At 50.4% G+C, this 284,257-nt stretch overlaps 7 protein-coding genes, 1 long non-coding RNA gene and 1 pseudogene across 24 annotated transcripts; 1 reads left to right on the forward strand and 8 right to left on the reverse strand.

The window, feature by feature from the left end:
- The first annotated feature begins 4,683 nt into the window (after positions 1-4,683).
- LOC311514108 (uncharacterized protein) lies at positions 4,684-31,962 on the forward strand. Its single transcript, XM_084616493.1, has 6 exons — positions 4,684-4,733; positions 12,467-12,549; positions 13,565-13,691; positions 19,225-19,338; positions 19,706-21,140; positions 29,861-31,962. The coding sequence occupies exons 2-6, from the start codon at positions 12,478-12,480 to the stop codon at positions 29,901-29,903; spliced, it is 1,791 nt and encodes a 596-aa protein (XP_084472619.1). The 5' UTR covers positions 4,684-4,733; positions 12,467-12,477; the 3' UTR covers positions 29,904-31,962.
- Positions 31,963-34,759: 2,797 nt separating this feature from the next.
- LOC311514144 (dynein light chain 1, cytoplasmic pseudogene) lies at positions 34,760-41,630 on the reverse strand (annotated as a pseudogene). The gene has a single exon. The product of its transcript is annotated as a dynein light chain 1, cytoplasmic pseudogene (transcript).
- Positions 41,631-44,291: 2,661 nt separating this feature from the next.
- LOC311514100 (uncharacterized protein) lies at positions 44,292-90,338 on the reverse strand. 4 transcript variants are annotated; one of them, XM_084616459.1, is made up of 4 exons: positions 90,210-90,338; positions 78,325-78,438; positions 76,859-77,914; positions 44,292-45,545 (listed from the first exon to the last, which is right to left on the reverse strand). In XM_084616459.1, exons 3-4 carry the CDS (start codon positions 77,904-77,906, stop codon positions 44,293-44,295), a joined length of 2,301 nt encoding a protein of 766 aa, XP_084472585.1. In that variant the 5' UTR covers positions 77,907-77,914; positions 78,325-78,438; positions 90,210-90,338; the 3' UTR covers position 44,292. The 4 variants fall into 4 exon arrangements, with proteins under 4 accessions (XP_084472585.1, XP_084472587.1, XP_084472586.1 ...); XM_084616461.1 differs by having other exon boundaries at positions 78,325-78,441; positions 90,210-90,322; XM_084616460.1 differs by lacking the exon at positions 90,210-90,338 and adding an exon at positions 89,159-89,661.
- A 10,072-nt stretch (positions 90,339-100,410) lies between these two features.
- LOC311514119 (uncharacterized protein) lies at positions 100,411-131,870 on the reverse strand. Its single transcript, XM_084616517.1, has 5 exons — positions 131,724-131,870; positions 116,374-116,500; positions 107,656-107,769; positions 101,787-107,205; positions 100,411-101,080 (listed from the first exon to the last, which is right to left on the reverse strand). The coding sequence occupies exons 2-4, from the start codon at positions 116,405-116,407 to the stop codon at positions 105,746-105,748; spliced, it is 1,608 nt and encodes a 535-aa protein (XP_084472643.1). The 5' UTR covers positions 116,408-116,500; positions 131,724-131,870; the 3' UTR covers positions 100,411-101,080; positions 101,787-105,745.
- Positions 131,871-143,299: 11,429 nt separating this feature from the next.
- LOC311514106 (uncharacterized protein) lies at positions 143,300-170,834 on the reverse strand. Of its 4 annotated transcripts, none has more exons than XM_084616489.1 (4): positions 170,494-170,834; positions 150,601-150,727; positions 145,590-145,703; positions 143,300-145,181 (listed from the first exon to the last, which is right to left on the reverse strand). In XM_084616489.1, exons 1-4 carry the CDS (start codon positions 170,578-170,580, stop codon positions 143,716-143,718), a joined length of 1,794 nt encoding a protein of 597 aa, XP_084472615.1. In that variant the 5' UTR covers positions 170,581-170,834; the 3' UTR covers positions 143,300-143,715. The 4 variants fall into 4 exon arrangements, with proteins under 4 accessions (XP_084472615.1, XP_084472614.1, XP_084472617.1 ...); XM_084616488.1 differs by having other exon boundaries at positions 143,300-145,220; XM_084616491.1 differs by lacking the exon at positions 150,601-150,727 and having other exon boundaries at positions 143,301-145,181; positions 170,494-170,596.
- Positions 159,279-162,855, reverse strand: LOC311514147. Its single transcript, XR_014709833.1, has 2 exons — positions 160,811-162,855; positions 159,279-159,839 (listed from the first exon to the last, which is right to left on the reverse strand). It is a non-coding gene; the product is annotated as an uncharacterized lncRNA (long non-coding RNA).
- Positions 170,835-184,198: 13,364 nt separating the features above from the next.
- Positions 184,199-210,082, reverse strand: LOC311513975 (uncharacterized protein; the record flags this gene model as incomplete). Its single annotated transcript, XM_084616191.1, has 5 exons — positions 184,199-187,419; positions 187,788-187,901; positions 191,846-191,972; positions 199,995-200,123; positions 210,008-210,082. 5 exons carry the CDS (start codon positions 210,080-210,082, stop codon positions 186,212-186,214), a joined length of 1,653 nt encoding a protein of 550 aa, XP_084472317.1. The 3' UTR covers positions 184,199-186,211.
- On the reverse strand, positions 207,816-230,093 carry LOC311514097 (uncharacterized protein). Of its 6 annotated transcripts, XR_014709821.1 has the most exons (5): positions 223,672-223,776; positions 220,788-220,914; positions 216,083-216,199; positions 210,897-215,714; positions 207,816-210,192 (listed from the first exon to the last, which is right to left on the reverse strand). XR_014709821.1 is itself a non-coding variant. In XM_084616449.1 (4 exons), exons 2-4 carry the CDS (start codon positions 220,819-220,821, stop codon positions 213,583-213,585), a joined length of 2,283 nt encoding a protein of 760 aa, XP_084472575.1. In that variant the 5' UTR covers positions 220,822-220,914; positions 229,964-230,093; the 3' UTR covers positions 207,816-213,582. The 6 variants fall into 6 exon arrangements, 5 of the variants coding, with proteins under 5 accessions (XP_084472575.1, XP_084472573.1, XP_084472574.1 ...); XM_084616449.1 differs by lacking the exon at positions 223,672-223,776 and adding an exon at positions 229,964-230,093 and having other exon boundaries at positions 207,816-215,714; XM_084616447.1 differs by having other exon boundaries at positions 207,816-215,714; positions 216,083-216,196.
- Positions 230,094-249,330: 19,237 nt separating this feature from the next.
- LOC311514098 (uncharacterized protein) lies at positions 249,331-275,204 on the reverse strand. 5 transcript variants are annotated; one of them, XM_084616452.1, is made up of 10 exons: positions 275,139-275,204; positions 273,396-273,482; positions 272,665-272,883; positions 272,006-272,028; positions 271,211-271,302; positions 270,877-270,909; positions 267,895-267,986; positions 267,045-267,171; positions 255,179-255,292; positions 249,331-254,822 (listed from the first exon to the last, which is right to left on the reverse strand). In XM_084616452.1, the coding sequence occupies exons 1-10, from the start codon at positions 275,166-275,168 to the stop codon at positions 253,303-253,305; spliced, it is 2,337 nt and encodes a 778-aa protein (XP_084472578.1). In that variant the 5' UTR covers positions 275,169-275,204; the 3' UTR covers positions 249,331-253,302. The 5 variants fall into 5 exon arrangements, with proteins under 5 accessions (XP_084472578.1, XP_084472579.1, XP_084472577.1 ...); XM_084616453.1 differs by having other exon boundaries at positions 249,331-254,819; positions 271,211-271,305; XM_084616451.1 differs by having other exon boundaries at positions 271,211-271,305.
- Positions 275,205-284,257: the final 9,053 nt, after the last annotated feature.

Consider the following 284,257-nt stretch of genomic DNA (forward strand, 5'->3'; position numbering starts at 1 on the left):
CACCAGCCAGGCCAGCCCCCCAGAGTGAGCAGCCCCGCTCTTCACCCCTGCCAGACCGGCCTGGGCGTCAAGCCCCCCCGGTCTGGCGCCCGCCCGTAATCTCTGTACCGGAGAGGGGGATGCAGCCAGAAAAAAATGAGCTGTAGCTCACGAAAGCTCATGCTCAAATAAATGGGTTAGTCTCTAAGGGGCCACAAGTCCTCCTGTTCTTTTTGCGAAGACAGACTAACACGGCGGTTACTCTGAAAAAATATGGAGACCATTTTCGGTGCCCCAAAAGAACCAGCTTAGATTACGCAGCCGGGCCCACGGGGTACACGTCTTAAGGCACAAGGAAAACAGCACATCAGACAGGGCTGACTCCAGAACTTCTAGGCGGAGGCTTTTGAGGTAGTACCAAAATATAGTAAATCCTGTGAGCCATGACCAAGCGTGGGGCAGGACCCAGCTGAGGGCAAGGCTGCCCTGATTCCACTTCCCATCATAGGCGACCATTTTCAGCGGGTCACTTTGGTCATTGTAGGGCCCCTGAACAAAGTTACCTGGATGGGGGAAAATATATTCTGGGGGTAGTGGATTCTCTCTCCTTTAGAGGCAAACATGACGACAAATGCCTCACGAGTAATACTCAGCTCAGTGGGGTTTGACTTGGGGCAAATTTTATCTCTGTGCTACATAAGAACGGCCCTAAGGGGTCAGATCAAAGGTCCATCTAGCCCAGTATCCTGTCTTCCAACTGTGGCCAATGCCAGGTGCCCCAAAGGGAATGAACAGAACAGGGAATCATCAAGTGATCCATCCCCCGTTGCTCATTTCCAACTTCTGGCAAACAGAGGCTAGAGACACCATCCCTCCCCGTCCTAGCTAATAGCCATTGATAGACCTATCCTCCATGAACTTATTTAGTTCTTTTTTGAACCCTTTTATGGTCTTGGCCTTCACAACATCCCCTGGCAAGGAGTTCCACAGGTTCACTGTGTGTTGTGTGAAGAAATACTTACTTTTGTTTGTTTTAAACTGGCTGCCTATTAATTTCATTTGGTGAGCCCTAGTTCTTGTGTTATGAGAAGGAGTAAACAACACTTCCTTATCTACATCAGTCATGATTTTATAGACCTCCCTCATATCTCCCATTAGCCATCTCTTTTCCAAGCTGAAAAGTCCCAGTCTTATTAATCTCTCCTCATAGGGAAGCCGTTCCAGACCCCTCATCATTTCTGTTGCCCTTTTCTCAGCCTTTTCCAATATATCTGTTTTGAGATGGGGCAACCACATCTGCCCACAGTGTTCAAGATGGGGGCATACCATGGATTTATATAGAGGCAATATGATATTTTCTGTCCTGTTACCTATCCCTTTCTTAATGATTCCCAGCATTCTGTTTGCTTTTTTGATGGCCGCTGCCTGTTGAGTGGATGTTTGCAGAGAACTATCCACAGTGACTCCAAGATCTCTCCCTAAATTAGCTAATTTAGGCCCCCTCATTTTATATGTATAGTTGGGATTATGACAGGTTTCAGAGGAGCAGCCGTGTTAGTCTGTCTTCGCAAAAAAGAAAAAGGAGGACTTGTGGCACCTTAGAGACTAACAAATTTATTTGAGCACAAGCTTTCGTGCTCAAATAAATTTGTTAGTCTCTAAGGTGCCACAAATCCTCCTTTTCTAGTTGGGATTATGTTTACCAAGGTTGGGATTATGTTTTGCGTGACTATGAGAGAAATAGGATGTTCCACACTTCTGGTCACCTCCCTCCCACCCCTGAGCAACTGTCTGGGTGAAGAATTTAAAATGATGTTGAAAACTTTTGTGGACCCACAGCTCAAGTTACCTGCTATTTCCCTATGAGGGGGTTTCCCCTGGGAACGCACAAGATGCTCTGCTTTTCAACTGCTCTATGGGAGAAGGATACTGGGCTTCTGGACCTAATGAGCATGGAATGGGAAGGCCTGGCCTCTCCTGAAGGGGAGACCATGGTAGAGGAAAAAACTCCTAGGTTTTGCCCAGGAGCCTCTAGTTACAGCACAGGAGTAACAGAAAGTCTGGTGTGACCATACCATGTGGAGTTGGGCATAGGGTATGGTGGACCAAGTTATGATGCTCATCCATGTGCAAAGAAATAAACTCCAGTTCTCTTCATGTGCCAGTATATTTATGCCTGCATATGTAATTTTCACTCCATGCATCTGAAGAAGTGGGCTTTCTACTCAGGAAAGCTTTACCCAGCAGCCCCCTCCCTTCCCCAAATAAATCGGTTAGTCTTCAAGGTGCCACCGGACTCCTCGGTGTTTTTAAAGTTCACTAAATATTTCAGGGGAAAGGGTCAGTGTGGCCCCCAGCAAGAGTTGGTGGCTGCACGCTGAGGCCTCCAGAAATTTGTTGTGAGAACCCCTGGTTCAGGGAGGGAATGGTGGTGCCGGGAAAAACCCAGGCAGGAGGAAGAGAGACTTAGGCATCTACCCAAGACAGCTGATGGCTAAGGAGCCTGGAACCTGGCATGTGTGTCCTCTTGTGTGTGTGTGTGGGGGGGGGCGGGGGGCATACAGATGTAATTGTAGTTAATGGTGACACCTGGCTTCTGTCTGCAGGCTGCTTACAACCGACTGCTAGAAGGGACATTTCCTCCAGACGGCTGCATTGATGAAGTGGACTCTAGCTCATGAAAGCTTACGCTCAAATAAACCGGTTAGTCTCTAAGGTGCCACAAGTCCTCCTGTCCTTTCTGCGGATACAGACCAACACGGCTGCTGCTCTGACACCTGTATTTGTGAGGTACCCTCCAGCTCAGGGGTGGCCAACCTAAGGCTGAGAATGAGCCAGATTTTACCAGTGTACATTGCCAAAGAGCCACAGTAATACGTCAGCAGCCCCTTTCCCCATCCTCCACCCCCTGCTCCCAGTGCCTCCCACCCACTGGCAGCCCCACCAATCAGTGCCTCCCCTTCCTCCCCACCCCTCTGCTGTTTTGTGGCATGCAGGAGGCTCAGGGCGGGGCACGGGAAGGGGTGGAGTGGGGGCATGGACTGTGGCAGAGTTGGGGTTGAGCAGGCCCGGCCCATTGGAAAGTCGGTGCCTAGACAAGGAGCCGCATATTAAACTTCTGAAGAGCCGCACGTGACTCCAGCTGCGCCATGTGCCTGGACAAGAAGCCATGGGTTTAAATTGCAGCAGGGGCGGTTTAGGTTGGACGTGAGGAAAAACTTCCTAACTATCAGGGCGGTTAAGCACGGGGATAAATTGCCTAGGGAGTCAATACGATGAAATTCAGCAAGGACAAATGCAAAGGAACAACCAATTGCACACACACAAAATAGGCAATGACGGCCTAGGAAGGAGCCCTGCGGGAAGGGAGCTGGGGGTCAGAGTGGATCACAAGCTAAATATGAGACAAGAGTGTAACACCGCTGCAAAAAAACAAACAAAAAAAAAGAACGCAAACATCCTTCTGGGATGTATTAGCAGGAGCGTTGAAAGCAAGACACGAGAATTACCGTAATTCCTCCGCTCTACTCCGTGCGGATTAGGCCTCAACTGGAGGATTGTGTCCAGTTGTGGGCGCCACATTTCAGGAAAGAGGTGGGACAACTTGGAGGAAGTCCAGAGAAGAGCAACAAAAAATGATGAAAGGTCTAGAAAACATGAGCTATCAGGGAAGATTGAAAAAAAAACAAACCTGGGTTTGTTTAGTCGAGAGAAGAGACGGCCGAGAGGGGACATGATCACAGTTTTCAAGGACATAAAAGGTTGTTACAAGGAGGAGGGAGAAGAATTATTCTTCTGAACCTCTGAGGACAGGACAAGAAGCAATGGGCTTAAATTGCAACAAGGGAGGTTTAGGCTGGACATTAGGAAAAACTTCCTCCCTGTCAGAGTGGATAAGCCCTGGAATGAATTGCCCAGGGAGGCTGTGGAAGCTGCATCGTTGGGGATTTTTCAGAGCAGATGGGACAAAACACCCGTCAGGGACGGTCTAGAGAAAACTTAGTCCTGCCATGAGTGCAGGGGATGGGAACAGGTGACCTCGCCGGGTCCCTTCCAGTCCTACCATGCTAGGGAATTACATGCACCCCTATTAGTCGGCCTCTTGCCCAGAATCCCTTTGGGGCTGCATTCCCCCCTCCCCGCTTTGAATTCTTTTGGGTACGGTGGCTGAGGGGGGGCAGCAGAGCGGGAGGCTTGACACCCCTCAAGCCCGTCTGGCGGGGACGACGAGCTGGGCTGCTAGCCCTGGGGCACCGCTGCGCTGCCGGGCTTGTGCGGGGGGGGGGCCTTCCTAGGGCGAGCAGATGTTCCGATTTTATAGGGACAGTCCCGATTTCGGGGGCTTTTTCTTGTATAGGCTCCTGTTACACACACAGACGGACCCACGCCCTCGTGTCCTGATTCTTCGCATTTGCTGTCTGGTGAGCCTAAGCCTCTCCCAGAGCCCGAGCAGAGTTTGTGGGGCGGGTTCAATAAGAGATGTGACCGGGTCCCCCAAGTCTCTCTTGGCAGGGGCAGCTCCCAGTGTGTGTGTGGGGGGGGGGGTGTGGGGGTGTGTGTGTGGGGGGGGACACACAATCCTACATGCGCAGAGGCGGATCCCAGAGAAACTACATTTCCCACCACACCTGGGGCTTTCCAGGAGCTCCCCCCCCGGGGTGCAGGCTCAGCCCAGCTGGGAGGGGCCGAGAGCCGGGGGGGGGGGTGGCCGGGAGAACAAAGGAGGAAGGACCGTGTGTGCGATCCGCGGCTCTGTGAGTCTGTGCCGGGGGGGGGACGGGACGGGACCGACCTTCCTTAACCCCCCCGGGCCCCCCCCCCGGGCCCCGCTCCCGCTGGAGCCGCCCTGGGGCCGCCCCGGGCTCCGCCCGCCCCGCTGCAGCCTCCAGGTACCGGAGCGAGCCCCGGGGGGGGGGGGGGCGGTGACTCTGCCCCGTGTCTGGTGGGGGGGGGGGTTTGGCCCCGGGGGGGGGGGGGGGCTCAGAGCTGCTGTCCCAGCAGGAGCCCAACGCCCCCCAGCCCGGCCAGGCTCTGCCCTGGGGGGGGGGTCCCCGAGGGAGGGGGACCAGCCCCCACTGGTGTCCCCCCCCCATTTTTACCTGGGGTGATTTGTCCTTGATTGGGTGGGAATCGTCCCCCCGAGTGATTTCCGAAACGGGACGAGGGTTAATGGGCAGAGCCCGGGGACACAGGGACCTGGGGGGGGGGGGGCACTCTCTGCAATGGGGCCTGGAAAGGCCCAGGAAGGGGGGGGTGGAGCAAGCGCCCCCCCTGGAGAGGGCCCAGCTGAGGTTTCCCAGTCCCAGCTACTCCCCCTTCCCCCCCCCACGCCTGCTAGTCCCATTCCCAGACCCCCCCTGCCAGCCCTGCCCCACAGCCACTGGGCTTCTGACTCCAGCCCCACTGTGAGAGCCACATCGCGGCCGGCCACGCGAAGGTCGGGCGAGAAGAATCTGTTATTGATTGAATATCACTGTTTAATCCCCTCACTTTTCCCCTCTCCTCTCTTGAGCTGAGGAATGGGGACATAAAATATCCCCTGGTATTGGCAAATATTTAGTTTGTGCCCCGTTTTTCTCCTCAGTTCTGAAATACGGATATCAAATATATGAAAAAAAAAAAATCTTTCTACTTTTCTCTCCAGGTGTCTGATTTAGTATCCCTGGAGATTTTCCCCATCTAATTATCTGAGAACATCAACCCTTCTCAGGAGTTTGCTATAAAACCCTTGAAAATTTTCCTCTTTTTGCTCTAGCTATCAAAAGCTTGACCTGAAATCCATTCAAAATTTTACCTCTTTCCCTTGTGCCCACTATTGCTAGAAAATCCCCTCAAACTTCCCCCCCACTTTCCTCTAGCTTGTGATAGGATGCTAAAATTCCCCATATTTGCAGCCTTTCCTTTTTCTTACTAAACACACATCTCAAAAATTGGATGTTACCATTTCCTGTATTATCCAGATCGGCTTTTTTTTAAAAAAATCCTCACGCGTTCAGAGGTGCTCTTCATGGGTTTCAATCACAACCTCGTCTACCTTTTTGGAGGGAACCTGTTGCCCGAGTCTCTCCATCTCAAAGGTTGCAGGGTGACCTCTGCTCCCAGCCCTCCCCAATCTGATGCCTGGAATTCCACCCCCTCCCCCAGATCAGGCCCTTTATCTCCCCTCATCCCTCCCTGTACAAACCCAGACAGAGACCTGGGCCCCTGATGTTTGCTGTCATAGCCCCCCCGTTGTGGAAGGCTCTGCATAGATCCTGACCAAGAGCTGGGTCCCCATTGTGAGAAATGTGGCCCAAACTGTGACTGAGGTCAGGGCTCCTATCCTACTAAATGTGGCTCTGACCTGGACCAAGCTGAGGGCCCCCAGTGTGCCAGGAGCTGCACAGACCTTGGCCAAGTTCGGGGCACTCCTTCTGTCTGGTGCCGCGGAGTCCAAGATCAGGGTCTCGTTGTCACATGCTGCAGAGACCCCAAAGGGCATGACAGACCCTCTTTCGATGTTCCCTCTCATTCCCCCCACCCCATGCATATGTGGAATGAATTTTGTTCTGTGCCTCAATATGGAGGTGATGTGTGGTGGGGTGGGGCCGAGGGGTTCAGAGTGTGGGAGGGGACGAAGGGCCAGAGTAGAGGGTTGGGATGTGGGCTCTGGCTGGGGGTGCAGACTCCCCCACTCCCTGCACCAGCATCCGGGTTGGGGGTAGGTGCCTCTCCCCACTGTGGGGGCTCTGGGGCTGGGGGAGAGCGTCTCTCCCCCCCCTCAGCAGCTATGGGACTGGGGAGAGACACCTGTCCCTGGCTGCAGCAGCTATGGGGCTGGGGAGAGGGGTGAACTTCCAGCAAGCATGATTCCAGTTTCCTTCCTTAGTGTCCCCCTTCCCAGCTCTGACACCAGAGCCTTACATCTGTGTCCCTGTTCCCCATTTCCCCCCCTTAGCCAAACACGATTCCAATTTCCCCACCCCCACTTCTCCCACCCACACCCCCACTTCCTGATTGACTGCAGACTATATAGTAAAACTTGAGTTCTGCTTAGCTATACCTTAATCAGTCACTTTACTGACATTTAACCAACCAATCCTAACAGATCATAACATGATTTAACCAATTATATCCCACCACCTTAGTTTACACTCAGCAAAATTAATTATACAGCAGACAGAAGCAATCACAGAACCAGACAGAGATTATACAGAAACAACAGCAAAGTGGGAACTATAATGACAAAACAATACAGAAGTGAGGATTTCACATCCCAGCTATGGATAAGTGAGTTCTTGCCAGACAGGATGCTCTCAAACTAAGTTTCCTTTTACATCTTCTAGGCACTTCCCTTTCTCTGGAGGCGATAGGATACAATCCTGTCCTGATAGTGCCTAACAGCCCAATAGCACCTTCTTTCGATGTGACTCGTTTGGAAAGTGAGGAGGTGACCGGTTGCTTCCCATCTTATGGCTGCCTCTGCTGCTTAGCCAAAGGCCTTAGTCCAAGAACAGGGCCTCCGACTGTCTCAGTAAGAGAAGGCCCTTACACCAGCAGACAGTGATGTATTCTTATCACTTGGCTAGTTAGAGGTATAAAAAGAATCAATCTAAATTCTTAGAGTATAGGCCTTTACAGACAGGCCTGAATATCTATATCCTAACATTAGGGCTCGTCAGATGTGTGCTCTCTAGGGAGCATGTCACTGGCCAGGGCTTGCAGTCTTTCAGAAGTGGGGTGCTGGATTGTATTTACTGATCTCAAAAGGAGAAGACTGCTGTCAGACAATATCCAAAGAAATCTTGCAAACAATTATGCAAATAGACTCTAATGTTATTAAAACATGGTGTTACTATTCAGTCGCTTAAAAGTATGTAATTACAATTATGAGATAAGCATGCGAGATATGAACTGGCGTCTAATTTCCATCTCTTAATGCCTGATATTTTTACACTCACACCCACCATCTGTTTTGGGGTTTTTTTTTGAAATTTGATGCACAGCACCAGTCAAGTTAATTAATGAATGCATGTCAATTACTGCCTGCTTTCTGTTGCAAAAGCATCTGATTGAGCAGCTAATTAAAACTGTACCACTGTACGTGGAAATGCCTCAGAGCTTCGCTCTAGTGTGCTTAAATGTGAAGGAAAAGTTTCTAAATTAGATACATGGCAGGATGGTAAACGGGGAAAATACACAGAAGTGCCTCTACCGAGTCCTGTTGACTTCTTGTCCCAACCCCCTGCATAAGTTCTGGCCTCTTGGTCAACTGAGCTCCCAGTCCCACATCAGCTGTGCCCTCTCCTAGCCTAACCCATTTCTACTGCAGTTCTTCATCCCCCTCATCCAGGCAGGGGGTTGGTGCTACAGCCCCTTAGACACCTGCATCAGTCACTGTCTCACATACTGGGGCTCTTTAGATTTCAAGGAATGATTTATCAGAGTTACTGACTCTGGGAGGTGGGAGAGAGGAGAGGGAGTTTGCTCCCCACACTCTGCAGGGCCATGTTACCTCATCCTCCACCCTCCCCCATGTGTCTCTGCTCATGTGTCAGAGTGTCACCTTCTGATCATAATGCCACTGGCCTCAGCAGAGCTCCCAGACAGGAGCTACCTCATGATGGGGTTACATCCCAGGGAGGGTGTAATTATCCTCTAAGCAAGTATTACAGTCTAGGAAGTGAAAAAATTAAAGTATTTCATTACTTAAAAGTAGGCTTGAAAGGGTTGGGTTTTTAATCAGTAAATGTCAAGTTCACTGCACATGCAAACAGATGAAAAAAATATGTATATAGGCAAAGTGACAAATGCTGCTGGAGTAAGTGGAATTTGATTGAAGGATATTTACACTGTATATTTTGCATGTGACATTGACAATTTGTTTGAACAGCTCTAAAGATCTAGCTTCTTTGAATCTCAGCATTTAATCAAATCAGTTATTGTCTGGCCACCCTGATAACTTCCCACAGTGCTGAACACTGAAATGGAAGAAAGGGTTTAAAATATATACAAAAACTGATATCAGTTAAAATTAATAAAAAATGGACAAAATGGATTCAGCAAAGCCAGCCAAACAGCAATTGCAGTATGCTAGGGGATGGAAATTCACAGCTAAGGAACCCAACCTTAATTCTGCCCTGTAGTGACACCAGGTAATCGCCATAGGGCTACGAATAAGGCATTTTACTGTATAAAGCCCCAGATTAGATTATACCAATTTGTAAAGACATACAAGATTTCTTCCTCAGGGTATCACCTTCACTGGGTTGTTTCTTTTATTGGTAATTCATGGATATTAAGGTCAGAAGGGACCATTATGATCATCTAGTCTGACCTCCTGCACAACGCAGGCCACAGAATCCCACCCACCCACTCCTGCGATAAACCTCACCTATGTCTGAGCTATTGAAGTCCTCAAATCAGGGTTTAAAGACTTCAAGGCGCAGAGAATCCTCCAGAATTCACAGAAGTCAATAGATAAATAATCTATCAGTTATGAAGTGGCCATTTCAGATTTCTGGGGAGTGTCTGTTATTTTGCACTAGGGGCCAGGTCCTTTGAGCGACGGAGCCTTGGTTTCATTTTAACTTGTGCATGCTCAGCAGCTTCTGGATTTTGGTTCAAAGTATTAACAGGTTTCCCTGGCCTGTTCTTACAGGTACTGCTATAGAAAGCAGGGAGGGGCAGGAACTCACTGCAGGATCAGGAGCTGAGTCCCTTTGATATTTATAGCTCATCAGAAGGAGGACGGGGATTGGTGGGTGTCTAGGGATTTAACACAAATATCATTGTTAATGAATTTTCATCTTCTAATGCCCATAACCCACTAATTATCCCTGGCTGCCCCCGGGAGTCTGGGGAGGGAGTACTAGTAAACTCCTTTGGCCACTGTGGAAACTAAGGGACAAGGATCCTTCACATCCCAGGGTGGGGAAGGACCCTCAGGGGCTGGCTGCAGTCTCCCTTTGCTGCTGTGAGAGGAATGGGGTGATACACCCATGGGCAGATGGGAAATTAATTTCTTCCAGGGGGTTGAAAATGTTTGGTTTAGAGTCCTGCGCTCGGTCTTCCTGTTGGTCTCCTTCTGCCACTTTCAGATCTCTTGGAGACAAGGTGGGTCAGGGAATTTCTTTTAGGACCAATTGGAAAAAAGTTACTTCTCTAATATCCTGGGACTAATCTGGTGCCAACAACTTTCAGTCTCACTCCTTTTCCCTTTGTACCCCCTCCCAGTCACCTCCCTCTCAGCTGGGACTGCCCCATATGATGGGGCAATTAGGGTTCACTGCTGGAGGTGGATTGCGTTTCCCCCAGTACTAACGGGAGCGGATGCCTGTGTGCATCAGAGAGGAGGAGCTCTGGACTCACACTCATAAGGGGACGATATGGGAGCGGATGTTTGTGCAACGTGTGAGCTCTTGGTAAAATGCAAGACTGAGCAGTCGCTGCTCCCCCATAGGATGATTTTATTCACTATTTCTCTTCTCTCCTCCACTGATTTTTGTCCCCTTCTCTCTAAAGCTCCAACCTTTGTTTAAAACCTCCTTAGATTTGGGGTGTTTCCCCACCCATTTTATCAGCAGGATTTGTCCTTGCCTGGGAGGGAAATTGTTGACCCGAGTCTCTTCCCATTTGGGAAGAGAGTTAGTGGGTGCAGTTTGAGACAGCCTGGAGGCAGGGCTGCCTCTGGGACTGGGAGCAGGGTGGCTGTTCTCTGCCAGCAACAGAGTGTGGCAGGAGCAGAGGAGGAGCATGTGTCCCCCATGGAGACTGCCCAGCCCCAGGTAGCCCAGTCCCAGCTGCTTCTACCCCCCAGCATGACTCAAATCTCTTGACCCCTCCAACTACCAACCTTCTCTTGCTGCTACTCCTTCGTGACTGGCAAAGGAGCGCTAAGCTCTATCCCCTTCTCTTGGCCTCTGAAAGTTGCCTTGCCCAGGGCTTTGCTGCCTGTGTGAATGGCAAGTAGGGTTGGGGAGCCATCACTTTCTGTGTATTTACTGAACATTCATCTAGTCACTGACACCTTCATTAATTCAGAGTTAAAGTTGCCCAGCAGTATGTTGGGCCCTGCCAAAATGCTGAGTTCAGCAAAACTGGGAAAAACAGAGCTAATGTACATGCCAATGCAACCTTAACTCTGTCCCCTGGAGCTGTCAGCCACTGGGCATCCTCTGTACTCACCATATTAGGTGTAGCTGCACCGATTGGGAGAGGTGTTAGTCAGAGCAACTTGTGGAGGGTGTGATTGTGATAGGAGGAGATCTGGGTCTGAATGTCCCATGTGTGCGGTGAAAGGAAAGAGGTGCATGTGTACCTTGAGCTTCCAGTCTGTATCATTTCTGCACCAAGCTGTGCACGTTGCCAGCGAGAAGCAAGGGACTCTCTCCTAAAGGGGACGCTCCACCACCTACAGACTTGTGACCTTGCTGGGATGGACTCGGCCCCCACAGTCTTGGCTTCTGCTATTACGGTCACATCGGCATCAGGATCTGTCAAGGTTCCTTCCCCACTCTGAACTCTAGGGTGCAGATGAAAGACCCCTAAGCTTATTCTTACCAGCTTAGGTTAAAAAACTTCCTCAAGCTACAAACTTTGCCTTGTCCTTGAACCCTATGCTGCCACCACCAAGCGTGTTAAACAGGGAAAGAGCCCACTTAGAGACGCCTTCCCCCCAAATATCCCCCTAACCCTACACCCCCTTTCCTGGGGAAGGCTTGATAATAATCCTTACCAATTGGTACAGGTGAACACAGATCCAAACCCTTGGATGTTAACAATGAAAGAATCAATCAGGTTCTTAAAAGAAGAATTTTAAGAAAAAGTAAAAGAATCACCTTTGTAAAATCAGGATGGTAAATACCTTACAGGGTAATCAGATTCAAAACAGAGAATCCCTCTAGGCAAAACCTTAAGTTACAAGAATATACATTCCATCCAACAGAGCTTATTTTACCAGCCATTAAACAAAAGAAAAATCTAATGCATTTTCTAGCTAGCTTACTTACTAACTTAACTTAACAGGAGTTGGAAGACTTGCATGTCTGATCTGTTCCCAGCAAAAGCATCACACAGACAGACAGACCCTTTTGTCCCTGCCCCCGCCCCATCCCCGCTCCAGATTTGAAAGCTTCTTGTCCCCTCATTGGCACCTGACCCAAAATCCCCAATGAGGTTACCTTAGCTTCTTAACCCTTTATAGGTGAAATGACATTGCCTCTGGCCAGGAGAGATTTTATAGCAGTGTGTACAGAAAGGTGGTTACCCTCCCCTTTATATTTATGGCAGGATCCCTGTTAATGGGAGGAGTTCACCATGTCTCAGAGTTTCACACTAGTGGGAGGGGGCTAGGCCTGTCTGGAATAAGGTCACTCTGCTTCACAGTGTGGTAGAACCTAAAATGTCCATTAGCAGGGAAAAAATCTGGGGGGCACGCAAAAAATCTGCTTATGGAATGGACAAAACCCCTGTCTGAATTCTCATGTTGCCCTTCTCGCCCTGGCAGGCTGCGGAATAATGTCCACGTTTCACTCCAGATCATCCCGTCCTCCCAGGGGGAAGGAAATGGCTGCAATGGAGCTGGCTCAGGTAAGGGATTATCAGGGAGCTGGTGGTGGGCTCTGCTTGGAGGGAGAGGAGCAGTAAATGCATAGGAGGGTGGGAGCTGCTAGAGGCAGTGGGAGGCAGGAACTATCTAGGGTGGAGAAAGGGAGGGGACAGGATGTGACAAACTTGCTGAGACTTGTGTAATCTGGGGCCTAGTTTCAATGAATAGGAGTGGAACCTGCCCTCTTTGTGGAACAGTAAATAACCCCTTGTCCAGGGCTGGGAAAACTTCCCAGACCCCCAGTGCTGGAGCCTGAACCGACGGACACTTCATTACTTACTGCCCAATCTTTGTGGCAGCTGCAAACTTTATCAGTGATGATTTTATCTTCTAGGTCATTGATAAGATGTTAACTAGCACAGGGCCAAGAACCAGTCCCTGTAGGAAACCACTAGACTACATCAACTTGATCAGGATTCCCCATTTAGAATCGCAGTTTGAGATCTATCAGTTAGCCAGCTTTTAATCTATTTAATGTATGCGGTGTTTATTTTGTACCATTCTAATTGTTTAATCAAAATATTGTACTGAACCAAGTCAGATGTCTTACAGAAGTCTCAGGATAGTACACCAATACTCTTAACTTTCTGTTACCTGGGGTTTTCAGAAACTCCTTAACCATGTCACTCCAGGCAGTCAGGAATAAATCAATGGGAACACAGCAATTCTCTCTGATCAAGGAGTAATGCAAGTAAGCCTGCTCCTGTCTAACACTGCATTTTATTAGATTTAAGCACACACAGACATAAGCAATAGGTTTAGAACATCCCAATTCTGGGATGGTATTGAGTAATCAACGATGGGTCAGTACTGGCCAAATGCCTCCCTGCTGGGGAGTAAAGATGACAGGAAAGACTTCTCTCCAAGGATAGCTCCAGATGACTGCTCCAAAGTACACTCTATTATCTAAGCTATTTACATGGCCCTGCTCTCCCATGAATAGTGGGGCTGTGACTGGGACAGCAGGTACTGAGTGAGGGACTCTTGTTCTTTCAGGGGCCGGTGACCTTCGAGGCGGTGGCTGTGTATTTCACCAAGGGGGAGTGGGCTCTGCTGGACCCTGCTCAGAGAGCCCTCTACAGGGACGTCATGCAGGAGAACTATGAGACGGTGGCCTTGCTGGGTAAGGAGTCCTGTCCCCTTGGTTATTGGAAGGTGTGTCATCTCTGACAAACCTGATTAGTAATTTTATACTGTTACTTATGCTACTCCTGGGGGAATTGTGCCCAAAATTAAAATTCTGCACCAAATACTAAAAATTCGGTGCACAATATTTTAAAATTTGTCAAAATTCTGCATATTTGTCAAAATAATGCAATATAATCCAGCTAGTTCCAATTATTTTGGAAATTTATTTAAACTGCAATACAATGGATGGAGAATGGGACTGGGGAGCACTGGAGGAAAAAAAAAATCACCAAACCCCCTCAGTCTAATAGTAGCTACTATTGACCCTTTAGTTCTAATTATTAGTCAACAAATATACGAAGCCCTACGCTCAGCGTTACATCCTAGAACATGAAGGACGATTTATACTGGCTACTGACCATCTCCAAAAGAGGAGAATAGAAAACAGTTCATGGAGCACATTTTCATAGGAATTTTTTTGGTCCAAAAAATTCAGACCAGTCCTAATCACTAACACACCAAGAGCATTTATAAGGCCATACTGTCCTTTAGAATAAGGTTCCTTTGCACCACTCTGGTAATGTAAAGGAGCCTTAAAATTTTTACACCGGTTTTATACTCCTGGGGGAATTCACTAAGAACAATGGGAAGAATTCACCGAGCAGACAGGCTGCTACATTCTCCTCTGCCTGAGGCAACAGAGCCTGCCCCCACACCTACCGCTTCAGAAATACTCCAAGCCCCCTACTCCATGCCACGCATGCTGCAATAGTGAATTTCTCACACACACCCCCACCCCTAGGCAGTGATTTACTTCTCAGCAAAGAAATCTGGGTGTGGGAGCAGGAATTCTGTGTACACTCACCGATGTAAATTCCCCCAGAAGTAAACAAGTTTTGACAAGTTTCCTTGCCCACCCTTTTTGGCCTTATCTCCCACCCACTAGTATAATTTTTTGGACATTTGCATTTTTTGGTTCTGTCAGTCACTTTAAAATATCCTTACTGGATGCATTAAAATTACATTAATAACTAAAATATACTGTCCGTACAATTCTGAATTAAGTTGAGTAAATAGGTGTATGACTCATGCATGGCTTGTGTGACAGTCAGATGAGCTCCTCTTTTGATAGGATAGCGTGAAGGGAGAAGGGAGAACAGAGCCATGGGAGGAGAGGAGAAGGGGGGGGAAGCAGGGATACCTGGGATACCAGGACATGGGGAGGGTGTGTGCAGGGTTAGAGCTCAGAAGCAGCGGGGAGGGATGAGGTAGTGAGAGACGAGGAGGGAACACAAGAAGTTCCCAAGGTGCTGGGATGTGGTACCAGTTGAGAGTAATGGGAAGAAGGAGACAGGAGTGTGGATGAAGGGCAGCTAGGAAGTGGGCTGGGTGGGTCAGTGGGAGGGAGGGTGGAGAGGTTTGGGGGATGTAGAGCTGTGGGGGATCCCAGACCTTTAACCCCAAATTCCTGCCCAACCCTTGTATAACTTGCCCTTGTAGGTGGCTACTCAAAGTTAATTCTGCAGTTGAAATTTTGGTGCAACTTACACAGAAAATTTAATATAAACAGCTATAATTGATGTAATAAGCAAGGATCAATACACATAACTATTAGAATAAGGTAAGTGTAGTAAAAAGGGTCCTGCATTGTTCATACTTGTCTTACATTGTGTATACTTACAATGTATGGACGCTATTGTAAACAAAGATCAAAGGGCAGGTGAGCCCAACAGAAGGGAGGTGCTGATTCAGTTTACACTGTCCCAGGGACCCAACAAACCTGCAAAAATGGTAACTGGGTGAGGTATTTTATCCCCTTCCTTATGATAATAGTATGGATATATACTATGTGTCCTCCTTTACCCAGATGACAAGAATGTCCGTAGCTGCCTCTGCCCACATGTGGCCTCTGGAAAGTCCATAATTAAGCATCAAGCATTAACACTCATGATTTACACCACTTATTTATTAATAATTCCAATATAGCAATGCAGTCCAACTGCCAAGATACCGCATAGCAACCTAATTGCTAAAGCCCACCCCAAACTTCCTTCTCTCAGAATCCTGTGGTGTACTGCACCTATTTTGTGGTAACTCATTAGTCTCTCAAAATGAGGGTGTAAAATCTGACCTGGGATTCTCTCCATAAGCCCATTCAGCTAAATCCCAGATTTTAGCATAACTCCTCCCACAAAGCCGCAGCCTAATAGAATAGGCCCTTAACTGTAGCAAACTGAATAACCCGTTTATGTTCACATCCTTGCCCTCCACCCATGTTGTAAGCTAATAAACCATTCTCTGATTAGGTCATTTTACCTCTAGCTAGCATAACATTGCCCACAAGACTGGGTCATAGATCATTAAATCAGGTCAGGGTCAATGGGAGTATGCTTGGGGAAGAGTCTTGTTCTCCTCATCTGCAGCAGCCACCACAAGCTGTCTGCCCTCCAGGCTCCTTGAATCTTTGAGCCTGTCTCGCTCAAGGTCACATGGCCCAGTTCCTGACATTCTCCTTTCCTGGAAGAATTACAGGCTGTTGCTTCTGAATTTTAGTGTTTCATTCCCCAGCCTTCTCCACGCACTGGTGGAGTTTAATTCTTCCTCCCCTTACACCTGAGTCACTAGATTTCCTAATTCCCCAAAATATGCTTTTGTGATGTCACAGTTCCAGGGTAATGTAATGGGGTCAGCACCCGCTTCTCACAAGCACCCCCTCTAGTTTGGTGTGTCCAGTCTTTAAACCAGTCTCAGACCTGCCATCAAGCCATACCCCTAGGACTTCTTCCCTGGGGGCAATGGTTTTGCTCTCTTTGTCTCTTTTGGCTTAAGTCTTCGGGTGGGCCTCCTGACAGTTCAGTTCCTTTCTGGGGCTTTATTGATGACCAGTTGTAGGCCCTTCCCCAGTGGCCTATTGGGAGGGTCCCAGCCTTCACCAACATCTTACCCTTAGCTCAGGATTCTTCTAAGCTCAGACCCAGTGGCCGGCCGGCCTCTCCTAGCTCTGGACCATCCCTCGGGCTGTAGCTCCATCAGACAGCCACACTCCTCCAGGGAACTGCAGTGTCTCTGGAGCTGGAGCTCCTTTATATGGGGCCCTCCTGGGCCCTGATTGGCTGCTTCCCCTGCAGCCACTCTAGCCTGCTTGGAGGACCATTCCATTGCTCCTGGGATGAGCGTGTCAGTCCACGCCATCACAGGTAGCTGAGCCTTTGACCTGCCCCCATGGTCGGCTCAAGCAATGCCCTCTCCGGTATCAGGCCTCCAGCCAGCCCCTCTCTAAGGGCAGGGACCCACATGCCTCTCCTTCTTGACCAGGGTTTGGGGATTGCAGCTTGTCCTCCACGGTGTTCGCTGGACTAACCTCCAGATCCTGTGCTTTGCTTTCTCTGCAAGGGCAGTGAGCAGCGTGTGTGTGTGTGTGTGTGTGAGAGAGATGGGAATTTGGTAATATTTCGGTGACTCCAGTACACACCTCAGTTCCCCTCTGTGATTGGTATTGCTATGAATATAAAGAGCAGGAGACATCCGATGTTTTTTCATGTAACTGTCATGGGGTGATATTAATGGGTCATTAGGGCTCTACCGAATTCACAGCCAATTTCTCGGTCGTAGGATTTTAAATTTCTCCGTTGCAGATACTTAAATCCGAAATTTCAAAATGTTCTAACCGCGGGGGGGGGGGGTCCCATCCTAAAAGGGGATTATGGAGGATGAGGTCGGGGGTGGGGTCACAAGGCTATTATATCTTGCCACCCTTTCTTCTGCCCTGAGGGTGGTGGCGGAGCTGCCTTCAGAGCTGGGTGGCCAGAGACCAGCGGCTGCTGGCTGGATGGCCAGCCACAAGCAGCGGAGCAGAAGTAAGAGGGGCGTGATATGGGGGGGGGGTCCTCACTTTTGCAGAGGTCAGGGCCAGCCTTAAGTGGGGGGCAACATGAACAATCACCCACGGTGCCGTGGTTGGGGGGTGGGAGTTTCCATGGTCACTTCCTGCCGTACACGGCCAGCCCAAGGCCTCTTTAAGCCCTGAGTGCTATGGGGCCTGGATCCTGGGAGGGGCAGGGCTGGAGGCACCCTGACCGCGAGTGCCTTCTACATATTGAGCTCCAACGGCTGGTCCTGGCTGGGCTGTTGAGGGATGGGTCTTCCTCTTCCCCTGCAGGGGCTGCTCCCGGGGCTGGGTCAGACCCACCTCCAAGACCCTCCCGCGGCTGCCGGAAGCTCTGCTGAAATAATGGCATTCCATTGCCACCTTCCCTTCTGTGCTGCTGCTGGCTGCCTCCGGCGCTGGGTGGCCAGCAGAAGTCCAGTCGGAAATACTGCACGACACCCCCTACAATAGGCTTGCAACCCCCCCACCCCCCCACGACACACACACACAATCCCCTTTTGGTTGGGACTCCCAGTTTGAGAAACACTGGTTTCCTCTCTGAACTCTGAATAGTATAGGGTAAAAATACACAAACCCACATCAACGGAATACCCGACAGAGACAAGGGAATAATTCTCACCTGGCCATGGGAGGATCTCTGCTTGGCTGAGTGAAGCATACATGGACTTGTTATATTTTTGGGAGCAGGAAGAACTGGGCTCGCAGACGCAGGGAGCTCTGCCGGAGCGAAGACTAATGGACAGGCACAGTGAAAGGAAACCAAACTGTTTTCTACAGCAGCATGGCTCAAGGGCATTGGCCAGCATGGACTGTATTGTATTCTTCGCTTCTCTGTCCTAATCTAAGGACTTTCCAATGCTGTGTTTTGGTTGACTAATAAACCCCGCTATGGTTTGAAAATCTGCCCAGTGTCACAGCAGAAACTTGCTGAGGTGCATTGCCAGCAAGTCTCAACAGCAGCCAGTCCCCAGCCTCTGCCCTGTGCCCTGGGGAGGAGTCATTTCTCTCCAGGTAGAAATACAGGGAGGGGACGTGACCCTGTGTGCCCTGCCCACACATCATCTGTGCACCCAGCCTCTGCCCTGCATGCTGGGGACGAGTCAGGTGTCTCCAGGTAGAAATCTGGGGAGGGGGCGTGACCTTGTGTGCCCACCCACCCTCTAACCAACGATTCTGGTTATGAAACATGATTCAAGAAAGGAAGAGTCATTTTGGGGGGGAAATGCAGTAATAGTGGCAACTTGCAGAAAGCACTGGGGTCCGTCTCAAGATCTGTGCTGCGCTCATCCGATCTGTCCCTCTGCCTTCACGGAGTTCACTCTGCTGGTGGGTTCTACCCCTTCCCCCATTCTGTGTCGGTCGTGTCTGTTTAGATTGTAAATTCTTCAGGGCATGGGCCATCTACTATTCTCTGTACTTTGCCTAGAACAATGGGGACCCACTGTTAGTTGGCCCTTAGGCACTAAGGTAATGAATATGATTTATAATAATAATATCTCTCCTGCCACTTTGAGCCAAGGAAGCTGGCCTTGGGATGTTACTGCTTAAAAATGAGCTGGGGTTAAAACCATGGAATGATCTTTGTGACAAGTATCCCACAAATTCCACTGACCTCCCTTGTTTTCTTTCCCTGGAGTAGGGTTTCCATTTTCCAAACCTGATGTGATCTCGCAGCTGGAACGAGGGGAAGAGCCGTGGGTCCCACTCCTTCAGGGCTCTGAGAAAGAAGTGCTCCCGAGAGCTGCCTGCGCAGGTGAGGAATTGGTGAAACCAACTCAAAAACTGTTTGGGAATGCAGGAAACATTTGGGATGCCCTACAGAGACCCTGTGAGCTCTCCAAGTTCAGGATTGTTCCCTGCAGATGTGGAATCATTGTGGCAGAGGTCAGTCATGGCTTCCCAGCTATTCTGACTGACAAGTGGCAGAAGGTCCCTCCCTGATCTCACTTTCCCCTGAGTGTTCTGGTGAGATGCAGACCCAGAACTGATCCCTTCCTCTCTCCTTCAGTGAAGGGTTTTGGGAAAATCAGCTCCTGATAGATTTGACCTCTCCAGCTTATATTTTTGTTTGTTTCACAATTGTTTCACATTCTCTGAGATTTCCTTTCTCTCCGGCACAGGGAGTGACCTATGGCTGGATTCTCTCTGTCTCCCATCAGGTGATGGGATGGTGAGTGAGAATGAGGAGGAGACACCCCAGCAGGAAGATGCTGAGGAAGTAGAACCACATGGGATGTTATCAGGAAGATCCAAAGGGAAGGTTTCCGGGAGTTGTGCATTTCCAGAAAAATCAAAAGCCTGTGAGACTCAGCAGAGGCCAGAGGAAAACTTGAGTAGCCACTCAGACCCTATTACAGGTGACAGATTCAACTTGGAAGAGACACGCTACACATGCCATGAGAGTGGGAAAAGCTTTAATGTCAGCTCGGACCTATTCACACATCAGAGAATGCACAGAGAAGAGAGACCTTACACATGCTCTGAGTGCGGGAAAAGCTTTAGTCAGAGCTCCGCCCTTATCACACATTGGAGAATCCACACAGGAGAGACGCCCTACACCTGCTCGGAGTGTGGGAAAAGCTTCAATCAGAGCTCACATCTTATCACACACAGGAGAATTCACACAGGAGAGACACCCTACAGATGCTTGGAGTGCGGGAAAAGCTTCAGTCAGAGCTCTGCCCTGATCACACATCAGAGAATCCACACGGGAGAGATGCCCTACACCTGCTCTGAGTGCGGGAAGAGCTTCAATCGTAGCTCAGCCCTTATTAGACATCGGAGAATCCATACGGGAGAGACGCCTTACTCCTGCTCTGAGTGTGGGAAGAGCTTTGGTCATAGGTCAGCCCTTATCACACATCAGAGAACCCACACGGGAGAGACGCCTTACACGTGCTCTGAGTGTGGGAAAAGCTTCAGTCAGAGTGCGAACCTTATTAGGCATCGACGAATCCACACGGGGGAGACTCCGTACACGTGCCCGGAGTGCGGGAAAAGCTTCAATCAGCGCTCAGCCCTGACCACACATCAGCGAACCCACACGGGGGAGACGCCCTACACGTGCCCTGAGTGCGGGAAACGCTTCAGTCACAGCTCAGCCCTCATCACACATCAGCGAATCCACACGGGCGAGACGCCCTACACGTGCCCTGAGTGCGGGAAAAGCTTCAATCGGAGCTCAAACCTTATCACACATCAGCGAATCCACACCGGCATGTCATCCTACAGGTGCTCGGAGTGCGGGAGAAGCTTCAGCCATAACTCAGCCCTTATTAGACACCGGAGAATCCACACGGGCGAGACGCCCTACACCTGCTCGGAGTGCGGGAAACGCTTCAATCAGAGCTCAAACCTGATCACACACTGGCGAATCCACACGGGGGAGACGCCTTATACGTGCTCGGAGTGCGGGAAAAGCTTCAGTCACAGCTCAGCCCTGACCACACATCAGCGAATCCACACGGGAGAGACGCCCTACACCTGCGCGGAGTGCGGGAAGAGCTTCAGTCAGGGCTCAGCACTTACTAGACATCAGAAAAGCCACATGACACGGTACTATAACAAATGCCTCGACTAGGGCTGGCCAAAGGTGGGGTTTTTTTAATATCCCATTTGCTAGTTCCCACTTAGTGATCTGTGCACCACCTTCACCGTGGTCTCGCAGCTCCCCCAGATGAGTGGCCAGCTTCTGCCTTGTGCAGCTCACCCTTCTTTGGGGTCAGTCCTGTGATCTTTCCTATCAACTGCTTTCCTTTTGAGTCGTAGGAGCGTGTGTCCCTCCAGCCAGGAATGTTCATCATCTCCAGGTGGGAGAGAGAGGTTTGATCCTAAGAAGCTACGCTGAGGCAAAATCTACCCGTGCCTTACATCCACTAGGGCTGTACATGGCGTTGGCTGCTCAAGTGAGTGATCTTGGTGTAAAAAGACCATTTTAGATGTAGAGCAGATGCAGCTCAGGTGCCGTGGTTGTCATTGGCTTTCCCCTTGACCTGACCTAAACTCCATCACTTTTCCTAGTCTAAACAAACCCTGAGCATCACGGTTATACAGTTCCCCCATTTCAAAGCAATTGTTAGTCATTTATTTCTCCCTTTGGGGGCAAATTGTCTCCTTCCCAGTTGCTCTGATGTTGCTTTGGGTTGCGTTGGAGAGCAGATATCTTTTCTACCATTTTCCTCGTTTGAAATATATTGAACTATAACAAAGAGCAGGAACGGAGCTAGGGGAAAATGTCATTTACCCTCTGAATCAGAGGGATTTCCTGCTTCCCCCTCACCATCACTGTGCTCCCTCAGCCCAGTAGCTTTAGCTTCTGTGTCAACCACAATAGAGTTTATCCTCCCCATACGCTATCTCCCCACCTCCCATGCCACATGATGCAGTGTTCCCTGCGCTCTGTGCTAGGAACCACACTTTGAGTCTCAATCAGTCTTCTTGGGGCTGGGGATTCAAGCGTCACAGAGCTGGAGGGGAAATCTGAGTGGATCCCAAACACAGGGTATTCATTCTATCCCTGTTTCTATCTATTTGCAAAGCTGCTTCTGAACTTTTCCCTGCTGATCTGGAAGTTTTGTTTACAGACGGGAAGTTTGGCTGTTTTTGACCTGTTAGGGTGATGGGAAATGTCTTGTAAATAACATGACTTAATAATAATAATAAGGTGATGTTGCATGAAGAAGATTTGAATAGATCAGAGGAAAATGCAGTGCAAGATTCTGTTCTTATTTTGAGTCATCAGATGTAACCTGCTCTGGAATGTGATTTTATATGAAACTGAAAGTGTCTTAATTACTCCTGGAGGAATTCTGCACCACTGTACACGTGCAGACAGAATTCCCACAGGCATATCTTACGCTCCTCAATGTTGCAGGTTTCTCTCTCTTTCCTGAATGCCATTTGGTTACATAATTGCATATTCATTCTATTTGGAAGCCTGTTACTCAGATTTGCTTGGGACTTTGAGACAAGAGACCATTTGCTAAAACAGTCATTTCTTCTTATGTTTTTTTCTTTCCCTCACCCCGCCAGGGTGCCCTGGGGGAAGCTCAAGTGCAGTTAGGTCGTCAGGAGTGAATGCTGCACTCTGTTGGACATGCTACCAAGGAGACAATAGCACTTCTAATTTCCATTCTGAAATGGTGAAGACCAGCAAATCACAAATTGTGGAAATAACTGCATGCAATCACACTGTTGTTCAGTTGGTTAAGTCAATGTTTTGTCTAAAGGGCTGGGAAGAGGATTCCCTAGTAAGTGACTTGTAACTAAGCAAAACACCCAGGCATTTGGCTCCCAAAGCAGTGGTGGCCCACACCCTGCAAGAGGCTGCTCCTGAAGATCTCTCCTTCTTAATCAGGTGAATTTTGCCTATTATTTTGGAAATGCAATCCGTGTCTAGGTAGAAAGAGATAAAATGGATGATATTTCAGTTGAGTTCACCATGGGATATAAGGCAAATGTATAGAAAATCAAATCCATGTTGAATGTGATAGAGCTGCAGAAAGGTACCTATTTTTAATAGATACCTGACATTTGGTGTCTTACAGGGATTCTGAGCCACACCTGTATCTGTTCCCTAACTTAAATGTGTGCCATCAGATTAAAGAAAGAAATGGGCATATATGGGGGAGTTATACCTCACTATTTCAACTTTACATGCAGTGTTGATCACAGTGAGCACAGTTTTGAAGTCAAAACAGGAGTATGTCAGGGGTGTGTCATGTCTGCAATCCTCTTCAACATTGCCATTGACTGGGTAATGTGATGTACAACAGAAGACATGCCAAAAGGCATTAACCTTCTCATCCCTTGAAGACCTGGACTTCGCAGATCATCTTGTTCGCCTATCACATACCCAACACTGTATACAGGAAAAAACAATTTGGCTCAATGCATTCAGCCAGAAAATTGGACTGAAAATCAACCACAATAAGATGGATATCATGACCTTTAATATTGCCTCACCATCACCGGTACAGATAGAGGATCATGTTCTCCCCAATGTAGAAACATTCACATACTTGGGCAGCACCATCAGTCAGGACCGTGGCGCAAGCCAGGACATCCGGAACAAAATCACGAAAGCCAGGAACACATTCAGGAGCTTAAATACAGTCTGGAAATTATCAAAATACAACACCAAAACCAAACTCCATATCTGTCAGAGCTGTGTACTTTCAACCTTACTTTATAGTGCAGAATGCAGGGGAATGAGAAAGTATGACATGTCCAAACTGTCTTCATTCCAAACAACCTGGCTCAGAAAAATCCTCCATATCTTTTGTCCTTGAACAATCTCAAACCAAGATCTATTGACACAGTGCAGCCAAGAGGATCTGAGCACCATCATTCCCAGGAGGCGTTGGAGATAGATTGGCCATGTGCTTTGGAAGGAAACTGATTCCATCACCAGAATAGCAATAAGATGGACACCTGATGCAAGCAAGAATGAGGCTGCCCAAAAACAACATAGCGAAGAGCTGTGGAAGTTGAGCTGAAAAACCTGGGGCACAGCTGGGGAACTATTGAAAGACTTGCCAGAAACAGAGAGGAGTGGAGGAGCTTCCTTTGGAGCCATTCCATGCCCATGGGTCCCAATCTGGCTGCCTTGTTGGACAAGAAGCACTTCCATGCTGGGCAAATGATGGTAGCTAATGAGGGAATGTATCAGATTCCAAGGTCAGACTTTGCACGATACATGAATGCTAAGTCCAGAATCTGTGGTTTGGTCTCTTAGTTTTCTATTAAGTCTAATGCAATTGTATCATTTCTCCTCCTGCTGCTACTTCGAAAGATTAGAAAGTGTGAAAATAGAGCACAGGTGGTTTTTCCTCATGATGCAGCCTTCCCACGTAGTGTGAGACCCCCTTCCACCCACACTTATGGGAGAAGACCCAGGGAGAAATGAACTCTCAGAAATGGAAGGCTCCTAGGTTATTGTAGAATGTGACTTCACACAGAGCTCACTGGGTGGAAATGGGAATCAAGAGAAAACTGTCCTATAGGTTTATATTTTGTAATCGTTGAATAAGTTGTTACCAGCAACAATGAAATTAAACATGAAGTTAATTAGTGTAAAGTAAGAGGCAGATTATATGATAACCTGAATTATATTGTAACCCTCAAAGTTTCCTTCTTGTTCTCTCCCTGTCCCCTCCTACTACATTGGAAATAGTGGCTAATCCTGAAATTAAAACCTCGCTCCAAAGGAATTAGAGTGGGGGAATATGTGAGAGAAATAGCATGTACAAGAATAGAGACCCAATATAGACTGTAATTATTTATTTTTCAAATGGAATTTATTTTGATAAGCTTTAAAATAAATCTGTTGAGAGGAAAATTACTTGAGACAAGATGTTGCATCCGAGAGTGCTGAAGGAATTGGCGGCTGTGATTGCAGAGCCACTGGCCATTATCTTTGAAAACTCGTGGCGAACCGGGGAAGTCCCGGATGACTGGAAAAAGGCTAATGTAGTGCCAATCTTTAAAAAAGGGAAGAAGGAAGATCCTGGGAACTACAGGCCAGTCAGCCTCACCTCAGTCCCTGGAAAAATCATGGAGCAGGTCCTCAAAGAATCAATCCTGAAGCACTTGCATGAGAGGAAAGTGATCAGGAACAGCCAGCATGGATTCACCAAGGGAAGGTCATGCCTGACTAATCTAATCGCCTTTTACGATGAGATTACTGGTTCTGTGGATGAAGGGAAAGCAGTGGATGTATTGTTTCTTGACTTTAGCAAAGCTTTTGACACGGTCTCCCACAGTATTCTTGTCAGCAAGTTAAGGAAGTATGGGCTGGATGAATGCACTATAAGGTGGGTAGAAAGCTGGCTAGATTGTCGGGCTCAACGGGTAGTGATCAATGGCTCCATGTCTAGTTGGCAGCCGGTATCAAGTGGAGTGCCCCAAGGGTCGGTCCTGGGGCCGGTTTTATTCAATATCTTCATAAATGATCTGGAGGATGGTGTGGATTGCACTCTCAGCAAATTTGCGGATGATACTAAACTGGGAGGAGTGGTAGATACGCTGGAGGGGAGGGATAGGATACAGAAGGACCTAGACCAATTGGAAGATTGGGCCAAAAGGAATCTGATGAGGTTCAATAAGGATAAGTGCAGGGTCCTGCACTTAGGACGGAAGAACCCAATGCACAGCTACAGACTAGGGACCGAATGGCTAGGCAGCAGTTCTGCGGAAAAGGACCTAGGGGTGACAGTGGACGAGAAGCTGGATATGAGTCAGCAGTGTGCCCTTGTTGCCAAGAAGGCCAATGGCATTTTGGGATGTATAAGTAGGGGCATAGCGAGCAGATCGAGGGACGTGATCGTTCCCCTCTATTCGACATTGGTGAGGCCTCATCTGGAGTACTGTGTCCAGTTTTGGGCCCCACACTTCAAGAAGGATGTGGATAAATTGGAGAGAGTCCAGCGAAGGGCAACAAAAATGATTAGGGGACTGGAACACATGAGTTATGAGGAGAGGCTGAGGGAGCTGGGATTGTTTAGCCTGCAGAAGAGAAGAATGAGGGGGGATTTGATAGCTGCTTTCAACTACCTGAAAGGGGGTTCCAAAGAGGATGGCTCTAGACTGTTCTCAATGGTAGCAGATGACAGAACGAGGAGTAATAGTCTCAAGTTGCAGTGGGGGAGGTTTAGATTGGATATTAGGAAAAACTTTTTCACTAAGAGGGTGGTGAAACACTGGAATGCGTTACCTAGGGAGGTGGTAGAATCTCCTTCCTTAGAGGTTTTTAAGGTCAGGCTTGACAAAGCCCTGGCTGGGATGATTTAACTGGGAATTGGTCCTGCTTTGAGCAGGGGGTTGGACTAGATGACCTTCTGGGGTCCCTTCCAACCCTGATATTCTATGATTCTATGATTCTATGTATAACTTTTTACTCCATTGATATAATAGCCACAGAGTTCCCCAGGTCTCCGGTTTGAAAACAAAGATGTCCCATTGGGCAGATGTCAGAATTTAAAATGGTGATGGATGCATGATGATAGCTTTTTGTGGTTGGTTGGTTTGGTTTGTTTTTTTAATTTTGTTTTTGTTCTGTTTTTGCAACCAGTTATTTTTATGGGTGCTGAGGAGGCCAGCTGTTAGAGCACAGCTGTTTATCCCTCAGGCCTGGCTCTGGAAACCTCCCCAGAACGGGTCTTGTGTTTCTTTCATGTTTGATATAGTTGGGTTCGCATGTGCACACTTCATGCGGTTCACAACAATGGATACTTGGAGAAACCTGCTGGGTGAAGCAGGCCTTTTCCAAACTGACATTGGCCCAAAGCCTGCCTCACCTCAGCTGGATTGGGACACGTCTGTATTGAAGGAGGGATTCACACCTGATTTGCCCAGAGACCTCGGGGGAAGTGTGCTAAGGTGGGATAAGCTGGAATCGACAATTCTAAAGTTTAAAGGTAAGGGTGGAAGTTCATCACCTTTCAGCTCATTCCCTCTGAAGCATCTGGCACTGGTCACTGTCAGGCAGCACACTGGGCTAGATGGACCATTGGTCTGACACAGCATAGCCAGTCTTACATTCTTATATTATGTAAGCCACCAAAGAGAGACTAGGATCCCAGGACTGATCCCTTCTGAGGAATGAAGCATGTCGACAGGCTTTCACTAATCTCCCTGTACCTGAAAAAGCCTGCTAGCCCAAAATGCTGGACTATCTATGTCATAATTGGTATGACTAGAGGTGGCTAGGGTAGCCCACACTGAAAATCCCACCATTAGGGCAGGATGCAAAAGGAGAGCAGATTCTCCCAGAACTGGCAGTTAAAACTGTACTTAGATTCACCAACCAGTTACAAACTGATCCCCCACACTGGCTATCAAGAAGCTTAAAGAAAAAAAAAAAGAAAACCACTCCCTTTATTGCACTCCAGTTTTCTGGCTCCCAATCAGCACCTAGGTCCAGTAGAGTGAGAAGTTATTTAAAAACTCTGCTCACTATACAAAATGTTCTTCTGATTCCCAAAGGGCCAATCACATTACCAGCTCAGTACCCAAAATACCGTGCTGCTAGCCAATCCTTTAGTATCTAAAATTAAAGGTTTATTAGAAAAGGAAAAGGAGTTTTGAATTGGTCAAAGCAGTCAAATTCATACATATCACTTCAGAATCCATATATCAAGTTCTTAGCAGCATTGGTGAGTTTGCTGGCTTGTAGAGTCCTTCTGGAACACATCCACAGCTTGGATGGGTTTTTCAGTCCTTTGTTCAGAGCTTCAGGCTGTAGATAAGTTGCTCCAGAGGTAAGAAGCAGGATTGAGACAAAATGGAGAAGACATAGCTGCCTTTTATACCCTTTGCCATGTGGCTTGTACATTGTGTGTCCCACACGTAAGCTCACAGTACATGGGCAAGGAAAAGCACTTGGAGTCCCTTGTCCACAGATATGGCCCTACATGTCCTGCTGCCTCATAGGTGTAACCCTGCCTTCTCTCAATGGGCTCTTTGTCTTTGATGGGCCATTCAGCAGGCTAGTTAGTGCTGATGCCCATCTGTCGGGGTTGTCACCCAGAAACAGCAGAAGTTTGATCTACAGATATGCCACACATATTTATAACTCACAATACAAAGATGATACATACATATGTGAGGGAAAATTAACAGGACATAAAACTCAGGTCAAGGCCCTGACTTTGGTCAAACTTGCCTGCAGGCCGTAAACTGAGATCCTGTTTGCTTATGTGGGTTAAGAGGTAGGAGAAGTCACAGTGGAAAGTCCCCAAAATGGAACAATAGTTTTCTGTGCAGAAAGGGCATGAAGGAGCAGGATGGAGAAGTCCCCAGACAGAACAGATTTGCAGTAGTCAAGCTTATGAAATATATAACCGCAACAGTTGTGTTAGAAAGGTCACAGACTGCAAAAGAACAGACAGTGAATAACAGGAAGGGCCTAGTGGGGGACGCTTGTTGTTGCTTTTGACCAGTGTTAATTTTGCAATGTATTCTAAATAAGGTAATTAATAGGGAAGTATGTGTAATTTGTCTGTGGTTTTGAGCTTTAAAAAGCTGTGTGTGCTTTGCATTGAGGGGCAGCTACTCAGAGCTGTTACCCCCCTGCACTTGTAATCAATAAAGGAGCCTCAGGCTTGTTCTGATCCAAACACAACACGTGGTTAATTTTCCACCACATATATAAACATTATTATCATATTTAGCCAATTATAAGTTTCCCACCAATACTTTACATGGTGTATCTTGTAAGATTCATTGCAAGTTTGGAATATTGGTATCAATGTGATACATATATAGTGGCACACCTGGTTCCTTAACTGCAGCTAAAGGTCCTGCTCCATGTGAACCCAAAGGCTGAGAGCTGCAGAGATCCAACCCCTTGTAATCTTAGAAACTTACTGTTCTTTTTTGTTCCTTTTTTATTAACTTGGAGACCTCCCAGCCTTTCTATTAGATTGGCTCAGTGGGTGAGGAACGGTAGGGTAGTGAGTGTGTGAACACTTCTGAAAGCCACACAGGGACGATGCAAGGAAGAATGGTTCCTCAAATCTTAATAGCCTTCAAACTCTGCCCTATGAACTCACTGAATACATGCTCCTCACCCATGGCAGCTTTCCAAGGAATTGGAAATTGTTCACTGAGAGCTGTTTGAACTTCTCTTCCTAAGTCTCAATAAGGTCCATGTCTGTGTTGGAGGGCGAGGGCGAGGAGACATATTAGCCACACAATGTTCCCTCTAATTTTTTCCATCCACGTGTGGAATGAATTTTTTTATGTGCAGCACCAATATTGAGGTAATATGAGGATGTGCCCTAACCCTAACCCCTAACCACAACCACCACCCACCGGACAAAAAAATCTATGACAGGTTTCAGAGTAGCAGCCGTGTTAGTCTGTATCCACAAAAGGAAAAGGAGGACTTGTGGCACCTTAGAGACTAACCAATTTATTTGAGCGTAAGCTTTCATGAGCTACAGCTCACTTCACTGGATGCATTCAGTGGAAAATACAGTGGGGAGATTTATATACACAGAGAACATGAAACAAGGGGTGTTACCGTACACACTGTAACGAGAGTGATCAGGTAAGGTGAGCGATTACCAGCAGAAGAGAGAAAAAAAGACGAGGAGTGGATGTGTCATTACACAAAGTAAAACTATTTCCCCGTGTTTATTTTTTCCCCTACCGTTCCTCACACGTTCTTGTCAACTGCTGGAAATGGCCCATCTTGATTATCACTACAAAAGGGGTTTTTTTTTCATCTCCTGCTGGTAATAGCTCACCTTAACTGATCACTCTCGTTATAGGTTCTTGGATTTGCCTGGCAGCCAGGAGGAGTGCATAGCCTAAAGAAAAGGCTCCCAAGAAATGTATTGAACTGCTTCGGGTGGAACTGGATTAGAAGTTGGAGTGCTGGATGCTACTAACATAGAGGTACTGGCAAACAAAGGAAGTTAAGTTCATGAAGTAAATCATAAGCCTTATGAGAATATATGTTTCTTCATTTTATAGCAATTGGGGGATGTGATTTTGAATGTTATGTACCCAAATTTAAATATAGTCAGTTAAAAGTGTCTTATTGTAACACCTGTGCCCCTTGGAATGGATTTAACTGCTTTACAAACGTTGCTTCTACATCCTGATTTAAAGAACCAGCTCGATACTGCAAAACAGGAAGGGCGCAGAGTCATGGTTACCATGCATCATAATGTCAATGAAATTAAACGGGCATTTGCAAGACTTGGCCAAGATTTGTCACACCACTGGTGGGAAGTGTTATTGAGATGGTCCCCCACTGGCACAGGCATCCTGAATTTGGCCCTGCACCCCATCATAGTAATCTTGGGCTGCCAAATAGTAATGGTTTTTGTTACCAGCCTGATGACATGCTGGACCTGGCATAAAATCCGGCAATTGCAAGTCCCCTGACAGATGAGTCAGTGGTTACTGCCATCAGCACTCGTACCCCTGGGAAAGGAACATATCCTACTTGTCGCCCCTCCTTGAAATGGGAAAGGAGGCTGAAGCAATCGCTTGTCAATTGCTATGCAGGTGTGCTAAGTATGGGATGCCGACAAAAAGATCATTTGCTCAGTCTAGGCTGAGAGCCTTGAGCTTTCGTTGGATCTCAGCTCAGGTGCATCCAGAAAAGGTGTGGCAGGAACCTCGTGTGACAGGTGACCTTTAAGGAGGGGAACTATATGGGGAGATTTTGGCAAACCAGTAAAGTGCCTGAAACCACTACTGCTTAATGCTAAAAGCAGCAAAGTCAGCAGGCCATAAATTGGCCATGCAGCAGCCTCAGCTTAACCAAGGCAGGAGGGGAGGGGGTTTTGGGTGCCAAAGAAAGGGCAGCTTGACCCCACAACCTTCCTGATAAGAATTGTGTTCAAGTTGCTGATACATGCATTTTAGGGGCCTCAAGGCTGAAAACTCTGGGGGGAAAAACACGCCTGGTTAACCAATAATCATAAGGAAACCTCTTGCTTGACCGCTGAAACTGCTTGCTTATAATTGTATTACTAATATATAAATAAGGGGGGGAAAAGTTTGAGGGCTGATCTCTATCTCCCTCTGGATGCATCTTGTGTTCCCCACCAGCAAACAGGCTGCTGCTGGGCCACTCGAGAGCCACACTCGGCTTCAGTAATTATTCAGGGTTGGGGTGTTTTATTAACCTGTTGCGGAAATGTAAGTACTTGAGACTAAGTAAAGTTTAGCGTTAAGTGAAAGCACTCTTGTGTTGTCCTGGTTGTGCTAGCCATCTATCGGTCGGATGGCCGTGTATCCCCTGATTTATTCCCTGATACCATCTCGGACAGAGTAAAAGTTACCAAGAGATTTGGGTTGAAAGAACCCTGGGTAACAGCTTGTGTAAGGGGATTGTTGGCCCCTTACTAAAATTTACTGGGGTTTTTTGGTTGGTTAATTCCCAGTACCAAAAGAAAGGGGAAGGGTCAATGGGAAATCAGGACCCTGAGACTGACAGTCCCCAGGGACAATGGGGAGAGGCCAAAGCTCCAAGTTAGCCTGACTGACAGGGGTCGCCAGGCCAGGCGGTCCCATCCTACTGTGAGCTGGAACTGCCTGGGCCAGAGTGGGGCTGAGCTAAGGAGAGAGCAGGAGCCCACGAAGGGCAGGGGAGCAGAGCTGTGCAGGTGTAGTGCAAGAAACTGCTACCTGTAGGAATTTGCTACCCAAAGCAGTTACTCATATGTAAGGGATTGTAAAAAAACGGCTATTGTAAAAAATTGCTGTCTGATGTAATTTGCTACAGGTAGCCGTTACTGATCCCTATGGTTGTTCTTATTTGATGACTTGTCCTAATTTCCTAAAACTTGGCAGTGGTGGGGGGTTGGAAGCATAAAGCCTTCTGCTTCAAACGACCCTGCCTGGTGTACATCTGTATCAACTGCCTCTTAATACAGGAGTGTAAAAAATAGAGTAAGGTTGTTTAAACATCATTTATTTTGCTTCTTCATTTACTGTGCTCACAATGGAGCATCCTGACATTGATACTTCTGCCCAAGTGACCTGTGGGTTGGATTCATTTTAGTGGGACATGGGAAGGATAATTTAAATTCTTAATATCCTGAGGGTTCGCCTTCAATATACTTGTATGCTGGTGTAATTTATCATCATTACAGTTCTATTTTATTTATTACAATAGCACAAGTCACCGTAGCGAGTCTATGCTGACATAACTTGAGTTAACATAGGCTTGTACTGTAGATATGGCCTTCGGTCTACGAAAGGTTTGGGAGAGGTAACAGGAAAAGGATGAGGGGAGACCAAGTTTCATTCAGGTGTTTAGCTCCAGCTTTTGTGGCACCCTAAAAACTCAGGATCAAAGAGACACATAAGAACAAAATATCCTGTATTAATTACAATTTCTTGACTTCAGGGTGTATAACTCAGGTGTTTAGAATTGTTATGGTTTGCAAGCCCTCTTGGGGTTGTAGATGTGTGTTATGTTTTGAAGGCCAAAACTATAAAGGGGTTCAACAAAGAATTAGATCAACTCCTCAGGATAGATGCATCAGCTATGAGCCGATAGAATCAGGGATGCACCCCCATGCTCCGGGTGTCCCTAAACCTCTCGACTGCCAGGACGGTTCACGCAGTGATTGCCTGTTGTGTTCATTCCCTCAGAAGCACCTGCTGCTGGCCCCGGCCCGAGGACACGGTACTGTACTAGACGGAGTATTCGTCTGACCCACTGCAGCCGTTCTAATGTTCAGCAAAAGTGAAAACAGATTTTTGCCTTGGAGACGGATGTGACGTGAGAGATATACTGCCTTTATGGGATACGTGTGAATCCAGTTCTACACACAAGCAATGGCCAGCGGAAAAACACTAAGGGCTGGATTAAGAGGCAGTTGCAAAAGGCAATCACCGTTGGTGGATTGAATTAAAAAAAGGTTTTGAGACCAGCCGAGAAACTCAGTCAGGCTGAAGTCAGATGATCCAGCAGAATAAACTTCTGCTCTAAAAAGAAGAAAAAGTTAGAATTAAAAATGCCAAATTAGAAATCTCAGTAAAAACCATCGCAAGCGCAATGCTAGAAACGCAGATGCCATTGCTGGAAATAGCAAGTCCTTTACTGCTGCCTATTTTCAAGGAGGACTTGTTGGTAAACTATAAATGAAATAGCAGAATGACATGCATCTGCGCAGTAACAAAGCTAAATGATGAAGTGATAAGAGTATTTCAGGGAATCCCGGGAGCAGAGAAGACAAATTTTGTGAACGGCTACGAGACTTTATGCAGTCGGACACGCTGACAAGGGGTTCTGTGTTTCTGTAAAGTATTTCACGGAATCAAGTCTCCTACGGCATCTCAGTAGGTAACATCGGACAGAGAGGCGCTGCAGTGACTGGGCATTGGGATGCCTGTGCCTTTAAGAACCCAGCCCTGGGAAGCCCACCCTGAGAGATGCTGCCTGTGGGAGGGGAAATAAAAAAGCCCCTCTGCCCCCTTCCCCCCCATTTTTGCAAACACTGGGGTCTCAGTCCACCAAGGTAACTGTTACCCCTCTGCCCCTCTCTGTGCTGGGGTTTTGCCCTCTGTCACCGTCTGGCAGCTCCTCCCCGCCCCATGCCGGATTTTGCCCCTCAGCCCCTATCCTAGCCCTGCCTCCAGTTGCTTGACCCACCTTACGAGTCAATTTTCACCCCCTCCTCAGATCCTGGCCACCCCCCTCCGCTGATTTCCCCCCTTGCCCCTTTTTAACCCCTGTATATAGTCCGCAGACTCTGATTCCAAGTCAGGGCAGGGTGAAGGGAAGTGACTTCAGCAGATGTTACTGTGCTCAGCGCACCCTCAGTACCAAATTCCTACAGGGGGCAGTTTCTCACACGACACCTGAGGCCACGTGCGGGCAGTGGCTCCATCACTGTCTGGGCCCCGCCCAGGCACGTTCCCCACCCGGGACCAGATCCAAAGGGGCTGCGAGACCTGCTGCTCCCGGAGCCTTTGTGCGGAGTCTCTGTCCTGCCCGCCCAGTGCTGGCCCTGGGGTCTCTCTGGCCCCTGGTGCCTGCAGCTCCCGGCCAGGGGCGGCAGAGCCTGGGACTGGGTCCAGCTGGAGAAAGTCCCCACCCCAGATGGGCACAGAAAGTGCTTCAGTGAAAGCCTGTCCCTGGACCAGCCCCACGGGGGCCGCAGGAGCAGCCTGGAGCTCAGCCCGGGCTCCCAGCTCACACTGGAGCCAGCGGCACCGGTAGTGTCTTGTACCGTACAGAGCCCCGCCTCCGGGATCTGCCCCACGACTCTTTTCCTGCCCTCGTTCCTACCAGCCCCCCACTCCCCGGGCCCCTTCCTGGCTCCTTCAAGCCCAACCCAGGCTGCAGCTGCTGCATGCATTGGGCCAGGGGCTTTCTGACGTGGGAAGTAGCCCCATCTCTGCTCCTCCTCCTGCCTCTGTGTGTCCCAGAGCCGCTGCAGGGACTGACCCACAACCAGGCTCTCGCTCCTATTAGCACTCACAGGGGCCAATCCAGCTACGGGAGTGTGAGCGCCCCTAGGAGCAGGGAAGTGACCAAGTCTCCCTGCCAGAGGGCAGGGGGAGGGAGACCCAAAGGGGATAAGGAGAAATAAGTGGGGAAAGAAGTGCCCAGCTCTTTTCTGCTGCATCACCCCTGAGTAGATTGCTCCTGAGCTCTGGAGTTACAGCCCCTGTTGCTTATTGAAAGAAATGACTCAATATCCCGCTTACATGCTTTATTAACATGAACAAATAAATCCAAGAGCACCCATCACTAAGGCTAAATGACTATGGACACCACTCAGCTAAGGGTTAAACAATACAGTGATAAAGTTCAGGTCAAATCAGTAAATCAGTGAGTTAACGAGGATATTGCATTGGAATCAAGCCATCAATTTAATCAAATCATCAGATTAATACAGCAGAAAATCAACCCTTATAAATCCTAAAAGAGCAACCCAAGAAGGCAGGTGCATACTTAGTAATGCCAAAACCCCAATCAGAGACTTTTACCCAGGCAATGCAACCCAGATTTAGCCAGCTGAATATTTCAATACCAAAACTAAATTATTGCTTATATTTAGCCTACAACCTCAAAGCTAATTACAGTTTTCTACTTAGATTTCACTATTGTGTAGCTAATTCTTCAACTCGCCCTCTCGCCTCAGAGAGCGCTGAAGGGTAACTGCTATTGTGTGTTCACACTGTCAGCTACCTGCACAATAGCGTGTTCACACTTGTGGCACTTGCAGAGGTGTTCAGAGCGGTGCACTCTGGGCAGCTATTGCACTGAGCATCGCTTCCTTTTCTGCCGCTAAGAGTTGTGGGAAGGCAGAGGGGGTAGCGGGGCATCCTGGGTCCTGTTCCAATGCCCCATGATGCATTGCTTCGCATCACAGTAATCCCTGTGCTTCCATCTGCATTTGGTACCATCTTTCAACGGTTTGTGTACTGCACACCCTGCCTCTTTCAGGCTGCAGGAATGGATCCCGCACTGTTGACCAAGATGATGCTCACTCTCACTAACACGTCACGAGTGGCAGTAGTGTTATTCCTTAAACTACAAAGGCAAGAGGAGTTCGACATTGATCTCTCCACTCAAATAGCTACACATGAGATTGCTTGCGGCATTCATGGAGGTACTGACCACAGTGGAACGCCGCTTTTCAGCTCGGCAAACAAGCACTTAGTGGTGGGATGATGAGCAGTGGGTGCAGAGCTTTTGGATGAGGAAAGCCACCTTCATGGGACTGTGTGATGAGCTCACCCCAGCTCTGGAGCACAAGTACAAGAGAACGAGAGCTGCCCTGTCATTGAAGAAGAGCATGGCAGTTGTACACTGGAAGCTGGCTACTCCAGACTGCGAGCAGTCGCTAACCAGTTTGGCGTGGGAAAGTCGACCACTGGACACGTGTTGATGGAAGTGTGCAGCGCCATTAATTGCATCATGCTCTGAAAGACACTGACCCTGGGCAACATGCATGACATTGTGGATGTCTTTGCACAAATGGGCTTCCCTAACTGCGGAGGGGCGATAGATGGCACGCATATTCCAATTCTGGCACCAGACCACCTAGCCACCGAGTACATTGTTAGGAAGGGGTATTTCTCTATGGTTCTCCAGGTGCTTGTGGATCACCGTGGGCATTTCACAGAATCATAGATTTTCAGGGTTGGAAGGGACCTTTGGAGGTCATCTAGTCCAACCCCCTGCTCAAAGCAGGACCAACCCCAACTAAATCATCCCAGCCAGGGCTTTGTCAAGCCGGGCCTTAAAAACTTCTAAAGAAGGAGATTCCACCACCTCCCTAGGTAACGCATTCCAGTGTTTCACCACCCTCCTACTGAAAAAGTTTTTCCTAATATTCAACCTAAACCTCCCCCACGGCAACTTGAGACCATTACTCCTTGTTCTGTCATCTGCTACCACTGAGAACAGTCTAGATCCATCCTCTTTGGAACCCCCTTTCAGGTAGTTGAAGGCAGCTATCAAATCCCCCCTCATTCTTCTCTTCCGCAGACTAAACAATCCCAGTTCCCTCAGCCTCTCCTCATAACTCATGTGTTCCAGTCCCCTAATCCTTTTTGTTGCCCTCCGCTGGACTCTTTCCAATTTTTCCACATCCTTCTTGTAGTGTGGGGCCCAAAACTGGATACAGTACTCCAGATGAGGCCTCACCAATGTTGAATAGAGGGGAATGATCACGTCCCTCGATCTGCTGGCAATGCCCCTACTTATACATCCCAAAATGCCATTGGCCTTCTTGGTAACAAGGGCACACTGTAGACTCATATCCAGCTTCTCGTCCACTGTAACCCCTAGGTCCTTTTCTGCCGCACTGCTGCCGAGCCATTCGGTCCCTAGTCTGTAGCGGTGGATTGGATTCTTCCATCCTAAGTGCAGGACTCTGCACTTGTCCTTGTTGAACCTCATCAGATTTCTTTTGGCCCAATCCTCTAATTTGTCTAGGGCCCTCTGTATCCTATCCCTACCCTCCAGCGTATCTACCTCTCCTCCCAGTTTAGTGTCATCTGCAAACTTGCTGAGGGTGCAGTCCACGCCATCCTCCAGATCATTAAGGATCCTCCAGACATTAAGTAAGGCTGGTCCAGAAAGGTGCATGCATCTTTTGGAACACTGGCCTGTTCAGGAAGCTGCAAGAAGGGACTTTCTTCCGGTATCAGAAGATCACTGTAGGGGAAGTCGAAATTGCCATTGTGATCCTGGGAAACCCCACCTACCCCTTAATGCTGTGGCTTATGAAGCCATACATGGGACACCTTGACAACAGCAAGGAATTGTTCAACAGGCTGAGCAAGTGCAGAATGACTGGTGAGTGTGCTTTCGGCTGTTTAAAGGCCCTCTGGTGCTGCCTATACGGGAGGCGGGACCTGGCTGATGACAATATTCCTATGCTTATAGCCACATGCTGTACGCACCATAATATTTGTGAAGGGAAGGGTGAAAGCTTCACTCAGAGCTGGACCGCTGAGGCTCAGTGCCTGGAGGCTGAATTTGAACAGCCAGAGACCAGGGCTATTAGAGGGGCACAACATGGGCCCAAAAGAATCAGGGATGGCTTGAGGCAGCAATTTGAAGCTGAAAGCCACTAACATTTGTTGCTATGCACGGGTGTGCAATGCTTGGAGGTGACTGTGATTGGTGCAGACGATGCACTATGAAGGCTTAAGAAAATTGCCTGTTGCTTTGCAGGGCTCTATTTCCTTTTAATTAATGGAATAAAGGTTGCTTTCAAAGCACAACTATTCTTTTATTAAAAAACAACAACCGGAGGAGAGAGACAAACAACCAACAACAAAAATCAGGACTGTGAGGAGTGGGGGAAGGGAGGGTCCCATGAGGAAGAGGGGTCCTGGGACCGTTAAAGATTTGTGTATGTCCAGGTATCATATGCAACCTTATCCTTTGAAGTACAGTGAAGTGGGCACTGTACTTCAGCAGGAATAAACTGAAGAGGGACGCGTGTTGAGTGCACTGGGTACTGGGCACCCGCAGGGCTGGACTGTCATGGGGAAGGAGTGGAATGCAGCGGGTACAGATTGTAGCCAGGAGGTTGATAAGAGTGTGTTGGCATTGTCGGGGCGGAGGGGTGGGTCGCGCATGGGAAAGAGTTTTGCCACAGTGGCTGCAGGGGAGAACAGGAGCAGAGCTGCTCAGTTTTCAGTGCTAGTAGCACTTGGAGAGTGTCCGCTTGATACTCCATAAAGATTAAGAGCTGCTCCATGGCTTCATTCTGGCGCACCCCGTTCTCCTTTCGGTCCCTTTTCTCGCTGTTCAGCCACTCCTTCAACTCTTGTTTTTCGGCTGCGGAGTGCATCATGACGTCATGCAGAAAGTTCTCTTTAGTTCTTCAGGGCTGCTTTCTAAATTGGTGTAGCTGTTCAGCTGGTGATAAGAAGGAGGCTGGGCTCCCAGCATCTTATCTGTGAAGCCAAAATGCAACATTTTACAGAAGCAGTATTGTTTGCAACACACAGATGACTGATTCAGTGATTTAAAAACACAGCCACTAGTCACATACTTATCACTAACTGGATGACCCCAAGCAAGCACACACGAGCCACAAGACCCCCAAAATGGCTCAGTCCACTCTCAACTGGCACACAAGTCACAGAAGTATTCACAGTAGGCTTCATAGTGGAGATGAGGTCACAACTGAGTATCGCGTCCAACTCTTTGTAATACCAGCAGCTCATGAGTGCATCACTGGAGTGGTGGTTTGCCTCCTGCTCTTGTGGTAGGCATTTCACAGCTCCCTCACTTTGGCCTGCAGTGTGCCCCGGTCATGGTCTCTTTCTCTGATGCATTGTGAAATCTGTCCATAGGTATCATAATTCCTATGGCTGGAGCGCAGCTGGGACTGGACAGCCTCCTCTCCCCGAATGCCGATGAGGTTCAGCAGCTCATCATTGCTCCAAGCTGGGGACAGCCTGGGGCGTGGAGCAGGCCTGGTCACCTGGAAAGATGCGCTGAGACCACTGCATGCGTCACCAAGCAAACGGAAGGGGACTTTCAAATTTCCCAAGGAATTTCAGGGGTGGGGTTCTCAGTTGGTCATTTGATGGCGGTGCAGTAGAGTTCAAACCAATGACCAGAGAGGCAAGAACAGGGATTGTGGGACCCCTCCCAGAGGCCAATAGCAGCGCTGTAGCCCCGGTGCAGAAAGCTCTACGCCTCTCGTCGGGGTGGCTTTTTTACAGTGCTGCAACTGCGCAGTTTCTGTGCACTAAGTGGCTTGGCGGTGTGTACACCTCAGAAGTTACAACACAGAAAGCTCCTTTCCTGTGCAGAAACTAGCCAGTGTATACAAGGCCATAGATAGCTTACATAAGAATGCAAGACTGGTCATACTGGGTCAGACCAATGGTCCATCTAGACAAGTGTGCAGCCTAAGAGTGAATAGTGCCAGATGCTTCAGTGGGAATGAAAAGAACAGGCTTGTTGACCTACAAGGTGAAGGTCTGTCACCCTTACCTTTAACATTATTGTGGTCAATTCCTACTTATCCTATCTTACCAGTCCTTCCCCCCAGGTTACTGGGCAAATCAGGTGTGAACCACTGCTTTGATACAGATGTGTTCCAATCCTGCTGAATTGAGGCAGACTTTGGGCCAATGTCAGTTTGTAAAAGGCCTGCTTCACCCAGCAGGTTTCTCAAAGTATCTGTTGCTCTGAACCGTATGTACTGTGGATGTGAACCCCAAAGATATCAACAATGAAAGAAACACAAGGCCAGTTCTGAGGAGGTTTCCAAAGCCAGGCCTGAGGGTTAAACAGCTGTGCTCAAAAGGAAAAGAGCCTCAACACCTATAAAAAGAACTGGTTGGAAAAACAAAACAAAACTTAAATGAAAAAAATGAAACCAAACCAAAAAGCAATCCAGAAAAGCTACCATCACATATCCATCACTGTCAAGGTTCCTTCCCCACTCTGAACTCTAGGGTACAGATGTGGGGACCTGCATGAAAGACCCCCTAAACTTATTCTTACCAGCTTAGGTTAAAAACTTCCCCAAGGTACAAACTTTGCCTTGTCCTTGAACCCTATGCTGCCACCACCAAGCGCGTTAAACAAAGAATAGGGAAAGAGCCCACTTGGAGACATCTTCCCCCAAAATATCCCCCCAAGCCCTGCACCCCCTTTCCTGGGGAAGGCTTGATAAAAGTCCTCACCAATTTGTACAGGTGAACACAGACCCAAATGCTTGGATCTTAAGAACAATGAAAAATCAATCAGGTTCTTAAAAGAAGAATTTTAATTAAAGAAAAGGTAAAAGAATCACCTCTGTAAAATCAGGATAGTAAATACCTTACAGGGTAATCCGATTCAAAACATAGTGTTACAGGGTCGGGCCAGATTCCTATAGGAGAGTAATTTTTTTTTTTTTTTTGCTATTTTTTATAGCCACAATGTAAACAAACTGGTACAGTCCATTACCAGCACAACAAAAGGCTTGAAGAGCAAGGTGTGTTCCCTGGGGAAGGCTTAAGATTTCAGTCTCTATTTAGAATTAGTGTGCAGTCCTGGAACCCGATGCAAGTTTGGATAGCACAGACTGTGCTCTAACCAGATTTGAAGGGGAGAATAGCAACTTGAAAATAGATGAAGTGCTTAGACTCGTGAGTCACATAGCTGCCAAAGTTCCTTCCCACAATGCAGTGCCAAGTGGGGTTGTAGTTCTTGTCAAACTCCTTCTTTATATGAGCTGCAATATCCTTCTCGATGTTCTATTTCTCCAGGGCCTAAGTGGCACACTCCACTGAATCTTGCTGCATCTCTTCAGACATATCCGCATTCTTGATCACAGCCTTTTGATCACACATGGTTACCGTGTGCTGGGCGGCTCCGAGCGCGGAGGGAAGGGATGGGGCGCGCGGGCAGGCAGCTTCTCAACCAGCGCTCGCTCGGCCAGCTCTAATAGAAGGCAGATGTATTAGCCCCAGGCTAAGTAGGTCCCTTTTCCCTGGGTAAGGTAACAGAGAAGGGTCCAGAACAATCAGGAACCTTCTGGAGATAATTAAGACAGGATGATTAGAACACCTGCCGCCAATCAAGAAGCTGCTAGAATCAATTAAGGCAAGCTATTCAGGGCACCTGGGTTTTAAAAAGGCGCTCACTTCAGTTTCTGGTGTGCGTGTGAGGAGCTGGGAGCAAGAGGCACTAGGAGCTGAGAGTGAGAACGTGGACTGTTGGAGGACTGAGGAGTACAAGCATTGTCAGACACCAGGAGGAAGGTCCTATGGTGAGGATAAAGAAGGTGTTGGGAGGAGGCCATGGGGAAGTAGCCCAGGGATTTGTAGCTGTCGCACAGCTGTTCCAGGAGGCACTCTAGACAGCTGCATTCCACAGGGCCCTGGGCTGGAACACGGAGTAGAGGGCAGGCCCGGGTTCCCCCCAAATCCTCCCAACTCCTGGTCAGACACAGGAGGAGTCGACCTGGACTGTGAATTCAGAAAAACGGCCAAGCTGAGGGCTGCCATGAAGCTCCAAGGCGAGCAAATCCGTCAATAAGCACAAGACCCACCAAGGTAGAGCTGGAACTTTGTCACAATAGAAAATCACTCTAGGTAAAACCTTAAGTTACAAAAAGATACAAAAACAGGAATAAGAAAAGGAGTACTTGTGGCACCTCAGAGACTAACCAATTTATTTGAGCATAAGCTTTCGTGAGCTACAGCTCACTTCATCGGATGCATACTGTGGTGTAGCTCACGAAAGCTTATGCTCAAATAAATTGGTTAGTCTTTAAGGTGCCACAAGTCCTCCTTTTCTTTTTGCGAATACAGTCTAACACAGCTGTTACTTTAAAAACAGGAATATACATTCCATCCACCACAGCTTATTTTACCAGCCATTAAAGAAAAGGAAATCTAACACATTTCTATCTAGATTATTTACTAATTTAAGGAGTTATGAGGCTGCATTCCTGATATGTTCCCAGCAAAAGCATCACACAGACAGACAAACCCTTTGTTCCCCCCCTCCAGATTTGAAAGTATCTTGTCTCCCCACTGGTCGTTGTGGTCAGGTGCCAGCGAGGTTATCTTAGCTTCTTAACCCTTTACAAGTGAAAGGGTTTTGCGTCTGGCCAGAAGGGATTTTATAGCACTGTATAGAGTCAGCAGTGTGCCCTTGTTTCCAAGAAGACTAATGGCATATTGGGCTGCATTAGTAGGAGCACTGCCAGCAGACCGAGGGAATTGATTGTTCCCATCTATTCGGCACTGGTGAAGCCACATCGAGAGTACTGCGTCCAGTTTTGGGTCCCCCACTACAGAAAGGATGTGGACAAATTGGAGAGAATCCAGCAGAGGGCAACAAAAATGATCAGGGGGCTGGGGCACCTGACTTACGAGGAGTGGCTGAGGGAACTGGGTTTATTTAGTCTGCAGAAGAGTGAGGGGGGATCTGATAGCAGCCTTCAACTACCTGAAAGGGTGTTCCAGAGAGGACGGTGCTTGGATGTTCTTGTTCTGTCATATGCCACCACTGAGGACCAATGGTCTCAAGTTGCAGTTGGGGAGGTTTAAGTTGGATATTAGCAAACACTATTTCACTAGGAGGGTGGTGAAGCACTGGAATGGGTTCCCTAGGGAGGTGGTGAAATCGCCATCCTGAGAGGTTTTTAAGGCCCAGCTTGACAAAGCCCTGGCTGGGATGATTTAGTTGGTGTTGGTCCTGCTTTAAGCAGGGGGTTAGACTAGATGACCTCTTGAGGTCTCTTCCAACCCTAATCTTCTAGGATTCTAAGAGTCTCTCTAAGCTTCATGAAACTTTGGATCCAAACGGTAAAAGACAGTTGTGCCCAGTTTAATCATGGCATCCTTTAGGAGTGTGATCAGTGCCACTTAACTAGGGAGCAGTGTTCTAAAAATAGTTTTCCTGGGCCACAGGTCACCATAGCGTCCATCTCTGGGGTGAAAATCAATCACTAGTATGTGCAATTTCTACCTGAGTTCTTGTCATATCTTTGACCTTCCTTGGAGTAATTTTACACTTCCCTGGAGTAGAATTCTTCACCTAGCATACAACATATCAGTAGCGATAGTGAGGTATAACTCCCCCAAATATGCCCTTTTATTTCTTTAATCTGGTGGCACAGATTTAAATTAGGGACTAAATTCAGGTGCTGCTTAGAATCCCTGTAAGACACCAAATGTCAGGTATCTATTAACAATAGGTGTCTTTCTGCAGCTCTATCACATTCAACATGGATTTCATTTTCTACACATTTGCAGGATCTCCCAGGGGTGAGCTGAACAGAAATGTCACTTCCATTTTTCCCATCTCTACCTAGATAGGGATTGCATTTCCCAAATAATAGGCAACATGCACCTGATTAGGAAGGAGATATCTTCAGGAGCGACCTCCTTCAGAGCCTGGACAGAACTGCTTTGGGAGCCAAATGCATGGGTATTTTGCCTAGTTACAAGTCATTTACTAAGGAATCCTCTTCCCAGCCCTTTAGACAAAATATTGACCTAACCAATTCAACAGCAGGAGGACTGGGATGGTGATGGGGAATAAGGGAATCCCTCCACCTTAACCTATGTTCTTCTGTTGTTACAGAGCACGAAATGACATTTTTCCTTTTCCCTGCCCTTTGTTATAGTCCAATATATTTTAAGTGAGGAAAATGGTAGTAAAGATATCTGCTGTCCAGCACAACCTGAAGTAATATCAGAGCAACTGGGAATGAAACAATTTGTTCCCCAAGGGGGAACTTGATGTCTAACAATTGCTTTGAAATGGGGGAACAATATAACCGTGATGCTCAGGGTTTGTTTAGACTAGGAAAAGTGATGGAGTTTAGGTCAGGTCAAGGGGAAAGTTAATGCCAAACACTGCACCTGGGCTGCCTCTGCTCTACCACTATAATTGTCTTTTCACACCAAGATCACTCACTTGAGCAGCCAATGCCATGTACAGCCCTAGTGGATGTAAGGCACGGGTACTTTGTTGCCTCAGTGTAGCTTGTGGGGATCAAACCTCTCTCTCCCACCTGGAGATGATGAACATTCCTGGCTGGAGGAACACACACACACACCTATGATTCAGAAGGAAAGGAGCTGACAGAAAAGATCACAGGACCGACCCCAAAGAAGGGTGAGCTGAAAAGGCAGAAGCAGGCCACTCATCTGGTGAAACTGAGAAACCATGGTGAAGATGGTGCAAAGATCACTATGTGGGAATTAGCAAATGTGATTAAAAAAAAAAAATCTTTAGCCAGCCCTAGTCAAGGCATTTATTACAATTCTCTCTCATATGGATTTTCTGATGTTTAATAAGGTTTGAGCTCCGACTGAAGCATTTCCCACACTCAGAGCATCCGTAAGGTTTCTGCCTTGTGTGGATTCTCCGATGTCTGATTACATGTGAGCTCGCATTGAAGCGTTTCCCACACTCAGAGCATCCATAAGGTTTCTCACCCGTGTGGATTCTCCAATGAGTGACAAGGGAAGAGCTTCTATTGAAGCTCTTCCCGCACTCAGAGCACATGAATGGTCTCTGTCCACTGTGGAGTTTCTGATGTGTGAGAAGGTCAGAGGTCCCATTGAAGCTTTTCCCACACTCAGAGCAGGTGTAGGGCATCTCTCCTGTGTGGATTCTCTGATGTGTGGTCAGGGCAGATCTCTGATTGAAGCGTTTCCCGCACTCAGAGCACACATAAGGTTTCTCACCCGTGTGGATTCTCTGATGTGTGCTAAGGGATGAGCTATCACTGAAGCGTTTCCCGCACTCAGAGCACGTGTAGGGTTTCTCTCCTGTGTGGATTCTACGATGTATGATAAGGTGTGAGCTCTGATTGAAGCTTTTCCCGCACTCAGAGCACACATAAGGTTTCTCACCCGTGTGGATTCTCTGATGTGTGATCAGGGATGAGCTATCATTGAAGCGTTTCCCGCACTCAGAGCACGTGTAGGGTCTCTCCCCTGTGTGGATTCGCTGATGTCGGATAAGGGTTGAGCTCCGATAGAAGCGTTTCCCGCACTCAGAGCAGGAGTAGGGCATATCTCCTGTGTGGATTCTCTGATGTGTGAGGAGGGAAGAGCTGTGACTGAAGCTTTTCCCACACTCAGAGCATGTGTAGGGCATCTCTCCTGTGTGGATTTGCTGATGGCTGATGAGGCTGGAGCTCCTATTGAAGCTTTTCCCGCACTCAGAGCACATGAATGGTCTCTCTCCACTGTGGAGTTTCTGATGTGTGAGAAGGTCAGAGGTCCCATTGAAGCTTTTCCCACACTCATGGCATGTGTAGCGTGTCTCTTCCAAGTTGATTCTCTCATGTGTAATAAGGTCTGTGTGGCTACTGAAGTTTTCCTCTGGCCTCTGCTGAGTCTCACAGGCTTTTGCTTTTTCTGGGAGTGCACAACTCCTGGAACCATTCCCTTTGGATCCTTCTGATAACGTTCCATGTGGTTCTACTTCCTCAGCATATTCCTGCTGGGGTGTCTCCTCCTCATTCTCACTCACCATCTTGTCACCTGATGGGGGACAGAGAGAATTGAGAGATAGGTCACTCCCTGCACTGGAATGAAAGGAAATCTCAGAGAGAGGAATGGAAAAAGGGATGAACAAGCCAAAATGCATGCGGAAGAGATCAAACCTATCAGGAGCTGATTTTCCCCAAACCCTTCCTCAGAGGAGAGAAAAGATGTGATCAGTTCTGGGTCCACATCTCCCCAGAATTCTAAGGGGAAAGCAAGACTGGGGAGGGACCTGCTGCCAGTTGTCAGTCAGGATAGGTGAGAAGCCATGAGTGACATCTGCCGGGAACAATCCTGAACTTGGAAAGCTCACAAGGTCTTTGTAGGGCACATGTTAACGGAGTTCCACCCCCACCTTGCTTAGAGCAGCCAGGAGGCATCAGAGAGTAGAAAGACAGACATTTGTGCCTCCCAACTGACAGACGGAGGCAGGGTCTTCACATCTATCACATACCTACTAGCCAGAGCTTGATATAGCCCCATCTCCTATCTCTGGGCCCTGCTGGTGGCTCCCTAGTAGGAATCCCAACACTCTCCAAATAAAATATATGGAAGAAAGGGGAAGTCAAGAGTAAAGAATATAAGTTAGAAGATCAGAACTGTAGAAAACTGGTAAGGAAAGCTATCCGAAATCAATGACCAAGCAATGAAAATAAGAAGGAAGTTTTACATGTACATTAAGTACAAAATTAATCCCAACAGTGGTAGTGGTAAATTACTAGAGGGAAATGGCAGAATTATCAAAAATAATGCAGAAGAGGTAAAAGTGTTCAATAAATATTTCTCTCCTGGATTTGGAGAAAAACAGATGATGTACTCATATCATAAGATCTTGATGATGACACTCTTTCCATTCCATCAATAACTCACAAGGCTGTTAAACAGCAGCTATTAAAGTTAGACAAGTTTAAATCACCGAGTCCAGATAACTTGTATCCAAGAGTCTGACATAGATACTGGGCAAGAGAATGTAGCAGCCGACACTGGATTTCATTAATAAAGAATTAAAGGAGAGTAATATAATTAGTACTCACGAACAAAGGTTTAGACACAATAGATCCTATCAAACTAACTTATTGGATGAGAACAAAAGTTTGGTTGCAACTAATAGTATTGCTGTAACGTACTCCCTTGTGTAAGGCATATGACTTGGTTCAGCACAATATTTTGACTAGAAAACTAGAAAGATACAAAATAAACACAGCATCCATTAAAAACTGTGATTGTAAATGGGGAACCATGGTTGAGTGGATTTCTTTCTAGGGGGTTCCCACAAGGATTGGTTCTTGGCTCTGTGCTATTTAACATTCTTATTCATGACCTGGAAGAAAAGATAAAATCATCACTGATAAAGTCTGCAGCTGCCACAAAGATTGGGGGTGGTGGTAACTAATGAAGTCTCAGTAGATTCAGGCTCCAGGACTGGAATCTGGAAGTTTTCCCAGCCCTGGCTGGGGGATTATTTCCTGTTCCATAAAGAAGGGATGTTCCATTCCCAACTCCTCTGCCTTGAATTAGGCCCTGCCTGACACTACACCCACATTCAGCACAGTGGTACGATTATAAAATGATTAGGACATCATGATGATGCATTTTGTGCAAGATGGGTCACATGCAGTGTCTTTGGAAAAGTTATAATTTGCTGAATGTGATTATCCTATTTGTGTGCATGGATCATGTTTGTATCTGACTTTACGGACCACATGACATTGAACTGCATTTTGGTCCCAGTAGTTTTCCCACACACTGGACTAGGAACAAAGTTTGGGAAAAAAGGGTTTCCATCTTATGGAAAAGCAACATAAGGTGGGGTGTGACATCATCTCTTGGCCTCTTCCCCACACAAGAGAACTCTGGGAAACACCTGAGGAACAAAGACTGAACTGGGAGAAGTGCTGGTCCCAAGGTCAAGGGATTTCTAGCTTGTGTATGGAAATTTGATGGACTGCTTGTATCATCAGTCAGGGTGAGAAACTGCTCATTCAAATTCTATCCATCATCTATCTTAGGCTATGTTTGAGTTTTTGGTTATTTTCTAAGTAATCTGCTTTGATTTGTTTACTATCACATATAATCACTTAAAACCTATCTATCTTTCTGTAGTTAATACACTTCTTTTATGCTTTATCTTAACCAGCGTATTTTGAGAGAAGTGTCTGGGGAAAATCTCAGCTTGGTTAGCACAAGCTTGTTGTGCATACCTTTCCCATAGCGAGGCCAAGGCGAACTATATTAATGAGCTTACATTATACAGATCCCTGTGCACGATAAGATGGTATAATTCTGGATTTATACTATAGCAGGTGTGCAAGGCTGGGGAGCTGGGAAGTTGGCTGATGTCTTCTATCTGTGAGAAGAGCCAGCCCAGCTTGAGTGTTAAAGGGCACAGTGGTTCCCAGAAGCCGCCAAGACTGCACCCCGGAGCCGACGACCCATCACACCCTAGATTACACAAGTCTCAGCAAGTTTGTCACATCCTGTGCCCTCCCTTTCTCCACCCTAGATATTTCCTGCCTCCCACCACCTCTAGCAGCTCCCACCCTCCTATGCATTTACTGCTCCTCTCCCTCCAAGCAGAACCCACCACCAGCTCCCTGATAATCCCTTATCTGAGCCAGCTCCATTGCAGCCATTTCCTTCCCCCTGGGAGGACGGGATGATCTGGAGTGAAACCTGGATGTTATTCTGTAGCCTGCCAGGGTGAGAAGGGCAATGTGACAGAATTAAACAGGGGTTTTGTCCATTCCACAAGACAATTCCCCCCAGGATTTGTCCCTGCTAATGGACATTCTAGGTTCTGCCACACTGAGAAGCACAGAGTGACCTTATTCCAGTACAAGACTAGCCCCCTCCCACAAGGGTTTAACCCTCTGAGACATGGTGAAATCCTCGCAGTAACAGAGTCTCTCTTACACTTATCAAGTTTGTGAGCATTACCAAGGTGGGAGGGGTTGCAAGTGTTTTGGAGGATTGGATTAAAATTCAAATTGATCTGGACAAACCGGAGATATGGTCTGAAGTCAATAGGATGAAATTCAATAAGGACAAATGCAAAGTATTCCACTTAGGAAGGAACAATCAGTTGCACACATTCAAAATGGGAAATGACTACCTAGGAAAGGGTACTGAGGAAAGGAATCTGAGGATCATAGTGGATCAAAAGCTAAATATGAGTTAACAGTGTAACACTGTTCCAAAAAAAAGCAAACAACATTCTGGAATGTATTAGCAGGAGTATTGTAAGCAAGACACGTGAAGTAATCCTTCCTCTCTACTCTGCACTGATTACGCCTCAACTGGAGTACTCTGTCCAGTTCTGGGGTGCCACATTTCAGGAAAGATGCAGAGAAATTGGAGAAAGCGCAGAGAAGAGCAAGAAAAATGATTAACGGTCTAGAAAACATGACCCATGGGGGCAGATTGAAAAAATTGGGGGTTTTTTAGTCTGTAGAAGACAAGACTGAGAAGGGGCATTATCACAGTTTTGAAGTACATAAAAGCTTGTTAGAAGGAGGAAGGAGAAAAATTGTTCTTAACTTCTGCAGATAGGACAAGAAGCAATCGGCTTAAATTGCAGAAAGGGCGGTTTAGGTTGGACATTAGGAAAAACTTCCTAACTGTCAGAGTGGTTAAGCACCGAAAAAAAACTCCTACAGAAGGAACTGATGTGTATGCTGCTTGGACTCTGAGGGGCAAAGTTTCTAGGCATAAGCAAGAGATCCCCAGCTCCTTAGCCTGGGTTAGTCCTAAAGAATATGTAGAGCTTGCTTATTAGAGAAGCTTCTATTACCTTTTGAAATTTAAGACTGTAACACGTCTGCATCTGCTTTAACCTGCTTTAACTTTGTAAACAACTCTCATTTCCTTTTAAATAAATCTTAATACAGGTTATTACAGGACTGGCTACAAGCGTTGTCTTTGTTGTGAGGTCTAAGATTCAGTTGACCTAAGGAAGTGACCGGCAGTAACCTGAACACTGCTGTGATTCATGGCGTAAGACAGTGGTTCTCAACCACGGGTCTGGGGCCCGCTGTGGGGCAGTGAGCAAGTTTCAGGGGGGCTGCCACGCAAGGCCAGCATTAGACTCGCTGATGCCCAGGGCAGAAAGCTAAAATCCCAGCGCATGGGGCTGAAGTCCAGGGCCCTGAGCCCCACCACCTGGGGCTGAAGCCAAAGCCTAAGCAATGTAGCTTTGTGGGGGCCCCTGTGGCATAGGGCCCCAGGCAGTTGTCCTGCTTGCTACCCCCTAACGCCAGCCCTTGCTTTTGTATGTGGAAAACCAGTTACTGTGGCCCACGTCGGCTGGGGAGTTTTTATACCATGTTGGGGGGGGCCTCAGAAAGAAGGAGGTTGAGAACCCCTGGCGTAAGGGTGTGATGATGCTGCCTGTGGGAGCCAGCTGAAGTCCCGCAATTAGGGTGAACAGCAAACAGAACGGGGCAGACAAACCTCAAAAGCTGGTGGATATTCCAATACTTAGATAGACCAAGCCAGCACATGACAGCTTCCATAGTACCTCCCTGGTTACTCAGAAGTTCAAACAACATAGTTCCCTTAAAGTATCCAGCCTCAGGCCTCCATCCAGACACACGTGTCAAACATATGATGATGATTACTGAAAATCTTATTTCATCATATCAAAGAAAAGGTTCTTCCAACCCCAAAGGATCAGCCCCATATCCAGGTGCAATGATAACTTAGATCTTACCCAAAATACATGCTTATAGTCAATTCTTGTTAACTAAACTAAAATTTATTAAAAAAGAAAAGAGAGAGTGTTTGTTAAAAGATCAATATACATACAGACTTGAGCTCAACTTCTTGAGGTCCAGATACATAGCAAAGATGAGCTTGTAGTTGCCAAATGTCCTTTTAGAAACAGTCCATCGGTTCTAGTCCGATGTCCATATTCAGGGTGACTCCAGTCAATGACTGGGGATCTCAATCCTTATGGCTTAAGGTTTCCCCCTCTTGAAACCCAAAGCAGATCTGAGATGAAGAAGGATCGTGTCCCAAGGTTTTTATACATTTCCTGCAGCCTTTTGGTTTGAGAAAACAGTAGAATTAATGTGCCCTCTTACAAACATCATGGCAAATAGCAAAGGGTCATTTATCCATTAAACAGTTCAGATACAAGTTACCACAACCTTCAAAGCGATATATAGACCATCACTCAAGTATTTTCCTAAATGTTAATACTCCCTTTTTGATCTTTGAATCAAAGCTATAGCAATAGACAAGACTTGTTTGCTGACATCACAAGACCTGAACAAACATCTACCCTTCTATCTCTAACAATGCAGGCTGCATTTCAAAGCTGTATTCATTTACAGACCTTCCTAACCAGTCTCTAAAGTTCGGCCACAGGTCATGTCAGCCTGTGAGCTAATTAACTCTTTCTGGCCCTGTCACCTTTCAATGAGATACTATATTACACTCATAACGTTAAAGGGACCATCTGTCACAAGGGTGAGCTCAGCTGCGTGGTGAGATCTACGGGATGACCCAAGGGGACTGTCTGTGATTCCACGTTAATGCTGTTACAGTGCCTGAAGCCTTTACACCGGATACTTGGCTGGTGAAATCTACATATCGACCTCACAATCAATTTGGGGTTTGTTCCCTGCTTCTTACCAGTCTGCCTGAGGCTGGTGCTCATGCTCTCGGGTCACTGAAGACAGCGTTACAGGGACTTATGGGCGCAACGCCACCAAGGGCAATTTGCAGCAATGCAGAGCAGGCTTTACAGTGACACCGGGTGGGACAAATGCAGTATGGACTCAGTCAAGCCCCAGTTCTCCTCCAGTGCACATCAGCATCCCGGCAACCTTCAAAGAGGGTCAGTGATGACGGCTCTCCAGAAGAGCATCACCCGCACCCAATGACCTGCCTTATCTCCTGAGACAGAGGTGAGTGACAGACGATGCACAACGGACCCTGGGGGAGGGGGAGAGAAAGGGATAACAAAACACATTCTGGGGGTCACCGCTCAGGAAGTGAAGGTGACAGGCACTGTGGTGGCAGTAAAGGGGGAGGGGAGGGAGTGGGAGCAGGAGGGAGCAGCACCCTCAAAGGCAATGCTGCCAGTGGGTCTCCCCACCACATCAGGGATGGGGCTGATAGGGGGCCATTCCCTGGGCCTGGCCACAGAAGGTTTATTAGATGACAGGAACACAGCTCCAAGCAGGGCTTGTAAGTACAACCAGGACCCCTCAGCCAGGTCCCGGGGGGGGGGGGGGAGGGGCGGCAAAGGAGCTTTGCCCCCAGACTTGGGGTTCCCTGCGTCTTACCAGCCAGCCCCAAAACTGAAATGGGAGCGGCTGTGGTGCTAAAGTGGGGCACAAATCTTCACTAGTACCCCGCCATCCCAATAAAGGCTTCGGCCTGCTTTTTGGTTTGGGGAGTGGGCCAGTCTCTGATTACCTCCACTTTGGCTGGTTCCGGCTTTAGGCAGCCGCTCCCCACCCAATGGCCCAGGTAAGATACTTCTGCCATCCCCACCTTGCACATCTCAGCTTTTACGGTTAGCCCTGCCTTCTGGAGTCAGTCCAGCACTTGTCTAACCTGGGACACATGGTCCTCTCAGGTCTGACTAAAGACACAGATATTGTCAATATACGCCCCGGCAAAACTCTCCATCCCCCTCAGTAGCTGATCCACCAGACGCTGGAAGGTGGCCGGCGCTCCCTTGAGGCCGAAAGGCAGGGTCAGGAACTCAGAGCCCCAGAGGGGTGATAAAGGCCGATTTCAGCCTGGCATCTGCCTCCAGCGGCACTTGCCAGTAGCACTTTGTAAGGTCTATGGTGGTAAGGTACCGAGCTCCTCCCAGTTTGTCTAGGAGCTTGTCAGACCCGGGCATGGGGTAGGCATCAGATATAGTGATGGCATTGAGCTTCCGATAGTCCACACAGAACCAGATCGACCCGTCCCTTTTGGGGACCAGCACCACCGGTGGGGCCCAAGGGCTGGATCACCCCCAAAGCCAGCATGTCCCTGACCTCTCTTTCCAAGCTCTGAGCAGTTTTCCCTGTGACGCGGAAGGGGGAGCATCTTATAGGGGAATGCAATCCTGTCCGCACCCGGTGGACAGTCAGATTAGTGTGTTCAGGCTGGTTGGAAAACAGCTGTCAGTACAGATGCAGGACCCCTCTGATCTCAGCTTGCTGGGCAGGGGTTAGCCGATCAGAGAGGGAAATTGTTTCCAGGGGGGAAAACCAGCTTTTGTTCCAGGGAATAGATCTACTAAAGGGTCATCTCCCTGCTCCTCCCAATGTCCACACATGGCCAACACCCCATTCCCCTTGTCATAATATGGCTTCATAATATTTACACGGTACACCCGGCGTTGATGCGCCCGGTTTGACAGCTCCACCACATAGTTTACCTCATTGAGCAGCTTGACAACCTTGAAGGGACCTTCTCAGGCAGCCTGTAGTTTGTTTTTCCTCACAGGGATGAGAACCATCACCTGATCCCCGGTGGCGTAGGTGCGGGCCCAGGCCGTGCGATCATACCAGGCCTTCTGCTTCTTCTGGGCTCTGGCCAGATTCTGGCCAGGCCCATGAACTCAGCAAGTCTCTCTCGGAAGGTCAGGACATACTCCACCACTGACTCTCCATTTGGAGTGGCCTTCCCCAATGGTACGCGGAGGCCCAGTTGTGCCGGACTCCACATTTCTCCCACAAGCACTGGAGCAGGGCCGACATGAAGTTGGAGCCTTGGTCTGTCAAGACTTCCTTGGGGAACCCCACTCGGCTGAAAATGGTCAGCAGCACATCTGCCACAGTCTCTGCTTCAATGGAAGCTAAGGGCACTGCCTCGGGGTAGCGGGTGGCGAAATCTACCACCATCAGAATGTATTTCTTCCCCGACCGGGTTGTCTTGCTGAGAGGTCCCACTATGTCCATGGCCACCTTCTGGAAAGGCTCCTCTATGATGGGCAAAGGTCTCCAAGCCGCTTTCCCCTTGTCCAGGGCCTTCCCCACCCTCTGGCAGGGGTCACAGATCGGCAACATTGCTGGACAGTAGTAAAGACCCCAGGCCAGTAAAAGTTCTGTAGCAACCTCTGCCGGGTGCGCCGGATTCCCTGGTGCCCTGCGAGAGGGATGTCATGGGCCAGGGACAGTAACTTGTGGCGCAACTTCTGAGGGACCACCAGCTGCCAGGATCAACCTGGTGCAGCTCACAGGCCATCTCAAAGGCATCCAGGAAGTAAGTCATCCATGTCCTCCCCCTCCTTATGCTGGGCCAGAAGGCACTTATCAAAGCTCCGTGGCACCCTGGGTCCCCCATCACTCACCGCAGATAGGGGCTCGCTGCTCCTCAACCTGGCCAACTCCAGCTCATGCTGTCGCCTCTTCTTCTCCTCCAGCTCATGCTGACGCTGCCTTTCCCGCTGCTCCTGCAGTTCCCGCTGCCTGAGCTCCAGCTCTCAGTTTTAGCTCCTTCTCCCATTGCAGCCGCCTCAGGTCCAGCGATGGAGAGCTCTGCCGGGAGGATCCCCTGCTGGCTGCAGAGGTCACAGTGCCCTCAGTATTCGCTGGGCTGCTCCTGGCCCTTCCCCTAGGCATAGGTAGGAGGGGTCTCAGGAAGCCCTCAGTAACCTCCTGTTCACTCTCCGCTGGGACAGACACGGGTGCCTGCGCTGCATCTGCCAAGCTGCTTCCCTCCGAGACAGGGATCAGTTCATTCGAGTGATCTCCTGCCTCCAGCTGGGCAATCAGCTGTTCTTTGGTGAGCCTCCCAATGCGCAGCCCCCTCTGCTTGCACAGCTCCACCAGGTCGCTCTTAAGGCGCTTGCTATACATCTCCTTGCTGGCCACTCACAGGCTTGTGTGCTCGCCATTCCCCACAGTTTCCAGGGAGAACCCCTAGGGTGCCAGCCCTTCTCGAGGTCACCACCTCTTTGCTGGGGTTGAGCTGCAAACTCCTCCGCCCTGGGGACTGCTTGCTGCAACCCCAGGGGGACCCTGTTACTGCAAAAGTCCTTCTAGCTGGTCACACACTCCCAAGGGTTAACCGCCCCGCCGAAACCACTCCTCTCTGAGCCTTCAGCACACCTGGTCCTTGTCCATCCCCCTTCATTTTACTGCTCCTCAGTCACTTACTTCAGGAAGCGCTGTCCATGGGGTGCAGTAGATCCCACCACTGCCAGCAGTTGTCATGGAGTGTGTGGGAGTCAGGGCCCTGCATCCTCACTTCCTGCGATTCACCGTGACTCTCAGCCGGCCAGTAACACAGAAGGTTTATTAGATGACAGGAACACAGTTCCAAGCAGGGCTTGTAAGTACAAGCAGGACGCCTCAGCCAGGTCCCTCAGGGTGGGGGGCAAGGAGCTTAGACCCCAGACTTGGAGTTCCCTGCATCTTACCAGCCAGCCCCAAAACTGAAAGCCCCCTCCCGCAGTCTCACTCCCCCTTCTCCCAGCTCCTCCTCCAGTCTTTGTCCAGTTTCCCAGGGAAAGGTGTCACCTGGGTCCAACCCCCTCCCAGCTCAAGTTACAGGCTCAGGTATCCTCACTCAAGTGCAGTCATCCCCTGCTCTCCCATCCCCCATGCACACAGTCCTAGCAGAACTAGACGACATTCCCCAGTCAATCCACCCTGCTCCCTGCTGCATCACACCTGGGAAGTTGGAAGTGAGGCAGCGTCCCAGACAGCACACCGGGAAGGGAAATGGAGAGGGGCCGACGGGCACTGCAGTGAACTCAGCACCCGTCCCGAAGGCCATTGGCAAAAAGTTGTCCTCTCCTGGCCTACGGGAGTCAGACAGTGAGACAGAGATCCCTTGGCAAAGGGTCACTTCGTCTTTGCCAGCAGCTCTCACCTGAGACATGACAAACCCATCACACCAAACACATCTCTTGGAGGATGATCATATGAGGTGTCTACAGAAAGTCTTAACTGGTCAAGACTCATAATAACTGAGAGATCAATGTATGAGTCATATGTACAGAACAAAGCATTTATACTGAAATCTATTTTATGGACTTGGAATGGAAAATCAATCACTGAGAGGTAACGGGTCCCGGAATTGGCCCATCCACCCAAGAGGGAGTCATCACTTCTCACTAGTCAGCTGGCAAGGTAACAGTGCTCAAGTAACCAGCCTTGCTCCATCCCAAACTGTCAATGGAAAACCATCGGGGCACCACCAAACAACTGAAACTGGGGTGGTGGGGGGGAAGAGCTGAAGGTAACACAAATTTAATCATCCCAAATCCAAAATAGGAATAGTTTAAAGGTAGATGTTACACGTGTATGGTGTGGAGGGGCAGGCCAGAGTGCATATGGGATGGGGCCTGTTTGGAGGAGGGCTAGGGCATGACTGGAGCAGGAGGCCCAGCTCAGTGTGCAGATCAGGCTACCTCAGGTCCAAGGTGACATGCACCAGATCATATGGAGCTGTTGCCTGTAATACGTGTGTGCAGCGCCTAGGACAGCTGACAGCTACTGGGTCCTACAGTGCTCAGAGAGGGCTGGAGGGGATGAACAAGAAGGGGAGGTGGAGCTGGAAATGGTGGCAGAAGGAGGAGGTGGAGAAGGAGAGAGACATTTGAAAGCATGACCATCATTCCCACTCCACCATAAGAAAAGGTACAGGAGAGGGAAGCAGCACTTCAGAATCACCCAGCAACTACGTGGAGAGAGCACTGGACAGGGACTATTCCTGGCTCTGCCACGGGCCTGCTGGGTGCCCTTGGGTAAGTCATTGCACTTCTCTGTGCCTCTGATTGCAAACTTGTGCGAGACCCGCAACTGCCTATAGGGCTGCTAACTCCTCCAGCCAACATGGCTCTGTGCAAAAAGCTAGGAAATTCACTTCCAAAAAATGATAATTCAGGATTTAAGGTTGCCCGGAGCCCCTCCAGAAGAAAGATCAGCAGAACTCAAACTTGTAATAATCAGGAAATGCAGAGATAAGGTACACACCAGCGTAATCCTAATTCTGACCCATGGGAGCAGTGACCCTTTCTTTACTCCTACAACACACCTATGTGCACACGGCCATTTGAGATCGTGCCTGTCACTAAAGTACGAGGGAAAACGACAACTAGGGCACACAATAAAGCTCTTTATCTTTGCTAAGACGGAATTTGGTTTTAGGTGAGCTGCACTATACAGGAGCTGCTGACACCTGTTCTACACTCAGACACTGAGCCTGCTCCCCAGAAACAGCCGCACACTTGGTCAGTTGAACACCTCTTCACCCCGTTTTACAACTCTCATCCTTACTCACACAAGTTCCAGTTGACATTCCACATTCACTTACCCATCGTTAAGCACACACACTGCTCTCAGATCCCACCTCACAGCTGACCATTCTCATGGCAAGCAGTCTCCTGTTTCCTCCTGACAACATGCCCAGCTCAGTGCAGAAATGATACAGACTGGAAGCTCAAGGTACACATGTACCTCATTCCTTTCATCGCACACATGGGGGGGACTCAGACCCAGATCTTCTCATATCACAATCACACGTCCACCAAGTTGCTCTAACTAACGCCTCTACCTTTCAGTGCAGCCACACCTAACAGAGTGCGTGCAGCTGGAGTGCAGGCAGAGAACGCCCCGTGGCTGTTGCCAGCTCCAGGGGGCAGAGTTAAGGTTCCATTGGCATGGACATTAGCTCTCTATTTCCTAGTTTTGAGAGGTTTGAATTTTACTGAACTTGACATTCTGCCAGGGCCCAACATATCGCTGGGCAACCTTAACTCTGCATTAACGAAGGGGTCAGTGACTAGATGAATGTTCAGTAAATACGCAGAAAGTGATAACTCCTCATCCCTGCCTGCCATTCACACAGGCAGCAAAGCCCTGGGCAAGGCAACTTTCAGAGGCCAAGAGAAGGGGCTAGAGCTTAGAGTTTCTCTGTCACTCAGGAAGGGGTAGCAGTGAGGGAAGACTGGCAGCAGATAGTTGGAGGGAGAAGGGGTTTGGGGGTATGCTGGGAGACAGAAGCAGCTAGGACTGGACAGAATTAAGGTCCCTACCGGGTACAGGCAATAGGGCTATGAATAAGGCATTGCACTGTATAAATTTCCAGATTAGATTATACCGATTTGTAAAGACACATGAGATCTTTCCCTCATGGCATCACCTTCACTGGGTTCTTCCTTTCATTGGTAATTCGCTCAAGTCAATAGTTAAATAAGATTCTATCAGTTATGAAGTGGCCATTTCAGATTTTTGGGGAGTGTCTATTAATTTGCAAGAAGGGCCACGTGCTGGGAGAGACGGGGCCTTGGTTTCATTTTAACTTGTGCATACTCAGCAGCTTCAGGAATTTTGTTCAAAGTATTTACATGTTTCCCTGGCCTGTTCTTAAAAGTACTGCTGTAGAAAGTGGGGAAGGGCAGAAACTCACTGCAGGATCAGTAGCTGAGTCCCTTAGATATTTATAGCTCATCAGAAGGACGGGGATTGGTGGGTGTCTGGGGATTTAATAATAAACACACAAATATCATTGTTCTTCATGAATTTTCATCTTCTAATTCCCATAACCCACTAATTATCCCTGGCTGCCCCCGGGAGTCTGGGGAGGGAGTACTAGTAAACTCCTGTGGCCACTGTGGAAACTAAGGCGCAAGGATCTTTCAGTGTCTGGCTCAAAGTCACCCACTTCACTGGATAAATCCCTAGTTGCTGGGCTCTGCAGAGGGGTGGGGAGGTGAATTCTGAAATACTGTGAGCCATGCTGGTCTCCCGTGTTTAAGAAGGAAGAATTCAAAGTGGAACAGGTGCAGAGAAGGGCTACTAGGATGATCCAAGGAATGGAATATCTGCCTTACGAGAGGAGACTCAAACAGCTCGGATTGCTTAGCCGAACCAAAAGAAGGCTGAGGGGAGATAGGATTGCTCTCTATACATACATCAGAAGGCTAAATACTAGGGAAGGAGAGAAGTTTTTTTAGGTTAAGCACCAATGTTGACCCTAGAACAAATGGATACTGGCCGTCAGTAAGTTTTGGCTTGAAATTAGGCGAAGGTTTCTAACCATCAGCATGAAGTTTTGGAACAGCCTCCCAAGGGGAGCAGTGGGGACAAAAAACCTAACTGGCTTCAAGACTGAGCTGGATACCTTTATGGAGGGGATGGTAGGATGGGACTGCCTACAATGGCAGGTAGCCAATCTGCAACTGCTAGCAGCAAATATCTCCAAAGGCCGGTGATGGGACATTAGATGGGCAGGGCTCCGAGTTACTACAGAGACTTCTTTCTCAGGTATCTGGCTGCTGGGTCTTTTCCATATGCTCAGGATCTAACTGATTCCCATATTTGGGGATGGGAAGGAATTTTGCCCAGACTCAGATTCGCAGAGACCTTGGGGGTGGGTTGCATTCTTCTGCAGCATGGGGCATGGCATGGGTCATTTGGGGGTTTAAACCTGTGTAAATGGTGGATTTTTTTGTAAGTTGAAGTCTGTAAATCATGATTTGAGGACTTCATTAACTCAGCCAGAGGTTAGGGGTCTACTACAGGGAGGTTCTGTGGCCTGCGATGTGCAGGAGCTCAGACTAGATGATCAGGATGGTCCCTTCTGGCCTTAAAGTCCATGAGTCTATAAACTGCCTTGCGTTGCACAGACACTGACGGCGATCAGGGCCCCATTGTGCTGCGCTTTGCAGACAGCTTGACTGAGATCAGCACCCCCATTGTGCTGGGCACTGCACAGACAGAAAGGGACAGTCCTTGTCCCAAAGAGATCACAATCCAAGTACACAATGGGTAGGAGGAAAACAGAGGGGGGCTGGGACTTCCCCAAGGTCACCAAGCAGGTCCGTGACAGAGCCAGAAATGCACCTTGCAAACTCCAGAGCCCCCTCACCTGCAGCTTGGAAAGGTCCCCAGACCCCACTGTATTAGGCTGCGGGAAGAGGTGGTTTGTCCATGGAGGCACAGGCTGTCCTGGCAGGGCAGCTCAGCTGCAGTCCCTGCACACAGCTGGGGGGGTGTCCCCCGGGTCAGGAGAAGTCAGTGTCCAGTCGTGTGGGGCTGTGCTCCTGGCTCGTACCTCCAGCACTCACTGCTGCCCCTCCGTTACCAGCTGCACCGTTCAGCCAGCCCCAGGCCTCAGTGAGGTCACTGTCCCCCTCCCCACCCCAAACCGTCCGACTGGGACATGGTGCACCCGTGCCAATCAGACTGCACTAGTGTAAATTGTGTCTGTACTAAGGGTTTGCACCAGTGCCTAAAACACCGGCGTGGCAGAGACCTTCAGTACCCCAAACAGCACTCGAACTGGGATCTCTTTCTAGCTCTGTCACGGACAGCCTGGGTGACCTTGGACACGTCAATGTTTCTCCTCCCAACTTTAGTCTATTTACCCAGTTGCCCACTCACTGGGGTCTCCTCTCTCTCCAGAGCTGCTCACCCCTAAAGTCTGTGTGGGTGTCCCCAGAGCGAAGGTAGTTCAGCTCTGGAAGAGTCTTACAAGGATGGCTGTGGAGTCTCTTTCCTGGAAGTTTTTAAGAACAGGTAGGACAAAACTCTGCAACAGAAAATCTACATATACTTGATCCTGCCTTGGCAGAGAGTGCTGCACTTGATGACATCTGGAGGTCCTCTCCAGTCCTACATTTCTATGATGCTATGCAATATATATGTATAAAAACAGAACATAGAGAATAAAACCCACCACAGCATAATGTCAGGTAATTCAGATGGAAAAGAAATAAACAAAAAAACACGACCCTTCCCAGCATGAAATGACAATACAAAGGAAAAGAAAGCAACACAGTGCAAACTAACACACCCTAGGACAAAAGTACACAATGGAAAAGAGCTGAATTCAAACCAACACAACACAGGCAACACACAAGCTGAGGCAAAACAATGCACCATAAAACTCTGCAACGCAACATGGTGCATCACAGGTCCAAATGGCACCATGCAGGACAGCCCAGCGTAGAACAGGACACAGGACATAAGAGAATTATTACAATGTAGGCCTGGAAGGGATCTTGAGGGGTCGCCTACTCAAGCCTCCTGTGGTGAGGCAGGACCAAGTATCCCTAGACGTTCCCAGACAGGTCTACCTCTAACCTGGTCTTCAAAACCTCCCATGAAGGAAATTCCACAACCTCCCTTGGAAGCCAATGCGATGCAAACACTCAGACCAGAACAAAGCTGTGCGTGCACGAGGACACACACACACACACCCTGGGCTTGTGTTTAAGGGGAGAGGCAAGAATTCAAAGAATCTGGATTCAGTTCCTAGTTTTGCCCCAAATTCTCCATGCAAACTTGAGCAAATTACTTCAGCTCTTTGGGCTTCAGTTTCCCCATCTGTAAAATGGAGAGCAGCCTCCCACCATTTCCTGATTTAGCCTTTGGGGTTTTTGTGGCAAGGATTCTCGGTCACTGTGGGCACGTCTACCCTGCAGGTGGGCACCGGCGGCTGGCCCGTGCCCACTAACAGGGGCTCACAGGGCTCAGGCTGCGGGGCTGTTGAATGGGGGTGTCAATGGTCCAGCTTGGGCTGCAGCCCAAGGTCTGGCCCCCTCCCACCTCACAGGGTCCTCCAGCCTGAGCCCAGACCCCTACCCTGGCATGGGCCCGCTGTGGGTTTTTAATGGCAGGGTGGAGATACCCTGGGTGTCTGTGCATCCCCTGTCCCAAGGGGGCCCCTGATCTTGGTCAGGGTCTGTGCAGAGCCCGGCACGACAGCGGCACGACCTCAGTTACCAGATCCCGGATTTTGTTTGGGGTCCCTGCAGCACCTGGCAAAAAGCGGGGCCAGGATCTCCGTGAGGGTCTGTGCAGAGCCCAGTACAGTGGTGGGGCATGATGTTGGCCGAGGTCAGTGCAGGGCCAGGCCCAGCGGGGACACAGATCGCAGTCGAAGTCTCTGAACTTCCCAGGACACTGGAGACCGCAGTCTGGGCCGAAGTCGTGTGTTGCTTCGCATGAGGGGGGCCCTGATTTCAGTCCAGGTCTCAGTTTTACCTGGCACAAGGGGGGGGCCTGATGTCAGCTGGGGTCTCTTCAGGGGCCTGCAGAACAGGGGCGCAGATCTCCGTTGGGGTCTCCACAGCGCCTGTCACAACAGCGGGGTCTGACCCGTGTGGGGGTCTCTGCAGGGCCTGGCAGAACAGGGGCCCCTGTAGCCCCCGGCCCGACAAGGTCCCTGCTCTCTGTCGGGGCGCGGGCAGTCCCTGGCGCAACGAGGGCCCCAAACTCGGTCAGGGTCTGTGCCCGGCACGCGTGGGGGGCTCCTGACCGCAGTCCGACACCTGGGGGGGGAAGCGGGAACATCGCCAAGGATTTGCTGTCGGTATTTCAGAGGGGAGGAGAACACGGGGCACAGGCGAAGGACACGTCCCTGCAGGGAAAATGGGGGGCAGGGGACCCCCCCAGACCGGAGACCTGAACTGGCCACGGGCGGAGGGGGGAGGAAACGGGGTACGGGGGGGGCAGAGCCCGTCTCAGGGAGGTGGGGGAAGGGGGGGGTCACCCGGGCTGCTGCTCGCTGCTGTGGGGACAGAAAGGGGGCAGGGCGGGAGCGGGGGGGTCCCCCGGGGAGGGGGCAGCGGTAAATCCGAGGGGATCTCAGCCCCCACCCCGCCTCTCCCCGCTCCCCGGGGGGCCCCGGCTCCTCCCCCCCCCCGGCCACGTCCGGGCTGCGCCGAGATTTTTCCCGCCCCCCCCGGGTCTCCCCTCCTCCGGCCCCCCCCCGGGGGCAGATCCCGGCGCTGCGGGAGGCCGGGTCCCCCCCCGGACCCGGGGCAGAGTCACCGCCCGGCCCCCCCGGGGCTCGCTCCGGTACCTGGAGGCTGCAGCGCCGCAGCGGGGCGGGCGGAGCCCGGGGCGGCCCCAGGGCGGCTCCGGCGGGAGCGGAGCCCGGGCCGGGCACGGGGGGGTTAACGAAGGTCTCGCGCCGCCCCCCCCCGCCGCGATCTGCGCATGCCCAGAGCTCCAACTGCCCCAACCGCCCCCCGGCCCCGCGCGAGCCCAGCCCGGCTCCGCCTCCCCCCTCCGACGTCACTTCCGCTCCCGGGGGAGTCAGGCACTACATCTCCCAGCCTGCCCCGGGCGCCGCTTCCGCCTCCTCCGGCCCAGGGCAGGGCGGGCCCCGGGGTCAGCCTGACCCGCCCCCGCCGGCGCCTTCCCGCGCCTCAGGCGGACTCTGGTGCCCGCGCGTCCCGCCCGCTGGGGCTTGAACCAACCGCCCCCCGGCCCCGCCCCCGGGTCCAACCGCCCCCCCGGCCCCGCCCCCGCGTCCAACCGTCCTCCTAGCCCCGCCCCCGGGTCCAACCGCCCCCCGGTCCAACTGTCCTCCTAGCCCCGCCCCCGGGTCCAACCGCCCCCCGGCCCCGCCCCCGCGTCCAACCGCCACCCGGTCCAACTGTCCTCCTAGCCCCGCCCCCGGGTCCAACCGTCCTCCTAGCCCCGCCCCCGCGTCCAACCGCCCCCCGGCCCCGCCCCCGGGTCCAACCGCCCCCCGGCCCCGCCCCCGGGTCCAACCGTCCTCCTAGCCCCGCCCCCGGGTCCAACCGCCCCCCCCGGCCCCGCCCCCGCGTCCAACCGTCCTCCTAGCCCCGCCCCCGGGTCCAACCGTCCCCCCGGCCCCGCCCCCGCGCCCAACCGTCCTCCTAGCCCCGCCCCCGGGTCCAACCGCCCCCCGGCCCCGCCCCCGCGTCCAACCGTCCCCCCGGCCCCGCCCCCGCGTCCAACCGTCCTCCTAGCCCCGCCCCCGGGTCCAACCGCCCCCCCGGCCCCGCCCCCGCGTCCAACCGTCCCCCCGGCCCCGCCCCCGCGCCCAACCGTCCTCCTAGCCCCGCCCCCGGGGTCCAACCGCCCCCCGGCCCCGCCCCCGCGTCCAACCATCCTCCTAGCCCCGCCCCCAGGTCCAACCGCCCCCCGGCCCCGCCCCCGCGTCCAACCGTCCTCCTAGCCCCGCCCCCAGGTCCAACCGCCCCCCCGGCCCCGCCCCCGGGTCCAACCGTCCCCCCGGCCCCGCCCCCGTGTCCAACCGCCCCCCCGGCCCCGCCCCCGGGTCCAACCGTCCCCCCGGCCCCGGCCCCGTGTCCAACCGCCCCCCCGGCCCCGGCCCCGCCCCCGGGTCCAACCGTCCTCCTAGCCCCGCCCCCGCCTCCAACCGTCCCCTCGGCCCCGGCCCCGCGTCCAACCGCCCGACGAGCCCCGCCCCCGCGTCCAACCGCCCCCCCCGGCCCCGCCCCCGCGTCCAACCGTCCTCCTAGCCCCGCCCCCGCGTCCAACCGCCCCCCCGGCCCCGCCCCCGGGTCCAACCGTCCTCGCGGCCCCGCCCCCGCGTCCAACCGCCCCCCGGCTCCGCCCCCGTGTCCAACCGTCCTCCTAGCCCCGCCCCCACTCCGCGCCCCCCCCCAGGGTCCGACCGGACCCCGCCCCCCCCCGCAATTAACACTGCAAAATTTTCGGTGTCTCACCTGCAAAGAGCGAGGAGGCCTTGTGGCACCTCAGAGACTAACAGATTTATTGGCGCCTAAAAGCTTTCGGGAGCTAAAACCCACTTCCTCAGATGCTTTGGGCGGGGGGGCGGGGCGCAGCCGGCCGAGCCCCGCCCCCCAGGAGGACACCATTCCCCTGAGCCTGGGAGTGTGATGGCAGGGCCCAGGACAGATGCTGTGTTGACTTTGTCCCTTGTGAAACAAGCAGCGAAGTTCCAGCAGGCGGGGGCTGCCGAGAGGCGACTGTGGGGATGGGGCGGAGGACGCTGCTCTTTGCTGGACACAGTGCCAGTGGGCCTTAAGGAGGAGACGCTTCGTTCATCTTCGCTACCTGCTGCTTGGCCCTCTCGCTCCAGTATTTGCTCTAGGCCTCCTGGAACATGTTTTTGCAGCAGATTTTGGCCTTCGGTGTGGAGCGTATGAGGCAAGAGCCCCCCCATCTTCCGGTGGAGAGAGCAGGTCTCTTCTGGCGGAGGGACAAGCCGATGCGTCAGTCAAAGGGCTCCTCAGACGCAAAAGCCTCGCCCAGGATGAGAACAGCTTCTAAGTGGGCTTTTTCCATCTCCTTGACTTCATAACCAGTAAGCAGTTTCATTTCTATCGACTGTAGCTCACGAAAGCTCGTGCTCAAATAAATTGGTTAGTCTCTAAGGTGCCACAAGTCCTCCTTTTCTTTTTGCGGATACAGACTAACACGGCTCCTACTCTGAAAAGTATCTTACACGTAAGTGTTCCTTTGAGGCACAAAACAAAACGTATTCATTTTCTTGACCTAGGAAACAAAATATTTTATCATTAGTATTGATGCATGGAAAGAAATAATGGTTACACTTTCTTTATGCTTGAAATTAAAAGATTATATCTCTTGGCTTGACACATAAAAAAAGTTTTTTTATCTAGTGTCTTTATGCGAAAATGTATATATATTCCCCTTTGTTGTGAGTTGTGACCCACAAAATTAAACATTATTTTGTTTTGACACAGGAAAGAAATTACTTCATTTATTTTCTTGATTTAGGAAACCATTAATCATTGTCACTGGAAGGAGACCCCGAGCCAGTAGTTGGCAGGCTATAGGATGGGGCAGATACTTGCTGCTGATCATGTCTCTTTTGTTTCTCTATTTTTCTCTTTTGTCTTTACCACTCCTCCAATGTTTATATACAGTGTCACAGTTTACTTCTCCACACTTGAAGTGTGACCTTTGATCCTTATTAGCATATCCAGGTGATTTTCTTTCAATCTGTTTTGTGATTTAATTTTGATACTATTCATAAGGCTAAAGCCACGCTCACAATCAGCACTGGAAGCCTGAAGCACATGTATCCACATATATTGTGAAACCACACTGTATCGTTCTGCATGTTGTTGACTGAAAGTCACCATTTCCTGGAAATTTGTCATCTTTGCTTCATGTTTCTCTGCAATTATGTATTTGTAATCATTATATTGGTTCACAATGAACTCCTTCTCCTCCATGGTGTTTTGGAGAGATTGACTAAGGTCCAAATTTTTTCTGTATTTGTCAGCTAGCTTACTAATGTTTTCTGTGCGAAATTCATAACTGATTTGTTGTGATGAAAGTGAGGCAAAGTCAAAAGCTGACCATTCATTTAGTTCTTTTTCTGGAAACCTTTTATGCAGATGATCACACAGTAGAGATATGAATCTTGGAATAGATGCACCGCTGAATTGTACATCTCGTGTGCTTCATGCAATTAGATTTTTCACACTGTTGCTCTAAAAGATGTTTTTCCGAGATACTGCCCTCCACAACTGATTAATAATTTCTTTCAGTATCTTTCCAGGTCTGGAAGTAAGAGTTGACTGGCTTTTAATTTACAAAGTCCTTTTCATTCCTGCTTTTAAAGATAGATAATAAGTTTGTTCTTCACCAATCTTCTGGGACCTGATCCCTCCTCCACGAGTATTTAGAGAAAATTGCTAATGGTTCTGAGATTGCTTCAGCTAGTTTCTTAAGTATCCTGAGATGAATTTTATCAGGCTCTACTAACTTAAATACACTCAACTTATCTAAATATTCTTTAAGCTGTTCTTTCCCTGTTTTGGCTTGTCTTCCTTCTCCTTCACTATTAATATTAACTGTGTTAAGTATCTGGTCACCATTTACCTTTTTATTAAAGAATGAAGCAAAAAACCGGAGCTTTTCTTGAACTCTACAGAGTTAGATATAACCCACCAGCGCAAGTCTGGGAGGATCTGTTCCAGAGGCTGTGTAGACATACCCATAATGTGCTACTTCCTAGGCTTTGCTTTCTGCATAGTGATCCCCCCACAGCTCCATTACTCTGAGATAGGCCCTGCTGGAGGCAGAACCCCTTTATGTCATGATGGCACTTCAGTGAGTCCAAATAATTTCAGGCTCCTTGTAGACACCATCTCTTCTGGGGTGCCGCAGCCAGGAGGTATTTGCAGCAATACAAGACAGCCTTTTCAGAACAAGACTGCATTGCTTAGGCAACTGGAAAACAGGATTTCCAGATCCCTTGTAAATCTGGAAAAACAAAACTGAACTCTACATTCATTTTGGCAGAGTCATCTCCCAGCTTTTCCAAAGCGTCGATTTCATCTCTCTCACTCTGTTTGTGTGTGTGTGTGTGTGTGTCTATGTTTTTCCTAGTCTCTTTCTGCTGTGGATAGCAGCAAACCTAAAACCCAGTCGGTTTGTACCCTGTGTCCCAAAGTGCCGTGCAATTATATTCTGCTTCCCTTGGATCCCAGTCATTACATGTTAATGTGCAGCCTTTGAGATTTCCATTGTGCTTCATGCATATATGGAGAGTTCTGGATAATGTATCCATCAAAATGGAGACAGGCCTATGTTACTTCAAGAGCAATTACATCCCTATCCCAGAAGAGGACTTAATGCCTTCACAGTCAGTGGTTAACGAAGCAAATTAAGAGGGAAGCTGACCACATGCATATTTTTCATTAAAATACCTACTAAATAAGTTCCCCATTCTTCAGAGGGAGACAAGGTCAAAGCAAAGGGCGAAGATACTGAATCGTCAAATCAAAGAAACTAATCAGTAAAAGGTTTCAGAGTAGCAGCCGTGTTAGTCTGTATCTGCAAAAAGAACAGGAGGACTTGTCCCTGGACCAGCCCCACTGGGGCTGCAGGAACAGCCTGGAGCTCAGCCTGGGCTCCCAGCTCACACTGGAGGCAGCAGCACCATAGAATCATAGAATATCAGGGTTGGAAGGGACCTCAGGAGGTCATCTAGTCCAACTCCCTGCTCAAAGCAGGACCAATCCCCAATTAAATCATCCCAGCCAGGGCTTTGTCAAGCCTGACCTTAAAAACTTCTAGGGAAGGAGATTCCACCACCTCCCTAGGTAACGCATTCCAGTGTTTCACCACCCTCCGAGTGAAAAAGTTTTTCCTGATATCCAACCTAAATCTCCCCCACTGCAACTTCAGACCATTACTCCTTGTTCTGTCATCAGCTACCACTGAGAACAGTCTAGAGCCATCCTCTTTAGAACCCCCTTTCAGGTCGTTGAAAGCAGCTATCAAATCCCCCCTCATTCTTCTCTTCCGTAGACTAAACATCCCCAGTTTCCTCAGCCTCTTCTCATAACTCATGTGTTCCAGTCCCCTCATCATTTTTGTTGCCCTCTACTTATACATCCCAAAATGCCATTGGCCTTCTTGGCAACAAGGGCACACTGTTGACTCATATCCAGCTTCTCGTTCACTGTAACCCCTAGGTCCTTTTCTGCCGCACTGCTGCCTAGCCATTCAGTCCCTAGTCTGTAGCGGTGCATGGGATTCTTCCGTCCTAAGCGCAGGACTCTGCTCTTGTCCTTGTTGAACCTCATCACATTTCTTTTGGCCCAATCCTCCAATTTATCTAGGTCCCTCTGTATCCTATCCCTACCCTCCAGCGTATCTATCTCTCCTCCCAGTTTAGTGTCATCTGCAAACTTGCTGAGGGTGCAATCCACACCATCCTCCAGATCATTTATGAAGATATTGAACAAAACCGGCCCCAGGACCGACCCTTGGGGCACTCCACTTGACACCGGTTGCCAGCTAGACATGGAGCCATTGATCGCTGCCCGTTGAGCCCGACAATCTAGCCAGCTTTGTCTCGTACCGTACAGAGCCCCACTTCTCAGATCTGCCCCACAGCTCTTTTTCTGCCTTCCTTCCTACCAGCCCCCCGCTCCCCGGGCCCCTTCCTGGCTCCTTCAAGCCCAACCTGGGCTGCAGCTGCCGCACTCACCAGGCCAGGGACTTTCTGAGGTGGGAACTAGCCCCATCTCTGCTCCTCCTCCTGCCTCTGTGTGTCCCAGAGCTGCTGCAGGGACTGTCCCACAACCAGGCTTTCACTCCTATTAGCACTCGCAGGGGCCGATCCAGCTACGGGAGAGTGAGCGCCCCTGGGAGCCGGGAAGTGACCAAGTCTCCATGCCAGAGGGCGGGGGGAGGGGGAAGAAAGGGAAAGAGGAGAGAGAGACCAAAAGGGGATAAGGAGAAATAAGTGGGGAAAGCAGTGCCCAGCTCTTTTCTGCTGCATCACCACTGAGTAGATTGTTCCTGAGCTTGTTCCTGAGCTCTGGCATTCCAGCCCCGGTTGCTTATTGAAAGAAATGACTCAATATCCCAGTTACATGCTTTATTAACATGAACAAATAAATCCAAGAGCTCCCATCACTAAGGCTAAATGACTATTCACCTCTCAGCTAAGGGTTAAAAAATGCAGTGATAAAGTTCAGGTCAGATCAGTAAATCAATGAGTTAACAAGGATATTACGTTGGAATCAAATTATCAATTTAATCAAACCATCAGATTAATACAGCAGAAAATCAATGCTTATAAATCCTAAAAGAGCAACCCAAGAAGGCAGGTGCATACTTAGTGATGCCAAAACCCCAATCAGAGACTTTTACCCAGGTAATGCAACCCAGATTTAGCTGAATATTTCAATACCAAAACCAAATTATTGCTTATATTTAGCCTACAACCTCAAAGCTAATTACAGTTTTCTACTTAGATTTCACTATTGTGTAGCTAATACTTCAACTCACCCTCTCGCCTCAGAGAGCGCTGAAGGGTAACTGCTATTGTGTGTTCACACTGTCAGCTACCTGTGCAATAGCGTGTTCACACTTGTGGCACTTGCAGAGGTGTTCAGAGCGGTGCACTCTGGGCAGCTATTGCACTGAGCATCGCTTCCTTTTCTGCCGCTAAGAGTTGTGGGAAGGCAGAGGGGGCAGCGGGGCATCCTGGGTCCTGTCCCAATGCCCCATGATGCATTGCTTTGCATCACAGTAATCCCTGTGCTTCCATCTGCATTTGGTACCATCTTTCAACGGTTTGTGTACTGCACACCCTGCCTCTTTCAGGCTGCAGGAATGGATCCCGCACTGTTGACCAAGATGATGCTCACTCTCACTAACACCTCACGAGTGGCAGTGGTGTTATTCCTTAAACTACAAAGGCAAGAGGAGTTCGACATTGATCTCTCCACTCAAATAGCTACACATGAGATTGCTTGCGGCATTCACAGAGGTGCTGACCACAGTGGAATGCCGCTTTTGGGCTCGGTAAACAAGCACTTAGTGGTGGGATGATGAGCAGTGGGTGCAGAGCTTTTGGATGAGGAAAGCCACCTTCATGGGACTGTGTGATGAGCTCATAGAATCATAGAATCATAGAATATCAGGGTTGGAAGGGACCCCAGAAGGTCATCTAGTCCAACCCCCTGCTCAAAGCAGGACCAATTCCCAGTTAAATCATCCCAGCCAGGGCTTTGTCAAGCCTGACCTTAAAAACCTCTAAGGAAGGAGATTCTACCACCTCCCTAGGTAACGCATTCCAGTGTTTCACCACCCTCTTAGTGAAAAAGTTTTTCCTAATATCCAATCTAAACCTCCCCCACTGCAACTTGAGACCATTACTCCTCGTTCTGTCATCTGCTACCATTGAGAACAGTCTAGAGCCATCCTCTTTGGAACCCCCTTTCAGGTAGTTGAAAGCAGCTATCAAATCCCCCCTCATTCTTCTCTTCTGCAGGCTAAACAATCCCAGCTCCCTCAGCCTCTCCTCATAGCTCACCCCAGCTCTGGAGCACAAGGACAAGAGAATGAGAGCTGCCTTGTCATTGGAGAAGAACATGGCAATTGCACTGTGGAAGCTGGCTACTCCAGACTGCGAGCAGTTGCTAATCAGTTTGGAGTGGGAAAGTCGACCATTGGACATGTGTTGATGGAAGTGTGCAGGGCCATTAATTGCATCATGCTCCGAAAGGCACTGACCCTGGGCAACGTGCGTGACATTGTAGATGGCTTTGCACAAATGGGCTTCCCTAACTGCAGAGAGGTGACATATTCCAATTCTGGCACCAGACCACCTAGCCACCGAGTACATTGTTAGGCAGGGGTATTTCTCTATGGTTCTCCAGGTGCTTGTGGATCACCATGGACCTTTCACAGAACTGAAGCCATTCTGTACAGTTTCAGGGTTTTTTTCTACTTAAGTAAATCCTTCTTAAGTAAGGCTGGTCCAGAATGGTGCATGCATCTTTTGGAACACTGGCCTGTTCAGGAAGCTGCAAGAAGGGACTTTCTTCCGGTATCAGAAGATCACTGTAGGGGAATTCGAAATGGCCATAGTGATCCTGGGAAACCCCACCTACCCCTTAATGCTGTGGCTTATGAAGCCATACACGGGGCACCTTGACAAATGGGGGGAGGGAGAGCTCAGTGGTTTGAGCACTGGCCTGCTAAACCCAGGGTTGTGAGTTCAATCCTTGAGGGGACCATTTAGGGATTTGGGGCAAAAATTGGGGCTTGGTCCTGCTTTGAGCAGAGGGTTGGACTAGATGACCTCCTGAGGTCCCTTCCAATCCTGATATTCTATGAACAGCAAGGAATTGTTCAACAGGCTGAACAAGTGCAGAATGACTGGTGAGTGTGCTTTCAGCTGTTTAAAGGCCCTCTAGCACTGCCTATACGGGAGGTGGGACCTGGCTGATGACAATATTCCTCTGCTTATAGCCACATGCTTTACGCTCCATACTATTTGTGAAGGGAAGGGTGAAAGCTTCACTCAGGGCTGGACTGCTGAGGCTCAGTGCCTGGAGGCTGAATTTGAACAGCCGGAGACCAGGGCTATTAGAGGGGCACAGTGTGGGCCCAAAAGGATCAGGGATGGCTTGAGGCAGCAAATTGAAGCTACTAACATTTGTTGCTATGCACAGGAGTGCAGTGCTTGTCATGCTAGGACGTGTCTGTGATTGGTACAGACGATGCACCATAAAGGCTTAAGAAAATTGCGCGTTGCTTTGCAGGGCTCTGTTTGCTTTTAATTAATGGAATAAAGGTTGCTTTCAAAGCAAAACTATTCTTTTATTAAAAAAACACCGGAGGAGAGACACAAATAAACAAACAACAACAAAAATAAGGACTGTGGGGAGTGGGGGAAGGGAGGGTCCCATGAGGAAGTGGGGTCCTGGGACGGTTAAAGATTTGTGTATGCCCAGGTATCATATGCAGCCTTATCCCTTGGAGTACAGTGAAGTGGGCACTGTACTTCAGCAGGAATAAACGGCAGAAGGACGGGTGTTGAGTGCACTGGGTACTGGGTGCCCGCAGGGCTGGACTGTGATGGGGAAGGAGTGGAAGGCAGCGGGTACAGACTGGAGCCAGGATTTTGATAAGAGTGTGTTGGCATTGTCGGGCGGGGGGAGGGGGCGCATGGGAAAGTGGCTGCAGGGGAGGGCGGGCGGGCGCAGAGCTGCTCGGTTTTCAGTGCTAGTAGCACTTGGAGAATGTCTGCTTGGCACTCCATAAAGATTAAGAGCTGCTCCATGGCTTCATTCTGGCGCACCCCGTTCTCCTTATGAGACCCCCAAAATGGTAACAGCAGGGGCAGGGGAAATCACTGTTCCAGGACCATACTGTACACTGGGCACGTGGCTCTTGGGAAGAGACAGCAATGGGCAGGGGGTCTCATAATCATTCCTGTGCCCACATTTTCCACAGGCCGTGTTCATTACAGAAGATATCTCATTGAAGAGGGCAAGCAGGAAATCAAGGGAGGGTCTTCTCCAAGACTGCGGCTTCCGCCCTGGCCTGTATGTGGCTTGCCTGTGTGCAGCAGTGGTTTCCCAGCAATGGTCTCCCCGTGACAGCAGAGTGGCGCAGGAAAATTACCCTTAATGGGGCAAGAAACAAAGCAGAAGTGAGGGAGTCAATCAACACCCTGTTCTGCTGCTCTGACTGGGCATGTGGTGGTACACACATCATACAGACACTGGCCTGCTATCTGCAACCCTCCTGCCCCCAACAACTCGCTTCAGCAATTCCCAAAATCAAAACCATTTACCAGGGGCCTCCTCTCCTGTTTGCACTTTGCCAAGCTCCGACAGCTGTGACTGGCTTGTCTCCTCTGGGGCAGAGAACTCCTGGCTGCATGCATCTCTGGCCTCTGAGTCCTCCTCTGCCTCTGGATCCTGCTCGGTCTCCATAGCCTCATCCAAGATTTCCTCCTTTTGGCTCAGTCCATTCTCAACTGGCACACAAGCCACAGAAGTATTCACAGTAGCCTTCACAGTGGAGATGAGGTCACAACTGAGTATCGCATCCAACTCTTTGTAATACCAGCAGCTCATGGGTGCATCACTGGAGTGGTGGTTTGCCTCCTGCTCCTTGTGGTAGGCATTTCACAGCTCCTTCACTTTGGCCTGCAGTGTGCCCCGGACATGGTCTCTTTCTCTGATGCATTGTGAAATCTGTCCATAGGTATCATAATTCCTATGGCTGGAGCGCAGCTGGGACTGGACAGCCTCCTCTCCCCAAATGCTGATGAGGTTCAGCAGCTCATCATTGCTCCAAGCCGGGGACAGCCTGGTGCGTAGAGCAGGCCTGGTCACCTGGAAAGATGCACTGAGGCCACTGCATGCGTCACCAAGCAAATGGAAGGGGACTTTCAAATTTCCCAAGGAATTTCAGGGGTGGGGTTCACAGTTGGTCACTGAGGGCAGTGCAGTAGAGTTCAAACCAATGACCAGAGAGGCGAGAACAGGGATTGTGGGACCTCTCCCAGAGGCCAATAGCAGCGCTGTAGCCCCGGCGCAGAAAGCTCTACGCCTCTCGTCGGGGTGGCTTTTTTACAGTGTTGCAACTGCGTAGTTTCTGTGCACTAAGTGGCTTGGCGGTGTGTACACCTCAGAAGTTACACCACAGAAAGCTGCTTTCCTGTGCAGAAACTTGCCAGTGTATACAAGGCCATAGATGGCTTACATAAGAATGTAAGACTGGTCATACTGGGTCAGACCAATGGTCCATCTAGACCAGTGTGCTGTCTGAAAATGACTAGTGCCAGGTGTGTCAGAGGGAACGAACAGAACAGGCTTGTTGACCTGCAAGGTGAAGGTCTGTCACCCTTACCTTTAACATTATTGTGGTCAATTCCTACTTATCCTATCTTACCAGCCCTTCCCCCGAGGTTATTGGGCAAATCAGGTGTGAACCACTGCTTTGATACAGACCTGTCTCAATCCAGCTGAATTGAGGCAGACTTTGGGCCAATGTCAGTTTGTAAAAGGCCTGCTTCACCCAGCAGGTTTCTCAAAGTATCTGTTGCTGTGAATCGCATGTACTGTGGAAGTGAACCCCAAAGATATCAACAATGAAAGAAACACAAGGCTAGTTCTGAGGAGGTTTCCAAAGCCAGGCCTGAGGGTTAAATAGCTGTACTCAAAAGGAACAGAGCCTCAACACCTATAAAAAGAATTGGTTGGTTCCACATCTTCGCTCAAGTAATTTTCCTCTTAACAGAATATTTATTTTAAAATTTATCAAAATTTTAATCAGGAAAAGTCAACATGGATTCACCAATGGCAAGTCATGCCTGACCAACCTATTGCCTTCTATGAGGCGATAACTGGCTCTGTAGATATGGGGAAAGAAGTGGATATGATATATCTTGACTTTACAAAGGTTTTGATACTGTCTCTCACAGTATTCTTGCCAGCAAGTTAAAAAAGTTTGGATTGGATGAATGGACTATAAAGTGGATAGTAAGCTGGCTATATTGTCGGGCTCAATGGGTAAGGATGAATGGCTCAAGTCTAGCTGGCAGACAGGAGTGCCCCAGGAGTCGGTCCTGAGGCTGGTTTTGTTCAACATCTTTATTAATGATCTGGATGATGGGATAGATTAGACCCTCAGCAAGTTCACAGATGACACTAAGCTGAGGGAAGAGGGAGATATGCTAGAGGGTAAGGACAGGGTCCAGAACGACCTAGACAAATTGGAAGACTGAGCCAAAAGAAATCTGATTAAATTCTATGAGGACAAGTGTGGGGAGGGGGAGGTATAGCACAGTGGTTTGAGCATTGGCCTGCTAAACCCAGGATTGAGAGTTCAATCCTTGAGGGGGCCGTTTAGCAATCTTGGGCAAAAATTGGGGATTGGTCCTGCTTTGAGGAGGGGGTTGGACTAGATGACCTCCTGAGGTCCCTTCCAACCCTGCTATTCTATGATTGTAAGTGCAGAGTCCTGCACTTCGGACGGAAGAATCCCATGAACAGCTACAGGCTGGGAACCGACTGGCTAAGTACCAGTTCTGCAGAACATGACCTTAGGGAATATAGTGGATCAAAAGCTGGATATGAGTCAGCAGTGTGCCCTTGTTTCTAAGAAGACTAATGGCATATTGGGCTGCATTAGTAGGAGCACTGCCAGCAGACCGAGGGAATTGATTGTTCCCATCTATTCGGCACTGGTGAAGCCACATTGAGAGTTCTGTGTCCAGTTTTGGGTCCCCCACTACAGAAAGGATGTGGACAAATTGGAGAGAGTCCAGCAGAGGGCAACTAAAATGATCAGGGGGCTGGGGCACCTAACTTATGAGGAGTGGCTGAGGGAACTGGGCTTATTTAGTCTGCAGAAGAATGAGGGGGGATTTCATAGCAACTACTTGAAGGGGTGTTCCAGAGAGGATGGTGCTTGGATGTTCTTGTTCTGTCATATGCTACCACTGAGGACCAATGGTCTTAAGTTGCAGAGGGGGAGGTCTGGGTTGGATATTAGCAAACACTATTTCACTAGGAGGGTGGTGAAGCACTGGAATGGGTTCCCTAGGGAGGTGGTGGAATCTCCATTCTGAGAGGTTTTTAAGGCCCAGCTTGACAAAGCCCTGGCTGGGATGATTTAGTTGGTGTTGGGCCTGCTTTAAGCAGGGGGTTGGACTAGATGACCTCTTGAGGTCTCTTCCAACCCTAATCTTCTATGATTCTAAGAGACTCTCTAAGCTTCATGAAAGTTTGGATCCAAATGGCAAAAAACAGTTGTGCCCAATGTAATCATGGCATCCTTTAGGAGTGTGATCAGTGCCACTTAACTAGGTAGCAGCATTCTAAAAATAGTTTTCCTGGGCCACAGGTCACCATAGCGTCCATCTCTGGGGTGAAAATCAATCACTAGTATGTGCAATTTCTACCTGAGTTCTTGTCATATCTTTGACCTTCCTTGGAGTAATTTTACACTTCTCTGGCGCAGAATTCTTCACCTAGCACATAACATATCAGTAGCGATAGTGAGGTATAACTCCCCCAAATATGCCCTTTTATTTCTTTAATCTGGTGGCACAGATTTAAATTAGGGACTAAATTCAGGTGCTGCTTAGAATCCCTGTAAGACACCAAATGTCAGGTATCTATTAACAATAGGTGTCTTTCTGCAGGTATATCACATTCAACATGGATTTCATTTTCTACATGTTTGCAGGATCTCCCAGGGGTGAGCTGAACAGAAATGTCACTTCCATTTTTCCCATCCCTACCTAGATAGGGATTCTATTTCCCAAATAATAGGCAACATGCACCTGATTAGGAAGCAGGTATCTTCAGGAGCGACCTCTTTCAGAGCCTGGACAGAACTGCTTTGGGAGCCAAATGCATGGGTATTTTGCTTAGTTACAAGTCATTTACTAGGGAATCCTCTTCCCAGCCCTTTAGACAAAATATTGACCTAACCAATTCAACAGCAGGAGGACTGGGATGGTGATGGGGAATAAGGGAATCCCTCCAACTTAACCCATGTTCTTCTGTTGTTACAGAGCATGAAATGACATTTTTCCTTATCCCTGCCCTTTGTTATAGTTCAATATATTTTAAGTAAGGAAAATGGTAGTAAAGATATCTGCTGTCCAGCACAACCTGAAGTAATATCAGAGCAACTGGGAATGAAACCATTTGTTCCCCAAGGCGGAACTTGATGTCTAACAATTGCTTTGAAATGGGGGAACAGTATAACCGTGATGCTCAGGGTTTGTTTAGACTAGGAAAAGTGATGGAGTTTAGGTCAGGTCAAGGGGAAAGCTAATGCCAAACACTGCACCTGGGCTGCATCTGCTCTACCACTATAATTGTCTTTTCACACCAAGATCACTCACTTGAGCAGCCAATGCCATGTACAGCCCTAGTGGATGTAAGGCACGGGTACTTTGTTGCCTCAGTGTAGCTTGTGGGGATCAAACCTCTCTCTCCCACCTGGAGATGATGAACATTCCTGGCTGGAGGAACACACACACCTATGATTCAAAAGGAAAGGAGTTGACAGAAAAGATCACAGGACTGACCCCAAAGAAGGGTGAGCTGCAAAGGCAGAAGCAGGCAACTGATCTGGTGGAGCTGAGAAACCACAGTGAAGATGGTGCAAAAAATCACTATGTGGGAACTAGCAAATGTGATTTAAAAAAAATAAAAATAAAAAAAATCTATGGCCAGCCCTAGTCAAGGCATTTATTACAGTTCTCTCTCATGTGGATTTTCTGATGTTTAATAAGGGTTGAGCTCTGATTGAAGTTTTTCCCGCACTCAGAGCATCCATAAGGTTTCTCACCCGTGTGGATTCTCTGATGTGTGGTAAGGGCTGAGCTATCACTGAAGCGTTTCCCGCACTCAGAGCACGTGTAGGGTTTCTCTCCTGTGTGGATTCTGCGATGTATGATAAGGTGTGAGTGCTGACTGAAGCTTTTCCCGCACTCAGAGCACGTGTAGGGCGTCTCTCCAGTATGGATTTGCTGATGTCTGATAAGGGTTGAGCTAAGATTGAAGCGTTTCCCGCACTCAGAGCACGCATAGGGTTTCTCACCCGTGTGGATTCTCTGATGTGTGGTAAGGGCTGAGCTATCATTGAAGCTTTTCCCACACTCAGAGCAGGTGTAGGGTGTCTCTCCTGTGTGGATTCGCTGATGTCGGATAAGGTTTGAGCTCTGATTGAAGCTTTTCCCGCACTCAGAGCACGTGAAGGGCATCTCTCCTGTGTGGATTCTCTGATGTGTGATCAGGGATGAGCTCTGATTGAAGCTTTTCCCGCACTCAGAGCATGTGTAGAGCGTCTCCCCTGTGTGGATTTGCCGATGTCTGATGAGGTTTGAGCTCCGATTGAAGCGTTTCCCACACTCAGAGCATCCATAAGGTTTCTCCCCTGTGTGGATTCTGCGATGTCTGATTACATGTGAGCTCCAATTGAAGCATTTCCCACACTCAGAGCATCCATAAGGTTTCTCACCCGTGTGGATTCTCCAATGAGTGATAAGGGAAGAGCTCCTATTGAAGCTTTTCCCGCACTCAGAGCACATGAATGGTCTCTCTCCACTGTGGAGTTTCTGATGTGTGAGAAGGTCAGAGGTCCCACTGAAGCTTTTCCCACACTCATGACATGTGTAGCGTGTCTCTTCCAAGTTGATTCTCTCATGTGTTATAAGGTCTGAGTGGCTACTCAAGTTTTCCTCTGGCCTCTGCTGAGTCTCACAGGCTTTTGCTTTTTCTGGGAGTGCACAACTCCTGGAAACATTCCCTTTGGATCTTCCTGATAACGTTCCATGTGGTTCTACTTCCTCAGCATATTTCTGCTGGGGTGTCTCCTCCTCATTCTCACTCACCATCTTGTCACCTGATGTGAGACAGAGAGAATCCAGACATAGCTCACTCCCTATGCTAGAGAGAAAGGAAATCTCAGAGAGAGGAATGGAAAAAGGGATGAACAAGCCAAAATGTGTGCGGGAGAGATCAAACCTATCAGGAGCTAATTTTCCCCAAATCCTTCCTCAGAGGAGAGAAAAGATGGGATCAGTTCTGGGTCCACCTCTCCCCAGAACACTCAGGGGAAAGCGAGATTGGGGAGGGACCTGCTGCCAGTCAGCAGTCAGGATAGGTGAGAAGCCATGAGTGACATCTGCCTAATGATTCCACATCTGCAGGGAACAATCCTGAACTTGGAAAGCTCACAAGGTCTTTGTAGGGCATCCCAAATATTTCCTGCATTCCCAAACAGTTTTTGAGTTGGTTTCACCAATTCCTCACCTGTGCAGGAAGCTCTCGGGAGCACTTCTTTCTCAGAGCCCTGGAGGTCTGGGACACACAGCTCTTCCCCTCCTTCCAGCTGCGAGATCACATCAGGTCTGGAAACTGGAAACCCTACTCCAGACAAAGAAAACAAGGGAAGTCAATGGAATTTGTGTGATACTTTTCACAAAGAATATACCATGGTTTTAACCGAAGCTAGTTTTTAAGCAGTAACATCCCAATTCCAGCTTTCTTGGCTCAAAGTGGCAGGAGAGTTATTATTATTATAAATCATATTCATTACCTTAGTGCCTAAGGAGCAACTAACAGTGGGTCCCCATTATACTAGGCAAAGTACAAACAGAGAATAGTAGATGGCCCATGCCCTGAAGAATTTACAATCTAAATAGACAAGACAGACACAGGAGGGGGAAGGGGTAGAACCCACTGTTAGAATATAGATATTCAGGCCTCTCTGTAAAGCCTACACTTTAAGAATGTAGGTGTATTTTTATCACTTAGCTACTTACAGGGGTATAAAAACAAAGAATCAAAATCACAGTCACCCTGTGTATGGGCCTTTTCCCACTAGGATAGTCTGAGGCCTTGTTCTTAGGCTAAGGCCTTTGGCTTAGCAGTAGGGGCAACCATAAGCGTGGAAGTGTATGGTCACATTGTCACATCCCAAACCAGTCACATTGAAATAAGGGGTATTCGGCTGTTAGGAAGCCGATCCTGTCCGGATAGTGCCCATCACCACCAGATAAAGAAATGGATCTTAAGACGGTTAAAGAAAACTTAGCTTGATAGCATCCTGTCTGGCAAGAAATCACTTAATTAGCAATGGCTGTGAAACCCTTATTTCTTTGTTTTATTTTTATGGCCCCCACTTTTCTGTTGTTAATCTGCCTGGTTCGCTAATTGTTTCTGTCTGCTGTATAATTAATTTTGCGAGGTGGAAGTTAATTAGGGTAGTGGGATATAATTGGTTAGAGAATTATGTTACAATATGTTAGGATTGGTTTAGCTAAATTTCAGTGAAATGACCAGCTAAGCTATAGTTGAGAATATTACTATAGAAATTGGGGTCAAACAGGAAGGGGAAGGGAATTTGGAACGATGTTTGCTAAGGGGTGGGAACAGGGAATGGGGAACAGGGACACAGGCAAGGCAAGGCTCTGTGGTCTCAGAGTTTTGAAGAGGGATGCAGGGTAAACACTCTGTGGCATCAAAGCTGGGCAGGGGAACACTGGGGAACAGACTCTATGGGTCTGACTGGTGTGAACTGCTTCAGAATATGATTGCTTGGAAACGAATCCCAATAAACATCACATTGTCTGCGCTTCAGACTTCTGGTCTTTTGCCACTTGCTGTCTGCCTTACAAGAACCAGGGAAGTGGGAGGGTGAATGGAAAGCCCTCTGACAAAACTGACATGACCTGAAAACGAAGAGGTAAGCCTTTAAGGAAGGTTTTAATACACTTTGGAACTGATCAGGGATTCCCAAGAGGACTGAGGAGGGGGCAATGGTAAATACACATTTAGATCCTTTTCTTGTTTTATATCTTTTCCCCATCAGGCACACGGGCACACTGTCATGGATCCATAGGATCTGTGCAATGCCCTGGCTTTTAAACAGTCCTTGGGAGGTGCTGTTGGATCATATTAAAGAAGTTCTGTATTAAAATCACAAATGAGTTTGATTCCCCATAGTTTCAATTCCAGGGTATTACTAATTAAGAGGTCTCTTGGTTTTTGGTACTTTCTCTCCCTCTATGTGTGAAACTTGCAAGCTGCTAACTGTGTTAGTACATTCTAAGACAGAGTCTGTTCTCAAAGCAATTCACAGAGAGAGAGACTCAAAGCAATACTCTAACAACAGAAACAGCACCCAGAGACTCCCCGCCCTTTTGTTGTATTAACCATTGTGATTAAAATAGAGATAGAGGATGGATGTGGATGGATGCTTGGTGTGGATAATAACTGAATGATCAGGGAGGTGCCAGCCTAAGAATCCAGTGTCCATCGGCTGAAGAAGGCGTCAAGTGGAAATAACCAGAGGACCCCCCGGAGGGCATACTGGAATCCACCCAACAGCCTCAAGAATGGGAGAACCAAAGAACAAGATAACATCTTGGAGCTGTCAGGAATGTGCTATCTGCTGATTGATTCAGCAACCGCATGATGAAGCAATTCCCCCAGACTGGCCTAGGAAGAAATTCCTATAAAAATAGACTCTAAAAAGTGAGAACTTTGGGGTCTGATTCTGCAAACCAACTTCCAGGAGCATCAGATGAGCATCTGACAAGGCCCTGCTGCCTCCTCATGTCCAGGCCACCTGGCCAGTGGCTTGGCATGAGCAACTCTAAGGCTGGTAACTATGATAACAACCTTGCAGAACCTGTGTCTGTGTGTATATATGTGTGTGTGTGTGTGTTTGTATGAATGAATGTGTGAATAAATATGAGATTGAATGGAATGTTATAACTAGAACTAACTGCTTACTATGATTCTTTCTGTATTCACAATAAATGTGGTATTTTGCCTTTTTCCCTTTAATAAGATCCTGCTGGTTTTTATTTTATTGGTACAACAGTGCCGATTCAGTGCACGAGACCCCCAGGAGGTCCCACTCTTCCACAAGGATGGGCCGTGGAGCTTCAACACCAGAGACTGAGCCTCCGGCTTCAACACTCCTATTCCAACCTATGAGCTCTGCCCAGCAGGTCCAGCTGAACGACACTCCTCTTCAGAGACTGTTCCTCAATCAATGCACAGAGCAAGTTTTTCCTGTGACACTGGGCAGACTTTTAAAACACAGCAGGGTTTATTAGTCAACTGAAACACAGCATTGGAAAGTCCTTAGATTAGGACAGAGAAGCAAAGAAGACAATAAGTGAGCTGTAGCTCACGAAAGCTCATGCTCAAATAAATTGGTTAGTCTCTAAGGTGCCACAAGTACTCCTTTTCTTTTTGCGAATACAGACTAACACGGCTGTTACTCTGAAAGAAGACAATATAATCCATACTGGCCAATGCCCTTGAGCCATGCTGCTGTAGAAAACAGTTTGGTTTCCTTTCACTGTGCCTGTCCATTAGTCTTCGCTCTGGCAGAGCTCCCTGCGTCTGCGAGCCCAGTTCTTCCTGCTCCCAAAAACATAACGCGTCCATGTATGCTTCACTCAGCCAAGCAGAGATCCTTCCATGGACAGGTGTCAATTATTCCCTTGTCTCTGTCGGGTATTCCATTGATGTAGGCTGGTCCCAGCTAGTCCTTAATGATCCATTCATATCACCCCATGACAGCTACATGACAAAACACCTCATGTCTCTTGCTCTTTATAATCAAAGCAATACCAATCACAGAGGGGAACTGAGGTGTGTATTGGCATCATACATAGATTCATAGATTCATAGATATTTAGGTCAGAAGGGACCATTATGATCATCTAGTCTGACCTCCTGCACAATGCAGGCCACAGAATTTCACCCACCACTCCTAAAAAAGACCTCACACCTATATCTGTGCTATTGAAGTCCTCAAATTGTAGTTTGAAGACCTCAAGGAGCAGAGAATCCTCCAGCAAGTGACCCGTGCCCCATGCTACAGAGGAAGGCGAAAAACCTCCAGGGCCTTCCAATCTGCCCTGGAGGAAAATTCCTTCCCGACCCCAAATATGGCGATCAGCTAAACCCTGAGCATATGGGCAAGATTCATCAGCCAGATACTACAGAAAATTCTTTCCCGGGTAACTTGGATCTTACCCCATCTAAAAACCCATCACAGGCCATTGGGCCTATTTACCATGAATATTTAATTACCAAAACCATGTTATCCCATCATACCATCTCCTCCATAAACTTATCGAGTTTAATCTTAAAGCAAGATAGATCTTTTGCCCCCACTACTTCCCTCGGAAGGCTATTCCAAAACTTCACTCCTCTGATGGTTAGAAACCTTCGTCTAATTTCTAATCTAAATTTCCTAGTGGCCAGTTTATATCCATTTGTTCTTGTGTCCACATTGGTATTGAGTTTAAATAATTCCTCTCCCTCTCTGGTATTTATCCCTCTGATATATTTATAGAGAGCAATCATATCTCCCCTCAACCTTCTTTTAGTTAGGCTAAACAAGCCAAGCTCCCTGAGTCTCCTTTCATAAGACAAGTTTTCCATTCCTCGGATCATCCTAGTAGCCCTTCTCTGTACCTGTTCCAGTTTGAATTCATCCTTCTTAAACATGGGAGACCAGAACTGCACACAGTATTCCAGGTGAGGTCTCACCAGTGCCTTATATAACGGTACTAAAACCTCCTTATCCCTACTGGAAATACCTCTCCTGATGCATCCCAAGACGACATTAGCTTTTTTCACAGCCATATCACATTGGCAGCTCATAGTCAACCTATGATCAACCAATACTCCAAGGTCCTTTTCCTCCTCCGTTACTTCTAGTTGATGCGTCCCTAGCTTATAACTAAAATTCTTGTTATTAATCCCTAAATGCATGACCTTACACTTCTCACTATTAAATTTCATCCTATTCCTATTACTCCAGTTTACAAGGTCATCCAGATCCTCCTGTAGGGTATCCCTGTCCTTCTCTAAATTAGCAATACCTCCCAGCTTTGTATCATCTGCAAACTTTATTAGCACACTCCCACTTTTTGTGCCCAGGTCAGTAATAAAAAGATTAAATAAGATTGGTCCCAAAACTGATCCTTGAGGAACTCCACTGGTAACCTCCCTCCAACTTGACAGTTCACCTTTCAGTAGGACCCGTTGTAGTCTCCCCTTTAACCAATTCCCTATCCACCTTTCAATTTTCCTATTGATGCCCATCTTATCCAATTTAACTAATAATTCCCCATGTGGCACAGTATCAAACGCCTTACTAAAATCTAAATAAATTAGATCCACTGTGTTTCCTTTATCTAAAAAATCTGTTACTCTCTCAAAGAAGGAAATCAGGTTGGTTTGGCACGATCTACCTTTTGTAAAACCATGTTGTATTTTGTCCCATTTACCATTGACTTCAATGTCCTTAACTACCTTCTCCTTCAAAATTTTTTCCAAGACCTTGCATACTACAGATGTCAAACTAACAGGCCTATAATTACTTGGATCACTTTTTTTCCCTTTCTTAAAAATAGGAACTATGTTAGCAATTCTCCAATCATATGGTACAACCCCTGAATTTACAGATTCATTAAAAATTCTTGCTAATGGGCTTGCAATTTCTTGTGCCAATTCTTTTAATATTCTTGGATGAAGATTATCTGGGCCCCCCGATTTAGCCCCATTAAGCTGTTTGAGTTTCGCTTCTACCTCAGATATGGTGAAGTCTACCTCCATATCCTCATTCCCATTTATCATGCTACCATTATCCCTAAGATCCTCTTTAGTCTTATTAAAGACTGAGGCAAAGTATTTGTTTAGATATTGGGCCATGCCTAGATTATCCTTGACCTCCACTCCATCCTCAGTTTTTAGCGGTCCCACATGTATCACCAAAATTCCCACCTCTATCACACACACACACAGCTCACAGCCCTTGGAAAGAAAGCAAAGCACAGAAACTGGAGGTTAGTCCAGTGAACACAGTGAAGGACAAGCTGCAATCCTCAAACTCTGGTCAAAAAGGAGAGGCATGTGGGTCCCGACCCATAGAGGGGCTGGCTAGAGGCCTGATACCTGAGGGGGCATTCCTTGAGCAGATCATGGAGGCAGGTCAAAGGCTTAGCTACCCCAGAACTGTGACATCGCAAAAGCACATTTTGGGGAATTAGGATATCTACTGACTCAGGTGTAATGGGAGGGAGAGTATTTGGAGTAGGCTGGGGAATAAAACACAAAATTTTGGGAGCAACAGCCTCTAATTCTTCCAGAAAAGGAGAATGTAAGAAACAAGAACTGGGCCGTGCAACCTGAGGAGGACCAGGCTCAAAGATCCAAGGAGCCTGGAGGGAAGACAGCTTGTGGCTGCTGTAGATGGGGAGAGGGGGGACAAGACTTTCTCCACACTCTCACTCCTATTGACCCCTATTCCACCCCTTCCCCAGAGCCCCCGCCCCTGATTTTCACCTTCTCCACCCCCACTCCACCCCTTCCCCTGAGGACTGCAGTAGGGGTTGGGTGCTCTGCACTCACCAAGTAGTGCTAAGTGGAGCAACCCAACCCTAGCCCGCTCCATGCCGCCGGTGAGTGCTCGGGGGTGGTTCCCCCTACCCTTTGGCTGGGAGCCAGGGGAGCAGAGCAGTGCGGTCTGGGGCAAACACCCATCAGGGATCGTCTAGATAATACTTAGTCCTGCCTTGAGTGCAGGGCACTGGACTAGATGACCTCTCAAGCTCCCTTCCAGTTCTATGATTCTAGGAACCAAAGGCCAGAGAACAGCAGACTCAAAGGAGTCACTTTGGGAGATTCTCCCTGTCATTGTCCCCAAGGCAGCTCTCTCGGGTTTACAAAGTTGTTTGATGCTCAAGCCTTTACACAGTCTCTCCTGGGAGTGCCCCCTTTCATGGGATGGGCCTAGTTTTAGTTTTTGGGAAGCGTGACCCCAGGGACTCTGAGACTCTGCCTCCTTGCCTCAGCACACCTTGTTTCTTTCTGTGGCTCCCCATTGAGTGCAAAGGAGTAGATCCTGACTGTGAGCATAAGAACAGCCCACTGAGTCAGACCAATGGTCCATCTAGCTCAGTGCCCAATGCCAGGTGCTTCAGAGGGAATGAACAGAACAGGGAATCATCAAGTGATCCATCCCCCATCAGCCATTCCCAGCTTCTGGCAAACAGAGGCTAGAGACACCAACCCTGCCCATCCTGCCTGGGACACCAGCAAATGAGGTGTTGGGGGCTTTTGAAAGATCTAAGTCTTAACTGAACATGGACAAACGCAGAGCTGGAATCAGTCTGACTCACCTGTGTTACTATTGTTAAAACAGGGATGAGAATTATAACAATGTGTTTAGTGTTTAGACTTTACTGAATGCTTCTGAGTTGCGCCTGGGTTAATATCTGACTAGCTGCACTGTGAGCCTCTGTGGCTCTGTAAATCACCAGACAGGAGAGAGACTTTACCTAGGTGAAGTGCTGATTGCCAACAGAATGCATTACACCCTGCCTGGCAGGAAAGGTCCATGAACACCAGACTATTATGGGAAAGGGATAACAAAACACATTCTGGGGGTCACCGCTCAGGACGTGAAGGTGACAGGCACTGTGGTGGCAGTAAAGGGGGAGGGGAGGGAGTGGGAGCAGGAGGGAGCAGCACCCTCAAAGGCAATGCTGCCAGTGGGTCTCCCCACCACATCAGGGATGGGGTTGATAGGGGGCCATTCCCTGGGCCTGGCTACAGAAAGTTTATTAGATGCTTGGAACTGTGTTTCTGTCAGGTCTTGTAAGTACAACCAGGACTCCTCAGCCAGGTCCCTTGGGGGGGGGGGGGGCGTGGCAAAGGAGTTTTGACCCCAGACTTGGGGTTCCCTGCATCTTACCAGCCAGCCCCAAAACTGAAACCCCCTTCCCCCAGCTCCTCCTCCAGCCTTTGTCCAGTTTCCCAGGGAAAGGTGTTACCTGGGTCCAACCCCCTCCCAGCTCAGGTTACAGGCTCAGATATCCTCACTCAAAGGGAGTCATCCCCTGCTCTCCCATCCCCCATGCACACAGTCCCAGCAGAACTAGACGACATTCCCCAGTCAATCCACCCAACTCCCTGCTGCATCCCATCTCTCCCCACTTTGAGACGGAACTGAGTGGGGTCACTCTGACCAGTGACCTGGGGAAGTTCAGGGTCCCCTCTCCGGGACAATGCATCCGCTATCATGTTAGCGCTTCCCTTCACATGGACCACGTCCATATCATCATCTTGCAGGAGCAGGCTCCACCTCAGGAGCTTGGCGTTGGCTCCTTTCACCTGGTGCAGCCAGGTCAGGGGAGGGTGGTCGGTGTACACGGTGAAGTGTTGCCCAAATAGATATGGCTCTAGTTTCTTGAGGGCCCACACCATGGCCAGGCACTCCTTCTCGATGGCCATGTAGTTTTGCTCCTGGCATAGCAACTTCTTGCTCAAGTACACGATGGGGAGTCTCTCCCTCCTTTCATCCTCCCGCATTAACACCGCACCCAGCCCCATGTCTGAGGTGTCGGGGAACACCACAAAGGGCTTGTCAAAGTCGGAGTTTGCCAGAACTGGGCCACTGACCAGAGCCTCCTTTAGTGCACAGAGAGCCCTCTGGCACTGCTCAGTCCAGACCACCTTGTCTGGCTTCCCCTTCCTGCATAGCCCAGTGATGGGGGTGGCTATGGTGCTAAAGTGGGGCACAAATCTTCACTAGTACCCCGCCATCCCAATAAAGGCTTCGGCCTGCTTTTTGGTTTGGGGAGTGGGCCAGTCTCTGATTACCTCCACTTTGGCTGGTTCCGGCTTTAGGCAGCCGCTCCCCACCCAATGGCCCAGGTAAGATACTTCTGCCATCCCCACCTTGCACATCTCAGCTTTTACGGTTAGCCCTGCCTTCTGGAGTCAGTCCAGTACTTGTCTAACCTGGGACACATGGTCCTCTCAGGTCTGACTAAAGACACAGATATTGTCAATATACGCCCCGGCAAAACTCTCCATCCCCCTCAGTAGCTGATCCACCAGACACTGGAAGGTGGCCAGCGCTCCCTTGAGGCCGAAAGGCAGGGTCAGGAACTCAGAGCCCCAGAGGGGTGATAAAGGCCGATTTCAGCCTGGCATCTGCCTCCAGCGGCACTTGCCAGTAGCCCTTTGTAAGGTCCATGGTGGTAAGGTACCGAGCTCCTCCCAGTTTGTTTAGGAGCTCGTCAGACCTGGGCATGGGGTAGGCAGCAGATATAGTGATGGCATTGAGCGTCCGATAGTCCACACAGAACCGGACCGACCCGTCCTTCTTGGGGACCAGCACCACCGGTGGGGCCCAAGGGCTGGCAGATGGCTGGATCACCCCCAAAGCCAGCATGTCTCCGACCTCTCTTTCCAAGCCCTGAGCAGTTTTCCCTGTGATGCGGAAGGCGGAGCATCTTACAGGGGTATGTCCAGGCTGGTTGGAAAACAGCTGTCGGTACAGATGCAGGACCCCTCTGATCTCAGCTTGCTGGGCAGGAGTTAGCTGATCCGAGAGGGGAATTGTTTCCAGGGGTGAACCAGCTCTGGTCGCAGGGAACAGATCTACTAAAGGGTCATCTCCCTGCTCCTCCCAATATCCGCTCACAGCCAGCACCACATCCTGTCATAATATGGCTTCATCATATTCACATGGAACACCCGGCGCTGATGTGCCCGGTTTGACAGCTCCACCACACAGTTTACCTCATTTAGCTGCTTGACAACCTTGAAGGGACCTTCCCAGGCAGCCTGTAGTTTGTTTTTCCTCACGGGGATGAGAATCATAGAATATCAGGGTTAGAAGGGACCTCAGGAGGTCATCTGGTCCAACCCCCTGCTCAAAGCAGGACCAATCCCCAATTAAATCATCCCAGCCAGGGTTTTGTCAAGCCTGACCTTAAAAACTTCTAAGGAAGGAGATTCCACCACCTCCCTAGGTAACGCATTCCAGTGCTTCACCACTCTCCTAGGGAAAAAGTTTTTCCTAATATCCAACCTAAACCTCCCCCACTGCAACTTGAGACCATTACTCCTTGTTCTGTTGTCTGCTACCACTGAGAACAGTCTAGAGCCATCCTCTTTGGAACCCCCTTTCAGGTAGTTGGGGCCTGGCATGGGTCATTTGGGGGTTTAAACCTGTGTAAACGGTGGATTTTTTTGTAAGTTGAAGTCTGTAAATCATGATTTGAGGACTTCATTAACTCAGCCAGAGGTTAGAGGTCTACTACAGGGAGGTTCTGTGGCCTGCGATGTGCAGGAGCTCAGACTAGATGATCAGGATGGTCCCTTCTGGCCTTAAAGTCCATGAGTCTATAAACTGCCTTGCGTTGCCCAGACACTGACGGCGATCAGGGCCCCATTGTGCTGCACATGGCAGAGAGCCTGACTGAGATCAGCACCCCCATTGTGCTGGGCACTGCACAGACAGAGAGGGACAGTCCTTCCCCCAAAGCAATCACAATCCAAGTAGACAATGGGTAGGAGGAAAACAGAGAGGGGCTGGGACTTCCCCAAGGTCACCAAGCGGGTCAGTGACAGAGCTAGAAATGCACCTTGCAAACTCCAGAGCCCCCTCACCTGCAGCTTGGAAAGGTCCCCAGACCCCACTGTATTAGGCTGCGGGAAGAGGTGGTTTGTCCATGGAGGCACAGGCTGTCCTGGCAGGGCAGCTCAGCTGCAGTCCTTGCACACAGCTGGGGGGGTGTCCCCTGGGTCAGGAGAAGTCAGTGTCCAGTCCTGTGGGGCTGTGCTCCTGGCTCGTACCTCCAGCACTCACTGCTGCCCCTCCGTTACCAGCTGCACCGTTCAGCCAGCCCCAGGCCTCAGTGAGGTCACTGTCCCCCTCCCCACCCCAAACCGTCCGACTGGGACATGGTGCACCCGTGCCAATCAGACTGCACTAGTGTAAATTGTGTCTGTACTAAGGGTTTGCACCAGTGCCTAAAACACCAGCGTGGCAGAGACCTTCAGTACCCCAAACAGCACTCGAACTGGGATCTCTTTCTAGCTCTGTCACGGACAGCCTGGGTAACCTGGTCTTCAAACCCTCCCATGAAGGAAATGTCACAGCCTCCCTTGGAAGCCAGTGCGAGGCAAACACAGACCACAACAACGCCGTGCACACACACGCTGGGCTTGGGGTCAAGGGGAGAGGCAAGAATTCAAACAATCTGGGTTCAGATCCCAGTTTCACCCCAAATGCTCTAAGAAAAATTGAGCAACTTACTTCAGCTCTTCGGGCTTCAGTTTCCCCATCTGTAAAATGGGGAGCAGCCGCCCACCATTTCCCGATTTAGCCTTTGGGGTTTTTGTGGCAAGGACCCTCGGTCGCTGTGGGCACGTCTACCCTGCAGGTGGGCACCGGCGGCCGGCCCGTGCCCGCGGACAGGGGCTCACAGGGCTCAGGCAGCGGGGCTGTTGAATGGGGGTGTCCATGGTCCGGCTTGGGCTGCAGCCCAAGGCCCGGCCCCCTCCCACCTCGCAGGGTCCTCCAGCCCGAGCCCAGACCCCTGCCCTGCCACGAACCAGCCCCTTCGCCCGAGCCCTGGGCGCCCGAGCCGGCGGCATGGGCCAGCGGCGGGCGTCGAATGGCAGGTGGGGGTACCCGGGGGGTCTGCGCAGCCCCTGTCCCAAGGGGGCCCCGACCTCGGTCAGGGTCTGTGCAGAGCCCGGCGCGACAGGGGCCCGACCTCAGCCGGGGGCTCCGCCGCTCCCGGACCCCGGATTTTGTGGGGGGCCCTGCAGCACCAGGGGGGGGCACCCGGGCTCCCCCTCGCTGCTGTGGGGAAAGAAAGGGGGCAGGGCGGGAGCGGGGGGTCCCAGGGGAGGGGGCAGCGGTAAATCCGAGCTGATCTCGGGCCCCCCCACCGCCTCTCCCCGGTCCCCGGGGGGCCCCGGCTCCTCCCCCCCCCCCGGCCACGTCCGGGCTGCGCCGAGATTTCCCCCGGTCTCCCCCCGCCCCCCTTCTCCTGCCCCCCCCGGTCTCCCCCCGCCCCCCTTCTCCTGCCCCCCCAGTCTCCCCTCGCCCCCCTTCTCCTGCCCCCCCCGGTCTCCCCCGCCCCCCCTTCTCCTGCCCCCCCCGGTCTCCCCCCGCCCCCCCGGTCTCCCCCCCTTCTCCTGACCCCCCCGGTCTCCCCCCGCCCCCCTTCTCCTGACCCCCCCGGTCACCCCCCGCCCGGCCCCCCCCGGGGGCAGATCCCGGCGCTGCGGGAGGCCGGGTCCCCCCCCGGACCCGGGGCAGAGTCACCGCCCGGCCCCCCCGGGGCTCGCTCCGGTACCTGGAGGCTGCAGCGCCGCAGCGGGGCGGGCGGAGCCCGGGGCGGCCCCAGGGCGGCTCCGGCGGGAGCGGGGCCCGGGCCGGGCCCGGGGGGGTTAACGAAGGTCTCGCGCCGCCCCCCCCCCGCGATCTGCGCATGCCCAGAGCTCCAACGGCCCCAACCGCTCCCTGGCTCCGCCTCCCCCCTGCGACGTCACTTCCGCTCCCGAGGGAGTCAGGCACTACATCTCCCAGCCTGCCCCGGGCGCCGCTTCCGCCTCCTCCGGCCCAGGGCAGGGCGGGCCCCGGGGTCAGCCTGACCCGCCCCCGCCGGCGCCTTCCCGCGCCTCAGGCGGACTCTGGTGCCCGCGCGTCCCGCCCGCTGGGGCTCGAACCAACCGCCCCCCGGCCCCGCCCCCGCGTCCAACCGTCCTCCTAGCCCCGCCCCCGGGTCCAACCGCCCCCCGGCCAACTGTCCTCCTAGCCCCGCCCCCGGGTCCAACCGTCCTCCTAGCCCCGCCCCCGCGTCCAACCGCCCCCCGGCCCCGCCCCCGGGTCCAACCGCCCCCCCGGCCCCGCCCCCGCGTCCAACCGTCCTCCTAGCCCCGCCCCCGCGTCCAACCGCCCCCCCGGCCCCGCCCCCGGGACCAACCGCCCCCCCGGCCCGGCCCCCGCGTCCGACCGTCCTCCTAGCCCCGCCCCCGCGTCCAACCGCCCCCCGGCCCCGCCCCCGCGTCCAACCGTCCTCCTAGCCCCGCCCCCGCGTCCAACCGCCCCCCGGCCCCGCCCCCGGGTCCAACCGCCCCCCGGCCCCGCCCCCGCGTCCAACCGTCCTCCTAGCCCCGCCCCCGCGTCCAACCGCCCCCCCGGCCCCGCCCCCGGGACCAACCGCCCCGCCGGCCCCGCCCCCGGGTCCAACCGTCCCCCCGGCCCCGCCCCCGCGTCCAACCGTCCTCCTAGCCCCGCCCCCGGGTCCAACCGTCCCCCCGGCCCCGCCCCCGGGTCCAACCGTCCTCCTAGCCCCGCCCCCGCGTCCAACCGCCCCCCGGCCCCGCCCCCGGGTCCAGCCACCCCTCCGGCCCCGCCCCCGCCTCCAACCGTCCTCCTAGCCCCGCCCCCGGGTCCAACCGTCCCCCCGGCCCCGCCCCCGCGTCCAACCGCCCCCCGGCCCCGCCCCCGGGTCCAACCGCCCCCCCGGCCCCTCCCCCGCCTCCAACCGTCCTCCTAGCCCCGCCCCCGCGTCCAACCGCCCCCCCCGGCCCCGCCCCCGCCTCCAACCGCCCCCCCCGGCCCCGCCCCCGCATCCAACCGCCCCTTGGCCCCGCCCCCGCGTCCAACCGTCCTCCTAGCCCCGCCCCCGCGTCCAACCGTCCCCCCGGCCCCGCCCCCGGGACCAACCGCCCCCCCGGCCCCTCCCCCGCCTCCAACCGTCCTCCTAGCCCCGCCCCCGCGTCCAACCGCCCCCCCCGACCCCGCCCCCGCCTCCAACCGGCCCGCTCGGCCCCGCCCCCGGGTCCAACCGCCCCCCCGGCCCCGCCCCCGCATCCAACCGCCCCTTGGCCCCGCCCCCGCGTCCAACCGTCCTCCTAGCCCCGCCCCCTCGTCCAACCGTCCTCCTAGCCCCGCCCCCGGGTCAACCGCCCCCCCAGCCCCGCCCCGCGTCCAAGCGTCCTCCTAGCCCCACCCCCGGGTCCAACCGCCCCCCGGCCCCGCCCCCGCGTCCAACCGCCCGACGGGCCCCGCCCCCACGTCCAACCGCCCCCCGGCCCCGCCCCCGCGTCCAACCGTCCTCGCGGCCCCGCCCCCGCGTCCAACCGTCCTCCTAGCCCCGCCCCCGGGTCCAACCGCCCCCCGGCCCCGCCCCCGCGTCCAACCGTCCTCCTAGCCCCGCCCCCGGGTCCAACCGCCCCCCGGCCCCGCCCCCGCGTCCAACCACCCCCCCGGCCCCGCCTGTGGCTTCACCCGCGCCGTGCGGGGTGCCCCACCGCCACCCTGCCGGGGGCCCGTGGGGAAGAGCCCTGTCCTTGCTCCCGGTGCTGCGGAAGACACCTGGCCGCTTTCGGGCCCAGCCCTTCCCCCGGGGGCTCCGGCCTCTCCGGGTCGACGGAACCGTTTCCCGGTGAACCAGCCTCACGCCGCGGCGGCCGCGGTGCTCTCGACGTCTCCTTAGGAGCCACACGCCGCATCCGGTGAAGTGAGCTGTGGCTCACGAAAGCTCATGCTCAAATAAATGGGTTCGTCTCTAAGGTGCCTCAAGTCCTCCTTTTCTCTTTACGCCGCACAAGTGTCACGCAAGTCTCTTATGCTCACCGCTCCCGCCGTACAGACACAGGTCAGCCGATGGCCCGCCAGGATCCGCGGCTCCAGGGGTCCCCAGCGCCCATGCGCGTCACGGGCGAGCCGTGGGTACCGTGCAGCTCGTTGTACTGCAGTCTCAGGTTGATTCCCAAAGAACATGGCTTTCCGTTTCAAACGGAGTTTATTCTGACAAGTTTTAAAGTCTATTTTTGTTAAGAGGACCACGCCGCAAGGAGAGAGTTGTGTAACCTTTTACCCAGGTAGAGTGTAGGGGTTACCGAGTTCCCCTAGTTCTTCTTAGCAAAGGAAAGACATGACTTCTGTGATGAGATGTCCATATATATTTATAAGAAAGATGATGGACGCGTGAGGCTGTTACTAGTTTTTTTGTTTTGTTCTTTTTTGTTAAAAACATCTGCAAGCAGTTATTTTTATGGGTAGTCAGACCGCTTTCCTTTTGAAAAGGCCAGATATTAAAGCACAGCCGTTGAACCGTTAGGCCAGGCTGTGGAGACGTCCTCAAAGCCGGCCTGCTTTACTTTCATTTTTATTTTTGGGTTCACACATCTACACTGAATGTGGATTTCAAGAACAGATAACTGAAAACTGCTGGATTAGGGAAGAATTTTCCAAAATGATGTTAATCCAAAGTTTGCCTCATTCCAACTGCATTGGCTCATGTTGTCGGTATCCCAGGCATACTTCACCCTGATTTGCCCAGAGATCTCAGGGGACGCCCCATAAATTGGAGTAAGCTGGAATTGTCAACCATAAAGACCATGATACAGGCTGAACTCTTTCACCTTTCCAGTCAACAAGTTCTCTAAGAAAGATTGATCCCCTCTGGGGAAGGAAGTCATGGCATCAATGACAGGCTCTGGCAGCCTTTTCCGTCTCCCTGTACTTGAGAAAACCCAGCAGTGGGGAGTGCTGGCCCAGCTGCTCAATCACTTGGTTTCTTGACTACAGCTGCTGCTCCTACTGTACGTGAGTACGAACACTCCGAGAGCTGGAGACCTCCAACCCCTCGTCATTTCAGCGTTCCTTGTCCCATTGTCTATCTTTCCTTTTATGGACTGGTAGATGTCCTGGCTTTCCTATCATAGTAGGGTGTGACTGGCTCAGTGTGTGCGCACCAGTGTTGTTCACCTGTGGAATGCACACAGGGAACGCACCAGAGAGACAACGTCTCCAAATCTAAATGCCCCTTAAACTCTGCTTGAATGTGTCCTCCCCATTCTGGGAAGTCTGAAGAAACTAAACTGTTAACTGTAAACTATTCAGTGATAAGCTGTTAAATTTCTGCTTATTAAAGCCCCAGTGAGGTCTCGATCTGGGTAGGAGGGGGAAGGAGAAGGGTTTAGTAATCATGAAATCTAAAGAGGAAGATTTAATTGGCTTTGGGGTTGTAGCTTAAACATGAACAATGTTTTGGTTTCAGTGTTGAAATATCCAACTGCCTTAGTGTGGATTGCACTGCCTGTGGGTGATGGGGTCCCCAGGGTGAAACCTGAACTGCGGGGACTTCTGAGCCCTCCAAACCTACCCACCTGGGCTGCCTCACACTGTGATGCTGATGTGAAGCTCCAAGCCTTTGACAGGCACTGGACGTACACAGCCATCCACAGACAGGGACACACCCAATTGTGTTACACAAATGATCTCCCAGCCACTCATGAACCATCAGTAGGTTCCAGCCAATTCCCCCCAGCTCCCCAGCCTTGCACCCCAGAACTGTCCCATTTTACACTGGTCAGAAGCCTGGCTACTGTAAGTTCATTACCTAGTTTGCCACTTTGTCAAAGGAAAGTGGACATGACCCAGCCTTTGTAACCTGAGCAGATTTCTCAAGCACTTTAGACCAGGGGTGGGCAAACTTTTTGGCCTGAGGGCCACATCGGGGTTGTAAAATGGTATGGAGGCCCCGGTAAGGAAGCCTGGCCCTCGCCACCCTCCAGAGTTCCTTCCCCACTCTGAACTCTGGGGTACAGATGTGGGGACCCGCATGAAAGACCCCCTAAGCTTATTCTTACCAGCTTAGGTTAAAACTTTCCCAAGGCACAGATTCCTTTCTTGCCTTGGGATCGCTGCCACCACCAAGTGGTTTAACAGACTTTCAGGGAAAGGACCACTTGTAGGAGTCCTATTCCCCAAAAATATTCCCCCAAGTCTACACCCCCTTTCCTGGGGAAGGCTTGAGCATATATCCTCACCAATTGGTTACAAAGGGACTACAGACCCAAACCCCTGGGTCTTAGAACAATGGAAAAATCAGTCAGGTTCTTAAAAAGAAGGATTTTATTTAAAAAGAAAAAGGTAAAAGAGCCACCTCTGTAAACTTAGGCTGGTAGTTAACCTTACAGAGTAGCAGAAAATTGGAAGAGCCCAGAGGAACCCCTCTAGCCTTAGTTTCAAAGTTACAACAAAACAGGGATAAACCTCCCTCTAGCAAAGCGAAAATTCACAAGTTGAGAAAACAATGGTAGACTAATACGCCTTCTCTGGCTGTTACTTACAAGTTTGAAATATGAGAGACTTGTTCAGAAAGATTTGGAGAATATGGATTGATGTCCGGTCCCAATTAGTCCCAAGAGCGAACAGCCACAGAAACAAAGAACCCAAAACAAAACCTCTCCCCCCCCACCACATTTGAAATTTCTTTTTGCCCCCATTGGTTCCTTTGGTCAGGTGCCAACCAGTTTACTTGAGCTTCTTAAACCATTACAGGTAAGGAGAAATTTAGGTTACTCCTATGCTTATGACACCCTCGACACACTTCCTGCGCCCTGACTGCCCCCCTCAGAGACCCCAACCCATCTAGCGCCCCCGGTCCTTGTCCCCTGACTGCCCCCTCCTGGGACCCCACCCGCATCCAACTCCTCCCCCCGTCCAACATTTCCTGTCCCCTAGCTGCCCTGACCCCTATCCACACCCCGACAGGCCCCCCGGGACTCCCACGCCTATCTAACCCCCATTCCCCATCCACTAGACTGCCCCCACAGAACCTCCACCAATTCAACCACCCCCTGCTCCCTTTACCCTGACCAACCCTCAGGACCTCCCTCCCCAAACTGCCCCGTGGGACCTCACCCCGTATCCAACCGCCCAATGCTCCCTGTCCCCTGACTGCCCCCCAATACCCTCTGCCCCTTATCCCAATCCCCCTGCTCCCCACCCCCTTACCATGCTGCTCAGAGTGGCAGGACAGGCTTATTAGAAAGTCTGGGTGGGCGCAAGCCATGCTGCTGGCAGGAGCGGCGGGCCAGAGGCTCCCCACACAGCGGTGGCGTCGCTGCGGGGGAGGGGGAGAAGCGTGGGAGGGGCCGGGCATGAGCTTCAGCAGCCGGGAGCTCAGGGGCTGGGCAGGACAGTCCTGTGGGCCAGATGTGGCTTGCGGGCCATAGTTTACCCACCTTTGCTTAAGACAAACTCACTGGTAAGGATAAAACATTAAAATAAGTTTAACTATAGAAAGATAGATTTTAAGTGATTATAAGTGGTAAGCATAAAGGTCAAAGTTAGTTATCCTAAGAAATAAAAATAGAAACACCCATTGTAAATCTAAACTTTTATTCTAAGCAAGAGTTGGCTCAGACAGCTTTTCTCACCCTGACAGCTGGTGCGAGCAGGTAACAGTTCCTCAATACACAGGCTGGCCCCTTTTCCAGCCTGGAACCAAACTCCCCAGTTCAGTCTTTGTCTTCCAGACGTCCCTCCAGATGTTGAGATGGGAGGGAGGCGAGAACCCAAGTGACGATGTCACTCCCTCTCTCTTTATACCTTCTTCCAGCTTGCTAGAAAGATCCTTCTTGTGACCTGTGTTAATCCACCCCCATGGCATACATGCCTTCTCCAAGTGTTCTCTGCGCTAGTGGATGGTGGGTTGATGAGCCATTGGTGCCCTCTGGCTGTAGATGGCGGCTACTTTGTCGTAACTGAAAGGCTTGTTGTGGGTGTTCCCAACAGCGTAACGTTCTCAGTAACGCATGTAGCAATGCTTCAAACAACCCAACAAGACATTAATGTTGAACAGATTAGGGCTTTCAGAATGATGCCTCCCAAGGCATACTTTGTACAAAGCATATCGCAATCGTATCACCACGGTAACTATGGGGGTGCCCTTGTGTTGCTTTTGGATCCAGAGTGCCACACCTCCCCCTTAGTTTACTACAGGAGTGTTAGTCACTGTCTGATGCGGAGGCAGTGTGCCCAAGGTCCTTCTTAGGTTTTGACCATAGAACTCCCAAGCGTTGCTAAACCTGGTAGTGTTTCCCACATGTGCTCTTGCAAAGTTCTGTGTATCTTTTAACACTTTCTGGATTAGTCTGATGATCTCAAAATTAGCCAGTATGCCATCTCTGGGTTGCTAAAAAGTCTCTCTTTGTATCTGTGCAGCATTGTTAATCCTTCTGCTTTTCCAACTGGTACTAGCTCAATACAGATATTCAGGTTTTCTAGAGTGTAGGTATCTTGGCACTTAGCCATCAATGCAATGAGGTTGTGTGCCTCAGTTTCCCCTTTCTCTCAGCAGACCAAGTTTATTATGGTTTCTGCAGAGGATAATCTCACAAAACCAAGACGATAAGTGTCCAGCGCCGGTGTTGAGGACAGCAGAATTAACACAGGCTAGTTGTTGTCTGCTTTCTCTCAGAACAGGGCATTTATTCCTCAGGTGCATTACAGTGATAGCATCTTTTCGGCTCTTCTGTTTTCACAGGAGGTTTGGGATGGGGATTAGAGGAATGGTTTGGGGGATGAGTGCCCAGCTTCCCAGCCACCCTCCTTTTTCCCAGGGGTAAAACGGGAACCCTGCTTCCCACCAGGTTTAAACTTCCCTTTCTGTGGTTTACACTCAATAGACAGAATCATAGAATATCAGGGTTGGAAGGGACCTCAGGAGGTCATCTAGTCCAACCCCTTGCTCAAAGCAGGACCAATCCCCAACTAAATCATCCCAGCCAGGGCTTTGTCAAGCCTGGGTCTGCTTGAAGGCATCACCTAGAGACACCACCTCATCCAAAAAGAAGAGGAGTACTTGTGGCACCTTAGAGACTAACCAATTTATTTGAGCATGAGCTTTCGTGAGCTACAGCTCACTTCATCAGATGCATACAGTGGAAGTGAGCTGTAGCTCACGAAAGCTTATGCTCAAATAAATTGGTTAGTCTCTAAGGTGCCACAAGTACTCCTTTTCTTTTTGCGAATACAGACTAAGATGCCTGCTACTCTGAAACATGCTGTCATAAATATAAAGGGAAGGGTAAACCCCTTTAAAATCCCTCCTGGCCAGAGGAAAAATCCTCTCACCTGTAAAGGGTTAAGAAGCTAAAGGTAACCTCGCTGGCACCTGACCAAAATGACCAATGAGGAGACACGATACTTTCAAAAGCTGGGAGGAGGGAGAGAAACAAAGGGTCTGTTTCTGTCTGTATGCTGCTTTTGCCAGGGATAAAACAGGAATGGACTCTTAGAACTTTTAGTAAGTAATCTAGCTAGGTATGAGTTAGATTATGATTTCTTTAAATGGCTGAGAAAAGAACTGTGCTGAATAGAATGACTATTCCTGTCTGTGTGTCTTTTTTGTAACTTAAGGTTTTGCCTAGAGGGATTCTCTGTGTTTTGAATCTAATTACCCTGTAAGGTATCTACCATCCTGATTTTACAGAGGTGATTCCTTTACTTCTATTTACTTCTACTTCTATTAAAAGTCTTCTTGTAAGAAAACTGAATGCTTTTTCATTGTTCTCAGATCGAAGGGTTTGGGTCTGTGGTCACCTATGCAAATTGGTGAGGATTTTTACCAAACCTTTCCCAGGAAGTGGGGTGCAAGGGTTGGGAGGATTTTGGGGGGAAAGACATGTCCAAACTACGTTTCCCAGTAAACCCAGTTAGAGTTTGGTGGTGGCGGTGGAGATCCAGGGACAAAGGATAAAATTAATTTGTACCTTGGGGAAGTTTTAACCTAATCTGGTGAAAGTAAGCTTAGGAGGTTTTCATGCAGGTCCCCACATCTGTACCCTAGAGTTCAGAGTGGGGGAGGAACCTTGACACATGCCATGTAACAAATCTCTGTGAAGGTTATGCTCTACTGAATCTATTCATCCTATTTGTATGCATGTATCATTTTTGTATTTGAAATGATGAATATTGGCTATGTACTTGCTTGATTTTTAAGTAGCCTTTGTAAAGGCTTCTTGAGAAAGGAGTGTGCAAATTAAGTGCCCAATGAAGAACCACTTAAGCAAACAATGAACTTGAAGACTGTCCGGTTTGGCCAATGTACATAGCAGAGGGGCATAGCTGGCACATGATGGTATATATCACATTGGTAGATACCAAACCGGACAGTCTCTATGCAAAAGAATAAATGGACACAAATCTGACATCAGGAATCAGAACGTTCAAAAACTTATAGAACACTTCAACCTCTCTGGCCACTCGGTAAAAGTTCTAAGGGTGGCAATTTTGCAACAGAAAAGCTTCAGAGAAACTGCTGAGCTTGAATTAATATGTAAATTAGATACTATTAACTTGGGTTTGAATAGAGACTGGGAGTGGCTGGGTCATTACACATATTGAATCTATTTCCCTATGTTAAGTATCCTCACTCCTGCTTGTCAACTGTCTAAATGGGCCATCTTGATTATCACTACAAAAGTTTTTTTTCTCCTGCTGATAATAGCTCATCTTAATTAATTAGCCTCTTACAATTTGTATGGCAACTTCCTCATTCTCTGTATGTGTGTGTATATATATATATATATATATATATATATAGCTTCTTACTATATGTTCCATTCTATGCATCCGATGAAGTGGGCTGTAGCCCACGAAAGCTTATACTCCAATAAATGTGTTAGTCTCGAAGGTGCCACAAGTCCTCCCGTTCTTTTTACGAGAAAGAGCTGCCCTGTCATTGGAGAAGCGCGTGGCAATTGCACTGTGGAAACTGGCTTCTCCAGACTGCTACCAATTGGTCGCTAGCCAGTTCGGAGTGGGAAAGTTGACCATTGGAAGCATGTTGACAAGTGTGCAGGGCCATTAATTGCATCCTGCTCTGAAAGACTGAGACTCTGGGCAACGTGTGTGACATTGTGGATGGCTTTGCACAAATGGGCTTCCTAAACTGTGGAGGGGGATAGATGGCACACACATTCCAATTCTGGCACCTGACTACCTAGCCACCAAGTACATTAATCACAAGGGATATTTTTCTATAGTTCTCCAGGCACTTGTGGATGACCGTGGGCGTTTCACGGACATTAACGCAGACTGATCTGGAAAGGGGCAAGACACACGTATCTTTCAGGACACTGGCCTATTCAGGAAGCTGAAAGCAGGGACTTTCTTCCCAGACCAGAAGATCACTGTAGGGGAAGTCAAAATGCCCATTGTGATCCTGGGAGACCCTGCTTACCCCTTAATGCCGTGGCTTATGAAGCCATATATGGGGCATCTTGACAGCAGCAAGGAGCTGTTCAGCAACAGGCTGAGCAAGTGCAGAATGACTGTTGAGTGTGCTTTTGGCTGTTTAAATCCCCACTGGCGCTGCCTATATGGCAGGCTGGCCTGACCAATGATAATATTCCTAAGCTTATAGCTGCGTGCTGTACGCCCCATAATATTTGTGAAGGGAAGGGTGAAAGCTTCACTCAGGGCTGGACCTCTGAGGCTCAGCCCCTGGAGGCTGAATTTGAATAGCCACGGACTAGGGCTATTAGAGGGGCACAACGTGGGGCCAGCAGGGATGCCTCGAGGCAGCAATTTGAAGCTGAAAACCACTAATATATGTTGCTATGCATGGGAGTTCAGTGCTTGTAATGCTAAGAGGTGACTGGTGCAGACGATGCACTATAAAGATTTAAGAAAATTGCGTGTTTCTTTTCAAGGCTCTGTTTGCTTTCCAGGAATGAAATAAAGATTGCTTTCAAACCAAAACTATTCTTTTATTAAAAAGCAACCACCGGAGGAGAGGGAAAAACACCACCACCACATCCGCACTGTGGGGGATGGGGGAAGGGAGGGTCCCATGAGGAGGTGGGGTCCAGGGACGGTTAAAGATTTGTGTATGCCCAGGTATCATATGCAACCTTATTCTTTGGAGTACAGTGCAGGGGGTACCGTACTTCATCAGGAATACAGAGGGACGGGTGTTGAGTGCAGTGGGTACTGGGCGTCCGCAGGGCTGGACTGTGATGGGGCAGGAGTGGAAGGCAGCGGGTACAGACTGGAGCCAGGAGGTTGCTAAGAGTGTGTTGGCGGTGTCTGAGGGATGCATGTCTGGGGATGCGGATGCAGGGGAGGGCAATCATGGAGCTGTTCGGTTTGCAGTGCTAGTAGCACCAGGAGTGAGTCTGCTTGGCGCTCCTTAACGTTTAAGAGCCCCTCCATGGCTTCGTTCTGGCGCACCGCATTCTCCTTTCAGTCCCTCTTCTCGCTGTCCGGTCACTCCTTTTAATTCTTGTTTTTCAGCCGCGGAGTGCATCATGACCTCATGCAGAAAGTTCTCTTTAGTTCTTCATGGCCGCTTTCTAATTCTCAGCAGCTGTTTTGCCAGCGATAACAAAGAGGGAGGCTGGGCTCCCAAGAGCGTATCTGTGAAGCCAAAATGCAGCATTTTACAGAAGCGGTATTGTTTGCAACACAGAGACCACTGAGGCAGTGATTTGAAACACAGCCACTATTCACATACCTGTCCCTAACTGGCTAACCCAGGCAAGAACACATGAGCCACAAGACCCCGAAAATGGTAACAGCAGGGGCAGGGGAAATCACTGTTCCAGGACCTTACTGTACACTGGGCACGTGGCTCTTGGGGAGAGACAGCACTGGGGGTGGGGGGGTGGGCCTTACAATCATTCCTGTGCCCGCATTTTCCACAGGCTGTGTTCATTATGGAAGATATCTCGCTGCTGAGGGTGAGCAGAGAATCAAGAGTCTTCTCCAAGACTGTGGCGTCCACCCTGTTCCTTATGTAGCTCACCTATGTGCAGCAATGGTCGCCCCCCCACCCCTCCCGCGATGGCAGAGTAGTGCAGGAAAGTTACCCTTAATGGGGCAAGAAACAAAGCAGCTCTGCCAAAGATCCTGCAGCAGCGGCCTGCCTTGTATCTCCATAACAGTTTCATGGAGATCTCTGGGGCAGATTCCCGTGAAGCGAGGGAATCAATTATCACCCTGTTCCGCCGCTCAGACTGGGCATATGCTGGTACACGCATCATACAGACACAAGCCTGCTTTCTGCAACCCTCCTGCTCCCAAGAACTCACTTCAAGTGATTCCCAAGATCAAAGCTACTTACCAGGGGCCTCCTCTCCTGTTTGCGCTTCACCAAGCTCTGACAGCTGTGGCTGGCTCTCCTTCTCCGGGGCAGAGAAGAGCTCCTGGCTGCATGCATATCTGACCTCTGACTCATCCTCTGCCTCTGGGGATCCCTCCGCTTCCACATCCTTATCCAGGATTTCCTCCTCCTGGCTTGGTCCACTCTCGACTGGCATGTGAGCCACTGAAGTATCCACAGTGGCCTTCACAGTGGAGGTGGGGTCACCACTGATTATCACATCCCGCTCTTTGTAGAACCAGGAGCTCGTGGGTGCAGCACCGGAGCGGCGGTTTGCCTCCCATGCCATGGAGTAGGCGTTCCACAGCTCCTTCACTTTGACCCTGCATTGCAGTGTGTCCCGGTCATAGCCCCTTTCTCTCATGCATCGTGAAATCTGTCCATTGGTATAATTCCTACAACTAGAGCATAGCTGGAAGGGGACAGCCTCCTCTCCCCAAATGCTGATGAGGCCCAGCAGCTCGGCATTGCTCCAAGCAAGGTCACCTGGAAAGATGTGCTGAGACCACTGCATGTGTCACCAAGCAAACAGGAAGGGGACTTTCAAAATTCCCAAGGAATTTAAGGTGTGGGGTTCACAGTTGGTAGCCTGCGGGCGGCGCAGTCGAGTTCAAACCGATGACCAGAGAGGCGAGAACAGGGATTGTGGGACACCTTCCGGAGGCCAATCGCAGCGCTGTGATCGACCCGGGTGTCTACACTTGCAGGCGGTGCTGTAGTCCTGGCACAGAACGCTCTACGCCTCTCAACGGGGTGGCTTTTTTTTTTTTTTTTAGAGAGCTGCAATTGCAGTTTCTGTGCACTAAGTGGCTTGGCCGTGTGTACACCTTGGGAGTTACACCGCAGAAAGCTACTTTACTGCGCAGAAACTTGCCAGTGTAGACAAGGCCCTACGTGGCTTACATAAGAACGCAAGACTGGCCATACTGGGTCAGACCAATGGTCCATCTAGCCCAGTGTGTTCCCTGAGAGTGACCAGTGCCAGATGCTTCAGTGGGAATGAAAAGAACAGGCTTGTTGATCTGCAAGGTGAAGTTCTTTCACCCTTACATTTAACTTTTTTGGTGTCGATTCCTACTTACCCTATCTTACCACACCTCCCCCAAGGTCTCTGGGCAAATCAGGTGTGCACCACTCCTTTGATACAGACCTGTTCCAATCCAGCTGAATTGAGGCAGACTTTGGGCCAATGTCGTTTTGGAAAAGGCCTGCTTCACCCAGCAGGTTTCTCAAAGTATCCGTTACTGTGAACCGCACCTAGTGTGGATGTGTGAACCCCAAAGATATCAAACAGAAAAGACACACAAGGCCAGCTTTGGGGAGGTTTCCAGAGCCAGGCCTGATGGTTAAATAGCTGTTCTCAAAAGGAAAAGGGTCTTCAGCACCTATAAAAGTAACTGGTTGCAAAATTAAAATTAAATTAAAAAACCAAACCAAAAAAATAACCCAGAAAATCTCCCATCACACGCCCATCACCAGTTTAGATCTTGACATCTCCTGCCTGATGTGACATCCTTGCTTTGCAAACAAGAGCCCTGGGGAACTCTGTGGCTGTTACCCTCTAACTGGGTAAAAGGCTACACATCTTGTCTCAAGTAATTTTCCTCTTCAAGGAAAATTTATTTTAAAATTTATTATAATAAATTCCATTTTAAATAGAAATAATTACAGTCTATACTGGGTCTCTATTCTCATGCATGCTATTTCTCTCACATATTCCCCCACTCTAATTCCTTTGGAGTGAGGTTTTAATTTCAGGATTAGCCACCATTTCCTATGTAGTAGGAGGGGGCAGGGAGAGGACTAGAAGAAAACCTGAATTCTGTTGTAACACTGCAAGTTATCACATGATCAGCCTCTTACATTACACTCATTAACTTCATGTTAAATTTCATTGTTGCTGGTAACAACTTATTCAAAGATTACAAAATATAAACCTATAGGGCAGTGTTCTCTTAATTCCCATTTCCACCCAGTGAGCTCTGTGTGAAGTCACATTCTACCATAAGCTAGGAGCCTTCCATTTCTGAGAGTTCATTTCTCCCTGGATCTTCTCCCATAAGTGTGGGTGGAAGGGGTCTCACACTACGTGGGAAGGCTGCATCATGAGGAAAAACCACCTGTGCTGTATTTTTACACTTTCTAATCTTTCAAAGTAGCAGCAGGAGAAGAAGTGATACAGATGCATTAGACTTAATAGCAAAACTAAGAGACCAAACTACAGACTCTGGACTTAGCATTCATATATCCTACAATTTGAATTTGGAATTTGATATATTCCCTCATTGGCTACCATCATTTGCCCAGCATAGAAGTGCTTCTTGTCCAACAAGGCAGCCAGATTGGGACCCATAGGCATGGAATGGCTCTGAAGGAATCAGCTCTTTCTTTCTCTGCTTCATGAAACTTTGGATCCAAATGGTAAAACAGAGTTGTGCCCAATGTAATCATGGCATTGTTTAGGAGTGTGATCAATGCCACTTAACAAGGGAGCAGGGACCTAAAAATAGTTTACCTGGGCCACAGGTCACCATAGCTTCCAACTCTGGGGTGAAAATCAACCACCAGTACCTGCAATTTCTACGTGAGTTCTTGTGAAATCCTTGACCTTACTTGGAGTAATTTTACTCTTCTCTGGCATAGAATTCATCACCAACCACACAACATATCAGTAGCAATAGTGAGGTATAACTCCCCCAAATATGCCCTTTTATTCCTTTAATCTGGTGGCACAGATTTAATTTAGGGACTAAATTCAGGTGCTGCTTAGAATCCCTGTAAGACACCAAATGTCAGGTATCTATTAACAATAGGTGTCTTTCTGCAGCTCTATCACATTCCACATGGATTTCATTTTCTACACGTTTGCAGCATCTCCCAGGGGTGAGCTGAACAGGAATGTCACTTCCATTTTTCCCATCCCTACCTAGATAGGTATTCTATTTCCCAAATAATAGGCAACATGCACCTGATTAGGAAGCAGGTATCTTCAGGAGTGACCTCTTTCAGAGCCTGGACAGAACTGCTTTGGGAGCCAAATGCATGGGTATTTTGCTTAGTTCCAAATCATTTGGTCCTGCTTTAAGCAGGGGGTTGGACTAGATGACCTCCTGAGGTCCCTTCCAACCCTGATATTCTATGATTTACTAGGGAATCCGCTTCCCAGCTCTTTAGAAAAAATACTGACATAACCAATTAAACAACAGGGGTGATTGGGATGGTGATGGGGAATAAGGGAATCCCTCTGATTTACCCTATCTTCTTCTGTTGTTACAGAGGGGAAATGACATTTTTCCCTATCCCTGATCTTTTTTATAGTTTAATATATTTTAAGGGAGGAAAATGGTAGTAAAAATATCTGCTCTCTAACAACCTGAAGCAACAACAGAGCAACTGGGAATGAAACCATTTGTTACTGAAGGGGGAACTTGATGAGTAACAATTGCTTTGAAATGGGGGAACAGTATAACCGTGATGCTCAGGGTTTGTTTAGACTAGGAAAAGTGATGGAGTTTAGGTCAGGTCAAGGGGAAAGCCAATGACAACCACTGCACCTGGGCTGCCTCTGCTCTACCACTATACTTGTCTTTTCACACCAAGATCACTCACGTGAGCAGCCAATGCCATGTACAGTCCTAGTGGATGTAAGGCACAGTGTACATTATCTCAGTGTACATTGTTGTGAATGAAACCTCTCTCTCCTTCCGGGAGCTGATGAACATTCCTGGTTGGAGGGATACACACTGCTACAACTCAAAAGGAAAGGAGTTGATAGAAAATATCACAGGACTGATCCCAAAGAAGGGTGAGCTGCAAAAGGCAGAAGCAGGCAACTAATCTGGGGGAGCTGAGAGACCATGGTGCACAGATCACTATGAGAAATAGAAAATGTGATTTAAAAAAATAATCTTTGCCCAGCCCTAATCAAGGCATTTGTCACAGTTCTGTCTCATGTGGATTTTCTGATGTCTAATAAGGTGTGAGCTGTTTTTGAAGCGTTTCCCGCACTCAGAGCACGTGTAAGGCTTCTCTCCTGTGTGGATTCTCTGATGTGAGATAAGGTTTGAGCTCTGATTGAAGCTTTTCCCGCACTCAGCGCATGTGTAGGGTCTCTCTCCTGTGTGGAGTCGCTGATGTGTGATCAGGGCAGAGCTGCGATTGAAGCTTTTCCCACACTCAGAGCAGGAGTAGGGCATCTCTCCTGTGTGGATTCTCTGATGTGTGATCAGGGCAGACCTCTGATTGAAGCTTTTCCCGCACTCCGAGCATGTGTAGGGCATCTCCCCTGTGTGGATTCTACGATGTGTGATAAGGGTCGAGCTCTGATTGAAACTTTTCCCACACTCAGAGCATGTGTAGGGAGTCTCTCCTGTGTGGATTCTACGATGTATGATAAGGGTCGAGCTCTGATTGAAGCTTTTCCCACACTCAGAGCACGTGTAAGGCTTCTCTCCTGTATGGATTCTCTGATGTGAGATAAGGTTTGAGCTCCGATTGAAGGTTTTCCCGCACTCAGCGCATGTGTAGGGTCTCTCTCCTGTGTGGATTCGCTGATGTGTGATCAGGGCAGAGCTGTAATTGAAGTCTTTCCCACACTCAGAGCACGTGTAGGGCATCTCTCCTCTGTGGATTCTCTGATGTGTGATCAGGGCAGACAACTGACTGAATCTTTTCCCGCACTCATAGCACATGTAGCGCGTCTCTCCTGTGTGGATTCTACGATGCGTGATCAGGGTCGAGCTCTGATTGAAACTTTTCCCGCACTCACAGCACGTGTAGGGCGTCTCCCCTGTGTGGATTCTCTGATGTGTGAGAAGGTGTGAATGCCGACTAAAGCTTTTCCCACACTCAGAACATATGTGGCGTCTCTCTCCTGTGTGGATTCGCTGATGTGAGACGAGGGTTGAACTGTCAACGAAGTGTTTCCCGCACTCAGAGCATCCATAAGGTTTCTCTCCTGTGTGGGTTCTCTGATGCGTGATAAAGTTTGAGCTCTGATTGAAGCTTTTCCCACACTCAGAGCACATGTAGGGTTTCTCTCCTGTGTGGTTTCTCCAGTGTGTGAGAAGGTCTGAGCTCCGATTAAAGCTTTTCCCACTCTCATGGCATGTGTACCGTGTCTCTTCCAAGTTGATTCTCTCAAATGTAATAAGGGCTGAGTGGCTACTGAAGTTTTCCTCTGGCCTCTGCTCAGTCTCACAGGCTCTCTCGATTTCTGGGAGTGCAGAACTCCTGGAACCATTCCCTTTGGATCTTCCTGATAACGTTCCATGTGGTTCTACTTCCTCAGCATCTTCCTGCTGGGGTGTCTCCTCCTCATTCTCACTCACCCTCCCATCACCTGATGGGAGACAGAGAGAATCCAGACATAGGTCACTCCCTGCGCCAGAAAGAAAGGAAATCTCAGACAGAGGAATGGAAAAAGAGATGAACAAACCAAAATATGTGTGGGAGAGATCAAACCTATCAGGAGCTGATTTTCCCCAAACCCTTCCTCACAGGAGAGAGGAAGGGATCAGTTTTGGTCTGCATCTCACCAGAACCCTCAGGGGAAAGTGAGATTGGAGAGGGACCTTCTGCCAGTTGTCAGTCAGAAGAGGTGGGAAGCCATGAGTGACATAGAATCATAGAATATCAGGGTTGGAAGGGACCTCAGGAGGTCATCCAACCCCCTGCACAAAGCAGGACCAATCCCCAATTAAATCTCCCAGAATGATTCCATTCTGCAGGGAACAATCCTGAACTTGGAGAGCTCAAGGTCTTTGTAGGGCATCCCAAAGGTTTCCTGCATTCCCAAACAGTTTTTGAGTTGGTTTAAGTAATTCCTCACCTGTGCAGGAAGCTCTTGGGAGCACTTCTGTCTCAGAGCCCTGGAGGTCCGGGACCCATGGCTCTTCCCCTCGTTCCAGCTGCGAGATCACATCAGGTTTGGAAATTGGAAACCCTACTCCAGGCAAAGAAAACAAGGGAGGTCAGTGGAATTTGTGGGATACATGTCACAAAGAGCAGTCCATGGTTGTAATCCCAGCTCATTTTTTAAGCACTAACATCCCAAGGCCATCTTCATTGGCTCAAAGTGGCAGAATAGTTATTATTATTATATAAATAATATTCATTACCTTAGTGCCTAAGGAGCAACTAACAGTGGGTCACTATTATACTAGGGAAAGTACAGAGAATAGCAGATGGCCCATGCCCTGAAGAATTTACAATCTAAATAGAAAGACAGGCACAGAATGGGGGAAGGCGTAGAACCCATTGTTAGAATATAGATATTCAAGCCTGCCTGTAAAGTCTACACGTTAAGAACTTAGGTGTATTTTTATCACTTAGCTACTTACAGGGGTATAAAAGCAAAGAATCAAACTCACAGTACGCCTGTGTATGGGCCTTCTCTCACTAGGATAGCCTAAGAACAAGGCCACAGACGAAGGCCCTTGGCTAAGCAGATGGGGCAGCCAAAAGCTGGGAAGCATACGGTCACATCCTCATATCCCAAACGAGTCAGGTTGAAATAAGGTGGTATTGGGCTGTTAGGAAGACGATCCTGTCCAGATGGTGCCCATCACCATCAGATAAAGAAACAGATCTTAAGATGGTTAAAGAAAACGTAGTTTGATAGCATCCTGTCTGGCAAGAAATCACTTATCAATGGTTGTGAAACCCTCATTTCCGTATTGTTTTATCTTTATGGCCACCATTTTTACCTTGTTAATCAGTCTAGTTCTCTAAGTGTTTCTGTCTGTTGTGTAATTAATTTTGCTAGGTGTAAGTAAGTTAATTAGGGTAGTGGGATATAATTGGTTAGAGAATTATGTTACAATATGTTGGAATTGGTTAGTTAAATTTCAGTACGGTTGGTTAAGGTATAGCTGAGCATATTATTATATAAAGGGGGTCAAACAGGAGGGGGAAGGGAAACTAATCATTTTGTTTAAGAGGGGTGAAATGGGAACAGGGACACAGGCGAGGCGCTGCGGCGTCAGAGCTGGGAAGGGAGACAGGGAAAATGCTCTGCGGAGTCAGAGCTGGGAAGGGAACATGGGGAAACAGGCTTTGTCGGCGTACAGAGATAAGCGCAACTGGTGTGAAGGACTTTGCAATATGCCTGCTTGGAAACTAACCCCAATAAGCATCGCATTATCTGCGCTTTGGACTTCTGGTCTTTTGCTGCTTGCTGTCTGCGTGACAAGAACCAGAGAAGTGGGAGGGTGAATGGAAAGCCTTGTAACAAAAATGACATAATCTGATAACCAAGAGGTAAGCCTTTAAGGAAGGTTTTAATACACTTTGGAACTGATCAGGGATTCCCATGAGGACTGATGAGGGGGCGATGGTAAATACACTTTTAGATCCTTTTATATCTTTTCCCCATCAGGCACACGGTCATGGATCCATAGGATCTCTGCAATGCCCTGGCTTTTAAACAGTCCTTGGGAGCTGCCCATTCAGGGCACGAGACCCCCAAGAGGTCCCACTCTTCCTACAAGGATGAGCCATGGAGCTTCAACATCTGAGACTGAGCCTCTGGCTTCAACACTCCTATTCCAACTGTGAGCTCTGCTCAGCAGGTCCAGCTGAACGACACTCCTCTTCAGAGATGTTCCTCAGTCAATGCACAGAGCAAGTTTTTCCTGTGACACTGGGCAGACTTTTAAAATACAGCAGGATTTATTAGTCAACTGAAACACAGCACTGGAAAGCCCTTAGATTAGGACAGAGAAGTGAAGAAGACAATACAGTCCATGCTGGCCAATGCCCTTGAGCCATGCTGCTGTAGAAAACAGTTTGGTTTCCTTTCACTGTGCCTGTCCATTTGTCTTTGCTCCGGTAGGGCTCTCTGTATCTGCAAGCCCAGTTCTTCCTGCTCCCAAAAATATAACAAATCCATGTATGCTTCACTCAGCGAAGCAGAGATCCTCCCATGGAGAGGTGAGAATTATTCCCTTGTCTCTGTCCGTTATTCCACTGATGTAGGTTGGTCCCAGCCAGTCCTTAATGACCCATTCATATCACCCCATGACAGCTACTTGACAAAAAACCTCATGTCTCCTGCTCTTTATAATCATAGCAATACCAATCACAGAGGGAAACTGAGGTGTGTATTGGCATCATACATGTATCACCAAAATTCCCACCTCTATGACACACACACACGCTGCTCAGAGCCCTGGGAGAGAAAGCAAAGTACAGGAACTGGAGGTTAGTCCAGTGAACACAGTGGAGGAGAAGCTGCAATCCTCAAACTCTAGTCAAAAAGGAGAGACATGTGGGTTCCGACCCATAGAGAGGGGCTGGCTAGAGGCCTGATACCCGAGAGGGCATTCCTTGAGCCGACCATGGAAGCAGGTCAAAGGCTTAACTACCCCAGAACTGTGACATCGCAGAAGCACATTTTGGGGAATTAGGAAATCTAGTGACTCAGGTGTAATGGGAGGGAGAATGAAACTCTCCCAGTGTGTGGAGAAGGCTGGGGAATGAAACACTAAAATTCAGGAGCAACAGCCTCTAATTCTTCCAGAAAAGGAGAATGTAAGAAACAAGAATTGGGCCAAGCAACCTCAGGAGGGACAGGCTCAAAGATCCAAGGAGCCTGGAGGGAAAACCGCTTGTGGCTGCTGCAGATGGGGAGAGGGGGGAAAAAGACTCTCTCCAAACTCTCACTCCTGTTGACCCCGACCTGATTTTATGCTCTATGACCTAGTCTCATGTCTTGTGGTCAATTTTATACTCGCTGGAGGTAAAATGTCATGATCAGAGTGTTGCTTATTAGCTTGGAACATGTGTGGAGGGGGAAGGAGGTGAACATAAATAAATGGGTTATTAAGGGCAGGGACTACACTACAGCCGGAATCAAAGCTCTGAGATCGATCCACCGGTGGTCAACGTAGCAGGTCTAGTAAAGCCCCGCCAAAATGACTGCAGATCGAGTTAGGTAACTAGACCCTGCGGTAACTCGACCTAAGGTACATCGACTCCAGCTACATTATTCATATAGCTGGAGTTGCGCAGCGTAGGTTGACTGACCAGGGTAGTGTAGACATAACCTAAGGTTGGTACAGGTAAGGGCCTTATATTAGGTTGAGGCTTTGTGGGAGTAGTTATGCTGAAGTCTGGGATTTACCTAAATAGGCCTAAGGAGAGGATCCCAGGTGAGATATTTTGCACCCTCATTTTGAGAGACTAATGAGTAACCACAAACAGGTGCAATACACCACAGGATTCTGAAAGAAGGAGGTTTGGGGCGGCTTTAGCAATTAGACAGGTTTCAGAGTAGCAGCCGTGTTAGTCTGTATTCGCAAAAACAAAAGGGGGACTTGTGGCACCTTAGAGACTAACAAACTTATTAGAGCATAAGCTTTCGTGAGTTACAGCTCACTTCCACTGAATGCATCCAATGAAGTGAGCTGTAGCTCACGAAAGCTTATGCTCAAATAAGTTTGTTAGTGTCTAAGGTGCCAGAGGTCCTCTTTTTTTTTTTTAGTAATTAGGTTGCTATGAAGTATCTCAGCAGTTGGACTGCATTCATATATTAGAATTATTAAGAAATAAGTGACGTAAATCATGAGTATTAATGCTTGATGCCTAATTATAGACTTCCCAAAGGCCACATAGAATCATAGAATATCAGGGTTGGAAGGGACCTCAGGAGGTCATCTAGTCCAACCCCCTGCTCAAAGCAGGACCAATCCCCAATTAAATCATCCCAGCCAGGGCTTTGTCAAGCCTGACCTTAAAAACTTCTAAGGAAGGTAGATTCTACCACCTCCCTAGATAACGCATTCCAGTGTTTCACCACCCTCTTAGTGAAAAAGTTTTTCCTAATATCCAACCTAAACCTCCCCCACTGCAACTTGAGACCATTACTCCTTGTCCTGTCCTCTTCTACCACTGAGAATAGTCTAGAACCATCCTCTCTGGAACCACCTCTCAGGTAGTTGAAAGCAGCTATCAAATCCCCCCTCATTCTTCTCTTCTGCAGGCTAAACAATCCCAGCTCCCTCAGCCTCTCCTCATAACTCATGTGTTCCAGTCCCCTAATCATTTTTGTTGCCCTTCGCTGGACTCTCTCCAATTTATCCACATCCTTCTTGTAGTGTGGGGCCCAAAACTGGACACAGTACTCCAGATGAGACCTCACCAATGTCAAATAGAGGGGGACGATCACGTCCCTCGATCTGCTCGCTATGCCCCTACTTATACATCCCAAAATGCCATTGGCAATCTTGGCAACAAGGGCACACTGCTGACTCATATCCAGCTTCTCGTCCACTGTCACCCCTAGGTCCTTTTCCTCAGAACTGCTGCCTAGCCATTCGGTCCCTAGTCTGTAGCGGTGCATTGGGTTCTTCCGTCCTAAGTGCAGGACCCTGCACTTATCCTTATTGAACCTCATCAGATTTCTTTTGGCCCAATCCTCCAATTTGTCTAGGTCCCTCTGTATCTTATCCCTGCCCTCCAGCGTATCTACCACTCCTCCCAGTTTAGTATCAACAAGAATACTGTGGGAGACCGTGTCAAAAGCTTTGCTAAAGTCAAGAAACAATACATCCACTGCTTTCCCTTCATCCACAGAACCAGTAATCTCATAATAGAAGGCGATTAGATTAGTCAGGCATGACCTTCCCTTGGTGAATCCATGCTGACTGTTCCTGATCACTTTCCTCTCATGTAAGTGCTTCAGGATTGATTCTTTGAGGACCTGCTCCATGATTTTTCCGGGGACTGAGGTGAGGCTGACTGGCCTGTAGTTCCCAGGATCCTCCTTCTTCCCTTTTTTAAAGATTGGCACTACATTAGCCTTTTTCCAGTCATCCGGGACTTCCCCCGTTCGCCACGAGTTTTCAAAGATAATGGCCAACGGCTCTGCAATCACAGCCGCCAATTCCTTCAGCACTCTCGGATGCAACTCGTCCGGCCCCATGGACTTGTGCACGTCCAGCTTTTCTAAATAGTCCCTTACCACCTCTTTCTCCACAGAGGGCTGGCCATCTATTCCCCATGTTGTGATGCCCAGCACAGCAGTCTGGGAGCTGACCTTGTTAGTGAAGACAGAGGCAAAAAAAGCATTGAGTACATTAGCTTTTTCCACATCCTCTGTCACTAGGTTGCCTCCCTCATTCATTAAGGGGCCCATACTTTTCTTGGCTTTCTTCTTGTTGCCAGCATACCTGAAGAAACCCTTCTTGTTACTCTTGACATCTCTCGCTAGCTGCAGCTCCAGGTGCGATTTGGCCCTCCTGATTTCATTCCTACATACCCGAGCAATATTTTTATACTCTTCCCTGGTCATATGTCCAACCTTCCACTTCTTGTAAGCTTCTTTTTTATGTTTAAGATCCGCTAGGATTTCACCGTTAAGCCAAGCTGGTCGCCTGCCATATTTACTATTCTTTCGACACATTGGGATGGTTTGTCCCTGTAACCTCAACAGGGATTCCTTGAAATACAGCCAGCTCTCCTGGACTCCTTTCCCCTTCATGTTAGTCCCCCAGGGGATCCTACCCATCCGTTCCCTGAGGGAGTTGAAGTCTGCTTTTCTGAAGTTCAGGGTCCGTATTCTGCTGCTCTCCTTTCTTCCCTGTGTCAGGATCCTGAACTTGACCATCTCATGGTCTCTGCCTCCCAGGTTCCCATCCACTTTTGCTTCCCCTACTAATTCTTCCCGGTTTGTGAGTAGCAGGTCAAAAAAAGCTCCCCCCCCAGTTGGCTCCTCTAGCACTTGCACCAGGAAATTGTCCCCTACGCTTTCCAAAAACGTCCTGGATTGTCTATGCACCGCTGTATTGCTCTCCCAGCAGATATCAGGAAAATTAAAGTCACTCATGAGAACCAGGGCGTGCGATCTAGTAGCTTCTGCGAGCTGCCGGAAGAAAGCCTCATCCACCTCATCCCCCTGGTCCGGTGGTCTATAGCAGACTCCCACCACTACATCACCCTTGTTGCTCACACTTCTAAACTTAATCCAGAGACACTCAGGTTTTTCTGCAGTTTCGTACCGGAGCTCTGAGCAGTCATACTGCTCCCTTACATACAGTGCAACTCCCCCAACTTTTCTGCCCTGCCTGTCCTTCCTGAACAGTTTATATCCATCCATGACAGTACTCCAGTCATGTGAGTTATCCCACCAAGTCTCTGTTATTCCAATCACATCATAATTCCTTGACATCACCAGGACCTCCAGTTCTCCCTACTTGTTTCCAAGGCTTTGTGCATTCGTATATAAGCACTTGAGATAACCTGCTGATCGCCCCTCATTCCCAGTATGAGGCAGGAGCCCTCCCCTCACAGACATTCCTGCCTGTGCTTCCTCCCGGTATCCCGCTTTCCCACTTACCTCAGGGCTTTGGTCTCCTTCCCCCGGTGAACCTAGTTTAAAGCGCTCCTCACTAGGTTAGCCAGCCTGCTCGCAAAGATGCTCTTCCCTCTCTTCGTAAGGTGGAGCCCGTCTCTGCCCAGCACTCCTCCTTCATGGAACACCATCCCATGGTCAAAGAATCCAAAGCCTTCTCTCCGACACCACCTGCGTAGCCATTCGTTGACTTCCACGATTTGACGGTCCCTATCCAGGCCTTTTCCTTCCACGGGGAGGATGGACGAGAACACCACTTGCGCCTCAAACTCCTTTATCCTTCTTCTCAGAGCCACGTAGTCCGCAGTGATCCGCTCAAGGTCATTCTTGGCAGTATCATTGGTGCCCACGTGGAGAAGCAGGAAGGGGTAGCGATCCGAGGGCTTGATGAGTCTCGGCAGTCTCTCCGTCACATAGCAAATCTTAGTCCCCGGCAAGCAGCAGACTTCTCGGTTTTCCCGGTCAGGGCGGCAGATAGATGACTCAGTCCCCCGGAGGAGAGAGTCCCCGACCACCACCACCCGCCTCCTTCTCTTGGGAGTGGTGGTCGTGGAACCCCCCATCTCAGGACAGTGCATTTCATGCCTTCCAACCAGCGGAGTCTCCTTCTACTTTCTCCCCCCAGACATATCATCTGGTCCACATATGGGTTGGGGCAGCTATTGACATTATTGTAATCAGAGTAAAGGAGCAGATATGGTATATAGCCGTACCATTTCCATAAGGAAGGGGATAAAATACCTCTCCTAGTTACCATTTTCTCATTTTGTCAGGTCCCTGAGACAGTGTAAACTAAAGCAGGGCCTAGCTTCTGATGGTCTCCCTTGCCCTCCATCTTTGTTTCCAATGGTGTCCATAACTGGTAAATATGCACCGTGCAAGACCCTCTTTACTATACTTATCTTAGTCTAATCGTTAGGTGTATTGATTTTTGCCTATGTTTTCAATTCTAACTGTCTGTATTAAATCAAGTTGCTGTGTGTTTCACCCTATTTTATCTCCTCCATTAAATTTGAGTCACCATGGACAAGGACACGTTGTACCCCAATACGTAACCTTATAGGTGAAAAGATGGTACAGGCTACACTACCATCCTGTGACATCACCAACAAAGTGCCCATTTGTGCCTGGGTAGCGGCCCTGCTATGGGAGGGAGGAATGCAGCAAGGACTCAGGATTGGTGGCCAAGGTTGCTGTGCAGAGAGATGGGGAGGGTATATGGGGAGGGAGGTCAAGAGTTAAAATAATGTATTTGGGGGAAAAAAATGTAGAATGAAGTGAAACTGAACAGAAATAAAACTGGAGTGTAGGCTCTAAAGCAACAAGGCTTGGGTAGGGATTCGGGGTTAAAGGTCTGGGATCCCCCACAGCTCTAGATCCCTAAAAATCTCCTCCCTCCCACTGACCCACCGAGCCCACTGCCTGAGTGCTATTCCTCCCCACTCCCCTTCCCTTCGTCCCATTACTCTCAGCCGGCACCACCTCCCGGCACCTTGGGAGCTACTTATGTTCCCTCCTCGTCTCTCACTACCTCCTTCCCTCCCTGCTGCTTCTTAGCTCTTACCCTGCACACACCCTCCCCACGTCCTGGCACCCCAGAATTATCTACTCCCCCCCTTCTCCTCCCCTCCCACAGCTCTGTTCTCCCTTCACCCGTGGGGTCCTGAATGGCAACGTTATACACTCTCATATCAAAAGAGGAGCTCGTCTGACTGTCACACAAGCCATGCATGAGTCATACCCCTATTTAACTAATTTAGAATTCTACAGGCAGCATATTTTCCTCTTAAAATGAGGAAAAGGCATGAAAGCTACAGTTATTAATGTAAAAAGAAAAGGAGTATTTGTGGCACCTTGGAGACTAACAAATTTATTTGAGCATAAGCTTTCGTGAGCTATAGCTCACGTCATCGGATGCAAGTACTCCTTTTCTTTTTGTGGATACAGACTAACATGGCTGCGACTCTGAGACCAATGTAGCCAATAAGGATATCTTAAATGCAATTTTAAAATGACTGACAGCACCAAAAAGGCACATGTCCAAAAATTATACTAGTGTGTGGGAGATCAGGCAAAAAAAGGTGGGCAAGGAAACTTGCCAAAACTTATATGATGAATAAAGGTATAGAGTTATTACTACTCAGGTTCTTTAGAGACCCCACAGCTTCTACTAACTGACGGGACAGGACTCCTTACCCAGCAAGACCACCGTCTCATAGTTCTCCTGCATGACGTCTCTGTAGAGGGCTCTCTGAGTGGGGTCCAACAGAGCCCATTCCCCCTTGGTGAAATACACAGCCACCTCCTCAAAAGTCACCAGCCCCTGAAAGAGAAAGAGTCCAACACTCAGTACCTGCTGCCCCAGTCAAAACCCCTCTATTCACTGAACAGCAGCACCAGGTAAATTGGAGGTCCGGGAGGCACATGTTAACAGAGTCCCACCACACCTTGCTTAGAGAGGCCAGGAGGCATCAGAGGGTAGAAAGACAGAACCTTTGTGTCCCCCAGCTGATAAATGTGAAGACCCTGCCTCCTTCTATCACATACCTACTAGCCAGAGCTTGATATGGGAGATGGGGCCGTCTCTGGACCCTGCTGGTGGCTCCTTGGTAGGAATCCCAACACACTCCAAATAAAATATACGGAAGAAAGGGGAAGTCAGTAGTAAAGAATAGAAGTTAGAAGGTCAGAATTGTAGAAAATTGGTAATGATAAATCAATGAAAATAAGAAGGAAGTTTTTTTAAAGTATATTAAGTACAAAATTAATCCTAACAATGGTAGTGGTAAATTACTAGAGGGAAATGGCAGAATATAAAAAATAATGCAGAAGAGGTAAAAGTGTTCAATAACAATTTCTTTCCTGGATTTGGAGAAAAACAGATGATGTACTCATATCATAAGATGTTGACGCCGACAGTCTTTCTATTCCAAGAAGAACTCACGAGGATGTTAAACAGCAGCTATTTAAGTTAGACATGTTTAAATCAGCGGGTCCAGATAACAAGAGTTTTGAAAGACCTGGCAGAGGAGTATGGTGGACTGTTAATGTGGTTTTAATTAGGACTAGCTGAGTCTCAAGCAAAGCAGTGTGAGAAGGGCCAGGCCAGCTTGAGGGTTAGAGGGCACAGCGGTTCCCAGAAGCCCCCCAGACTACACCCCGGGGTGACAACCCATCACATCCTAGAGTACACAGTTCTCAGCAGGTTTGTCACATTCTGTCCCCTCCCTTTCTCCACACTAGATAGTTCCTGCCTCCCACGACCTCTAGCAGCTCCCACCCTCCTATGCATTTACTGCTCCTCTCCCTCCAAGCAGAACCCACCACCAGCTCCCTGATAATCCCTTACCTGAGCCAGCTCCATTGCAGCCATTTCCTTCCCCCTGGGAGGACGGGATGATCTGGAGTGAAACCTGGATGTTATTCTGTAGCCTGCCAGGGTGAGAAGGGCAATGTGACAGAATTCAGACAGGGGTTTTGTCCATTCCAAAAGACAATTCCCCCCAGGATTTGTCCCTGCTAATGGACATTCTAGGTTCTGCCACGCTGTGAAGCACAGAGTGACCTTATTCCAGTAGAAGCCTAGCCACCTCCCACAAGGGTGTAACCCTCTGAGACATGGTGAAACCCTCCCAGTTACAGAGTCTCTGTTACACTTATCAAGTTTGTGAGCATTACCAAGGTGGGAGGGGTTGCAAGTGTTTTGGAGGATAGGAAAGAGATCTGGGGGTCATAGTGGATTACAAGCTAAATGAGAGTCAACAGCGTTAAACTAAAAAAGCAAGTATCATTCTGGGATGTATTAGCAGATGTATTGTAAGCAAGACACGAGAAGTAATTCTTCCGCTCTACTCTGCGCGGATTAGGCCTCAACTGGAGTAGTGTGTCCAGTTCTGGGCACCACATTTCAGGAAAGATGTGAAGAAATTGGAGAAAGTCTGGAGAAGAGCAACAAAAATGATTAAAGGTCTAGAAAGGGAAGATTGAAAAAAATTGGGTTTGTTTAGTATGGAAAAGAGAAGACTGAGAGGGGACATGATCACAGTTTTCAAGTACATATAAGGTTGTTACAAGGAGGAGGGGGAAAATTTGTTCTACTTAACCTCTGAGGATAGGACAAGAAGCAATGGGCTTAAATTGCAAGAAGGGAGGTTTAGGTTGGACATTAGGAAAAACTTCCTAACTGTCAGAGTGGTTTAGCACCGGAATAAATTGCCAAGGGAGGTTGTGGAATCTCCATCATTGGGAATTTTTAAGTGCAGGCTGGACAAACACCTCTCAGGGATGGTAAGATAATACTTAGTCCTGCCTTGAGTGAAGGGGACTGGACTTGAGTGACTTCTTGAGGTCCCTTCCAGTTCTATTATTCTGTAAACCAAAGGTCAGAGAAGAGCAGAATCAAAGGAGTCACTTTGGGAGATTGTCCCTGTCATTGTCCCCAAGGCAGCTGTCTCAGGGGGGCTGCCAAACAAGGCCAGCACTAGACTCACCGAGGCCCAGGGCAGAAAGCTGAAGTCCCAGTGCATGGGGCTGAAGTTCAGGGCCCTGAGCCCCACCTCCTAGGGCTGAAGCCAAAGCCTAAGCAATGTCACTTTGTGGGGGCCCCAGGCAGTTGCCCTGCTTGCTACCCTCTAACACCAGCCCTGGCTTTTATATGTAGAAAACCAGTTATTGTGGACCACGTGGGCCGTGGAGTTTTTATAGCATGTTGGGGGGGCCTCAGAAAGAAAAAATTTGAGAACCCTGTGGTAAGGGACCATCTGTCACAAAGGTGAGCTCACCTACATGGTGAGATCTACGGGATGACCCAAGGGGACTGTCTGTGATTCCATGTTAATGCTGTTACAGTGCCTGAAGCCTTTACACTGGATACTTGATGGGTGAAATCTACATATCGACCTCACAATCAATTTGGGGTTTGTTCTCTGCTTCTTACCGGTGTGAAAGTGGAAAAAGGGATAAAGGGAATTTGAACGCAGACATCTTAGTTTTCTTAGGAATAGAGCAAGAGTCAGGCTAACTCTAACTCTAAGAACACGACACTTTAAGGCAGGGCCTTGGCAAGTGGGAAGCGAGTGAGAAAACTGTGAGAGATGCTGTTTTGACCTTGTGTTGGATAAGAATGGAACTCAGACTGTAGCAGGAACTGCAGAGAAAAAGTAAGAAGAAAAGGAGGACTTGTGGCACCTTAGAGACTAACCAATTTATTTGAGCATGAGCTTTCGTGAGCTACAGCTCACTTCATCGGATGCATACCGTGGAAACTGCAGCAGACTTTATATATACACAGAGAATATGAAACAATACCTCCTCCCACCCCACTGTCCTGCTGGTAATAGCTTATCTAAAGTGATCATCAGGTGGGCCATTTCCAGCACAAATCCAGGTTTTCTCACCCTCCACCCCCCCACACAAATTCACTCTCCTCCTGGTGATAGCCCATCCAAAGTGACAACTCTTTACACAATGTGCATGACAATCAAGTTGGGCTATTTCCTGCACAAATCCAGGTTTTCTCACATCCCCCCCACCCCCATACACACACAAACTCACTCTCCTGCTGGTAATAGCTCATCCAAACTGACCACTCTCCAAGTTTAAATCCAAGTTAAACCAGAACATCTGGGGGGGGGGGGGTAGGAAAAAACAAGAGGACACAGGCTACCTTGCATAATGACTTAGCCACTCCCAGTCTCTATTTAAGCCTAAATTAATAGTATCCAATTTGCAAATGAATTCCAATTCAACAGTTTCTCGCTGGAGTCTGGATTTGAAGTTTTTTTGTTTTAAGATAGCGACCTTCATGTCTGTGATTGCGTGACCAGAGAGATTGAAGTGTTCTCCGACTGGTTTATGAATGTTATAATTCTTGACATCTGATTTGTGTCCATTTATTCTTTTACGTAGAGACTGTCCAGTTTGACCAATGTACATGGCAGAGGGGCATTGCTGGCACATGATGGCATATATCACATTGGTGGATGTGCAGGTGAACGAGCCTCTGATAGTGTGGCTGATGTTATTAGGCCCTGTGATGGTGTCCCCTGAATAGATATGTGGGCACAGTTGGCAACGGGCTTTGTTGCAAGGATAAGTTCCTGGGTTAGTGGTTCTGTTGTGTGGTATGTGGTTGTTGGTGAGTATTTGCTTCAGGTTGCGGGGCTGTCTGTAGGCAAGGACTGGCCTGTCTCCCAAGATTTGTGAGAGTGTTGGGTCATCCTTCAGGATAGGTTGTAGATCCTTAATAATGCGTTGGAGGGGTTTTAGTTGGGGGCTGAAGGTGATGGCTGGTGGCGTTCTGTTATTTTCTTTGTTAGGCCTGTCCTGTAGTAGGTAACTTCTGGGAACTCTTCTGGCTCTATCAATCTGTTTCTTTACTTCTGCAGGTGGGTATTGTAGTTGTAAGAAAGCTTGACAGAGATCTTGTAGGTGTTTGTCTCTGTCTGAGGGGTTGGAGCAAATGCGGTTGTATCGCAGAGCTTGGCTGTAGACGATGGATCGTGTGGTGTGGTCAGGGTGAAAGCTGGAGGCATGCAGGTAGGAATAGCGGTCAGTAGGTTTCCGGTATAGGGTGGTGTTTATGTGACCATTGTTTATTAGCACTGTAGTGTCCAGGAAGTGGATCTCTTGTGTGGACTGGACCAGGCTGAGGTTGGTGGTGGGATGGAAATTGTTGAAATCATGGTGGAATTCCTCAAGGGCTTCTTTTCCATGGGTCCAGATGATGAAGATGTCATCAATATAGCGCAAGTAGAGTAGGGGCTTTAGGGGACGAGAGCTGAGGAAGCGTTGTTCTAAATCAGCCATAAAAATGTTGGCATCCTGTGGGGCATCAGGAAGGAATATGTATAAACAAGACGCAGCAGTTGATCATTATTGCATGTAACAAAAGGTATAAGTGCTTGCCCTAATTGTTGATCATGCGGAGACCCGCAAAGGAAGGGGGAATCCCTGTCTGGACGCAGTCTCCCCCTTGCAATTGCTTGAGAATAAGTGGTCTCTGACTTGTTGCAAACAACCTAAGAGTGAAGACTGAGTTTTTCTTCCACACCACTCTGCCTGAGGCTGGTGCTCATGCTCTCGAGTCACTGAAGACAGCGTTACAGGGACTTATGGGCACAACGCCACCAAGGGCAAGTTGCAGCAACGCAGAGCAGGCTTTACAGTGACAGAGTGTGGGCCAAATGGTCCATGGACTCAGTCAAGCCCCAGTTCTCCTCCAGTGCACATCAGCATCCCGGCAACCTTCGAGGAGGCTCAAGGCTGCCACTCGTTCAGTGATGATGGATCTCCAGCAGAGCATCACCCACACCCCATGGCCCGCCTTGTCTCCCGAGACAGAGGTGAGTGAGGGAGGGTGCACAACGGGTCCTGGGGGGGTAGGGAAAGGGATAACAAAACACACCTTCTGGTGGTCACCCCTCAGGAAGTGAAGGTGAGAGGCATTGTGGTGGCTGTAAAGGGGGAGGGGAGGGGAGAGATTGGGAGCAGTACCCCATCAAAGGTAATGCTGCCAGTGAGTATCCCCACCATATCAGGCATGGGGCTGATAGGGGGCCATTCCCTGGGCCTGGGTAGGCCTATATAAACCCCACGCTGGCACAGAAGGGGCTAAACTGCTGCTTTAGTCTGGATTGGCCCAGATCCTCCCCTCCTGCAAACGATTCCAGAACTGGAGCAGGAGTGAACAGGAGAGACCTTCTCTACTCATAGGGGGAGAACCCTGGGAAGGGAACAGTCTGTGGAGCAATTCCACCCCCAAAGAGAGGGCTGGCAGCATTCGGGGCTCTGGCCTTCACTGAGGGAGGGTGGGGATCCCTGGAGCTCAAAAGGGGAGCAGGCTGAAACTTGCGCTGGAGACCCAGTAACCTCTGAAGGGGACTGAGACGCTCCCACAGCCCCCAGAATAAAAGGGGCCCATATCCTGATGGGATCTGTAAACAGCCCTTGTTATGCTGCATGTGCGTCTTACTCCCCTATACGAACACTGTGTGTACCTCAGTTTCCCACAATACTTCGGTGGTGGGAATTGGGTGGGTGATTTTTGCTGAGGCCCGTGGGGCAGGTGAAGCTTCCCAGCAGCCTACACTTATCTAACCGGAGACCCAGGAGAGGGGTGCAACCAGGTGACACCTTTTGCCTGGGAAGTGAGATAAAGAGACGGAGGAGGAGCAACAGGGGGGTGTCAGAGGTCGGGTCGCTGGAAGCGGGCAGTTTGCATGGGGGGACTCGAAGAGGGAGAGTCCAGGGCATCTGGCCCAGGACTCCCAAGGTGGACTTGGCTGAAAGTCACTGATTTCTGTGATAGCAAGCTCTGTTCTATGCTGTATTCCTGTCGCCTAAGAAACCTTCTGTTTTACTGGCTGGCTGAGAGTAATGTCTGATTGCGGAGTTGGGGTGCAGGGCCCTCTGGCTTCCCCAGGAGCCCCGTCCCAGCGGAGTCGCTGCAGGAAGCACACAGTGTGGAAGGGGATGCTGAATGCTCCGAGGTCAGATCCAGGAACGTTAAAGCTGTGTAAACTTCTGCCCTGGAGACAGTCTGCTCAGAGAGAGGAGGCTCCCCCAGAGTCCTGACTGGCTTCCTACAGAGTAGTTCCAGAGCATTGACCCAGTGACTCTGTGACAGAGGCATCTACAAAAAGCTCATAACTGGTCAAGACTCAGAATGACTGAGACATCAATATATGCGTCGTACGTAAGGAACAAAGCATTTATATTGAAAATCAACTTTATGGACTTGGAATGGAAAATCAATCACCGAGCAGTAATGGGCCCCAGGATTGGCCCATCCACCCAAGAGGGAGTCGTCACCCATGTTCCCTCTAATTATTTCCATCCATGTGCGGAATGAATTTTGTTATGTGCTCCACCACTATTGAGGTAACGTGTGGATGTGCGCTACCAGTACAAACAAAAACCCTAGATAGAATATATATATTGAAAACAGTTCATAGGTATGGAAGAAGAAGAAACATTAAAACAAGGGATAATTAATAAGGTGCACTGCTTAAGATGTGCATTTAATATGAAATCAAATAAAAAGAAAATGGACAGTGCCCTTGGAGTAGATGTATTTTATCATCCTTTCTAACAGTACAAGCTAGTAAACACACCAAAATGTGGCATAGTGAATAAAGCTATAGAAATAAAACAAAGTCATAGGCATTAAGTAAAAGCATTAAAAATATGCACCAGAGGCCCAATTTAATAACCTCCTCCTACCATAGATCACTAAATCTTCAGGGAAAGCTGCTCTCAAAAAATGAAGCATCTGCCAAAACACTAGCATGCTACGGACTTCTGCAGTTCACAAAACTATCCGTCTTGCATGCACACAGCTCAGCTTTAAGATGCTAAACAAATCTAGGAGTCAACTAGAAATAGTCATGCTCTCAGAGCAAATATTAATATAATACTTTCTGATACCGGAAAGGAAAGTAAAAGGCATTCACTCAGGCTTATACCATTTCTATGGGATGTCAATTCTTAATTTGATGAATACTTCACACACATAGAACAGGAAAAATAAGGAATAAAGCAACAGACAGCAAACAAACCACAGACAAACAAGTGAGAACACTGGAAATAGGAAGGGAAGTAAAACATCAACTGGTTGGTGATGGGTATTTTAAACGAGTGTTTAGAACCCACACTGTGCAACAGAGCCCTGTAGAAACAGGCAAAGTTCTCCTGTTGTCACATTGTGTGTGTGTCTCACCAACTCAAAAACTCAGAGTAGAGGCCCTGGAGCACACAGACACATGGCTTTGGAGTTTGCAGACAGAGCCCTGCTTCAAAGACTTTGCAAATAAGCCCTTCATCCTACAAAAAACCTAACACCACACCTAGTCCTTGCTACTTCTGAGTCAATGGGAGTACTCTGAAGAGCCCTAACTGTACCAGATAGCAAAGTTCTGGCCTTAATGGTTTCCAATACCTCTCCCCAAACAAATTCTAAAACTTAATGGAAATCACGTGTCTGGAATCCAACTCCAATTGAAAGGCCAAACAACTAAACAGCATCCATGGTAAAGTTCTTCCAGTTTTAACTATTTACCATCTATTGATTAGTAACACAGGAGATTTTTTAAAAAATCATTAAGATCACAGTTTTCAGATACCTACAATACTCCAAAGGAATTATGTTGTTAATAGAATCCTTGTCTCTCTACCTTAAGCCATTAACACCTATGGAAACTTTGTTTGAAATGTAACCAGGCCAATGTCATGAGCTAGGCCTAGCCACCTGGTTTTGCTCCAGTATTCATTCAGTAAAGCCCCAATCCTGCAAATGCCTATGAATGGATGCCCTCCAGAGGCATAACTGTTTGCAGGATCAGAATCTAAGAGAGAGTAAATATCATGAAAGCAGTTTCTTTAAGCCACACCAATCAAAATGAAATCACAGATCTATTTCTTTTAACCTTGGATTGCTGTAATTTACCCATAGGGTCACTAAAACAGAAAGGTCAAAGTATTTTTTCAGTTTGTTCACTGTGTGGACTTGACAGCAGTTTAGAGCCTGATCCTGCGCTTATTAAGACCTCACTGCAACCTAATCTGCTATCTGCATTCTTTAAAAATACTCACATAACCTCCTCAGAACTCTAGGAAGAGGACAGATGATTAACACCTATCTACAAAAGCAGCCTAAATGCTTTACAATTAAAAAAAACCCACCAACACAAGTCAGATTGTGCATTAAGATCTGCTAATGCAGAATCCCTCAGCCCTCTTTACCTCTCTGCTTTGGATCTGTCTCCCTCCAATCAAACTAAATCTTAGCCCAGTCTTTCTAATACCTCCGGCAGATGTCCACCAGATGTCTACTGAAACACAACATGGCCAAAAGCAAGCTCCTCATCTTTCCTTGCTGATACTAGGGGGAAAATATTTTGGTCTCGAACTGCAGAGGATTCACTGTTTTGTGTTTGCGCTATAATTCTAACAGTGGAAAATAGCGGGAGTGCCACATTATACTTTCCCCATCAGATTTTTCCTGGCATATTTCACTGGCTCTGTTACCAGCTGCCCATGGCAAACACTTGAAAGAAGGGGAGACGGAGCTGGAAATGGTGGCAGAAGAAGAAGGTGGAGAAGGAGAGAGACATTTGAAAGCATGACCATTATTCCCATTCCACCATAACAAATAAAAGTGCAGGAGAAGGGAGCTGCACTTCAGAATCACCCAGCAGCTACGTGGAGAGAGCACTGGATGGGGAATATTCCTGGCTCTGCCATGGGCCTGCTGGGTGATCTTGGGTAAGTCATTGAACTTCTCTGTGCCTCCGACTGCAAACTTGTGCGAGACCCACAACTCCCTATAGGGCTGCTAACTCCTCCTGCCAACATCGCTCTGTGCAAAAAGCTAGGAAATCCACTTACAAAAAACTTTATGAACGCAGGATTTAAGGTTCCCCGGAGCTGTCTTTGCCCCTCCAAAAGAGAGCTCTGACCCACATGACCAATGACCCTTTCTTTACTCCTACAACACACCTATGTGCACCCGGCCATTTGAAATAGTGCCTGTCACTAAAGTACGAGGGAAAACGACAACCAGGGCACACAATAAAGCACTTTATCTTTGCTAAGACGGAATTTGGTTTTAGGTGAGCTGCACCATACAGGAGCTACCGACACCTGTTCTACACTCAGACACTGAGCCTGCTCCCCAGAAACAGCCGCACACTTGGTCAATTGAACTCCTCTTCACCCCTTTGTACAACTCTCATCCTTACTCACAGAAGTTCCAGCTGACATTCTAATTCACTCACCCATCGTTAAGCACACACACTGCTCTCAGATCCCACCTCACAGCTGATCATTTCCATGGCAAACAGTCCCGTTTCCTGCAACATGCCCAGCTCAGTGCAGAAATGATACAGACTGGAAGCTCAAGGTACACATGTACCTCTTTCCTTTCACCGCACACACGGGGGGGACTCAGACCCAGATCTTCTCATATCACAATCACACCTCCACCAAGTTGCTCTAACTGGTGCCTCTACCATTCAGCGCAGCCACACCTAACAGAGTGCGTGCAGCTGGAGTGCAGGCAGAAAACGCCCCGTGGCTGTTGCCAGCTCCAGGGGGCAGAGTTAAGGTTCCATTGGCATGGACGTTAGCTCTCTATTTCCTAGGTTTTGACTTTTGCTGAACTTGACATTGTGGCAGGGCCCAACATACTGCGGGGCAACCTTACCTCTGCATTAATGAAGGGGTCAGTGACAGGATGAATGTTCAGTAACTACCCAGAAAGTGATGAGTCCCCATCCCTACCTGCCATTCACACAGGCAGCAAAGCTCTGGGCAAGGCAACTTTCACAGGCCAAGAGAAGGGGACAGAGCTTAGAGTTTCTCTGCCAGTCAGGAAGGGGTAGCAGCGCGGGAAGACTGGCAGCTGATAGTTGGAGGGGTGAAGAGGTTTGGGGTAGGGTGGGGGCAGAAGCAGCTGGGGCTGGGCAGTCTCCATGGGGGACACTTGCTCCTCCTGTGCCCCTTCCACACCCTCTTGCGAGTAGAGAATGACCACCCTCTCCCCACCCCCAGGGGCAGCCGTGTCTCAGGACTCTCCCAAGTTGCACCCACTAACTCTCTTCCCATTTGGGGTGTAGCTCAGGGCAACAATTTCCCACCAAGATGAACCCAGCCGGCCGCAGCCGTTCTGGTATCACAGGGGCCTCTGGTGGGTGAAGGGCAGAACCGCAGCACTTCTCGGGCAGAATGGATCTTCTGCACGCCAAAAAAAAAAAAAGAAAGAAATTCTGACTTTGCACCAAATTCCAGAAGCTGCTGAGCATGCACAAGTTAAAATGAAACCAAGGCTCCATCTCCCCAAGGACCTGGCCCCTCGTGCAAAATTATAGACACTCCCCAGAAATCTGAAATGGGCAGTTCATAACCAATAGAATGGTATTTATCTATTCACTTCTGGGAATTACCAATAAAAGAAACAACCCAGTGAAGCGGACACCCTTAGGGAAAGATCTCATGTGTCTTTACAAATTGGTATAATCTAATCTGGCACTTTATACAGTAAAATGCCTTATTCCTAGCCCCATGGAGATTACCTGGTGTCACTACAGGGCAGAATTAAGGTTGGGTTCCTGAGTAGCATATTGCGATTGCTGTTAAGTGGGTTTGGCAAAATTCATTCTGTTTATTTCTTTCTTTCAAATTCAACAGATGATAGCGATATTTATTTTTAAGCTTTTTTTAATGTTTACAATTTCAATGTTCAGAGCTGTGGGAAGTTATAGGGGTCATCAGCCAACAATTTTTATAACCGTTCAAACACAAATTGTCAATCTCACATGCAAAATATATAGTGTAAATATCCATAAATCAAACTCAACTTTCTCCAGAAGCATTTCTATATTTTACCTGTACAGTGAAATGAACATTTACTGCAATTTATTCATAAAAATACAATCCTTTCAAGAGTACTTTTAAGTAATAAAGTACTTTAATTCTTTCAATTCCTGTATTGTAATGGTTGCTTGGAGGATAATTACACCCTCCCTGTGATGTATTTTACTCTCAGTAGCGTAATCCCATCGTGATGTAGCTCCTGTCTGGGAGCTCTGCTGAGGCCAGTGGCATTATGATCAGAAGGGGACACTCTGACACATGAGCAGAGACACATGGGGGAGGGTGGAGGATGAGGTAACATGGAGACTACCAGGGTTGAACGTGGCCCTGCCAAATGCAGGGAGCAAACTCCCTCAGTCTCTCCTCTCTCCCACCTCCCAGAGTCAGTAACTCTGATAAATCGTTCCCTGAAATCTAAATAGCCCCAGTATGTGAGAGAGTGATTAACGCAGGTGTCTAAGGGGCTGCAGCACCAACCCCCTGCCTGGACGAGGGGGATGAAGAACTGCAGTAGAAACGGGTTAGGCTAGGAGAGGGCACAGCTGATATGGGACTGGGAGCTGAGTTGACCAAGAGGCCAGAACTCATTGGGGGTTGGGACAAGGAGTCAACAGGACTGGGTAGAGGCACTTCTGTGTATTTTCCCCGTTTACCACCCTGCCATGTATTTAATTTAGAAACTTTTCATTCAGATTTAAACACATTGGAGCTAAGATGTGTTGAGGCGTTTCCACTTACAGTGGTACAGTTTTAATTAGGAACTTAATCAGATGCGAATGCAACACAAAGCAGGCAATAATTAGTGTGCTTTCCTTCATTAACTTGACTGTGTGCGGTGCATAGCTTTAAAAAAAAAGATGGTGAGAGCAAACACCTGACAAGTCCTTTTGCCCTAAAAAGCACTTTTGGCTCTTTGACATTGCTTCATCCACCCCACCAGAAAATGCTACAGGTAACTAGGTAATTACAGCGTACCCTCACGAGGTGTACTTCTACCAGGTATGTGCCAAAATTCAAATGGTTCTGTTTGGTTTATCTTTCATTCAGGTTTGCAATTCTTCGATCCCATTTAAAAACTGGAACTGAAGTAACCAAATCAAGTTAAGAAGAGAACGGCGTCGGGCACAGGCAGGGTAAAACAATAAAGAGAAAGAACTGACTATGCAAAATGGAACATCCGAAACTATCAGAGCCCCAGAACCCCGTCCAACTGAATCTACCCCAGCCAGGCATATCAAGCTGGGCCCCTGAAAAATCGCCCATCCCGTCTGGCAGTGAACGCCGCGTGTTCCAGATGGAGCGATGGTGTGTGTGTCTGCTCCGCTGACATGCTGCTTTGGTACGGAAGCCACCACGGCCACAGGGAGCAGAGACATGGACTCCTACAAAACAAAATCCAACACCGCATCCCCTCCCACCTCCGCACGGTCTGCCATCCCTTCCCCCACCTCCACATGGCCACTCTCAGCCTATTGCTAACAGTTCCTTTCAGCCTTCAGCTCTATACATAAATAAAACATGGTGTTACAAAAGGTAGATCCTGCCAGAGCAACCTGATCTCTTTCTGTGAGAAGATAACTAATGTTTTCGACAAAGGAAATGCAGTAGCTCTCATCTATCTGGATGTCAGTAAGGCATTTGATAGAGTTCCACATGGGAAACTATTTGTTAAATTGGAGAAGATGGGGACTAATGTGAGCACTGAAAAGTCGATAAGGAATTGGTTACAGGGGAGACTACAAGGGGTCATACTGAATGGTGAGTTGTCAGGCTGGAGGGAGGTTACTAGTGGAGTTCCTCAGCGATCAGTCTTGGGACCAATCTTATTCCACATTTTTATTAGTGACCTTGGCACAGAAAGTGGGAGTGTGACACAAAGCTGGGAGGGATTGCCAATATGGAGGAGGACAGGAATATCATCCAAGAAGATCTGCATGACCTTGAAAGCTGGAGTAATAGAAATTGGATGAAAATTAATAGTGCAAAATTATGCATTTAGGAACTAACAACAAGAACTTTTGCAATAAGCTGGGGAGTAATCAGTTGGAAGTGACAGAGGAGGAGAAAGACCTCGGTGTATTGGTTGATCAGAGGCTAACTATGAGCTGCCTTATGAGTGGAGACTCAAAGAGCTTGTCTCGTTAAGCCTAACTAAAAGAAGGCTGAGGGGAGATAGGATTGCTCTCTATACATACATCACAAGGATAAATACCAAGGAAGGAGAGGAGTTATTTAGGTTAAGCACCAATGTTGACCCTAGAACAAATGGATACTGGCCGTCAATAAGTTTTTGCTTCAAATTAGGCGAAGGTTTCTAACCATCAGCGTGAAGTTCTGGAACAACCTCCCAAGGGGAGCAGTAGGGGCAAAATACCTAACTGGCTTCAAGACTGAACTTGATAAGTTTATGGATGGGGTGGTAGGATGGGACTGCCTACAATGGCATGTAGTCAGTCTGCAACTCCTAGCAGCAAAAAATTCGGGGAAGGGGTTGGAAGAGGCGGGGCAGGGGTGGGGCCACATGGAAGGGGTGGAATGGGGGCGGGGCCAGGAGCAGTGAGGGGGGGTGTCAGTGATGTAGCCCTCGGGCCAATGCACTAGTCCTCCTGTGGCCCTCGTGGTCATTTGAGTTTGAGACCCCTGCCCTAGACACTCCCAGACAGGTCTACCTCTAACCTGCTCTTCAAACCCTCCCATGAAGGAAATGTCACAGCCTCCCTTGGAAGCCAGTGCGAGGCAAACACAGACCACAACAACGCCGTGCACACACACGCTGGGCTTGGGGTCAAGGGGAGAGGCAAGAATTCAAACAATCTGGGTTCAGATCCCAGTTTCGCCCCAAATTCTCCATGCAAATTTGAGCAACTCACTTCAGCTCTCTGAGCTTCAGTTTCCCCATCTGTAAAATGGGGAGCAGCCGCCCACCATTTCCCGATTTAGCCTTTGGGGTTTTTGTGGCAAGGACCCTCGGTCGCTGTGGGCACGTCTACCCTGCAGGTGGGCACCGGCGGCCGGCCCGTGCCCGCGGACAGGGGCTCACAGGGCTCAGGCTGCGGGGCTGTTGAATGGGGGTGTCCATGGTCCGGCTTGGGCTGCAGCCCAAGGCCCGGCCCCCTCCCACCTCGCAGGGTCCTCCAGCCCGAGCCCAGACCCCTGCCCTGCCACGAACCAGCCCCTTCGCCCGAGCCCTGGGCGCCCGAGCCGGCGGCATGGGCCAGCGGCGGGCGTCGAATGGCAGGTGGGGGTACCCGGGGGGTCTGCGCAGCCCCTGTCCCAAGGGGGCCCCGACCTCGGTCAGGGCTCTGTAAATCCCGGCATTACAGGCTCCCTGATTTTCTTTGGGGTCCCTGCAGCGCCTGGCAAACCGCGGGGAGAGGATCTTTGTCAGGGCCAGTGCAGGGCCGGGCCCAGCGGGGACACAGATCGCAGCGGAGGTCTCTGGAGCGCCCGGGACCCCGGAGGCCGCACTGGTGGTGCGCTGCCTGGCACGAGGGGGGCCGTGATCTCGGTCCGGGACTCAGTTTTACCTGGCACGAGGGGGGGCCTGATGTCAGCTGGGGAGAAGCGGGGAAATTGGAGGGGATCATAGAGTGATATTTCCATCAACACCCCAGTGGGACGCAGGGAGCCCTGGGCGGGGAACGCCGCCGGGGGGGGCCTGGAGTCAGAAGGTCACTGGCTGGGGGGGGGGGGGGTCTGGGAATGTGACCAGCAGGGAAAATGGGGGGCAGGGGACCCCCCAGACCGGAGACCTGAACTAGGCACGGGCGGAGGGGGGAGGAAACGGGGTACGGGGGGGGCAGAGCCCGTCTCAGGGAGGTGGGGGAAGTGGGGGGGTCACCCGGGCTGCTGCTCGCTGCTGTGGGGACAGAAAGGGGGCAGGGCGGGAGGTCCCAGGGGAGGGGGCAGCGGTAAATCCGAGGGGATCTCAGCCTCCCCCGCCTCTCCCCGCTCCCCGGGGGGGCCCGGCTCCTTCCCCCCCCCCCCGGGCCACGTCCGGGCTGCGCCGAGATTTCCCCCCCCCGGGTCTCCCCCCTCCCCCCCTTTCCCTGCCCCCCCGGTCACCCCCCGCCCGGCCCCCCCCGGGGGCAGATCCCGGCGCTGCGGGAGGCCGGGTCCCCCCCCGGACCCGGGGCAGAGTCACCGCCCGGCCCCCCCGGGGCTCGCTCCGGTACCTGGAGGCTGCAGCGCCGCAGCGGGGCGGGCGGAGCCCGGGGCGGCCCCAGGGCGGCTCCGGCGGGAGCGGGGCCCGGGCCGGGCACGGGGGGGTTAACGAAGGTCTCGCGCCCCGCCGCGATCTGCGCATGCCCAGAGCTCCAACCGCTCCCCGGCCCCGCGCGAGCCCAGCCCGGCTCCACCTCCCCCCTCCGACGTCACTTCCGCTCCCGGGGGAGTCAGGCACTACATCTCCCAGACTGCCCCGGGCGCCGCTTCCGCCTCCTCCGGCCCAGGGCAGGGCGGGCCCCGGGGTCAGCCTGACCCGCCCCCGCCGGCGCCTTCCCGCGCCTCAGGCGGACTCTGGTGCCCGCGCGTCCCGCCCGCTGGGGCTCGAACCAACCGCCCCCCCGGCCCCGCCCCCGCGTCCAACCGTCCTCCTAGCCCCGCCCCCGCGTCCAACCGCCCCCCCGGCCCCGGCCCCGCGTCCAACCGTCCTCCCGGCCCCGCCCCCGGGTCCAACCGTCCTCCTAGCCCCGCACCCGGGTCCAACCGTCCCCCCGGCCCCGCCCCCGCGTCCAACCGTCCTCCTAGCCCCGCCCCCGCGTCCAACCGTCCCCCCGGCCCCGGCCCCGCGTCCAACCGTCCCCCCGGCCCCGCCCCCGCGACCAACCGTCCTCCCGGCCCGGCCCCGGGTCCAACCGCCCCCCCGGCCCCGCCCCCGCGTCCAACCGTCCTCCTAGCCCCGCCCCCGCCTCCAACCGCCCCCCCGGCCCCGCCCCCGCGTCCAACCGTCCTCCTAGCCCCGCCCCCGCCTCCAACCGCCCCCCCGGCCCCGCCCCCGCGTCCAACCGTCCTCCTAGCCCCGCCCCCGCCTCCAACCGCCCCCCCGGCCCCGCCCCCGCGTCCAACCGTCCTCCTAGCCCCGCCCACGCCTCCAAGCGCCCCCCCAGCCCCGCCCCCGTGTCCAACCGTCCTCCTAGCCCCGCCGCCGCGTCCAACCGCCCCCCCGGCCCCGCCCTCGCGTCCAACCGTCCTCCTAGCCCCGCCCCCGCGTCCAACCGCCCCCCCGGCCCCGCCCCCGCTTCCAACCGTCCTCCTAGCCCCGCCCCCGCGTCCAACCGCCCCCCCAGCCCCGCCCCCGCGTCCAACCGCCCCCCCAGCCCCGCCCCCGTGTCCAACCGTCCTCCTGGCCCCGCCCCCGCCTCCAACCGGCCCCGCCCCCGCGTCCAAATGCCCGACCGGCCCCGCCCCCGCGTCCAACCGTCCTCCTAGCCCCGCCCCTGCGTCCAACCGCCCCCCGGCCCCGCCCCCGCATCCAACCGTCCTCCTAGCCCCGCCCCCGTGTCCAACCGTCCTCCTAGCCCCGCCCCCGGGTCCAACCGCCCCCCGGCCCCGCCCCCGCGTCCAACCGTCCTCCTAGCCCCGCCCCCGTGTCCAACCGTCCTCCTAGCCCCGCCCCCGGTCCAACCGTCCCCCCGGGCCCCGCCCCCGCGTCCAACCGTCCCCCCGGGCCCCGCCCCCGTGTCCAACCGCCCCCCGGCCCCGCCCCCGCGTCCAACCGCCCCCCCAGCCCCGCCCCCGCATCCAACCGCCCCCTCCCGGCCCCCCCCCCTGTGTCCAACCGCCCCCGTGTGAGCGCCCCTCTCATCCCGGTGCCTCTGGTCTCCCCGGGGGCTCCACCGGCCGCTGGGACGGGGGGGTATTACCCCCCTACCCCACCGCAGTCCCGATTTTGGGGTCTTTCTCTTTTATAGGGTCCTAAAACCCCGACCCCCGCTCCCGATTTTGGGTCAGCACAGCTCACCCGGGTTCCACCAGTTCCCACGGTCGTGAGCTGAATCATAGAATCATAGAATATCAGGGTTGGAAGGGACCCCAGAAGGTCATCTAGCCCAACCCCCTGCTCAAAGCAGGACCAATTCCCAGTTAAATCATCCCAGCCAGGGCTTTGTCAAGCCTGACCTTAAAAACCTCTAAGGAAGGAGATTCCACCACCTCCCTAGGTAACGCATTCCAGTGTTTCACCACCCTCTTAGTGAAAAAGTTTTTCCTAATATCCAACCTAAATATCCCCCACTGCAACTTGAGACCATTACTCCTCGTTCTGTCATCTGCTACCATTGAGAACAGTCTAGAGCCATCCTCTTTGGAACCCCCTTTCAGGTAGTTGAAAGCAGCTATCAAATCCCCCCTCATTCTTCTCTTCTGCAGGCTAAACAATCCCAGCTCCCTCAGCCTCTCCTCATAACTCATGTGTTCCAGACCCCGAATCATTTTTGTTGCCCTTCGCTGGACTCTCTCCAATTTATCCACATCCTTCTTGAAGTGTGGGGCCCAAAACTGGACACAGTACTCCAGATGAGGCCTCACCAATGTCAAATAGAGGGGGACGATCACGTCCCTCGATCTGCTCGCTATGCCCCTATTTATACATCCCAAAATGCCATTGGCAATCTTGGCAACAAGGGCACACTGCTGACTCATATCCAGCTTCTCGTCCACTGTCACCCCTAGGTCCTTTTCCGCAGAACTGCTGCCTAGCCATTCGGTCCCTAGTCTGTAGCTGTGCATTGGGTTCTTCCGTCCTAAGTGCAGGACCCTGCACTTATCCTTATTGAACCTCATCAGATTTCTTTTGGCCCAATCCTCCAATTTGTCTAGGTCCTTCTGTATCCTATCCCTCCCCTCCAGCGTATCTACCACTCCTCCCAGTTTAGTATCATCCGCAAATTTGCTGAGAGTGCAATCCACACCATCCTCCAGATCATTTATGAAGATATTGAACAAAATCGGCCCCAGGACCGACCCTTGGGGCACTCCACTTGATACTGGCTGCCAACTAGACATGGAATCTTCGCGCTTCGATGAAAAGACCCTCCAGCAAAGGCACCCCGCCCCGCTCGGCAGACTGCAGCAGATAGGAAATCTGCTGATTCCCCGGCTGGATGGTTCGCCTTGGCACCACCTTTACTGACCTCGCCCTCGTGACATTTGCCAGCTGCAGGGTGCGGGGGTAAGGGCAGAATTAAGGTTGCATTGCAGGGGCGGCCTGTTGGTTTACTGCTCCGTTTCCTGGTTTTCAGAGGGTTTTACCTTCCCCATGATACACATGCTGGGAGGGCATGTGGCAGCAGTGGGGAGCTGTAACTCTGCTCTCATGTAGTTTGGGGGCATTTAACTTCCTTGATTTCTTTTTAATCGACTTTTTTTGCCACTTTTCAGAGTAGCAGCCGTGTTAGTCTGTATTCACAAAAAGAAAAGGAGGACTTGTGGCACCTTAGAGACTAACAAATTTATTTGAGCATAAGCTTTCGCAGGCTACAGCTCACCCTATATTTTCCACTGCATGCATCCAATGAAGTGAGCTGTAGCCTGCGAAAGCTCATGCTCAAATAAATCTGTTAGTCTCTAAGGTGCCACAAGTCCTCCTTTTCTTTTTGCGGATACAGACTAACACAGCTGCTACTCTGAAACCTATGTCTACATTAGAGCTTTTGCTAGCGAGCTATGTCAGGCAGGGAAGGGATTTTTTTTCACACCGATTATCGACAGAGCAATGCTCTCAAAACTCTGAATTAGTGACCCGTCCAATATCTCCATGTAAATTTTAGAGCACTTGAAAATCGTTTTCTGAAGACAAATGTTGGTATCAAGGCAAGATTTTGAAGAGAAACTCCTGCAGAATGTAAGAAAAATCCACAATGCACATTGTCAGAAAGTTGTCGGTGATAGGGCTCAGACTCAAATGCGTGATACAGCTCAGGTTAAATGGCCATGGCATGTCCTCTTGAACCATCCCATTACTGTGACAGCAGATGGCTGGAGGCCCTCTAACTTTAAAGACCTTCATCTTGCTGCACATGTGAATCTCAGTCTCTTGACTCATCATTTGATGATGTTGTAGGGAGGAGGGTTTTAGGTTTATTAGGAACTGGGGAGCCTCTTGGGAAAGGAGGAACCTATACAGGAAGGATGGGGTCTGCCTAAACCAAAATGGAACCAGACTTCTGGCATGTAAAATTAAAAAGTTCATAAAGGGGATAAGGAGGACTTGTGGCACCTTAGAGACTAACCAATTTATTTGAGCATGAGCTTTCGTGAGCTACAGCTCACTTCATCGGATGCATACCGTGGAAACTGTAGTACAAACTGTAGTAGAAACAAGTACTCCTTTTCTTTTTGCGAAGACAGACTAACACGGCTGTTACTCTGAAACCTGTCATAAAGGGGATATTAAACTAAGGGCTGAGGGAACGACAATAGGAGTGAAGGAACACATGGTTTGGACAGAGGCATGCCTTAGGGGAGGATCGCTGAATGGGGATTCTGTATACCTAGTAAAGAGGAAAGGACAGAAGTTCATAAAGTAGAGGTAGTAGCTGAAGAGAAACTGTCAAATGAGAAAGAGTCCAATTCCATCGCATGAAGGCAGACAACTAAATATTGACAAATGTGATAGGCTGTTGTGTACAAATGCAAGAAGGCTAAATTCTCAGCTGAGTGTCCTTGAATACCTGGTTTTAAATGGGTTTGATTATTGATTATTATTGATTGATTATTATTCCACCAAGCTCAGTACTACCTATTTTTATCAATGGGACATGGTAATATCACAATACAAAATATATAGGAATGACAGAATAGGTTGTGCTTGGAGTTTTACCCGCACTGTGTAGGGCACCCCACCTCTATCCTGCCAAGGGCTGGGGGTGTGAGATACCTATCCTTACTCAGGGGGCTCCGGAAGAAACCTGGTCAATTTAAGTACCAGCCCTTTCCCATGGGGCTCAGTGCCCTACAGGTTTACAGGACCTTTTCCCAGTGAAAGAGCCTTACACAGCTGTGCTCTAAACATCTGTTTATTAGCAACACACACAACACATATACCAAGCAAACTTCTTACGCTCACCACTCCCAATATACAGACAGATTTCTGCCAATGGCCAGTCAGGATCCACTCATCTGGGGGTTCCCAGCGCCCATGCACATCATGGTCGTGTTGTGGGTATGATGTTTTGCAGCTTGTTTTAACAGGTAGCTGCAAGCACGGACTTACTTTCCCAGCCACGAGATTACAGTGGGGGGTGTTGAAATGCCCATAGTGATTCTGGGAGACCCAGCGTACCCCTTACAGCCATGGCTCATGAAACCTTACACGGGACACCAGGAAAGCAGTAAGGAGTGGTTCAACAACAGCTGAGTAGGTGCTGGATGACAGTGGAATGTGCCTTTGGCAGATTAAAGGTGCACTGGTGATGCCTTTATGGAAGGTTAGACCTCAATGTGGATAATATTCCAATGGTCATTGCCGTGTGCTGTATGTTGCATAATCTCTGTGACGCTATGGGTGAAAGGTTTGCTCGTGGGTGGAGTGCTGAGGCAGACCGCTTGGGCACTGATTTTGAGCAGCCAGATACCAGGGCTGTCAGAGGAGCCCAGAGGGGAGCTATTCGAATTAGGGAGGCTTTGAGGCAGCACTTTGACAATGACCTCCAGTAACATATATCTCTTTCTGAGTTGGTTCGATGTTACATGCCATGTTGTTTTCCTTGGGGGCAATGGTGACATTTGGGGCCTTCGATTCCTGTAATAAAGTGATTCAAATGCCTGTGAATGTATTGGCACTTCCTGTTATCTCACCGTATAGGAAAAAAAAATAAAGAGGATTTACCATTATAAAAGTTTGCTTTCATTGCACAAGAAACAGCACACACATGTGGCTACCGCCAGAGCCAGTGTCCGACCTGTGGCATCCCTGCACCACAGCCAGGACCTGGAAAGGAAGCCTGGGATATGTGAGGGAGAGACTGTGAATTGCCCTTATGTTCCAGAGACTCGCTGTATGGGGAGACGAATCCATGCTATCAGAACTCCGTTCCAAAAGACAAAATGCCAAAATATTTGCAAAATTCTCCAAGGACATGATGGACAGAGACCACAACAGGGATCTGCAGCAGTGCCACGTGAAAACTGAGCTCAAACAAGCCTACCAAAAAACGAAAGAGGCAAATGGCTGCTCCGGGTCAGAGCCCCAGACATGCCGCTTCTATGATGAGCTGCATACAATTTGGGGGGGGAGGGGGCTACCACTATCCCATCCCTGTCCGTGGACACCTGCAAGCGGGGAGTCTTATGCAACAGGGATGAGGATTTTGGGGATGAAGAAGAGAAGGAGGAGGAGGATAGCACAGAGCATGCAAGTGGAGAAACTGTTCTCCCTGACAGCCAGGAACTGTTTATCACCTCGGAGCCAATACCCTCCCAACCCTCCCAAGGCAGGCTCCCGGACCATGAAGCCAGAGGAGGCACCTCTGGTGAGTGTACCTTTGTAAATATAATACATGGTTTAAAAGCAAGCGTGTTTAATGATTAATTTGCCCTGAAGACTTGGGGTGCATTTGCGGCCAGTACAGCAACTGGAAAAGTCTGTTAACGTGTCTGGGGATGGAGTGGAAATCCTCCAGGGATATTATTAAGGGGACACTCAGAGATGGCTATTCCTACTGGGCTGTTTTCCGGTGGCTGAAAAGAAATCATCCCCGCTGTTAGCTATGTTGCCGGGGGGGGGGGGGGGGGCGTTCATGTTTGGCTGGCAGGAATCTTCCCTGATCCTAGTCATGCAGTAGGGGGAGGGGTGAAGCGATCATCTGAGAATTGGGGGGGTGGGGGTAGTTGGGTTTGTGCTGCACATTAACCCGAAAACCGCAGCCCCTCCTTTTAAATGGCAAACCCAACGGGTGCTTGGTATGGGAAAGGAGGGCACTGCTGTTTGAAACCATTCCCACATGTTATGAAGGTTAAAGAAGCCAAAAGACTGTGGCTTACCATGGCTGCTTGCAAGTCGAATTCTGTTGCCCGGCCCTGCATGTGTGATCTCTCACACCAAACCGGCAGGCCCTCAATATAAGAGGAAAAATGCGACCTTTTACCGAAAGCACATCTGCTCTGTCATGTTAACAGCTTGGTTCACCATGAAAGTGTCATAGAATCATAGAATCATAGAATATCAGGGTTGGAAGGGACCCCAGAAGGTCATCTAGTCCAACCCCCTGCTCAAAGCAGGACCAATTCCCAGTTAAATCATCCCAGCCAGGGCTTTGTCAAGCCTGACCTTAAAAACCTCTAAGGAAGGAGATTCTACCACCTCCCTAAGTAACGCATTCCAGTGTTTCACCACCCTCTTAGTGAAAAAGTTTTTCCTAATATCCAATCTAAACCTCCCCCACTGCAACTTGAGACCATTACTCCTCGTTCTGTCATCTGCTACCATTGAGAACAGTCTAGAGCCATCCTCTTTGGAACCCCCTTTCAGATAGTTGAAAGCAGCTATCAAATCCCCCCTCATTCTTCTCTTCTGCAGGCTAAACAATCCCAGCTCCCTCAGCCTCTCCTCATAACTCATGTGTTCCAGTCCCCTAATCATTTTTGTTGCCCTTCGCTGGACTCTCTCCAATTTATCCACATCCTTCTTGAAGTGTGGGGCCCAAAACTGGACACAGTACTCCAGATGAGGCCTCACCAATGTCGAATAGGTGAATGTCTACCCATTGTTCTCTAAAATTTATCTTTTTAAATACTACTCTCCCTTTTTTTCCTCCCGCAGCTGCAGATGTTTCAACGCTCCCCCTATCATCTCCGTCCTAGAGGCTAGCGCAGATAAGGAGAAAAAAATGTACTCACGTTGAAATGTTCTCTGAGCTCATGCAGTCCTCCCGCACTGAAAGAGCTCAGCAGAATGCATGGAGGCAAACAATGTCAGAGTCCAGGAAAGCAGAAAATGAACATGAGGATAGGAGGGATGAGCGAGATGAGAGGTGGCAGGATGCCATGCAGAGGCTACTGGGGGATCAAACTGATATGCTCTGGCACCTGGTGGTGCTGCAGAAAAGGCAGCAGGAGCACAGATCGCCGCTGCTGCCCCTGTGTAACTGCCCACCCTCCTCCCCAAGTTCCATAGCCTCCTCACCCAGACGCTTAAGAATGCGGTGGGAGGGGGGCTCTCCGGGTACCCAACCACTCCACCCCAGAGGACTGCCCAACCAACAGACAGCTGGCATTCAATAAGTTTTGAAGTGCAGTGTGGCCTTGTCCTTCCCTCCTCCACCAACCCACCCGGTGTTTTTCTCCTCCCCCACCCCTCCCGGGCTACCTTGGCAGTTATACCCCTATTTGTGTGATGAATTAATAAAGAATTCATGATTTTGAAACAACAATGACTTTATTGCCTTTGCAAGCGGTAATCGAAGGGGAGAAGGTGGTTGGCTTACAGGGAAGTAGAGTGAACCAAGGGGGCGGGTTTTCATCAAGGAGAAACAAACAAGAAGTGTCACACAGTACCCTGGCCAGTCATGAAACTGGTTTTCAAAGCTTCTCTGATGCGCAGTGCTCCCTGCTGTGCTTTTCTAATAGCCCTGGTGTCTGGCTGTGCGTAATCAGTGGCCAGGCGATTTGCCTCAACCTCCCACCCCCCCATAAACATCTCCCCCTTACTCTCACAGATATTGTGGAGCACACAGCAAGCAGCAATAAAAATGGGAATACTGGTTGTGCTGAGGTCTAACAGAGTCAGTAAACTCCACCAGCGCGCTTTTAAACGTCCAAATGCACATTCTAAAACCATTCTGCACTTGCTCAGCCTAGCTGAACAGCTCCTGATGACTGCCCAGGCTGCCTGTGTACGGCTTCATGAGCCAGGGCATTAAGGGGTAGGCTGGGTCCCCAAAGATAAGTATAGGCATTTCAACATCTCCAACAGTTATTTTCTGGTCTACGAAGTAAATCCCTTCCTGCAGGTGTTTAAACAGACCAGAGTTCCTGAAGATGCGAGAGTCATGTACCTTTCCCGGCCATCCCACATTGATGTCGGTGAAAAGTCCCTTGTGATCCACCAGTGCTTGCAGCACCACTGAAAAGTACCCCTTGCGGTTTATGTACTGGCTGCCAAGGTGATCCGGTCCCAAGATAGGGATATGGGTTCCGTCTATGGCCCCACCACAGTTAGGGAATCCCATTGCAGCAAAGCCATCTAGTATGACCTGCACATTTCCCAGAGTCACTACCCTTGATAGCAGCAGCTCAGTGATTGCGTTGGCTACTTGGATCACAGCAACCCCCACGGTAGATTTGCCCACTCCAAATTTATTGCCGACTGACCGGTAGCTGTCTGGCATTGCAAGCTTCCACAGGGCTATCGCCACTCACTTGTGAACTGTGAGGGCTGCTCTCATCTTGGTGTTCTTGCGATTCAGGGCAGGGGAAAGCAAGTCACAAAGTTCCATGAAAGTGCCCTTATGCATGTGAAAGTTTCGCAGCCACTGGGAATCATCCCAGACCTGCAACACTGTGCGGTCCCACCAGTCTGTGCTTGTTTCCCGGGCCCAGAATCGGCATTCCATGGCATGAGCCTGCCCCATTGCCACCAGGATGTCCAAATTGCCAGGGCCCATGCTTTGAGAGAAGTCTGTGTCCATGTCCTCATCACTCTTGTCACCGCGCTGCCGTCGCCTCCTCGCCTGCTTTTGCAGGTTCTGGTTCTGCACATACTGCAGGATAATGCGCAAGGTATTTACAATGCTCATAACTGCCGTGGTGATCTGGCGATTGACTACATGTACCCAAAACCACCTGTGACAATGTTTTTGCTCCATCAGGAATTGGGAGCTTAACCCAGAATTCCAATGGGCGGCAGAGACTGTGGGAACTGTGGGATAGCTACCCACAGTGCACCACTCCATAAATCAATGCTAGCCATGGCAGTGAGGACACACAACGCCGACTTAATGCGCTTAATGTGGACATATGCAATTGACTGTATAAAATCGATTTCTAAAAATTGACTTATATAATATCAACCTAATTTCATACTGTAGACATACACTTGGAGTAATTTTACACTTCTCTGGAGTAGAATTCTTCACCAACCACACAACATATCAGTAGCGATAGTGAGGTATAACGCCCCCAAATATACCCTTTTATTTCTTTAATCTGGTGGCACAGATTTAAATTAGGGATTAAATTCAGGTGCTGCTTAGATTCCGTGTAAGACACCAAATGTCAGGTATCTATTAACAATAGTGTCTTTCTGCAGGTATATCACATTCCACATGGATTTCATTTTCTACACGTTTGCAACATCTCCCAGGGGTGAGCTGAACAGCAATGTCACTTCCATTTTTCCCCATCTCTACCTAGATAGGGATTGCATTTCCCAAATCATAGGCAACATGCACCTGATTAGGAAGGAGATATCTTCAGGAGCGACCTCCTGCGGGCCTGGGCCACAACTGCTTTGGGAGCCAAATGGATGGGTATTTTGCTTAGTTACAAGTCATTTACTAGGGAATCCTCTTCCCAGCCTTTCAGAGAAAATATTGACCTAACCAATTGAACAACAGGTGGGATTGGGATGGTGATGGGGAGTAAGGGAATCCCTCTGACTGACCCTATCTTCTTCTGTTGTTACAGACAGTGAATTGACATTTTTCCCTATCCCTGCCCCATTCCTACTCTTTATTATAGTTGAATATATTTTAAGGGAGGAAAATGGTAGTAAAAATATCTGCTCTCCAGCACAACCTGATGCAACAACAGAGCAACTGGGAATGAAACCATTTGTTCCTGAAGTGGGAACTTGATGACTAACAATTGCTTTGAAATGTGGGAACAGTATAACCGTGATACTCAGGGTTTGTTTAGACTAGGAAAAGTGATAGAGTTTAGGTCAGGTCAAGGGGAAAGCCAATGACAACCACGGCACCTGGACTGCATCTGCTCTACCACTATAATTGTCTTTTTACACCAAGATCACTCACGTGAGGAGCCAAAGCCATGTACAGCCCTAGTGGATGTAAGGCACAGGTAGTTTTTGCCTCAGTGTAGCTTCTTAGGATCAAACCTCTCTCTCCCACCTGGAGATGATGAACATACTAAACTGGGAGGAGTGGTAGATACGCTGGAGGGGAGGAATAGGATACAGAAGGACCTAGACCAATTGGAGGATTGGGCCAAAAGAAATCTGATGAGGTTCAATAAGGATAAGTGCAGGGTCCCGCCCTTAGGACGGAAGAATCCCATGCACCGCTACAGACTAGCGGCCGAATGGCTAGGCAGCAGTTCTGCGGAAAAGGACCTAGGGGTGACAGTGGACGAGAAGCTGGATATGAGTCAGCAGTGTGCCCTTGTTGCCAAGAAGGCCAATGGCATTTTGGGATGTATAAGTAGAGGCATAGCGAGCAGATCGAGGGACATGATCGTTCCCCTCTATTTCGACATTGGTGAGGCCTCATCTGGAGTACTGTGTCCAGTTTTGGGCCCCACACTATAAGAAGGATGTGGATAAATTGGAGAGAGTCCAGCGAAGGGCAACAAAAATGATTAGGGGTCTAGAACACATGAGTTATGAGGAGAGGCTGAGGGAGCTGGGATTGTTTAGTCTGCAGAAGAGAAGAATGAGGGGGGATTTGATAGCTGCTTTCAACTACCTGAAAGGGGGTTCCAAAGAGGATGGCTCTAGACTGTTCTCAATGGTAGCAGATGACAGAACGAGGAGTAATGGTCTCAAGTTGCAGTGGGGGAGGTTTAGATTGGATATTAGGAAAAACTTTTTCACTAGGAGGGTGGTGAAACACTGGAATGCGTTACCTAGGGAGGTGGTAGAATCTCCTTCCTTAGAGATTTTTAAGGTCAGGCTTGACAAAGCCCTGGCTGGGATGATTTAACTGGGAATTGGTCCTGCTTCGAGCAGGGGGTTGGACTAGATGACCTTCTGGGGTCCCTTCCAACCCTGATATTCTATGATTACTGGCTGGACGGACACAGACTCCTACGACTCAAAAGGAAAGCAGTTGATAGGAAAGATCACAGGACTGACCCCAAAGAAGGGTGAGCTGCAAAAGGCAGACGCAGGCAACTGATCTGGGGGAGCTGAGAGACCATGGTGAAGATGGTGCAAAGATCACTATGTGGGAATTAGCAAATGTGATTTAAAAAAAAATAATAAATCTTTGGTCAGCCCTGGTCAAGGCATTTGTCGCAGTTCTCTCTCACGTGGATTTTCTGATGTCTAATAAGGCTGGAACTTTCACTGAAGCTTTTCCCGCACTCAGAGCATGTGTAGGGCATCTCCCCCGTGTGGATTCGCTGATGTCTGATGAGGTGTGAGCTCCGACTGAAGCTTTTTCCACACTCAGAGCATCCATAAGGTTTCTCACCCGTGTGGATTCTTCTATGTGTGAGAAGGTGTGAGCTGCGATTGAAGCTTTTCCCGCACTCAGAGCATGCGTAGGGCTTCTCTCCTGTGTGGATTCTCTGATGTAAGATGAGGGATGAACTATGAATGAAGCACTTCCCACACTCAGAGCATCCATAAGGTTTCTCACCTGTGTGGATTCTTCTATGTGTGATGAGGTGTGACCTCTGATTGAAGCTTTTCCCGCACTGAGAGCATGTGTAGAGTTTTTCTCCTGTGTGGATTCTACGATGTGTGATAAGGGCTGAGTGCCCACTAAAGCTTTTCCCGCACTCGGAGCACGTGTAGGGCATCTCTCCTGTGTGGATTCTCCGATGTGAGATGAGGGCTGAACTACGAATGAAGCATTTCCCACACTCAGAGCAGCCATAAGGTTTCTCACCTGTGTGGATTCTTCTATGTGTGATAAGGTGTGAGCTCTGATTGAAGCTTTTCCCGCACTGAGAGCACGTGTAGAGTTTCTCCCCTGTGTGGATTCGTTGATGTCTGATAAGGCTCCCACTCTGACTGAAGCTTTTCCCACACTCAGAGCATGTGTGGGGTGTCTCTCCTGTGTGGATTCTCTGATGTGTGGTCAGGGCAGACCTCTGACTGAAGCTTTTCCCGCACTCCGAGCATGTGTAGGGGGTCTCTCCTGTGTGGATTCGCTGATGTGTGATCAGGGAAGAGTTGTGATTGAAGCTTTTCCCGCACTCCGAGCATGTGTAGGGCGTCTCTCCTGTGTGGGTTCTACGATGTGTGCTCAGCATAGAGATCTGACTGAAGCTTTTCCCGCACTCAGAGCACGTGTAGGGCGTCTCTCCTGTGTGGGTTCTACGATGTGTGATAAGGTGTGAGCTCCGACTGAAGCTTTTCCCGCACTCCGAGCAGGTGTAGGGCTTCTCTCCCGTGTGGATTCTCCAATGTGTGATAAGTGCAGAGCTATGACTAAAGCTTTTCCTGCACTCAGAGCACATGTAAGGTCTCTCTTCTCTTTTCACACTCTCATAGCATGTGTAGCGTGTCTCTTGCAAGTTGATTCTCTCGCGTGTAATAAGGTCTGAGTGGCTACTCAAGTTGTCCTCTGGCCTCTGCTGACTCTCACAGGCTTTTGCTTTTTCTGGGAGTGCACAACTCCTGGAACCATTCCCTTTGGATCTTCCTGATAACGTTGCATGTGGTTCTACTTCCTCAGCATCTTCCTGCTGGGGTGTCTCCTCCTCATTCTCAGTCACCATCCCATCACCTGATGGGAGACAAAGAGAATCCAGACACAGGTCACTCCCTGTGCCAGAAATAAAGGAAATCTCAGAGAGAGGAATGGAAAAAGGGATGAACAAACCAAAATATGTGTGGGAGAGATCAAAGCTATCAGGAGCTGATTTTCCCCTAACCCTTTCCCAGAGGAGAGAGGAAGGGATCAGTTTTGGTCCATATCTCACTAGAACACTCAGGGAAAAGTGAGATCGGGGAGGGACCTGTTGCCAGTTGTCCATCAGAATAGGAGGGAAGCCCTGGGTGACATCTGGCATAATGATTCCACATCTGCAGGGAACAATCCTGAAGTTGGAGACCTCACAAGGTCTTTGTAGGGCATCCCAAATGTTTCCTGCATTCCCAAACAGTTTTTGAGTTGGTTTAACCAATTCCTCACCTGTGCAGGCAGCTCTCAGGAGCACTTCTTTCTCAGAGCCCTGGAGGTCTGGGACCCACGGCTCTTCCCCTCGTTCCAGCTGTGAGATCACATCAGGTTTGGAAACTGGAAACCCTACTCCAGGCAAAGAAAACAAGGGAGGTCAGTGGAATTTGTGGGATACTTGTCACAAAGAACAGTCCATGGTTGTAATTCCAGCTCATTTTTTAAGCACTAACATCCCAAGGCCATCTTCATTGGCTCAAAGTGGCAGAATAGTTATTATTATTATATAAATAATATTCATTACCTTAGTGCCTAAGGAGCAACTAACAGTGGGTCACCATTATACTAGGGAAAGTACAGAGAATAGTAGATGGCCCATGCCCTGAAGAATTTACAATCTAAATAGAAAAGACAGACACAGAATGGGGGACGGGGTAGAACCCACTGTTAGAATATTGGTATTCAGGCCTGCCTGTGAAGCTTATACTTTGAGAACTTAGCTGCGTTTTTATCACTTAGCTACTTACAGGGGTATAAAAACAAAGAATCAAAATCACAGTCCGCCTGTGTATGGGCCTTCTCTCACGAGGATAGTCTGAGGCCTTGTTCTTAGGCTAAGGCTTTTGGCCAAGCAGCAGGGGCAGCCATAAGCTGGGAAGCATAGGGTCACATCCTCACTTCCCAAACCAGTCACACTGACATAAGGTGGTATTGGGCTGTTAGGAAGACGATCCTGTCCAGATGGTGCCCATCACCACCAGATAAAGAAACAGATCTTAAGATGCTTAAAGATAGCATTAGTTTGATAGCATCCTGTCTGGCAAGAAATCACTTTTCAATGCTTGTGAAACCCTCATTTCTGTATTGTTTTATCTTTATGCCACCACTTTTACCTTGTTAATCAGTCTGGTTCTCTAATTGTTTCTGTCTGCTGTATAATTAATTTTGCTAGCTGTAAGTTAATTAGGGTGGTGCGGTATAATTGATTAGAGAATTACGTTACAATATGCTAGAATTGCTTAGTTAAATTTCCGTACAATGCTGGTTAAGGTATAGCTGAGAATATTACTACATAGCCAGGGTCAAACAGGAGGGGGAAGGGAAATTGGAATCATATTTGTTAAGGGGGGAAACGGGAACAGGGACACAGGCAAGGCTCTGTGGCCTCAGAGCTGTGAAGGGAGACACGGGATAAATGCTCTGTGGTGTCGGGGCTGGGAACAGAACACTGGGGAACAGACTCTATGGACATATAGAGATAAGCCCAACTGGTGTGAAGGGCTTTGCAACATGCTTGCTTGGAAACTAACCCCAATAAACATCGCATTATCTGCACTTCGGACTTCTGGTCTTTTGCTGTTTTCTGTCTGCATGACAAGAACCAGGGAAATGGGAAGGTGAAGCGAAAGCCTTCTAACAAAACTGACATGACCTGATAACCAAGAGGTAAGCCTTTAAGGAAGGTTTTAATACACTTTGGAACAGATCAGGGATTCCCATGAGGACTGAGGAGGGGGCAATAGCAAATACACATTTAGATCCTTTTCTTCTTTTATATCTTTTCCCCATCAGGCACACGGGCACACTGTCATGGATCCATAGGATCTGTGCAATGCCCAGGCTTTTAAACAGTCCTTGGGAGGTGCCCATTCAGTGCACGAGACCCCCAGGAGGTCCCACTCTTCCACAAGGATGAGCCATGGAGCTTCAACACCAGAGACTGAGCCTCTGGCTTCAACACTCCTATTCCAACCTGTGAGCTCTGCCCAGCAGGTGCAGCTGAACGACGCTTCTCTTCAGAGTCTGTTCCTCAGTCAATGCACAGAGCAAGTTTTTCCTGTGACACTGGGCAGACTTTTAAAACACAGCAGGGTTTATTAGTCAAGTTAAACACAGCATTGGAAAGTCCTCAGATTAGGAGAGAGAAGCGAAGAAGACAATACAATCCGTACTGGCCAATGCCCTTGAGCCATGCTGCTGTAGAAAACAGTTTGGTTTCCTTTCACTGTGCCTGTTCATTTGTCTTCGCTCCAGTAGAGCTGCCTGCATCTGCAATCTCAGTTCTTCCTGCTCCCAAAAACATAACGAGTCCATGTATGCTTCACTCAGCCAAGCAGAGATCCTCCCATGGACAGGTAACAATTATTCTCTTTTCTCTGTTGGGTTTTCCATTGATGTAGGATGGTCCCAGCCAGTCCTTAATGATCCATTCATATCACCCCATGACACCTACATGACAAAACACCTCATGTCTCCTGCTCTTTATAATCAAAGCAATACCAATCACAGAGGGAAACTGAGGTGTGTATTGGCATCATACATGTATCACCAAAATTCCCACCTCTATCACACACACACGCTGCTCAGAGCCCTGGGAGAGAAAGCAAAGCACAGGAGCTGGAGCTCAGTCCAGTGAAAACAGTGGAGGACAAGCTGCAATCCTCAAACTCTGGTCAAAAAGGAGAGGCATGTGGGTCCCCACGCATAGAGAGGGGCTGGCTAGAGGCCTGATACCCGAGAGGGCATTGCTTGAGCAGACCATGGGGGCAGGTCAAAGGCTTAGCTACCCCAGAACTGTGACATCGCAGAAGCACATTTTGGGGAATTAGGAAATCTACTGACTCAGGTGTAATGGGAGGGAAAATGAAACTCTCCCAGTGTGTGGAGAAGGCTGGGGAATGAAACACTAAAATTCAGGAGCAACAGCCTCTAATTCTTCCAGAAAAGGAGAATGTAAGAAACAAGAACTGGGACACGCAAACTCAGGAGGGCCAGGCTCAAAGATCCAAGGAGCCCGGAGGGAAGACAGCTTGTGGCTGCTGCAGATGGGGAGAGCGGGGAAAAGACTCTCTCCAAACTCTCACTCCTGTTGACCCCGACCTGATTTTATGATCTATGACCTAGTCTCATGTGTTGTGAGCAGTTTTATACTCGCTAAAGTTAAAATGTCATGATCAGAGTATTGCTTATTAGCTTGGAACATGGGTGGAGGGGCAAGCAGATGAACATAAATAAATGGGCTATTAAGGGCAGGGACTACACTACAGCCGGGATCAAAGCTCTGAGATCGATCCACCTGTGGTTGATGTAGCAGGTCAAGTAAAGACCTGCCGAATCGACTGTAGATCACTCTCTAGTCGACCCCTGTACTCTACCCCTGATGAGAGGAGTAAGGTAAGTAGACCCTGCGGTAACTCAACCTAAGGTACATCGACTCCAGCTACATTATTCATATAGCTGGAGTTGCGCAGCATAGGTTGACTGACCAGGGTAGTGTAGACATAACCTAAGGTTGCTACAGGTGAGGGCCTTATATTAGGTTGAGGCTTTGTGGGAGTAGTTATGCTGAAGTCTGGGATTAACCTGAACAGGCCGAAGGAGCGAATCCTAGGTTAGATATTTTGCACCTTCATTCTGAGAGATTAACGAGTAACCACAAACAGGTGCAATACACCACAGGATTCTGAAAGAAAGAAGTTTGGGGCGGGCTTTCACAGTTAGGTTGCTATGAAGTATCTCAGCAGTTGGACTGCATTCATATATTGGAATTATTAATAAATAAGTAAATCATGAGTATTAATGCTTGATGCCTAATTATGGACTTCCCAAAGGCCACATATGGGTTGGGGGCAGCTATTGACATTATCGTAATCAGAGTAAAGGAGCAGATAAAGTATATAGTCATCCTATTAACATAAGAAAGCAGATAAAATACCTCTCCTAGGTACCATTTTTTCATTTTGTTGGGTCCCCGAGATAGTGTAAACTGAAGCAGGGCCTCCCTTCTGATGGGCTCCCTGGCCCCTCAATCTTTGTTTCCAATGGTGTCAATAACTTGTAAGTATGCACCCTGAAAGACCCTCTTTACTATATTAATCTCAGTCTAATCATTATGTGTATTGATCCTTGCCTACGATTTTAATTATAACTGTCTGTATTATATCAAGTTTCTCTGTGTTTCACCAAATTTCATCTCCTCCATTAACTGTGAGTCGCCATGGACAAGGGCAAGCTGTACCCCAATACGTAATCTTATAGATGTAAAAATTGTACAGGCTACACTGCCATCCTGTGACATCATCAACAAAGTCCCCATTAGTGCCTGGGTAGCAGCCCTGCCATGGGAGGGAGAAATGCAGCAAGGACTGGGGATGGTTGGCCAGGGTCCCTGTGCATAGAGATGGGGAGGTTATATGGGGAGGGGGGGTAATGAGAGGGAGGTCAAGAGTTAAAATAATAGTATTTGGGGGGAAAATGTATCATGAAGCGAAAATGAACAGAAATAAAACTGGAGTGTAGGCTCTAAACCAACAAGGCTTAGGTAGGGATTTGGGGTTAAAGGTCTGGGACCCCGCCACAGCTCTTCATCCCCAAACCTCTCCTCCCTGCTACTGACCCATCCAGCCCACTTCCTGGGTGCCCTTCTTCTCATTACTTTCAGCCAGCACCACCTCCCGGCACCTTGGGAACTTCTTGTGTTCTCTCCTCGTCTCTCACTACCTCACCCCTCCCTGCTGCTTCTTAGCTCTAACCCTCACACACCCTCTGCCTGTCCTGGTACCCCAGAATTATCTACTCCCCCGCTTCTCCTCCCCTCCCACAGCTCTGTTCTCCTTTCACCCGTGGGGTCCTGAATGGCAACATTATACTCTCTCCTATCAAAAGAGGACCTCATCTGACTGTCACAAAAGCCATGCATGAGTCATACACTTATTTACTGAATTTAGAATTCTACAGACAGCATATTTTCCTCTTAAAATGAGGAAAAGGCATGAAAGCTACAGTTATATGATGTAGTTATTAATGTAGCCAATAAGGATACAATAAATGCAATTTTAAAATGACTGATTGCACCAAAAAGGCACATGTCCAAAAATTATACTAGTGGGTGGGAGGTAAGGCAAAAGAGGGGGGAGCAAGGAAACTTGTCAAAATTTGTATGACGAATAAAGGTATAAATTTATTTCTACTGATGTTCTTTACAGACCCCACAGCTTCTCAAAACCAAGGGAACAGGACTCCTTACCCAGCAAGACCACTGTCTCATAGTTCTTCTGCATGACATCCCTGTACAGGGCTCTCTGAGTGGGGTCCAGCAGAGCCCCCTCTTCCCTGGTGAAATACACAGCCACCTCCTCGAAAGTCACCAGCCCCTAAAAGAGAAAGAGTCCAACACTCAGTACCTGCTGCCCCAGTCACAACCCCACTATTCACAAAACAGCAGCAACAGGTAAATTGAAGCTCCAGGAGGCACATGTTAACGGAGTCCCACCCTTGCTTAGAGCAGCCAGAAGGCATCAGAGGGTAGAAAGAGAGAACCTGTGTGACAGACAGAGGCAAGATCTTCACATTTATCACACACCTACTAGCCAGAGCTTGATACAGGAGATAAGGCTGTCTCTGAACCCTGCCGGCGACTCCCTGGTAGGAATCCCAACAAAATCCTAGCAATGGTAGTGGTAAATTAATAGATGGAAATGGCAGAATTATCAAAAGTAATGCAGAAGAGGTAAAAGCATTCAAGAAATATTTCTCTCCTGGATTTGGAGAAAAACAGATGATGTACTCATATCATAAGATCTTGATGATGACACTCTTTCCATTCCAACAATAACTCACGAGGATGTTAAACAGCAGGTATTACAGTTAGACGTGTTTAAATCAGCGGGTCCAGATAACAAGAGTTTTGAAAGACGTAGGTGTGGAGCGTGGTGGACTGTTAATGTTGATTTTAATTAGGACTGGAATAAAGCTAATGCTGTGCCAATATTTTAAAAGTGTAAAAGAGATGACCCAGCTAATTACAAGAGTGTTAGTCTGAAATCGATACTGGGCAAGAGAATGGAGCAGCCGATACTGGATTTCATTAATAAAGAATTAAAGGAGGGTAATATAATCAGTACCCATGAACAAAGGTGTAGACACAATAGACCCCATCAAACTAACTGGATTTCCTTATTGGATGAGATAAAAAATTTAGTTGCAGCTAATAGTGGTGATGTAATATACCTAGAATTCTGTAAGGCATATGACTTGGTTCAGCACAATATTTTGACTGGAAAACTGGAAAGATACAAAATACACACGGCATACATTAATAGATTAAAAACTGGGATTGTAAGTGGGGAACCATGGTCGAGTGGATTTATCTCTAGCGGGTTCCCGCAAGGATTGGTTCTTGGCCCTGTGCTATTTCATATTCTTATCAATGACTTGGAAGAGAATATAAAATCGTCACTGATGAAGTTTGCAGTTGCAGTTAAAGATGGGGGTGGTGGTGGTAACTAATGAAGACTCAGTAGATTCAGGCTCCAGCACTGGCAGTCTGGGAAGTTTTCCCAGCCCTGGCTGGAGGGTTATTTCCTGTTCCACAAAGAGGGGGAAGTTCCAATCCCAACTCCTGTGCCTTGAAATTAGGCCCTATCTGACACTACACCCCATATTCAGCACAGTGGTATGATTATAATATGATTAGGACATAATTATGAGGCATTTTGTGCAAGATGGGTCACATGCGGTGTCATTGGAAAAGAATGTCCTTTTATTTGTTTTAAACCTGCTGCCCATTAATTTCATTTGGTGGCCCCTAGTTCTTATATTATGGGAACAAGTAAATAACTTTTCCTTGTTCACTTTCTCCACCCGAGGAAGCACCTGAGGAACAAAGACTGAACAAGGGGAAGTGTTGGTCCCAGGGTAATGGGATTTCAAGCTTGTGTATGGAAACTTGGTGGACTGCTTCTATCATCAGTCAGGGTGAGAAATTGCTAATTCAAATTCTATCCACCGAGTATGTTAGCAAATAACCAAAAACTCAAACTAAGCCTAAGTAATCTGCTTTGATCTGTTTGCTATCACTTATCGCTGGGAAACTGATTGTTGTCTTCTATCTGTCCTTGAGTGGCTTAGGTAAAGCACTCAGGTAGCTTAGTTGGATGCATGGCGCCACCTGCTGTCGTGTTGGGTGATAACAGGGCCTGGAGAGGCTGGCTGAATCTCCAGCAAAGCAGTGTGAAAATGGCCAGCCCAGCTTGAGGGTTAGAGGGCACAGTCGTTCCCAGAAGCCCCCAAGACTGCACCCTGGGGTGACAACCCATCACACCCTAGATTACACAAGTCTCAGCAGGTTTGTCACATCCTGTCCCCTCCCTTTCTCCACACTAGATAGTTCCTGCCTCCCACTGCCTCTAGCAGCTCCCACCCTCCTATGCATTTACTGCTCCTCTCCATCCAAGCAGAACCCACCACCAGCTCCCTGATAATCCCTTACCTGAGCCAGCTCCATTGCAGCCATTTCCTTCCCCCTGGGAGGACAGGATGATCTGGAGTGAAATGTGGACATTATTCTGTAGCCTGCCAGGGCGAGAAGGGCAATGTGAGAGAATTCAGACGGGATTTTTGTCCATTCCGCATGCTGATTTCCCCCCAGGATTTTTCCCTGCTAATGGACATTCTAGTTTCTGCCACACTGTGAAGCACAGAGTGACCTTATTCCAGTATAGGCCTAGCCCCCTCCCACCAGGATTCAACCCTCTGAGACATGGTGAAACCCTCCAAGTATCAGAGTCTCTCTGTTACAATTATCAAGTTTGCGGACGATACCAAGCTGGGACGGGTCAGAAGTGCTTTGAAGGATACTATTAACATTTGAAATGATCTGGACAAACTGGAGAAATGGTCTGAAGTCAATAGAATGAAATTCAATAAGGACAAATCCAAAGTACTTCACTTAGGAACGAACAATCAGTTGCACACATACAAAATGGGAAATGATGCCTAGGAAGGAGTACTGCGGAAAGGGATATGGGGGTCATAGTGGATCACAAGCTAAATATGATTGAACAATGTTCCACTGTTGCAAAAAAAGCAAACATCATTCTGGGATATATTAGCAGGAGTATATAAACAAGACACAAGAAGTAATTCTTCCTCTCTACTCCACGCTGATTTGGCCTCAACTGGAGTAGTATGTCCAGTTCTCGGCACCACATTTCAGGAAAGATGTGGAGAAATTGGAGAAAGTCCATAGAAAAGCAACAAAAATGATTAAAGGTCTAGAAACCATGACCTATGAGGGAAGATTGAAAAAATTGCATTTGTTTACTCTGGAGAAAAGAAGACTGAGAGGGGACATGATCACAGTTTTCAGGTACATAAAAGGTTGTTACAAGGAGGAGGGAGAAAAATTGTTCTTCTTAACCTCTGAAGATAGGACAAGAAGCAAGGGGCTTAAATTGCAGGAAGGGCGGTTTAGGTTGGACATTAGGAAAAACTTCCTAACTGTCAGAGTGGCTAAGCACTGGAATAAATTGCTTAGGGAGATTGTGGAATCTCAATCATTGGGTATTTTTAAGAGCAGGCTGGAAAAACACCTCTCAGGGATGGTCTAAATAATACTTAGTCCTGCCTTGAGTGCAGGGCACTGGACTAGATGACCTCTCGAGGTCCCTTCCAGTTCTATTATTCTGTAAACCAAAGACCAGAGAAGAGCAGAATCAAAGGAGTCACTTTGGGAGATTCTTCCTGTCATTGTCCCCAGGGCAGCTCTCTCGGGTTTACAAAGTTATTTGATGCTCCAGCCTTTATACAGTCTCTCCTGGGAGTGCCCCCTTTCATGGCCTGGGCCTAGTTTTAGCTTTTGGAAAGCATGACCCCACGGGCTGTAAGACTGGGCCTTTTTACATCAGCACACCTTGTTTCTTTCTGTGGCTCCACAGTGAGTCAAATAAGTAGATACTCCTGATTGAGACTGTGAACATAAGAACGGCCCACTGAGTCAGACCAATGCTCCATCTAGCTCAATGGCCAATGCCAGATGCATCAGAGGAAATGAACAGAACAGGGAATCATCAAGTGATCCATCCCGTCACCCATTCCCAGCTTCTGGCAAAGAGAGGCTAGAGACACCAACCCTGCCCATCCTGCCTGTGACGCTGACAGATGAGGTGTTAGCTCTTGCAAAAGCTCCCAAGTCTTAATTTAACATGGACAAACGCAGAGCTGGAATCAGTCTGGCTCACCTGTGTTACTATTGTTAAAACAGGGATGAGAATTATAACAATGTGTTTCGTGTTTAGATTTTATTGAATGCTTTATTGAGTTGCTGCCTGGGTTAATATCTGACTAGTTGCATTGTGAGCCTCTGTGGCTCTGTAAATCACCGGACAGGAGAGAGACTTTACCTCGGAGAAGTGCTGATTGGCAATAGAATTAATTACATCCTGCCTGGCAGGAAAGGTCCATCAACACCAGATAGACTATTATGGGATGTTAAAGAAGACAAAAGAGTGTTGGTGTGCTCTTGACTTCCCATTAGCTGAGCTTGTAGCTCAGAGCACATGGCAGAAAAAGGATAAAAACCCCATACAGAAGGAACTGATTATCTGTATGCTGCTTGGACTCTGGGGGACAAAGTTTCTAGGCATAAGCAAGAGATCCCCAGCTCCTTAGCCTGGGTTAGTCCTAAAGAATATGTAGAGCTTACTTATTAGAGAAGCTTCTATTACCTTTTGAAAATTAAGACTGTAACTCATCTGCATGTGCTTTAACCTGCTTTAACTTTGTAAACAACTCTCGTTTTCTTTTAAATAAATCTAAATACAGGTTATTACAGGACTGGCTACAAATTTTGTCTTTCTTGTGAGATCTAAGACTCAATTGACCTAAGGAAGTGACTAGTCCTTTTGGGACTGGCAGTAACCTTAACACTGCTGTGATTCATCGTGTAAGGCAGTCGTCCTCAACCAGGGGTCGGGGGCGCCCTGGGGGCCACAAGCAGTTAACAGGGGGGCTGCCAAGCAAGGCCAGCATTAGACTCGCTGAGGCCCAGGGCAGAAAGCTAAAATTGCTTCAGCGCATGAGACTGAAGTCCAGGGCTCTGAGCCCCACCACCAGGGGCTGAAGCAACAGCCTAAGCAATGTAGTTTTGTGGGAGCCCTCTGACATGGGGCCCCAGGCTGTTGCCCTGCTTGCTACCCCCTAATGCCAGCCCTGGCTTTTCTATGCAGAAAACCAGTTATTGTGGCCCACGAGGGCCATGGAGTTTTTATAGCATGTTGGGGGGGCCTGAGAAAGAAAAAACTTGAGAACCCCTGTTGTAAGGGACCATCTGTCACAAAGGTGAGTTCACCTACATGGTGAGATCTACGGGATGACCCAAGGGGACTGTCTGTGATTCCACGTTAATGCTGTTACAGTGCCTGAAGCCTTTACACCGGATACTTGGCTGGTGAAATCTACATATCGACCTCACAATCAATTTGGGGTTTGTTCCCTGCTTCTTACCAGTCTGCCCGAGGCTGGTGCTCATGCTCTCGAGTCGCTGAAGACAGCGTTACAGGGACTTACGGGCACAACGCCACCAGCAGCAATTGGCAGCCACGCAGAGCAGGCTTTCCAGTGACAGAGTGTGAGCCAAATGGTCCATGGACTCAGTCAAGCCCCAGTTCTCCTCCAGTGCACATCAGCATCCCGGCAACCTTCGAGGAGGGTCAAGGCTGCCACTCGTTCAGTGATGATGGATCTCCAGCAGATCATCACCCGCACCCCATGACCCACCTTGTCTCCTGAGACAGAGGTGAGTGAGGGAGGGTGCACAACGGGTCCTGGGGGGGGGTAGGGAAAGGGATAACAAAACACACCTTCTGGTGGTCACCCCTCAGGACGTGAAGGTGACAGGCATTGTGGTGGCTGTAAAGGGGGAGGGGAGGGGAGGGAGTGGGAGCAGGAGGGAGCATCACCCTCAAAGGCAATGTTGCCAGTGGATCGCCCCACCACATCAGGCAAGATAGGGAGCCATTCCCTGGGCCTGGGTGCCTGTGAAGGGCTATATAAACCCCACACTGTCACAGAAGGGGTTAAACTGCTGCCGTAGTCTGGACTGGCCCAGCTCCTCCACACCCACAAACCATACCAGGATTGGAGCAGGAGTTAACAAGAGAGACCTTCTCTACTAGAGGGGGAGAACCCTGGGAAGGGAACAGTCTGTAGAGGATCTCCAGCCCCAAAGAGAGGGCTGGCAGCATTCAGGGCTCTGGCCTTCACTGAGGGAGGCCCAGCAGTTTGGCACTAGTTTGATGGGCTGGATGGTCTCTCACTGCGGGCTGCCAGCAGCCTGGCACGTGGAGTGGCCTGGGGAGCAGGAAGAGGGGCAGTATCCCAGACACCACACCAAGAAGGAAAATGGAGAGGGGTCAAGGGGCACTGCAGTGAACTCAGCACCCGTCCTGAAGGCCATTGGCAGAAAGTTGTCCTCTCCCTGGCCTACGGGGGTTAGACAGTGACAGAGATCCCTTGGCAAAGGGTCACTTGGGCCTTGTCTACACTATGAAATTAAGTTGAATTTATAGAAGTCGGTTTTGTAGAAAGTGTTTTTATACAGTCGATTATGTGTGTCCCCCCACACAAATGCTCTAAGTGCATGTAGTCGGCGGAGTGTGTCCACAGTACCGAGGCAACTGTCGTCTTCTGGAGCATTGCACTGTGTATAGCTATCCCACAGTTCCCGCAGTCTCTGCCACCCATTTGAATTCTGGGTAGAAATCCCAGTGCCTGATGGGGCTAAAACATTGTCGCGGGTGGTTGTGGGTACATATCATCAGGCCCCCGATCCCTCCCTCCCCCTCTCCATGAAAGCAAGGGCAGACAATGTTTTGCACCTTTTTTCTTGAATTATCTGTGCAGACGCCATACCATGGCAAGCATGGAGCCCGCTCAGCTCACCGTATGTCTCCTGCGTGCTGGCAGACGTGGTACTGCATTGCTACACAGCAGCAGTTTATTGCCTTTTGGCAGCAGACAGTGCAGTATGACTGGTAGCCGTCGTCGACGTAGTCCAGGGTGCTCTTTTAACTGACCTCGATGAGGTCAGGGGCGCCTGGGCAAACATGGGAGTGTCTTATGGTGATTCAGTCCTACAGGCAGTGCACTTTTTAATCAGCAGCCAGGAGACGACGAGGGCCAGCAGTCATACTGCACCGTATTCTGCTGAGCACCCAGGAGATGACGATGGCGAGCCATCGTATTGCACAGTCTGCTGCCAGCAAGATGTATAAAGATAGATGAAGTGGATCAAAACAAGAAATAGACCAGATTTGTTTTGTATTCATTTTCTCCTCCCTCCCTCCGTGAAATCAATGGCCTGCTAAACCCAGTTTTGAGTTCTATCCCTGAGGGGGCCATTCTGTTTCTCGCAAAGCCACCCCCTGTAAGCCAACCCTGTAAGCCATGTTGTCAGTCGCCCCTCCCTCTGCCAGAGCAACGGCAAACAATCATTTCGTGGCGTTTTCCCTGGATTGCCCAAGCAGGAGCAGATGCCATAGCCACAGCAACCATGGAGCCCATTCAGCTCACCACAGGAGTTATGAACATTGTAATCACCTCACGCATTATTGTGCAGTGTATGCGGAACCAGCACCTGAAAAACCAGGCGAGGAGGTGACGGCAGCGCGGTGATGAGGACATGAACACACTTCTCTAAAACCACGTTCCCCCACAATTTGGAGATCATGGTGTTAATGGGGCAGGCTCATGCCGTGGAACACCAATTCTGGGCCAGGGAAACAAGCACAGAGTGGTGGGATCGCATAGAGTTGCGGGTCTGGGATGATTCCCAGTGGCTCCGAAACTTTCACATGTGTAAGGACACTTTCATGGAACTTTGTGACTTGCTTTCCCCTGCCCTGAAGTGCAAGAATACCAAGATGAGAGCAGCCCTCACAGTTCACAAGCGAGTGGCAATAGCCCTGTGGAAGCTTGCAACACCAGACAGCTACCTGTCAGTCAGTAATCAATTTGGAGTGGGCAAATCTACTGTGGGGGTTGCTGTGATGCAAGTAGCCAACACAATCATTGAGCTGCTGCTATTGAAGGTAGTGATTCTGGGAAATGTGCAGGTCATATTAGATGGCTTTGCCGCAATGGAATTCCCCAACTGTGGTGGGGCTATAGATGGAACCCATCTCCCTATCTTGGCACCGGACCACCAGGGCAGCCAGTACATAAACCGCAAGGGGCACTTTTCAGTGGTGCTGCAAGCACTGGTGGATCACAAGGGACATTTCACCAACATCAACGTGGGATGGCCGGGAAAGGTTCATGACGCTCGTGTCTTCAGGAACTCTGGTCTGTTTAAACACCTGCAGGAAGAGATTTACTTCCCAGACCAGAAAATAACTGTTGGGGATGTTGAAATGCCTATAGTTATCTTTGGGGACCCAGCCAATCCCTTAATGACCTGGCTCATGAAGCCGTACACAGGCACCCTGGACAGTAGTCAGAAGCTGTTCAACTATAGGCTGAGCAAGTGCAGAATGGTGGTAGAGTGTGCATTTGGATGTTTAAAGGGTCGCTGGCGCAGTTTACTGACTCGCTCAGACCTCAGTGAAACCAATATTCCCATTGTTATTGCTGCTTGTTGTGTTCTCCACAATCTCTGTGAGAGTAAGGTGGAGATGTTTATGGTGGGGTGGGAGGTTGATGCAAATTGCCTGGTCGTTGAATACGCGCAGCCAGACACCAGGGCAGGAAGCGGTGTGCATCAGAGAAGCTTTGAAAACCAGTTTCATGACTGGCCAGGGTACTGTATGACACTTCTGTTTGTTTCTCTTTGATGAGAGCCCGCCCCCTTAGTTGACTCTAATTCCCTGTAAGCCACCTGCCCTCCCGCCTTCGATCACAGCTTGCTTGCAAAGGAAATAAAGTCACTATCATTTAAAAAACATGTATTCTTTATTAATTGATTATAAAAATAGGGAGATAACTCACAAGGTAGCCCAGGTGGGGTGTGGGAGGAGGGAAGGAAAAGGCCACTTTTAAACTTGTTGAATGCCAGCCTTCTGTTGCTTGGGCTGTCCACTGGGGTGGAGTGATTGGGTGCCCAGAGCCTCCACCCCATGTTCTTAGGTGTCTGGGAGAGGAGGCTATGGAACTTGGAGAGGATGGAGCGTGGTTAAGCAGGGGCTGCAGTGGCAGTCTGTGATCCTGCTGCCATTCCTTAACCTCCACCAGATGCCAGAGCATGTCCGTTTGATCCCACAGGAGCCCCAGCATTTCCTCATGCATCCTCTGATCTTCCTGCCGTCACCTCTCCACACGTTCATTGGCCACCGTCCTGTACTCTGCTATTGTGTCCCTCCACACAGCTCTGTCAGTGCCGGATGACTGCATGAGCTCAGAGAACATTTCATCGCGTGTGCGTTTTTTTTTGCCGCCTTATCTGAGATAGCCTTTGGGACGGAGAAGGGAGGCTTGAAACATTTGCAGCTGCTGGAGGGAAAAAAAGGGAGTGAAGATACATTTTACAGAACAAAGGCTATACTCTTTCACAGTGAACAACACTATTCACATTACATAGCACATGTGATTTTGGTACAAGGTCGCATTTTGCATCTTATATTGAGTGCCTGCGGCTCTGGTGTTAGAGATCACACATGCAGGGCCGGGCAACAGAATTCGGCTTGCAGGCAGCCATGGTAAGCCATAGTCTTTCGGCTTCTGCAACCTTCATAACAGCAGCCCCCTCCTTTCCCATACCAAGCAAAGCCCGTTGAGTTGGCCATTTAGTGCTGCAGTTTTCCTGTTAACGTGCAGCAGCAGAAACCAAACTAACCCCCTCCCCCTATCTAATTCTATGGGATGATCGCTTTTCCCCTCCCCCCACTGCCTGGCTGGTATCAGGGAAGATCCCTGCTAGCCGAATGCAAACAGCTCAGCGCCAATGCCCCTCCCCCGCCCCCCCGCATGGGTAACTGTGGGGAGGATTTCTTTTCAGCCACAGGCAAACAGCCCAGAAGGAACGGGCACCTCTGAATGTCCCCTTAATCAAATTCCCCTATTTCAACCAGGTTACCATGAACGATATCACTCTCCTGAGGATAAAACAGAGAGATAAAGAACGGATGTTGCTTGAATGCCCGCAAACACCGGGACCATACGCTGCCAGGCTTTGTCATGTAATGATACCATATTACTTGCTACTAGCACGGCATGGTTAAGTGTCCTACCATGGAGGACGAACTAAGGCAGCTCTCCCCAGAAACCTTCTGCAAAGGCTTTTAGAGTACCTCCAGGAGAGCTTCATGGAGATGTCCCTGGAGGATTTGCACTCCATCCGCAGACATGTTAACAGACTTTTCCAGTAGCAGTACTGCCCACGAATGCATCCCAAGTCCTCAGGGCTAATCATTAAAAAACGCTTGCTTTTATAACATGTATTATATTTAAAAAAGTACACTCACCAGAAGTCCTCTCTGGCTTCGTTGGGTTGGGAAGGTATTTCAGTCAGAGTGATAAAAAGATCCTGGCTGTCGGGGAGAACGCTGTGCTGTGTGCTCTCCCCTAGCTTGTCCTCCTACTCCTCATCTTCCCCATCTACAAAATCCTGAGGCATGGCGGAGAGTACCCCATCATCGGAGTCCACGGACAGGGGTGGGGTAGTGGTGGCGGCCCCCCCTAAAATTGCTTGCAGCTCAACATAGAAGCAACATGTCTGGGGCTCTGTCCCAGAGCGTCCATTTGATTTTTTGGTTTTCTGGTACGCTTGTCTGAGCTCCTTAAGTTTCACATGGCACTGTGTTGTGTCCCTGCTGTAGCCTCTGTCTCTCGTGGCCTCGGAGATATTTTGAAATGTTTTGGCATTTTGTCTTTTGGAACGTAGTTCTGATAACATGGATTCCTCTCCCCATACAGCGATCGGATCCAGTACCTCCTGTTCGGTCCATGCTGGAGCTCTTTTTCGATTCTGGGACTGCATGGTCATCTGTGCTGATGAGCTTGCCTGGCCAAACAGGAAATGAGATTCAAAAGTTCCCGGGGCTTTTCCTGTACACCTGGCCAGTGCATCTGAGTTCAGAGTGCTGTCCAGAGCGGTCACAATGGTGCACTGTGGGATACCTCCTGGAGGCCAATAACTTCGAATTGCATCCACACTAACCCTAATTCGAAATGGCGATATCGATTTCAGCACTAATCCCCTCGTTGGGGAGGAGTACAGAAATCAGTTTTAAGAGCCCTTTATGTTGAAAAAATGGCTTTGTTGTGTGGATGGGTGCAGGGTTAATTCAGATTTAACGCTGCTAAATTCGACAAACTTGTAGTGTAGACCAGGTCTTGGTCTTTGCCAGCAGCTCTCACCTGAGACCTGACAAAACCATCACACCAAACCCATCTCTCAGAGGATGGTCATGTGACATGTCTACAGAAAGCTCATAACTGGTCAAGACTCATAATTACTGAGAGATCAATGTATGGGACATATGTAAAGAAAGAAGCATTTATATTGAAAATCTACTTTATGGACTTGGAATAGAAAAATCAATCACCGAGAGGTAACGGGCTCTAGGATTGGCCTATCCACCCAAGAGGGAGTCGTCACTTCTCACTAGTCAGCTGGCAAGGTAACACAAAGCTCAAGTGACCAGCCTTGCTCCCTCCCAAATGGAAAACCATTGGGGCACCACCAAACAACTGAAACTGGGGTGGGGGTGGTTAGCTGAAGGTAACACAAATTTAATCATCTGAAATCCAAAATATGAATAGTTTAAAAGGCACGTTACCCGTGTATGGTGTGGAGGGGAAGCCCAGAGCGTATAGGGGAGGGGGAATGTTTGGAGGAGGGACAGACTGGGCAGAGCTAGGGCATGGCTGGACCGGGGCAAGAGGCCCAGCTCAGTGTTCAGATCAGGCTACATCAGGCCCAAGCTGGCATGTGCCATACAGTATGCTACTGCCTGTAATACGTGTGTGCAGCAGCCTAGTACATCTGACAGCTACTGGGTCCTACAATGCTAAGAGAGGGCTGGATAGGATAGATGAGAAATGCTGGCAGGAAGAGGAGGAGGTGGAGAAAGAGAGAGAGACTAACACCAGTCTTCACTCATGTACTTAGTTACTGTAACCACCATGTAATTAAATTGTCAAGCTCTTGGGGCACAGACCATGTCGGAGATTGCTCTCACTGGCTGGGTTACCAACTGCTCATGACAAACACTTGAAAGAAGGGGAGACAGAGCTTGAAATGGTGGCAGGAGGAGGAGGTGGAGAAGGAGAGAGACATTTGAAAGTATAACCATTATTCACCAGCATGGATTCACCAAGGGAAGATCAGGCTTGACTAATCTAATCGCCTTTTATGATGAGATTACTGGTTCTGTGGATGAAGGGAAAGCAGTGGATGTATTGTTTCTTGACTTTAGCAAAGCTTTTGACACGGTCTCCCACAGTATTCTTGTCAGCAAGTTAAGGAAGTATGGGCTGGATGAATGCACTACAAGGTGGGTAGAAAGCTGGCTAGATTGTCGGGCTCAACGGGTAGTGATCAATGGCTCCATATCTAGTTGGCAGCCGGTATCAAGTGGAGTGCCCCAAGGGTCGGTCCTGGGACCGGTTTTGTTCAATATCTTCATAAATGATCTGGAGGATGGTGTGGATTGCACTCTCAGCAAATTTGCGGATGATACTAAACTGGGAGGAGTGGTAGATACGCTGGAGGGGAGGGATAGGATACAGAAGGACCTAGACAAATTGGAGGATTGGGCCAAAAGAAATCTGATGAGGTTCAATAAGGATAAGTGCAGGGTCCTGCACTTAGGACGGAAGAACCCAATGCACAGCTACAGACTAGGGACCGAATGGCTAGGCAGCAGTTCTGCGGAAAAGGACCTAGGGGTGACAGTGGACGAGAAGCTGGATATGACTCAGCAGTGTGCCCTTGTTGCCAAGAAGGCCAATGGCATTTTGGGATGTATAAGTAGGGGCATAGCGAGCAGATCGAGGGACGTGATCGTTCCCCTCTATTCGACATTGGTGAGGCCTCATCTGGAGTACTGTGTCCAGTTTTGGGCCCCACACTTCAAGAAGGATGTGGATAAATTGGAGAGAGTCCAGCGAAGGGCAACAAAAATGATTAGGGGACTGGAACACATGAGTTATGAGGAGAGGCTGAGGGAACTGGGATTGTTTAGCCTGCAGAAGAGAAGAATGAGGGGGGATTTGATAGCTGCTTTCAACTACCTGAAAGGGGGTTCCAAAGAGGATGGCTCTAGACTGTTCTCAATGGTAGCAGATGACAGAACGAGGAGTAATGGTCTCAAGTTGCAGTGGGGGAGGTTTAGATTGGATATTAGGAAAAACTTTTTCACTAAGAGGGTGGTGAAACACTGGAATGCGTTACCTAGGGAGGTGGTAGAATCTCCTTCCTTAGAGGTTTTTAAGGTCAGGCTTGACAAAGCCCTGGCTGGGATGATTTAACTGGGAATTGGTCCTGCTTTGAGCAGGGGGTTGGACTAGATGACCTTCTGGGGTCCCTTCCAACCCTGATATTCTATGATTCCCATTCCACCATAACAAAAAGTACAGGAGCGGGGAGCTGCACTTTAGAATCACCCAGCAACTACGTGGAAAGAGCACTGGACAGGGACAATTCCTTGGCTCTGCCACAGACCTCCCGGGTAACCTTGGGTAAATCATTGTACTGCTATCTGCCTCTGACTGCAAACTTCTTTGAGACCCGCAACTACCTATAGCATTGCTAACTCCTCCAGCCAACATTGCTCTGTGCAAAAAGCTAGGAAATTCACTTTCAAAAAATGATAATTCAGGATTTAAGGTTGCCCGGAAATGTCTGGTACCCCTCCAGAAGAGAGATCAGCAAAACTCAAACTTGTAATAAGTAGGAAATGCAGAGATAAGGTACTTATGAATGTAACCCTAAATCTGACCGACGTGAGCAATGAGCCTTCCTTTACTCCAACACCACACCTATGTGCACCCGGCCATTTGAGATAGTGCCTCTCAGGGTTCCCTCCCCACTCTGAACTCTAGGGTACAGATGTGGGGACCCGCATGAAAGACCCTCTAACCTTATTTCTACTACCTTAGGTTAAAAACTTCCCCAATGTACAAATTCCTTTTGTCCTTGGACGGTATGCTGCCACCACCAAGTGATTTAAACATACATTCAGGGAGGGCCACTTGGAGCCCTATCTCCCCCCAAATATCCACCCAAGCCCTTATACCCCCTTTCCTGGGGAGGCTTGAGAATAATATCCTAACCAATTGGTTACGAAGTGAGCACAAACCGAACCCCTTGGGTCTATAGGACACTGAAAAAATCAATCCGGTACTTAAAAGAAGAATTTTATTTAAAGAAAAGATGAAAGAATCACCTCTGTAAAATCAGGATGAAAGATAACTTTATGGGTAACAAAAGATTCACAAACACAGAGGAGCTCCCTCTAGGCTTAGTTTCAAAGTTACAGAAAACAGGAATAAACCTGCCTCTAGCAAAGGGAAAATTCACAAGCTAAAAACAAAAGATAATCTAACATGCCTTGCCTTATTTACTTACTCTTTTTGCAATATTGAGACTCATTTTAGGATGATTTTAGGAGGAGGAGTTTTCTGACCTGATGATTCTCTGCTTCCCCAGAGAACACACAAACAAAGAGCACATACAAAGCCTTCCCCCCCTCCGCCCCAGATCTGAAAGTATCTTCTTTCCCCATTGGTCCTTTTGGTCAGGTGCCAACCAGGTTATTTGAGGTTCTTAACCCCTTACAGGTTAGAAGGAATTCTAGGCTACCCTTAGCTGTATGGTTATGACAGTACCTATCACTAAAGTACTAGGGAAAACGACAACCAGGGCACACAATAAAGCACTTTATCTTTGCTAAGACAGAATTTGGTTTTAGGTGAGCTACACTGTACAGGAGCTGCTGACACCTGTTCTACACTCAGATACTTTGAGCCTGCTCCCCAGAAACAGCCACACAATTGGTCAATTGAACACCTCTTCACACCTTTTTACAACTCTTTCATCCTTTCTAACACAAGTTCCAGCTAACATTCTACATTCACTTACCCATCGTTAAGCACACACACTGCTCTCAGATCCCATCTCACTGCTGACCATTCCCATGGCAAGCAGTCCCCTGTTTCCTCCTGACAACATGCACAGCTCAGTGCAGAAAAGATACAGACTGGAAGCTCAAGGTATACATGCACTTCTTTCCTTTCACCGCACACACGGGGGGACTCAGACCCAGATCTTCTCATATCACAATCACACCTCCACCAAGTTGCTCCAATTAATGCCATTACCTTTCAGTGCAGTTACATCTATCACAGTGTGTGCAGCTGGAGTGCAGGCAGAGAATGCCCAGTGGCTGTTGCCAGCTCCAGGGGGCAGAATTAAGGTTGCACTGACATGCACATTAGCTCTGTATTTCCAAGTTTTTGGAGGTTTGACTTTTGCTGAACTTGTCATTGTGGCAGGGCCCAACATACTACTGGGCAACCTTACCTCTACATTAATGAAGAGGTCAGTGACTAGATGACTGTTCAGTAAATACGCAGAAAGTGATGGCTCCCCAACCCTACCTGCCATTCACACAGGCAGCAAAGCCCTGGGCAAGGCAACTTTCATAGGCCAAGAGAAGGGGACAGAGCTTAGAGTTTCTCTGCCAGTCAGGAAGCAGTAACAGCGCGGGAAGACTGGCAGCGGATAGTTGGAGGGGTGAAGAGGTTTGGAGTATGGTGGGGGGCAGAAGCAGCTGGGACTGGGCAGGGCAGACTAACAACAAGAATTTTTGCAATAAGATGGGGATTTATCAGTTGGAAGTGACAGAGGAGGAGAAAGACCTAGGTGTATTGGTTGATCACAGGAAAATTATGAGCTGCCAATGGGATGCGGACGTGAAATAGGTTAATGCAGTCCTAGGATGCATCAGGCGAAGTATTTCCAGGAGACAGAGGGAAGGGTTAGTATTGTTATACAAGGCACTGATGAGACCTCATCTGAAATACTGTGGGCCATTTTGGTCTCCCATGTTTAAGAAGGATGAATTCAAAGTGGAACAGGTACAGAGAAGGGCTACTAGGATGATCTGAGGAATGGAAAATCTGCCTTATGAGAGGAGACTCAAAGAGCTTTTCTTGTGTAGCCTAACCAAAAGGAGGCTGAGGGGAGATATGATTGCTGTCTATAAATATACCAGAAGGATAAATACCAGGGAGGAAAGGAGTTATTTAGGTTAAGCACCAATGTTGACCCTAGAACAAATGGATACTGGCCGTCAATAAGTTTTGGCTTGAAATTAGGCGAAGGTTTCTAACCATCAGAGTGAAGTTTTGGAACAGCCTCCCAAGGGAAGCAGTAGGGGCAAAAAATCTAACTGTCTTCAAGACTGAGCTGGATACCTTTATGGAGGGGATGGTAGGATGGGACTGCCTACAATGGCAGGTAGCTGATCTGCGACTGCTAGCAGCAAATATCTCCAGAGGCCGGTGATGGGACACTAGATGGGGAGGTCTCTGAGTTACTAGAGAATTCTTTCCCAGGTGTCTGGCTGCTGGCTCTTGCCCACATGCTCAGGGTCTAATTGATTGCCATATTTGGGGATGGGAAGGAATTTTGCCGAGACTCAGACTGGCAGAGACCCTGAGGTGTGTTTTTTTTGGTTGTTTGTTTGTTTTTCTGCCTTCCTCTGCAGCATGGGGCATGTCATGGGTCATTTGCAGGTTTAAACTAGTGTAAATGTTGGGTTTTTTGGTAACTTGAAGTCTTTAAATAATGATTTGAGGACTTCATTAACTCAGCCAGAGTTTAGGGGTCTATTACTGGAGTGGGCAAGGGAAGTTCTGTGGCCTGTCATGTGCAGGAGCTCAGACTAGATGATCATGATGGTCCCTTCTGGCCTTAAAGTCTGTGAGTCTATAAACTGTGCCTTGCATTGCACAGACACTTGCCCCAAAGAGATCACAATCCAAGTAGACAATGGGTAGGAGGAAACAGAGAGGGGCTAGGACTTGCCTAAGCAGGTCAGTGACAGAGCCAGGAACAGACCCCACTAACTCCAGAGCCCCATCACCTGCAGCTTGGAAAGGTCCCCAGACCCCACTGTATTAGGCTGCGGGAAGAGGTGGTTTGTCCATGGAGGCACAGGCTGTCCTCGCAGGGCAGCTCAGCTGCAGTCCTTGCACACAGCTGGGGGGGTGTCCCCTGGGTCAGGAGAAGTCAGTGTCCAGTCCTGTGGGGCTGTGCTCCTGGCTCGTACCTCCAGCACTCACTGCTGCCCCTCTGTTACCAGCTGCACCGTTCAGCCAGCCCCAGGCCTCAGTGAGGTCACTGTCCCCCTCCCCACCCCAAACCGTCCGACTGGGACATGGTGCACCCGTGCCAATCAGACTGCACTAGTGTAAGTTGTGTCTATACTAAAAGTTTGCACCAGTACCTAAAACACCGGCGTGGCAGAGACCTTCAGTACCCCAAACAGCACTCGAACTGGGATCTCTTTCTAGCTCTGTCACGGACAGCCTGCGTGACCTTGGACACGTCAATGTTTCTCCTCCCAACTTTAGTCTATTTACCCAGCTGCCCACTCACTGGGGTCTCCTCTCACCAGAGCTGCTCACCACTAAAATCTGTGTGGGTGGCCCCAGGGCCAAGGTAGCTCAGCTCTGGAATGGTCTTAAAAGGGCGGCTCTGGAGTCTCTTTCCTGGAAGTTTTTAAGAAGAGGTAGGACAAAACTCTGCAACAGATAATCTACATACACTTGGTCCTGCCTCGGCAGAGAGAGCTGGACTTGATGGCATCATGAGGTCCTTTCCAGCCCTACATTTCTATGATGCTAAGCAATATATACGTAGAAAAACAACATACAGAATAAAACCCACCACAACATAATGTCAGGCAATTCAGAGAAAAAACAACTAGAAAAAGCTATACTCCACAGCATAAAAATGACAATACAAAGAAAAAGAAAGCAACACAGTGCAAACTAACACACCCTAGGACAAAAGTACACAATGGAAAAGAGCTCAACTCAAACCAACACAACACAGGCACCAAACAAGCTGAGGCAAAACAATGCACAATAAATCTGTAACACAACATGGTGTATCACAGTTCTAAACTGCACCATGGAAAACAGCTCAGCGTGGAACACGACACACCACAAGTCAGAATTATTTCAATGTAGGCATGGAAGGGATCTTGAGAGGTCATCTACTCAAGACATTCCCAGACAGGTCTACCTCTAACCTAGTCTTAAAAACCTCCAGTGAAAGAAATTCCACAACCTTCCTTGGAAGCCAGTGCGAGGCAAACACAGACCAGAACAACGCCGTGCACACACACGCTGGGCTTGGGGTCAAGGGGAGAGGCAAGAATTCAAACAATCTGGGTTCAGATCCCAGTTTCACCCCAAATGCTCTAAGAAAAATTGAGCAACTCAACTTCAGCTCTCTGAGCTTCAGTTTCCCCATCTGTAAAATGGGGAGCAGCCGCCCACCATTTCCCGATTTAGCTTTTGGGGTTTTTGTGGCAAGGACCCTCGGTCGCTGTGGGCACGTCTACCCTGCAGGTGGGCACCGGCGGCCGGCCCGTGCCCGCGGACAGGGGCTCACAGGGCTCAGGCTGCGGGGCTGTTGAATGGGGGTGTCCATGGTCCGGCTTGGGCTGCAGCCCAAGGCCCGGCTCCCTCCCACCTCGCAGGGTCCTCCAGCCCGAGCCCAGACCCCTGCCCTGCCACGAACCAGCCCCTTCGCCCGAGCCCTGGGCGCCCGAGCCGGCGGCATGGGCCAGCGGCGGGCGTCGAATGGCAGGTGGGGGTACCCGGGGGGTCTGCGCAGCCCCTGTCCCAAGGGGGCCCCGACCTCGGTCAGGGTCTGTGCAGAGCCCGGCGCGACAGGGGCCCGACCTCAGCCGGGGGCTCCGCCGCTCCCGGACCCCGGATTTTGTGGGGGGCCCTGCAGCACCTGGGGGGGCTCCCCCGGGCTCCCCCTCGCTGCTGTGGGGACAGAAAGGGGGCAGGGCGGGAGCGGGGGGTCCCAGGGGAGGGGGCAGCGGTAAATTCGAGGGGATCTCGGCCCCCCCCCCGCCTCTCCCCGGTCCCCGGGGGGCCCCGGCTCCTCCCCCCCCCCAGCCACGTCCGGGCTGCGCCGAGATTTCCCCCGGTCTCCCCCCGCCCCCCTTCTCCTGCCCCCCCCGGTCTCCCCCCGCCCCCCTTCTCCTGCCCCCCCCGGGTCTCCCCCCGGTCTCCCCCCGCCCCCCCTTCTCCTGCCCCCCCCGGTCTCCCCCCGCCCCCCTTCTCCTGCCCCCCCCGGTCTCCCCCCGCCCCCCTTCTCCTGCCCCCCCCGGTCTCCCCCCGCCCCCCTTCTCCTGCCCCCCCCGGTCTCCCCTCGCCCCCCTTCTCCTGCCCCCCCCGGTCTCCCCTCGCCCCCCTTCTCCTGCCCCCCCCGGTCTCCCCTCGCCCCCCTTCTCCTGCCCCCCCGGGTCTCCCCCCGCCCCCCTTCGCCTGCCCCCCCCGGTCTCCCCCCGCCCCCCTTCGCCTGCCCCCCCCGGTCTCCCCCCGCCCCCCTTCTCCTGCCCCCCCCGGTCTCCCCCACTCCCCTTCTCCTGCCCCCCCCGGGTCTCCCCCACTCCCCTTCTCCTGCCCCCCCCGGGTCTCCCCCACTCCCCTTCTCCTGCCCCCCCCGGGTCTCCCCCCGGTCTCCCCCCGCCCCCCCTTCTCCTGCCCCCCCCGGTCTCCCCCCGCCCCCCTTCTCCTGCCCCCCCGGGTCTCCCCCCGCCCCCCTTCTCCTGCCCCCCCGGGTCTCCCCCCGGTCTCTCCCCGCCCCCCTTCGCCTGCCCCCCCCGGTCTCCCCCCGCCCCCCTTCTCCTGCCCCCCCCGGTCTCCCCCGCCCCCCCTTCTCCTGCCCCCCCGGTCTCCCCCCGCCCCCCTTCTCCTGCCCCCCCCGGTCTCCCCCCTCCCCCCTTCTCCTGCCCCCCCCCGGTCACCCCCACCCCCCCTCTCCTGCCCCCCCGGTCTCCCCCCGCCCGGCCCCCCCCCGGGGGCAGATCCCGGCGCTGCGGGAGGCCGGGTCCCCCCCCGGACCCGGGGCAGAGTCACCGCCCGGCCCCCCCGGGGCTCGCTCCGGTACCTGGAGGCTGCAGCGCCGCAGCGGGGCGGGCGGAGCCCGGGGCGGCCCCAGGGCGGCTCCGGCGGGAGCGGGGCCCGGGCCGGGCATGGGGGGGTTAACGAAGGTCTCGCGCCCCGCCGCGATCTGCGCATGCCCAGAGCTCCAACGGCCCCAACCGCTCCCCGGCCCCGCGCGAGCCCAGCGCGGCTCCGCCTCCCCCCTCCGACGTCACTTCCGCTCCCGGGGGAGTCAAGCACTACATCTCCCAGCCTGCCCCGGGCGCCGCTTCCGCCTCCTCCGGCCCAGAGCAGGGCGGGCCCCGGGGTCAGCCTGACCCGCCCCCGCCGGCGCCTTCCCGCGCCTCAGGCGGACTCTGGTGCCCGCGCGTCCCGCCCGCTGGGGCTCGAACCAACCGCCCCCCCGGCCCCGCCCCCGCGTCCAACCGTCCTCCTAGCCCCGCCCCCGGGTCCAACCGCCCCCCGGTCCAACTGTCCTCCTAGCCCCGCCCCCGGGTCCAACCGTCCTCCTAGCCCCGCCCCCGCGTCCAACCGCCCCCCGGCCCCGCCCCCGGGTCCAACCGCCCCCCCGGCCCCGCCCCCGGGACCAACCGCCCCCCCGGCCCCGCCCCCGGGTCCAACCGCCCCCCGGTCCAACTGTCCTCCTAGCCCCGCCCCCGCGTCCAACCGCCCCCCCGGCCCCGCCCCCGGGACCAACCGCCCCCCCGGCCCGGCCCCCGCGTCCGACCGTCCTCCTAGCCCCGCCCCCGCGTCCAACCGCCCCCCGGCCCCGCCCCCGCGTCCAACCGTCCTCCTAGCCCCGCCCCTGCGTCCAACCGCCCCCCGGCCCCGCCCCCGGGTCCAACCGCCCCCCGGCCCCGCCCCCGCGTCCAACCGTCCTCCTAGCCCCGCCCCCGCGTCCAACCGCCCCCCCGGCCCCGCCCCCGGGACCAACCGCCCCGCCGGCCCCGCCCCCGCGTCCGACCGTCCTCCTAGCCCCGCCCCCGCGTCCAACCGCCCCCCGGCCCCGCCCCCGCCCCCGCGTCCAACCGTCCTCCTAGCCCCGCCCCCGCGTCCAACCGTCCCCCCGACCCCGGCCCCGGGTCCAACCGCCCCCCCGGCCCCGCCCCCGCATCCAACCGCCCCCCCGGCCCCGCCCCCGCGTCCAACCGTCCCCCCGGGCCCCGCCCCCGCGTCCAACCGTCCTCCTAGCCCCGCCCCCGGGTCCAACCGCCCCCCGGCCCCGCCCCCGCGTCCAAACGTCCTCCTGGCCCCGCCCCCTCGTCCAACCGTCCTCCTAGCCCCGCCCCCGCGTCCAACCGCCCCCTCGGCCCCGCCCCCGCGTCCAACCGTCCTCCTAGCCCCGCCCCCGCGTCCAACCGCCCCCTCGGCCCCGCCCCCGCGTCCAACCGTCCCCCCGGCCCCGCCCCCGCCTCCAACCGTCCTCCTAGCCCCGCCCCCGGGTCCAACCGCCCCCCCGGCCCCGCCCCCGCGTCCAACCGTCCTCCTAGCCCCGCCCCCGCGTCCAACCGTCCCCCCGGCCCCGCCCCCGCGCCCAACCGTCCTCCTAGCCCCGCCCCCGGATCCAACCGCCTCCCGGCCCCGCCCCCGGGTCCAACCGCCCCCGCGGACCCGCCCCCGGGTCCAACCGTCCCCCCGGCCCCGCCCCCGCGTCCAACCGTCCCCCCGGCCCCGCCCCCGGGTTTAACCGCCCCCGGGTCCAACCGTCCTCCTAGCCCCGCCCCCGCGTCCAACCGTCCCCCCGGGCCCCGCCCCCGCCTCCAACCGTCCTCCTAGCCCCGCCCCCGCGTCCAACCGCCCCCCCGGCCCCGCCCCCGCCTCCAACAGTCCTCCTAGCCCCGCCCCCGCGTCCAACCGGCCCCCGGCCCCGCCCCCGCCTCCAACCGTCCTCCTAGCCCCGCCACCGTGTCCAACCGTCCTCCTAGCCCCGCCCCCGCGTCCAACCGCCCCCTCGGCCCCGCCCCCGCGTCCAACCGTCCCCCCGGCCCCGCCCCCGCCTCCAACCGTCCTCCTAGCCCCGCCCCCGGGTCCAACCGCCCCCCCGGCCCCGCCCCCGCGTCCAACCGCCCCCCCGCCCCCGCGTCCAACCGTCCTCCTAGCCCCGCCCCCTCGTCCAACCGTCCCCCCGGCCCCGCCCCCGCGCCCAACCGTCCTCCTAGCCCCGCCCCCGGATCCAACCGCCCCCCGGCCCCGCCCCCGGGTCCAACCGTCCTCCTAGCCCCGCCCCCGCGTCCAACCGGCCCCCGGCCCCGCCCCCGGGTCCAACCGTCCTCCTAGCCCCGCCCCCGCGTCCAACCGTCCCCCCGGCCCCGCCCCCGCGTCCAACCGTCCTCCTAGCCCCGCCCCCGCGTCCAACCGTCCTCCTAGCCCCGCTCCCGCGTCCAACCGCCCCCCCGGCCCCGCCCCCGCGTCCAACCGTCCCCCCGGCCCCGCCCCCGGGTCCAACCGCCCCCGCGGCCCCGCCCCCGGGTCCAACCGTCCTCCTAGCCCCGCCCCCGGGTCCAACCACCCCCCCGGCCCCGCCCCCGCGTCCAACCGCCCCCGCGGCCCCGCCCCCGGGTCCAACCGTCCCCCCGGCCCCGCCCCCGGGTGCAACCGCCCCCGGCCCCGCCCCCGCGTCCAACCGTCCCCCCGGCCCCGCCCCCGGGTCCAACCGCCCCCGCGGCCCCGCCCCCGGGTCCAACCGTCCTCCTAGCCCCGCCCCCGCGTCCAACCGTCCCCCCGGGCCCCGCCCCCGCCTCCAACCGTCCTCCTAGCCCCGCCCCCGCGTCCAACCGCCCCCCCGCCCCCGCGTCCAACCGCCCCCCCGGCCCCGCCCCCGCCCCCGCCCGTCCTCCTAGCCCCGCCCCCGCGTCCAACCGCCCCCCGGCCCCGCCCCCGCGTCCAACCGTCCTCCTAGCCCCGCCCCCGCGTCCAACCGCCCCCCCGGCCCCGCCCCCACCTCCAACCGTCCTCCTAGCCCCGCCCCCGGGTCCAACCGCCCCCCGGCCCCGCCCCCGGTGAAAGGTTTGCTCGTGGGTGGAGTGCTGAGGCAGACCGCTTGGGCACTGATTTTGAGCAGCCAGATACCAGGGCTGTCAGAGGAGCCCAGAGGGGAGCTATTCGAATTAGGGCGGCTTTGAGGCAGCACTTTGACAATGACCTCCAGGAACATATATCTCTTTCTGAGTTGGTTCGATGTTACATGCCATGTTGTTTTCCTTGGGGGCAATGGTGACATTTGGGGCCTTCGCTTCCTGTAATAAAGTGATTCAAATGCCTGTGAATGTATTGGCACTTCCTGCTATCTCACCGTATAGGGAAAAAAATAAAGAGGATTTACCATTATACAAGTTTGCTTTCATTGCACAAGAAACAGCACACACGAACGTACAGTTGCTTGGCAGGAAAGGAGGAACCAGGGAAGGCCAGACTCTCACAGCTGTGTGTGGGTCCAGCTCTCGCTGTGAAAGTTGCCCGAGGGGGTAGAGTGAAGGGGAAAGTGAGAAGTCACGAAAGGTGGAAAGGAATGTGTGGGCAGAGTTGGGGGGGCAGGGGAAAGAGTTCTGAATGTGTTGCAGTGAAGGTGGAGCGCTGATCTGCTGATGCTGCAGCTCTATTAAGGACTTCAGCATCTGCGTTTGCTCCTCCATTACTTTAATTATCCGCTCAGTAGTATTCTTAACAAAGGCATGATTCTCTTTTCTGTCCTGCCGTTCGGCTTCCCAGCACTGCTTTTGTTTCCTTTTCTCTGCACTGGAACACTGCATGACCTCCCGGAACATGTCGTCTGTTCTGCATCTTGAGCGCTTTCTCATCTGGCGGAGAAGCTCGGCCAAGGTGCGTGGGGTGTTCCTGAAGACCACATCTGCTAAAGCACAGGGGACAATGAACAGAAGTGGGATTGTTAAATTCATGCACAGCACTGAAACATTTCTGTTAAACACAACATTAGCAACATTGCCATCACTTTCTCAGTGATCCTGGCCAGGCACACATCTCTGTGAACACCCAAAGCATTGTGAGTGTTGGCGGGGGGGAGAGCCCCACATGGGGAAAAGAGCACACACTCTTTGCAAGGGTTGTTTCCCCCACAGTGGGGGAAGGAACAAAGCTGCTCTGCCACGTAATCTTTGGCAGAGGATTGCCAATTACCTCCAAGAAACTTTCTTGTCAAGAGCCCTTGCAGGCCAGACTTGGTGGGGGGAGGGAATCATAACCCCGACATGGTGGCCGATGCTGGGAAAAAGGGTTCCGCCAGCTAGAGCCTGAGGGCATGTGGCCACCGACAGAGCAAGTGGCTGACCCGTGGCATCCCTGCACCACAGCCAGGACCTGGAAAGGAGGCCTGGAACATGTGAGAGAGAGACTGTGAACTTCCCTTACGTTCCAGAGACTCCTGTTTGCAATAGCCTGTGCCTCAGAATGAGATTACGTGTTTTCCTCTAACCTTTCCCATTTTCGTTATTTTTAAAAATCGATTGCTCTTTAATAAATTGTATTTGCTTGCTTGAAGTACATGCAACAACACCATCTTGGCCACTATGGATGTAGAAGCCCTCTACACCAACATTCCACACAAAGATGGACTACAAGCCATCAAGAACAGTATCCCCAATAATGTCACGGCAAACCTGGTGGCTGAACTTTGTGACTTTGTCCTTACCCATAACTATTTTACATTTGGGGACAATGAATACCTTCAAATCAGCGGCATTGCTATGGGTACCCGCATGGCCCCACAGTATGCCAACTTTTTTATGGCTTCCTCAGCTCTCGTCCCCTAATGCCCCTACTCTACTTGCGCTATATTGATGACATCTTCATCATCTGGACCCATGGAAAAGAAGCCCTTGAGGAATTCCACCATGATTTCAACAATTTCCATCCCACCATCAACCTCAGCCTGGTCCAGTCCACACAAGAGATCCACTTCCTGGACATTACAGTGCTAATAAGCGATGGTCACATAAACACCACCCTATACCGGAAACCTACTGACCGCTATTCCTACCTACATGCCTCCAGCTTTCACCCTGACCACACCACACGATCCATTGTCTACAGCCAAGCTCTGCGATACAACCGCATTTGCTCCAACCCCTCAGACAGAGACAAACACCTACAAGATCTCTATCAAGCATTCTTACAACTACAATACCCACCTGCGGAAGTGAAGAAACAGATTGATAGAGCCAGAAGAGTTCCCAGAAGTCACCTACTACAGGACAGGCCTAACAAAGAAAATAACAGAACGCCACTAGCCGTCACCTTCAGCCCCCAACTAAAACCCCTCCAACGCATTATCAAGGATCTACAACCTATCCTGAAGGATGACCCAACACTCTCACAAATCTCGGGAGACAGGCCAGTCCTTGCCTACAGACAGCCCCCCAACCCGAAGCAAATACTCACCAGCAACCACATACCACACAACAGAACCACTAACCCAGGAACCTATCCTTGCAACCAAGCCCGTTGCCAACTGTGCCCACATATCTATTCAGGGGACACCATCACAGGGCCTAATAACATCAGCCACACTATCAGAGGCTCGTTCACCTGCACATCCACCAATGTGATATATGCCATCATGTGCCAGCAATGCCCCTCTGCCATGTACATTGGTCAAATTGGACAGTCTCTACGTAAAAGAATAAATGGACACAAATCAGATGTCAAGAATTGTAACATTCATAAACCAGTCGGAGAACACTTCTATCTCTCTGGTCACGCGATTACAGACATGAAAGTTGTAATATTACAACAGAAAAACTTCAAAACCAGACTCCAGCGAGAAACTGTTGAATTGGAATTCATTTGCAAATTGGATACAATTAACTTAGGCTTGAATAGAGACTGGGAGTGGCTAAGTCATTATGCAAGGTAACCTTTTTCCCCTTGCTTTTTCCTACCCCCCCCCCGCCCCAGACATTCTTGTTAAACCCTGGATTTGTGCTCGAAATGGCCCACCTTGATTATAATACACATTGTAAGGAGAGTGATCACTTTAGATAAGCTATTACCAGCAGGAGAGTGGGGTGGGGGGAGAGAAAACCTTTTGTAGTGGTAAACACCCACTAGGAAGACTAGGAAGCCTAGCCCTGGCACTCCTTTTTTAAGCACCAGGTGGGCAAGAAGAAAAGTGTGGCAGCAAGCAAAAGGGCCAAACTTTTGGGCATCAGGTGAAGCAGCGAGAATCCCAACCATCAGGTCAAACTGCAGGATTGCAGACATCGGTAGTGTTGTGAATTATACCCGATAGGTCACGCACAAGGACTGCTGCGAATTATACCCGATAGGTCATGCACAGTTTGAGTCTATGCTGAGGCACACGAACAAAGTCCACAACTTCAGAGTTCCCAAAGATACTAAGTTTATTACACTCAAGCGTGGTGTCCCCCTGCTAGTCAGGTTATACAAAGATTATATACCCTTCAGCAAAGCATGTTGCCCTTGTGCATCAGAAACAATAGACAAACCCTGTCCTTATCTACCACCTATCCCTGCTAGGTACATTCCCCATGCTTAAACTGTTACTTCAACTCCCCACCATGGCCCTGAAGCAATGCATCAGTAACTTTTCTTATCAGGATGGAAGGCCCACATCAAAAGGCCAGGAGGCAGGGAGTTAGGAACAAACAAAGAACAGAAACCGGGAATCGAGACAGGCTGGAGACAAGGGTCGTTTTCACAGGAATGCAGTATATTAGAAACACTCCTTCTGGTACATGATGTGTTTGCTTTTAGACAATGGTGGGCCCCAAACCAAAATGGAGTCATATATGCAAACTTGTCCTTAACAGTAGCCAAGGTGGCAAGTTCTAGAGGCCCAACCCACTGCCACCATCCCGTCACGCCATCCCGACCGAAGACCTGGCTCTGGTGGGCGAGAGTCACCCAGCTGGAGGGAAAAGACTCACTCTTTCACAGCTGGAGACAGGGAAGGTGAGCACTTCAAGTGCCAGGGCTTTGCCACAAGCAAAGAGGAGGTCCCACTGAGATTTGAATTCGGATTGCAGGATTCAGAGTCCTGACCGTTACACCATGGAACCAGCTTGTGCTGTTTTCTCTGGACATCTGTGACCCTCATGGGGCTGGCTTGCATAAGGGGATTGTTGGCCCCTTACTAAAGCTCAGTGGGGTTTTTTGGTTGGCTAGTTCCTGGTACAAAAGGAAAGGAGAAGGGTCAATAGGAAATCAGGACCCTGAGACTGACAGTCCCCAGGAGCAGTGGGGAGAGGCCAAAGCTCCAAGTTAGCCTGACTTTGTGCAGAGTCTCTGTCCTGCCCACTCAGCACTGGCCCTGGGGTTTCTCTGGCCCCTGGTGCCTGCAGCTCCTGGCCAGGGGCGGCAGAGCCTGGGACTGGGTCCAGCTGGAGAAAGTCCCCACCTCAGATGGGCCCAGAAAGTGCTTCAGTGAAAGTCTGTCCCCGGACCTGCCCCACGGGGGCCGCAGCAGCACCGGTAGTGTCTCGTACCGTACAGAGCCCCGCCTCCGGGATCTGCCCCACGGCTCTTTTCCTGCCCTCCTTCCTACCAGCCCTCAGCTCCCAACCTGGGCTGCAGCTGCCGCACTCACCAGGCCAGGGACTCTCTGAGGTGGGAAGTAGCCCCATCTCTGCTCCTCCTCCTGCCTCTGTGTGTCCCAGAGCTGCTGCAGGACTGACCCACACCCAGGCTTTCACTCCTATTAGCACTCGCAGGGGCCAATCCAGCTACGGGAGAGTGAGCGCCCCTAGGAGCAGGGAAGTGACCAAGTCTCCCTGCCAGAGGGTGGGGGGAGGGGAAAGAAAGGGAAAGTGAAGAGACTGAAAGGGGATAAGGAGAAATAAGTGGGGAAAGCAGTGCCCAGCTCTTTTCTCCTGCATCGCCCCTGAGTGGATTGCTCCTGTGCTCTGGGTAAATATCCCCCAGTGTCCAGGGTCTCCCAGATCCCCCTGCCTCCCAATGGAATGCACGTAGGTGTCTCCTTCCTGCCAGTCGTGATTACAAGCAGCTGCAGGTGTCACCCTTATGCCACGATTTGAGAAAGACAGCAAACCTTGGGAACATGCCTCTGTATTTACAGTCCAGTGTTACAATCCTTTCTCCAGGAGATGTTTCTTCTATACTCCTGCTGGATGGGCACAGAATGGGGCAGCAACAGGTTTGTGTCCATTTTGGTTGCTGCACATTCCTTAACTTAGAAGAGTATAAAATGAAGAAAATGGGAGATTCAATTAAAGGGAAATATACAAATACAAGTTCCAGCCCTGGTTGCTTATTGAAAGAAATGACTCGATATCCCAGTTACATGCTTTATTAACATGAACAAATAAATCCAAGAGCTCCCATCATGAAGGCTAAATGACTGTGGACACCACTCAACTAAGGGTTAAACAATGCAGTGATAAAGTTCAGGTCAAATCAGTAAGTCAATGAGTTAACGAGGATATTGCATTGGAATCAAGTCATCAATTTAGTCAAACCATCAGATTAATACAGCAGAAAATCAACACTTATAAACCCTAAGAGAGCAACCCGAAGAAGGCAGGTGCATATTTAGTGATGCTAAAACCCCAATCAGAGATTTTTACCCAGACAGTGCAACCCAGATTTAGCTGAATATTTCAATACCGAAACCAAATTATTGTTTACATTTAGCCTACAACCTCAAAGCTAATTAGTTTTCTTCTTAGATTTCACTATTCTGTAGCTAATATTTCTCCTTGCCCTCTCACCTCAAAACACATACAGACCTTAGAGAGACATTAGTAAAAGCAGTTCAAACAGCTCTCGCTGAACAATATCTATCTCACAGCTCAATTCCTTGCAATACTTCCATAGGTGAGGAACATGCATTCAGTCATTTCATTGGGCAGAGTTTGAAGGCTATTAAGATTTGGGGAACTACTCTTCCTAGCATATTTCCCTTTGTAGATTTCAGAGGTGTTACACACACACACACCCTTCCCCCCAATAGAAAGGCTGGGAGGTCTCCAAGTTCACAAAAAGAAAGACAAAAAGAAACAAAACATTATTAAGATTATAAGGGGTTGGATCTCTGCACCTCTCGGTCTTTGGATTCACCTGGAGTAGGAACCGTAGTTGCAGTTTAGGAACCAGGTAACGCAATAGATGGTCCAGCACGTTGGGCTAGCAGGCTTTTCAGGTATAGGGAGATGAGTGAAGGCTGCATAGCCTGTCGACGTTGTGATTCATTCCCCAGAGGGGATCAGTGCTGGGATCCTGACAGTCAGTCTCTCTGAGGCTACATCTACACGGGCAGACTTACAGAGCTCAAAGAGCACTAAAGGGAAACCGCTATTGTGTATTCACACTGTCAGCTGCCTGCGCAATAGTGTGTTCACACTTGCGGCACTTACAGCGGTACTTGGAGCGGTGCACTCTGGGCGGCTATCCCACTGAGCACCTCTTTCTCTTCTGCCGCTAAGAGTTGTGGGAAGGTGGAGGGAGGTGTTTCCTGAGCCCAAAAGCGGCATTCCACTGTGGTCAGCACCTCCGTGAATGCCCCGTGATGCATTGCTTCCCATCTCAGCAATCCCTGTGCTTCCGTCCACATTTGGTGCCACCTTTCAATGATTTGTGTACTGCACGCTCTGCAGGAATGGATCCCGAACTTACTAACACGTCACGACTGGCAGTGGAGTTATTCCTTAAACTACAAAGGTAGAGGAGTTAGACATTGATATTGCCATCCGTAGTAACTATGATAAAAGATTCCTTGTGGCATTCATGGAGGTGTTGACCACAGTGGAACGCCGCTTTTGGGCTTGGGAAACAAGCACAGAGTGGTGGGATCACATCGTGATGCACATCTGGGATGACGAGCCGTGGCTGCAGAGCTTTCGGATGAGGAAAGCCACATTCACGGGACTGTGTGATGAGCCTGCCCCAGCCCTGCAGTGCAAGGACACGAGAATGAGAGCTGCCCTGTCACTGGAGAAGCGCGTGGCAACTGCACCGTGGAAGCTGGCTACTCCAGACTCCCACCAATTGGTTGCTGTCAGGGTTCCTTCCCCACTCTGAACTCTAGGGTACAGATGTGGGGACCCACATGAAAGACCCCCTAAGCTTATTCTTACCAGCTTAGCTTAAAAACTTCCCCAAGGTACAAACTTTGCCTTGTCCTTGAACAGTATGCTGCCACCACCAGGTGTTTTAAACAAAGAACAGGGAAAGAGACCACTGGGAGATGTCTTCCCCCAAAATATCCCCACAAGCCCTACACCCCCTTTCCTGGGGAGGCTTGAGAATAATATCCTAACCAATTGGTTACAAAATCATCAAAGACCCAAACCCGTGGATCTTGGAACAATGGAAAAATCAGTCAGGTTCTTAAAAGAAGGATTTTATTTAAAAACAGAAAAAAGAAAAAAAAAGAAAGGTAAAAATCATCTCTGTAAAATCAGGATGAAAAATACTTTACAGGGTATTCAGATTCAAAACACAGAGGATCCCCCTCTGGGCAAAACCTGAAAGTTACAGAAAACAGGAATAAACCTCCCTCTTAACACAGGGAAAATTCACATAAAACAAAAGAAAAACTAATCGCCTTGCTTGGCTTACCTATACTGGTTGCAGTATTGGAGACTTGGATTAGGATGGGTTGGAGAAGATGGATTTCTGTCTGGCCTCTCTCAGTCCCGAGTGAGAACAAAATGTAAACAAAGAGCACAAAACAAAAGCCTTTCCACCCTCCCACCCCCAAGATTTGAAAGTATCTTCTCCCCTTATTGGTCCTTTGGGTCAAGTGCCAGCCAGGTTAGCTGAGCTTCTTAACCCTTTACAGGTAACAGGATGTTGCCTCTGGCCAGGAGGGATTTTATAGCACTGTATACAGAAAGGTGGTTACCTTTCCCTTCATATTTATGACAGTTGCTAACCAGTTTTGGAGTCAGAAAGTTGACCATTGGATGCATATTGACGAGTGTGCAGGGCAATTAATTGCATCCTGCTCTGAAAGACTGAGGCTCTGGGCAACGTGCATGACATTGTGGATGACTCTGCACAAATATGATTCCCTACCTCCATAGGGGGATAGATGGTATGCATATTCCAATTCTGGCACCTAACTACCTGGCCACCAAGTACATTAATCACAAGGGGTATTTTTGTATGGTTCTCCAGGCACTTGTGGATGACTGTGGGTGTATCACGGACATTAACGCAGACTGATCTGGAAAGGGGCAAGACACACGTATCTTTCAGGACACTGGCCTATTCAGGAAGCTGAAAGCAGGGACTTTCTTCCCAGACCAGAAGATCACTGTAGGGGAAGTTGAAATACCCATTGTGATCCTGGGAGACCCTGCTTACCCCTTAATGCTGTGGGGAGAGACAGCATTGTAGAAAGGGCCTTATAATCATTCCTGTGCCCACATTTTCCACAAGCTGTGTTCATTATGGAAGATATCTTGCTGCTGAGGGTGAGCAGGGAATCAAGGGAGGATCTTCTCCAAGACTGCGGCGTCCACCCTGGCCCTGAAGTAGCTCGCCTGTGTGAAGCAATTGTCTCCCCCACTCCTCCCCAGTGAAGGCAGTGTTGCGCGGGAAAGTTACCCTGATGGGGGAAGAGACAAAGCAGTTCTGCCAAAAAAGCTGTGGCAATGGGTTGCCCAATATCTTCAGGAGAGATTCATGGAGATCTCTGGGGCAGATTCCAGTGAAGCGAGGGAGTCAATCATCACCCTGTTCCGCCGCTCAGACTAGGCATATGCTGGTACACACATCATACAGACACAAGCCTGCTTTCTGCAACCCTCCTGCCCCGAAGAACTCACTTCAGTGGATTCCCAAAATCGAAGTCACTTACCAGGGGCCTCCTCTCCTGTTTGCACTTCACCAAGCTCCAACAGCTGTGACTGGCTAGCTTCCTCCGGGATAGAGAAGAACTCCTTTCTGCATGCATCTCTGACCCCTGACTCATCATCTGCCTCTGGGTCTCCCTCCACCTCCTCATCCAAGATTTCCTCCTCCTGGCTCAGTCCACTCTCAACTGGCAAGTGAGCCACCGAAGTATTCACACTGGACTTCGCATTGGAGGTGGGGTCACCACAAAGTATCGCATCCAGCTCTTTGTAGAACTGGGAGGTCATGGGTGCAGCACCAGAGTGGTGGTTTGCCTCCCGCGCCATGGAGTAGGCCTTCCACAGCTCCTTCACTTTCACCCTGGATTGCAGTGTGTCCCAGTGATGGCCCCTTTCTCTCATGCATCGTGAAATCTGTCCATACGTACCATAATTCCTATGGCTGGAGCACAGCTGGAAGGGGACAGCCTCCTCTCCCTAAATGCTGATGAGGTCCAGCAGCTTAACATTGCCTCAAGATGGGGATCGCCTGATGCGTGGAGCAGGCGTGGTCATCTGGAAAGATGCACTGAGACCACTGCATGCGTCACTGAGCCAACAGGAAGGGGATTTTCAAAATTCCCAAGGAATTTAAGGTGTGGGGTTCACAGTTGGTCACCTGCGGTCAGTGCAGTAGAGTTCAAACCGATGACCAGAGAGGCGAGAACAGGCATTGTGGGACACCTCCTGGAGGCCAATCGCAGCGCTGTGATCGACCCGGGTGTCTACACTTGCACCACAATGCTGTAGCCTTTGCACAGAAAGCTCTAGGCCTCTCATTGGGGTGGTATTTTTACAGCACTGCAACTTCACAGTTTCTGCTCACTAAGTGGCTTGGCCGTGTGTACACCTCGGGACTTACACCGCAGAAAGCTGCTTTACTGCGCAGAAACTTGCCAGTGTAGACAAGGCCCTAGATGGCTTACATAAGAACGCAAGACTGGCCATACTGGGTCAGACCAATGATCCATCTAGCCCAGCGTGCTGCATGAGAGTGACCAGTGCCAGATGCGTCGGAGGGAACGAACAGAACAGGCTTGTTAACCTGCAAGGTAAAGGTCTGTCACCCTTACCTTTAACATTATTAAATTGTTGATTCCTACTTATCCTATCTTACCACACCTCCCCTGAGGTCTCTGGACAAATCAGGTGTGAACCACTCCTTTGATACAGACGTGTCCCAATCCAACTGAATTGAGGCAGACTTTGGGCCAATGTCAGTTTGGAAAAGGCCTGCTTCACCCAGCAGGTTCCTCAAAGTATCTGTTGCTGTGAACCGCATGTAGTGTGAATGTGTGAACCCCAAAGATATCAAACATAAAAGACACACAAGGCCAGCTTTGGGGAGGTTTCCAAAGTCAGGCCTGAGGGTTTAACAGTTGTGCTCAACACCTATAAAAATAACTCGTTGAAAAATTTAAATTAAATTAAAAAATGAAACCAAAAAAAAAATCCACCCTGCAGAAAAGCTCCCATCACATGCCCATCACCATTGTAGATTTCGACATCTCCTGCCTGATGTGACATCTTTGCTTTGCAAACAAGAGCCCTGGGGAACTCTGTGGCTGTTACCCTCTAACTCGGTAAAAGGCTCCACATCTTGCCTCAAGTAATTTTCTTCTTCAGGGAAGATTTATTTTAAAATGTATTATAATAAATTCCATTTTAAATAGAAATAATTACAGTCTATACTGGGACTCTATTCTCATACATACTATTTCTCTCACATATTCCCCCACTCTAATTCCTTTGGAGTGAGGTTTTAATTTCAGGATTAGCCATCATTTCCTATGTAGTAGAAGGGGGCAGGGAGAGAACAAGAAGGAAAATTGAATTATATTGTAACTCTGAAAGTTATCACATGATCAGCTTCTTCCATTACACTAAATTACTTCATGTTTAATTTCATTGTCGCTGGTAACAACTTATTCACCAATTACAAAATATAAACAGATAGGGCAGTGTTCTCTTAATTCCCATTTCCACCCAGTCAGCTTTGTGTGAAGTCACATTCTACAATAACCTAGGAGCCTTCCATTTCTGTGAGTTCATTTCTCCCTGGGTCTTCTCCCATGAGTGTGGGTGGAAGGGGTCTCACACTACGCAGGAAGATCGCATCATGAGAAAAACCACCAGTGCTCTATTTTCACACTTTCTAATCTTTCAAAGTAGCAGCAGGAGAAGAAGTGATACAGATGCATTAGACTTAACAGCAAAACTAAGAGACCAAACCACAGATTCTGGACTTAGCATTCATGTATCCTGCAGTCTGAACTGGGAATCCGATACATTCCCTCATTGGCTACCATCATTTGCCCAGCATGGAAGTGCTTCTTGTCCAACAAGGCAGCCAGATTGGGACCAATAAGCATGGAATGGCTCTGAAGGAATCAGCTGTTTCTTTCTGTGCTTCATGAAACTTTGGATCCAAATGGTAAAAGACAGCTGTGCCCAGTGTAATCATGGCATCCTGTAGGAGTGTGATCAGTGCCACTTAACTAGGGAGCAGCGTTCTAAAAATAGTTTACCTGGGCCACAGGTCACCATAGCGTCCATCTCTGGGGTGAAAATCAACCACTAGCACGTGCAATTTCTACCTGAGTTCCTGTCAAATCCTTGACCTTCCTTGGAGTAATTTTACACTTCTCTGGTGCAGAATTCTTCACCAACCACACAACATATCAGTAGCAATAGTGAGGTATAACTCCCCGAAATATGTCCTTTTATTCCTTTAATCTGGTGGCACAGACTTAAATTAGGGACTAAATTTAGGTGCTGCTTAGAATCCCTGTAAGACACCAAATGTCAGGTATCTATTAACAATAGGTGTCTTTCTGCAGGTATATCCCATTCAACATGGATTTCATTTTCTACACATTTGCAGCATCTCCCAGGGGTGAGCTGAACAGAAACGTCACTTCCATTTTTCCCATCCCGACCTAGATAGGGATTGCATTTCCCAAATAATAGGCAACATGCATCTGATTAGGAAGGAGATAGCTTCAGGAGCGACCTCCTGCAGGACCTGGGCCACAACTGCTTTAGGAGCCAAGTGCATGGCTTTTTGCTTAGTTACAAGTCATTTTTACTAGGGAATCCTCTTCCCAGCCCTTTAGAAAAAAAATTAACTTAAGCAATTGAACAACAGGGGGGATTGGGATGGTGATGGGGAATAAGGGAATCCCTCTGACTGACCCTATCTGTTGTTACAGAGGGGAAATGACATTTTCCCCTATCCCTGCCCTGTTCCTTTTTTATTATTTTATATATATATTTTCTTTATTATAGTTCAATATATTTTAAGGGAGGAAAAAAAAATCTGCTCTCCAACACAACCTGAAGCAACATCAGAGCAACTGGGAATGAAATCATTTGTTCCCGAAGGGGAAACTTGATGACTAACAATTGCTTTGAAATGGGGGAACAGTATAACTGTGATGCTCAGAGTTTGTTTAGACTAGGAAAAGTGATGGAGTTTAGGTCAGGTCAAGGGGAAAGCTAATGCCAAACACTGCACCTGAGCTGCCTCTGCTCTACCACTAGAATTGTCCTTTTACACCAAGATCACGCACTTGAGGAGCCAAAGCCATGTACAGACCTAGTGGATGTAAGGCATGGGTAGTTTTTGACTCAGTGAAGCTTGTTGGGATCAAACCTCTCTCCCCATCTGGGAGCTGTTGAATGTTCCTGGCTGGAGGGACACACATTCCTATGACTCAAAAGGAAAGCAGTTGAAAAGATCACAGGACTGACCCCAAAGAAGGGTGAGCTGCAAAAGGCAGACGCAGGCAACTGATCTCAGGGAGCTGATAGACCACAGTGAAGATGGTGCACAGATCACTATGTGAGAATTAGCAAATGTGATTTAAAAAAAAAAATCTTTGCCCAGCCCTAATCAAGGCATTTGTCACAGTTCTCTCTCACGTGGATTTTCTGATGTCTAATAAGGTATGAGCTGTTTTTGAAGCTTTTCCCGCACTCAGAGCATGTGTAGGGCCTCTCTCCTGTGTGGATTCGCGGATGTGTGACGAGGGTTGAGCTCTGAATGAAGCATTTCCCACGCTCAGAGCATCCATAAGGTTTCTCATGCATGTGGATTCTCCGATGTGTAACCAGGTCAGAGCTCCGACTGAAGCTTTTCCCACACTCAGAGCATATGTAGGGCCTCTCTCTTGTGTGGATTCTCTGATGTATGATGAGGGTTGAGCTCTGAATGAAGCATTTCCCACACTCAGAGCATCCATAAGGTTTCTCACCCGTGTGAATTCTCCCATGTATAATTAGCTTAGAGCTCCGACTGAAGGTTTTCCCACACTCAGAGCACGTGTAGGGTGTCTCTCCTGTTTGGATTCTACGATGTCTGCTAAACTGTGGTTGCTGACTAAAGCTTTTCCCACACTCAGAGTATGTGAAGGGCGTCTCTCCTGTGTGCTTTTTAAAATGTAAGATAAGGTGTGAGTGCTGACTAAAGCTTTTCCCACACTCAGAGCATGTGTAGGGCTTCTCTCCTGTGTGGATTCTACGATGTCTGATAAGGTTTGAGCTCTGATTGAAGCTTTTCCCGCAGTCAGAGCATGTGTAGGGCGTCTCTCCTGTGTGGATTCTCTCATGTGTGATAAGGTTTGAGCTCCGATTGAAGCTTTTCCCACACTCAGAGCATGTGTAGGGTTTCTCTCCAGTGTGGGTTCTCCAATGTGTGATAAGGGTTGAGCGCTGACTAAAGCTTTTTCCACATTCAGAGCACGTGTAGGGTTTCTCTCCAGAGTGGGTTCTCCAATGTGTGAGAAGGTCTGAGCTCCGGTTTAAGCTTTTCCCACATTCATGGCAAGTGTAGCGTGTCTCTTCCAAGTTGATTCTCTCACATGTAATAAGGTCTGAGTGGCTACTCAAGTTTTCCTCTGGCCTCTGCCGAGCCTCACAGGCTTTTGCTTTTTCTGGGAGTGCACAACTCCTAGAACCATTCCCTTTGGATCTTCCTGATAACGTTCCATGTGGTTCTACTTCCTCAGCATCTTCCTGCTGGGGTGTCTCCTCCTCATTCTCACTCACCATCCCATCACTTGATAGGAGACAGAGAGAATCCAGCCATAGGTCACTCCCTGCACCGGAAAGAAAGGAAATCTCAGACAGAGGAATGGAAAAAGGGATGAACAAACCAAAATATGTGTGGGAGAGATCAAACCTATCAGGAGCTGATTTTCCCCAAACCCTTTCCTAGAGGAGAGAAGAAGGGATCAGTTTTGGTCTGCATCTCCCCAGAACACTCAGGGGAAAGCGAGATCGGGGAGGGACCTGCTGCCAGTCGGCAGTCAGAATAGGTGGGAGGCCATGAGTGACATCTGCCATAATGATTCCATTCTGCAGGGAACTATCCTGAAGTTGGAGAGCTCACAAGGTCTTTGTAGGGCATCCCATATGTTTCCTGCATTCCCAAACAGTTTTTGAGTTGGTTTAACCAATTCCTCACCTGCGCAGGCAGCTCTCAGGAGCACTTCTTTCTCAGAGCCCTGGAGGTCTGGGACCCATGGCTCTTCCCCTCGTTCCAGCTGCGAGATCACATCAGGTTTGGGAACTGGAAACCCTACTCCAGGGAAAGAAAACAAGGGAGGTCAGTGGAATTTGTGGGATACCTGTTGCAAAGAATATTCCATGGTTTTAATCCCAACTTATTTTTAAGCAGTAACATTCCAAGGCCATCTTCTTTGGCTCAAAGTGGCAGGATAGTTATTATTCTAAATCCTTAGTGCCTAAGGAGCGACTAACAGTGGGTCCCCATTGTTCTAGGCAAAGTACAAATAGACAATAGTAGATGGCCCATGGCCTGAAGAATTTACCATCTAAATAGACAAGACAGACACAGAAGGGGGGTAGAACCTACTGTTAGAATATAGGTATTCAGGACTGCCTGTAAAGCTTATACTTTAAGAACTTAGGTGTATTTTTATCACTTAGCTACTGAAAAGGGGTATAAAAACAAAGAATCAAAATCACAGTCCACCTGTGTGTGGGCATTCTCTCACGAGGATAGTCTTAGGCCTTATTATTAGGCTAAGGCCTTTGGCTAAGCAGCAGGGGCAGCCATAAGCTGGGAAGCATAGGGTCACATCCTCATATCCCAAACCAGTCACACTGACATAAGGTGTTACTGGGCTGTTAGGAACACGATCCTGTCCGGATAGTGCCCATCACCACCAGATAAAGAAACAGATCTTAAGATGGTTAAAGAAAACATAGTTTGATAGCATCCTGTCTGGCAAGAAATCACTTATCAATGGTTGTGGTTGTGAAACCCTCATTTCTGTATTGTTTTATCTTTATGGCCACCACTTTTACCTTGTTAATCAGTCTGGTTCTCAAATTGTTTCTGTCTCCTATATAATTAATTTTGCCAGGTGTACGTTAATTAGGGTAATGGGATATAATTGGTTAGAGATTTGTGTTACAACATGTTCAGATTCGTTAGTTAAATTTCAGTACAATGCTTGGTTAAGGTATAGCTGAGAATATTACTGTATAAACCTGTGAGCTCTGCCAGCAGGTCCAGCTGAACGACACTCCTCTTCAGAGACTATTCCTCATTAATGCTTCAATGCACCTCATAAGGCACACTGTCATGGATCTGTGCAATGCCTGGGCTTTTAAACAGCCCTTGGGAAGCCTCTGGCTTCAACACTCCTATTTCAACCTGTGAGCTCTCCCAGCAGGTCCAGCTGAACGACACTCCTCTTCAGAGACTGTTCCTTAGTCAATGCACAGAGCAAGTTTGTGCTGTGACACTGGGCAGACTTTTAAAACACAGCAGGGTTTATTAGTCAACTGAAACACAGCACTGGAAAGCCCTTAGATTAGGACAGGCAAGCGAAGAAGACAATATAATCCATACTGGCCAATGCCCTTGAGCCATGCTGCTGAAGAAAACAGTTTGGTTTCTTTTCACTGTGCCTGTCCATTAGTCTTCGCTCCGGCAGAGCTCCCTGTGTCTGCGAGCCCAGTTCTTCCTGCTCCCAAAAACATAATGAGTCCATGTATGCTTCACTCAGCCAAGCAGAGATCCTCCCATGGACAGGTGACAATTATTCCCTTGTCTGTGTCGGGTATTCCATTGATGTAGGTTGGTCCCAGCCAGTCCTTAGTGACCCATTCATATCACCCCATGACAGCTACATGACAAAAAACCTCATGTCTCCTGCTCTTTATAATCATAGCAATACCAATCACAGAGGGAAACTGAGGTGTGTATTGGCATCATACATGTATCACTAAAATACCCACCTCTATCACACACACACAGCTCACAGCCCTTGGAGAGAAAGCAAAGCACAGGAGCTGGAGGTTAGTCCAGTGAACACAGTGGAGGACAAGCTGCAATCCCCAAACCCTGGTCAAAAAGGAGAGGCATGTGGGTCCCGACCCATAGAGAAGGGCTGGCTAGAGGCCTGATACCTGAGAGGGCATTCCTTGAGCCGACCATGGAGGCGGGTCAAAGGCTTAGCTACCCCAGAACTGTGACATCGCAAAAGCACATTCTGGGGAATGAGGAAATCTAGTGACTCAGGTGTAATGGGAGGGAGAATGAAACTCTCCCAGTGTGTGGAGAAGGCTGGGGAATTAAACACAAAATTTTGGGAGCAACAGCCTCTAATTCTTCCAGAAAAGGAGAATGTAAGAAACAAGAACTGGGACACGCAAACTCAGGAGGACCAGGCTCAAAAATCCAAGGAGCCTGGAGGGAAGACAGCTTGTGGCTGCTGCAGATGGGGAGAGGGGGGAAAAGACTCTCCAAACTCTCACTCCTGTTGACCCCAACCTGATTTTATGATCTATGACGTAGTCTCTTGTCTTGTGGGCAATTTTATACTCGCTAGAGGTAAAATGTCATGATCAGAGTGTTGCTTATTAGCTTGGAACATGGGTGGAGGGGCAAGGAGGTGAACAGAAATAAATGGGTTATTAAGGGCAGGGACTACACTACAGCTGAGATCAAAGTTCGGAGATCGATCCACCGATGGTTGATGTAGAGGGTCTAGTAAAGACCCACCAAAACATCTGCAGAACGCTCTCCAGTCGACCCCTGTACTCTACCCCTGACGAGAAGAGTAAGGTAAGTAGACCCTGCGGCAACTCGACCTAAGGTACATCGACTGCAGCTACATTATTCACGTAGCTGGAGTTGCACAGCGTAGGTCGACTTACCGTGGAAGTGTAGACATAGCCTAAGCTTGCTACAGTTAAGGGCCTTATATTAGGCTGAGGCTTTGTGGGAGTAGTTATGCTGAAGTCTGGGATTTACCTAAACAGGCGTAAGGAGAGAATCCTAGGTCAGATATTTTGCACCCTCGTTTTGAGAGACTAACGAGTAACCACAAACAGGTGCAATACACCACAGGATTCTGAAAGAAGGAAGTTTGGGGCGGGCTTTCACAATTAGGTTGCTATGCAGTATCTCAGCCGTTGTACCGCATTCATATAAATAACTGTGAGTCGCCCTGGACAAGGGCAAGTTGTACCCCAAGACGTAATCTTATGGGTGTAAAAATTGTACAGGCTACACTGCCACCCTGTGACATCATCAACAAAGAGCCCATTAGTGCCTGGGTAGCGGCCCTGCCATGGGAGGGAGGAATGCAGCAAGGACTGAGGATCGGTGACCAGGGTCTCTATGCGTAGACATGGGGAGGGGAGTAATGAGTGGGAGAGAGAGGTCAAGAGTTAAAATAATAGTATCTGGGGGGGGAAATGTAAAATGAAGTAAAACTGAACAGAAATAAAACTGGAGTGTAGGCTCTAAAGCCACAAGGCTTGGGTGGGGATTCGGGGTTAAAGGTCTGGGATCCCCCACAGCTCTAGATCCCTAAACCTCTCCTCCCTCCCACTGACTCACCCAGCCCACTTCCTGGGTGCCTTCCTCCACACTCCCCTCCCCTTCTTCCCATTACTCTCAGCCGGCACCACCTCCCGGCACCGTGGGAACTTCTTGTGATCCCTCCTCATCTCTCACTACCTCATCCCTCCCTGCTGCTTCTGAGCTCTTACCCTGCACACACCCTCCCCACGTCCTGGCACCCCAGAATTATCTACTCCCCTGCTTCTCCTCCCCTCCCATAGCTCTGTTCTCCCTTCACCCGTGGGGTCCTGAATGGCAATATTATACACTCTCATATGAAAAGAGGAGCTCGTCTGACTGTCACAAAGCCATGCATGAGTCATACACCTATTTACTCAATTTAGAATTCTACAGGTGACATATTTTCCTCTTAAAATGAGGAAAATGCATGAAACCTACAGTTATTAATGTAGTTATTAATGTATCCAATAAGGATACATTAAATGCAATTTTAAAATGACTGACAGCACCAAAAAGCACATGTCCAAAAATTATACTAGTGGGTGGGAGATAAGGCAAAAAAAAGGGGGGCAAGGAAACTTGTCAAAATATCTATGATGAATAAACATATAAAGTTATCACGACTCAGGTTCTTTAGAGACCCCACAGCTTCTAATAACCGAAGGCACAGAACTCCTTACCCAGCAAGACCACCGTCTCATAGTTGTCCTGCATGACATCCCTGTAGAAGGCTCTCTGAGTGGGGTCCAGCAGAGCCCATTCCCCCTTGGTGAAATACACAGCCACTTCCTCGAAACTCACTGGCCCCTGAAAGAGAAAGAGTCCAACACTCAGTATCTGCTGCCCCAGTCACAACTCCACTAGTCACAGAACAGCACCACCAGGTAAATGGAAGCTATGGGAGGCACATGTTAACAGAGTCCCAGCCCAACTTGCTTAGAGCAGCCAGGAGGCATCAGAGGGTAGAAAGAAAGACATTTCTGTTTCCCAGCTGGCAGACAGAGGCAGGGTCTTCGCATTTATCACACAGCTACTAGCCAGAGCTTGATAGAGGAGATGGGGCCGTCTCTGGACCCTGCTGGTGACTCCCTGGTAGGAATCCCAACACTCTCCAAATAAAATATATGGAAGAAAGGGGAAGTCAAGTGTAAAGAATAAAAGTTAGAAGGTCAGAATTGTAGAAAATTGGTAAGTGAAGCTATCAGAAATCAATGATCAATCAATGAAAATAAGAAGGAAGTTTTTAGAAGTATATTAAGTACAAAATTAATCCTAACAATAGTAGTGGTAAATGACTAGACAGAAATGGCAGAATTATCAAAAATAATGCAGAAGAGGTAGAAGTGTTCAATAAATATTTCTGTCCTGGATTCGGAGAAAAACAGATGATCTACTAATATCATAAGATGCTGATACAAACATGACACATGCACACAAATAGGAAAATCATATTCAGCAAATCATAACAATTTCCCCATAGGATTTTTCCCTGCCAATGGATATTTTAGGTTCTCCCACACTGTGAAGCACAGAGTGAGCTTATTCCAGTACAGGCCTAGCCCCCTCCCACCAGGGTGTAACCCTCTGACACAGGGTGAAACCCTCCCAGTAACAGAATCTTTCAATTCTACTTATAAAGTTTGCGATGATACCAAGCTGGGAGAGGTTACAAGTGCTTTGGAGGATAGAATTAAAATTCAAAATGTTCTGGACAAACTGGAGAAATCGTCTGAAGTATATAGGATGAAATTCAATAAGGAAAAATCCAAAGTACTTCACTTAGGAAGGAACAATCAGTTGCACACATAGAAAATGGGAGATGACTGCCTAGGAAGGAGTACTGTGGAAAGAGAACTGGGGGTCATAGTGGATCACAAGCTAAATTGTTCTTCTTCACCTCTGAGGATAAGACAAGAAGCAATGGGCTTAAATTGCAGAAAGGACGGTTTTGGTTGGACATCAGGAAAAACTTCCTAACTGTCAGAGTGGTTAAGCACTGGAATAAATTGCTTTGGGAGGTTGTGGAATCTCCATCATTGGGGATTTTTAAGAGCAGGCTGCACAAACACCTCTCAGGGACGGTGAGATAATACTTAGTCCTGCCTTGGGTGAAGGGGACTGGACCTGAGCGACCTCTGGAGATCCCTTCCAGTTTTATGATTCTGTAAACCAAAGGCCAGAGAAAAGCAGAATCGAAGGAGTCACTTTGGGGGATCCTCCCTGTCATTGTCCCCAAGGCAGCTGTCTCAGGTTTACAAAGTCGTTTGATGCTCCAGCCTTTATGCAGTCTCTCCTGGGAGTGCCCCCTTTCATGGGCTGGGCTTAGTTTTAAAGCTTTTGGAAAACATGACCCCACGGGCTTTGAGACAGGACCTTCTTGCCTCAGCACACCTTGTTTCTTTCTGTGGTTCCCCAGTGAGTCCAAATGAGTAGATCCTCCTGATAGAGACTGTGAACATCAGAATGGACCACCGAGGGAGACCAATGGTCCATCTAGATCTGTGGCCAATGCCAGGTTCATCAGAGGGAATGAACAGAACAGGGAATCATCAAGTGATCCATCAAGTGATCCATCCCCTGTCACCCATTCCCAGCTTCTGGCAAACAGAGGCTAGAGACGCCTAGCCCATCCTGCCTGTGACACTGACAGATGAGGTGTTAACTTTTGAAAAAGCTCCCAAGTCTTAACTGAACATGGACAAACGCAGAGCTGGAATCAGTCTGGCTCACCTGTGTTACTACTGTTAAAACAGGGATGAGAATTATAAGAATGTGTTTAGTGTTTAGACTTTATTGAATGCTTGTGAGTTGCTGCCTGGGTTAATATCTGACTAGCTGCATTGTGAGCCTCTGTGGCTCTGTAAATCACCAGACAGGAGAGAGACTTTACCTCGGGCTGATTGCCAACAGAATGCGTTACACCCTGCCTGGCAGGAAAGGACAATCAACACCAGACTATTATGGAATATTAAAGATGACAAAAGACTGTTGCTGTGCTCTTGACTTTCCATTAGCCGAGTTCCCAGAAGCAAACCGCACATGGCAGGAAGGGGATAAAAAACCCCCTACAGAAGGAACTGATGATGTGTATGCTGTTTGGACTCTGGGGGGCAAAGTTTCTAGGCATAAGCAAGAGATCCCCAGCTCCTTAGCCTGGGTTAGTCCTAAAGAATATGTAGAGCTTGCTTATTAGAGAAGCTTCTATTACCTTTTGAAATTTAAGACTAACTCATCTGCTTTAACCTGCTTTAACTTTGTAAACAACTCTCGTTTTCTTTTAAATAAATCTAAATACAGGTTATTACAGGACTGGCTACAAATGTTGTCTTTGTTGTGAGTTCGAAGATTCTGTTCACCAAAGGAAGTGACTGATCCTTTGGGACTGGCAGTAACATGAACATTGCTCTGATTCGTGGCGTAAGGTAGTGGTTCTCAACCAGGGGTCAGGGGCCCACTGGGGGGCCACTAGCAGGTTTCAGGGGGCTGTCAAGCAAGCCTGTATTAGACTCGCTGAGGCCCAGGGCAGAAAGCTGAAATTCCAGCGCATGAGGCTGAAGTCCAGGGCCCTGAGCCCCACTACCAGGGGCTGAAGCAAAAGCCTAAGAAATGTAGCTTTGTGGGGGCCCCAGGCAGTTGCCCTGCTTGCTACCCCATAATGCCAGCCCTGGCTTTTCTATACAGAAAACCAGTTATTGTGGCCCACGTGGGCCGTGGAGTTTTTATAGCATGTTGGGGGGGCCTCAGAAAGAAAAAGGTGGAGAACCCCTGTGGTAAGGGACCATCTGTCACAAAGGTGAGCTCACCTACATGGTGAGATCTACGGGATGACCCAAAGGGACTGTCTGTGATTCCACGTTAATGCTGTTACAGTGCCTGAAGCCTTTACACCGGATATTTGGCTGGTGAAATCTACAAATCGACCTCACAATCAAGTTGGGGTTTGTGCCCTGCTTCTTACCAGTCTGCCTGAGGCTGGTGCTCATGCTCTCGGGTCGCTGAAGACAGCGTTACAGGGACTTATGGGCGCAATGCCACCAAGGGCAATTTGCAGCAACGCAGAGCAGGCTTTACAGTGACACCGGGTGGGACAAATGGTCCATGGACTCAGTCAAGCCCCAGTTCTCCTCCAGTGCACATCAGCATCCCGGCAACCTTTGAGGAGGCTCAAGACTGCCACTCGTTCAGTGATGATGGATCTCCAGCAGAGCATCACCCGCACCCCATGGCCCGCCTTGTCTCCTGAGACAGAGGTGAGTTACGGAGGGTGCACAATGGATCCTTGGGGGGCGGGGGTGGGGAAAGGGATAACAAAACACACCTTCCGGGGGTCACCCCTCAGGCCTTCAGGAAGTGAAGGTGACAGGCATTGTGGTGGCTGTAAAGGGGGAGGGGAGGGAGTGGGAGCAGGAGGGAGCAGCACCCCCTCAAAGGCAATGTTGCCAGTGGGTCTCCCCACCACATCAGGCATGGGGCTGATAGGGAGTCTTTCCCTCGGCCAAGGTGCCTGTGAAGGGCTATATAAACCCCACACTGTCACAGAAGGGGTTAAACTGCTGCCGTAATCTGGACTGGCCATATCCTCCACACCTGCAAACCATTCCAGGACTGGAGCAGGAGTTAACAGGAGAGACCTACTCTACTCAGAGGGGGACAACCCTGGGAAGGGAACAGTCTGTAGAGGATCTCCAGCCCCAAAGAGAGGGCTGGCAGCATTCAGGGCTCTAGCCTTCACTGAGGGAGGCCCAGCAGTTTGGCACCAGTTCGATGGGCTGGACAGTCTCTCACTGGGGGATGCCAGCAGCCTGGCACATGGAATAGATACGGGGTGGCCTGGGGAGCAGGAAGCGGGGCAGCATCCCAGACAGCACACCGAGAAGGGAAATGGAGAGGGGACGAGGGGCACTGCAGTGAACTCAGCACCCGTCCTGAAAGCCATTGGCAGAAAGTTGTCCTCTCCCTGGCCTACGGGGGTTAGCAGTGACACAGAGATCCCTTGGCAAAGGGTCACTTGGTCTTTGCCAGCAGTTCTCACCTGAGACCTGACAAACCCATCACACCAAACACATCTCTCTGAGGATGGTCATGTGAGGTGTCTCCAGAAAGCTCGTAACTGCTCAAGACTCATAACGACTGAGAGATCAATGTATGGGTCATATGTAACGAAAGAAGTGTTTATATTGAAAATTTACTTTATGGACTTGGAATGGAAAATCAATCACTGAGAGGTAACAGGTCCCGGGACTGGCCCATCCACCCAAGAGGGAGTTGTCACTTCTCACGAGTTAGCTGGCAAGGTAACACAGTGCTCAAGTGACCAGCCTTGCTCCCTCCCAAACTATCAATGGAAAACCATGGGGGCACCACCAAACAACTGAAACTGGGGTCGGGGAGCTCAAGGTAACACAAATTTAATCATCTGAATTCCAAAATATGAATAGTTCAAAGGTAGATGTCACCCGTGTATGGTGTGGAGGGGCAGGCCAGAGTGTATAGGGGAGGGGCAGACTGGGCAGAGCTAGGGCATGGCTGGACCAGGGGCAGGAGGCCCAGCTGGAAGTAGCAGTGAGGGACCCAGCTCAGTGTGTAGATCAGGCTACCTCAGGTCCAAGGTAACTTGCACCACACCATATGCAGCTGTTGCCTGTAATACGTGTGTGCAGCGCCTAGGACAGCTGACAGCTACTGGGTCCTACAGTGCTCAGAGAGGGCTGGAGGGGATGGACAAGAAGGGGAGACAGAGCTGGAAATGGTGGCAGGAGGAGGAGGTGGAGAAGGAGAGAGGCATTGGAAAGCATGACCATTATTCCCATTCCACCATAAGAAAAAGAATAGGAGAGGGAAGCAGCACTTTAGAATCACCCAGCAGCTGTCAGGGTTCCCTCCCCACTCTGAGCTCTAGGGTACAGATGTGGGGACCCGCATGAAAGACCCCCTATTTCTACTAGCTTAGGTTAAAAACTTCCCCAACGTACAAATTCCTTTTGTCCTTGGACGGTATGCTGCCACCACCAAGTGATTTAAACAAACATTCAGGGAGGGCCTAGGGGAATTGCTTGTGTGACTTGTGGTTAGCCAGTGGGGTAAAACCAAAGTCCTCTCTCTCTGGCTGGTTTGGTTTGTGTATTTTCCCTCTGTTTACCAGAGATCAATCTTGGGACCAATCTTATTCAGCATTTTTATTAGTGACCTTGGCACAAAAAGTGGGGGTGACACAAAGTTGGGAGGGATTGCCAACATGGAGGAGGCCAGGAATATCATCCAAGAAGATCTGCATGACCTTGAAGAAAGCTGGAGTAATAGAAATGGGATGAAAATTAATAGTGCAAAATTATTCACTTAGAGACCAATAACAAGAATTTTTGCAATTAGCTGGGGACTTATCAGTTGGAAGTGACAGAGGAGGAAAAAGACCTAGGTGTATTGGTTGACCACAGGATAATTATGAGCTGCCAATGGGATTTGGCTGTGAAATAGGTTAATGCAGTCCTAGGATGCATCAGGCGAGGTATTTCCAGTAGACACAGGGAAGGGTTAGTCCTGTTATACAAGGCACTGATGAGACCTCATCTGAAATACTGTGGGCCATTCTGGTCTCCCATGTTTAAGAAGGATGAATTCAAAGTGGAACTGGTGCAGAGAAGAGCTACTAGGATGACCAGAGGAATGGAAAACCTGCCTTATGAGAGGAGACTCAAAGAGCTTGGCTTGTTTAGCCGAACCAAAAGAAGGCTGAGGGGAGATAGGATTGCTCTCTATAAATACATCACAAGGATAAATACCAGGGAAGGAGAGGAGTTATTTAGGTTAAGCACCAATGTTGGCCCTAGAACAAATGGATACTGGCCGTCAGTAAGTTTTGGCTTGAAATCAGGCAAAGGTTTCTAACCATCAGAGCGAAGTTTTGGAACAGCCTCCCAAGAGGAGCAGTGGGGGCAAAAAACCCCACTGGTTTCCAGACTGAGCTGGATACCTTTATGGAGGGGATGGTACGATGGGACTGCCTACAATGCCATGTAGCCGATCTGCGACTGCTAGCAGCAAATATCTCCAAAGTTTCTCCCCAAATCCTCTAAGAAAAATTGAGCAAATTACTTCAGCTCTCTGAGCTTCAGTTTCCCCATCTGTAAAATGGGGAGCAGCCGCCCACCATTTCCCGATTTAGCCTTTGGGGTTTTTGTGGCAAGGACCCTCGGTCGCTGTGGGCACGTCTACCCTGCAGGTGGGCACCGGCGGCCGGCCCGTGCCCGCGGACAGGGGCTCACAGGGCTCAGGCTGCGGGGCTGTTGAATGGGGGTGTCCATGGTCCGGCTTGGGCTGCAGCCCAAGGCCCGGCCCCCTCCCACCTCGCAGGGTCCTCCAGCCCGAGCCCAGACCCCTGCCCTGCCACGAACCAGCCCCTTCGCCCGAGCCCTGGGCGCCCGAGCCGGCGGCATGGGCCAGCGGCGGGCGTCGAATGGCAGGTGGGGGTACCCGGGGGGTCTGCGCAGCCCCTGTCCCAAGGGGGCCCCGATCTCGGTCAGGGTCTGTGCAGAGCCCGGCGCGACAGGGGCCCGACCTCAGCCGGGGGCTCCGCCGCTCCCGGACCCCGGATTTTGTGAGGGGCCCTGCAGCACCGGGGGGGGCACCCGGGCTCCCCCTCGCTGCTGTGGGGACAGAAAGGGGGCAGGGCGGGAGCGGGGGGTCCCAGGGGAGGGGGCAGCGGTAAATCCGAGCGGATCTCGGCCCCCCCCGCCTCTCCCCGCTCCCCCGGGGGCCCCGGCTCCTCCCCCCCCCGGCCACGTCCGGGCTGCGCCAAGATTTCCCCCGGTCTCCCCCCGCCCCCCCTTCTCCTGCCCCCCCCGGTCTCCCCCCGCCCCCCTTCTCCTGCCCCCCCGGTCTCCCCCCGCCCCCCTTCTCCTGCCCCCCCGGTCTCCCCTCGCCCCCCTTCTCCTGCCCCCCCGGTCTCCCCCCGCCCCCCCTTCTCCTGCCCCCCCGGTCTCCCCCCGCCCCCCTTCTCCTGCCACCCCGGTCTCCCCCCGCCCCCCCTTCTCCTGCCCCCCCCGGTCTCCCCCCGCCCCCCTTCTCCTGCCCCCCCGGTCTCCCCTCGCCCCCCTTCTCCTGCCCCCCCGGTCTCCCCCCGCCCCCCCTTCTCCTGCCCCCCTGGTCTCCCCCCGCCCCCCTTCTCCTGCCCCCCCCGGTCTCCCCCCTCCCCCCTTCTCCTGCCACCCCGGTCTCCCCCTGCCCCCCCTTCTCCTGCCCCCCCGGTCTCCCCTCGCCCCCCTTCTCCTGCCCCCCCGGTCTCCCCCCGCCCCCCCGTCTCCTGCCCCCCCGGTCTCCCCCCTCCCCCCTTCTCCTGCCCCCCCGGTCTCCCCCTGCCCCCCCTTCTCCTGCCCCCCCGGTCTCCCCCCGCCCCCCTTCTCCTGCCCCCCCCGGTCTCCCCCCTCCCCCCTTCTCCTGCCCCCCCGGTCTCCCCTCGCCCCCCTTCTCCTGCCCCCCCCGGTCTCCCCCCGCCCCCCTTCTCCTGCCCCCCCGGTCTCCCCCCGCCCCCCTTCTCCTGCCCCCCCCGGTCTCCCCCCTCCCCCCTTCTCCTGCCCCCCCGGTCTCCCCTCGCCCCCCTTCTCCTGCCCCCCCGGTCTCCCCTCGCCCCCCTTCTCCTGCCCCCCGGTCTCCCCCCTCCCCCCCATCTCCTGCCCCCCCCCGGTCACCCCCCGCCCCCCCTCTCCCTGCCCCCCCGGTCTCCCCCCGCCCGGCCCCCCCCGGGGGCAGATCCCGGCGCTGCGGGAGGCCGGGTCCCCCCCCCGGACCCGGGGCAGAGTCACCGCCCGGCCCCCCCGGGGCTCGCTCCGGTACCTGGAGGCTGCAGCGCCGCAGCGGGGCGGGCGGAGCCCGGGGCGGCCCCAGGGCGGCTCCGGCGGGAGCGGAGCCCGGGCCGGGCACGGGGGGGTTAACGAAGGTCTCGCGCCGCCCCCCCCCCGCGATCTGCGCATGCCCAGAGCTCCAACGGCCCCAACCTCTCCCCGGCTCCGCCTCCCCCCTCCGACGTCACTTCCGCTCCCGGGGGAGTCAGGCACTACATCTCCCAGCCTGCCCCGGGCGCCGCTTCCGCCTCAGTCCCCAGTTTCAATGCCCGTCTCCTCCCAGAGCCTGTGTTACCGCCGCGCCCCCACCCCTGATTTTGGGGCCTTTCTGTTCTATAGGGTCCTATTACCCCCCCCACTCCCCCCTCTGATTTTGGGGTCTTTCTCTTCTATAGGGTCCTATTACCCCCCCCACTCCCCCCCCTGATTTTGGGGTCTTTCTCTTCTATAGGGTCCTATTACCCCCCCCCACTCCCCCCCTGATTTTGGGGTCTTTCTCTTCTATAGGGTCCTATTACCCCCCCCACTCCCCCCCCTGATTTTGGGGTCTTTCTCTTCTATAGGGTCCTATTACCTCCCCCACTCCCCACCCCTGATTTTGGGGCCTTTCTCTTCTATAGGGTCCTATTACCTCCCCCACTCCCCACCCCTGATTTTGGGGCCTTTCTCTTCAATAGGGTCCTATTACCCCCCACCCCCCACCCCTGATTTTGGGGCCTTTCTCTTCAATAGGGTCCTATTACCCCCCCACACCCCTGATTTTGGGGCCTTTCTCTTCAATAGGGTCCTATTACCCCCCCCACCCCTGATTTTGGGGTCTTTCTCTTCTATAGGGTCCTATTACCCCCCCCACTCCCCCGCCTGATTTTGGGGTCTTTCTCTTCAATAGGGTCCTATTACCCCCCACCCCCCACCTCTGATTTTGGGGCCTTTCTCTTCAATAGGGTCCTATTACCCCCCCCACTCCCCCCCCGATTTTGGGGTCTTTCTCTTCTATAGGGTCCTATTACCCCCCCACTCCCCCCCTGATTTTGGGGTCTTTCTCTTCTATAGGGTCCTATTACCCCCCCACTCCCCACCCCTGATTTTGGGGCCTTTCTCTTCAATAGGGTCCTATTACCCCCCACCCCCCACCCCTGATTTTGGGGCCTTTCTCTTCAATAGGGTCCTATTACCCCCCACCCCCCACCCCTGATTTTGGGGCCTTTCTCTTCAATAGGGTCCTATTACCCCCCCCACTCCCCCCCCTGATTTTGGGGTCTTTCTCTTCTATAGGGTCCTATTACCCCCCCCCACTCCCCCCCCTGATTTTGGGGTCTTTCTCTTCTATAGGGTCCTATTACCCCCCCACTCCCCACCCCTGATTTTGGGGCCTTTCTCTTCAATAGGGTCCTATTACCCCCCACCCCCCACCCCTGATTTTGGGGCCTTTCTCTTCAATAGGGTCCTATTACCCCCCCCACCCCTGATTTTGGGGCCTTTCTGTTCAATAGGGTCCTATTACCCCCCCCCCCTGATTTTGGGGTCTTTCTCTTCAATAGGGTCCTATTACCCCCCACCCCCCACCTCTGATTTTGGGGCCTTTCTCTTCAATAGGGTCCTATTACCCCCCCCACCCCTGATTTTGGGGCCTTTCTCTTCTATAGGGTCCTATTACCTCCCCCACTCCCCACCCCTGATTTTGGGGCTTTTCTCTTCAATAGGGTCCTATTACCCCCCACCCCCCACCCCTGATTTTGGGGCCTTTCTCTTCAATAGGGTCCTATTACCCCCCCCACCCCTGATTTTGGGGCCTTTCTCCTCAATAGGGTCCTATTACCCCCCCCCACCCCTGATTTTGGGGTCTTTCTCTTCTATAGGGTCCTATTACCCCCCCCCCCCACTCCCCCGCCTGATTTTGGGGTCTTTCTCTTCAATAGGGTCCTATTACCCCCCACCCCCCACCCCTGATTTTGGGGCCTTTCTCTTCAATAGGGTCCTATTACCCCCCCCACCCCTGATTTTGGGGCCTTTCTCTTCTATAGGGTCCTATTACCTCCCCCACTCCCCACCCCTGATTTTGGGGCCTTTCTCTTCTATAGGGTCCTATTACCCCCCCACCCCACCCCGGATTTTGGGGTCTTTCTCTTCTATAGGGTCCTATTACCCCCCCACTCCCCACCCCTGATTTTGGGGCCTTTCTCTTCAATAGGGTCCTATTACCACCCCCACCCCTGATTTGGGGTCTTTCTCTTCAATAGGGTCCTATTACCCCCCCACCCCCCACCCCTGATTTTGGGGCCTTTCTCTTCAATAGGGTCCTATTACCCCCCCCACCCCTGATTTTGGGGTCTTTCTCTTCTATAGGGTCCTATTACCCCCCCCCCACTCCCCACCCCTGATTTTGGGGTCTTTCTCTTCTATAGGGTCCTATTACCCACCCCCTACCCCCACCCCCGCATCCCGATTTTTCAGTTTGATGCCTGGTCACCCTGCCCTGCCCCGTCTCTCTGCGGGGATGGGGGGCGTGTGGGACTGTTCTCCCTGCCCTGCCCCCTGGCTGCTGGGTTGGGGGGGGTGGGACTGTGCCGACCCCCCTACCTGCCTCCCCCGTGACCGGCCCCCCTCCCCCGGGAACGATGGGGCTGTCAGCAGGCCGTTGCTCTTCCAGGGGCTGGTGACTGTCGAGGCGGTGGCTGTGGATGTGGCTGCGTCAGAGGGGGCCGAGCTGGACGTCCTGCAGGAGAGCTACGAGACCGTGACCTCGCTGGGTAAGGGATTCCCGGCCCCTCTGTTCTTATCAGGGGACATGCAGCGTCAAGGTTCACCTCGCCCCCACAATGCAACCTTAACTCTGCCCTGTTTCAGCATCACCCCGACATGCCAACGACCAACATTGCCCTGCCCGCCACAGAACACTTTGTGCTACACACTTGCGCTCGGTTCCCAACGTCTAACAGCTTCTCTTTGCTAAGGCAAATCTTGGGGTTCGGTCCAGTGCCGTGTTAAAGGGGGAGAGGACTGAAAGGCAAAGGAGGCGTGTGTGTGTGTGTGGTAAGACGAGACCCTTCGGCTTTCTGTGTCCCTAGGTTCGGCCTCCCTGTCCAACGTCTGTCATCAGGTAGGATCCCTTCTCCTGCAAAGAGGACCCCTCCCACCCTAAGTAATCAGGAATCAATCAGTAAAGGTAAAATCAAATCAAGTTTATTTATAGTTTATAACAAAGAGTCCCTGGATGTTCCTTCGGGACCACGGGAAGCAGAACAGAGGGTATGCTCAGGAGACCAGCAACGGATGGTGACAAAGGTAAGGGTTGTTTCTTCTCCTTCTCTCTTCTCTTTACAGGTGAGGAAGCTGTTGGAGGAAAATCCCTTGCCCTTCTATCATTAGGATGCATAGACATCTGCAAGTAAGACCCGTGACCGTCCCTGGCTGCCACTCAGATGGACAGCCCTGAGGCCATGTTCAGGGCAGCTTTTTATACACTTGCTCAGGAAACTCCTTAGAAAAGTCGGGAAGCCCCTTCTGGGTTCTGACTGGAAGTGGTTTACAACTCCAGGAGAAATGAAAGAGCAGGAAAATGGACCTACATTTCATGTGGGCATAAAATTCCGTTTTGAAACCAACATGGATTCCTGTAGTCACAAAACATATAGGAAAATGAACCCAACCTAACAAGAGGGGGGAGGGATAGCTCAGTGGTTTGAGCTTTGGCCTGCTAAACCCAGGGCTGCGAGCTCAATCCTTGAGGGGGCCATTTAGGGATATGGGGCAAAAATTGGGGATTGGTCCTGCTTTGAGCAGGGGGTTGGACTAGATGACCTCCTGAGGTCCCTTCCAACCCTGATATTCTATGATTCTAAGAGGGAACAGAAGTTACCTACCCCTGGCCTGCACTCAAACACAGAGCCTACTGATCACAATCTAGCTCAGACTTTTACGATGGTACCACCCATGAGCCTTGCACTGAGGATTCCTTCTGCGTCGTTGCCTTCACTTACCCCTCACTGAGTCCTGGAGACCAGTAGCATGCATGGCACCAGCCTGCTGACAGTTCTTGTGGCAAGAACACACCCGTGTGCGCCTTTATTGACACCACCTACAACGCTCGGCACGGCAATGAGGAATCCCTGTTCCTTCAAGTTGGACGTGCACCTCTCTTTGTGTCTCAGTCCCAGCTCTGCCCGGCTGCTCCAGCAATTCCCTCCTCCTCCCTTCCGTGAAAGCTACAGCTGACAGGGTGCCCACAGCGGGAGGGTGTGCAGATAAATGCTGGTATTCAAATCTGTACAACACAAACAATGGCATGTTCTTTTCCCCATTCCTCCTCTTGATTATTCCCCAATACATTTTAAGGCCGAGAGATACTATTAGGTCATCTAGTCTGATCTCTTCTATGATACGGGTCATACAGTTTCATCTATTTACCATTCTAATGAGCTGAATACTTCCTGTTTTGATGAAAACATCTTCCAGAAAGGCATCCAGTCCTGCTTCAAAGACTTCAGGAGATGGAAAATTTGCTAATTCCCTGGGTAGATGCTCCAAGAAACGCAGTGTCCGCCGTTTCTAAAGAAGTGCTTGGAGAGGGTTTCTCATGTGACTGAGTGGCCTACCGGCTAAGGCACCTGACTTTGGATCAGGTGATTGAGGGTTCGAGTCTCTTCGAGGTTCTGCTTGTGCAGTTCTCCCTGTGGGCTGGAAGTGCTGCTCTCTTCAGGGCCGGAACCTCTTCTTGGCCACTCAGGCCAATGCTCTGGTTCCGCTAGAGCCCCAGGAAGGAGTTGCGGGTAGGTCTTCCAGTCTAGCCTTTGCTATTCCTGACTTGCCAAAGACAATGGGTGGATGCCCAGGCTAGTGTGTAGAGCAGTTTCCCTCTTCCCAGTGTGTGCCCGTCCCTGTGCTTGAGGGGGCTAAATAGCATCTTTGGAACCTGGGTTTTTTGCTGCTTCTCACCAGCTGGGGAAAAGCCTCTTGGGGAAAAATCTCCTGCCCCACTGCAAAAGTGAGCACCTGGAGTGGGAACAGTCAGAGGCCCCACCAAGGAGGTGGCCCTGCTTTCCTACTGTCTTCTGATGTTGGCCAGAGAGCATCAGCAGCCACCCCACATGCTGGTCTGCGGGTGGTGTTCAGTGGGTGTTTGGCATTGCCAAGGAGCAGGCTGGCTGGGTTTCTTTGCGGCTGTCAGCTGGCCATGCATAAGCATGGTTCTCCTTGCCCTTGGTCACTCTGTAGCTTTTAAGCCTTCCCTTGGAGCTGTCAGCACCAGCTACCTGTGCTCTAGGTGCCCACAGGAGGAGAGGTGCGCTGGGCACCAGCCTGGGACCCTTCCTCCCTCCTGCCTAGCCCCGACTAGGAAGCCTAGCCCTGGCACTCCTTTCTTTAAGCACCAGGTGGGCAAGAGGAAAAGTGTGGCAGCAAGCAAAAGGGCCAAACTTGTGGGCATCAGGTGAAGCAGCAAGAATCCCAACCATCAGGTCAAACCGCAGGATTGCAGGCATCGGTAGCCAGGGTGGCAAGTTCTAGAGGCCCAACCCACTGCCACCATCCCGTCATGCCATCCCGACCAAAGACCTGGCTCTGGTGGGCGAGAGTCACCCAGCAGGAGGGAAAAGACTCATTCTTTCACAGCTGGAGACAGGGAAGGTGAGCACTTCAAGTGCCAGGGCTTTGCCGCAAGCAAAGAGGAGGTCCCACTGAGATTTGAATTCGGATTGCAGGATTCAGAGTCCTGAGCGTTACACCATGGAACCAGCTTGTGCTGTTTTCTCTGGACATCTGTGACCCTCATGGGGCTGGCTTGCATAAGGGGATTGTTGGCCCCTTACTAAAGCTCAGTGGGTTTTTTTGGTTGGCTAGTTCCTGGTACAAAAGGAAAGGAGAAGGGTTAATGGGAAATCAGGACCCTGAGACTGACAGTCCCCAGGAGCAGTGGGGAGAGGCCAAAGCTCCAAGTTAGCCTGACTTTGTGCGGAGTCTCTGTCCTGCCCACTCAGCACTGGCCCTGGGGTCTCTCTGGCCCCTGGTGCCTGCAGCTCCTGGCCAGGGACTGGGTCCAGCTGGAAAAAGTCCCCACTTTGGATAGTCACAGAGAGTGCTTCTGTGAAAGTCTGTCCCTGGACCAGACCAGAATTAGTTTTCTCCTTAGATTTCACTATTCTGTAGCTAATACTTCAACTCGCCCTCTCGCCCGAAAACACATACAGACCTTAGAGAGACATTAGTAAAAGAAGTTCAAACAGCTCTCGCTGAACAATACATATCTGACAACTCAATTCCTTGCAATGCTTCTGTAGGTGAGGAGCATGCATTCAGTCATTTCATCGGGCAGTGTTTGAAGGCTATTAAGATTTGGGGAACTACTTTTCCTAGCATCTTCCCTTTGTAGATTTCAGAGGTGTTCACACGCTCACACTCTGTTACACCCCAATCTAAAAGAAGGGCTGGGAGGTCTCCACGTTCATAAAAAGAAACAGACAGAAAATAGAAAAAGAAACAAAACATTACTAAGATTATAAGGAGTTGGATCTCTGCACCTCTCGGTCTTTGGATTCACCTGGAGTAGGAACCGTAGCTGCGGTTTAGGAACCAGGTAATGCAATAGATGGTCCAGCACGTGGGGCTAGCAGGCTGTTCAGGTACAGGGAGACGAGTGAAGCCTGCATAGCCTGTCGACGTTGTGATTCATTCCCCAGAGGGGATCAGTGCTGGGATCCTGGCAGTCAGTCTCTCTGAAGCTACGTCTACACGGGCAGATTTACAGAGCTGCTCAAAGAGCACTAAAGGGAAACCGCTATTGTGTATTCACACTGTCAGCTGCCTGCGCAATAGTGTGTTCACACTTGCGGCACTTACAGCGGTACTTGGAGCGGTGCACTCTGGGCGGCTATCCCACTGAGCACCTCTTTCTCTTCTGCCGCTAAGAGTTGTGGGAAGGTGGAGGGAGGTGTTTCCTGAGCCCAAAAGCGGCATTCCACTGTGGTCAGCACCTCCGTGAATGCCCCGTGATGCATTGCTTCCCATCTCAGCAATCCCTGTGCTTCCGTCCACATTTGGTGCCACCTTTCAATGATTTGTGTACTGCGCGCTCTGCAGGAATGGATCCCGAACTTACTAACACGTCACGACTGGCAGTGGAGTTATTCCTTAAACTACAAAGGTAGAGGAGTTAGACATTGATATTGCCATCCGTAGTAACTACGATAAAAGATTCCTTGTGGCATTCATGGAGGTGCTGACCACAGTGGAGTGCCGCTTTTGGGCTTGGGAAACAAGCACAGAGTGGTGGGATCACATCGTGATGCACATCTGGGATGACAAGCCGTGGCTGCAGAGCTTTCGGATGAGGAAAGCCACATTCACGGGACTGTGTGATGAGCCTGCCCCAGCCCTGCAGTACAAGGACACGAGAATGAGAGCTGCCCTGTCATCGGAGAAGCGCGTGGCAACTGCACCGTGGAAGCTGGCTACTCCAGACTCCCACCAATTAGTTGCTGTCAGGGTTCCTTCCCCACTCTGAACTCCAGGGTACAGATGTGGGGACCTGCATAAAAGACCCCCTAAACTTATTTTTACCAGCTTAGGTTAAAAACTTCCCAAGGTACAAACTTTGCCTTGTCCTTCAACAGTATGCTACCACCACCAAGCATTTTAAACAAAGAACAGGGAAAGAGACCACTGGGAGACGTCTTCCCCCTAAATATCCCCACAAGCCCTACACTCTCCCTTTCCTGGGGAGGCTTGAGAATAATATCCTAACCAATTGGTTACAAAATCATCAAAGACCCAAACCCCTGGATCTTGGAACAATGGAAAAATCAGGCAGGTTCTTAAAAGGATTTTATTTTAAAAAAAATAGATAAAAATCATCTCTGTAAAATCAGGATGTAAAATACTTTTACAGGGTATTCAGATTCAAAACACAGAGGATCCCCCTCTGGGCAAAACCTGAAAGTTACAGAAAACAGGAATAAACCTCCCTCTTAACACAGGGAAAATTCACATAAAACAAAAGAAAAACTAATCGCCTTGCTTGGCTTACCTATACTGGTTGCAGTATTGGAGACTTGGATTAGGATGGGTTGGAGAAGATGGATTTCTGTCTGGCCTCTCTTAGTCCCAAGAGAGAACAACCACTTAAACAAAGAGCACAAACAAAAGCCTCCCCCCTCCCAAAATCTGAAAGTATCTTCTCCCCTTTTTGCTCCTTTAGGTCACGTGCCAGCCAGGTTAGCTGAGCTTCTTAACCCTTTACAGGTAACAGGATGTTGCCTCTGGCCAGGAGGAATTTTATAGCACTGTATATAGAAAGGTGGTTACCTTTCCCTTTATGACAGTTGGTAACCAGTTTGGAGTCAGAAAGTCGACCATTGGACGCCTGTTGACAAGTGTGCAGGGCCATTAATTGCATCCTGCTCTGAAAGACTGAGACTATGGGCAACGTGCATGACATTGTGGATGGCTTTGCACAAATGGGCTTCCCTAACTGCGGAGGTGGATAGATGGCACTCATATTCCAATTCTGGCACCTGACTACCTAGCCACTGAATACATTAATCACAAGGGATATTTTTCTGTAGTTCTCCAGGCACTTGTGGATGACCGTGGGCGTTTCACGGACATTAACGCAGACTGATCTGGAAAGGGGCAAGACACACCTATCTTTCAGGACACTGGCCTATTCAGGAAGCTGAAAGCAGGGACTTTCTTCCCGAACCAGAAGATCACTGAAGGGGAAGTCGAAATACCCATTGTGATCCTGAGAGACCCTGCTTACCCCTTAATGCTGTGGCTTATGAAGCCATATATGGGGCATCTTGACAGCAGCAAGGAGCGGTTCAAACCAGAACTATTCTTTTATTAAAAATCAACCACCGGAGGAGAGAGGAAAAAAACCACAACAACACATCTGCTCTGCGGGGATGGGGGAAGGGAAAGTCCCATGAGGAGGTGGGGTCCCAGGACCGTTAAAGATTTGTGTATGTCTGCAGAAAAGGACCTAGGGGTTACAGTGGACGAGAAGCTGGATATGAGTCAGCAGGGTGCCCTTGTTGCCAAGAAGGCCAATGGCATTTTGGGATGTATAAGTAGGGGCATTGCCAGCAGATCGAGGGACGTGATCGTTTCCCTCTATTCGACACTGGTGAGGCCTCATCTGGAGTACTGTGTCCAGTTTTGGGCCCCACACGACAAGAAGGTTGTGGAAAAATTGGAAAGAGTCCAGCGGAGGGCAACAAAAATGATGAGGGGACTGGAACACATGACTTATGAGGAGAGGCTGAGGGAACTGGGGATGTTTAGTTTACGGAAGAGAAGAATGAGGGGGGATTTGATAGCTGCTTTCAACTACTTGAAAGGGGGTTCCAAAGAGGATGGATCTAGACTGTTCTCAGTGGTAGCTGATGACAGACCAAGGAGTAATGGTCTCAAGTTGCAGTGGGGGAGGTTTAGGTTGGATATTAGGAAAAACTTTTTCACTAAGAGGGTGGTGAAACACTGGAATGCGTTACCTACGGAGGTGGTGGAATCTCCTTTCTTAGAAGTTTTTAAGGTCAGGCTTGACAAAGCTCTGGCTGGGATGATTTAATTGGGGATCGGACCTGCTTTGAGCAGGGGGTTGGACTAGATGACCTCCTGAGATCCCTTCCAACCCTGATATTCAATGATATTCTATGTCCAGGTATCATATGCAACCTTCTTCTTTGGAGTACAGTGCAGCGGGTACGGTACTTCAGCAGGGCTAAACTGCAGAGGGACGGGTGTTGAGTGCAGTGGGTACTGGGCGTCCGCAGGGCTGGACTGTGATGGGGCAGGAGTGGAAGGCAGCGGGTACAGACTGGAGCCAGGAGGTTGCTAAGAGTGTGTTGGCGGTGTCAGGGGGGTGCATGGGAAAGAGTTTTCCGACAGAGGCTGCAGGTGAGAGCAGGCGCGGAGCTGCTCAGTTTGCAGTGCTAGTAGCACCTGGAGTGTGTCTGCTTGGCGCTCCATAATGTTTAAAAGCCGCTCCATGGCTTCGTTCTGGTGTACCGTGTTCTCCTTTCGGTCCCTCTTCTCACTGTCCAGCCACTCTTTCAATTCTTGTTTTTCGGCCGCAGAGTGCATCATGACCTCATGCAGAAACTTCTCTTTAGTTCTTGATGGCCACTTTCTAATTCTGCGTAGGCATTTGGCTGGCGATAAGAAAGAGGGAGGCTGGGCTCCCAAGGGCGTATCTGTGAAGCCAAAATGCAGCATTTTACAGAAGCAGTATTGTTTGCAACACAGAGACCACTGATGCAGTGATTTGAAACACAGCCACTATTCACATATGTGTCACTAACTGGCTGAACCCAGACAAGCACACATGAGCCACAAGACCCCCAAATGGTGACAGGGGACAGGGACAGGGGAAATCACTGTCCCAGGACAATACTGTACACTGGGCATGTTGCTCTTGGGGAGAGACAGCACTGTAGGAAGGGCCTTATAATCATTCCTGTGCCCACGTTTTCCACAGGCTGTGTTTATTATGGAAGATATCTCGCTGCTAAGGGTGAGCAGGGAATCAAGGGAGGGTCTTCTCCAAGACTGCGGCGTCCACCCTGGCCCTTAAGTGGCTCGCCTGTGTGAAGCAATTGTCTCCCCCACTCCTCCCCAGTGAAGGCAGAGTGGCACGGGAAAGTTACCCTTAATGGGGCAAGAGACTAAGCAGTTCTGCCAAAAAAGCTGTGGCAATGGGTTGCCCAGTATCTTCAGGAGAGATTCATGGAGATCTCGGGTAGATTCCAGGGAAGTGAGGGAGTCAATCATCACCCTGTTCCGCCGCTCAGACTGGGCATGTGGAGGTACACACATCATACAGACACAAGCCTGCTTTCTGCAACCCTCCTGACCCCAAGAACTCACTTCAGCGATTCCCAAAATCAAACCCACTTACCAGGCGCCTCCTCTTCTGTTTGCGCTTCACCAAGCTCCGACAGCTGTGACTGGCTAGCTTCCTCCGGGATAGAGAAGAACTCCTGGCTACATGCATCTCTGACCTTTGACTCGTCATCTGCCTCTGGGTCTCCCTCCCTCCAGTCACACAAATGAGGGTCATTCTTGTCAGTTGCCAGCCTCATCCAAGATTTCCTCCTCCTGGCTCAGTCCACTCTTGACTGGCACGTGAGCCACCGAAGTATCCACAATGGACTTCACGGTGGAGGTGGGGTCACCACCGAGTATCACATCCAGCTCTTTGTAGAATCGGGAGCTTGTGGGTGCAGCACCAGAGTGGTGGTTTGCCTCCTGTGCCATGGAGTAGGCGTTCCACAGCTCCTTCACTTTCACCCTGGATTGCAGTGTGTCCCGGTCATGGCCCCTTTCTCTCATGCATCGTGAAATCTGTCCATACGTATCCTACGGCTGGAGAACAGCTGGGACTGGACAGCCTCCTCTCCCAAAATGCTGACGAGGTCCAGCAGCTCAGCATTGCTCCAAGCGGGGGATCGCCAGATGCGTGGAGCAGGTGGGTCACCTGGAAAGATGTGCTGAGACCACTGCATGTGTCACCGAGCAAACAGGAAGGGGATTTTCAAAATTCCCAAGAAATTTAAGGGGTGGGCTTCACAGTAGATCACCTGCAGGCGGTGCAGTACACCTCAGGAATTACACTGCAGAAAGCTGCTTTACTGAGCAGAAACTTGCCAGTGTACACCCGGTGTAGATGGCTTACATAAGAACGCAAGGCTGGCCATACTGGGTCAGACCAATGGTCCTTCTAGCCCAGCGTGCTGCCTAGTGCCAGACCAGTGCCAGGTGTGTCAGAGGGAATGAACAGAACAGGCTTGTTGACCTGCAAGGTGAAGGTCTGTCACCCTTACCTTTAACATTATTGTTGTTGATTCCTACTTATCCTATCTTACCACACCTCCCTTGAGGTCTCTGGACAAATCAGGTGTGAACCACTCCTTTGATACAGACCTGTCCCAATCCAGCTGAATTGAGGCAGACTTTGGGCCAATGTCATTTTGGAAAAGGCCTGCTTCACCCAGCAGATTTCTCAAAGTATCTGTTGCTGTGAACCGCACTTAGTGTGGATGTGTGAACCCCAAAGATATCAAACATAAAAGAAACACAAATCTAGCTTTGGGGAGGTTCCAGAGCCAGGTCTCAGAGTTTAACAGCTGTACTCAAAAGGCAAAAGGTCCTCAGCACCTATAAAAATAACTGGTTGAAAAATTTAAATTAAATAAAAAAACCAAACCAAAAAACAAAACAAAAAAAAACCAACCCAGAAAAGCTCACATCACACGTTCATCACCATTGTAGATTTTGACATCTCCTGCCTAATGTGACATCTTTGCTTTGCGAACAAGAGACCTGGGGAACTTCTCTGGAGTAGAATTCTTCACCAACCACACAACATATCAGTAGCGATAGTGAGGTATAACTCCCCGAAATATGTCCTTTTATTCCTTTAATCTGGTGGCACAGACTTAAATTAGGGACTAAATTCAGGTGCTGCTTAGAATCCCTGTAAGACACCAAATGTCAGGTATCTATTAAAAATAGGTGTCTTTCTGCAGGTATATCCCATTCAACATGGATTTCATTTTCTACACATTTGCAGCATCTCCCAGGGGTGAGCTGAACAGAAACGTCACTTCCATTTTTCCCATCCCGACCTAGATAGGGATTGCATTTCCCAAATAATAGGCAACATGCATCTGATTAGGAAGGAGATAGCTTCAGGAGCGACCTCCTGCAGGACCTGGGCCACAACTGCTTTAGGAGCCAAGTGCATGGGTATTTTGCTTAGTTACAAGTCATTTTACTAGGGAATCCTCTTCCCAGCCCTTTAGAAAAAATATTAACTTAAGCAGTTGAACAACAGGGGGGATTGGGATGGTGATGGGGAATAAGGGAATCCCTCTGACTGACCCTATCTTCTTCTGTTGTTACAGAGGGGAAATGACATTTTCCCCTATCCCTGCCCTGTTCCTGCTCTTTATTATAGTTCAATATGTTTTAAGTAAGGAAAATGGTAGTAAAAATATCTGCTCTCCAACACAACCTGAAGCAACATCAGAGCAACTGGGAATGAAACCATTTGTTCCCGAAGGGGGAACTTGATGAGTAACAATTGCTTTGAAATGGGGGAACAGTATAACCGTGATGCTCAGGGTTTGTTTAGACTAGGAAAAGTGATGGAGTTTAGGTCAGGTCAAGGGGAAAGCCAATGACAACCATGGCACCTGAGCTGCATCTGCACAACATTTAAAATTGCCTTTTCACACCAAGATCTCTAACTTGAGCAGCAACTGCCATGTACAGCCCTAGTGGATGTAAAACACAGGTAGATTTTGCCTTAGTGAAGCTTGTTGGGATCAAACCTCTCTCCCCATCCGGGAGCTGTTGAACATTCCTGGCTGGAGGGACACACATTCGTACGACTCAAAAGGAAAGCAGTTGATAGAAAAGATCACAGGACTGACCCCAAAGAAGGGTGAGCTGCAAAAGGCAGACGCAGGCAACTGATCTCGGGGAGCTGACAGACCACAGTGAAGATGGTGCACAGATCACTATGTGAGAATTAGCAAATGTGATTTAAAAAAAAAATAAATAAAAATCTTTGCCCAGCCCTAATCAAGGCATTTGTTGCAGTTCTCTCTCATGTGGATTTTCTGATGTCTAATAAGGTGGGAGCTGCTTTTGAAGCTTTTCCCGCACTCAGAGCATGTGTAGGGCCTCTCCCCTGTGTGGATTCGCTGATGTGTGATGAGGGTTGAGCTCTGAATGAAGCGTTTCCCACACTCAGAGCATCCAAAAGGTTTCTCACCCGTGTGGATTCTCCGATGTATAATCAGGTCAGAGCTCCGATTAAAGCTTTTCCCGCACTCAGAGCATGTGTAGGGCCTCTCCCCTGTGTGGATTCGCTGATGTGTGATGAGGGTTGAGCTCTGAATGAAGCGTTTCCCACACTCAGAGCATCCATAAGGTTTCTCACCCGTGTGGATTCTCCGATGTATAATCAAGTCAGAGCTTCGACTGAAGCTTTTCCCGCACTCAGAACACGTGTAGGGCGTCTCTCCTGTTTGGATTCTGCGATGTCTGATAAGGTGGGATTGCTGACTAAAGCTTTTCCCACACTCAGAACATGTGAAGGGCATCTCTCCTGTGTGGTTTCTACAATGTGAGATAAGTTCTGAGTGCCAACTAAAGCTTTTCCCACACTCAGAGCATGTGTAGGGCTTCTCTCCTGTGTGGATTTTAAAATGTATAATAAGGTGTGAGTGCTGACTAAAGCTTTTCCCACACTCAGAGCATGTGTAGGGCTTCTCTCCTGTGTGAATTCTCTGATGCCTGATAAGGTTTGAGCTCTGATTGAAGCTTTTCCCGCACTCAGAGCATGTGTAAGGCTTCTCTCCAGTGTGGACTCTCTCATGTGTGATAAGGTTTGAGCGATCATTGAAGCTTTTCCCGCACTCAGAGCATGTGTAGGGCTTCTCTCCTGTGTGGATTCTACCATGTGTGATAAGGGTTGAGTGCTGACTAAAGCTTTTTCCACACTCAGAGCATATGTAGGGCTTCTCTCCTGTGTGGATTCTCTGATGTGTGACAAGGTTTGAACTCTCATTGAAGCTTTTCCCACACTCAGAGCACGTGAAGGGCGTCTCTCCTGTGTGGATTCGACAATGTGAGATAAGTTGTGAGTGCTGACTAAAGCTTTTCCCACAATCCAAGCATGTATAGGGCTTCTCTCCTGTGTGGATTTTAGAATGTATGATAAGGGTTGAGTGCCGACTAAAGCTTTTCCCACACTCAGAGCATATGTAGGGCTTCTCTCCTGTGTGGATTCTCTTATGTGTGATAAGGGTTGAGTGCTGACTAAAGCTTTTCCCACATTCGGAGCAGGTGTAGGGCTTCTCTCCTGTGTGGATTCTACGATGTGCGATAAGGTTTGAGCTTTCCTTGAAGCTTTTCTCACACTCTGAGCACGTGTAAGGCGTCTCCCCTGTGTGGATTCTCTGATGTGTGATGAGGTTTGAGCTCTCGTTGAAGCGTTTCCCGCAGTCAGCGCATGTGTAGGGTTTCTCTCCTGTGTGGATTCTACCATGCGTGATAAGGTGTGAGTGCTGACTAAAGCTTTTCCCACACTCGGAGCATGTGTAGGGCTTCTCTCCTGTGTGGATTCTCTGATGTGAGATGAGAGCTGAACTACGAATGAAGTGTGTCCCACACTCAGAGCATCCAAAAGGTTTCTCACCCGTGTGGATTCTCCTGTGTGCGCTCAGGGTAGAGCTGTGATTAAAGCTTTTCCCACACTCAAAGCATGTGTACGGTCTCTCTCCTGTGTGGATTCGCTGATGTGAGATGAGGGTTGAACGATCAATGAAGCTTTTCCCACACTCAGAGCACGTGTAGGGTTTCTCTCCAGTGTGGGTTCTCCAATGTGTGAGAAGGTCTGAGCTGCGATTGAAGCTTTTCCCACACTCATGGCATGTGTAGCGTGTCTCTTCCAAGTTGATTCTCTCACATGTAATAAGGTCTGTGTGGCTACTCAAGTTTTCCTCTGGCATCTGCTGAGTCTCACAGGCTTTTGCTTTTTCTGGGAGTGCACAACTCCTGGAAACATTCCCTTTGGATCTTCCTGATAACGTTCCATGTGGTTCTACTTCCTCAGCATCTTCCTGCTGGGGTGTCTCCTCCTCATTCTCACTCACCATCCCATCACCTGATGGGAGACAAAGAGAATCCAGACATAGGTCACTCCCTGTACCGGAAAGAAAGGAAATGTCAGACAGAGGAACGGAAAAAGAGATGAACAAACCAAAATATGTGTGGGAGAGATCAAACCTATCAGGAGCTGATTTTCCCCTAACCCTTTCCCAGAGGAGAGAAGAAGGGATCAGTTTTGGCCTGCATCTCACCAGAACACTCAGGGGAAAGTGAAATCGGGGAGGGACCTGCTGCCAGTTGTCAGTCAGAATAGGAGGGAAGCCATGAGTGACATCTGCCATAACGATTCCATTCTGCAGAGAACAATCCTAAACTTGGAGAGCTCACAAGGTCTTTGTAGGGCATCCCAAATATTTCCTGCATTCCCAAACAGTTTTTGAGTTGGTTTAACCAATTCCTCACCTGTGCAGGCAGCTCTCCGGAGCACTTCTTTCTCAGAGCCCTGGAGGTCTGGGACCCACGGCTCTTCCCCTCCTTCCAGCTGTGAGATCACATCAGGTTTGGAAACTGGAAACCCTACTCCAGGCAAAGAAAACAAGGGAGGTCAGTGGAATTTGTGGGATACTTGTCACAAAGAATATTCCATGGTTTTAATCCCAACTTATTTTTAAGCAGCAACATTTCAAGGCCATCTTCTTTGGCGCAAAGTGGCAGGACAGTTATTATTATTCTAAATCACAGTCATTACCTTAGTGCCTAAGGACCAACTAATAGTGAGTCCCCATTGTGCTAGACAAAGTACAAAACACAGAATAGTAGATGGCCCATGGCCTGAAGAATTTACCATCTAAATAGACAAGACAGACACAGAAGGGGGAAGGGGTAGAACCTACTGTTAGAATATAGGTATTCAGGACTGCCTGTAAAGCTTATACTTTAAGAACTTAGGTGTATTTTTATCACTTAGCTACTGAAAAGGGGTATAAAAACAAAGAATCAAAATCACAGTCCGCTGTGTGTGGGCCACTAGGATAGCCTCACACTTATTCTTAGGCTAAGGCCGTTTGCTAAGCAGCAGGGGCAGCCATAACCTGGGAAGCATAGGGTCACATCCTCACATCCCAAACCAGTCACATGGACATAAGGTGGTACTGGGCTGTTAGGAAGACGATCCTGTCTGGATAGTCCCCATCACCACCAGATAAAGAAACAGATCTTAAGATGCTTAAAGAAAACGTAGTTTGATAGCATCCTGTCTGGCAAGAAATCACTTTTCAATGCTTGTGAAACCCTCATTTCTGTATTGTTCTATCTTTATGGCCACCACTTTTACCTTGTTAATCAGTCTGCTTCTCTAATTGTTTCTGTCTGCTATATAATTAATTTTGCTAGGTGTACGTTAATTAGGGTAGTGGGACATAATTGGTTAGAGAATTATGTTACAATATGTTAGAACTGGTTAGTTAAATTTCAGTACAATCATTGGTTAAGGTATAGCTGAGAATATTACTATATAAACCTGTGAGCTCTGCCTGTTCAGAGACTGTTCCTCGTTCAATGCACAGAGCAAGTTTTTGCTGGGACATTGGGCAGACTTCTAAAACACAGCAGGGTTTATTAGTCAGCTGAAACACAGCATTGGAAAGCCCTTAGATTAGCACCGGGAAGCAAAGAAGACAATACAGTCCATGCTGGCCAATGCCCTTGAGCCATGCTGCTGTAGAAAACAGTTTGGTTTCCTTTCACTGTGCCTGTCCATTAGTCTTCGCTCCGGCAGAGCTCCCTGCGTCTGCGAGCCCAGTTCTTCCTGCTCCCAAAAACATAACGAGTCCATGTATGCTTCATCAGCCAAGCAGAGATCCTCCCATGGACAGGTGTCAATTATTCCCTTGTCTCTGTCGGGTATTCTATTGATGTAGGTTGGTCCCAGCCAGTCCTTAATGACCCATTCATATCACCCCATGACAGCTATATGACACCTCATGTCTCCTTCTCTTTATAATCATAGCAATACCAATCACAGAGGGAAACTGAGGTGTGTATTGGCATCATACAAGTATCACCAAAATTCCTACCTCTGTCTCTCACACACACACACACACACACTGCTCACAGCCCTTGGAGAGAAAGCAAAGCACAGGAGCTGGAGATTAGTCCAGTGAACACAGTGGAGGACAAGCTGCAATCCTCAAACTCCGGTCAAAAAGGAGAGGTATGTGGGTCCTCAACCATAGAGAGGGGCTGGCTGGAGGCCTGATACCTGAGAGGGCATTCCTTGAGCCGACAATGGAGGCATGTCAAACTGTGACATTGCAGAAGCACATTTTGGGGAATTAGGAAATCTAGTGACTCAGGTATAATGGAAGGGAGAATGAAACTCCCCCACTGTGTAGAGAAGGCTGGGGAATTAACCACTAAAATTGAGGAGCAACAGCCTCTAATTCTTCCAGAAAAGGAGAATGTAAGAAACAAGAACTGGGCCACGCAACCTCAGGAGGGCCAGGCTCAAAGATCCAAGGAGCCTGGAGGGAAGACAGCTTGTGGCAGCTGCAGATGGGGAGAGCGGGGAAAAGACACTTTCCAAACTCTCACTCCTGTTGACCCAGACCTGATTTTCTGATCTATGACCTAGTCTCATGTCTTGTGGGCAATTTTATACTCGCTAGAGGTAAAATGTCATGTTCAGAGTATTGCTTATTAGCTTGGAACATGGGTGGAGGGGCAAGAAGGTGAACGGAAATAAATGGGTTATTAAGGGCAGGGACTACACTACAGCCAAGATCAAAGCTCTGAGATGGAGCCACTGATGGTCGATGTAGCAGGTCAAGTAAAGACTCGCCAACTCAACTGCAGATCTCTCTCTCCAGTGGACCCCTGCACTCCACCCCTGACGAGAAGAGTAAGGTAAGTAGACCCTGCGGCAACTTGACCTAAGGTACAACGACTCCAGCTACATTATTCACGTAGCTGGAGCTGCACAGCGTAGGTCGACTTACCGCGGTAGTGTAGACATAGCGTAAGCTTGCAACAGTTAAGGGCCTTATATTACGTTCAGATTTTGTGGTTATGCAGTTATGCTGAAGTCTGGCCTAAGGAGAGAACCCCAGGTCAGATATTTTGCACCCTCATTTTGAGAGACAAACGAGTAACCACAAACAGGTGCAATGCACCACAGGATTCTGAAAGAAGGAAGTTTGGGGCGGGCTTTCACAATTAGGTTGCTATGCAGTGTCTCAGCAGTTGTACCGCATTCATAGAATCATAGAATCATAGAATATCAGGGTTGGAAGGGACCCCAGAAGGGCATCTAGTCCAACCCCCTGCTCAAAGCAGGACCAATTCCCAGTTAAATCATCCCAGCCAGGGCTTTGTCAAGCCTGACCTTAAAAACCTCTAAGGAAGGAGATTCTACCACCTCCCTAGGTAACGCATTCCAGTGTTTCACCACCCTCTTAGTGAAAAAGTTTTTCCTAATATCCAATCTAAACCTCCCCCACTGCAACTTGAGACCATTACTCCTCGTTCTGTCATCTGCTACCATTGAGAACAGTCTAGAGCCATCCTCTTTGGAACCCCCTTTCAGGTAGTTGAAAGCAGCTATCAAATCCCCCCTCATTCTTCTCTTCTGCAGGCTAAACAATCCCAGCTCCCTCAGCCTCTCCTCATAACTCATGTGTTCCAGTCCCCTAATCATTTTTGTTGCCCTTCGCTGGACTCTCTCCAATTTATCCACATCCTTCTTGAAGTGTGGGGCCCAAAACTGGACACAGTACTCCAGATGAGGCCTCACCAATGTCGAATAGAGGGGAACGATCACGTCCCTCGATCTGCTCACTATGCCCCTACTTATACATCCCAAAATGCCATTGGCCTTCTTGGCAACAAGGGCACACTGCTGACTCATATCCAGCTTCTCGTCCACTGTCACCCCTAGGTCCTTTTCTGCAGAACTGCTGCCTAGCCATTCGGTCCCTAGTCTGTAGCTGTGCATTGGGTTCTTCCGTCCTAAGTGCAGGACCCTGCACTTATCCTTATTGAACCTCATCAGATTCCTTTTGGCCCAATCTTCCAATTGGTCTAGGTCCTTCTGTATCCTATCCCTCCCCTTCTATTCATATAAATAACTGTGAGTCGCCATGGACAAGGGCAAGTTGTACCCCAAGACGTAATCTTATGGGTGTAAAAATGGTTCAGGCTACACTACCACCCTGTGACATCACCAACAAAGTGCCCATTTGTGCCTGGGTAGCGGCCCTGCCATGGGAGGGAGGAATGCAGCAAGGACTGAGGATTGGTGACCAGGGTCTCTGTGCATAGACATGGGGAGGTTATATGGGGAAGGGGGTAATAAGTTAAAATAATATTTGGCTGGAAAAATGTTTAATGAAGTGAAACTGAACAAAAATAAAACTGGAGTATAGGCTCTAAAGCAATAAGGCTTGGGTGGGGATTCGGGGTTAAAGGTCTGGGATCCCCCACAGCTCTAGATCCCCAAACCTTTCGTCCCTCCCACTGACTCACCCAGCCCACTTCCTGGGTGCCCTTCCTCCACACTCCCCTCCCCTTCTTCCCATTACTCTCAGCCGACACCACTTCCCGGCACCGTGGGAACTTCTTGTGTTCCCTCCTCATCTCTCACTATCTCATTCCTCCCTGCTGCTTCTGAACTCTAACCCTGCACACACCCTCCCCATGTCCTGGCACCCCAGAATTATCTACTCCCCTGCTTCTCCTCCCCTCCCACAGCTCTGTTCTCCCTTCACCCGTGGGGTCCTGAAGGGCAAGATTATTCGCTCTCCTATTAATAGAGGAGCTCATCTGACTGTCACACAAGCCATCCATGAGTCATACACCTATTTACTCAATTTAGAATTCTACAGGCGACATATTTTCCTCTTAAAATGAGCAAAAGGCATGAAAGCTACAGTTATTAATGTAGTTATTAATGTAGCCAATAAGGATATATTAAATGCAATTTTAAAATGACTGACAGCACCAAAAAACACATGTCCAAAAATTATACTAGTGTGTGGGAGATAAGGCAAAAAAAGGGGGGGCAAGGAAACTTCTCAAAACTTCTATGATGAATAAACGTGTGAAGTTATTACAACTCAGGTTCTTTAGAGACCCCACAGCTTCTAATAACCGAGGGGGCAGGACTCCTTACCCAGAAAGGCCACCGTCTCATAGTTCTCCTGCATGACATCTCTGTAGAGGGTTCTCTGAATGGGGTCCAGCAGAACCCCCTCTTCCCTGGTGAAATACACAGCCACTTCCTCGAAACTCACCGGCCCCTGAAAGAGCAAGAGTCCAACACTCAGTACCTGCTGCCCCAGTCACAACCCCACTAGTCACAGAACAGCACCACCAGGTAAATGGAAGCTATGGGAGGCACATGTTAACAGAGTCCCAGCCCAACTTGCTTAGAGCAGCCAGGAGGCATCAGAGGGTAGAAAGAAAGACATTTCTGTTTCCCAGCTGGCAGACAGAGGCAGGTTCTTCACATTTATCACATAGCTACTAGCCAGAGCTTGATAGAGGAGATGGGGCCGTCTCTGGACCCTGCTGGTGACTCCCTGGTAGGAATCCCAACACTCTCCAAATAAAATATATGGAAGAAAGGGGAAGTCAAGAGTAAAGAATATAAGTTAGAAGGTCAGAATTGTAGAAAATTGGTAAGTGAAGCTATCAGAAATCAATGATCAATCAATGAAAATAAGAAGGAAGTTTTTAGAAGTATACTAAGTACAAAATTAATCCTAACAATAGTAGTGGTAAATGACTAGACAGAAATGGCAGAATTATCAAAAATAATGCAGAAGAGGTAGAAGTGTTCAATAAATATTTCTGTCCTGGATTTGGAGAAAAACAGATGATCTACTAATATCATAAGATGCTGATACAAACATGACACATGCACACAAATAGGAAAATCATATTCAGCAAATCATAACAATTTCCCCATAGGATTTTTCCCTGCTAATGGACATTTTAGGTTCTGCCACACTGTGAAGCACAGAGTGAGCTTATTCCAGTACAGGCCTAGCCCCCTCCCACCAGTGTGTAACCCTCTGAGACAGGATGAAACCCTCCCAGTAACAGAATCTCTGTATTACTCTTATAAAGTTTGCGGACGATGCAAGCTGGGAGGGGTTGCAAGTGCTTTGGAGGATAGTATTAAAATTCAAAATGTTCTGGACAAACTGGAGAAATGGTCTGAAGTAAATAGGATGGCATTCAATACGGACAAATCCAAAGTACTTCACATAGGAAGGAACAGTCAGTTGCACACATACAACATGGGAAATGACTGCCTTGGAAGGAGTACTACTGGGGGTCATAGTGGATCAAAAGCTAAATATGAGCAACAGCATTACACTACTGCAATGTAAAATCAATCGCTGAGAGGTAACGGGCCCTGGGATTGGCCCATCCACCCAAGACGGAGTCGTCACTTCTCACTAGTCAGCTGGCAAGGTAACACAAGGCTCAAGTGACCAGCCTTGCTCCCTCCCAAACTATCAGTGGAAAACTATTGGGGCACCACCAAACAACTGAAACTGGGGTTGGGGGGAGCTGACGGTAACACAAATTTAATCATCCGAAATCCCAGATATGAATAGTTTAAAGGTACACGTTACACATTGTATGGGGTGGAGGGGCAGGCCACAGTGTATAGGGGACGGGACTTGTTTGGAGGAGGGGCAGACTGGGCACAGCTAGGGCATGGCTGGACTAGGAGCAGAAGGCCCAGCTGGGGCACGACCATGTCAGAGATTTCTCTCATTGGCTCTGTTACAAACTGCCCATGACAAACACTTGAAAGAAGGGGAGACGGAGCTGAAAATGGTGGCAGAGGAAGAAGGTGGCGAAGGAGAGACATTTGAAAGCATGACCATTATTCCCATTCCGCCATAGCAAATAAAAGTACAAGAGAAGGGAGCTGCACTTCAGAATCACCCAGCACCTATGTGGAAAGAGCACTGGACAGGGACTATTCCTGGCTCTGGCACAGGCCTGCTGGGTGACCTTGGGTAAGTCATTGCACTTCTCTGTGCCTCTGATTGCAAACTTGTGTGAGACCCAAAACTGCCTATAGGGCTTCTAACTCCTCCTGCCAACATCGCTCTGTGCAAAAAAGCTAGAAAATTCACTTACAAAAAACATTATGAACGCAGGATTTGAGGTTGCCTGGAGCTGTCTGCCCCTCCAGAAGAGAGATCAGCAAAACTCAAACTTGTAATAATCAGGAAATGCAGAGATAAGGTACACACCAGCGTAATTCTAATTCTGACCCATGGGAGCAGTGACCCTTTCTTTAGTCCTACAACACACTTATGTGCACCCGGCCATTTGAAATAGTGCCTGTCACTAAAGTACGAGGGAAAACAACAACCAGGGCACACAATAAAGCTCTTTATCTTTGCTAAGACGGAATTTGGTTTTAAGTGAGCTGCACCATACAGGAGCTACCGACACCTGTTCTACACTCAGACACTGAGCCTGCTCCCCAGAAACAGCCGCACACTTGGTCAATTGAACACCTCTTCACCCCTTTTTACAAGTGTTTCATCCTTACTCACACAAGTTCCAGCTGACATTCCACATTCACTTACCCATCGTTAAGCACACAGACTGCTCTCAGATCCCACCTCGCTGCTGATCATTTCCATGGTAAACAGTCCCCTGTTTCCTCCTGACAACATGCCCAGCTCAGTGCAGAAATGATACAGACTGGAAGCTCAAAGTACACCTACACCTCTTTCCTTTCATCGCACACATGGGGGGGGACTCAGACCCAGATCGCCTCATATCACAATCTCACCTCCACCAAGCTGTTCTAACTAATGTCTCTACCTTTCAGTGCAGCGACACCTAACAGAGTGGTGAGTGCAGGCAGCTACCTCCCCGTGGCTGTTGCCAGCTCCAGGGGGCAGAGTTAAGGTTGCACTGGCATGCATGTTAGCTCTGTACTTCCAAGTTTTTGGAGGTTTGACTTTTGCTGAACTTGACATTCTGGCAGGGCCCAACATACTGCGGGGCAACCTTACCTCTGCATTAATGAAGGGGTCAGTGACAGGATGAATGTTCAGTACATTCCCAGAAAGTGATAACTCCTCATCCCTGCCTGCCATTCACACAGGCAGAAAAGCCCTGGGCAAGCCAAGCCTCTGTGGGGAAAGAGAAGGGGATAGAGCTTAGAGTTTCTCTGCCAGTCAGGAAGGGGTAGCAGCGCGGGAAGACTGGCAGCTGATAGTTGGAGGGGTGAAGAGGTTTGGGGTAGGGTGGGGGCAGAAGCAGCTGGGGCTGAGCAGTCACCATGGGGGACACTTGCTCCTCCTGTGCCCCTTCCACACCCTCTTGCGAGTAGAGAATGACCACCCTCTCCCCACCCCCAGGGGCAGCCGTGTCTCAGGACTCTCCCAAGTTGCACCCACTAACTCTCTTCCCATTTGGGGTGTAGCTCAGGGCAACAATTTCCCACCAAGATGAACCCAGCCGGCCGCAGCCGTTCTGGTGCCACAGGGGCCTCTGGTGGGTGAAGGGCAGAACCGCAGCACTTCTCGGGCAGAATGGATCTCCTGCATGCCAAAAAAAAAAAAAGAAAAGAAAAGAAATTCCGTGCTGGACGTGAATTCTGTGCGTACGCAGCGGTGCAGAATTCCCACATGAGTAACTCACACCCTGCACAAACATCACCTGCTCACTCCCATCTCTTCTCCCTGTGTCTCCGAGCTGCCGCTGTCATTAATGCACACAGGCTTTCTCTCCCGTTAGTGCTGGCAAGACCCAATCCAGTGACAGGACTGAACCCTTGTTTTCCCATCACATGGGACAGTCTCAGCTGAGGGGGAGGTGAGATCGGAAGGGGGTACAAAGGGAAAAGAGTTGTTGTAGCCATGTTGGTCCCAGGATATCAAAGAGAGGGATTTTTAATTGGTTCTAAAAGAAATTACCTCCAAGAGATCGGAAAGTGGCAGAAGGAGACATAAACAGGAAGAGAGAGCTCAGGATGCTAAAGCAAACATTTTCAAGCCCCTGGAAGGAATTACATTTCCCATCTGCCCTTCTGTGTGTTTGTGTCTTATATGAAGGACCACTCCATTCCTCTCACAGCAGCAAGGGGAGACTGCAGCCAGCCCCTGAGGGTCCTTCCCCATCCTGGGATGTGAAGGATCCTTGTCCCTTAGGTTCCACAGTGGCCAAAGGAGTTTACTAGTACTCCCTCCCCAGACTCCCGGGGGCAGCCAGGGATAATTAGTGGGTTATGAGAGTTAGAAGATGAAAATTCATGAAGAACAATGATATTTGTATGTTTATTACTAAATCCCCAGACACCCATGAATCCCCGTCCTTTTTCCGATGAGCTATAAATACCTAAGGGACTCAGCTACTGATCCTGCAGTGAGTTTCCGCCCCTCCCCACATTCTATAGCAGTACTTTTAAGAACAGGCCAGGGAAACGGAAATACTTTGAACCAAATTCCAGAAGCTGCTGAGCATGCACAAGTTAAAATGACACCAAGACTCCGTTTCTCCAAGGACCTGGCTCCTAGTGCAAAAGTACAGCCATTCCCCAGAAATCTGAAATGGCAACTTCATAACCGATAGAATGTTATTTATCTATTGACTTCTGGGAATTACCAATAAAAGAAACAACCAGTGAAGGTGATACCATGAGGGAAAGATCTGATGTGTCTTTACAAATCAGTATAATCTAATCTGGGACTTTATACGCTAAAATGCCTTAGTCGTAGCCCTATGACCATTGCCTGGTGTCACTATGGGGCAGAATTAAGGTTGGGTGTCTTAGCTATGAATTTCCATCCCACAGCACATTGTGATTGCTGTTAAGTGGGTTTGGCAAAATTCATTTTGTCTATTTCTTTTTTTAATTTCAATAGATGATATAGATATTTATTTTTAAGCCCTTTTTTCAATGTTTACAATTTCAATGTTCAGATCTGTGGGAAGTTATGGGGGTGGTCAGACAACAATTATTTAATTACAGTAAATGTTGAGATTCAAAAAGCCAAATCTTTATAACTATTCAAACACAAATTGTCAATGTCACATGCAAAATATACAGTGTAAATATCCATAAATCAAACTCTACTTTCTCCAGAAGCATTTCTATATTTTACCTATTTAAACATTTTTTCATCTCTGTGTGTACAGTGAAATCAACATTTACTGCAATTTATTCATAAAAATCCAATCCTTTCAAGCGTACTTTCAAGTAATGAAGTATTTTAATTCTTTCACTTCCTAGACTGTAATGCTTCCTTTGAGGATAATTACATCCTCCCTGTGATGTATTTTACTCTCAGTACCGTAACCCCATCGTGATGTAGCTCCTGTCTGGGAGCTCTGCTGAGGCCAGCGGCATTATGATCAGAAGGGGACACTCTCACACATGAGCAGAGACACATGGGGGAGGGTGGAGGATGAGGTAACATGGAGACTACCAGGGTTGAACATGGCCCAGCAGAGTGTGGGGAACAAACTCCCTCTCAGTCTCTCCTCTCTCCCACCTCCCAGAGTCAGTAACTCTGATAAATCATTCCCTGAAATCTAAATAGCCCCAGTATGCGAGACAGTGACTGATGCAGGTGTCTAAGGGGCTGCAGCGCCAACCCCCTGCCTGGACGAGGGGGATGAAGAACTGCGGTAGAAACGGGTTAGGCTAGGAGAGGGCACAGCTGATGTGGGACTGGGAGCTCAGTTGACCAATAGACAGAACTCATGGTGGGTTGGGACAAGAAGTTAACAGGACTCGGTAGAGGCACTTCTGTGTATTTTCCCCGTTTACCATCCTGACATGTATTTAATTTTGAAACTTTTCATTCAGATTTAAATGCATTGGAGCGAAGCTCTGTTGAGGCATTTCCACTTACAGTGGTACAGTTTTAATTAGGTGCTTAATCAGATGCAAATGGAACACAAAGCAGGCAATAATTGGTGTGCTTTCCTTCATTAACTTGACTGTGTGCGGTACATAGCTTTTAAAAAGAAAAGATGCTGTGAGAGAGTGTCAAAATTTCAGGCATTAAGACATGGAAATTAGGTGTCAGTTCAGTTCTCATGCGTTTATCTCATAATTTTAATTTCGGTTTTGAATCAGTATTAATACTACATTGTTTTCATAGTATTAGAGTCTATTTGTATAATCGTTTGGAAGATTTCATTGGATATTGTGAACCAACCATCTTAACCTTTTATTTTGAGATTACTAAATACAATCCAGCGCCCCACTCCTGAAAGTCTGCAACCCCTGGCCGGTGACATGCTCCCTAGAGAGCAAACACCTGACAAGCCCTTTTACCCTAAAAAGTGCTTTTGGCTCTTTGACATTGTTTTGACGCCACCTGAAAATGCTATAGGTAACCAGGTAATTACAGGTTTCAGAGGAGCAGCCGTGTTAGTCTGTATCCGCAAAAAGAAAAGGAGGACTTGGGGCACCTTAGAGACTTGTTAGTCTCTAAGGTGCCCCAAGTCCTCCTTTTCTTTTTGCAGGTAATTACAGCGTACCTTCACTAGGTATAGTTCTACTAGCTATGTGCCAAAATTCAAATGGTTCTGTTTAGTTTATCTTTCATTCAGCTTTGCAATTATTAGATCTCATTTAACAACTGGAACTGAAATAACCAAATCAAGTTAAGAAGAGAGTGGCCTCGGGCACAGGCAGGGGGAAAACAATAAAGAGAAAGAACTGACTATGCAAAAAGGAACATCCCAAACTATCAGAGCCCCAGACCCCTGTCCAACTGGATCCACCCCAGCCAGGCATATCAAGCTGGGCCCCTGAAAAATCGCCCATCCCGTCTGGCAGTGAACGCCGCGTGTTCCAGATGGAGCGATGGTGTGTGCGTCTGCTCTGCTGACATGCTGCTTTGGTACGGAAGCCACCACGGCCACAGGGAGCAGAGACATGGACTCCTACAAAACAAAATCCAACACCGTGTCCCCTCCCACCTCCGCACGGTCTGCCATCCCTTCCCCCACCTCCACATGGCCACTCTCAGCCTATTGCTAACAGTTCCTTCCAGCCTTCAGCAGTGTAAATAAATAAAACATGATGTTACAACAGGTAGATCATGCCAGAGCAACTTGATCTCCTTCTGTGAGAAGGTCACTTTTTTTTGGACAAAGGAAATGCAGTAGCTCTAATCTATGTGGATGTCAGTAGGTATTCGATACAGTTCCATATGGGAAACTATTCGTTAAATTGGAGAAGATGGGGATTAAGATGAGCACTGAAAGGTCGATAAGGAATTGGTTACAGGGGAGATTACAAGGGGTCATGGTGAACGGTGAGTTGTCAGGCTGGAGGGAGGTTACTAGTGGCGTTCCTCAGAGGTCAGTCTTGGGAACGATCTTATTCCACATTTTTATTAGTAACCTTGGCACAAAAAGTGGGGGTGTGACACAAAGCTGGGAGGGATTGCTAACATGGAGGAGGCCAGAAATATCATCCAAGATCTGCATGACCTTGAAAGCTGGAGTAATAGAAAATGGGATGAAAATCAGTAGTGCAAAATTATGCACTTAGGGACTAACAACAAGAATTTTGCAAATAAACTGAGGACTTATCAGTTGGAAGTCACGGAGGAGGAGAAAGACCTAGATATATTGGTTGATCACAAGATAATTATAAGCTGCCAACGGGACGCGGGCGTGAAATAGGTTAATGCAGTCCTAGGATGCATCAGGCGAGGTATTTCCAGTAGACACAGGGAAGGGTTAGTCCTGTTATACAAGGTACCGATGAGACCTCATCTGAAATACTGTGGGCCATTCTGGTCTCCCATGTTTAAGAAGGATGAATTCAAAGTGGAACTGGTGCAGAGAAGAGCTACTAGGATGACCCGAGGAATGGAAAACCTGCCTTATGAGAAGAGACTCAAAGACCTTGGCTTGTTTAGCCGAACCAAAAGAAGGCTGAGGGGAGATAGGATTGCTCTCTATAAATACATCACAAGGATAAATACCAGGGAAGGAGAGGAGTTATTTAGGTTAAGCACCAATGTTGACCCTAGAACAAATGGATACTGGCCATCAGTAAGTTTTGGCTTGAAATTAGGCGAAGGTTTCTAACCATCGAAGTGAAGTTTTGGAACAGCCTCCCAAGGGGAGCAGTGGGGGCAAAAGAACCAACCGGTTTCCAGACTGAGCTGGATACCTTTATGGAGGGGATGGTACGATGGGACTGCCTACAATGCCATGTAGCTGATCTGCGACTGCTAGCAGCAAATATCTCCAAAGGCCGGTGATGGGACACTAGATGGGGAGCGCTCTGAGTTACTACAGAGACTTCTTTCCCAGGTGTCTGGCTGCTGGCTCTTGCCCATATGCTCAGGGTCTAACTGATTGCCATATTTGGGGATGGGAAGGAATTTTGCACAGACTTAGATTGGCAGAGACCCAGGGGGTTGGGGTTTTTTCCCTTCCTCTTCAGCATGGGGCATGGCATGGGTCATTTGCAGGTTTAAACTAATGTAAATGGTGGATTTTTTTGTAATTTGAAGTCTTTAAATAATGATTTGAGGATACACTGACGGCGATCAGGGCCCCATTGTGCTGCGCTTGGCAGAGAGCCTGACTGAGATCAGCACCCCCATTGTGCTGGGCACTGCACAGACAGAGAGGGACAGTCCTTCCCCCAAAGCAATCACAATCCAAGTAGACAATGGGTAGGAGGAAAACAGAGAGGGGCTGGGACTCCCCAAGGTCACCAAGCGGGTCAGTGACAGAGCCAGGAACAGACTGTGCAAACTCCAGAGCCCCAACACTCTCAGCTTGGAAAGGTCCCCAGACCCCACTGTATTAGGCTGCGGGAAGAGGTGGTTTGTCCATGGAGGCACAGGCTGTCCTGGCAGGGCAGCTCAGCTGCAGTCCCTGCACACAGCTGGGGGGGTGTCCCCTGGGTCAGGAGAAGTCAGTGTCCAGTCGTGTGGGGCTGTGCTCCTGGCTCGTACCTCCAGCACTCACTGCTGCCCCTCCGTTACCAGCTGCACCGTTCAGCCAGCCCCAGGCCTCAGTGAGGTCACTGTCCCCCTCCCCACCCCAAACCGTCCGACTGGGACATGGTGCACCCGTGCCAATCAGACTGCACTAGTGTAAATTGTGTCTGTACTAAGGGTTTGCACCAGTGCCTAAAACACCGGCGTGGCAGAGACCTTCAGTACCCCAAACAGCACTCGAACTGGGATCTCTTTCTAGCTCTGTCACGGACAGCCTGCGTGACCTTGGGCACGTCAATGTTTCTCCTCCCAACTTTCGTCTATTTACCCAGCTGCCCACTCACTGGGGTCTCCTCTCTCTCTCTCCAGAGCTGCTCACCCCTAAGGTCTGTGTGGGTGGCCCCAGGGCCAAGGTAGCTCAGCTCTGGAAGAGTCTCACAAGGGCGGCTGTGGAGTCTCTCTCTCTGGAAGTTTTTAAGAGCCGGGAGGACAAAGCTCTGTCGGAGATAATCTACCTGCACTTGGTCCTGCCTCGGCAGAGAGAGCTGGGCTTGCTGACGTCTTGAGGTCCTGGCCAGCCCTACGTTTCTATGGTGCGATGCAATCTATACGTAGAAAAACACAACCCACAGAATAAAACCCACCGCCGCCAGGCCAGGCAATTGGGGGGAAAACCCCCAAGCCCCCCAGACCTCCTCGGCGCCGCGCGGGCCAGGTGTGGGTCAGCGGGGAAACCCGAGGGCGTTTCCCGTCGCCGTTGGGCCGAGGGACCGAGCGAGAAGAGGCCGCGCTGGCAGGGAAACGCACCCCCCGGCTGGCGCGCGGGGGGCAAGGGCGAAGTCGCAGGCGGGGGTCGTACGTTACCGCTGGCGGGACGGGGCCCAACGCTCGGGGCCCAGCCCGGTCGAGCGGACGAGGAGGGAGCAAGTGGGGGGGGGGATGTGGGGGATATTTTCTAGCCATCAGTTGGGGGGGGGGGACGGGTCACAAACCCCCCCTTTGACAAGAGGCGAGAAACCCCCCCGGAGCGGGCGGGGGGGGGGATTTCATGGGGCCGGGGGAGGGGGAGGGGGGGCCGTTTGAAGGGATTTTATGGGACTGCCCAGCACAGACAGGCACAAAGTGGGCCCCCCCTTCACACGGGCCGCGGGGGGGGCAGTTTGAAGGGGCCCGGGGGGGGGGCGGTGCCTGGACCAGGGAAGGGGGCAGCAGCGGGGGATGGGCGGGGGCAGCAGCGGGGGATGGGCAGGTGCCCCCCCCCCGCTTCTCCCAGGGACCAGAGACACGTCAACCCCCCCCCCCCCCGCCCACTACGGAGGCCGAACCGGGACCAACCAGCGCAGGCCCCGCCCCCGGCCCGGCGGGGGGGTCTCGGCCCAGTTCCCCCCCCCCGAGGTGCGGCTCGGACCCCGCCCGGCTCTTACCGGCTCTGCGCCGCTGCAGCGGGCCCCGGAAGTGACGTACCCAGGGGGGCGGGCGGGGGAGGGGAGGGGAGGGGGGAAGGAGGAGGCACGTGACGGTTGCGGCCGTTAGGGCCGTTGGAGCGCGGCGCGCGCGCGCGGGGCTGTGAGGCGGCGCCGCCCCTTCCCCCCCCCCGTTGGGGGGCGGGGTTCTCCACAGCCCCGCCCCTTGCCCCGCCCGCCGCTCCCGGGGAGCTCGGGGGACCCCCCCCCCCACCGGGGCAGGGGGCGAACCGGGCCCGGCCCCTCCCCCACCCCCGGCAGGAGCCGCGGGGGGGGGCGGGGACAGGCTCCTGCCCCTCCCCCCCCGCGGGGGGGCCGGCATTAACCCCTCCCTGCCCGGGGGGGGGAGGGGCAGCCCCTGGGCCGGAGCCCCCCCCCCGCCGCCCGAGGGGGGGGGGGGAATTCCCAGACCCCGTTTCCTGGGAAGAAGGGGAAGAGAAGCCAGTTCCCACCTCTCCCTATTCCCGCCCGGGGCTGGGCTGCCCCCCCCCCCGCCCGGGGACCAGCCCTGGGGGGGTCCCCCCGCCCCCCATGACTCCTTCGGCTGGGCTCTGCCAAAGGGGGACCCGGCCTGGCCCCTGCGGGGGGACTCAGCCCTGCCCCCCCTTGCCCCCCGCCCCGGCTGCCGAGCCCTGGCCATGGCTTGCTCCCCGGGGACAGGGGCGCGGGGACAGGGGCCCCGGAGCCCGCTCGGGAAGGGATCCTGGGCGGGAGAGAGGAGCAGAAACTCCCCAGGAGGGAGGGAACTTGGGGGGAGCTCGGTCTGGAGGTGGGAGAGGGCGGGAAACAGCCAGGGGGGACAAAAAGGAGGGGGCCCTTGCGCTTTCAGGGGCCGGTGGCTTTCGAGGCGGTGTATTTCACCGAGGAAGAGGGGGGCTCTGCTGGACCCCGCTCAGAGACGTCACGCAGGAGACCTGTGAGACGGTGGCCTCGCTGGGTAAGGGTTCCCGTCCCCGCGGTTCTTGGAAGGGGGAATGAGGAGTTCAGGTTCACGTCACCCCCACAATGCCACCTTAACTCTGCCCTGTCTCAGCAACGCCCCGCCACGCCAGGGACACACGCACCCCAGCCCGGTGCCCTGCCCCACAGCACTGGGAACAGAGCCCAGGCGCCGAGCAGCACAAAAGTCTCACACCTTGCTTGTTGCTGGGGTAACATCTGGGTGCGTGTGTGACGTGGGGAACAGAGGCAGCTTTCACTCAAACACGGAGCCTGTTCCACACGAACCACCACAGACGTGCAAAATATCCCTGTGTTCGAGAGAGCTTGGAGCCCTGGGCCTGGTGCAAGACCGGAGGCCTGAATCAAAGTGAGCAAAAGCCCGTGCTGTGAACCAAAGTCAGGCCCCGTCACAAAGCAGGTGCTTGCTTATGAGTTCACTGTCCGGTACGTGAGCTTGGCCAAGGCATGGCTAGCATTGCAAAAACCCAGGCATTCCTAAGTAGTATTAGGTACTGGCTATTCATGTAGCGACATCCTGTTCTCTCACCTTGAGCAACGCAGTCTGGCCCTGCTCATATCCATTCAGAAGTAAACCGCCACAAAGCTGCCTCGTTCTCCTCAGACATGCCCAGTTTGATTCAACCTTTCCACATAGGTCATGTTTAGTCATGGGAAAAGAAGGCCGAGAGGGAACCTGATATTAGTCTTCCTAGATGTTAAGGGCTGTTACAAAGAGGACGGTGATCAATTGCTGTCCATGTTCACAGGGGGAGGACAAGAAGTAATTGGCTTAATCTGCAGCCAGGGAGATTTAGGTTGAATATTAGGGAACAAAATTCTAACAATGAGGATAGATAAGTACTGGAATAGGTTACCAAGTAAACGATGGGATCCTCATCGTTGAAGATGTTTTAGAACAGGTTAGGCCAAATTGTGAGGGATGGTCTAGGTATAATGGTCCTGCCTCAGCACAGAGGGATGGACTAGATGGCCTCTCAAGGTCCTTTCCAGCACCACGTTTCTATGATTCGTAATCCTAGCCCTTCACTTGGAACATGTCACCCTGTGGAGAATCTGGGAATTTTTTTAGTAATACTGTTTTCTTAATAATATGCACAACTCAGCTTCCCATCTCCCTTTGCTTTGTTACCTATGGTGCAGATGTTGTCTGGAGTTTGGTGCCATGCAGGGCTAGCAGTAATGAGAAGGAGTTGGATCAGGAGCTCACGGAGCTGGACAAGTTGTTGGTGAAAGTAAAGGAAGGGTGGGTGTAGGGTAGTGGGTGCTCCAGGAAATTGGGATGGTTGCAATGGAAGGGAGGCAAGGGACTCTTTTTTTTGGCAGGGGCTCCTAGGAGTTAGGAGCAAGTTACACTTGGCATAGTTGCAGGGTGGGGTGCAAAGTGGTTGGGGAACAGGAAATTTGGGGAAACTGGTAGTGAGGAGGGATTTGGCAAGGGGCAGGAAGGAACGAACACAAGGAACGGGTACTCCTCAGGTTGCGTAAGGTGGGAAGAGCTGAGATTGGTGGGAAGGAGGAGGACTGGGTATCATAGCTACACCTCTGTCCCCTCCCAGGTCTCTCTAAGTACCTCCACCACCGTCCCCTAAGCTGTCAGGCCTCGTGCATCTCCTCTCCTGGAGTGGAATTCTGGAATACTCTTGCTCCGAGACAGGGCCCTGGGAGACAATAACCCATGTGTGAACTGTGCTTACCCAGCAGGCCAAGTTGAGTGCAAAGACCTTCAGGAGTCTGGGATCAGGAGTGCACAGTGACAAAACAGCCTTCTTCAAACGGCAGTCATGTTTGTTTTGCATAGGGAAAAAGCAAAAGAGAAATAAGGATTTTAAAAATTAGTTTTCACACATGCTTGTCTTACCTAAAGGCCCGCTATCCCCAGTGATCATCTAGGCAGACCTTCCTTCTTCACACACCCCTGCTCAGTCCACAAGTCTCTGTCTCACTTCTCCAACTAATTATCTGAGCAGCCATCCCTCTTTGTAGCGGGAGTCCCTTTTTAAACTGCCCCAATCCTTTTGATTTTCTTGGTCCCAGGCCTTGCCCTGGCTCGTCAAACCCCGTTCTGTAAGTGGCTTGGAGACAGGAGCTAGAATATTCAAAGCTAATAGTTCAGGCCTTGTCTCTTAACAAGGGACCACCAAGGTGTATCTCATCATGAACCATTTGCCTTTCCTTTCTGCTTGTTTTCCTTACAGCCCCCGCATTAAACTAAACCGAATTATTCACACAGTAAATATCCCAATATCCAGGTGATCATAAAATATTCACCAACACTGCAGAGCAGCTCCAACTCTGTCATGGGGGGGTTGGAGAAATTGGACCAAGGGACACCTGGGAAGCATGTGGAATGGGTCAGTGGGACATAGGGGAAGGGAGGTTTAGGGGATGTGGAGCTATGGGGGATCCCAGAACATAAACACAGAATCCCTGCCCGGACCATATTGATATAGAGCCTGCAGCCCCTTCTTACAACAGTCCAGTGTCACTTTATTTTACATATTTTTCATATTTTATTATTTTCACTCTTCTCCTCTCTCTATTGCTCAGTGCCTTCCCCCCGGCTCCTATGCATACGTCTCTTCCCTAAGACCTGTGAGGCAGCCACTTTTGATGCAATCTTATGTTCCTTGCACCGAAAATACGCTCCATCCCTGCCACAAATGTGTGCTTCCCTGTGATGTCCTAGGTTGGTAGGGAAATTTCTGGGTACTAAAAGGGTCTCACTTTTTCCACTCTCCATCTGCAGCATCCACAATCTGTCTTCCCTGCAGGTTCCTGGGATCTTTGACTTGGTCCCTCCTGAAGTCCCAGGGCCTGATTCTTTTTTTTCACATTCTCCTTTCCCAGAGGAATTAAAGGCTGTTGAGCCTTGTTGCAGGGCAAGCACTCCCTGTCCCCATTTGGGGCGGGATAAGGGCCGCTATAGGCAGAGTTTGCCTGACCACCCTTAGCTTCAGGGCATTGCGGCCTAGAAGTCAAGGTAACACGTCTCCTTGCTGGTGCCTCCCCGACTATCGTTGGTCTAGGTTGGAGGCTCGGACACCCTGGCTCGTGTCTGCGGGTAACTCGCTCCAGCAGTCAGCCCAGGTCCCTGAGGATCTCGGTCCCTGAGGATCTCAGTCCTTCAGCCTCATACCTCCAACTCATCGTTGGCCATGAGGGGAGTCCTCCATGAGGGAGATGGCTTCCGTGAGCGAGGTCAGGGGATGATGTTTTACCCACTCCTTCCCCCCAGTGGGGAGGATTTGTGCAATTTTTTCCAGCACCACCACCTTCTCCACCTGGGCCCCCGCAAGCTTCTCTGGCTCCAACCAGCATCAGCAGTAACCCTGGAGGTTCTGGGATTGTTTAGTCTGCAGAAGAGAAGAATGAGGGGGGATTTGATAGCTGCTTTCAGCTACCTGAAAGGGGGTTCCAAAGAGGATGGAGCTCGGCTGTTCTCAGTGGTAGTGGATGACAGAACGAGGACTAATGGTCTCAAGTTGCAGTGTGGGAGGTTTAGGTTGGATATTAGGAAAAACTTTTTCACTAGGAGGGTGGTGAAACACTGGAATGGGTTACCTAGGGAGATGGTTGAATCGCCTTCCTTAGAAGTTTTTAAGGTCAGGCTTGACAAAGCCCTGGCTGGGATGATTTAGTTGGGGTTGGTCCTGCTTTGAGCAGGGGGTTGGACTAGATGACCTCCTGAGGTCCCTTCCAACCCTGATATTCTATGATTCTATGAATCTAGGGTGACCCGATTTTATAGGGACAGTCCCGATATTTGGGGTTTTGTCTTTTATAGGCACCTATTTCTCTCCCCCACCCCCCATCCTGATTCTTCACACTTTCTATCTGGTTACCCTAGGTGAATCCCATGTTCCTTTCTGTAAACTCTGTAGTCCTATGACTCATGGGAATGTGTGTCCCTCGTACCGGGAGTGTCAGTCAGCTCAGGGTGTGGGGGATACTGGTGACCTCAGCTAACTATATCAGCGTAAAATCTACCCGGGCCTCATCCCCAGTAGGATTTTCTATGGAGTTAGGTAGCTCGCATTAGCTATCCGGATGTAAAAGCCCAACTATTCTTACAGTAACTACATTTCCCATGTCTAGTGTCCAGGGTTATCAAGCACATTTCCTTATGCCCTGACCCAGCCTCCATCTCCTAGTCAAAGCCAATCTGGAGCATCACATTTATACTCTTCCTCCCACTGCAAAGTGATTGTTAGAGCCGCAGAGTTCACCCTGTGGAACAGATCGTCTCATTCCCAGTTGCTCACGCGGTGCCCTGGGGTGTGCTGAGGATGTTTTGTACCTTTTTCCTCATTTAAAATATATTTAAATAAAAAGCAGGAGCAAGGTGGGGAAAAGTGTCGCTTCAGCCTCTGTGAAACCCGAAGGCGATGGGGTGATTCACAGGGATTCCCTCCTGCAGCATCGCCCCAGCAGCGTTCCCTTCTGTCTGACCCATTCAGAGTTTATCTTTTTCACATTCTGCCTCTCCACCTTCCAAACTGTCCCATGATGCAGTGTCCTTAGCTCTCAGAGGCTAATAGACTTAAAGTCGAGAAAGGACCATCATGATCATCTCGTAAGCCTCCTGCCCATTGCAGGCCACAGAACCTCCCCCACCCACTCCTGTATGCAACCTCTGGCTGAGCTCCTGAAGTCCTCAACCCATGATTTAAAGATTTCAAGTTACGGAGATTCCACAGTTAACTCTCATCCAAACCAGAAAGTTACCTATGTCCCATGCTACAGAGGAAGGCAACTCCACACCCCTAACCAGGGTCTCCACCACCAAACATGATGATCAGTTAGACCATGGACATGTGAGCAAGACCCACCAGCCAGAGAGCTGGGGAAAAATTCTCCATAGGAACTCAGAGTCCTCCCCCTCTAGTGTCCCATCTCTGGCCACTGGAAATGTTTGTAACAACAATCATGCGGGGGCCATGTGCCATTGTAGGCAATCTCATCATACCATCTCCTCCATAAAAGTAGCAAGATCAGTCTTGAAACAAGTTAGGTTTTTTGCCCCCACTACTCCCCTTGTGAGGTTGTTTTACAACGTCACTCCTCTGGTGGTTAGAAATCTTGTAATTTCAAGCCTAAATTTGTTGAGGGCCAGTTTATATCCATTTGTTCTTATTCCCACATTGGGCCCTAACTTAAATAGCTCCCTCCCTGGTGTTTATGCCTCTGATGTATTTATAGAGAGCAATCATCTTTCCAATCAGCCTTTGTTTTCTTAGGCTAAACAAGGCAAGCTCCTTTAGCTTCCTCTCATAAGGAAGGTTCTCCATTTCTCTGATCATCCTAGTAGCCTACCTTTATGCTTCAGAATCATGTTTTTATTTCTTTGATCCTAAATCAGACTACTTAGGGCTAGAGATGAAAATGGCATAGAGCTGGAAGGGGAATTTGAATGGATCCCAAACACAGTATGATCGTTCAGAGTTTAAATCACAGTTCCCAACTAGTCACAAAGCCACTTCTGGGCTTTTGCCTGCTGAATTGGGATTGTTTGCAGGTGGAAATGTGGACTGTTCCCATTATGATGATTCTAAGCCACACTAATAATGCTAATTAATCATGAGACTTTGCTGAGTGAAGCAGATTAGAGGAGAATGCAATGGGGCGATCTCTTGTCCTGATTCATAGAATCATAGAATCATAGAATATCAGGGTTGGAAGGGACCCCAGAAGGTCATCTAGTCCAACCCCCTGCTCAAAGCAGGACCAATTCCCAGTTAAATCATCCCAGCCAGGGCTTTGTCAAGCCTGATCTTAAAAACCTCTAAGGAAGGAGATTCTACCACCTCCCTAGGTAACGCATTCCAGTGTTTCACCACCCTCTTAGTGAAAAAGTTTTTCCTAATATCCAATCTAAACCTCCCCCACTGCAACTTGAGACCATTACTCCTCGTTCTGTCATCTGCTACCATTGAGAACAGTCTAGAGCCATCCTCTTTGGAACCCCCTTTCAGGTAGTTGAAAGCAGCTATCAAATCCCCCCTCATTCTTCTCTTCTGCAGGCTAAACAATCCCAGCTCCCTCAGCCTCTCCTCATAACTCATGTGTTCCAGTCCCCTAATCATTTTTGTTGCCAAAAATTCTGGGACATCAGATGTAACCTGCTCTGGAATTTCACTTTACATAAAACAAAGTGTCTTCTACCTCTTCTTTATGGGTTTTTCCCTTTTTGCTGAAGGCCGCCTCATCACAGAACTGGATATTAGTTTGCCAGAATGTAGCTGAGATACACTGGAGGCTTTGAGATGAATGACCATTTGCTGAAAGAGAGACAAGGTGGTTGAGTAATATTTTCTATTGGAGCAACTTCTGTTGGTCAGATAGACAAGCTTTTGCTCTTAGCCCTGGTCTAGATTACAGCGTTAGGTCGACTTAAGGCAGCTTACATCAACCTAACTCTGTAAATGTCTACACTAAAAGCAGCTCTTAGGTAAACTTAGCCTATGTCTATACTGGTCAATGATCAAAAAGCATTACAAGAAAATCATTGTTGCAGTGTTCACACTGTCTTCCTCTGTCAGCATAGCATGTCCACATGCAGGGCAGTCGTATCCACAGTGAGAGCAGTGCATCCCACAGTTCAGCTCTCCACCTTCTGCTGCTAGGTCCTGTGGGAAGGTGGAGTGGATTGCAGCACATTATGGGTCCAGGCTCAATGTCCCACGATGCATTGCTTTTCAGCCCAGCAGTCCATGTGCTTCCATCTTTGGTTTGGGGCATTTTTCAATGTCCCTTGTTTCTGCTCACCACGCTGTCTCTGTCTGAAGGAATAGGCCCTGCACTGCTCTCCAGTGCTCTCCTAGCTGTCAGTTGCATATCGTGAATGGCAGCGGAGTTAATCTTGAAGTTCTGAAATCAATGGGAATCTCAGTTGCCGGACGTGCTGTCTGACATGGATAGGATCAACATTAGATTACTTTTGGCATTCACAGAACAGCTGAACAAGGTGGAACATCGCTTCTGGGCTCGGGAAACTAGCATTGAGTGGTGGGATCGCATCATTTTGCAGGTCTGGGATGACGAGCAATGGCTGCAGAACTTTCAGATGAGGAAAGCCACCTTCCTGTGCTGAGCTCAACCCAGCCCTGCTGTGCAGTGAAGCCTAAATGAGAGCTGCCCTCTCCGTGGAGAAATGCATGGCAATCGCAGCGTGGAAGCTGACCACTCCAGACTGCTACCAGTCAGTCGTGAATCAGTTTGGAGTCAGGAAGTCGACCATTGGGTCTGTGTTAACACAAGTATGCAGGGCCATTAATCACATCCTGCTGCAAAGGAATGTGACTCTGTCAACTACAGAAGGGTTAGAGCTCTGGTTGCTCTGCTTTTATTGACTGAGCATCCTTGGTGCCAACCAGAGCCACGTCTGGTCTCTCTCTTAGGCTAAGTCTACACTTAAAACACTACAATGGCACCAGACTTCAGAATAGACACACAGCACAGAAATGGGAGGGGTGATCTTGTCACTGTAGTTAATCCACCTCGCCGAGAGGTGGTAGCGAGGTAACAGAAGAACTCTTCCATTGATCTAACACTGTCTACACAATGGCATAGGTCGGCTTAACTGTGTTGCTGCGGGGGGTGTGTGTGGGGTGTGTGGATTTTTCACATCCTGAGAGACATAGCTATGCCAGAGTAAATTCCCAGTGTAGACCAGCCCGTCTATCTCTCTTAGCATTTCAATGTATTCAGGAAACTGTGAGGGTAAAACACTGAATTCCACAAAGTTAATCTCTGCGTGCTTTCCAGAAGACCACAACATTCAGTTCACTGTCACAAGAGAGGGAGAATAAAGGCAACACTATGTTTATGATTGATTAAATAAAGTTTAAGAGATTAATTGTGTACATTAAAATTAATTACGGATTCCTCTAAAGAACGGCATACCATGAAATAAGAGAGACAAATCTGGTCAGTAAAGGCCAATTTCCAAAATGATTTCTAAAAACATTAATTTTCAACCTACCCTCGTAGGACATCTAGGCCTCTGCAGTGTACCTGCTCTGCATCCACCTTCCCACTGGATATGTTGTTCTTGGACATTCCCAGGCTCGGAAATCTGTGAAATTCAGACTATGAGCAGCAAACCTGGTTCCCCACACCAAGAAGGATTTGGGAGTTTTCTTCCTTTCACTTTACAGTCACACGGAGACAGTTTTACAAAAAGCCAAACCCTCCCCTCCTCAGCCAGCCAAGGAGCTGGGGGAGATGTTACAGGCAGTAGAGACCTTGGAAACAAAAAACATCAGAGATAGCTTGTGCCTCCCCTTACGATGGGGGCATAGTCTAAAGGGGACGACACGTGACACCCCTATGTCACCCCAGTGACCTCCCCCCACCCTGTAATGCTGAGCTGTCCTCACCCCATGTTACCTGTGTGTGTGGCAGGGGGCCCTGTCCTCTCCCTGTCTCACACACACACACACACACGTTTGGCCTCTCGCTGGCAGCTGGATAGGAAGCATGATGGAGCCGCTTCTGCCTGAGACCTGAGAGCCTGGCTGGGAGGCGGCAGCAACCTGTTCCCTGCCCGGGCTCGGCTCCCAAGCACAGGGGCCCAGTATGCTGGGGGGGGCAGGTGCCCACTGCCATCCCAGCTGCTGGGGATAGGGGCAGAGCGAACCAGAGCCCCTGACAGCTGGGATGGTGGTGGTGGTGGTGGGCCACCCCCGTCTGGGCCCTGCTGCTGGGACAAGGGCCAAGCCAGCCACAGGGCCCCATTCACCCACAGCGTGCTCATCCCCTGTCCCTGGCAGCCAAGCCCATAAAGGGAGCAGGCTGCCACTGACTCTCAGGCAGACGTGGCTCTGTCCCGTTCCCTGCCTGGCGGCTCGGGAGAGCTGCTGCCCACGCCGGATGGGAGGCTCAGGGAGAGGACAGAGCCCCGCTCCCTCTCTGCCCCTGGAAAGCCAATCTGGGTGGGACGGGCACTTGACCCTCTAGACCACCCCTGCACGCATCGCCTCTGAATAACCCGTCCACAATGTAGCCAAGTAGTTGAAGCGATGATCTGCTAATTTAGTGCCATACTGGCTGGCCATGTTTCTTCTCCCATCTCTCCCCAACAACCATCTCCCTCCTTTAGTTCAGTGACAGCCCCCCACTCATTGCTTCCTTCACACAAAGGGTAGGCCTACCTATAAGCACCTCACCAATGCAGCCATGCCACTGCAGTGCTTCTGTGAAAACTTTTATTGATGGGAGGGCTTCTCCCGCCAGCTTAGCTTCTCCACCTCCCCAAGCTATGTTGATGGGAGAGGCCCTCCTGCTGGCACAGCACTATCTACACCAGGGGGTAGGTCAGTCTCGCTGCATTGCCCAGGAGGGGGTACATTTTTCACACCCGTCAGCAAAGTAGTTACACCGACCTAATTTTGTAGCGTAGACCAGTCCAAAGATTCACACACACACCTTGGGAGTAAAACTTCACCTGCTTCTCGGCGTTCCAGAATTCAAACGCAAGGAAAGTGGCTCTTTTGTTTACACTGGGGTTTGAGTCCTCCTTTGTTCTCCATGTCTGAGAACGAAAATCGTAAACCAGCCTTTGAAATAACAAATGCAGCAGGGCGTGTTATTGCCACTGTTCCAAAGCAGACAGACCAATGGAAAAATGCCACTGAGTCCAGGGGAATACTTCACTGCATTTTTACCATTTCCACTTACTAACCTTCCTCCCCAGCTTGCAGGGTCCCAGAGTCCAGTACTGAGCCTGAGCCAAGACAAATACCTGTAACTTTACAGCCCAAGCCGTATGACCCTGATTCATCTGACATGGGCCAGCCGTGGGTGTTTCATTACAGTGTAGACGTACCCTAACATTATGTCTACGCTGCGATTAAAACACCCAGGGCACCTGACTCAAAGCCCGGGGCAGCTGACTCAGGCTTATGGGGCTGCAGGGCTATAAAATTACCGTGCAGACGTATGGGCTTGAGCCCAACCTCTGAGACCCCACGAGGGGTGAAGGTTTCCGAACCCAGGCTTCAGCAGGAACACCAATATCTGCACCCCAGTTTTGAGCCCCACAGCTTGAGCTCTAGGAGCCCACGTCAGGTGACCCAGGCCAGCCCTGCTGCCATCTTTATCCCGGGAGAGAGGGACTCTATGGGTACGTCTCCATTGCAATGCTCAAATGCTCCATTGCAATGCTCAATGCTCAAAGCAGCACCGTGGAAGCCCCCTATTCACCACTGTCGTATAAGGATGACATGGTTTGTATGAAGTCGGCCTGGTGAGGTATCAGTTCAAAAGTCGTGATCTGTTGAATGTTAATACCTGGTTGGATGGTGTGTGCTAGCCTTGTCTGGGAAGTGATGAAGTTTTGCTCTGGGTGCGTTACTGAAATAAGTTATGAGGTTGGGAAATGCCCACCACCAGCCTTTCACGTGCAACAATGGAGAAGCCAGACTCACTGCTGGCCCATCCAAGGTATCCACGCTCCCAAGGACTCTCCCAGGAACCGTATACAATGCAGACTTCTCCGAGATAGCCCGGAGACAATGGACACTGCTTGACTCATAACATAGCAAAGCAGCTTCCTAGCAAGTTGGAAGAAACTATGAAAGAGGGGAAGAGACATCATGACTTGGCCTCTCTCCCCCACAACTCAACACTTGGAGGACAAAGACTGAACTAAAATAATTCAGAGATCAGAAGAGAATAATAATAATACATTCAAATCAAAGTCCCCAAACAGACTAGTATTGGTTTTCCAGCAGAAAATTTTCCATCTGGGGAATTTTGTTTTCCCAGTCAGACCTTGCCAAGGGAAGCGGAGAGAAAATGTTTGACTTGCCTCCTTCAGAACAGCTTGGCCTAGACACTCTAGCTTTGGGTCACTGTTGTGGTCTTGCTGAGGATGGGGGCATTTTAATAATTTGAGGAGGCCACAAGGTGTTTGGGGGAGATTATGAGGATGTTACCTTTTGAGATAAAAACTAAGAAATAGAATTCTTTTAGAAATCTGGTATTTAGACATTTTATTTAAACCCCGGGGGGGGGGGGGAAGAGGGCAGGGTCTGAGTTCCTGAAACAGTTTTTGTTTGCAGGAAGCAACTTGGTTTGGTCTGTCATTGAACCAAAGGGGGATGTTTGTTTGTTAAGGAGGGGAGAAGACTAAATGCATCCAATGAGGATGGGATTCGAACCCATGCGTGCAGAGCACAATGGATTAGCAGTCCATCGCCTTAACCACTCGGCCACCTCATCTGAGCTGAGGAAGGGACAGGAGGAGAAATCGAAGGCCAGCAGAGTCTTTAAATACTAAGTGGAAGCAGGGTCTGAATGAGCTCCCCCCTCACATCTAGTGAGGAGCTGGGGGAAAGACTTCAGGAACAGACCGAGTTTGCAGAGACCCGCTTACTCCGCCTAGGTACACAGCATGATGCGGCGGCTTTGCCAAAAGGACCAGTTTTGGCTGGGGCTGGGTTACAAACCACATGAGTTGAGTGAAATGTTATTATCTTTCCTGGATGAGTAAAGGGCGGCAGAACACACCTAGTCCTTCCTGATGGAGGGGCTACGTGGGTGAGGAATACCTTTTATTGGACTGCATAGAAGTGATTGAGGGCGTCACCCTAAACCAGTGGTCCCCAAACTTTTCACATTGTGCCCTCTTATCCGTGTCTGCAGCCCCTCAGCAGCCACGGTCGAGAACCAGGGCTGGGAGTGGGGCCGTGGCTTCCTGCAGAGAGGGGTGTGGACAGGGATAAGGGAGTCGAGGCAGGGCCAGGAGTCTGGGGGCAGGGTTTGGGCAGAGCTGGGGGCAGAGTGGGGCTGCTCTCCACGCTCCATGGGGGCTGGCTAGTGCTCAGAGGTGCCCCCATGAACGTTCCTCTGTGCCTCCCTAGGAGGCATGCCCCACATTTTGGGGACCACTGCCCTAAACTGAACCCAACTCGCTAAGCAGGGGCTAGTGATGCGGAAGCCACACCCCTTCTGCCTGCGACCTGCCCCCTTCCACGTCTTCCACCCACGGCCTCATCCACTGTGTGATAATGTGGAAGCTCTTGAAGCCCCCAAACCACTTCTGCCACCAAGATCAGGCATGGAGTCCATTCCCCCCCCCCAGTGCCTTATGCTATTAGCTGTATTGGTGGGGGGGTAGCTCAGTGTAGGGCACACGCTTTGCACATATGCCTTAGTGTAATAATTCTGCAGATGAACTGTTCTAAGATTATCACTATTTTTGGGCAAGGCTCCCTGACATTTATGGGATGGGATCTTATCTAGCGAGGGAAATCTTAAGATGGGATCTTATCCAGCTAGGGAAATCTAAGATGTTTATACCACAATCAGCTACATGGTCAGTGGACGTTCATCGCCTGATACACGGGACATCAAGAGCCTTGTGATGCTCTTGGGAAAGGAGTTTTATGAATATTTTTAAAAGGTTCCCCTCACCCAAAAATTGCGCTAGACTCTCCAGTTAGGTCATATTGAAAATGGTTATTAATGGGGGGCCTCTAAAGTGAGTGTCAGACTCATGCTACCGCAATAGCTGAACCGTGGTACGCAGGGGAATGGTGTGGAGGGTCCCTGGGGACAGAGAGGAGCTGAAGTCCCTCAGCGTTAGGGGAAGTAGGCAATGTGGAGTGAAAAGGCTTCACACCCTGCACAGATGGGGCTGCGGGAATCGGCGTCTACCGGGGGCTGAGGGCTGGGATGGGGCTGCATGGGCAGTAGAGCGGGAGGCAGGTTGGGACCGAGGAACCCGGGGAACATTTCAATCCTTAACAACACAAAAGAGAGAAATGCTCCCGAGTCTCTCCTGGGGAATTAACATTTCTTTGCAGAATGCTCAAGGTTTTAACAGACATGAGTGAACCCAAAGGGCCACACGATGGTGCCAGAAGCTAAATATGTGTAATGACCCAGCCACTCCCAGTCTCGTTACACATATTGACTCTATTTCCCCAAGTATCCTCACACCTTCTTGTCAACTGTCTAAATGGAACATCTTGATTATCACGACAAAAGTTTTTTTCTCCAGCTGATAATAGCTCATCTTAATTAATTTGCCTCTTACAGTTTGTATGGCAACTTCCTCCTTCTCTGTTTGTGTCTATCTCTCTCTTCTTACTATATGTTCCATTCTGTGCATCCGATGAAATGAGCTGTAGCCCACGAAAGCTGATGCTCAAATAAATGTGTTAGTCTCTAAGATGCCACAAGTCCTCCTGTTCTTTTTGCGGATACAGACTAACACGGCTGCTGCTCTGAAACATGCCCCCACGGTTAATGAACTAATGGATATAAACCGGCCAGCAACCAGTTTAACCTTGAAATGAGATGAAGGTTTCTAACCACCAGAGGAATGAAGTTCTGGAACAGCCTCCCAAGGGGAGCAGTGGGGGCAAAAAAACCTAACTGGCTTCAAGCCTGAGCTTGGTAAGTTTATGGAGGGGATGGTATGAGGGGACTGCCTACAGCGGTGTGTGGCTGATCTGTGATTGCTAGCAGCAAATATCTCCAACAGCCAGATGGGACAATAGGTGGGGAGGGCTCAGAGTTACTGCAGAGACGTCTTTCCCAGGTGCCTTCCCCGTGTGTCTTGTCCGCATGCTTAGGGTCTAACTGATCGCCATATTTGGGGCTGGGAAGGAGTTTTCCCCAAGAGTAGATTGACAGAGACCCTGGGGGGGTTTCGCCTTCCTCTGCAGCATGGGGCATGGGTCACTTGCACATTTAAACCAGTGTAAATGGTGGATTCTCTGTAACTTCATGTCTTTAAACCATGATTTGAGGATGTCAGTAACTCAAGCAGAGTTTAGGGGTCTATTACAGGAGTGGGTGGGTGGGGTCCTTTGGCCTGCATGGTGCAGGAGGTTGGACCAGATGATCACGCTGGTTCCTTCTGACCTTAAAGGCTCTAAGTCTAAACAGGAGAGGGAAGTAAAGGAAAAATTAAAAAAAAATAAACCAAACATTGTAATACAAGGATGACTTCAACAGCCCCTTTCTTCCTCCACTGGGGGTCGAATGACCTGCTGGGATTTGGGACATTAATTCTCTCTTTCCATTGATAAACTGATACAACGTGACAGAAATTAAACCAATTCCCGGCCAAGAAAAGAGCATGTCCTTGCATTGGCCGGGAATTGAACCTGGGTCAACTGCTTGGAAGGCAGCTATGCTCACCACTATACCACCAATGCCTCTGGGGAGAGTGTCTCCTACGTGCCAGTTACGCCAAATGACTCACGCCCGCAGCGCTCAGGAGCTGGCCGGACAGGCTGGAGGCGGCCTGTCAGCTGGGAGCGGAGACGGGCTCCCAGCGTGACGGACAGATGGGGACACGGGGTCCACACCCCAGCCTGCGGTAGCGTCCACCCCACCTCTGCCCTCTGAGACGGGCGATGAAAATCCAGGACCAGAATGGCAAATTTCACCGCAGAAGGAAGGAGAGAGCTCTTTCTAAAGCACCTTGGGCGTTGGTTCCTGCTACGCACAGGAGGGTTTGCTGCTGCTGACGATTCCCGGGTGGCGGGGCTCAGGCTTTTGGCTTCAGCCCCAGGCCCCAGCAAGTCTAACGCCAGCCCTGGTGACCCCCTGATAACAGGGTCACGACCTACGTTCCCTCTAAACTGCACAGCGGCCTATTAAGCCCCGCACAGGGGCTCAGGGCTGCGGCAGGGAGAGAGGCCTTTCCCCCAGCGCGGACCTGCCGCAGTGGGGAGAGGTGTCCCTCCCCAGCGGCCACAGTGTGGCCCTGCCCCGGACATGCCACTGACGAGGGAGAGGAGCCCTTCCCCAGCCTGGCCCAGCCCCGCGGGAGCTCCCACCCCCCCGGAAGAATCATCGAAGATCAGGGTTGGAAGGGCCCTCAGGAGGCATCTAGTCCCACCCCCTGCTCAAAGCAGGACCAATCCCCAATTTTTGCCCCAGATCCCTAAATGGCCCCCTCGAGGATTGAACTCACAACCCTGGGTTTAGCAGGCCAATGCAGGCACCTCTCCCCTGGCCCCGAGCTGCTGAAGTGAGAGATGGCTGTTGGGGCGGGGGGGCGGGGGGAGGAGAGTCTGCGGCCTGCATCCCAAACCCCTCATCCCTAGCCCCACCCCAGAGCCCACCACCCCAGCCCAGCCCTCAGCCCCCTCCTGCACCCTGAACCTCTCATCCCTGGCTCCACCCCAGAGCCCACCCCCCAAACCAGAGCCCTCACATCCCTGTACGCCAACCCTCTGCCCCAGCCCTGAGCCCCCTCCCACACTGCGAAGCCCTCGGCCCCAGCGCCGCCCTATGGCTTTTGTTAGGTGCACCACTATGACGCTCATCTGTCACACATCCCCTCCACACTGGTGCACCTAACAAAAATTCATGGAGGTAAAAAATTAGCAGGAATGCTGGTCCTGACCCACTTTGGGGTCCTGACCCACCGTGTGAGAACCGCTGCTCTGTGCTGATGGGAGAGAGCTTTCCTGTCCGTGTAGTTCATCCACTTCCCCAAGAGACGGTAGCTATGTCAGTGGGAGAAGCCATGTCGGTGGGCGTGTAAGTGGTGGTGTTTACCAACTTCTATGAAGTTTCCTCAAACCCCATTTTTAAAACCACTTGTGGCCTGGGAATGGCAAAGGAGCTCGCTGAAGCAGGGTCTGTCCTTCAAACTCCTGGAGCTCACTGACTCCGGCATAGCATTGTTGTGGGGGGATAGCTCCGTGGTAAGGTGTTTGATGGCAGATCAAGTGGTCCTTGATTCAAATCCAAGTGCCCTTTGATAAGCCTTAACAAAAGTTCTGGGGTGGGCAAGCTGTCCATCTTTTCCTTTGGCTTGTACCTTTGCCGCTGTTTCCAAATGTCCACCTGCCGGGGATCCTGTCCTTTTCCCCCTTTGGCCCTTGGCTTCCTTTACAATCTTACCTGGCAGAGCGGTTGCTTTAAATGGGGTTGCTTCACGCGGAGCCACAGATCCCCTTATGGTCACAAAAATGAATGGCAATTTTTTAGCCCCCCCCCTTTTTTAATTGACTCTTTATTTAAACCTGTTCTTCCAGCAGTCATTAGGATCAGCAGCAGAGTCAACATTCCTACTGCTTGTCAACCAGATCTTTAAGGACAGTAGAAATACTTTCAGCTCCGGCATTAACCCTTAACTTATAAAACAAAACAAAAAACACACAAAAGAAAAAAAAGAACTGGAGGGGGCGGGGGAAGTTAGGGGAACGTGGAGAAAGAAGTGGAAGGAGAACACCAGAGTGGCCATACTGGGTCAGACCAAAGGTCCATCGCGCCCGGCCTCCTGTCTTCCGACAGCGACCAATGCCAGGTGCCCCAGAGGGAATGAACAGAGAGTGGGAGAGAGGTTGGGGGTGTGGAGAAAGAAGAAGCGGAAGGAAGAGAAACCTAGGCCAATTTCCCTGCTAACCTAGCCTGGGGTGAAGAGTCTGACCTCTACCCATTCTTCCCCTCCTTGATTACCCCCTCGGGGACCAATCTTCTCATCCTGGTGTTTATTATGGGGGTTTCTGCAACTCTTCCAGTGTGCCAAGCAAGGGACCATTCGGGGACTGCCCGGAAGAGCCCATGATACAAGGAAGCTCATGGGGATAATTCCTTTCAGAATGATAATAAGGATACAAGTCGGGATCCTCCTCTGATGCATCCCCTCCCTTCCCAGTTTATGACTTTCTCTAATCACTGCCACTATTCCCTTCTGACCTCCTAACATGGCTTTGAAAGCACAATTTTGTCTTTTACATCTCCTGTGCTCTTTCGTGGGAATCCTTCCGTCAGGCTCCATCCACTGTTTCGCTCTCAATTCTCTGCTGTTTCAATGCAGATACTTCCTGTTCCAACCAATTTACTTTCTCGCTCCCTGTTACACATTTGCTTCTGCACGGCCAGAATCTGCACTGTCTTTAGGGTAGACGGGGTGGGGGTGGGGCCAGTAAAGTTTCCAGGCTTCCAAAAGACCATTACCATGTTCCTGTCCAAAATCACTCAAGCTGTTTCCCAAAATCATTTCCAGCTGTTCTTTCTTTCCAGATGTTCCCTTTCCTCCTGACATAATTTCTTACCCAACCAGGCTACCCGACCTGGGCCCTGTCTCCCAGTAATGGAATCTATCCATACACTGACTTGTGGACTCTGAAACGGGGAAATTACAGGTTGCAACCCTGCCCCACCAGCCTCCCTTCTTGCACAGCAAACCAATAAACAGTTGGTACCAATCGTCCCCTCCTCTCCACCACTCCTGGCAACTGGCTTGCCAAATCTGTTACCCAGGTTTTCCAGAACCCAAAGAAATGGTAACTTACCTGTTTCTCTTCAGGTGATGTCGGAAATAAATCAGTGGGGACACATCTCCTCCGTTTGATAAGTGCTTTTATTTAAAACTGCTTTTTATTAGCTTTGAAGCACACACACACATATACATGCTGTAGCAGTAGAGTTCGAGCATTCAACACATTTATATTTACCTAAAGTTTGAAATGCTTTTGAGGAATCCACAACCAGCCTTCCAGGGGCCCTCCTTCTGTCCAGCTGCTGAGCACTTTAGGTGCCAGGCCCTTGCCCAAAGAAAAGCTCCTTGGACTGCTTCCATGCACACTTTCTCACTAAACTTTTTATAGATTTTCTTTTGACAAAACACATAAACTTATAATAGCCCCTAATAGGCTATCGATTTTTCTAGCAATAATTCATTATTCTCCTTAACAGCAAAGCAGGTTTAGCAAAAGAACTTACCAACACAGACAATCAGATTCAAGGTCAGTTTTTTACATTTCCTCCCTTCTTATGAATTTGTCCCTTCACTTTATTATTTTTACTTAGTAAAACTGCAGCTTGCCGCTGTTTTTGTTCTGTCTGCCTAAGCAAGGCCAAATTATTCCTATGTGGTGTTCTTGCTTCCAGCTTCTGGTGGGCTAAGTGCACAAGATGGCTACGAATTATGTCAAATCCAGTCCCTTTACTCCAAAGGCACCGGCTTCTCTGTAAGCCTCATGAAACTTGGGATCCAAGTGGTAGAGGATACTTGTTTCCGGTTTAATCATAGCATCCTTTGGGACCACAATACATTCCACTGAACTAGGGAGCTGTGTTATGAAAGCAGTTTTATCAGGGCCTATATCAGCCTGGTCTCCTTCTCTGGGGTGAAAACCACCCACGGTGTACCTGCTATTAATACTGGACTTGTTGCCAAATCTTTGGCCTTTGTGAAGGAAAATGTACACTTCACTGAAGTAAACTCCTTTACCAAACCAGGCACTTTTCAGTAGCCATGAGGAATATTCCCCAAACATGCCCAATTTGTGTCTTTAATATGGTGGCACGGATCTTAATTAGGGACTAGAAACAGACCTGGATCTGAATCCCTGTAAGCCACCAAAGGTGGGGCATCTATTCAAAAACAGACGTACTGCAGCGATCTCACATTCAACCCTGATTTCATTTTACACACATTTGAAGCATCTCCAAAAGATGTGTTCAGCAAAAATGCCATTTCTACGTCCTCCCCATCTACATAGATGGGGACAACGTTATCCATATCATAGGTTTAGCTAGGAGATATATTGAGACCTAGACCGTAACTACTTTGGGAATCAAATACAAGGGTATTTTGCCAACTTCCAAATCCCTTACTGAGGAATTCTCTCCTTGGGGCATCTGAGACAACATTTACCTAAAGAACCGAACAACACTGTAATCATATGCAGTTTCCTTTTGTTAGTTGCACAATTTGGGGTGTGCTGTTCACCATTTCAGAATGGAGACTTCCTTGGTAGCATGCCCAATAGCATGCCGTATTCTCTCCTGTTGACTGAACGGCACTTGACTTTCCTCCATGTCATCATGGAGGTGCAGGAGAAGAGCAAAAATAACATAAGAAATTGTTATTTTAGTAAACGGTTATTGGTTAAAGTCCCTAATAAATCTGAGCTTCACTCAGTCAAACAAAACTAATATCCAATTATGTGAGCAAATAGACTTCAGAAAAAAAGAGGAAAACCCACAGCACAGAGAGGTATAAGACACTTTCAGTTTCATATAAAATGAAGTTCCGGAGCAGGTTATATATATGGCTCAGAATCAGGAACACATTCTCCCATAGCATTCTCCTCTGATCCATTCAAAACTACTTCTCTCAGCACTTATTGAATCATCTTATTTACAAAAGTTAGCAGCATTGGAGTGGAGAAAAAACTCCCAACCTGCCCATCTGCAACCTTCCTGTCAGCAGTAAAAAGCCCAGAAGTGGCTTTGCCAGTAGATAGACAGAGGGATTTATACTCTGAATGATCACTGAGATTGGGATCCATTCAAATTTGTCTCCCAGGTCTGTGACACCTTCATCTCCCGCCTTAATGAGCCCAAGGTCTGGTCTACAGTAGGAAATTAGGTCAGTATAACTCCATCACTCAGGGGTGTGGATTTTTCCACACCCTTGAGAGAAGCAGTTCAACCAATCTGACTTCTAGTGTAGATCGCACTAGGTCAAGGGAAGAATTTCCCTGTCAACCTACCTGCCACCTCTTAGGGCTTGTCTGCACTGGCAAGTTTCTGCACAGTAAAGCACGCTCAAACTGCCAACGGGTCCACACTGCCAAAGCGACTCTGTGTGCGGAAACACCGCAAAAACCCCACCCCGAGGAGAGTCGCCCGGCTGTCGGCACAGGGGCTCCAGCGCTCTGTTGCCAGTGTAGACACTTGATTGCTCCCCGTGCTGTAACTGGCCTCCAGAGCGGTCCTGCAATGCCTCAAGGGACCGCTCTGCCGCTCCCGGTTTTGAACTCAGCTGCCCTGGAGACGTGTGGCCCCTTCCCTGGCAGAGCACCGCTTCTGACAGCTGTTGCGTGCGGATCTGCTCCGGGACACAAAGCAAACCGTTCATGTGGAAGGCTCGCGCCGTTGAACACAGAGGCAGGTGTGTGTGAGAGAGAGAGCGAAAGAGACCGCGGTGCAGAGAGCCCAGGGAGGGAGGCGGGGGCTGATGTCGGGGTTTCCCCCTCCCCCTGCCTCAGGACTGGTTGCTTCCTGCCCCTGTCTGAACTTACAAGACAGCATGCTGGTACACACTCTGTCCCCCAAAACACACGGTCTCTCTCTCCCCTCACACGCACACACTCCCCCCGCCCCACTTCGGCTGAAAAGCAGCTGGCAACGTAGTCGGATGCCCGAGAGTGGGACAGCGACCGCAATGCACTGCTGTGGCAAGAGCTGCTAACCTGGATGTGACGGGGTGGCCACGCAACGGCTGTTCAATTCCAGCGTTTTAATGAAAGGGGTGTAACTCGCGGCGCGGAAACCTGCCAGTGTAGACGTACCCTAAGGGCGGTGAAGAGCTACATCAGTGTTTTAAGTGTACGCAAGCCCGAATTTAGTAGCAAAGTGCAACTGCCCAGCAGCGAGAGCGGAGAACGCTGCATCATGTGACACTTAGGGAGATGGCTGGGGCGGACGTGAAAAAGATAAACTCAGCACGGCCCAGAAAGAAGGTAACACGCCTGGGGTGTTAGGGAAGGAGGTAATCTCTAGGAGCCACCACATCTCTTTCTTGTGTCACAGAGGCTGAAACAACACTTCCTTTCCTGCTCCTGTTCTGTGTTATATTTAAATAAGAAAAGCAATACACCCCTCCCCCCATTCAGCACAACCCAAGGCAACATGAGAACAACTGGGAATGAGACAATCTATCCCCAAAGGGGGAATGAGGCGACTGTAACAATTCCTTTGCAGTGAGAGGAACAGTATAAACATGCCTGCATCATGAGACATGGCAAACCCTTTCCAAAGCACCCTGCGACCAGGTGCAGCTGAAGAAGTGGGATTTTTACCCACGAAAGCTCAGGCCCAAATAAATCCATTAGTCCCTAGGGTGCCACCGGACTCCTCGTTGTTTTAGTATCAGTGTGATGCTCCAGGATTGTTTAGACGAGGAGAACGGATCGAGGTTAGGTCAGGCCATGAGGAAATGTGCTAGATAATCGCAGCCAGTATACACAGGCTTTGTTTTTACTGAAAGAAGAGTTATGTTTTTACATGGCAAGATCAGGGAGCTTTGATGTCAGTGTAGTTCACTTCTGCTAGCTTTACCACCCCAACCTGGGGCTGCGGGACATTCCTGGTAGGAGGGGGACACACTCCCATGACTCATAACACAAAGGAGTTGATACAGCAACAGGACTCACCCCAAAGAATGGCAAGTTTTAAAAGGCACAAGAGGGCAACTCACTGGCAGATCTGAGAGACCGCGGCGATGCAAATGATTCAAACAGCCTGAAAGGCCGCTGTGTGGGAATTAGCCACAGTATTAAAGGAAAGCAATGTTTTGTCGGCTCTAGACAAGAGGTTTGTAATGTTGATCTCCCTTAGCCATTCTCTGATGATAAACAAGGGCTGAGCGCGGACGGAAGCTTTTCTCCCAAGAAGCGTCTCTGGGGTCTCTCTCCTGTGTGGACCCTCCGATGTGCAGCAAGGGCTGAGTGCTGCGAGAAGCTTCCCGTGCACTAGGAGCATTGATAGGGGCACTCACCTGTATGGATTCTCTGATGTGCAATAGGCCATGTGAAGGTGTTCCCACGCCCACAGCGCTCATAGGGTCTCTCTCCTGTGTGGACCCTCTCGTGCCTAATAAGTGTTGAGCTCCGAGTGAAGCTTTTCCCACGCTCACAGGATCACTCCCCTGTGTGGATTCTCTGACGCGGGGTAATAAGGGATGAACTCGGACTGAAGGTTTCCCCGCACTCGTCACATTCATAAGGTCGCTCTCCCATGTGGATCCTCTGATGCGTAATAAGGGGTGAGCACCGAGTGAAGGTTTTCCAGCATTCATAAGGTTGCTCTCCCAGGTGGACTCTCTCAGGTTTAATAAGGGTTGAGTTCCGAGTGAAGCGTTTCCCACACTCACAGCACTCATAAGGGGGTGCTCTCCCGCATGCGTGCTTTGATGTGTAACAAGAGCGGAGATTCGAGCGAAGCTTTTCCCGCACTCGTGGCATTCGTAGGGTCTCTCCCCCGTATGGATTCTCTGGTGTGTAATAAGGGATGAGCTCTGCGTGAAGCTTTTCCCACACTCGCAGCATTCATAGGGTCTCTCTCCCGTGTGGGTTCTCTTATGTCTGATCAGGACTGAGAGCTGAGAGAAGTTTTTCCCGCACTCACGGCATTCATAGGGGCGCTCTCCCGTGTGGATTCGCTGATGTGTAACCAGGTGTGAGCGCCGAGTGAAGGTTTTCCCACATTCCCAGCATTCATAGGGTCTTTCCCCGCTGTGGCTTCTCTTATGGTCAAAAAGGCCCGATCGGCTACTGAAGGTTTTCCCACACTCACGGCATTCATAGGGTCTCTCCCCTGTGTGGATCCTCTGATGGGCAATAAGGGACGAACTCCGAGTGAAGGTTTTCCCGCATGCGCAGCATTCAGAGGGTCTCTCCCCTGTGGGGAGCCTCTGATGGGCAATAAGCCGTGAGCTCAGTGGGAAGGTTTTCCTGCACTCATAGGGTCTCTCCGCTGTGTGAATTCTCTGGTGTTCTTTAAGGTGTGGGTGGCTACTGAAGGTTTTCCCACACTCAGGGCATGTGTTGTTTCTTTCTCCTGTTGGGATTCTCTTCTGGGCTGTGGTTTCCTTCTGGTCCTTGGGAGTTTCCCAGTAATTAATGGATATACTCATGTTCTCTCCTGTCTGGTTTCTCTGCTCTCTCTCTGGCCTGTGCTCACTCTCACCGTCTTTTCCCTGCTCGTGACTCCTGGACACATTCCCTTTGGAGCGTTGGGATAACCCCACGTAGGGTCCCACTTGCTCAGCATCTTCCTCCTGTGGATTCTGCTCCTCGTTCTTACTCACTGTCCCATGACCTGCTGAGAAACAGAGAGAAACCTCAGAAACAGGGATGAAAAAGGCGAGGGCAAACCAAAATAAGTGGTAGTGAGACAGAAAAAAAACAGGATCTGAATTCCACCAAACTCTTTCCCACACAGCAAAGAAAAGGGCATAAAATCTTACTTCTACAGCCCATGGGAGGGGAGGTCAAGGCAGGAGCCACTGCCAGGGGTCAATCAGGATGGGTAGGAAGCCATGAGCGATATCTGCCATGAGGCTATGACAGCTGCTTGGAACAATCCTGAACTCAGAGAGCTCACAAGGTCCTTGTAGGGAATCCCAGCTGTTTCCTTGAGGCACTCCCAGCTTTTGAACTGGTTTAATGATTCCTCACCTGGGCAGGCATCCCTCCAGATCTTTCTTTCCTCTGAGCCCTGGACATCTGGGACCTCTGGCTTTATCTCTCCTTCCAGCTGGGAGATCACAGCAGACTTGGGAACTGGAAACTCTGCTTAGAGAAAAGATCAGGGGAGTTCATGGGACATTTGTCACAATAAAATGTTCCATTCTTTTAACTCCAGACCATTTTAAAGAAGTAATATGCTGGGGCCACCTCCCAGGTGCACAAATCACAGAATCATAGATGATCAGGGTTGGAAGGGACCTCAGGAGGTCATCTAGTCCAACCCCCTGCTCAAAGCAGGACCAATTCCCAGTTAAATCATCCCAGCCAGGGCTTTGTCAAGCCGGGCCTTAAAAACCTCTAAGGAAGGAGATTCCACCACCTCCCTAGGGAACCCGTTCCAGTGCTTCACCACCCTCCTAGTGAAATAGTGTTTCCTAATATCCATCCTAGACCTCCCCCACTGCAACTTGAGACCATTACTCCTTGTTCTGTCATCTGCCCCCACTGAGAACAGCCGAGCTCCTTCCTCTTTGGAACCCCCTCTTCAGGTAGTTGAAGGCTCCTATCAAATCCCCCCTCATTCTTCTCTTCCGTAGACTAAACAATCCCAGTTCCCTCAGCCTCTCCTCATAAGTCATGTGTTCCAGTCCCCTAATCATTTTTGTTGCCCTTCGCTGGACTCTCTCCAATTTGTCCACAATCCCTTCTGTACTGGGGGGCCCAAAACCGGACGCAATGCTCCAACTGTGGCTTCACCAGTGCCGAATAGAGGGGAATAATCACGTCCCTCGATCTGCTGGCAATGCCCCTACTCATACAACGTGTAGGGCACTGCTTAATGAGGGATTTAACCATCCCCATTTCTGCTGTGAACACACACAGCCAGACAATCATCATTAAACGGTCCCAAAGGACAGAGAAGGTAACTCCACATCCGAGAAAGTGAAGGTTGCAGCCAGTGGGAAACCACTTGGAACTGCTTCTTACTGACAAAGAGAGGCCCAGAGACAATGAGTGAGTCACAGGGAAGCTGGGAGACATCAGTATGGGATGTGGGGTTCAGTGAAGAAAGGAACAGGAGGGAGTGAGGATGTCCCTGAACACAGTATCGTAGCGGTGGAGATGTAAGGAAAGCACATTCTGAGGAATTAGGAAATATTGCAACTCTGGTGTAATAGGCGGGAGTATGAAAATCCCGCAGCGTGTGGAGAAGGCTGGGGAATCAGATGCTATAATTTAGGAGCAACAGACTCTAATTCCTCTGGAAAAAGAGAATATGAGGAACAGGAATTGGGCCACGTGACCTCAGGAGGGACTGACTCAAAGACCCCAAAGAGCTTGCAGTGAAGAAAGACTGCAGCTGGTATAGATGGGGAGGGAAATCAAGACCTTCCGAGTCCCCAGAAGTTGCATTACCACGGTGACAGAATGCACCCCTGTGTTCATATCCTGCACATTACTGTAATAATCTTAGCACAAAATATGCCTTGTAAGGTATAATTTGAAAACTAATAACTTGGTCAACAATAGCAGGGCAAAATGTATGTAACAACATCATATGTAAAGTTATGAACATAAGATGAAATGATGAAACATGCTAAAGTGTGTTTACCAGACAAGTCTGTGGAGAAGGTAAACATGTTTCTCCAAGACAAATTAATGCCCGGCCAGATGTCATCAACGCCGACGGGCCATCAACTATCAAGGGGCCTTTCTTTGGAAAGGAAAGGGGGCCAGAACAAACAGAACTGCATCTTAGCAAACAACTTAGCTAACCTCCCCTCTCAGCTAGAGAGAATGTTATCTAGGGGTCATTTCCAGGAAGATGCATTTCAAAGGGTGACCAGTATAAAAATGAGGGCAAACACCAGAAGGGGTCTCTCACCCTGTCTCCCTCCTCCCACCGGAGATGTCAAAAGAAAGAGCTGCTGGACTTTGGGGGAGGGATCCTGCCCGGAAAAGTTTCTTCAGTAACGCTGTCAGAAGCATGAGGTAAGGTCATCACTTTGGGGGGGGGGGCAGGGCCAGCCTTACAGATGGGCACTGTGCGTGACCACCCAGGACACTGCAGTCAGGGGGGCACTGGGATCACCCCCCCCCCCACCCACACCCACAAACAGCCAGCCCAAGACCTCTTTAACCCCCGCAAGCACTGGGCCCAGAGCCGGGGAGTGGCAGGGCTGTGGGTGCCCCAGCTCGGGGTGGGGGGTCCTACCATGCGCTGAGCTCCAACTACTCCTCCAGGCTGGGCTGGGGAGGGATGGGACTTCTTCTTCCCCTGCACGGGCCACTCCCTGAGCTGGGTGAGACCCACCTTTGGGAACCTCGCCCGGCTGCAGAAAACTCCGTGCGGCTGCTGCTGGAAACCCAAGTCTCAAGGCAATGCCACGGCCAGCAGCAGCATAGGGGTGAGGGTGGCTCGGTATGGTATCGCCCCCCTTACTTCTGTGCTGCCCTCAGACCTGGGCTCCCCGCCAGCAGGGCAGAAGAAAGGGTGGCAATACCATGACCCCCCCTACACTAGCCTTGCGATTCTCCCCTGGCCTCCTTTTCGATCGAGACACCCCTGATTACACCACCACGAAAGTCCAGATTTAAATATCTGAATCTAGGACACGGAAAATGTTTAAAATCCTACGACCACGAAATTGACCAAAGTGGATCATGAATTTGGCAGGGCCCTAATTATTGATGTTGACTTGGTTATTGGGATATTTGCTGGATGAATTATTTGTTTTCGTTTAAAAGGAAGGCTGTAAGGAAAACGTATAGGAAGGGAAGGTGTTGTTAAGAGACAAGGTCCACACTATTAGCTTTGAGCCTCTCTACCTGCTGGGTCAAGCCAGTTTACAGAACTGGGTTAAATGCCGAGGGCCAAAGCCCTGGGATCTAGGAGATCGAAAGGTCTGGAGCAGTTTGAAAAGGGATTCTCTCTCAAAAGGAGCCTGGCTGTTCAGATGGTTGTTTGGGAGAAAGAAACAGAAATACATGGAACCTACTGGGGTGTCTGAAGAAGACAGATCTGCCTAGCTGAGCATTTAGAGAAGGCAGGCATGTGTCAAGAGTGGTTGTTATGACAAAATCCCTTTTTTCTGTCTTCCTTTTTTCCTACTGCAAAAAACCACTGACCCCAGACCTTCCCAAGGTACAGGGTATTGCAGCCCTGGGCCTGGTCTAAGAGTAGAAGAATTAAAGTATCCCACTACGGGAGAGGGAAAGGCCCCAGGCAGGGCACTTATATAGACCGTGAAAGGGACACAGGAACGGCTAATCCTCTCACTCACTATGACACCCACTTCCCTTCCACCCACTGCTCTCAGCTCTCCCCACCTCCTGGGACTCCAACACCCACTTCTTGTGTTCTCACCTTCCCTCCTATTGCCCACAGCTCTCCTTGATCGCTGTTTCCCCAAAATTCCTGCTCCCCCAAACACTTTCCACCATGCCCTCCCACTGTCCCAAGTGTTCCCTGAAGGCTGGATACCTGTGTGATTAATAAGACTGGGACTTTTCAGCTTGGAAAAGAGATGGCTAAGGGGAGACATGATTGAGGTCTATAAAATCATGACTGGTGTAGAGAAAGTAGATAAGGAAGTGTTGTTTACTACTTCTCATAACACAAGAACTAGGGGTCACCCAATGAAATTAATAGGCAGCAGGTTTAAAACAAATAAAAGGAAGTATTTCTTCACACAAGGCACAGTCAACCGGTGGAACTCCTTGCCAGAGGATGTTGTGAAGGCCAAGACCATAACAGGGTTCACAAAAGAACTAGATAAATTCATGGACGGATAGGTCCATCAATGGCTATTAGCCAGGATGAGCAGGGACGGTGTCCCTCACCTCTGTTTGCCAGAAGCTGGGAATGGGTGACGGGGGATGGATCACTTGATGATTCCCTGTTCTGTTCATCCCCTCTGGGGCACCTACCATTGGCCACTATCAGAGGACAGGACACTGGGCTAGATGCACCTTTGGTCTGACCCAGTATGGCCGTTCTTATGTTCTTGTGTGTGTCTGGGGTGGCTTAGACACAACAAATCCTGCATCTTCGCGGCGGGGGGGGGGGGGGGGGGGGGAGGGAGGGGTAGATGAGATGACCCTTGTGGTCCCTTTTAGCTCTGTGGCTCTAGAATTCCTTGCTCCTAACTCCCAGAAGCTCCTCCCCAAAAAATTATCCCTTCCCTCCCTCCCATTACTAGTTCCCCCACTTCCCAGAGCATCCACCCTTCCCTTTACTCCCACCAACATCAACCCTCCGAGCCCCATGCAGTATTGATCCAATGCCCTCCCATTGCTTCCAACCCTGCATGGCACCCCCAAACTCCCTAGGGCATCTGCACACCCCCTCTGCCCCGCATTGCTCCTGTGAGCCAGGAGGGCTCAGGACAGTAGGACTTTGCCCCCAACCATACCCTCCCCGGTCCACTACCCCCAGCCCCTTCCCACCTCTCCGACATCCTCCTTTCCGCTCCTTGGTGCCTCCGCATTATTCTTATTTCTATTATTAATTATTGTTATTAATTACTGTTATGCCTAGCAACCCCAGCCAGGGACCAGGACCGCCACGTGCGGGTCGTTCTACTGACACAGAACAAACAAACAGTCCCTGCCCCAAGGCGCTGACAATCGAAGAATCAGACAAGAGACAGATGTCCTGATGGCAGCAGTCCCAGCATCTTAGCCATTACCATGTAGGAGAGGATACGTAAGGGGGAGACAGGCCGTGAAAGGTCTTGAAAGCGAAGAGAGGCGGGTGATGTTTGACGCAATAGAGACGGGGAGCCAGTGGAGGGATTCAAAGACTGGGCAGCGTCACGGATTTACAGGCTGTTCGACGAGCCAGCCTTTGATACCATCTCCCTCTTGGGACTGCCTTCTTTCGGGTGCGACCGCAGCCGGGAGCGAGAGGCCTTCTAGCCTGGGTCTACAGACCCCGTGCAAGCGGGTCTCACACTAGTGTGTTAAAAATAGCTTGTGGGAACACTGCTTTGATGCGGCCGCTCGGCCTGGAGCCCAGGGATCTCGAGCCCACCCGCCCCCACAGCTTGAGAACCCCAAGCTACAATCCAGTTTCTCACTGAGGTTCTTCAGGGAAGTCACACGAGTTCAGGCTCCCGGCAGAGACGCTCGCTCTTGCGGCGTGATGCAATCAGTCGGTATCTGCAGCCATGCAAGACAGCCGTTCCAAAACAAGCCACCATTTACGAGGCGTGGGATTCAAACACCCTTAGGCCAAGCTGGTAAAGCAAAACTTAACTCAAGGTTCATGTTGTCAGAATCATCTGCTCAGGTTTTCCCAAAGCTGCTCCATTTCATCTCGGTCTTCCTGCCTCAGGCAGTCTGCCCAGTCCAGTCTGTCTCTGCCTACTCCCTTTGTCCCATGTAGCAACCCTGGTGCGTTCCCATGTTCTGAGTCCCTCGGCTCCCGCTCATACAAGCCATTGAGTCTTCCAATGTCTCTGCAGGGAGCTCCATTCAGTTCTGAACAGTGTATCCCTGCCAACCCAGACAGGCCTATGTTACGCCAACAGCCAGTACATTCCCTGTCCCAGAAGAGGAATTCACACCCACTGGGCAACAAAGGAAAGTGAGAGGGGAGATTTAGTCACGCATGTTTTTCATTTTAAAAACACAACAAAAACCCTACAGAAATGCCCATATTCTCTGCAGGGAGATGTGGTCAATGTGAAGGGCTAGGATAATGAATCATCAAAATTATAGAAATGTACGGCTGGAAAAGACCTCAGGATGTCATCTAATCCACCCCACCCCCAATCTCAGGCAAGATAAAGTACACCTAGACCATCCCTTACAGGTGTTTGCCGAACTTGTTTTTAAAAACCCCAGTGACAGGAATTCCACAACCCCCATTGGTAACCTATTCCAATATTTATCTATCTTTATAGTTGGGAAACTTTTCCTAGTATCGGACCCAAATGTCCCTTGCTTCAGATCAAGCCAACTACTTCTTGTCTCACCCAGGTGGACATGGAAACCAACTGATCCCCATCGTCTTTAAAATGACTCTGAACACCCTGGAAAATGATTATCCCGTCTCTCCTCCGTCTTCTTTTCTAAGAAACATCCCCAATTCTTTCCTCCTCAGTGTTTGAGGGGAACAAGGCAGCTTTGCGGAGGTTTCCTCCTGAACGAATACGAGCAGGGGAAGACTGCATTTGTCAAGATCAGAGGAAAGGATGCTGCAGTATTTGAGAGAGGAGAGGTGAACCTGGGCAAAAGTTCCTTAGGGCCCATATGCAGAATGAAAATGCAAGCTGTAGACAGAGCCTAGATGTGAGGACCTATAGCGACGTCCACGTCAAAGGTGTTTCCCAATTTAGGGGCCGGAGTGACAAGGATGGTGGTGCTGTCTGCAGGGACAGAGAGAGGAGCGTCAGGATGGCTTGGGGAACATTTTGAGATCTCTGTTTCAGTCTTTTTAGCTGTTCTGCTGACGTTGATGGTTAGACACCCGCAAGGAGATGTCACAGAGACAGGCTGAGATTTTAACGTGGACAGAAGGAGGCGGGCCGGGAGCAGAGAGATAGATCTGTGTGTCATCGGCATGGAGGTGGTAGAAGAATTTGTGTTTGTGGAGGAGATTGCCCAGAGATTAGGTGTAGAAGGAGGAAGAGGAGAAGGGACCGAGGATGCAGCCCTGTGGAACACACACAGCAAGCTGGAGTGGGGATGGAGGGGATCCTCCAGAGGACACGATGAAGGAGAGATGAGAGAGGTAGGAAGAGAATCAGGGGACCACAGGAGAAGACAAGATTTCAAGAAGAACAGCGTGGCCGGTGGTGTCAAAGGCAGCTGTCAGGCCAAGGAGGGGGAGGATGGAGCACTGGTTCTCAGCTTCGCCTAGGGCGAAGTCATTAGAGACTTTGGCAAAAAAAGTGCCTCAGTGAAGTGCTCTAAATCTCTGCTTCCCTGAAACTTTCCCTTCCCACCAGACCCTCCCTACTGCAACCCCTTCCCTCTCCTCCCATTGCCCCAGTCTTTCTCACTCCCTAATAGCCACTGATAGACCTATCTTCCATGAATCTATCTAGCTCCCTTTTGAACGCCGTTATAGTCTTGGCCTTCACAACACCCTCTGGCAAGGAGTTCCAGAGGTAGACAGTGCTTTGCATGAAAAAAATACTTTCTTGTGTTTGTTTTAAACCCGCTACCTATTGATTTCATTTGGTGGCCCCTCGTTCTTGTGTTATGAGAAGGAGTAAATAACACTTCCTTCTTTACTTTCTCTATACCACTCATGAGTTTATAGACCTCACTCGACGCTCCTAGCAAGTTCCCGGCATATAGGAGGAGGAGCAATACCTGTGAAGATGCAGAGGCTGTTGACATGGGTGGGGTTGGGGATGAGGAGTTTGGGGTGTAGGAGGGTGCTCTGGGACCGAGGGGTTCGGATGGGGATCAGGGAAGGGATGGGGATCAGGGCCCGACCCATCGCCCCACCGGGAGCTCGCGGGCTGGCTTAAAATGGCTCCGGCCCGTGGGCCGTAGTTTGCCCACCCCTGCTCTAAAGGAAAGTCTGTGGTCAAGCATAACACAATGCCTCTGATGCTGAGTTTGCATTTGGCCTCTCCATTTTCGAGACACAATGCACTGATTTGCTGAATTTTGCATGCAGTTGGCTGGCTGCATAGTGAATGCACCAGAGTACTCCCTAATATACCAAAGTCCTTGTGCGGTGTGGTTAATCACAGATCATCTGAGTAGATAAACCAGTTTGTGCTGGGGTAACTTGGCTCATGGTTTGTGTAGAGTTTGAATAATGGAGGGGCCAAGACACTACCTAGTGGAAGGCCATTTTCCTGTCAATGCCACCGGCTCTGTTTGCCACAAAAGTTTATGAAGAATCTTTCATTCTCCAGCATGGTCAGTATTAGCTTCATGACGTGGTGGTTCTTAGTTACCATTAGTACATTGAGAAGGAGCCCCCGACGACTGACTGTCTCATAGGTAGATGAGACATCAACAAACATCACTGCCATAATCGACCCCATTTTAGATCCATCTTTGCTATGTTATGTCAAATTCAGAAGCTGTCCAGTACCCGACAGCCCTAGGGGAAAGCCAGCCTGTTCGCTGATAAGAAGTGGAGTGGTAAAGTTGTGTAAAGGCAAGTATAAAAGCAGCTGCTCAAACAATTTTAAAATATTGGACAGGAGTGTGACAGGTCAAATGTGTTTTGGGTCTGATGGTTCCTTAACAAGGGCTATTCTCTTGGCTTGCTGACAGGTTTTCAATATCTTGAGCTGGATGCCACAGATACTGAACTTACTTAGGAGCCAATTCTGCCTGTGTGGGCCGAAAGTTTGGAGGGCATCGAGGCCTGCTGATTTCCCTGTTCTCATGGCATTGAGGCCAGCACTGGATGATTGCCCTGTTCTGTTCATTCCCTCGGGGGCACCTGGCACTGGCCACTGTCGGAAGACAGGACACTGGGCTAGATGGACCTTTGGTCTGACCCAGTGTGGCCGTTCTTACGTTCATCCAATATGGATGTATCCGGGGATATTTGCCAAAGTGATGACCAGTTGGCAGTGGTTCCCTTAACCCTCCCATTGCATAGCAATCGGATCAGCCAAGATGTTGAAACGTCCACCCACCTTTGCACTGTCAGAAGGTCTACGTACGATTGACCACGCTGTTTGGCTGTATGGATCATATCCATGCATTCTAACAAGTTCTGCCAAGATTTTAGGCATTCTTGAGCAGTTGCTGTGACGAAGTGGGAATGTTCTTAATGTTTTCTCTGAATACTGTGTGGGTGCCTCAGTTTCCCCTGTGCCCTTCTTAAGTATCTAGGTGGTGGGATAAGGGGGTGTGATTGTTGCAGAGCCCTAGAGGGAAGGTGTGATGTGGTCTGCACAGAGAATGGCCGACACCCTGTCTCCTGGCATCTTATGGCCTGAGACCCTCCCCTGCAAGGTGCCAGCTGAAGGGGTTGGAGAACAAAGAGATCCAGTGGCCTCCTGGCTCGGAGAAACAGACAAAGGCCAGAGGAGGGACTGGAGGGGGCTTCAGTTTGGAGCTGGCCAGGGAAATGGAGGGAGGCCCAGAACCGAGGTCTGGGGTCCCTGGCCCCCAGAATGAGCCTGTCTGAGGGGTCCTGTTTCCTGAACCTACAAGCTCTGTTTTGGACTGTGCTCCTGTCGTCTAATAAACCTTCTGTGTTACTGGCTGGCTGAGAGGCACAGTGAATCGCAGGAATTGAGGGTTCAGGGCCCTGACTCCCCCACACCCTGTGACAGCTGCCAACAGGAGATGTTGACCAGCGGTGATTGTGTAATCTCCAAATGGCTCGTCTTGGAATTTTTGCCTGTATAGCTCATACAGCATGGCTGAGCAGGATGCTAGGCCCTGGGTACACTCTCTCCAAAATCCGCGAGGAGACTTTAGCCTAGCAGACAGACAGACAGAGAGACCGAACTGAAAAAGCAGCCACAGTCCCTGGGTATCCATGCCCCAGGTCCGAAAGCTAGGTCAAAAAAATCTCCGGAGAACGCTGGCGGGTTTGCTCTCTGGAAGCTGAAGCAACGTCGGAATGGAACAAAGGGAACAACTGAGCCGTTTACCTCCACTCAGATAGGGTGGTGGTGTGATCTCAGAACTGGGTCTAACTCCAATTTCCTACCTGGATGAGCTACCAAGGGCTCGGTCAGGGTTATACCCACACTGCCAACGGCCACCGCGAAAGGGACTTGGTAGCTTTGGGTCACGAATTGGGCTCTTAAGCCTATGTCTTGAGCAAGGTTCCATCATCCTTGTTCTCTGTATTGCCCCACGAACTGCTGTGGCTGTTGAAATCCCCAGTATGTACTTCATTGTACGGGTGGGTTGATGGAATTGAAAAGCATCTCTGGTGGCTTGTAGATGGAGGTCTTGTTGAGCTCAGTGGTGAGAAGCTCAATGGGATTCTCTTCTGTTTTATAGATGGAGGCAATCCTGATGCCTGGCTTCACAAATTATTACTGGTTGCCATATTGGCTGTGTGTTCTCTCCAGCCAACATAAATCCTAGTGACCTGGTCGGTCTTGTAACCCTCAGTGAATCTCCTGGAGGCAGAGAACACGGCCCCAGGGTTTTGTGCAAATATCTACAATCGTTTCCTGTGTAGGAGCTGGCAGTCCATCTTCTATGCAGAGACAAGAAAGACTCTTGTGTCTGGACTTGGATGAAAGTTCTGGTCGCTGAGGTCTCCCTCCGTTTTATAGCATCATCGTAATAAGAAGTGGAAAAGCGATAGTCGGAGGGGACAGGGATTGCCACAGCAAAGCTCCAGCTGTGTCCCCTGTTCCAAAGCTGAACACACTGCCAAGGGAAGTGGCAGATTCTCCATCACTTCAAACAGGAGGATGATTTAGTCATACACAAGCCATTCATCTCGATACCACAGTAACTGCATGAAATTCTATGGCTTGTTACACATGAGGTCAGACTTGATGAATTTATAGTCCCTTCTTGCCATAAAACCTATGAATTTATCATCAATATGAGGAAGGACTAAGGGAACATGCTACTGGTTGTGTTCCAGAGACGGGAATCCCAGCATTTCTCCGCATGCCCTCCAGCTGCGTGCACTGGGTCAGCTGTAGCTGTAATCGGACAGTGGAGGGATTAGTTGGAGCAGCTTGGCAGAGCTGTGACTGTGATATGAAGAGAGGTCCATGTGAACCTAGAGCAGTGGTTCCCAAACTGGGGTTCAGGAAATGTTACAGGGGGTACTCGGGAAAAAAATCCCTAATGGTGGACAGAGCTGTCCCCAGAGACCCCGGGCAGCACGGGGCTAGCAGCCCGGAGCCCCTGGACTTCCAAGAGCTGAGCAGATCCAAGCAAGCATCTCTATCACACTGAGGAGATTTAAACTTCAAGACTCCTCATAAGAAATGGAAAGGGAGGTGGATATTTTTTGCTGTTTTTAAAATTAAATAGGCAGCTAGTGTTGTTTTTAAAATTATGATGAAGAACAAGTTTAAGCTTCGTTGTAACGTGCGTTGTTTGCCTGGACTGCTCAAGACCTGAACGTTTGTGTCGGAGGAACTCTTTGAGCTGGCTTCTTAAAGCCCTTCAGGCGGTTTCACATCCGATACTCCTGGAGGAAATCTAGGAGCCTCGTCTTACAACAGGCTTATTCAAAGTGATACAAGCCACGAAAGGGAGATCTTGGAAGAGTGCTGCCATTTTCATAATGTATTTATTATCATTACAGTATTTTTAGTGGTGTGTAATAAGCATGTCATGAAAACAAATGTTATATTTCCAAGATCACCGCTTTATAATTTTTGCTCAGGTAAAGGAGAAAATCCCTGGAAATATCCATTTTTAGGTTCGCGAGACTTGACATTTTAGTGAAAGGGGTTCACAGGTTGTTAACGTTTGGGAACCACTGACCTAGCAGGACCAAGCGTGCCTCATTTCAGTGACGAGTGTTGGGGGTCGCGTCACGAAAGGTGCACAAGGGTGTGCTCCAGCCACGGGTTTGTCAGCAGTTTGGTGGCCTTCGTGTTACTGGTCCCCAGGGCTCAGTGAGGGGTAAGCAAAGGCGACGACTCAGAAGGAATCCTCGGGGTGACGGTAAAGAGAGGGTAACAAGCAGCTTCTGTTTGCAAGGATGGAACTAAACCCAAGTTTTGCCTTAGCGAAGAGACGACGTCAGACTTTGTGGTGTACTGCCCCTGTGCCCTGTTCCCAGAGCGTTGTGTAGCAGGGCAGGGCACAGCGCTGGTGTGTGTGTGTCACTGGCATGCCGGGGTGTTGCTGAAACAGGGCAGAGTTAAGGTTACATGAACCTTAACTCTTCACTTCCCCTTCTAGTAACCGCGGGGACGGGAACCCTTACCCAGCGCGGTCACATTCTCGTAGGTCTCCTGCATGACGTCTCTGTAGAGGGCTCTCTGAGCGGGGTCCAGCAGAGCCCACTCTTCCTCGGTGAAATACACAGCCACCTCCTCGAAGGTCACCGGCCCCTGAAAGAGCAAGAGCCCCCCCGCTCAGGACCTGCTGCCCCACTCACAGCCCCACTCTTCGTGATGCACCAAGGCCCGTCAATGAGAAGCTCTGGGAGGCCCAGGGGCCCTCCCTGTTCAGAGCACCCAGGAAGCATCAGGGTGAGGGGAGAAAGAGAGAGACCCTCACCCCCCCCAGCAAAGAGAGGGGGCAGGGGGTCCTCACACTCATCACCCCCCTACTAGCCAGAGGCTGATACAGGAGATGGAGCCTCCCCAGCAGGAACCAGGGGCAACTCCCTGGTGGGAATGAGAACACTCTCCCCATGGCCAGCAGCTGGATGGGAGCGGATGGGGTGTCTTCCCTGAGTCCCTCTCACTGGTGCCTCCTCCTTATCTCCGCTTACTAGGTTCGTGCTCCAGCACTGAGAGTCTGGTCATTTTTCCCAGCCCAGGTCGGCGGGGCTTGGGGGGTGGTGGTGGGGTTGTCTCCTGTGTCTCCTGTTCCACAAATAAGGACTTTCCACCATAACCCCCAAGGGGTCTGTTCCTAGAATCAAGTCCCCAAATAAAACAAGCCCCAGCAGGTTTGTCACCCCCTGCCCCCCTCCCTTTCTCCAGCCTGTGGATTTCCTGCCCCCACCCACCTCCAGACTCAACTCCGCAGAAGCCCCAAACGCCTCGGTGTTTGCTGCCCCTCTCCCTCCAGCAGGAAAACACCAACAACTCCCTTGCGATCCCTACCTGAGCCTGCTCTTCCCGCTCAGCCATGTCCCTTCCCCCTCGCCTGGGAGGATGAAGCAATCTGGCCCTAAATGTAGACGTTATTCTAGAGCCTGTCGGGGTGAGAGGGAGAACAGGTGAGAGTTCAGAAGGGACCTCAGTGCATTTCACGTCTTGATTCCCCCTAGCTCTTTTCCTGGGAAAATAAAGAGCCATTCTATTATTTTATTACAGAACATACACAACCCTTCCCACCAGGGCTAAACCCACTGAGACCTTGTACAACCATGACCTGGTCCCTGAGTTAATCACCTGACTTAACTGCAATTAAACGACAGCCCTACTTAATATTCATTTAAAACGTTCACCTCTTAAATTCTAAGGAGGGCAATGCTTTTGTTGTAGGCATCCTCCATTGTAAAGGTCCTGCACAGTTTAACGGATACAGTGTTTCCTTCCACATGGAAATGACAAAACTTTGTCCCATCAGTCACCACAATTGGCATAATCCCAAAACTAAACCCTGAAAATTTTATTAGAGAGGCTGTGTGTTATCTTGAACCTTACCTTCAGTTTGACTGCTTCAAAAAAATTACAAAAATTCTCCCCAGGCCTTGCTAATTAAACAGCAAACATTAATTTTAAATTAAAAAAAAAAAAAGAAATCCTATTTAATTTTCTTACAATACCAGCTCAACAATCAAAAAAATCCTCCCTCAAAAGCGGCCCATAATTTCTCACATGTGAAAAAATTAACAAAATTGCTAATCGTGAAAACTTACAAAAGGAATTGAAAAATATTCAAAAGTAATTGTTTTTGAAAACCAGCCTGAATTGCATGTGCGAAAGAGAGAGAGTGAAAAAGGCATAACTACTTATGTAAATACTGTTTTAATGCTTAGTACTGTTTTAATGCTTAGTACTGTTTTAATGCTTACGAAAGCACGTAGAAACCAACAAATGTGTGCTAAAATACCTAAAAATCCTCAGGCAAAAGTCAATGATCCAAAGAAGGGTAACTATTCTGGCTTTAAAATTTGCTAAGGGTCTAAGACCCCAGAACACAAAGTGCAAACTCTAATTAATTTAAACCCCCCCGCAATGTTTGAGAAATCTGTAGTTTTCTGGGAATCTACGGTTACTGCAGGGAATTCATCCCAACATATGCCAAAATTACCAGACCCCTGAGTAAATTACTACACGGACATCGGGACTGGGACCCTGCACAAAATCAGGCCATACAAACGTTAAAAACAACTCGAACCCCTTGCTTACTTTACCCTCAAAAAGGAAAAAATGTGTGCTTAAAAATTGCATGGATAGAACACAGTGTAAGTCCTGAGTGGCATGCAAAAATAAACTCAACCCCCCCAAGCTACTGCTTATGTAAACAACCAAGTACTGCCAAAACACCCCTCAAACTACGAAAAGGTACGAGTAACAGAGTAAGATCTACGACACTTCAGTTACATCATTAATTAAAATGTCATTCTTTCAAAATCTAAACAAAACACATTAAAAAAAAAAATCAAAACCTATAATCTGAACCAAAAATCTAAACAAATAAAGAAAGAGTAAAGTGCCAAGTGCCAAACGAACCTCCTAAATTCCAACGATGAAATAAAAAAAGTAAAAAATAAGTCTGTTAAAACTAAACAGTTCTTAAAAGCAAAAAAAATTAACCCAACTGCATCAGTGTCAGGACACTAATCTTAAGGCAATAATTAATGGAAAAGTCATCAGTATTTGTCCACAAAAATTGCAATAACTGTCTTATAAAGGAAATGTTTGTGCCAATTTTCCCTTGGCGTATATAAATAGCAAATCCTTCCTTCCTTCAAAAACAGGAGCCAGCATTCTGATGCAAATATATATATCTATGAATAAGAGAAAAAAAATCTGAAAAATTAAACTAAATTCTGTCGCCAGCTGGTATCCTGACGTGGCTGCTGTATTGTTAGCCTTAAAATCAGCTATAAAAATGGATGTGTCAACTTTCGTATCATGTACAAATTCGAACGATGTGAGGCCTAGTTGCCTGTTTTATCTTCATACCTGGCCTAACAATAAATTCTAAAATGCCAAAAGAAAACAAAGCAGACACGTTAAACTAACTCAATTTGTTCAAAAAAATAAATGAACCATCTCTTTAAAAAATAGGGGAAAAAAACCCCCCAAAACCCACACGTGCAAATAAACCAAATCGTCTAAACAATTATAAAACTCACACACCTGCCAAGCACGAAACAGAGTGGCAAGTGAAAATATTAACTCATGCTCAGTCATGACCATTTCAACGAAAAATAAATGTTTTTTAAGAGTTTACCAAAAGAAAAGTAAAAGCAAAGCCTCTGTGAAAGAAAGAAAGAAAGAAAGAAAGAAAGAAAGAAAGAAAGAAAGAAAGAAAAGGTTTTCTTTCTATCACTGTCTTAATATTAAACAGTACAAAAGTTTATAAACACATTTAACCCGTTAAGCTTTGAAAAATCAATACAACAGCTCACCGCCGGGAAAAGTGTGAGAAACACAGATATACACTATAGCACCTTCCTTCTCGTTCAAAATTAGACCACGCGCTCTCTTCCCCTTCACAGCCCATCTGTACACCTGCTAGCAGCCCCATTTCTCATTCGAAGTCAGTCTATACAGCTGGGTTCCACCTAAGACTTCCCTGCCCCGCACCTTCCTGGGTCCATCTTCAGTCACTCGTTAAAAGCTGCCGGACTGCTCAGCATATGGATGGTTCGTCCTGCCTCACCCTTTCTCGTACCTTTCAGATGGTTGTTCCCTGCTGCCCCTAAGGGAAACACCCCCCTGAGCTCCGGATTCGCTCTGAATCCCCATCGGACGCACAGCAGGCGCGAACCAGTCCCGGGGCTCACCCGGCGTCACGTCGTTCCACCCTTTCCAGGGGCACATGGGGGCTGGAGGCCGTGATGCCCTGTCGCGAACATGGTTATTGGTGTGAAATCTCCCCCCGGCCCGTCAGAGACGGACACGTACCTGCGTCGCTCCCCAGCTCCCGTCGCAGCGTCTCTAGGGGAAGGAGAGGACGGGAGAGGTGAGGATTCAGTCCCTCGCGTTCATAGAGAAATCCCCATTGGTTATTAATGGAACCGCTTTAAACTACGGGACGGGGACACAGACCGAGGCCCACATCGCAGCCGCTGCGGACAGAGCCAGCCCCACAGGGCGACTCCCATGGGGAAGGGCGACTCGCGGAGCTGGGGCTGCGAGATGGAGCCCGGGGTCAGTGACATCCCGAGAGTCCCCGACTCCTCCCCAGGGCCGGGGTCGCTCTAACCAGAGGAGACGCCACCCCCAGACTCCCACTCACCTTTGAATCCCCGCAGGACCTGCTGCAGGACGGCACTTGTCAGAGAGAAATCGCTGAGCCTCCTCTCCAGCTCCGCAAATGTCCCATCCTCCCTGCTAGGGAAAGGAGGGGAGAGAAATGGGCCTGGATCCCCACACCAACAATTCGTTACCGTTATTTATTAAGTCCTCGATTGTCACGATCAGCATCACGCAGGGGGAAAATAGCCCCCTCCTGCTCCTACGGCTCCTGCTATTTCCACCTCTTGTTCCCCTCCTTTCTCCGTTTCTCGCTCTTCACGGTCTTTGTGTCTCTCCTCCCTACAGGAACTCCCTATTCCCACCCCTCCAGGGCTTCACTCCCGCCCTCTCCCCGTTCCACCCACGACCAGCCAAGGAACATTGAAGTGTCATCATCTCAGCTGACCCTCCAATGAGATGAACGGAGGACAGGGGAGTTCACGCCCGTCCGAGCCATGGCGTTGGCTGACTCCGAGAGGCGACGTGTCTCCGTCTGCGTTTGGGAGGGTTTCTTTGAAACCAGGAGGGATAGAAACTTCCTTTAAAAAAAAAATGGAAAGCCGAGATTCTGCACACTGTGAATACGTGATGCTGCTACAACAATACGACAGACAGCCCAGGTCCGGCCCACGGGCCATATGTCAGACAGCCCTGGCGGGACCTCATTAGCTGCCAGAGACAGCTGCTAGGGGAGACGGCTCGTCTCATATTGCAAGGACGGGGGAAAGGCAATATTAAGTGCAGTTTCCAAGCGTAAGGCAGCACGAGGTGGAGTGAAATGGAGCCGGGGACTTACCTGCTCCCAGGGTTTCCAGCATCCTGAGAGGGAGAGAAAGGAGAGGCTGTCAGGGGGGCGCCGCAGGCTGGGGAGGCCTCCTGCTCGGCAGGGCAGCCATCCTGGGCGTCTCGGGTGTTTGGGGCATTTCAGACTCTCAGGTTCCCGTTCAGAGAGCAGCTGCCGCCCCCCGCCCCGGCCCCCCAGCAGGGCTGTTTGTTCTCAGCAGCCCCAGGAAGCCTGGCTGGGAGGACACCACTGGAGAAAGTTTCTCCCCAGGCACTTTACAGGAAGAAAATATTTCTCCGCCTTGAGAGTGAAAGTCCCGCTAGGGCTGAGAGCCCCACAAGCCCCCTGGCCCCATTAAACCCGTTCACCTGGGGTGAGAGGGGCCTTAGGCCTGGCTCGGGGCCTCGGCATGGGGGAGGGGATTTCACCCTGCAAGTGCAAATGTAGACACACATTGACAGGGCAGGAGAGAAGGTTTTGGGGTTGTAGCATCCAGGACTCATCTCTGGCTCTGCCACAGACTCAGCGTGTGGCCTTGGGCTCTGCCCCGCTTTCCCCCTTTCTCCCATAGGGACAATGCCCCTGTCCCCCCTTTGTAAAGTGCTTTGGGGCCTGGGGCGGAGACGCTCCTACAGGAACGCTGCGTGTGGTCATTGCAACGACAGCCTGACCTGCAGGGGTGGGCTCAGCAGCTGCCCCTTCTCTCCTCCCCGCTCCCCGAGCAGGGAAATCTCCCGGGACCCTCGGCAGGCGCCCGCATCCCTTCTCTGGACAACGGCTCTCTCGAGCTCTTCCAGCCGGGACAGCAGCCGCTGCTCCTGCTCCGCCAGAAACCCTCGCAGCTCCCGCCACTCCCAGACCATCTTCTGCCTCTCGGCTGCCGTCCGGCTCTGCAGCCACAGGGAGAGGGCGGGTGGGTACCGGGGGAGACCCACAAATGCCCCTCCCGGCGGGTGGGGGAGTTATTTCCCAGAGCGCGGGATCTCTTGCGCTGGGGGACGGGAAGGTTATTTACCCCAGCAAGGGGGGACGGAGCAGGGCAGGGGTGAGCTGTACATCGCTCATGGGGGGGGACTGTTCTCCCCAAAACCTCATCCGATTGCTCTGGGCCAAACCCTCCATCTCTGCAGCCGGCATTTCCTCCCCATCCCCCCAGGTGCGGGAAAGGCTCCCCGGTCACTGTGACACGCAGACAGCCCGTGGGCAGGGGCTCGGGGCTCACACAGACTGACCCGCTCCTGCCCAGCGGCCTCCCGCACCCCACGGGCACCATGCCACCCCCGTGTCGGACCCTGGGCTCCGGTGGGGACGGGTCCCTGGATGAGGCTGGCAGGCCGGGCCCTGCATTCGCCGTCACTCGGGGCACCGGGATCCCTGGCGAACCTGGGCCCTGGGCACCTACCAGCAGCTCCTGGCTTTGCCGCGGCTCCTCGGCTTCGGCGGCTTCTCTCTCTTTTCCCAGAGGGGCCCGATGCTCTCGGGGGGGCTCCTGGAAGAAGCGGGGGGGGGGGGGGGGTTACAAACCGCTGCAAACGGCCTCCCATCCGGGCCTGCAGATGTCCATGCAGAGTCCCTGGGACTCAGACTTTTAACCAGGTCTTCTTTAGCCTCAGCAAGGAAGACCCGGGAGGGGGCAATGAAAGGGGGCCCAAGTTTCCCAGAGAAATCCCAGGACCCCGTGGTGAAGGGACGGGGGTGCAGCCCAAGCCCCCAGCTCCCAACATCCCCTGGCCCCACGCGCCTCCCAAGCAACCAGCTTCAGACATTGCCCCAGTCTCCCCAGCTCCAACGCCCCCCCCCTCCAGAACATGGACCCACCCCCGCAAGTCAAGGACACCCCAAACTCCCAGCTCTACCCCCGGCATCCCCCAAACTCCCAGCTCTACCCCACCCCGACACCCCTCAAACTCCCAGCTCTGCTCCCCCGAAATCCCTCAAACTCCCCATTCTGCCCCCACACTGACACCCCCAAACTCCCCATTCTGCCCCCGACACCCCCCAAACTCCCTGCTCTGCCCCCCACACTGACACCCCCCAAACCCCCAGCTCTGCCCCACACCCTGACACCCCCAAACTCCCCATTCTGCCCCCACAGACACCCCCCAAACTCCCCGCTCTGCCCCCCTCACTGACACCCCCCGAACTCCCCACTCTGCCCCCTGACACCCCTCAAACTCCCAGCTCTGGCCCCGGCATCCCCCAAACTCCCCACTCTGCCCCCCACACTGACACCCCCCAAACTCCCAGCTCTACCCCACCCCCTGACACCCTTCAAACTCCCAGCTCTGCCCCCCCGAAATCCCTCAAACTCCCCATTCTGCCCCCCACTCTGACACCCCAAACTCCCCGCTCTGCTCCCTGCCACTGACACCCCCCCAAACCCCCAGCGCTGCCCCCCACTGACACCCCCCAAACTCCCAGCTGTACCCCCCCGACACCCCAAACCCCCAGCTCTGCCCCCCCGGGACACCCCCAAGCCCCCAGCTCTAAACAGCCCCCAACCCCCAGCCCCAGCCGTTCCCCCCAGCCCAGCTCTGACCCCCACTGACATGCCCCAAACCCCCAGCTATACCCCCCCGGGACACCCCCCAAACCCCCAGCTCTGCCCCCCCGGGACACCCCCAAACCCCCAGCTCCAAACAGCCCCCAGCCCCAGCCGTTCCCCCCAGCCCAGCTCTGACCCCCACTGACACGCCCCAAACCCCCAGCTATACCCCCCCGGGACACCCCCCAAACCCCCCGCTCTGCCCCCCCGGGACACCCCCAAACCCCCAGCTCCAAACAGCCCCCAACCCCCAGCCCCAGCTGTTCCCCCCAGCCCAGCTCTGCCCCCCACTGACACGCCCCAAACCCCCAGCTATACCCCCCCGGGACACCCCCCAAACCCCCCGCTCTGCCCCCCCGGGACACCCCCAAGCCCCCAGCTCCAAACAGCCCCCAGCCCCCAGCCCCAGCCGTTCCCCCCAGCCCAGCTCTGCCCCCCACTGACACGCCCCAAACCCCCAGCTATACCCCCCGGGACACCCCCAAACCCCCCGCTCTGCCCCCCCAGCCCCCCGCTGCGCTGCGCTGCGCTCCCCTCCCGCGCCCCGCCGGGCTCCGCGCCCCGCGTGTCCGCCCCACGCGTGTCCCCGCCCGGCCCCACCGCGCGGCTCCCGGCCCCGGCCCCGGCCATGGCCCCGCCGCGGCGGCCGCACGAAGGGCTCCCGGGCCCGGGGGGGCAGGAAGGGGCGGCTCCTGCCCGGGCCTGGCCCTGCCCCTCCGGGCCCCACGCAGGGTGTTTGCGAGGCTCCGGGAATGGGGCGGCCTGGGGGGGGGGCAGAGGAGACCCCAGAGGGGGGCAGGCACCCACTGGGGTGGGGGGGCTGGGGTGGGGTGACTGTAAAAGCCAAAGCCCCAGATATGGGGACACGGCTCCCAGGGGGCGGCCTGGGGGGGGCAGAGGAGACCCCAGAGGGGGGCAGGCACCCACTGGGGTGGGGGGGGGGCTGGGGGGGTGACTGTAAAAGCCAAAGCCCCAGATATGGGGACACGGCTCCCAGGGGGCGGCCTGGGGGGGGGCAGAGGAGACCCCAGAGGGGGGCAGGCACCCACTGGGGTGGGGGGGGCTGGGGTGGGGTGGGGGGGTGACTGTAAAAGCCAAAGCCCCAGATATGGGGACACGGCTCCCAGGGGGCGGCCTGGGGGGGGCAGAGGAGACCCCCCAGAGGGGGGCAGGCACCCACTGGGGTGGGGGGGCTGGGGGGGTGACTGTAAAAGCCAAAGCCCCAGATATGGGGACACGGCTCCCAGGGGGCGGCCTGGGGGGGGCAGAGGAGACCCCAGAGGGGGGCAGGCACCCACTGGGGTGGGGGGGGGCTGGGGGGGTGACTGTAAAAGCCAAAGCCCCAGATATGGGGACACGGCTCCCAGGGGGCGGCCTGGGGGGGGCAGAGGAGACCCCCCAGAGGGGGGCAGGCACCCACTGGGGTGGGGGGGCTGGGGGGGTGACTGTAAAAGCCAAAGCCCCAGATATGGGGACACGGCTCCCAGGGGGCGGCCTGGGGGGGGCAGAGGAGACCCCCCAGAGGGGGGCAGGCACCCACTGGGGTGGGGGGGGCTGGGGTGGGGTGGGGTGACTGTAAAAGCCAAAGCCCCAGATATGGGGACACGGCTCCCAGGGGGCGGCCTGGGGGGGGGCAGAGGAGACCCCAGAGGGGGGCAGGCACCCACTGGGGTGGGGGGGGGCTGGGGGGGGTGGGGGGGTGACTGTAAAAGCCAAAGCCCCAGATATGGGGACACGGCTCCCAGGGGGCGGCCTGGGGGGGGGCAGAGGAGACCCCCCAGAGGGGCGCAGGCACCCACTGGGGTGGGGGGGGCTGGGCTGGGGTGGGGGGGTGACTGTAAAAGCCAAAGCCCCAGATATGGGGACACGGCTCCCAGGGGGCGGCCGGCGAGGGCTGACGCCCAAATAAATGTGGGGGGGGGGTGCCAGGAGGCCTCGGGTTCCTTCTGCGGCTACAGACTAACAGGGCTGCTCCCCTGAAAGCCTCCCGCTAAAGGCCGGGGTCGTTCCCCGGAAGAGCGGGACCATCCCCCTGCTTCCATAATGCTGGGATTTAGGTGCCCAAGGAGCTTCTACAACTGGGGGGGGGGTCTCAAACGGGGAACAGGTCCCGTCCCCCCCACATAGGGGATGCACAGAGATCTTCCCCGGGGCTAACGTTCGCCTTGATTTATGTCAGGCTGCATAAACCGCCCGAGCAAAGTAAAAGGTCAAACAGTGAAGCTGTAGCCCGAACCCCGCTTTGCCTCCGGCATTTATAAAGACGTTAAAGATATTAAAGAGGCTTTCTGTGTGAAGGGGGGCACCAGGAGAAAAGTCTGAGAACCCCTGCTGCACACGGACATGGAAGCAGGGTACCGATGGTCCAGCCGATTTATTTTACAATTGCACGATAACAACGAGAAAGCCGGCAGGGACTCGGTAATCACGCGCAGTGACGCTGCCGAAAGCTCAGGCTCAAATAAATTGGTTCGTCTCGAAGGTGCCATAAGTCCTCCTGTTCTTTTCATATTTGTGCAGGAGGTTTGCACTCCCTTTCTTTTGGTGGTTTCTGCGTCCGATTTTGTAAGCCAGCTGTTCTTAAGCGAGGTGAGGCTTGGGCGGGGGGGGGGGGTACGTGAGACCAATCCGCCTCCTGAACGGGGCCCAGCCGCCTGGCAAGGGGGAGACCCGCGGCCCTGCAATGGGGCCGTAATACGCAGCGTACACGTCACGGGGCAGAATTCAGTTATTTTTTCCTAATGGTGACAGTTAATAGCCATGGTTATTTTTTAGATTTTTTTTTCTTCTCTTTTTCATTTTTTATTTTCGAAGGGGGGATGGGGGGGGGGCAGGGAAGGCTGCATGCTTACCTGTTACCCATGGTGGTGTTTTTCATTAATTTCAGTACACCAGCTGAAGTCGTCATTTTCTGCCATCTACTGTAAATCCTGCCACGCCTAGTGTCACAGACTCACTCTTGGCCCCGTGCGGTCCCTGGGGGGAACCCCCTTCAGGGCGACAGCCCTTCTCGGGGGTCCACTCTCTCTCGGGGCTGAAGCCCGTCCACCTCCTGGAACCGCACCTCTCTGAGCCTTAACCCGCCTGTCTCGGCCGTGGGCCCCCTCAGGGAGTCCCCTCGCTCGGGACCCCTGGGGCCTCCACTCCCAGAGGAAATAATGCCCCCCTGTTCTCTACCCCGGGGCGACTCTCGTAGAACAAGAGGGTTTATTGAGCATTTGAACACGGCATAGGAAACCCCCAGGACTGGCCTCCCTCAGCACTGCACATCCAAGTCTCCCCTGCATCCAGGGGGGCTCTGCCTGCTCCCTCTGTCCAGCCCCCACTTCCCAGCTGGGCACCTGATCTCACCGGCGCCAAGCCCCACCTCTGTCCATTGTCTTCTGTCCAGGTAAACCGAGTCACCTGGGCCTCCTCTCCCCTCTCCTGTCCTCTGGCCCCCTTTGGCTGGAACTGGCTGGTCCGGTCACCAGGGTCCTCTCTCCGCAGCCCATTGTCCTCCCACTGGCCAGACCCGGCTGGGACTCCTGAGCTGGGCCTCCCGGTCGCCAGGTCACCAGTCACTGGGGTCTCCATTCTCCAGGCCATTGGCCGGGGTCCCAAGTTCCCTCGCCGGTCCTGTGTAACAGCAAACTCCCTCTTCCATGATCTCATTAAACCAGTAACACCCAGGGAAACTGAGTCCCATCCCCTCTGCGTGCAAACCATTGGAAAACCCAAGGAAAACCCAAGAACCCCCCCCCCCACCTTCGTCACACCTATAACATTTCCCCCCTTGCTCTCTGATTTACTTCGTGATCAGGTGAGTCAAGAGATTAGCGCCCCTGCCTGCAATGAAAACATCTTATACAGCTTCAGGAGCAAATGCCGAGCATGCCTCGTAAGCCTCGCGGCCTCTTTTGGGGTCTTTCTGGGCCAGGGGACCAGCCCCGCCCCCTGCGCCAGAGCTGAAAGAGCATCAGGTTGCTCAAAATATTTTTGTTGCAGCCTGCCAAGCGGTGTCCTCCCCCCTTTGTGGCTACGGCAGTCACAGACCCAGCGACATTACCCCCGGCCTGCTACGCAGCTGTGCTGTGTGGGTAAGCTGCAAGGTCCTGCGCGCACAGGGAGGGAACGCTAAGGTTTGCTAGTCCAGCCCCCTGCACTCAACGCAGGACTGAATATTACCTAGACCATCCCTGACAGCTGTTTGTCCGACCTGCTTTTAAAAATCCCCAGTGATCGACATTACACAACCTCCGTGGGAAATTTATCCCCGTGCTTAACCACCCTAAGAGTTGGGAAGTTTTTCCTAATGTCCAACCTAAACCGCCCTGGCTGCAATTGAAGCCCATTGCTTCTTGTCCTGTCCTCAGAGGTTAAGAAGGACAATTCTTCGCCCTCCTCCTTGGAACCACCTTTTATGTCCTTGAAAACTGTGATCATGCCCCCTCTCGGCCTTCTCTTCTCCAGACTAAACAAACCCAGTTCTTTCAATCTTCCCTCATAGGTCATGTTTTCTAGACCTTTCATCATTTTTGTTGCTCTCTTCTGGAGTGTCTCTAATTTGTCCACATCTTTCCTGAAATGTGGAGCCCAGAACTGGACAGAGTACTCCAGTTGAGGCCTAATCAGCAGGGAGTAGAGCGGAAGAATTACTCCTTGTGCCTTGCTTACAACACTCCCGCTAATACAACCCAGAAGGATGTTTGCTTTTTTTGCAATAGCGTTACACTGTTGACTCATATTTAGCTTGTGATCCACTCTGACCCCCAGATCCCTTCCCGCAGGGCTCCTTCCTAGGCAGTCATTGCCCATTTTGAATGTGTGCACCTGGTCGTTCCTTCCTAAGTGGAGAACTTTGCATTCGTCCTTGTTGAATTTCATGCCACTGACTTCAGACCATTTCTCCAGTTTGTCCAGAGCCTTTTGAATTTTAATCCTCTCCTCCGAAGCACTTGCCCCCCCTCCTCACATTTTAACCTTGAACCATCTGCAGCGTTAATGAAGGTAAATGAAGACGTGCTAAAAGTAAGAAAAATAACAGTTTAAAAAGTAAATAATGTAATGGGGTGGGACTGTCTTCACAGGGGATTACCAGGAAAAGGCCGAGTTCAGTTCAGGGAATCAGCGCGGCGGATAAGACAAACCTGGGACCTGCTAGGAGGCTTTATGCAGACAGCCAAACTGATGAGATTCTTTTAAAAACTAAAAACATGTCTGACCATTATAGCTCTTTGGGAGGGGGGATAAGGTAAAATATTCCACTGCATCAAGTCTCCTGCATCGGGGTGCATGGTACCCTTAATAGCACCGCCCCGGGAATCCAGCTGTACTGTCCTGGCAAGAGGAAGGAGGGGAAAGCCCCTCTGCTTCCCCAACCTGTTGGGGGTTTGTTTTTTTCTTCAAACTGCAGATGGTGCCCCCCCCTTTTGTGGGAACTGTGATCCCCCCCCTCCCTATTCCGGGTCTCTCCTCAGCCACTGTCTGGCTGCGCATCGCCCCCCAACCCTGGCTCCTACACCTTGATGCTGCCCCTCGGGCTCTCTCCTTCCCTGCCTCGAACTCTTTGAACCCCCCTGCCCCCCTGCAGTCAGCGTGGCCCCTGCCTCCCCCTGCTGTCGCCTCCCAAGCAGCAGGGAGCACAGCCCCCCCCCGGCCCCCCAAGGGAGCCGGCGCCAGCAGATGTTACTTGGGCATCTTCCCCCCCTGCACGAGCAGGTTCAGACCCAGGCAGGCAGCGCATCCCACTGCTCTCTGCCTTAAATTGCTAATCTCTTCTCGGAGGCCACTTCGCTTGGACTGAGCGTGCTCAGTAACATCGGCCGAAGCCACTGCCCTTCACCCTGCCCTCCCTTGGCACCAGATTCTGCAGACTGCTATTTACCGGGGCTAAAAAGGAGCAAAGGGGGCAAATCGGAGCATGGCCAGGGTCTGAGCAGGGGGTGGAAGTTGGCTGGTCAGGGGCGTCCAGCAGCTGGAGACAGGGTTAAGATAGGGGCTGAGGGGCAAAATCAGGGATGGGGGGAGGAGCCGGGGTTAAGTCCAAGGGGGAGGCCCTGGCAGAGGGTGACAGAGGGAAAAACCCCGGCACAGGCCGGGGCAGAGAGGGTAACAGCTACCCCGGTGGCCTGAGACACCTGTGTTTGCAATAGCAGATTGGGGGTGGGGGTGTGTGCAGGGGGGCTTTTTTCTTTCCTCGCCCAGAGGACAGTACTATCCCAGGGCAGGGTTCTTAAAGGTGTAGTAGACAGAGGACCTGAGACTTAGGGCCTTGTCTCAGAGGCATGGTGCGAGGCTGTGGCCTGGACTAAAGTGGTGGTCAAACCTTTGCTGATACAAAGCAAAGTTAAGTTCTGAGCCAGAGGCAGGTCCTGCTCCCAGAATCTGGCAAGACCAGGGCTGATATGGCAGAAATACACGTTCCTAGGTAGTGCTAGGCACAAGAAAACACGCATCAATACATTCCAGACAGGTGGTACCAGGCCACCCCGATACCAGCACGTTCCCCAAAGAGAACAGGAACACGCCGACCCATCTTAAGGATAAGGTCAGGATGACAGCATGACGGATAGAGAGGTTTTGATCAAACCAAACAGGTGCAAGGTACTGGGTGGGGGTTAGCTCCATCAGAGGGGGGGCAGTAGCTAACCACACCAGAGGGTGGCACCTAACTACGTCAGAGGGGCGGTACATAATCTGTTTGTATTGGAGGATAAAGACGTATCTCAGAAGATGTGTCTTTGTCTATCCTAGGGAGGAACGAAAAGTCCTGCCATTCACTGGGCTGTTCCATTGTTACGGGGATACCTGTATTAACGGTCCGGTAGAGTCTGCGGGATACTAGTACCGTGCTTCGTCGACAATAAACCTGGCTGGGTGCCTTTGTACCTTAACAGATCCTGTGGTCATTGGGCGGTTCGCTTGAGCTCTGCCCTGCCAGCTGTCTGCACAGAGCTGGGATGGCACACAGAAGGAACACACACACGCAGCCAAACATCTAACCACAAAAGGCACAGGCCCAATGCCTAGTTACCACAGCTCCTCTCTATCTGATATAACCTACTGAGGTGCGGCAGGAGACTTGATTCAGTGAAATATTTTACACCCCCCCCCTCAGAAACAAAGAATCCCTGATCAGTGCGTCTGACTGTATAGCGTCTCCTAGCAGGTCACCAATTTGTCTTATCTGCGGCTGGGATTCCCTGAATTACATTCCCTTCCTTGGAATCCAGTTTTTATATACTTTTGCTCCTTTCAACGTATTACTTTTTAAAATGTTATTTTCATGACTCTTAGCACTTCATCTTGACCTTTGTTCTTGTGCTATCGAATTTATATTTTAATAACAAATACTCGTCGAAAGTCTGTACAAGTAAGTAAGTAGTGGTTTTAGCAACGACAGCCGTGTTTCTTGTATTGCACTGGCGATGGTTTTTCCTGTGGTTCCTGATTTGGACTTTTTCATTCTGACTTTCTCATCTTATTTTTCAAGCACAAGTTTATTCTATTGCATCATGTTGGAAAGTTGAGAGGAGAAAACTGGAGGCCCAGAAGGTGCCGTGACTTGCCCAAGTTACGCAGCAAGTCAGTGGAAATCCTGGCTCTCAGTTCCCTGTAGTTTTCTGCAGAATCCCAACTCATAAACTTTCTGGATTCCCCTTGTAAATTCTCCAAAGGCCCGGTGACTTTAATCTGTCTGGTATAGTCCCCTGCTGTATTTCCAGCAACAGCAGCAGCTCTTAACTGGCAGGTTCATCAGCTGAAACGATCTTTCCAAGTTTCAGAGTAACAGCCGTGCTAGTCTGTATTCGCAAAAAGAAAAGGAGGACTTGTGGCACCTTAGAGACTAACCCATTTATTTGAGCCTGAGCTTTCGTGAGCTACAGCTCACTTCACCGGATGCATACTGTGGAAAGTACAGAAGATCTTTTTATACACACAAACCATGAAAAAATGGGTGTTTACCACTACAAAAGGTTTTCTCATACACATTGTAAGGAGAGTGATCACTTTAGATAAGCTATTACCAGCAGGAGAGTGGGGTGGGGGGAGAGAAAACCTTTTGTAGTGGTAAACACCCATTTTTTCATGGTTTGTGTGTATAAAAAGATCTTGTGTATTTTCCACAGTATGCATCCGATGAAGTGAGCTGTAGCTCACGAAAGCTTCTGCTCAAATAAATTGGTTCATCTCTAAGGTGCCACAAGTCCTCCTCATCTTTCCAAGTGTCATCTTGAGTGCCTTTGGTTTTGTGCTGAGTGAGGGAAGCCAGATGAAAGGAGCGGGGTGTGACCAGGCTGGGCCTGTGCAGACCTGAGCCGAAAGCTCGGGACCTAGAGAGAGATCTGTGTGATACTTGCTCATATCAGATTCTGTCAGCGGCAGGATTCAGCATCGGTCCTCCTCCTCATGTAAACAGCAGGGTAGGTTTGTTCCTTTCGCTAGGCTGCTTCGCTGGCTCCTGTGTTGGTCCGTGGGTGAACCCTGAACCTCTAAAGAGCTATTCACTGCGCCTCAGTTTCCCACTAGAACTCTCCGCCTCCCCACTAAGCTTGGTCTGAGTTCGAGAGTCTCCATCGCAAGAGTTATAACCCTCCTGTGTCGTGTTTCCTAGAGATCATGGAGCACTTTACCAACTGCAGGCTCGGTTACGGTGCTAAAGCTCGAGCCATGGGGTGGAGGAGGAGAAGGGGGTACATCTTCAAGCCGCGGTGGTAGGAGGGGCGTTTGTGCTGGTGGAAGTCCGGAGAATCCCTGGGGCCACCGGGAGCCCTGGGGAGTGAGGGTTGCCCTCACCAGTACAGGAGAGATGAAGGAGCACCCAGGCCTGGCTCCTCTGGGGTGCTCAGGACAGCTGGCAGTGCCTTCTGCCCCTCCCCGTTTGCCATCAGGGCATTTAGGCTGCAGCAATCTTATGGCTTCCATGTGCACGGGTGCGTTTGGTGGAGGGAAAGGACTTCTTGGCCCTCTTCTCACCTCAGCCACCGCTAATGCCTCTGTGTGATGGCAGCCACATTTTGACCCTGTGATAAACAGATTGGAACGGCTTCTGCCAGGAAAAATGTCAGGTGAGCCTAGATGGCCCTCAGGCGGGGAAATAGGAAATCCAAAATACTTTGCTCTCATTTCTACCTACCAGAGACTAAAATACACCTGCCTGGAGACAAACCCATCTGGCTCCTCTTTAGAGGCATTGGTGGTATAGTGGTGAGCATAGCTGCCTTCCAAGCAGTTGACCCGGGTTCGATTCCCGGCCAATGCAGGGATGTGATGTTTTGGGGGGAGGGATAGCTCAGTGGTTTGAGCATTGGCCTGCTAAACCCCGGGTTGCGAGTTCCATCCTTGAGGGGGCCATTTAGGGATCTGGGGCAAAAATTGGGGATTGGTCCTGCTTTGAGCAGGGGGTTGGACTAGATGACCTCCTGAGGTCCCTTCCAACCCTGATCTTCTATGATTCTATATTCTATGATACCCTACAGACGTCAAAATCTCTTTCTGAACAAGCCCTTCCATCTCCAATGAGATATTACCCCAGGAGCTGGCTGGCATCTACCCTCCCTTTGATCAGAAACCTCTCTCGGTCAAGGCCACAGGACAAGTGCCTTGCTGTCCTGCCGAGTTGATGAACTGTAATGGTCAGAGATCGCTCCAGCATCCAAGTATATTGAAGGCGAACCCTAAGGAAATGAAGAGTTTAAATGATCCCCTGCCCCACGACAATGAATCCGACCCACAGG

The sequence above is a fragment of the Lepidochelys olivacea genome (assembly GCF_965140295.1).
Source record: "Lepidochelys olivacea isolate rLepOli2 genome assembly, chromosome: 28".
Classification (NCBI taxonomy): domain Eukaryota; kingdom Metazoa; phylum Chordata; order Testudines; family Cheloniidae; genus Lepidochelys; species Lepidochelys olivacea.

What these genes read in the sequence shown, in the direction of transcription:
- LOC311514108 (XM_084616493.1), top strand. Translation starts at nt 12,478, where the DNA reads ATGTCCACGTTTCACTCCAGATCATCCCGTCCTCCCAGGGGGAAGGAA. An exon ending in TGAGACGGTGGCCTTGCTGG is followed by an intron (nt 13,692 to 19,224) that starts GTAAGGAGTCCT and finishes TCCCTGGAGTAG; the next exon opens with GGTTTCCATTTTCCAAACCT. An exon ending in CCCGAGAGCTGCCTGCGCAG is followed by an intron (nt 19,339 to 19,705) that starts GTGAGGAATTGG and finishes TCTCCGGCACAG; the next exon opens with GGAGTGACCTATGGCTGGAT.
- LOC311514100 (XM_084616462.1), bottom strand. Translation starts at nt 77,906, where the DNA reads ATGGTGAGTGAGAATGAGGAGGAGACACCCCAGCAGAAATATGCTGAG. An exon ending in ACATCAGAGAATCCACACGG is followed by an intron (nt 45,546 to 76,858) that starts GTGAGAAACCTT and finishes GTCCCCCATCAG; the next exon opens with GTGACAAGATGGTGAGTGAG.
- LOC311514119 (XM_084616517.1), bottom strand. Translation starts at nt 116,407, where the DNA reads ATGCAGGAGAACTATGAGACGGTGGTCTTGCTGG. An exon ending in TGAGACGGTGGTCTTGCTGG is followed by an intron (nt 107,770 to 116,373) that starts GTAAGGAGTCCT and finishes TGCCTGGAGTAG; the next exon opens with GGTTTCCAATTTCCAAACCT. An exon ending in CCCAAGAGCTTCCTGCACAG is followed by an intron (nt 107,206 to 107,655) that starts GTGAGGAATTAC and finishes TTTCTGGCGCAG; the next exon opens with GGAGTGACCTATGTCTGGAT.
- LOC311514106 (XM_084616488.1), bottom strand. Translation starts at nt 170,580, where the DNA reads ATGCCCGGCCCGGGCCCCGCTCCCGCCGGAGCCGCCCTGGGGCCGCCC. An exon ending in TGCGGCGCTGCAGCCTCCAG is followed by an intron (nt 150,728 to 170,493) that starts GTACCGGAGCGA and finishes TTTCTCTTTTAG; the next exon opens with GGGCTGGTGACTTTCGAGGA. An exon ending in CCTGAGAGCTGCCTGCACAG is followed by an intron (nt 145,221 to 145,589) that starts GTGAGGAATTGG and finishes TTTCTGGCACAG; the next exon opens with GGAGTGACCTGTGTCTGGAT.
- LOC311514097 (XM_084616446.1), bottom strand. Translation starts at nt 223,755, where the DNA reads ATGGCAGGCAGGGATGAGGAGTTATCACTTTCTGGGAATGTACTGAAC. An exon ending in TGAGACGGTGGCCTTTCTGG is followed by an intron (nt 216,200 to 220,787) that starts GTAAGGAGTCCT and finishes CTTTGCCTGGAG; the next exon opens with TAGGGTTTCCAGTTTCCAAA. An exon ending in CCGGAGAGCTGCCTGCACAG is followed by an intron (nt 215,715 to 216,082) that starts GTGAGGAATTGG and finishes TTTCCGGTACAG; the next exon opens with GGAGTGACCTATGTCTGGAT.
- LOC311514098 (XM_084616451.1), bottom strand. Translation starts at nt 275,168, where the DNA reads ATGGCCGGGGCCGGGGCCGGGAGCCGCGCG. An exon ending in GGAGCTGGGGAGCGACGCAG is followed by an intron (nt 267,987 to 270,876) that starts GTACGTGTCCGT and finishes TCACCCCGACAG; the next exon opens with GCTCTAGAATAACGTCTACA. An exon ending in CGAGAATGTGACCGCGCTGG is followed by an intron (nt 255,293 to 267,044) that starts GTAAGGGTTCCC and finishes TTCTCTAAGCAG; the next exon opens with AGTTTCCAGTTCCCAAGTCT.